This window comes from Moschus berezovskii, chromosome 11 (genome assembly GCF_049115385.1).
Source record: "Moschus berezovskii isolate FMDL1 chromosome 11, NW_MosBer_1.0, whole genome shotgun sequence".
In the NCBI taxonomy this organism is placed as follows: domain Eukaryota; kingdom Metazoa; phylum Chordata; class Mammalia; order Artiodactyla; family Moschidae; genus Moschus; species Moschus berezovskii.
Genome location: NC_142470.1, coordinates 75971987 through 76260344, shown reverse-complemented (window position 1 = coordinate 76260344; position 288358 = coordinate 75971987). Strand labels below are relative to the sequence as shown.

The window sequence follows — 288358 nt, the reverse complement described above, 5'->3', positions numbered from 1 at the left end:
AAGGATAAAGAACAGATGCAGAATAACTTTCTCAGAATCACAGTGCTAGTCTGTGGTAGATCTGGTTTGACCCAAGATCATATAATTGTAAAGAATGCACTCTTGGCCACTGTCTACCCAGATTATGCATTCATCTGTAATTGTCCAGCATCTATTTGAGCTTCTATACCAAGCTTTTTCATAGTGTGGTAGATAGTTGTCAGAGAATTGAGAGTGATTTATGGCCAGGTGATGTCCAAGAAGCAGTACTATCAATACATGATTGTTAAGTTTACTTTGGAATCAATCAGGATTTGACTCCCTTCCTTCCTCTTTGTGCATATGTTGGACAAGTTTCTTGAACCTCCCAAATACCAATTAATAGCTTCAAAATTGAGATAATAATGATGCCTTTAGTACAAGTTTGCTGTGAATTTTACATGCGGCTAAGTCACTTCAGTTGTGTCCGACTCTGTGCGGCCCCATAGATGGCAAGCCCACCAGGCTCTGCCATCCCTGGGATTCTCCAGGCAAGAACATTGGAGTGGGTTGCCATTTCCTTCTCCAATGTGTGAAAGTGAAAAGTGAAAGTGAAGTCGCTCAGTTGTGTCTGACTCTTAGCGACCCCATGGACTGCAGCCTACCGGGCTCCTCCGTCCATGGGATTTTCCAGGCAAGAGTACTGGAGTGGGGTGCCATTGCCCTCTCCATGAGATAATAAATATTCAGTATATCCTTAGCACAGAGTAATTGCCCAGTAGTGTTGGTCACTCAGCAGTGTCCGATTCTTTGCGGACCACATGGACTGTAGCTCACCAGGCTCCTCTCTGTCCATGGAATTATGGAATGGGTAATACTGGAGTGGGTAGCCATTCCCTTCTCTAGGGGATCTTCTTGACCCAGGGAATGAACCCAAGTCTCCGGCTTTGTGGGCAAATTCTTACCTCCCAAGCCATCAGGGAAACCCAATATATGTTAGCTATTATTATTAGCAGAAAAAAAGATTGATAATGAATATCAAAGAGGACTTTTAGTGCCTTGCATAAGAGGGTAAATGTTATTTCATCAGCAGCAGGAAGTCACGGACATTTTCTGAAAAAGAATTACTTCAGCATACATGGCAAATTATTAATGATAATCTGTAGTTTACAAAATGGTTTTGAATGGATTATTTAATTCCACTTAATCTCATAAGGATGATATTTTGATTGTAATTTTACAGATAGGCTAAAACTTAGAAATCTTAAATGACACGTCCAAGAGTCATGTCCAGCCATGACGACAGTATAGGAGTTGTAATTTTGATTCAGTACTTCAAGTAAAAGGTCATTTTAGTTTTCATCATACCACAGTTTGTGAGTAATTTTAAGAGACGTGGTTAAGAAGTTCCATAGAAAAATTAAGGGGCAAAATTGTTTTCATTATTTTGAGTTTGAGGTGGAGAAATTATTTTTTAAGTTTACAGTGTTGACAGAAGGAACATAGGTACCTGAGAAGCTGGGAACTTTGGTGTTGGTCCCATATCTGCCACTTCTTGACTGTATGACAAGTTGTAGACAAGCCACTTAACCTTAGTGTTTGTAGGTTTCTTCAGTTGAGGAAAGCAAAATATAATACCATTTCTTGGGGCTTTTCAGTGAATCAAATGCCACACAATCAACAAAGCAGAAAGCTCAAGAAACATACATATTGATTACAGTCACTTTACATACAAAAAAGTTTCTATCCTCTGGTAGCTCAGCTGGTACAATGCAGGAACTGCTGCTGCTGCTGCTAAGCAATGCAGGAGACCCTGGTTCAATTCCCGAATTGGGAAGATTCGTTGGAGAATGGATAGGCCACCCACTCCAGTATCCTTGGGCTTCCCTGTTGGCTCAGCTGGTAAAGAATCCACTCATAATGTGGGAGACATGGGTTTGATCCCTGTCTTGGTACGATCCCCTGGAGAAGGGAACAGTTACCTACTCTAGTATTCTGGCCTGGAGAATTCCATGTACTGTGTATAGTCCATGGGGTCACAAAGAGTTAGACACAACTGAGTTCCCCAACCATGAATTTAAAACCTTATAAGAAAAATACAGTCAGAAACACTAGAGTTAAAGGATAATTTGTCAAAATTTTTATTATTAAAATGAAATCAAATATCTAGAAAACTTGGTTTTCAGTGACATTCACTACATGTTAACCCATTAATATGGCAACTCTTCTTTTTTACATTTACTGACCCTGCTCACCAAAAGCTTTTTGGGTTCTCTCTCTCTGCCAGTTTGAACTGTGAACCTGCAAACTGTCTTGGTTTGTTGCACATGCTGCATGTATTGAGGGACACTTTTCCAAGTCTAGTCCTTTATCCAGATATTAATGATTTCTTGTTTTTATGGCTTTACTTTCTATGTTCCATCATATTTTCAGACATATACTCTGCTTCTTTAGAGAAACAAGAGTAAAAGTCTAAGGTTCTGGTCTATTCTTCTCCACTTCCTTTATCATTTGCAAGATCCCTTGAGATAGCTTTTTTTTTTCTTTTTGCAGGGGATGGTGAGAGAGTTGGAACTTTTTACTTCTCCCCTCTTTTCCTATTCCAGCCTTGTGATTTCCTCTCCTTCTAATTATCCCTAACTGATTTTATACTAATTCTATCTGATAGAAAATTCTGAGATTTTGAAACTGTCATAAGATATAATGTCACGCATACTAGACATTTCCATAGCATAACTCATATTTTTGGAGATTAATATAATAACCACCAACATAATGTAAGCCTTTGTAAAATTACTGCTTGAAGAACAATGGGGCTCTGACCTGTATAAGTTTTGTAAAAGCTAGAATAGCTGAAATAATGTAACTGCTTGAAAGAATAACTGTATTAAGAATTTTCCCCCTCCCTCCATCTCTTTGGCTTAAGTTAGATAATCTGATATTTTCCTAAACAAGATCATAAAAGTCCAATGTGAAAAAGCTTCACATGAAAAAATATTTTAAAAGTGTTGAGATAGTAGGTTATAAAATGTTCAGTTCAGTTCAGTCGCTCAGTTGTGTCCAACTCTTTGCGAACCCATGAACCACAACACGCCAGGCCTCCCTGTCCATCACCAACTCCCAGAGTTCACCCAAACTCATGTCCATTGAGTCGGTGATACCATCCAACCATCTCATCCTCTGTTGTCCCCTTCTCCTCCTGCCTTCAATCTTTCCCAGCATCAGGGTCTTTTCAAATGAGTCAGTTCTTCGCATCAGGTGGCCAAAGTATTGGAGTTTCAGCTCCAATATCAGTCCTTACAATGAACACCCAAGGCTGATCTCCTTTTGGATGGGCTGGTTTGATCTCTTTGCAGTCCAAGGGACTCTCACCACAGTTGAAAAGCATCAATTCTTCAGTGCTCAGCTTTCTTTACAGTCCAAATCTCACATCCAAACATTACTACTGGGAATACCATAGCCTTGACTAGATGAACTTTTGTTGACAAAGTAATGTCTCTCCTTTTGATATGCTATCTATGTTGGTCATAACTTTCCTTCCAAGGAGTAAGTGTCTTTTAATTTCATGGCTGCAGTCACCATCTGCAGTGATTTTGGAGCCCCCAAAAATAAAGTCAATCACTGTTTCCCCTTCTATTTCCCATGAAGTGATGGGACCAGATGACATGATCTTTGTTTTCTGAGTGTTGAACTTTAAGCCAACTTTTTCACTGTCCTCTTTCACTTTCATCAAGAGGCTTTTTAGTTCTTCTTCACTTTCTGCCATAAGGGTGGTGTCATCTGCTTATCTGAGGTTATTGATCTTTCTCCTGGCAATCTTAATTCCAGCTTGTGCTTCTTCCAGCCCAGCGTTCCTCATGATGTACTCTGCATATAAGTTAAATAAGCAGGGTGACAATATACAGCCTTGACGTACTCCTTTTCCTATTTGGAACCAGTCTGTTGTTCCATGTCCAGTTCTAACTGTTGCTTCCTGACCTGAATATAGGTTTCTCAAGAGGCAGGCAGGTGGTCTGGTATTCCCATCTCTTTAAGAATTTTCCACAATTTGTTGTGATCCACACAGTCAAAAGCTTTGGCATAATCAATAAGCAGAAATAGATGTTTTTCTGGAACTATCTTGCTTTTTCAATGATCCAGAAGATGTTGGCAATTTGATCTCTGGTTTCTCTCCCTTTTCTAAAACCAGCTTGAATATCTAGAAGTTCACAGTTCATGTATTGCTGAAGCCTGGCTTGGAAAATTTTGAGCATTACTTTACTAATGAGGGAGATGATTGCAATTGTGTGGTAGTTTGAGTATTCTTTGGCATTGCCTTTCTTTGGGATTGGAATGAAAACTGACCTTTTCCAGTCCTGTGGCCACTGCTGAGTTTTCCAATTTTTCTGGCATATTGAATGCAGCACTTTCACAGCATCATCTTTTAGGATTTGCATTAGCTTGGTTTTGTTGGAGTGTTAGAGGCAGCACTCCTTTATATGCTTATGAGACAGCTTAAACCACATGATAATGTAATCTGTATGATAGGAAAACATATGAAAGGAGTTTACTATTCTACAGAGGTAGTTTTGATTTATAACTTTTATTTGCCACGCCAGCAAAAACAATGCTTTAAGAAAACTAGAATGAGAACAAGCATTTGAAACCACATAGCCCAATATCCTTATTTTACACAGGAGAATGCTGGACTTAGAAGAAGCTGAAGTGGTTAATTAAGATCATACTGCTGGACAGAGGCTCCAACTGGCACCCTGGTACACTAACCCCATTGCTGTGCTCCTAAGTGAATACTTATTTTTTCCCCAGTGTGCTTCATCTTTTGCGTACCTCAAAACAGAAAGACAATCTGGGATTGGGCTTTCACACACAGCCAAAAACAAAGCAAGCATTTAGCCTAGGTGCCAGCACATGAGTCAATTTCAGGCAAATTGATGTATGCCAACAAATAATACTATTAAGAAAGGGATGTATTGTAGACCAAAGAAATGACCTTCACACAAGTAGAAATTGAAGCAGTGTTGAATGCACTGTAAGATGGAAGAGCAAATGAATTATATATATAGTTCAAATTGATTATGGCAGCAAGAGGCCAGTCAAGGACATTCACAGGCAAACTTACTCAAATATTTTTCCATCATTCCTCAAGAAAATATTCCGAATCCTTGACCTGGAAAAGAAATGAGATCTGGATAGAGAACTCCTAACCATCACACTTTGTCAATCCCATTGCTACTAAAACCCACCAAAATTTAAAAACTTAAAAACAGGTAAATATGCTAAGTAGGGCTCATGTGACATTATGGTGAGGCAGTAGAGGCAGCACGGATGATGAATGCAGGGGCAGATTACAGTTTGAAAATCTGCACAACGATTGCTTCTTCACATTCACCGCCAAAGCAAAGGGGAGAGAAAGCGATGCCAAACTGAGGAAGGGTTCCCAGCAGAATGTACGAGAGAAAGATGCTGCCAAATTATAACTGCCAAGTTTTTTATGGCCGGGGCTGAAGGGCACTGGCAGTCATAGTGAATAAAGAGTAACATGCTATGTTAGAATTTGCTGTCATGGGAGAATACTAGCTGGGAGGTGGAGGGCTGTTTTCACAAACATAAAAAAATGTTGATATATGTTTTATTGAAGTGGAAAACCTTGAAATCAACTCCTAGGATACCTGGAATCGTCTTCCTCAGTGCTTATATTTTCCTCCAATTAGACACCTCCACATCATCAAGCAAATGATAATCAACCATCAAAGGCTTAGGGAGCAGTACAGCATGATCAAGTCACTCCACTACCTCACTGTCCTCCTGTAAATATCCTCACTGAAGTGGAATTTCACACAGGAAAGGTTCTCATCACCCTCATCCCATATTTATCCATGACCTCTGAAGCCTGTCTTGCATTTATATCATCACAAGTGAAGTCTCAGTAAATAATGGAGGAAGAGGAATGAGCAAAGAAATCACCATGGTAACTGAAGGGAGACACATTTGTAAGTCTTAAGAGAAGCTATTTCTGCTTCATTGACTATGCCAAAGCCTTTGACTGTGTGGATCACAATAAACTGTGGAACATTCTGAAAGAGATGGGAATACCAGACCACCTGACCTGCCTCTTGAGACACCTGTATGCAGGTCAGGAAGCAACAGTCAGAACTGGACATGGAACAACAGACTGGTTCCAAATAGGAAAAGGAGTACGTCAAGGCTGTATATTGTCACCCTGCTTATTTAACTTGTATGCAGAGTACATCATGAGGAACGCTGGGCTGGAAGAAGCACAAGCTGGAATCAAGATTGCCTGGAGAAATAGCAATAACCTCAGATATGCAGATGACACTACCCTTATGGCAGAAAGTGAAGAGGAACTCAAAAGCCTCTTGATGAAAGTGAAAGAGGAGAGTGAAAAGGTTGGCTTGAAGCTCAACATTCAGAAAAGTAAGATCATGGCATCTGGTCCTATCACTTCATGGGAAATAGATGGAAAAACAGTGGAAACGGTGTCAGACTTTATTTTTTGGGGCTCCAAAATCACTGCAGATGCTGATTGCAGCCACAAAATTAAAAGACACTCCTTGGAAGGAAAGTTATGACCAACCTTGATAGTATATTAAAAAGCAGAGACATTACTTTGCCAACCAAGGTCCGTCTAGTCAAGGCTATGGTTTTTCTTGAGGTCATGTATGGATGTGAGAGTTGGACTGTGAAGAAAGCTGATAGCCGAAGAATTGATGCTTTTGAACTGTGGTGTTGGAGAAGACTCTTGAGAGTCCCTTGGACTGCAAGGAGATCCAACCAGTCCATTCTAAAGGAGATCAATCCTGGATGTTCATTGGAAGGACTGATGCTAAAGCTGCAACTGCAATACTTTGGCCACCTCATGCGACGAGTTGACTCACTGGAAAAGACTCTGATGCTAGGAAAGGTTGGGGGCGGGAGGAGAAGGGGATGTTAGAGAATGAGATGGCTGGATGGCATCACCAACTCAATGGACATGACTTTGAGTGAACTCCGGGAGTTGGTGATGGACAGGGAGGCCTGGCGTGCTGTGATTCATGGGGTCGCGGACAGTCGGACACGACTGAGCGACTGAACTGAACTGTAGAGAAGCCAAGAATGAAAGGGCTGTATATGTCCCCCAGGAAGTACACAGTTTCTATCTACCACCAAATGTTCAGTGGAGTGTTCAGTGTTTGGGAAATGGCAGTAAATCCACTCTGGTAAAACCACTTTCTTGATCATGGTGTCTCTATAAGCAGATAAGGCAAGAAGCAGCAGTCCTGGGAGGTGTATACCAGAATAAGTCCTTTTTGGAGGTCACTGGGTAACCCTATTTTAGAGCCTGTATACTCCAGGATGGAGTCGCCCAGGCCAAACAACTAACAGAGAATAAGTACAGTCCCCCCATCAGCACACAATTGAATTCAAGATTTACTCAGCATGGCCCTGCCCACCAGTGTGTGTGTGTGTTAGTCACTCAGTCCTGTCCAATCTTTGCGACCCTATGGACTGTAGCCCACCAGGCTTCTGTCTATGGAATTCTCCAGGCAGCAATATTGGAGTGGATTACCATTACCTTCTCCAGAGGAACTTCCCAACCTAGGGATTGAACCCTGGTTTCCTACATCACAGGCAGAATCTTTATCGTTTGAGCCACAGAGCAAGATTCAGTTTTCTCCACATCCAGTTCCTCCCATAAGGAAGCCTGCACAAGCGTCTTGTCCTCATCCATCAGAGGGCAGACAGAAGTAAGAACTATCATCTCACAACCCCCAGAAGGAAAACCAGTCACAGAAAGCTAACTAAAATGATCAAATAGATCACTGCTTTGTGTAACTCAGTGAAGCTTTGAGCCATGTTGTCCAGGGCCACCCAAATGTGGTCCACTGGAGACGGGAATGACAAACCGTTTCAGTATTCTTGCCTCAAGAACCTCATGAACAGTATGAAAAAGCAAGAAAATAAGACACTGAAAGATGAGCCCCTCTCTGGTTGGTAGGTGTCCAGTATGTTACTGGAGAAGAGCAGAGAAATAACTTCAGATAGAATGAAGAGGCTAGGCCAAAGAAGAAATGATGCTCAGCTGTGGATGTGCCAGTGGTGAAAGTAAAGTCTGATGCTGTAAAGAACAATTTTGCATAGGAACATGGAATATTAAGTCTGTGAATCAAGGTAAATTGATTGTTGTCAAGCAGGAGATGGCAAGAGTGAATATCAATATTTTAGGAATTAGTGTACTAAAATGGATGGGAATATGTGAATTTAATTCAGATGACCATTATATCTACTATTGTGGGTAAAGTAAAGTTGCTCAGTTATGTCCGACTCTTTGCAACCCCACGGATTGTAGCCTACCAGTCTCCTCCATCCATGGAATTCTCCAGGCAAGAGTACTGGAATGGGTTGCCATTTCCTTCTCCAACTGTGGGTAAGAATCCCTTAGAAGATATGGACTAGCTCTCATAATCAACAAAAGAATCAGAAATGTAGTACTTGGGTGCAGTCTCAAAAAAGACAGAATGACCTCTGTTTGTTTCCAAGGCAAGCCATTCAACCTCATAGTAATCCAAGTCTGTGCTCCAACCACTAACACCAACAAACCTGAAGTCAAGCGATTCTATGAAGACTTATAAGACCTTCTAGAACTAACACCAAAAAAAGATGTCCTTTTCATCATAGGGGATTGGAATGCAAAAGTTGCAAGTCAAGAGACACCTGGAGTAACAGGCAAGTTTGACCTTGGAGTACAAAATGAAGTAGAGCAAAGGTTAACAGAGTTTTGCCAAGAGAACACACTGGTCAAGGCAAACACCCTCTTCCAGCAACACAAGAGACAGCTCTGCACATGGACATCACCAAAATCAAGACACAAAGAACATGCTCAGTCATATCTGACTCTTTGTGACCCCATGGATTGTAGCCTGCCAGGCTCCTCTGTCCATGGGGATTCTCCAGGCAAGAATAGTGTAGTGGGTTGCCATTCCCTTCTCCAGGGGATCTTTCTGATCCAGGGATTGAACCCAGGTCTCTTGGATTGCAGACAGATTCTTTACCACTGCACCACCTGGGAAGCCTACATGTAAAAAGATGTGAGAGACTAGCTCTGTGGAAATCACTCACGTAGATAAAGGGAGACGATGAGGTACATAAGACTGAGATGAACATACTATTAATAGCTGAAACTATAATTTAGCCCTGAATTTTATGGAAGGGTTCTTCTGTAAAAGAAAAGGAGGTTTATGTTTTAAGGACTATTTGGGGCATGGGTGGGCTCCCTGGTGGTTCAGATGCTAAAGAATCTGCCTGTAATTTAGAAGACCTGGGTTTGATCCCTGAGTTGGGCAATCCCCTTGAGAAGAAATGGCTACTCACTCTAGTATTCTTGCCTGGAGAATTCCCTGGACAAAGCCTGGTGGCTACAGTCCACAAGGTTGTAAACAGTTGGACATGACTGAGTGACTGAGCATTCACAAACACATACAGTCTATGAAAATTTATACAAAAGGGTGATTCTAACCTTAAGTATTTTTTCATGACTAGAACACCAATGACTGCTTTATTTGTCCAAGAGGGTCCAAAATGTGAAGGGGACAATGAGCAATCACCCCCCTTTCTATTTCTAAGGTGCTCTGTACTTGGTAAATTGTTGATTAATAATCAATCATTCATTAATAATAATGTCTAACCCTCTTGCACAAAATAATATGAATCAGTTACTTTCTTCCATCAATTATGTTTGAATATTCAGGATATGTTAAAGAATTTTGACAGATTCTGTTTTTTTCATTTTCCCATGTAGGAGCACAAGCTTAGTACTGAGCATATAACCAGACGGTTGAGGTAAACTAGGACGTGTGTAGAGAAATTACAAATAGAGCTTTCAGTATTCTCCTTGCAAATGATCAAATGTCTTTTGAGGGAGAGAGAATCCAGATGACAAAGTTTATCTCAAGGCAGAGTGCTCCAGGTTCCATCCTGAGGCAGGGCGCAGAGTCCATCATTTTCTTGTGACGTGGATTTAGAGTGGGCTGGAAAAAATAGGCAATAGAAACAAAAGAAAGCCAATTCACTGTAAGCTCTGTGAATGGTTTGTTCAGGTTTTAGAGGGAAGGGTCAATGAATTACAATCATTTTTCCCTTTCCAGAATTCAAAGCCAATTGAAAGACAGACACAAGAAGCAGACAAAGATCTAAAAAGCAAACAAAATCCTTTATTATGAATCAAACGTGGAATGGAGGATGAGATTTTTCAGTGTAGCCACAAAAGGCCTTGCTAAGGTTTTAATCCATGGATTGGGCAAGCAGTCCCTGACTCTCCTGGACCATTATACAGCACACCTGCAGAGCAGATCACTTGCAGCATTTCAGAGAACAGACCAGAAAGCAGCCTCAGAGATGCCTTGGCAGGGGCTGAGCCACACAATCCCACTTCCTTCTGCCAAAATCACTCATCAAGTGATATACTTCTCTTCCCTAAAGAGAAAAATTGTGTTGGGGGCATGAGGAGTGGAGCTGTATGTGCTATCCTTTCCTTCCCAAGGAAAAGTGATGAGTTGGGAAGAGATGGTCCTACCAGCAATACATAGAATACAGGGAATCAGCAGCTGAGGGGCTAGAAACAGGAGGAGGTGATGGAGACAGAGCTGTTAGGAAACTAAATCCTCACCGCATTGATATAAATAACTGTCGCAAAGGCCTCAGCCAACAGCGTTAGAGTTTGATTTTATCCTCACCCTCAGATATGGCCTGGAAGATATGGTGCTCACCCAACATCCATAGTATCCTGAAGTATGTGCTTCAGTTCAGTTCAGTTCAGTTCAGTCGCTCAGTCGTGTCCGACTCTCCGCGACCCCATGAATCACAGCACGCCAGGCCTCCCTGTCCATCACCAACTCCCGGAGTTCACTCAAACTCATGTCCATAATATTAACTAAATATAAAGTAACATTAAAATTTTAAACTCTTATAGGTACATAATTATATGCAACTGGACAAGAATTGTAATCAGTGTTACATTGTAACATAAGTAACTTAGGTTACTAAGTTAATTAGAATATCAGTCATTTTGTATGTTTCCCCATCCCATTTCAACCATTTTGAATCAATGAGAGTTATTTTATTGAATAAACATTCTATTTATTAAAGATCCATTATTTTCTAAGCACTGTCTTGATAACAGACATAGAGAAATGAACTAGACACATCTCTTGCCCTGTGAAGTTCATGTCACTGTAGAATTTACAGACATATAACTAATTAGGTGTAACATAACAAAAGTGTATTCATAAAGGCAGTACACAGTAGCAAAAAAGAGTGTTCACATCTGCCAAGACCTCAGGGAAGCCTGGGATTTGAGTCAAGGATGAAAGCATTATTTAATAGGCTCCTCAAAACTAAGTGAGATGTCACAAGATGAGCTTAGAATGAGAGAGGACATTCTTAGTAACTGGAGCAATTCTCAAAATATTAGGATGCTTTGTGAAATTACAGATAATGCTATTATTGAAAAATAGAAATCAGCTGTAGCATTGATAAGAGTAAAGGTTAAGATGTATGTTGGGGCAAGCTCTTACAAGTTAAGGGTCCTGCTTCTGTTGTTATTATTGCTTTTGTTTGTTTTTGTTCTTTTCTTTAGCCATGAATACTGCCCTTTCGTGTAAAAGAATAGGTGGAGACTGGCTATAACTTTGGAATCACTGAAGTTTACCATACTTAGAAGGGGAAATGAATGAGAAAACAGCCCTCATCTTTCTGGGAGAAAAGGGTAGTGTCACTCTGAGAGAGGCATATCACTGGGCTTGGTGTTTATAGTCTGTGATGTGGTAGATGTTGGACTGAGTCTTCCCAGTATGCACGGGATTGATTTGCATCCTAAGAGCTAATGTGCATGAAAAATAAATACATTTATAGATCTGTAGTGCTTTCTTGAGGGCCTATGATTGATCTTGAGTTGAGAAATAATTGTCCCCCCATTAATGTTACGAAAGGACTTGATCCAGAACTGGTGGCAGCTGCAAGAGATAAAGAATCTACTTTCACTACTGACTTTTAGACCCAAACAATAAGGTCAGTCCTACCTACTGGGGGAGTGCCCCATCATTTGTAGGACTTCCCTGATGGCTCAGTGGTTAAAAATCCACCTGCAATGCAAAAGACATAGGAGATGCAGGTTCGAGTCCTGGTCAGGAAATATCCCTGGAGGAGGGCATAGCAACCCACTCCAGTATTCTTGCCTGGAGAATTCTGTAGACAGAAGAGCCTGGCAGGCTACAGTCCATAGGGTAGCAAAGAGTTGGCACAACTGAGCGACTCACACACACCCATCATTTAGCCCAAATCTCCTGCAGAAAAATTGTGATTTCTCTATTCTGCCAGAAAGATTCACCATTTCTGAGTCACTTAGATGCAGCAGCAGTTGTCAGCAGTAATTGATTATCCTTCTCATGGTGTCCCATTAGGCCAAGGAGCTCAAAAGAGTTCAATTTTAATGTCTTTAGCTAGCTCTGCTGGCACCTTTCCATTAAGCATATCACTGAGGAGTAAGTATCAGTTCAGTTCAGTTCAGTCACTCAGTCATGTCCAACTCTTCGCGACCCCATGAATCACAGCATGCCAGGCCTCCCTATCCATCACCAATTCCCGGAGTTCACTCAAACTCATGTCCATTGGGTCAGTGATGCCATCCAGCCATCTCATTCTCTATCGTCCCCATCTCCTCCCACCCCCAATTCCTCCCAGCATCAGACTCTTTTCCAGTGAGTCAACTCATCCATTCTAAAGGAGATCAATCCTGGGTGTTCATTGGAGGAGTAAGTATACCTCCCCATAATATTTGTTACTACCTATGATCACTTCCTTCATTCATGAGAAACGCTGGACTGGATGAAACACAAGCTGGAATCAAGATTTACAGGAGAAATATCAATAACCTCAGATATGCAGATGACACCACCCTTATGGCAGAAAGCGAAGAAGAACTAAAAAGCCTTTTGATGAAAGTGAAAGACGAGAGTGAAGAAGTTGGCTTAAAACTGAAAATTCAGAAAACTAAGATCATGGCATCTGGTCCCATCACTTCATGACAAATAGATGAGGAAACTGGAAACAGTGGCAGACTTTATTTTGGGGGGCTCCAAAATAACTGCAGATTTGACTGCAGCCATGAAATTAAAAGATGCTTACTCCTTGGAAGAAAAATTATGACCAACCTAGACAACATATTAGAAAGCAGAGACAATACTTTGCCAACAAAGGTCTGCCTAGTCAAAGCTATGGTTTTTCCAGTAGTCATGTTTGGATGTGAGAGTTGGACTATAAAGAAAGCTGAGCACTGAAGAATTGATGCTTTTGAACTGTGGAGAAGACTCTTGAGAGTCCCTTGGAGAGCAAGGAGATTCAACCAGTCCATCCTAAAGGAAGTCATTCCTGAATATTCCTTGGAAGGATTGATGTTGAAGCTGAAACTCCAATACTTTGGCCACCTGATGTGAAGAACTGACTCATTTGAAAAGATACTGATGCTGGGAAAGATTGAAGGTAGGAGGAGAAGGGGAAAACAGAGGATGAGATGGCTGGATGGCATCACTGACTCTATGGACATGAGTTTGAGTAAACTCCAGGAATTGGTGATGGACAGGGAAGCCTGGTGTGCTGCAGTCTTTGGGCTTGCAAAAAGTCGGACATGACTGAACAACTGAACTGAACTCATATGTAGATGTAGTATATAGATGAGGCTTTCCTCATAGCTCAGTTGGTAAAGAATCCACCTGCAATGCAGGAGACCCTGGTTCAATTCCTGGGTTGGGAAGATCTGCTGGAGAATGGATAGGCTACCCATTCCAGTATTCTTGGGCTTTCCTGGTGACTCAGCTGGTAAAGAATCTGCCTGCAATGCCAGAGACCTGAGTTTGATCCCTGGGTTGGAAAAATCTCCTGGAGAAGGGAAAGGCTACCCTCTCCAGTACTCTGGCATGGAGGAGTCCATGGACTGTATAGTCCATGAGGTCGCAAAGAGTCAGACACGACTGAGCAACTTTCACATGATCACACTGTTTCCTGACAGATAACTGCTATGGGAAATGGGATTCAATCCATTTCTTTGCTTGGGACACAAATTGTCGAACTAGTGAAGGGTAGCTGAATATGTCACCCCAGATCATGCTCCTTGGGCATATTGGTTATTTTGACTCAAGGTCTTAAAAAACAGCTAATGCAACGAGGCACTGAACAACTCCTATCTGCCTAAAGACAGATCCTGCAAAAGGAACTCAATTATCAGAAAACCTCTCCCAGAGAGTTTCATCAACCAGGAAAATCTGGCTCTTGCCACAGGAAAGGAGAGTAAAAGCTGACACACACCGTATATGCATACATGAGGTATATATGTTAATACCCTTCTGTTTGTTTTTCTCTAGTTAATCTGCCTTTTATTATAGGGGTTCCAAATTAGAACTCAGAGGGTTTGGGGAAAGTTATTTTCCCTGAAAATCACTGATCCTCTGTCATCCAGTCACTGCATTCAGTGTAATCATATTGGACTGATCACTCAAGGTACATATAAGGACCCCTTGTCAAGGGAATGGAAAGGAATAGCTTTGGAAGAAGGAATGCTGGACCTTTGGATATCTTGCTATTACCCATATAGGAAAATTAGTCAAGGATTTTGCGCTTTGGGGACAGACTGAAACAGAATTTTGAACTCCTGTGACCTGTAGGGCCTCATGCTGGTTTTATGAAAGTGTTTGAGAAAGGGATGATCCATATTTCTAATCAAGGGAGGTGGATATGATCAGATGGATATGCTTTGTAGCAGTCATGCTGGCAACAGTAAGGCAGAGGACCAGAAGGGATCCTTGAACTAGGTGACCAGCAAGAAAGCTGATACAGATATTCAAACCCAGACTGAGAGAAGCAGCAGTGATGGAGAGAAGAGAAATTCCCAGAGCTCCTCACTGAGTGTATCCTTATACTATTAATGCATTTCTCATCTTAGGACGTTATTTCTCAGGAGACATTTATTGCAATCCCAGTGCCACAGGTTGGTTTATGGTTCAATGTATCATTTATGTGAAGGAAATGGATTAGGCCATGTCCAACCATTAATGATTTGGTTTAGAGCCTTGCTCCCCAGGGAATGTCAGCTACCAGTCTCTACCTGACATTAATGACTTTTATTTATTTGTGTTTTAACTTTTTATTTTATATCAGAATATTGCTGATTATCAACATTGTGACAGTTTCAGGTGCACAGCAGAGTGATGCAGCCATGCATATACCTGTATCCATTCTCCCTCAAACTCCCCTCCCATCCCGGCTGCCACATAACATCGAGCAGAGTTCCCTGTGCTGTACAGTAGGACCTTGTTCGTTATCCATTTTAAATACAGCAGTGTGTATGTGTCCTTCCCAAACTGCCTAACTATCCCCTTCCCCCATCCAACCCCCCAGTCCCCAATAACCTTAAGTTAATTTTCTAAGTCTGTGAGTCTATTTCTGTTTTATAAATAAATTCATTTGTATCATTTCTTTTTAGATTCTCCATGTAAGTGATATCATATGATATTTCTCTTTCTCTGACTTACTCCACTCAGTATGATAATGGCAGAATGTCATTCTTTTTAATGGCTGAGTGATATTCCTTGTATACATATGTACCACATCTTCTTTATCCATATCTATCTATGGACATTTAGGTTGCTTCCATGTCTTGGCTATTGTAAACAGTGTTGCAGTGAACACTGGGGTGCAAGTATACTTTCAGACCATGTTTTTCTCCAGATATATGTCCAGGAGTGGGATTGCAGGGTCATATGAAAGTGAAAGTTGCTCAGTCGTGTCTGACTTTTTGCTACCCCATGGACTATAGTCCATGGAATTCTCCAGGCCAGAATATTGGAGTGCGTAGTCTTTCGCTTCTCCAGGAGATCTTCCCAACCCAGGTATCAAACCCAGGTCTCCCGCATTGCAGGCAGATTCTTTACCAGCTGAGCCACCAGGGAAGCCCAAGAATACTGGAATGGGTAGCCTATCCTTTCTCCAGTAGATCTTCCCGACCCAGTAATCGAACCAGGGTCTCCTGCATTGTAGGCGGATTCTTTACCAACTGAGCTATGAGGGAAGCCCCACAGGGTCACATGGTAGCTCTGTTTTTAGTTTTTTTTTTTTAAGGAACCTCCATACTGTTATCCATAGTGGCTATATTAATTTACATTCCTACCAACAGTGTAGGAGAGTTCCCTTCTCTCCACACCCTCTCCAGAATTTATTGTTTGTAGATTTTTTGGTATTAGTCATGTTGACTGTGTGATGTGATCTCTCATTGTACTTTTGATTTGCATTTCTATGACTTATATTTAAAGCTGAATCCTTTCCCTGAGTAAAGGTGCCTTACCCCTGCCATCCTCTTTTCTGTGTGAAGAGTCTGGGTTTTTCATCTTGAAAGGAATACCAGGTGCTGGCTCTGTGTATAGAATAAGTTGCTGCCAAGATAAAGAAGTTGTCTAGAAGCAATAATTGAAGGGGCAGACAAAAATGATGTCAACTATCTAAAATATGTTCTTATAAAATGCTCAGGAGTGCCTGGTAGTTAGGAAGCGTTAAGGCTGAAGGCAAAAACCAAAGGCGTATGTAGTCTTGAATTTCATCCACTGATCTTGTCTAGAAGAGCTGATTGTATGTATTTCCTTTGGTAGCCAATATATTTTGTGGCAGAATATTTTTCTGAGGCAAAGGATATACTTGTAGGGAAAAGAAATGTAATCATTTGTTTAAAAGTATATTTTAAAGATAAAGTAGGTTTACCCATTCATTGGAGTGAAGAAAGGGTGAATAAATAGCTAAGTTTGAAAGTACCCAAGAATCACATCATAGTAAATTTTCATTGTTTCTGAAATTATATGTCTTATAAAGGAACACTGTTCTAATCCACTGCTATCAGGGATATAAAACAAACAACAAAAAAGCCCAACAAAAAGTGTAAAATGTATCTCATTCTCAAAGGGATGAATAAGGCCCAGCAGCCCCGCAAAAGCTTCTAAATACAGTTTCAGCGTAGACATTAGGCTGACATTTCCTCAGCGGAGACTTCAATTAGAAGTACTCTGTAGGTGAAGGGTGGGAAAAGATGAGCAGATGAAATTTAACTTACATCTCCAGTACATGCTGTGAAAGCTATGTTCTCACCTCCACAAACCAGCAAATCAAAGGTACTGAGGATTCAAGCATTTTTCTTCCAGCAGTGGGTGGCCCAATGCCTCAATTCAGCTCTTTTTATATTAGAAGGAAAGCTGAAATCATTGTTGCTTGTATTATATCTTATTTGTTCTGCTGCTTTCACTAAATTTTCTAAATTTTATCTGAGGTCTCTCTCCTACTAAGAAGATGAATCTGTGGCACAATTTCTCTGCTTAAACTGTGGTATAACTCCTTTCAGAAAAGAAAAGGGTAGAAACATTCCCTTTTACAAAGAAACCTGCTTTGGGAGACTATCTTTTCATTACAGAAATAAACTATAGATGATTAGATTGTTACATTTCATAAATTTACTCTGTAAATCTTAAAACAATTTCTCTTATTTTTATAAAAAATGATTTATCAACTGTCTTCTTTCAAGGGTGGCTAAATCATATGATTGCAACGGACGTTCTGCAGAATGGCCAACTACTTGGCAATAAATTCCAGTGACATATTCCCTATGAGGGCGGGCATTCTTTCTGTGTGGGCAATCTACCTTCTATTAAGTGGTTTTTGCAGTTCCCTAACTCCCCATCTGGGGGATAAAAAGGCAGCGGAGTAAGTAGAGCTGGAGGGAAAAATGGAAATCATCTCACTTGGAATTCTGGGAAGTTATTTGGAAAAGTATTCTTTAAATCATTAGACATAGACTGACTTTCTGTGAATTCCAGAACTGTGCAGGATGGGACTGGAGAGAGGTACAAAAAGAAATTTAAGAAGATATTTTCTCCTGATGCAAGATTGTTGGAAGGAGATGATTTAGTTGAAGAAATTAACAGTATATAATACATATAACAAATGGGGGTGGGGAGGAGGGGGTGAAAGACAATCCACAAAGTCTTCCAACTTTTCCCTCTTCTCCTCTCCATCTTGGTGTTTATAATTCATGAGCTCATAGGATCTCTTTATACTAGGAATATTAATTAAGATTCTTTCAGTTAGGGGATCTCTGGAAGTCCAGTGGTAAGACTCTGCACTTGCATTGCACAGGGCACAGGCTCAGTTCCTGGTTGGGGAACTGAGAACCTGCAAGGTATGGGCGGGTCTCTTCTCCAGAAAAAGTCTTTCAGTTAAAAGACACCTTTTTGCAAAAAGGGAAAGGAATTCTGAAAGCAAGACGGTATATAATGGAGTATAAAGGCCACCTGAGTTTGGCTGGGTCTTATGTAGGAACCAGGAAAACCAGAAACCTGTGTTCCTCTCCCTGTGTGTCTTTCTCTCCTTTATTCTTACAGAAAATCCTGACCACCCATATATTCCAAGTCTTTATGTTTGGTGCCAGTGAAGCTCACAAATGAATGACTGACTCTTGTTCAATCTCAGTTCTGTTTCTGGGAGTGAGAATTTGATTGTCTCAGCTAGGGTGTTCAACTCTGGCCAGGAGATTCTGGGTCACATAGTTTAAATTTGGCCATGGTTGGTGAACCGAACTATGACTGGGAGTTCAATTACTGGAGAAAAGCAGATGGTTTTTGAACTGAAAAGGTGTCCTCAAAGAGTGTTTACTACCTGAGTTGAATAATTTACCGGAAGAAAATGCCTAAAATGCCATCTTTTAAAAGGAGCCTCATATACTTCTTATTTCTCGGTGACATTTCCAGGAAATAGAACTATATCACTCTGCAACTGAAAAGATACACTGTTTTTATTTTTCAGTGAGTGTGCATGTATGTTTAAGACAAAATTCTTTCTTGACTTCCTTCTGTAGCAGAAAATGGAAAGGCAGTCAGCCCCAAGTCAGCTAGCTTCTTGTCCCTGACTCTGCACTGTGTCTACAAAATTCTCTCGCCATATGCTCTCTGCAATGTTTCGGCAGATCTATATTATAGGGGAACCATATGTTGACTTTGCAATAGCATATTTTCTACTTTGCAGATCTGAGCCCTCCATATTGTGGACACAGGCAGTAGGAACCTCAGTATCTTTAATTTGAATGCCAAGATGGCATTAAACATGCGTGCGAATGGTGCAGCTAGACATAATATGATTGCTTGATTTGAGTAAGTGAATGTGGGTCCATGACAGGTGATTTCCTACCATGTTTGGAATCCCACAGAAACATTTTGGAATTCAAAACAAAAGGAGAGGTCTTCCTTCATTTGGGGGGTTATTCACTATACCTCGGTCTTTTGTTTAACGGTTCTTACTTTTTCCCCATGTTTTACATCTTGAAGATGTTTGGAATTGACTTTCAAAAATGGCAGTTTTCTGGTGTTCTTGGTAGAAAAGTAAAAGCTTACTCTCAAACTTTTTTACATAGGAACATATTTCATATATATATAGTGAGTGAAAGTGAAAGTCACTCTGTTGTGTCTGACTCATTGTGACCCCACGGACTGTAGCCTGTCAGGCTCCTCTGTCCATGGGATTCTCTAGGCCAGAATACTGGAGTGGGTAGTAGTTCCCATCTCCAGGGGCTCTTCCCAACCCAAGGAGCGAACCCAGGTCTCCCACATTGCAGGAGGATTCTTTACTGTCTGAGCCACCAGGGAAGCCCAAGAATATTGGAATGGGTAGCCAATGCCTTCTCCAGGGTATCTTCCCAACCCAGGAATCAAACTGGAGTCTCCTGCATTGCAGGAGGATTCTTTGCCAGCTGTATATATACACATAGATATGTATGTATGTATGCTAATAATTATTATCTTTGTTTTAAAGTGTTTAATGTATATCTTCCATGTATTTTCATACTTTTAACTACAGTAAGAGAAATTTCTTTTACAGAAATAAAGTATTCTGTTTTGGTTAGGCACCTAAAACAAAACCACTCTTCTGTACCCTAAAGGGTGTATCTCATGAACTAGTATGGAACATTGAGCTTTATATTTGCTTTTTAAAGCAAAAGAAGGTAATTCACAGAGATTTTTTTTAAAAGGTCTTTTTTGAGTTTTTTAGAGAACTTGTTAAAAAACACCCACAACCATATTTCAAGCCACATTCCCTCTCCTGTGTCTTCTCCCCACAAAATGCTCAGACTGCCAATTTAAAGGAAAAACACAGTCAAGCCAGATAAAAAGCAGCCAAATGAAGAGAAGGTTAATCGTGGATGGCAATGGAGGTGGTCCAGACAATCTGTTGATTTCTTTGGCATGATTGCATTTAGCCTTTTCTTCCTCAAACCCCTGAGACATGAAGGCTGACATTCACTAGTTCCTAGGCTCCTGGTTATGACTGTATGCATCCACAATTGGAAATCTTCCTCACTGTCAACCTTCTTCTGACCTAAGAGTCTTGGAAGAAGAGCCTGAAAGACACATAGATAAGAAACTAAGCAGAAAAATGAATAGAAATATAAAACCTGGATGCCCTGTTTTAGCAGTGTTAAGTAAAAGGCTAATCCAAGTTAATCCAGGAAGAGAAGTAATTTTTTTATGTGCTCACCAAAGGCAGTTTTTCAGCTTCATTTTTAGCTATGGCATGACAGCCCAGCGAGTTGTCATGACAAACAAAAATGAAAGTAAAATATAAGTTTCAAGCTGTGTAATTGTTTTTTAGTCCTCCCTTCTCCCTATGTGATCACAAAAACTAGGCCTGCTTTCTGAACTACATTTTCATCCCTGTGGCTACTCATGATTATCATAGCACACAAACTGCCAGTGTCATTATCTGTAAAATGGGAATGATGATGCAATTTCACAGGATTATTGTAAGGATTGAATGAGACAGTGGATATATAATACTTAGTGCAGGGTCTGACCTGTAATAAGAGATCAAAGAATGTTAGCTATCCATAAGTTTATAACTTTCATTAGAAAGAAGAATTATGTACCTCTAAACTGCAATACTTTGGCCACCTCATGGGATGAGCTGACTCACTGGAAAAGACTCGGATGCTGGGAAATTTTGGGGGCAGGAGGAGAAGGGGACGACAGAGAATCAGATGGCTGGATGGCATCACCGACTCGATGGACATGAGTTTGAGTGAACTCCGGGAGTTGGTGATGGACAGGGAGGCCTGGCATGCTGTGATTCATGGGGTTGCAGAGAGTCGGACACGACTGAGCGACTGAACTGAACTGAACTGAAGTAAATTTATAATTAATTATATTTCGCTATGAAGCAGAAGACTTGGGTTCCAGTACTGGCTCTTAACTGAGAACCTAAGAGTCCTTAAATCAGCCCAAAACCTCTGACCTAGGCTTATAAAATAAGAAGTTTAGATTGGTTGATTATTAAGGTCACTTCTGGCCCTAATCTTCAGTGTTTGACCTTTCATAGCAGCTGTTTTCTACGTGAAGACTAGCTGGGTTAAGATCTGATCTCTACAACACAGTTCTCTTTTTAAAGATGTGCAAATCAGAAGTGAGCATTCCTTTGAGGAATCTGTTTCATGATCAGAACTGACTAAAGTGTTCTTGGAAATTTCTGAGCCCAAAGGAGAAAAACTAAATTTCCTTACCATTGAATATTTCTGGGAAAATATATGGTATAAAAAAAGTACTCAGTAAGCAGTTGTTCAGTCTCTAAGTTGTGTCTGACTCTTTGCTGCCCCATGAACTGCATCATACCAGGCTTCCCTGTCCTTCACTATCTCCCTGAGTTTTCTCAAACTCATGTTCATTGAGTCAGTGATGCCATTCAGCCATCTCATCCTCTGCTGTCCCCTTCTCCTCCTCCCTTCAGTCTTTCCCTGCATCATGGTCTTCCAGTGAGCCAGTTATTCACATGAGGTGGCCAAAGTGTTGGAGCTTCAGTTTCAGCATCAGTCAATCCAGTGAGTATTTAGGGTTGATTTCCTTTAGGATTCACAGGTTTGATCTCCTTGCTGTCCAAGGGACTATCAAGAGTCTTCTCCAACACCACAGTTCAAAAGCATCAATTCTTATGCACTTGCCTTTCTTTAAGGTCCGGATCTTACATCTGTACATGACTACTGGCAAAACCATAGCTTTGACTATACGTACTTATGCTTACAAAGTGCTATCTCTGCTTTTTTATACACTGTCTAGGTTGGTCATAGCTTTTCTTCAAAAGAGCAAGTATCTTTCAATTTCATGGCTGCAGTCACCATCCATGGTGATTTTGGAGCCCAAGAAAATAAAATCTGTCACTGTTTCTGTTGTTTCTCCATCTATTTGCCGTGAAGTGATGGGATCAGATGTCATGATCTTTGTATTTTGAATGTTGAATTTTAACCAGATTTTTCGCTCTCCTCTTTCACCTTCATCAAGAGACTCTTGAGTTGCTTTCTGCCATTAAAGTGATATCATTTGCGTACCTGAGGTTGTTGATATTTCTCCCAGCAATCTTGATTCCAGCTTGTAGTATGGCTTTTCATATGATGTACTCTGTATATGTTAAATAAGCAAGGTGACAATACTTTCCCAATTTTGAACCAGTTTATTGTTCCATGTCTGGTTCTAACTGTTGCTTCTTGTCATGCATACAGGTTTCTCAGGAAACAGGTAAGGTGGTCTGGTATTCCCATCTCTTTAAGAATTTTCCACAGTTTGTTTTGATCCACACTGTCAAAGGTTTTAGTCAGTGAAGCAGAAGTAGATGTTCTTTTTTCGAATCCCCTTGCTTTTTTTATGATCCAGCAGATGTTGGTAATTTGATTCCTGGTTCCTGATTCCTCTGCCTTTTCTAAATCCACCTTGTACATCTGGAAGTTCTCAGTCCACATACTGTTGAAGCCTAGCTTAAAGGATTTTGAACATTACCTTGCTAGCATGTGAAATGAGTGCAACTGTGCAGTAATTTGAACATTCTTTGCAATTGTCCTTCTTTGGGATTGGGGTGAAAACTGACCTTTTTCAGTCGTGTAGCCACTTCTGAGTTTACCAAATTTGCTGGCATATTAAGTGCAACACTTTAACAACATCATCTTTTAGGATTTGAAATAGCTGAGCTGAAGTCCATCATCTATACTAGCTTTGTTTGTAGTAATGCTTCCAAAAGCCCACTTGTCTTCACACTCCAGATGTCTAGCTCTAGGTGAGTGACCACACCATTGTGGTTATCTGGATCATTAAGATCTTTTTGTACAGTTCTTCTGTGTGTTCTTGCCATGTTTTCTTAAAATCTTCTGCTTCTGTTAGGTCCTTGATATTTCTGTCCTTTATTGTGCCCATGTTTGGATGCAATGTTCCCTTGCTATCTCCAATTTTCTCAAAGAGATCTCTAGTCTTCTATTATTTTCCTCTATTTCTTTACATTGCTCACATAAGAAGACTTTCTTATTTCTCCTTGCTATTCTCTGGAACTCTGCATTCAGTGAGTATGTCTTTCCCTTTTCTCCTTTGCTTTTCACTTCTCTTTTTTTCTCAGCTATTTTTAAGTGCTCAGACAACCATTTTGCCATCTTGCATTTTGTTTTCTTTTGGATAGTTTTCGTCACTACCTCCTGTACAATGCTACAAACCTCTATCCATAGTTCTTCAGGCACTCTATCAGATCTAATCCCTTGAATCTGTTTACCACCTCCACTGTGTAGTCATAAAGGATTTGATTTAGGTCATACCTGAATGGCCTAGTGGTTTTCCCTACTTACTCCAATTTGAGCCTGACTTTTGCAATAAGAAGGTCCTGAGCTGGGCCACAGTCAGCTCCAGGTCTTGTCTTTGCTGACTCTATGAAGCTTCTCCGTCTTTGGCTTTAAAAATATATAATCAATCTGATTTCAGGATTGACTGAAATAAGCAGTGGGGCCCAATAATTATATTCCTGCTATGACGTCTAGGCACCAGATGTGGTTTTGGCTATGGAAGGGCCCAGGATGCTGAAAGGATATTGACAAAGAATGGTAATGAGAAGGGGTTGGCAGAACATGTTGGCCAGAAACAAGATGGGCAGGGACTTTCATCAGGAGAGTTGTCCACAGGAAGTCGACAAGCAGGCATGAATGTGTTTCAGGGTCAGGGTAACCCACAGCAAAAGCCCAGTCAGTCCTGCAAACTGCAGCAACATTGGGCGTGAGTGAGAAACAAATTTGGGGGCAAATTCCTGAACTCCTTGTTTCACCATTGCTGCAACTGAGTCTGCAGCTGCAAAGAAGTGAAAACAACCTGGAGACACCCCTTATTTGAAGAGGCCACTCTAATGGGAGTCCTCAGAAAGCTGTCCAGGGTCATAAAAATAGCAGGGTTTGGAAACAGATGGACAGGATGATAGTATGCAAACTTGCTTTAGGTTGGTCAAAGGAAGAACACCATAAAGCATTGATCTTTATCTGACCTGTGCCACAAACCTGTTCTTTTGCCCTGAAGCCAGCAGAAAGTAGACTGAATAACATCTTTGTGCTGTGCTGTGCTTAGTTGCTCAGTTGTGTCCAACTCTTTTCAACCCCATGGGCTGTAGCCCACCAGGATTCTCTGTCCATGGGAATTCTCCAGGCCAGAATACTGGAGTGGGTTGCCATGCCCTCCTCAAAGGGGATCTTCACAACCCAGGGAACAAACCCAGGTCTCCCACATTACAGGCAGATTCTTTACTGTCTGAGCTACCAGGGAAGCTCTGAGTAACATCTTTAAGAGGCTTGTTTCTTTTCTGAATCAAGATTTCAAATAGCGCTGAAATTCAAACAGTTATGGTGGCCCTGTCACAATTACGTGCCCGTGGACATCTCAGCAGGATGCTTGATGTCCAGGTTGAAATCAGATAAATTTGGGGGAAAGCTAAAAATCCTAGTTGGATGGAGACCGTGAAAGAAAAGAAAAGCAGAATTGGTAGCGACTCCAGGCAGAAATATGGCACGATGAAGGAGAAAAAGGAAAGACATAGGGATCAAATGGGAAATATGCAAATCCTCCATTTCCAAAATAAACTTTTCACTATGTTAATATGGGGGATAGTATACTTCTTTCCACACCTCCACTGATCATTCCAAAGAGAAACATGCACCTCAGCAAACCTAGGCTCTTACATGGAGCCCATAGTAACTCCTTCTATTTAAGGCAAAAGAGTATGGGAGGAAATGTACTCACCAAATGGAGAGAAAACCAGAACCATTTATATTTATAATCAATATAGTTCATTATCCATAAATATTAACACATAACCGATGAACCCCTGACATTTGATTAAAATAAAACCAACAACACAAATAAGACAAAGGACCAATATGAACAAGCGAAACAACTAACCAGAGGAGTGAAAACACTTAATTAATGGAAGAGAAAAGGACATTTAAAAAATTCCAATTATTATCCACCGATTTAAATTAAATTAAATTTTAAGCAAATTGCATCTAAATAAATAAAAGCAGGCTGTCATTCTTGTATCTTATCACATAATAAGAAAGAGTTCTTGAAAATGAAAAATATACTTGCTTAAACACAAAGCCCGTAAAATAACTGTTCTACTAATCATGATTAGGGAAATATACCAAAATAAAGAACAAAAACACAAAGTTTGAAAAAAATAATATATGGAAAATCCACCCTAAAAGAACAATATCTACTAATAAGAGGTCCAGGAAGGGAAAGCTGTGGAAATAGATGGGAAGGAATTATCAGAGGGGAAAAAATGAGCTAAGATAAGTCCAAGAACATGTTCAAATTGAAAGGGACTGCTAAGTGCTTAGGAAAATGAAATAATAAACTCCTGCTAATGTTTCCGGAATTCTTTAAATGGGTTGTTTTAATTTTTGCAATAGTGCTATGATATGTTTATTACTAACCTAAGAGTCAAATGCTCATTATTTTTATAACTGAATGAAGTGAAATATTCAATTTTTAACTTACAGGAGGTTCCATAATTTAGGGGTACACTCAGCTTCAGAACGTAGTCCTCTTAGTCACAAGTTGTATATGGAGAGAGAAAGAAGGTTCACACCTGGATAGATTGTTATGGGTATCAAAGTTAAAGAAATGGCATTAAAAGGCCTTCATTGACCATATATGTTGCCAATGAAAGGATCCGAATCTGAAATCAGAATCTTAAATCAGTGTTCTTGTTGACATACTTAATGCTGCTATGGAATTCTGACCAAAAATGACTTAGCAGCCAGAAATTACTTCATGCCCAAGCAAACTATCAAGAAATTTAAGACAAAAACATATTTTAAAATCTGCAAAATCTAAAAAAAGTTATCTCCTATGTACTATTTTTAAAAACAAAAAGAAAAATCAGTGCAGCAAAATTAAAGACAAATCCAAGAAAGACATGGGATTTAACAAACAGAAGTAACTTAGGGGTTCAGTGGACACCCAGAATTAGAGTTTTTCAGAAAAGCCAGAAAGCATTGATTTACATGAGAATGAAGAATATCTTCAAGAATAAAGTGAATTCTAATTACTGGAAAAGTGAAGGGTCTTAATATCTCTTCTACCAAAAATAAGAAAGATAGGCAATTAAAAACTTTGCAAAAAGTGCAATGTGGTAAAATTATGGTTTTACAAAAACACACTGTAATATTCGACACTTTTGAGCAAGTGTTTTGGAGCATTGAGTTAGAGAAATCATTGGATCTTGATGCTTGGACATTCTTCAAGTGGCACAGATTTAGAGACATGAGATTATATTACGTTTCCCTCAGATTCCAACCATCATAGTACTTGGTTGTATGATTAATCACTCCTACACAATCATATAATGCATTCTAATAAATGGTATTCAAGGTATAGAATATAACTAAAGACACGAAGAAGACATATTTACAGAGAAGAATATATATTATAAAACTTGGGCTTTATTAAATGACAACATAGCTACAGAGTCAGGAGGTAATGAAAGGAGGGTATGGAGATGTGGTATGCTAACTTTTCTCATCTTACAGTGTGGAAATCCAACCGATAGAGAGTAAAGATAGTAGGTACAGAAATAGAGGGTTAAGAATATTATTGAACATATTAAGTGTTAACATGAGAAGAATTTAAAGTAAGTTGGGAAAGAAGTGGGGAGAGGGTGGTAGAGTGTATATAATTCATCATATTTTATGGATGAGAATCAATAGAATATCTAGAGGTGATCAATCAAGAATTAAGAGCCAAAAAAAAAAAACTTCTTTCTCAGAAGTGGAGAAAGGAGGAACAGAGGTCAAAAAGGGAGATTTTGACTTTTCTTTTGAGTCTCTTCTGTATATACATTTCATTCCTTTTATGTGGATGCATATATTACACTTCTAACTACGTTTTTTTAAAGGCATATAAGGGCCGGTGCAAGAAGTAATGATTATATAGAGGCCAGCTTGATCACTCTATTTATTTCTTGTGGCATAAAGATGCCAGTCACTCCTGTTGTTGGATATTTAACTCTTGAGATTTGCTATTGTCATTGAGTTTCACATATTTTAAATAGCAATTTAATATAAATGCCCTGGAGAAAATGTACAAAATTATAATTTAAGAAAATTATATCAGAAAATACTAAATCTAAGAAGAAAATAATGCTGGACTATCATAAATCAATGATAAGGTTCTACATCATTACCAGACTGTTCCCTCTACGATTTCCACTGCATCCTTCTCAGTCTGGATTGAATTGGCTTCACTGGCTTTCCGTCAAAACCACTCTAGAAAATTACGAAGGTTCTGACTCATGACTGTCTTAAGATTTCAGTCAGTCTACATAGAATTTAATCATGTACCACAGATAATTTTTTAAAATATATACAGAGGTATTTTTGTTATTGTTCATGTGTATTTTTTGAAAATAATCCAATATCTAAGACATATTACTTATATCAAGTTGGGACAGTTGAAGACAAATAATGCATTTTGTGCTCAAAAGAATTATGAGTAAAGGTTTATTTGTGGTAGTCTCAAAAACAAGAAATAAATGCTAGACTATCTGCAGTGCAAACTATGAATGAATGCTTACTGATTATAGGCTTATTTATAAACAAATATTCAGTAACATCTTCACTCACTTTTTTTCATCCATGTTTGTATAATGATTTTATACCCATTAATTGTTTTAACAAACATTAAAAAATTAGTTGGATATTACTTATTCTGACAATTTCTCACCTTGTTTTACTTCCTCAACTAGTATGTGAAACAGAAAAGTAACAGGGGTAGAAAAAAGGAAATAGAATTAGTCAACCAGTTTCCAATGCAGTTCATGTACAGAGCTATCAATTTCACAAAAACATGTATTTTAAGATAGGTATTAAAATTATTACCAGAAGCAATGGATTTTCAGAAATGAAAGAAAGAGATGCTCTGGGTTCTGGAGATAGAAAATTCTCATAGCCTCCAAAATTAACAAGAGTTGAAAGAAAGTTTTGTAGTTTTTTTTTCAATTTATTTTTTTTAATTTTAAAATTTTCTTTGGAGTATACTTGGTTTACAATATTGTGTTAGTTTCTGCTGTACAGCAAAGTAAATCACTTAGTTCAGTTCAGTTCAGTTGCTCAGTTGTCTCCGACTCTTTGCGACCCCATGAATCACAGCACGCCAGGCCTTCCTGTCCATTACTAACTCCCGGAGTTCACTCAAACTCATGTCCATTGAGTCGGTGATGCCATCCAGCCATCTCATTCTCTGTCGTCTCCTTCTCCTCCTGCCCCCAATCCCTCCTAGTATCAATCTTTTCCAGTGAGTCAACTCTTTGCATGAGGTGGCCAAAGTATTGGAGTTTCAGCCTTAGCACCAGTCCTTCCAATGAACACCCAGGATTGATCTCCTTTAGAATGGACTGGTTGGATCTCCTTGCAGTCCAAGGGACTCTCAAGAGTCTTCTCCAGCACCACAGTTCAAAAGCATCAATTCTTCGGTGCTCGGCTTTCTTCACAGTCCAACTTTCACATCCATACATGACCACTGGAAATACACATATAATCCACTATTCTTTTAGAATATAGGTCATTACAGAGTAACGAGTTCCCTGTGCTAGGTCCTTATTGTGCTCAGTCGCTTCGTCATGTCCAATTCTTTGTGGCCCCATGGACTGTGGCCTGCCAGGCTCCTCTACACATGGAATTTCCAGTCAAGAATACTGGAATGGATTGCTGTTCCCTACTCCAGAGGATCTTCCCGACCCAGGGATCAAATCCATGTCTCTGGCATCTCCTGCATTGGTGGGGGCAGATTCTTTACCACTAGTGCCACCTGGGAAGCCCAGGTCCTTATTGATTATAGTATTTTATATACAGCAGTGAGGCTTCCCTGATGGCTCAGATGGTAAAGAGTCTGCCTACAGTGCAGGAGACTCGGGTTCAATCCCTGGGTTAGGAAGATCTCCTGGAGAAGGAAATAGCAACCCACTACAGCATTCTTGCCTGGAAAATCCCATGGATGGAGGAACCTAAAAGGCTACAGTCCATGGGGTCACAAAGAGCACAACTGAGCGACTTCACTCACTTTTAGAGTGTATATGTCAATTCCAATCTCTCAATTTATCCTCCTTTACCCCATGGTAACCACAAGTTTATTTTGTTAGTTTTAATAGTTTTGTTATTTTAATAGTCTTAATATTTACAGGGTTGTGTTAGTTTCTTTATCATTTATTTATTTATTTTTGGTTGCGTGGGGTCTTCACCTTCATTGTTGCGCATGGGCTTTCTCTAGTTGCAGCTATGAGGGCTGCTCTCTAGTTGTGGTGTTTGGGCTTCATATTGTGGTGGCTTCTCTTACTGAGGAGCTCAGGCTCTAGGCACACAGGCTTCAGTCGTTGAAGCACATAGGCTCAGTATTTGTGGTCTGCAGGCTCTAGAGCATGGGTGCAATATTTGTGGTGCATGGAGTTAGTTGCTCCATGGCCTGTGATAGCTTCCTGGACCAGGGATTGAACCCATGTCCCCTGCATTGGAAGGTGGATTCCTGTCCACTGCGCCACCAGGGAAGTCCCAGAAGTTTGATTTTTTACATCTAGGACTCTATTTCTGTTTTGTAAATAAGTTCATTTGTACCATTTTTTAGATTCCATATATAAGCAGTATAATTTAACATTTGTCTTCCTGTATCTGACTTATTGTGACAATCTCTAAATCCATCTATGTTGTTAAAAATGACATTATTTCATTCCTTTTTTAGAGGAGATCAATCCTGGGTGTTCATTGGAAGGACTGATGCTAAAACTGAAACTCCAATACTTTGACCACCTCATGCGATGAGTTGACTCACTGGAAAAGACTCTGATGCTGGGAGGGATTGGGGGCGGGAGGAGACGGGGATGACAGAAAATGAGATGGCTGGATGGCATCACCAGCTCGATGGATATGAGTTTGAGTGAACTCCGGGAGTTGGTGATGGACAGGGAGGCCTGGCGTGCTGTGTTTCATGGGGTTGCAAAGAGTCAGACACGACTGAGCGACTGAACTGAACTGAACTGAATATTCTATTGTATATATGCACCACATCTTCTTTATCTATTCCTCTGTTGAGGGACATTTAGGTCAATTCTATATTCTGGCTATAATAAATAGTGCTGAAATGAACATTGGGATGCATGTATCTTTTTAAATTAAGGTTTTCTCCAGATACATGATCATGAGTGGGATTGCTGGATTATATGGTAGATCTGTTTTTAGTTTTTAACAGAACCTTCATAATGATGTCCATAATGTTGAACCAATTTTATTCCAACCAACAGTGTAGAAGGGTTCCCTTTTCTCCATATCATTTCTAGCATTTGCTGTTTATAGGTTTTTTGATGATCTCCATTTTGACCAGTATGAGGTGATACCTCATTGTGTTTTTGATTTTCATTTCTATGCTAACTAGTGATGAGCATTTTTCATATGCTTTTTTGGCCACATGAATTTCTTTTTTGGAAAATTTCTTCTTAGATCATTCACCCATTTTTTGATTGAGTTTGTTTTTTGTAATGATTTGAATAATCTATTGATACTTGTATATTTGTTGATTAATCTCTTGTTGGTTGCTTGGTTTGCAAATATTTTCTCCCATAATATGGATTGTCTTTTCAATGTTTTTTATGGTTTTCTTTGCTGTGCAAAAATTTTTAAGTTTGATCAGGTCCCATTTGTTTTTTTCATTATTCTAGGTGGTGAATTGAAAAAGATATTGCTCCAATTTATATCAGAGAGAGTTCTGTCTGTATTTTATTGTATCTGGCCTTACATTTACATCTTTAATTTATATTGGGTCTATTTTTTTTTTTCGGCAGTGATTTTTTTAAATCTGACACCAAAAGCAAAGGCAGGCAATAAAAGCAAAAAATAAACAAGTCAGTTCAGTTCAGTTCAGTTCAGTCGCTCAGTCATGTCCAACTCTCTGCAACCCCCTGAATCACAGCACACCAGGCCTCCCTGTCCATCACCAACTCCCGGAGTACAAGTAGGACTACATTAAACTGAATAACTTTTACACAGCAAAGGAAATCATCAACAAAATGAAAAAACATCCTACTTAAACAGGGAAAAATATCTGCAAGTCACATATCTAATAATGGATTAATACCTAAAATATATAAACGATTAATAAATATTAAAAAATCCAATTTAAAAATGGGCATATGATCTGAACAGACATTTTTCCAAAGAAGACATATAGATGCACAGGTACATGAGAAGATGCTCAACATCACTAACAATTAGCAAAATGTGAATAAAAACCACAGAGTTACTGCTTCACACCTGTGAGAATGGCCATATCAACAAAAAGACAATAAATAATAAATGCTAGTAAGGATAGAGAGAAAAGGGAACCCTTGTGTACTGTTGGTGGGAATATAAATTGATACAGCCACTATGGAAAACAGCATGGAGGCTCCTCAAAAATTGAAAATAGAATTACCATATGACCCAGTGACTTCACTTCTGGGTATTTATCTGAAGAAAACACTAACTTGAAAAGATATATGCACCTCCATGATCATTACAGCATTATTTGCAATAGCCGAGATAAGGAAAAAATCTAAGCATCCGTCAGTGGATGAAGAAAATGTGATACACACACATGTGTGCATGTGTGTGTGTTTGTGTGTGTGTGTATATACATATATATGTATGTATACAAATATATGTGAATATGTGTAGATCTATAAAGGAATAGTATTTAGCCATAAAAAATTATGAAATCTTGCCATCTCCAACAACATGGATGGACTTCTGGGCATTATGCAAAGTGAAGTAAGAAAAAGAAATGATATCACTTATATGTGTAATCTGGGGAAGGGGGAATGCTTATATAAAGACAAGCTCTAAGATAAATAGAACATGACTGGTGTTTTCCCTAGGCGGAAGTGGAAGCGAGGGTGGAATGAAATTAGTGAAGAAGGTCAAAAAGGTCCATTTTTAAGTTATGGGGATATAATATATAGCATGGTGACTATACTTAGTAATACTATACTGTATAGTTTAAAGTTGTTTAATGGAGTAAATCTTAAAACTTCTCATCACAAGAAAAAAATTTGTTATAACTATGTATGGTGACAGATATTAACCAGACTTACTGTAGTGATCATTCTGCAATGTATATAAATACCAAATCATTATTGTATATAAGTACCAATAATAATATATATTATTATATATATAATAACATAATGTTATATGTCAAATGTACTTTTTCTAATTATACTTTAATTTTTAAAATTAGGGCAATTAATAGCACACTTAAATCACATTAGCTGAATTCAAGTTTAGTTCCTAAATACTTATTTATGAAATAAAATTTCAGCCTAAATTACTTGATTATCATTTTCTTTTGCTACTTATTTCAAGCTATAAAGCTCATGTACAAGACTGTAACTTGATATAGGTATCCTCTATTATAGGTCTCTACATAATTATCTATAAACACCCACAGAAACAATACTGAACCAATCAGGCAAACAATTTTCCTTTCATTCCATTTTATAAATAAGAACTTCTAACCCAGCTCAACAACTAATAATATTTCAAATTACTGATTTGAAAAAAAAATTAGAGGTACATTTTTAAAACAATATAGTATGAAATAAATCTTGCTTTTCATTGAGTAAGTGAAATTTGTTTTTATGGCTATTTGGATTACTTTCTTCTTCTAGGTAAGTCTAGTATGTAACTCTTATTCTTTAGACAAAAACCCACAGGCTTAAAATGTATGAAGTAGTTAACCTGATATTGTCAGCTGCAGATATCATAACTAGCACCATAAGAACAATTGTACTAAATTTTAATGCTGTTCATTAATAGTTCCATCTTCCTGAGTTTGCGTTTGTTCTTTGGCATTGGCTTAGGATATAATCCATTTTTCAGAAGATGTTCCTTGCTGAGGCGAATTTGAGCACCATGCTGAAGATGGAAAGAGCATAAAGCCTGAAGAGGGCAAAGCAAAGTCTCTTGTATGTAGTTATTTTTCTCCAAGATAGAAAGAGCAACAGCTGCACACTCCAGTGTAGAAAGGCACCTATTAGTTGGTTGCGCCCGAATTATATACTGACTAGAAATGCCAGGGACGGGGGAGCCTGGTGGGCTGCCGTCTATGGGGTCGCACAGAGTCGGACACGACTGAAGTGACTTAGCAGCAGCAGCAGCAGAAATGCTAGTTTTTAATTGCACCTGTTTGGGCAGTCGGAACAAGGAATTCTTGTAGAAAATGTCCTTAGCCTGGCTCCATGTGCCATCAATGATGATTATTGTGGAAGGATAAACAGGAGAATCTAATATAAATTCTTCCAAATTAGCAGCTTCAGCCCCTGGATATAATATTAATGTATCAGACTTCCGACAAATAGTTGAAAGTTCAGGATCTCTTTCCTCACTGAAGCGATGACCAATCTTGATTTTACACTTATCTTTGGGGAGACATGCTGCTAGAAGAGGAACTGTCCGCAACACCTTGTTTTCCTCTGCTGGATGCTGAATTATACACAAGTTAATGGCACCCCACTCCAGTACTCTTGCCTGGAAAATCCCATGGATGGTGGAGCCTGGTAGGCTGCAGTCCATGGGGTCGCTAAGAGTAGGACACGACTGAGCGACTTCCTTTCACTTTCATGAATTGGAGAAGGAAATGGCAACCCACTCCAGTGTTCTTGCCTGGAGAATCCCAGGGACAGGGGAGCCTGGTGGGCTTCCGTCTATGGGGTCACACAGAGTCGGACACGACTGAAGCGACTTAGCAGCAGCAGCAGCAGGTAGAGATGTGTAGAGGATGCGCTGGTAGAAATGGACACAAACACACTTTCTGAGGCCGGCTTAACCGGAGGTCGTCTGGAATCTGAGGCTGAGCCGCGTGAGCTTTCTGCTGAGTTTGTTTTTCGCTGTCCTGGTCTCCAGCACGATGGGCCTCTTGTCAGTTCCCTTGCGACAGGTTTTCTTCATGTTCCGCTTCAACCACGGGAGCTTTCGCTGAGTTGGGCTCCTGCTGTGAGTCTATATTGGGTCTATTTTTGTATATGGTGTTAGAAAGTATTCTAATTTCATTCTTTCATATGTACCTGTCCAGTTTTCCCACCACCACTTATTGAAGTGACAGTTTTTTCTCCATTGTATATTCTTGCCTCTTTTTTCATAGATTAGGTGACCATATGTACTTGGATTGATCTCTGGACTTTCTATCCTGCCCAGATCTGTATTTCTGATTTTGTGCCAGTACCATACTGTCTTTATTACTGGAGCTTTCAAGTGTCATCTGAAGGCATGGATCCTGATTCCTCCAGCTCCATTTTCCTTTCTCAAGATTGCTTTGGACATTTGGGGTCTTTTGAGATTCCATACAAATTGTGAATTTTTTTTTGCTCTAATTCTGTGTAAAATCCTTTTAGTAATTGTATTGTTGTTGTTGTTCAGTAGCTCAGGTGTGTCCGATGCTTTGCAACCCCATGAACTGCAGCACAACAGGTCTCGTTGTCTGTCACCATCTCCCGGAGTTTGATCAAACTCATGTCCATTGAATTGGTGAAGCACCCAACCATCTCATCCTGTCATCCCCTTCTTCTCCTCCCTTCAGTCTTTCCCAGAATCAGAGTCTTTTCCAATGAGCTGGCTGTTCACATCAGGTAGCCAAAGTATTGTAGCTTCAACTTCAGTATCAGTCCCTCCAATGAATATTCAGGGTTGATTTCCTTTGGGATTGACCGGTTTGATCTCCTTGCTGTCCAGGGGACTCTCAAGAGTCTTCTCCAGCACCACAGTTTGAAGCATCAGTCTTCAGTGCTCAACATTTTTTATTGTCCAGATCTCACATCCATACATGACTGCTGGAAAAACCATAACTTTAACTATGCGAACCTTTGTCAGCAAAGTAATGTGTCTGCTTTTTAATATGCATTCTAGGTTTGTCATTGCTTTTCTTCCAGGGAGCAAGCATCTTCTAATTTCATGGCTGCAGTCACCATCCACATTGATTTTGGAGCCCAAGAAAAGGAAGTCTGTCACTGTTTCCATTGTTTCCCCATCTGTTTGTCATAAAGTGATGGGACCGGATGCCATGATCTTAGTTTTTTGAATGTTGAGTTTTAAGCCAGCTTTTTCACTTGCCTCTCTCACCTTCATCAAGAGACTCTTTAGTTCTTCTTCACTCTCTGCCTTAAGGGTGGTGTCATCTGAATATCTGAGGTTATTGATATTTCTCTGGGCAATCTTGATTCCAGCTTGTGCTTCATTCAGCCCCAGTAATTGGATGGGGATTGCACTGAACTTGTTAATTGCTTTGGGTAGTACAGTCATTTTGACACTATTGATTCTTCCAGTCCAAAAACAGAGCATAGCTCTCTATCCATTTGTGTCATCTTTGAATTCTTTCATCAGTATCTTATATTTTTCTGAGTACAAGTCTTTTGTCTCCATAGGTAGGTTTATTCCTAGGCAATTTATTATTTTTGATGCATTGGTAAATGGAATTGTTTCTTCAATTTCTGTTTCTAATATTCTGTTGTTAGTGTATAGGAATGCAAGAGATTTCTGTGTATTAATTTCATATTCCTAAACTTTACCACATTCATTGATGAGCTCTAGTAGTTTTCTGGTAGAATCTTCAGGATTTTCTGTGTACAATATGATGTCATCTTTAAGCAGTGACACTTATTTTCTAATTTGAATTCTTTTTCTTTCTTTTTCTTCTCTGATTCCTATGACTAGAACTTCCAAACTGTGTTGAATAAAATTGGTGAGAATGGACATCCTTGTTGCTGATCTTAGAAGGAATGCTTTCAGGTTTTCACTATTGAGAATGATGCTTTCGGTGGGTTTGTTGCATTTGGCCTTTGTTATGTTGAGGTATGTTCTCTCTAAGCCCGCTTTATGGAGAGTTTTTATCGTAAATGGGTGTTGAATTTTGTCAAAAGCTTCTCTGCATGTGTTGAGATGATCACATGGTTTTTATTCTTCAAATTATTAATGCAGTGTATCACATTGATTGATTTATGTATATTGAAGAATCCTCGTATTTCTGGAATAAATCCCATTTGACCATGGTGTATAATCTGTTTAATGTATTGTTGAATTTAAATTGCTAGTATTTTGTTGAGGATTTTTGAATCTATTTTCATCAGTGATAGTGCCTTTTTATTTTTTTGTGCTATCTTTGTCTGGTTTTGGTATCAGGGTAATTGTGGCCACATAGAAAGTGTTTGGGGGTGTTTCTTCCTCTGCAATATTTTGGAAGAATTTCAGAAGGATAGATATTAAAACTTCTTTAAATGTTCGATAGAATTCACCTGTGAAACCACCAGGTCCTAGACCTTTGTTTGGTTGGGAGTTTCAGTTTTAATACTTGCGATTGGTCTGTTCATAATTTCTATTTATTCATGGTTCAGTCTGAGAAAATTGTACCATTTTAAGAATTTGTCCATTTCTTCTAGGTTGTCCATTTTATTGGTGTACGGTAGTTTGTAGTAGTCTCTTACAATCCTTTGTATGTCTGTGGTGTGTGTTGTAACTTCTCCCTTTTCATTTCTAATGTTATTGATTTGGGTCCTCTCCCTTTTTTTCTTGATGAGTCTGGCTAAAGGTTTATCAATTTTATCTATCTTCTCAAAGAACCGGCTTTTAGTTTCAGAGATCCAACCAGTCCATTCTAAAGGAAATCAATCCTGGGTGTTCATTGGAAGGACTGATGCTAAAGCTGAAACTCCGGTACTTTGGTCACCTCGTGAAGAGTTGACTCACTGGAAAAGACTCTGATGCTGGGAGGGATTAGGGGCAGAAGGAGAAGGGGACGACAGAGAATGAGATGGCTGGATGGCATCACCGACTCGATGGACATGAGTTTGTGTGAACTCTGGGTGTTGGTGATGGACAGTGAGGCCTGGTGTGCTGTGATTCATGGGGTCACACGACTGAGCGACTGAACTGAACTGAACTTGACTCCTTCAGTGAACTGAACTTGACTCCTTCAGTGATCCATTCATTGTTTAACCTCCATGAGTTTGCGTTTTTTGGTTTTTTTCCCCTGTAGTTGATTTCTAATCTCATAGGGTTGTGGCTGTAAAAGATGCTTGATATGATTTTAGTTTTCTTAAATTACCAAGGCTTCGTTTTTGACCCATATGTGATCTATCTTAGCGAATATTCCATGTGCACTTGAGAAGAAAGTATATTCTGCTCCTTTTGGATGGAATGTCATATAAATATCAGTTAAGTCTAGCTAGTCTAGGTGTCATTTAAGGCTTGTGTTTTCTTATTAGCTCTTTGTCTGGATGATCTGTCCATTGATATAAGTGGGGTGTTAAAGCAAGCCCCCCACTATCATTGTGTTGCTTCCCTGGTGGCTCAGCTGGTAAAGAATCTGCCTGCAATGTGGGAGACCTGGGTTCAATCCCTGGGTTGGGAAGATCCCCTGGAGAAGGGACCAACTACCTACTCCAGTATTCTGGCCTGGAGAATTCCATGGACTGTAGAGGCCATGGGGTCGCAAAGAGTCAGACACAACTGAGCCACTTTCACTTATTATTGTGTTACTGTCGATTTCCTCTTTTGTGGCTATTAGCATTTGCCTAATGGATTGTGGTTCTCCTATGCTGGGTGCATCAGTTTAGTTCAGTTCAGTCGCTCAGTCATGACCGTCTCTTCGCGACCCCATGAATGATTAGATTTGAATCAGTGAAGAAAGCTGATCGCCGAAGAATTGAGCTTTTGAACTGTGGCATTGGAGAAGACTCTTGAGAGTCCCTTGGACTGCAAGGAGATCCAACCAGTCCTTTCTGAAGGAGATCGATCCTGGGTGTTAATTGGAAGGACTGATGCTAAAGCTGAAACTCCAATACTTTGGCCACCTCATGCAAAGAATTGACTCACTGGAAAAGACTCTGATGCTGGGAAGGGTTGCGGACGGGAGGAGAAGGGGATGGCAGAGAATGAGATGGCTGGATGGCATCACCGACTCTGTGGACATGTGTTTGCGTGAACTCCGGGAGTTGGTGATGGACAGAGAGGCCTGGCGTGTTGTGATTCATGGGGTCGCGAAGAGTCGGACACGACTGAGCAACTGAACTGAACTGACCCAGTCTATATCTTTTCGTTGGAACATTTAATCCAGTTACATTTCAGATAATGTATGTTCCTACTGCCATTTTCTTAATTATTTTGGTTTAGTTAGGTAGGTCTTTTTTCTTCCCTTCCTCTTTGTTCTCTTCTCTTGTGGTTTGATGATCATCTTTAGTTTTGTGTTTGGGTTGCTTTTTCTTTTTTGTGTGTGTTTCTATTGTATTTGTTTGTTTGTTTGCATTTCCCATGATGTTTTGATATAGCATTCTCTCTCTCTCATACACACACACACACACACACACACACACACACAAAAGTTTGTTTTAAGTTCCGTTCCGTTCCGTCGCTCAGTCGTGTCCGACTCTTTGCGACCCCATGGACTGTAGCCTACCAGGCTTCTCCTTCCATGGGATTCTCCAGGCAAGAATACTGGAGTGGGTTACCGTTTTGCTGGTCTCTTAATTTCAAATGCAATTCCCGTTTTCTGCATTTGTACTCTCCTCACGGTTGCTGTTTCAGATATCATAATTGTGTGTTGGTGATTTCCTACTATTACTTTGTTTTTACTAGTGAGCTTTCCAGTTTGTGATTTTCTTATTTCTAGTTGTGGTCTCTTTTATTTCCCCCTGCCTGGAAAATTCCTTTTGCATTTGCTATAAGACAGGTTTGGTGGTGCCAGCTTCTTAAGTTTTGCTTGTCTCTAAAGCTTTTGATTTCTCCATTGAATCTGAGTGAGAACCTTTGGGTTTTTCTCTTTCATAACTTTAAATATACCATGCTTCTCTCATCTAGCCTGCAGAGTTTCTGGTGAAAAATCAGCTAATAGCCTTATGGGGATCCCCTTTTATGTTATTTGTTGTTTTCTCCTTGTTGCTTTTAATATTTTTTTAATTTAATTTTTGTAAATTTGATTATATGTCTTTGTGTGTTCCCCCTTGGGTTTATCCTATATGTGACTCTGCACTTCTTGGACTTGGGTGACTATTTCCTTTCCTGTGTTAGGGAAATTTTCAACTAAAATCTCTTCAAATATTTTGTCAGGCTCTTCCTCTTTTTCTTCTTCTGGGACACCTATAATCAAACATTGGTGTGTTTAATGTTATCCTCGAGCTCTCTCAGACTGTCTTTACTAGTGTGTTTTTATTTCAGGATTTTTGTTATCTGTTTATCTTTTAAATCATCTCTTTATTAATCATTCCTTGTGTGATCTCTGTTGCCTGTGTTCTCTTTCTGAGATTTTCAATCATCTTTAGTATCATTGCTCTGAATTCTTTTTAGGTAGATTGCCTATCTCCTCTTTATTCAGTTGTTCTTGTGGGTTTTTATCTTGTTTCTTTGTCTGCAACATATTTCTCTGTCATCTCATTTTGTCTAACTTTCTGTATTTTGTCTCCTTTCTGCAGGTTGGAGGATCATAGTTCCTGTTGCTTCTGGTGTCTGATTTCTAGTGGGTGAGGTTGATCTTGGGGCTTATGCAGTTTTACTTGTAGGAGGGTCAGGTACCTACTGTCTTGTGGGGGGAACTTTCTTGTCCTTCTGGTGGGCAGAGCCATGTCAAGGGGTATGTTTGGAAGTGGCTGTGAGCTCCATTTGAATTCAGGCAGTGTGTCTTCTGATAGATGAGGCTGTGATTCTAACTTGATTGTTTGACCTGAAGCTTTCCAGCACTGGGTCTTGGTGCTGAAATGGGGACCTATGGGAGAGCTTACTCTGATCAGCATTCCCTGGGACCTCTGGTTACCAGTGTCTTTGCCTCCATAGTGAGCTAGAATAGACCTTTGCCTCCTCAGGAGACCCCCTCAAGACCTCTAGATAGGTCTTTCCCAGGCTTCTATGGAGGCACTACTTTGATCTGGGTCCCAGTGCATGTGAGACATTGTGTGCACCCTTAAGAGTGGTGTTTCTGTTTCCCCCATCCCTGTGGAGCTTCTATACTCAAACCCTGCTGGGTTTCAAGGCCAAGTGTTCTGGGGCTTTTACTTTCAATGCCAGACTGTCAGACTGTCTTGGAGGGTTATTTTTATGTGGAAGCATCTCTTTGTAGCCTGTGTGGGTTTAATAATATTTTTTGTTTATTTATTTTGCTACAAGGGCTGTTTTTAACCTTCCCTGGTGGTTCAGATGGTAAAGAATCTGCCTGCAATGTAGGAGGCACAAGAGACATGGGTTTGATCCCTAGGTGAGGAAGACCCCTTGAAGAAGGAAATGGCAACCTGTTCCAGTATTCTTGCTTGGAAAATTCCATGGACAGAGGAGCCTGGAAGGCTACAATCCATGGAGTCGTGAAGTCAGACACAACTAAGCAAATGAGCACACACAGGGATGTTTTTATTATGAATGATTGTCACCTCTTTCCTCAGAGTATGCTGGCCATTATCCTCCTGATAGGAGATATGACTGATGTTGTGGTAACCAGAGCCAGCACTGAATACTGAGCAGGGCACCCCTTTTACTCTGATGGTATCACTGCCAAGTCAGGGGTGGAGTCTTCTCCCTAGTTGTTGGAATAGAGGCCCCCAGATCTGTTTCTTAGCTGTGTTTCTGATCTGGAATGCAAGGTAGGTTGGATTGGAGCACTACCAATGGGAGAGAAGCCACTGAGCATTCATCTTCTGGAGCTATTCACCTGTGGGTGCTCTCTGTTGTGTCACTCTTCACCTGTTGTTTGAACTCCTAGATCACACTGCTCTTGGCACTTCTCTCAATCCCAGCTTAACCATGGGTATGTCAGAAATTGACCCTGATGTGTCTCAGGCATTGTTTTTAGCAGGCCACCAGCATAGGTCCACTGAAGTCAGGTCCCATGATTATAGTAAGTCATGGATCTGGACCCATTGTGGGCAGTATGGAGGCAGCTCAGACTCTGGCCTGGTCCAACTGCTGTCTGTACATGCCCATAAATCAACAGCTGCTAAAGCTAGACCTATCTTGACTACAGGAGTACTTTTCCCTTCAGATGTTCTGCAGGTACTGAGTTTACAAAGATGATCATGGAGGTGTCAATCCATGGTTTGCTTAGCTGTAAGAAGAGATTTCAGCTTTTCTTCCTTAGTTGTATGGTCCCTTGGGTCTCAGCTGCAGTTTTAGTCCCACTTCTGCATGTGGGTCATCCACAGGGGTCTGCTCCCAAGGCTGTCCTAGAACACATGAGTCTGCCCCAGAAAGAAGAGGGCACAGAGGAGGTGGAGGTCAGGGGTGTGAGATAGCCTGCCCCAGTGGGCTGCATTAAGTGTGTGGTAAGGTATGGAGAAAAGAAGAAACTCTGACATCTATAAGGGGAGGGGACTGGCCCCAGAGGCCATGGAGGCTTGGAGTGCCTAAAAAATAGGACTAGGGAAAAGGGCCTGCAACAAAAAGCAGGTAAATAGATGTCTGACAAACTCCCCTGCAATTTATACTGAGTAAGTATAACAAATATACTTTAGTGTATATACTACATATACGTAGGAGCCATATATTCAGCAGCAATGATTCTGAATTCTTGCAGTACCAGTCTCTGTCTCAAAAAATGCCTTCCTGTTAAATGAATGAGTGTGGGTTTCTGAAGTCTCTGTGGTCTTTGTTAATGTCCGCATTTTGTTCTGAAGATGAAAATTACAACAGTAATGTATTATTAATGTTCTCGGTGTTTTGACCTATTGACAAATCTTCACTTTGTTTCTACTATCAGTTGCTACTGTAACACCAAGCCCCAAATCAAAGCTATCCATCATAACCCAGAGTGGACCCCAATCAATGCCAGTAAATTTTAAAAGGCAGCAGGTATGGTACAAGATTATTAATTTTTAAACAGAAAAATAATGCAATACAAAACTGTAGCCCCTAGGGCCATCATTAACAATATTCACATTACGGTGCTTTATTTACAAAAAATCATTACATTCCCTTAAACATGAATTTGTTTTCATTAGAAATAAATACTACTAACTATATTTTCCATCAATCAACAGATATTTATAGAATTCCAGCTGTGTGTAAGATGAACATACATATAGTATGTACTGGAAGGTATAGAAGCACAAAAGAATGCAATTTTTTACAAAGAGAAAACTTGGGGATTTAAAAAAGTTGACTTTAGAAAAGAGATGATATAATTACTAAATGGCATATATAGACAATGAACACTGTAGTATCTACAAGAGAGAAAGATTGGTCACAGACCAGGATGGTCAGGGAAGGATTCAGTTGACTCATAGCCTGAACTTGGTCAGGGTCATGAAGAGACGGTCATGACTGATTAGATGATTAGATTTGAATCAGTGAAAACAATAAAAATTGCATCACAAGCAAAGTTGGTGGCATGAACAAAATATAAAAGCAGGGCTATGTAAAGAATGATTATCAGACAGTGAGGAAACCGGAATGATGCGAGTGCAAAGATCATAAATAGGAAAATGTGGAGATGACCTGATAAATATAATTTTAGAAGGGATAGTGAAAAGTCTCCAACTTCAGACTATCTAGCAGGAGATCCTGTCTGGATTTGTGTTCAATATCATGAGGAATCATGGTCATGAATATTTTAACCTTTGTGTTTCATCTGGCTTTTACCATCTGTCTCTCCTTTTTAGTCCATCATCATTATAAAAGCTGCCTCCACCAAACACATATTAAAAAAATTAAGTAAATAAATTAGTAGTTCTGGATAAACCATCAACCATATGGTCCAAGTACCTTGGTTTTGGGAATATGTATTTCATTAAGTGTTTAAAAATGACATCTGGACAAGCAGCAAAAACTCACAAAGGAATGGCAGGGGATACTGGCCATGGTGAGGACTGAGTCCAACTGTTTTAAGCACTTAAATAGGAGGTTATTATGTATAATCTGCCAACAACTTACTTCATTCAAATTTTCTCTTTCTGATTGTTTCAAGTTCAGACTGTTGTTATGCTTAGTATCTAAAGAGCCCAGCTTATATTGCTTCTATAAAACCCCAAAAATATTCAGGATTTAATCTAAAATATCTTCTCTATTCATCTTAATTATAGAGCAACTGTAGATAATGGACTTTTTTTTTCAGTCTCAAATAACTAGACTTTTTAAAACCATACGTTTAAAAGAAAGGGTAAAACATATGAAAATGTGCAAGCTATTTAGTATTTTTGTTAAATTTTATCCAATTTTTAAATTTTACTTTCAATTTAGAGTTATTACAAAATATTGGTTATATACCCATTGTTGTATAATATATGCTTGAGCCTATGTTTTACCATAATTTGTACCTTTAATTCATCCACCTGTTATTTGCCCCTTCCCCACCACCACCCCCCAAAAAAAACTAGTAACCACTAGTCTGTTCTTCATAAACCAGTGTCTTACACTTTTCTGTATACAAGTCTTTGCCTCTTTTAGGTAGGTTTATTTCTAGGTATTTTATTCTTTTTGTTACAGTGGTGAATGGGATTGTTTCCTTAATTTCTCTTTCTGATTTTTCATTGTTAGTGTATAGAAATGCAAAGGATTTCTGTGTATTCATTTTGTATCTTGCAACTTTACTAAACTTATTGATTAGCTCTAGTAATCTCGTGATCTTTTAGGGTTTTCTATGTATCTTGTCAAGAGGAACTCAAAAGCCTCTTGATGAAAGTGAAAGAGGAAAGTGAAAAGGTTGGCTTGAAGCTCAACATTCACAAAACAAAGATCATGGCATCTGGTCCCATCACTTCATGGGAAATAAATGGAAAAACAGTGGAAACAGTGTCAGACTTTATTTTTGGGGGGCTCCAAAATCACTGCAGATGCTGATTGAAGCCAGGAAATTAAAAGACGCTTACTCCTTGAAAGGAAAGTTATGACCAACCTTGATAGTATATTAAAAAGCAGAGACATTACTTTGCCAACCAAGGTCCGTCTAGTCAAAGCTATGGTTTTTCCCATGGTCATGTATGGATGTGAGAGTTGGACTGTGAAGAAAGCTGATCGCTGAAGAATTGATGCTTTTGAACTGAGGTGTTGGAGAAGACTCTTGAGAGTCTCTTGGACTGCAAGGAGATCCAACCAGTCCATTGTAAGGGAGACCGATCCTGGGTGTTCATTGGAAGGACTGATGCTAAAGCTGCAACTGCAATACTTTGGCCACCTCATGCGACGAGTTGGCTCACTGGAAAAGACTCTGATGCTGGGAAAGGTTGGGGGCGGGAGGAGAAGGGGACGACAGAGAATGAGATGGCTGGATGGCATCACCGACTCTGTGGACATGAGTTTGAGTGAACTCCGGGAGTTGGTGATGGACAGGGAGGCCTGGCGTGCTGTGATTCGTGGGGTCGCAGAGAGTCGGACACGACTGAGTGACTGAACTGAACTGAACTGATGTATCTTGTCATCTGGAAATAGTGAGAGTTTTACTTCTTTTCCAATCTGGATTTCTTTTCTTTCTTTTTCTTCTCTTCTTGCTGTAGCAAGGATTTCCAGAACTATGTTGAATAATAGTGGTGAAAGTGGACCCCATTGTCTTCTTCCCAATCTTAGTGGGGATGCTTTCAGTTTTTCAACATTGAGAATAATGTTTGCTGTAGGCTTATCATATATGGGCTTTACCATGTTGAGGTAGGTTCCTTCTATGCTCAATTTTTGAAGAGTTTTAATCATAAATGGGTGCTGAATTTTGTCAAAGGCTTTTTCTGCATCTGTTGAGATTATCATATGGTTTTTTATCTTTCAGTTTGTTAATGGTGTACCACTTTGATTGATTTGCGTATATTGAAGAATCCTCGCATCAAGTTGGAATAAACCCAAGTTGGTCATGGTGTATGAGCTTTTTGATGTGTTGCTGAATTCTATTTGCGAAAGTTTTGTTGAGGATTTTTGCATCTGTGTTCATCAGTGATATTGGCCTGTAGTTTTCTTTTTTTGTGTTGTCTTTGTCTGCTTTTGGTATCAGGGTGATGGTGGCCTTGTAGAATGAGTTCCTTCTGCTGCAATTTTTTGAAAGAGTTTTAGAAGGATAGGCATTAGCTCTTCTTTAAATGTTTGATAGATTTCTCCTGTGAAACCATCTGGTCCTGGGCTTTTGTTTTTTGGGAGTTTTTTTATCACAGCTTCAATTTCAGTGCTTATAATTGGGTTGTTCATAATTTCTATTTCTTTCTGGTTCAGTCTTGGAAGATTGAACTTTTCTAAGAATCTGTCTGTTCTTCCAGGTTATCCATTTTATTGCCATATAGTTGTTCATAATAGTCTCTTATTATGTCTTTTATTAAAACTAAACATTCAGAAAACTAAGATCATGGCATCTGGTCCCATCACTCCATGGCAAATAGATGGAGAAACATTGGATACAGTGACAGACTTTATTTTGGAGGGCTCCAAAATCACTGCAGATGTTGACTGCAGCCATGAAATTAAAAGACTCTTGCTCCTTGGAAGAAAAGCTTTGACCAAACTAGACAACATATTAAAAAGCAGAGACAATACTTTGCCAACAAAGGTCCATCTTGTCAAAGCTATGGTTTTCCCGGTAGTCATGTATAGATATCAGAGTTGGACTATAAAGAAAGCTGAGCGCTGGAGAATTGCTGCTTTTGAACTGTTATGTTGGAGAAGACTCTTGAGAGTTCCTTTGACAGCAAGGAGATTCAACCAGTCCATCCTAAAGGAAATCAGTCCTGAATATTCATTGGAGGGACTGTTCTTGAAGCTGAAGCTCCAAAACTTTGACCACCTGATGTGAAGAACTGACTCATTTGATAAGACCCTGATGCTGGGAAAGATTGAAGGTGGGAGGAGAAGGGGATGACAGAGGATAAGATGGTTGGATGGCATCACCAACTCAATGGACATGAGTTTGAATAAGCTCCAGGAGTTGGTGATGGACAGAAAAGCATGGCAGACTGCAGTCCATGGGGTTGCAAAGAGCCAGACCCAGCTGAGCAACTGAACTGAACTGAATAGTCTCCTATAATCTTTGTATTTCTGCATTGTCTGTTGTAACCTCTCCTTTTTCATTTCTACTTTTGTTGATTTGATTCTTCTTTTTTTCTTGACGAGTTTAGTCAAAGGTTTGTTAATTTTGTCTTTCTTCTCAAAGAACCAGCATGTAGTTTTATTAATCTTGACTACTGTTTCTTTTTTTTTCTTTTTCATTTATTTCTGCTCGGAGCTTTATGATTTCTTTCCTTCTACTAATTTTGGGTTTTTTTTGGTTCTTCTTTTTCCAGTTGTTTTAGCTGTAAAGTTAGGTTGTCTATTTGATGTTTTTCTTGTTTCTTGAGGTAGGATTGTATTGCTGTAAGCTTCCCTCTTACAACAGCTTTCACTGCATCCCATAGGTTTTGAGTTGTGTTTTCACTGTCACTTGTTTCTAGAAATTTTTTTATTTACCTTTTGATTTCTTCAGTAACCTGTTGGTATTTAGAAACGTGTTGTTTAATCTCCATGCATTTGTGTTTTTTAGTTTTTTTTTCTTGTAATTTATATCTAGTCTCATAGTGTTGTGGTCAGAAAAGATGCTTGATATGATTTCAGTTTTCTTAAATTTTCTGAAATTTGATTTGTGACCTAAGATGTGGTGTATCCTGGAGAATGTTCCATGTGCACTTGAGAAGAAGGTGTATTCTGCATTTGGATGGAATGTCCTGAAGATATCAATGAGATCCATCTCATCTAATGTATCATTTAAGACTTGTGTTTCCTTATTAATTTTCTGTTTTGATGATCTGTCCATTGGTGTGAGTGGGGTGTTAAAGTCCTACTATTAATGTGTTACTGTCAATTTCTCCTTTTATGTTTGCTGCAGTGTTTGTCTTACATATTGAGGTGCTCCTATGTTGGGTTCATTGATACTTACCATTGTTATGTCTTCCTCTTGTGATTGATCCTTTGACCATTATGCAGTGTCCTTCCTTATCTCTTGTAATATTCTTTATTTTAAGGTCTATTTTGTCTGATATGAGGAATGCCACTCCAACTTTCTTTTGCTTCCCATTTACATGGAATAAATTTTTCCATCCTCTCAGTCTACATGTGTCTTCGGGTCTGAAGTAGGTTTCAGGTAGACAGCATGTATATGAGTCTTGTCTTTGTTCCTTTGAGCCAGTCTGTGTCTTTTGGTTGGAGCATTTAATCTGTTTATATTTAAAGTAAGTATTGATGTATATGTTCCTATCGCCATTTTATAAATTGTTTGGGGCTGATTTTGTAAATCTTTTTCTTCTCTTACATTTCTTGACTATATCAGTTCAGTCAGTTCAGTCGCTCAGTCGTGTCCGACTCTCCGCGACCCCATGAATCACAGCACGCCAGGCCTCCCTGTCCATCACCAACTCCCGGAGTTCACTCAAACTCATGTCCATCGAGTCGGTGATGCCATCCAGCCATCTCATTCTCTGTCGTCCCCTTCTCCTCCCGCCCCCAACCTTTCCCAACATCAGAGTCTTTTCCAGTGAGTCAATTTGTCGCATGAGGTGGCCAAAGTATTGGAGTTTCAGCTTTAGCATCAGTCCTTCCAATGAACACCCAGGATTGATCTCCTTTAGAATGGACTGGTTGGATCTCCTTGCAGTCCAAGGGACTCTCAATAGTCTTCTCTAATACCACAGTTCAAAAGCATCAATTCTTTGGCGATCAGCTTTCTTCACAGTCCAACTCTCACATCCATACATGACCATGGGAAAAACCATTGCCTTGACTAGACGGACCTTGGTTGGCAAAGTAATGTCTCTGCTTTTTAATATACTATCAAGGTTGGTCATAACTTTCCTTCCAAGCAGTAAGCGTCTTTTAATTTCATGGCTGCAATCAGCATCTGCAGTGATTTTGGAGCCCCCCAAAAATAAAGTCTGACACTGTTTCCACTGTTTTTCCATCTATTTCCCATGAAGTGATGGGACCAGATACCATGATCTTTGTTTTCTGAATGTTGAGCTTCAAGCCAACCTTTTCACTCTCCTCTTTCACTTTCATCAAGAGGCTTTTGAGTTCCTCTTCACTTTCTGCCATAAGGGTAGTGTTTAAAATTTGTTGTAAAGCTGGTTTGGTGGTACTGCATTCTCTTCACTTTTGCTTGTCTGAAAAGCTTTTGATTTCTCCATCAATTTTGAATGAGATCCTTGCTGGGTACAGTAATCTTAGCTGTAGATTTTTCCCTTTCAGTACTTTAGATACATTCTGCCATTCCCTTCTGGCCTGCAGAGTTTCTACTGAAAGATTAGTTGTTAAAGCACATGGGGTTTCTCACATGTATGTTACTTGTTGCTTCTCCCTTGCTGCTTTTAATATTCTTTCTTTGTGTTTAGTCTTTGTTAGTTTGATTTGTATGTGTCTTGGCGTGTTTCTACTTGGGTTTATCCTGTATGGGACTCTTTGTGCCTCTTGGACTTGATTGACTATTTCTTTTTCCATGTTGGGGAAATTTTCAACTATAACCCCTTCAAAAATTTTCTCATACCCTTTATTTTTCTCTGCTTCTTCTATGACCCCTATAATTCAAATGTTGGTGCATTTGATATTGTCCCAGAGGTCTTGGAGACTAACCTCAATTCCTTTCATTCTTTTTACTTTATTCTGTTCTTCAGAAGTTATTTCCACCATTTTATTTTCCAGCTCACTGATTTGTTCTTCTGCTTCAGTTATTCTTCCATTGATTCCTTCTAGAGTATTTTTAATTTCAGTAATTGTGTTGTTTGTCTCTGTATGTTTATTCTTTAATTCTTCTAGTTCTTTATTAATTGATTCTTGCATTTTCTCCATTCTGTTTTCAAGGTTTTTTATCATCTTTACTATCATTATTCTGAATTCTTTTTCCAGTAGTTTGCCTATTTCCTCTACATTTGTTTGGACTTCTGTGTTTCTAGTTTGTTCCTTCCTTTGTGTAGTATTTCTCTGCCTTTTCATTATTTTCTTTTAACTTATTGTGTTTGAGGTCTCCCTTTCCCAGGTTTCCAGGTTGAATTATTTCTTCCTTTTGGTTTCTGCCCTCCTAAGGTTGGTCCAGTGGTTTGTATAATTTTGTATAGTGGGATTTGTGCTGTGTTTTTTTGTTTGTTTGTGTTTCCCCTGATGATCAAGGCTGAGTGAGGTGGTAATCCTGTATGCTGATGATTTGGTTTGTATTTTTGTTTTGTTTAGATGAGGCATCCTGCACAGAGTGCTACTGGTGGTGCTATATGCTGGGTTGTGTATTCAAGTGGCTTCCTTAGTGTGAATTCTCACTATTACATACTCCCTAGGGTAATTCTCTGGTCTAGGGTCTTGGAGCCAGTGCTCCCACTCCAAAGTCTCAGGGCTTGATCTCAAGTCACTTTGTGCTATCACCACAAATCGCATCCTTGCAACGTGGTTATTTATTCTCTGCTAACCACTCCCGCTTGAGTTTTTGGAGTGACCCAGACTCCTTTTCTCCCTGGCTGTAGTGTGCTCCAAGGGATCCCTCAGAGTAGCCTCCATATGCCCCTTCTCTCCAGCTTCTCTTAGGCCTTAGTTTTGTCGTTTGTGTTCTTGGGATAATAGCACTGGGCTTGCCTTCCTGAGGAGTTGTGAGGATCAAATAAATAACATGAATTCTTTAAAAAATCTACAAATTTAATTACTATTAACCCAGAAAGTAAATTATTTGGCACATGCTATTCCAGAGGCATTCTGATTAGTTGGTGGGATTCCATGCACCTTGCCTCTACTTTCTGCTGCGATCTTCCTTGTGTCATCATATCTCTGAACAGACATAACCATTAATTTTGGAATCATACATAATTTCTAATCCATATAACATTCATATTTCTGTGTGTTGTTCTCTACTCTGCTTCTGTATTTCTCATGGTTGAAGTCAGTTAGTTCTTTCATGCCGTATCTAAATCTGTATGCAAGTGTGAGGAAAAGATAAAGTTACGGAAGTAGAGGAGAAAGAGAAAAACTCCTCACAGGTAAGTCAACAAAAACAAGAGCTGAATGCTTTTAAGTATTTCTCTCTGGAAGGTAATAAATGTATTCAATATACCTCTATATGTCAGGCACTATATTAGCCACAATTAGATGACTGAGTCTAAGTTTTAGCTTGAAAAGCCACTAGTCTGAGATGTATAAAATTATTTTTCTATTTAAATCTTGGAATTTGAAATGATGTAATCACCTTAAAAGCTATTTTAGAGTTGATATATTTAATGGAGATCATCCAAGATTTGTTAGTTGTTAAAATACCAGGTTGGTAAGGCCAGTGATCTCAATGGAAATTTCGAACTTTCTTCCGAGTATCACTACAGACTTTGGTCTCAGCCTTGGTACACACCCTTCTAAGGTTGCCTCACCTTGACCTTGTCCTTGGTATGGGCAGTCAGGTATGTAATAAGGATTTCTATGAAAACTAAAGGAAAGCAAAGGTTGGAGCAAACTGAAACCCAGACTGAGTCCTACAGTCAGTCAGTAGACATGAAAAGATATATAGATGTTGGGGTTGAAGCACCTTTTGCAGTTTGAATTTCTGATGATCTCAATGGGCTTCTCAGGGGGCTCAGTGCTAAAGAATCTGCCTGCAATGCAGGAGACACAGGTTCAGTTCTTGGGTCACAAAGATCCCTGTCAAAGGAAATGGCAACCCACTCCAGTATTCTTTCTTGCCTGGGAAATCCCATGGACATGATCAATGGGTGTTCAGATAAGCTTTCTGAGCGGCCCACAAGGCATTCAGTTCAGTTCAGTTCAGTCACTCAGTTGTGTCCTACTCTTTGCGACCCCATGAATCACAGCACGCCAGGACTCCCTGTCCATCACCAACTCCCGGAGTTCACTCAAACTTATGTCCATCGAGTCGGTGATGCCATCCAGCCATCTCATCCTCTGTCATCCCCTTCTCCTCCCGCCCCCAATCCTTCCCAGCATCAGAGTCTTTTCCAGTGAGTCAACTCATCGCATGAGGTGGCCAAAGTATTAGAGTTTCAGCTTTAGCATCAGTCCTTCCAATGAACACCCAGGATTGATCTCCTCTAGAATGGACTGGTTGGATCTCCTTGCAGTCCAAGGGACTCCCAAGAGTCTTCTCCTACACCACAGTTCAAAGCATCAATTTTTCGGCGATCAGCTTTCTTCACAGTCCAACTCTCACATCCATACATGACCATGGGAAAAACCATTGCCTTGCCTAGACGGACCTTGGTTGGCAAAGTAATATCTCTGCTTTTTAATATGCTATGTAGGTTGGTCATAACTTTCCTTCCAAGGAGAAGTGTCTTTTAATTTCATGGCTGCAATCAGCATCCACAGTGATTTTGGAGCCCAAAAAAATAAAGTCTGACACTGTTTCCTCTGTTTCCCCATCTATTTCCCATGAAGTGATGGGACCAGGTGCCATGATCTTTGTTTTCTGAATGTTGAGCTTCAAGCCAACCTTTTCACTCTCCTCTTTCACTTTCATCTAGAAGCTTTTGAGTTCCTCTTCACTTTCTGCCATAAGGGTGGTGTCATCTGCATATCTGAGGTTATTGTTATTTCTCCTGGCAATCTTGATTGCAGCTTGTGCTTCTTCCAGCCCAGCGTTCCTCATGATGTACTCTGCATAGAAGTTAAATAAGTGGGGTGACAGTATACAACCTTGACACACTCCTTTTCCTATTTGGAACCAGTCTGTTGTTCCATGTCCAGTTCTAACTGTTGCTTTTTGACCTGCATACAGGTTCCTCAAGAGGCAGGTCAGGTGGTCTGGTATTCCCATCTCTTTCAGAATTTTCCACAGTTTATTGTGATCCACACAGTCAAAGGCTTTGGCATAGTCAATAAAGCAGAAATAGATATTTTTCTGGAACTCTCTTGCTTTCTCCATGATCCAGCAGATGTTGGCAATTTGATCTCTGGTGCCTCTGCCTTTTCTACCAATTTAAAACATTAAAAAGTAAACAATGGTTTAAGGAAAAAAGCATAAATTTATATAATCTTCCTCATTAGTCCCTTCAGTCTGATGTACTTAGAAATGACTTGGACATTTCAAGAATTATGAATCTCACTGAAGATGAAGCACACTTATAAAAGCATCAGGGTAAAGCAATAGACATCTGTAAATTACAAAAGTCTGTACAAAATAAAGGCCATATGTGACAAATCCATACGAACATCATACTCAATTGTGAAAATTTCAAAGCTTTTCCTCTAAGATCAGGAACAAGACAAGGATGTTCAGTCTCACCACTTTTCAGCAAGTACTATGTTATACTTCATAGGAATATGGCTATATTCCTATCCTGTACAATATATCCTTGTACCGTATTTTACATATAATGGTCTTTACCTCTTAATACCCTGTCCTTATTAAATCTTATGGGAACTTGGTTTGGTACTTTCTTCTTTCAAACCATCAGTCATAACACTTTTACACTGACCTTTCAAAGTCTTACTGGTTTCCTTGAACTACTCTATCCTCGACTTGTGGCTTGTGGCTCAGCTGGTAAAGAATCTTCCTGCAATGCAGGAGACCTGGGTCCGATCCCTGGGTTGGGAAGATCCCCTGGAGAAGGTTAAGGTTTCCCACTCCAGTATTCTGGCCTAGAGAATTCCATGGACTGTATAATCCATGCGGTCACAAAGAGTTGGAAACCACTGAGCGACTTTCACTTTTCACACTGTCCTCACACTCTGTACATTCGATCCTGACTTCTTATGGCCTAATGAAGATTTCTCTGTTACTCCTACCCATATTGAATGATTCCTTTTCTCAATTTCTACAGAAATGTTGGCTTTCAGCACACACACTTTAATACAATGAACAGTTTTCATACGACTGAGCGACTGACTTCACTTTCACGTTTCACTTTCATGCATTGGAGAATAAAATGGCAACCCACTCCATTGTTCTTGCCTGGAGAATCCCAGGGATGAGTGAGCCTGATGGGCTGCCATCTATGGGGTCGCAGAGAGTCAGATACAACTGAAGTGACTTAGCAGCAGCAGCAGCATTTTCTCTACTCATATTGTGAATTTCTTCATGCAAAACACATTTTACTATATTAATTTAGAGGAAGAAGAGTCATACAATTATTATTGATAATACTTAGCATACTATTGGGTACTACATAATATTATTATAATGATATACAAAAGTACCTGTTAACCCTTAATTTGATAGAAACATGATTCATCACAACTCTCTATATTTATTGGAAACTGTTGTATTTGCATTATATATATGCTATACATATTTATAACCACCTATGACAAACTTCATACAAACTTGATTTTCATTTTAATAATTTTCCAAATAAGGATATCCAACATTTATTAAGCATTTGCTAGCTTTCAAAGCAACCTGTGAAATTTTGAGCACTTTTATTTTAGATAATATTTACTAACAGTGTCTGTAGTGGATCAGGTGTGCAGTTCTTATAGACTGAACTGAATACAGAAAGCTCAGTTGCTGGCACATATTGGCTCTTAATATTTGTTGATGAATGAGAATGTTGCCTTATTTTTCTAACTTGAGTGTTCTGTTTTGTTTCTTTAGGAGACTCTGTCCCTCAATTTAATGACTTAGACTTCACCTATCTTGTCTTACCTTTGATGGATTAAAACTAACCACATTAAGAAAAAAAACCAAACCTATATCCACTAAGGTTTTATGAGAGAACACAGAAAATATGCCTGACTATATCATGTCAAACATTGTGGTTACACTGTAGAAATTAGCAATATCAATGCAGAATTATCCATGCAGTCCCTGGCATTAAGATGTAGCTAATGTCAAATCAAAGTAGCTAAGCAAGATGGATGATAATAAAGGAGAGACTTGGGAGAAGCTGTTTATGAGTTGTTCTCAGAACTACCTAAATAAAAAAGAATACTCTCACATTGTCATATATTATACATCAAATGCACAGTCACCAATATTTGATAATTACCTAAATATATCAACACACTTAGAGTTGTAAAAACTTCTCCCATCCTTGGGGGTGCTGCACGCTGTTATATTATTTAAGAAGCTTTACAAAGGAACAACTTAATATAGATTGCTGGTAAATAAGTTGCAGCCCAAGACTGATGATTATTAACTTTCCTCTTTGTCCAACATATGCTCTTGCATTTTGGGGACCCATCATATATATTGACATAAAATTAATATTTTTTATAAGAGCTGGGAAATTGATTACAAAGACTCTCTTATCTGCAGTATACTCAACTGGGTTCCAGCAATATTGTCAGTTCTGCACACCATTTCATGTGGTTTCTATCCTTGTAGCACAAAAATTAGGTAATTACTTTTTTATGTTTTCATATGTTTACAAATTCTAAAAACAATAATGACTTTCAGGTTAGGCACCACTAGCAGTTAAGTCGGAGAAGGCAATGGCAAGCCACTGCAGGACTCTTGCCTAGAAAATCCCATGGACAGAGGAGCCTGGTAGGCTGCAGTCCATGGGGTCGCTACTAGTCAGACACGACTGAGCGACTTCATGCATTGGAGAAGGAAATGGCAACGCACTCCAGTGTTCTTGCCTGGAGAATCCCAGGGACAGGGGAGCCTGGTGGCCTGCCGTCTGTGTGGTCGCACAGAGTCGGACACGACTGAAGTGACCTAGCAGCAGCAGCAGCAGCAGGCCTTATCTCCAAATATAGTCACACCAGGGACTAGGATTTCACCTTATGAATTGGGAGAGCACAGTTCAATCTATAGCAGTCCATTATAGTTTTTGCACTTTAAAATGTTCATTTATAAGTATGAGAAAAATATCCACAAATAGCATTCTGAAGAAAGTTAAATTTTCTTCTCACATACTGAGAAGAAAATCTGTTGGTTAGGGACAGCTCTGTTTTATGTTTATGACAATTACATTTTTGCTATAATACATAAAATATAATCATTTTCCACAATAACATAATTGTTCTATTGGCAAACTTGCTTCAGAATATTACTTATGACTTGCTTCTATCAAGTCCACTATATGTAAAATTTAAATGCATAAGTGAATTTCAGGGAGACTTTGAAGATGCATGTTACATATAAAATTACATTAATTTTATGCAGGAAGGGCTAACCATATCATTTTAATTGGAATTGTACAACTATCTGTCTATCTGTCTATATCCAGAGCATATTTGCACAGATAAAGTATGTCAAAATGTGCCCTGAAATTCATAAATTACACCACCCACCGTGGTGAAGAATTTGGTATAAATACATCAGCGTTTAAGAAAAATGATTTTCATAAATTCCAGGTTAAAAAGTTACAAATTTAATACTTGTGATATGTTAAAAAAAATAACATGATACAGTTTTTCAAACTGTTACCCATAGTGTCTTAAAAATGGCATTTGAATTAGAAAAAATAGAGCTAATCGATTTATAAGTAAGTTGAGATGTATTTAAAATTGACAGTTATGAGTGCCTTGTACTCTATCCTGCCATTTAGTAGATGTTATCTAATAAATAGTGACAGTATCATAGAGACAAAAGATTCACATAGGCCTGAATATGAATTCTGTGTCTACCAGTTGATTTGCTCTATGATCCTGGACTCCTCACTTAACTTTTATAAGTCTCAATTTCTTTACTCACAAAATGTTTGTCAATTTTTAAAAAGCCATAGAGTAGATTAATCTTTTTAAAATCTGTTTAAAGTGCCTAAGATTGTGCTTTGCACATAGGAGGTACTGGATATATGTTAGTTCCCTTTTTACTCTCTATTACTGTCATGGTATAAATGAAAACATTTAGGTCATCCACCATCATCACATATACAAGTTCAGACCACCTATGGCCATAGAAATAGATACAACTACCTGGAAGGTATAGATCCTGTTGACAAAAAATCAGTTGATCTACGAAGTGGAAAGCTTTACTTGAGCCAAATTTGAGGATTATAACCCTGGAAAAACATCTCAGAAAGCTCTGAGAACTGTTTGGCCTGTTAGAAGTCAAATAGTTACATAAGCTTTTTGAGACAGAGGGCTGTATGTTAAGTGTCGTATTATTAACAGTTTACATACTTCAGATCTAAGAAGCCCCTCATAAAGTCAAAAAGGAAAGCTGTCTCTTAAGGAATTGTCTTGCTGGTGCTAGGAGAAGGTTGCTCTTTCTGGTTGAGCAGGCATGTGTGCTGATGGGGGAGGTTTGGTCAATGCACAGTGCAGATACACAGAACATAGTAGTGAGGAGAGAGGAGGCCAAAAGGCAAAGAAACATTTAAATATTTCTTGCCATCAAATATGAATTTTATTTCACAGTTTCCCCTTGTTGATCATTAATCATTCAATAGAAAGCATTAAGTGATTGAATATTTGGCCCTTGAAGCCAGGGTGGCTGCTTACCAGTGCTGGGGTCTGTCATGATCCTCAATGCTAGGCCTCAGTTGCCTGGTTCTCTCTTTTTTTTGGGTGGGGGGAGGTTATACTAGCAGAATGTTCAGCAAGGATTGACAACCAATTCTAGTTTGTCGAATAAAGGACTTTTAAGCCAGTTCTCCTAGCATGTGCATTGGGTATGCCCATTATTCTACAGTGAATTATAGATATGATCTTTAGTTTCAGGTTGTTTAGACATTCATTATCTTAGTACAAGCAGATGAAACTGTGAAAGGCAAATATATATATATATATTTGTATGTATGTATATGTATGTTCTACAAACTAATTAAATTGATAGTAGGGGCAACATCATCGTCATTAAAGATTAAGCCAAATTCTTCTGAACAAAACCATTTTTCTAGTACTTCTCCTAAACTGGGAAGTGGATTTTTCAGAGCAGAAATTTGACACTTCATTGGTCATGAGTTAACAAATTGTGTGGCCAAACTGTCATACCATTGGAAAACTGATAGGAGTGCTCACATTACAGATTACCCTAAGGTGACCTTGAGCCCAAGAGAAACCAATTACATATCTTACTCATCAACCTGGGAAGGGCTAGGGTCACAGACTTGTTCCATAAATCCACTGGATCTGGTCAGGAGCTATGTAATATTCAAAATCTAATGAAAAGGAGTATTTATGGCCAGGTTCAAAACAAGCATCATCAATTGGCCAGGATCACTTTTAGTGATACTGGTGGTAACATTAGCTTGCATAATGTTAAAGGATTTTTCTTTTAAAATAAAATATCTAAGGACCATCCAGGTAGAGTCTTAGAGAGGAAAAATCCACCAAGGCAACTGGACATAGGTGATTGGCCACAAACCCAGCAATTAGACTGATTTTTGAAACTTTCATATGATTGAGCCCAAGAAATCCATTTAGCTTATACACAAAAATGTGAGAAATTGTCAAAATAATCAGTATGCAGGCCTGCTAAGACATCTTGGGTCACCTGTCTAGTTTAGATATGGTTGTCTGAAAGTTCTGGTCTTAGTTGAAGTCAGAAATAGGAATTGTGGTTCATTCAGGAGAGGCTGATATGTTCCCTCTCAATTTTCTTTACCTGATGCCTCTTCCAGAATGCATTATCTCTTGGTTGCAGGTCATGGCACATCTGATCTTCATCCAAAATTAGATTACTGTGATAAACCTCAGAAACATATTTCCAATATTCTGGGAGGTGGGTCATAGAGGACGCTGCTGTGATTTATGTCAGAGAGTGTGTTGCCTATGTTTTCCTCTAGGAGTTTTACAGTTTCTGGTCTTACGTTTAGATCTTTAATCCATTTTGAGTTTATTTTTGTGTATGGTATTAGAAAGTGTTCTAGTTTCATACTTTTACAAGTGGTTGACCAGCTTTCCCAGCACCACTTGTTAAAGAGATTGTCTTTTCTCCATTGTATATTCTTACCTCCTTTTTTGAAGATAAGGTGTCCATAGGTGCATGGATTTATCTCTGGGCTTTCTATTTTGTTCCATTGATCTATATTTCTGTCTTTGTGCCAGTACCATACTGTCTTGATGACTATGGCTTTGTAGTAGAGCCTGAAGTCCGGCAGGTTGATTCCCCCAGTTCCATTCGTCTTTCTCAAGATTGCTTTGGCTATTCGAGGTTTTTTTGTATTTCCATACAAATTGTGAAATTATTTGTTCTAGTTCTATGAAAAATACCGTTTGTAGCTTGATAGGGATTGCATTGAATCTAGATTGCTTTGGGTAGTATACTCATTTTCACTATATTGTTTCTTCTAATCCATGAACACGGTATATTTCTCCATTTATTTGTATCCTCTTTGATTTCTTTCACCAGTGTTTTATAATTTTCTATATATAGGTCGTTTCTTTAGGTAAATATATTCCTAAGTATTTTAGTCTTTTCATTGCAATGGTGAATGAAATTGTTTCCTTATTTCTTTTTCTGTTTTCTCATTGTTAGTGTATAGGAATGCAAGGGATTTGTGTGTGTTGATTTTATATCCTGCAACTTTACTATATTCATTGATTAGCTCTAGTAATTTTCTGGTGGAGTCTTTAGGATTTTCTATGTAGAAGATCATGTCATCTGCAAACAGTGAGAGTTTTACTTCTTCTTTTCCAATCTGGATTCCTTTTATTTATTTTTCTGCTCTGATTGCTATGGTCAAAACTTTCAAAACTATGCTGAATAGTAGTGGTGAGAGTGGGCAACCTTGTCTTATTCTTGACTTTAGGGGGAATGCTTTCAATTATTCACCATTGAGGATAATGTTTGAGTGGGTTTTTCATATATAGCTTTTATTATGTTGAGGTATGTTCTTTCTATTCCTGCTTTCTGGAGGGTTTTTATCATAAATGGATGTTGAATTTTGTCAAAGGCTTTCTCTGCATCTATTGTGATAATCATATGATTTTTATTTTTCAATTTGTTAATGTGGTGTATTACATTGATTGATTTGTGGATACTGAAGAATCCTTGCATCCCTGGGATAAAGTCCACTTGGTCATGATGTATGATCTTTTTAATATGTTGTTGGATTCTGTTTGCTAGAATTTTGTTAAGGATTTTTGCATCTATGTTCAGCAGTGATATTGGCCTGTAATTTTCTTTTTTTGTGGCATCTTTGTCAGGCTTTGGGATTAGGGTGATGGTGGCCTCATAGAATGAGTTTGGAAGTTTACCTTCCTCTGCAGTTTTCTGGAAGAGTTTGAGTAGGATTGGTGTTAGCTCTTTTCTAAATTTTTGGTAGAATTCAGCTGTGAAGCCATCTGGTCCTGGACTTTTGTTTGTTGGAAGATTTCTGATTACAGTTTCAATTTCCGTGCTTGTGATGGGTTGTTAAGATATTCTGTTTCTTCCTGATTCAGTTTTGAAAAGTTGTACTTTTCTAAGAATTTGTCCATTTCTTTCAAGTTATCCATTTTATTGCCATATAATTGCTGATAGCAGTCTCTTATGATCCTTTGTATTTCCGTGTTGTCTGTCGTGATCTCTCCATTTTCATTTCTAATTTTGTTGATTTGATTCTTTCCCCTTTGTTTCTTGATGAGTCTGGCTAATTGTCAATTTTATTTATCTTCTCAAAGAATCAGCTTATGGCTTTTTTGATTTTTGCTATGGTCTCTTTTGTTTCTTTTGCATTTATTTCTGCCCTAATTTTTAAGATTTCTTTCCTTCTACTAACCCTGGGGTTCTTCATTTATTCCTTTTCTAGTTGCTTTAGATGTGGAGTTAGGTTATTTAGTTGACTTTTTTTCTTGTTTCTTGAGGTAAGCCTATATTGCTAAGAACCTTCTCCTTAGCACTGCTTTTACAATGTCCCATAGGTTTTGGGTTGTTGTGTTTTCATTTTTATTCGTTTCTACGCATATTTTGATTTCTTCTGTGATTTGTTGGTTTTCAGCAGTGTGTTGTTCAGCCTCCATATGTTGGAAATTTTAGTATTTTTTTCTCCATAATTGACATCTAATGTTACTGCATTGTGGTCAGAAAAGATGCTTGGAATGATTTCAATTTTTTTGCATTTACCAAGGCTAGACTTATGGCCCAGGATGTGATCTATCCTGGAGAAGTTTCCCTGTTCACTTGAGAAAAAGGTGAAATTCATTGTTTTTTGGTGAAATGTCCTATAGATATCAATTAGGTCTAACTGGTCTATTGTATCATTTAAGATTTAAAAAAATAAAAATAAATTTTTAAAAATTAAAAAAAAAGATAATAGTAAAAAATATAATAGGGCTTTCTCTGGAGCTGTTGCGGACTGTGTGGGGTCGGTTCATTTTCAGATTGTTCTTTGATCTGGTTTATACTTCTCAAGGTCTATAGGCCCCTTCCTATGTAGTCGGTGCTTACTACAGGGTTTTAATCTGTTGCACCTGTCACTTCCAAAGCAGTTCCCTCTGTTTATTTTAGCTTCTTGTGTTTGCTGGTCTCTTCAGTTTCTAATTTCCGCCCTGACACAAGGGGGCGGTGGTGGTCACTTTTTTAGACTTGTTCAGTAGTGCTGTGGGGAGGGAGGAACGCTGAAAACAAATATCACTGGCGTTTTAGGGGAGTGCTCACAGTATCTCGGCCACACTGGGTTTGCCCCTGCTCACGGCCTCTGTGCTTTCCCAGTCTGCACTACTCAGACTCTAGGTTGCTCTGCCGGGAACTGTCTGAGGTGGGCCCTAGGTTGCATGCACTTCCCAGGTCTAAGCCTCTCAGGTTCAGGTTTTTGGGTACTCCGCAAAGGTGCAGACTTGGTTGGGCCTGCATTTTGTGCCTTTCCCAGGTCCGAGCAGCTCAGGTGACCAGGGGGCGAGTGCAGTTGCCCTCAGTTGGAGGCTGCGTCTTATCCCCTCCCCTGTCCCAGCCACTCGGTTTTCTGGGTGTACAGTGAGCACGCATGCTGTGTGTCTCTTCTGGGGAGCTGATCTCTGGCTGCAACCCTCCTGGCGAATATTGACCGTCCAGAATACCAAGAAGTCTTGGTTAGCAACAAAGCCTGCTTGCAGTTTGGTAATGGATGCCTCTCTGAGGCTGCGATTGCCCCCGTCCAGCTCTGGCTGCCCCTGCCTGCCTGTCTCCCATGGGGGATGGGCTGGTCCGCAGCCAGCTAGCTCTGCTCAGTCCTTTGTTCTGTGAGTGGGCCTAGGGGTGTCTTAGGTTAGGGCTTTTAGCTTTTTTGTGGGATAGCTATCCCACAGTCTGGGTTGCTATCTCAAGTTAGTTCTCTCAGATTGCCCTCGGGGCATTCAGGCCCTGTCCTTGCCCTAAGCAATGCACCCTGCGCCTCCCTGTCCAGTCCCCACTTGCTAGTGGCAAATGTGAGCCTCTGCGCTGCTTCTCCGCTGGGAGTTGCCATTAGGCATGTAATCTGTGGGTTTATTATTTTTCTTCCCGGTTATGTTGCCCTATGAGATTCCAAGGCTTGCCACAGACCCGCCCATGAGAGTGTTTCCTGGTGTTTGGAAACCTCTCTTTTTTAAGACTCCCTTCCAGGAACAGATTTCCATCCCTACCTCTTTTGTCTCTCTTTTTATCTTTTATATTTTTTCCTACCTTCTTTTGAAGACAGTGGGCTGCCTTTCTGGGTGCTTGATGTCCTCTGCCAGCATTTAGAAGTTGTTTTGTGGAATTTTCTCAGTGTTCCAATGTTCTTTTGATGAATTTGTGGGAGAGAAAGTGGTCTCCCCGTCTTATTCCTCCGCCATCTTAGGACCGCCCCTATGAATCTTCTTGAAGATGAAGCATTTTGCAAAAAGCATCAGAGTACAATGATAACTTCATAAATGACAAAAGACTTAAAAAGTCAAGGTTAAAGACTGATTATAATGTGACCGAAAAGAAACTTGGTTACTGCTGTGACATACAATAATGTGAAATAATTACTAAAATTAGACTGATGCCATTTACCACGATATACCAGGGACTAGGAGTTCATATAATTTATAGAATACATACTGTTGTAACTATACCATACAATCTAAGAAGTTTTACTATCACTTATTTGATAATTCTTCCCATGTAATTTAACATACCAAATAAGCTGAGATGGAAAGAATACAAGTATTTTGAGGTGTTCTAAGTACTCTTTGGAAAACCTCAAAGTTAGCTAGAGGTCAAATGAACTTAATGTAGAATTTGATATTTAGGAAGTTTATCAAAAATATCAAAACGTTGTAGAAGACTTGATCAAGTAGAATCACAAGTCACTGTGAAATAGTACCCATTCACTTAAGCCAACGGAGAAGGCAATGGCAAGCCACTCCAGTACTCTTGCCTAGAAAATCCCATGGATGGAGGATCCTGGTAGGCTGCAGTCCATGGGGTCGCTAAGGGTCGGACACGACTGAGCGACTTCACTTTCACACATTGGAGAAGGAAATGGCAGCCCACTCCAGTGTTCTTGCCTGGAGAATCCCAGGGATGGGGGAGCCTGGTGGGCTTCCGTCTATGGGGTCATACAGAGTTGGACACGACTGAAGTGACTAAGCAGCAGCAGCAGCAGCAGCACTTAAGCCAATGACAATAAAAGATCTCAATGACAAATACAGATCATTTAGAGGCAAGGAGATCCAGCCAGCCCATCCTAAAGGAAATCAGTCCTGAATAGTCATTGGAAGGACTGATGCTGCTGAAACTCCAATACTTTGGCCACTTGATGCAAAGAACTGACTCATTAGAAAACACCCTGATGCTGGGCAAGATTGAATGTGGGGGGAGAAGGGGAAGACAGAGGATGAGATGGTTGTATGGTATCACTGACTCGATGGACTTGAGTTTGAGTAAGCTCCGGGAGTTGGTTATGGACAGGAAGCCTGGTGTGCTTCAGTCCATGGGGTTGCAAAGAGTCGGACACGACTGAGCGACTGAACTAAACTGAACTTAGAAGTGGGTAAAGTAAGTAAAGATTCCGCCTGAGATGCGGGAGACCTGGGTTTGATCCCTGGATTGGGAAGATCCCCTAAAGAAGGGAAAGGCCACCCACTCCAGTATTCTGTCCTAGAGAATTCTATGGACTGTATAGTCTACGGGGCTGCAAAGAGTTGGACAGAACTGAGTGTCTTTCACTTTAGAAGTGGGACCACGTGAGGCTGTAGGCAAAACTCTTTAGATCAGATCATAGGCCTCACTGAGGGCTGTATGAATCAATTTCTGAAGTTCAGGGAGGATACTCAAAAGTGTTTGTAATTGGATTACCAAAATGGAAGGCCACCAGTCTGGCTAAACTGACCTTAGCTCTTTTTTTCTTTTTGGCAGGGGCTCTCTTCTCTAAGCTTAATGAGGGAAAGTAAAATATTCCATATATGTGAATGAGTATGTTAGTCCTTTTATATCATTGAGGTGGCCACCCAATTCTTTGAGGAAAAAAACAACTCTCCTTGTTTTTATAGATCTAGTCTTAAAGGACCAGAGGTGTGGCTCTAGAGATAATCCAAAGCCCAATTCTTTTACTACTCTCCAAACATCTCCTACTCATCTTAGGAGGCTTGTGAGTATTGAGGAAAAATATTTTTCTGGACTTAAGGTAACAAAATCTTACTGGGAGGAACCTGCCTCTCTTTTCTTATGCCTCTGAGATGCAAACATTCTACTTGATCTTCTCCAGGAAACCTTATCTCCATCTTTTTAAAATGTAAATTTCAGGAAAGTGGGTAGTCAATTTGGAACTTGACACTTAAGATTTTTGTCTTTGAGGTCTTTTCCATAAATGTTAATAAAAAGGGTTTAGCCATCTAAAGAAGTGACTTTGATTTGTTCCATCTGCCAGAAACCTAACCTGAATTAAATCTCCTTTGGAACTTATGGGTTTTCTATTGTTTTACTTGATTCAGAGCTGAAATCTTGGAATGGGAACTATGAGGCTCTGTGGTTGTTTATGTTTGTGCAAATCTGTATGTATATTGCAGAGATGTGTGGCATTGTCACAGTTAATCTGTAAAAGAGCTCTAGTTAATTGGCTTAAAGGAAATTAAGTACTTATATAAATACTCTGAAATATTAAAAACTTGCCAAAATGAACTTCAGGATCACATGATCTGGGAAATATTCAATATTAAGTTAACATCTGGTATTAAAGTTAACTTGCGTTTGTTGGTTTGATTAATACAAACATGTCTTTAGAGCCTTCAACAGTCCTTCCAATGAACACCCAGGATTGATCTCCTTTAGGATGGGCTGGCTGGATCTCCTTGCAGTCCAAGGGACTCTCAAGAGTCTTCTCCAACACCACAGTTCAAAGCATCAATTCTTCAGCACTTAGCTTTCTTTATAGTCCAACTCTCACATCCATACTGGAAAAACCACAGCTTTGGCTAGATGGACCTTTGTTGGCAAAGTAATGACTTTGATTTTTAATGTGCTGTCTAAGTTGGTCATAACTTTCTTCCAAGGAACATGCGTCTTTTCATTTCATGGCTACAGTCACCATGTGCAGTGATTTTGAAGCCACAAAAAATAAAGTCTGTCACTGTTTCCATTGTTTCCACATCTATTTGCCATGAATTGATGGGACCAGATGCCCTGATCTTAAGTTTTCTGAGTGTTGAGCTTTAAGCCAGTTTTTTCACTCTCCTCTTTCACTTTCATCAAGAGGCTCTTTAGTTCTTCTTAGCTTTCTGCCATAAGGGTGGTGTCATCTACATATCTGAAGTTATTGATATTTCTCCTGGCAATCTTGCTTCCAGCTTGTGCTTGTTCCAGCCCAGCATTTCGCATGATGTACTCTGTATATAAGTTAAATAAGCAGGGTGACAATATACAGCCTTGACATACTCATTTCCTGATTTGGAACCAGTCTGTTGTTCCATGTCCAGTTGTAACTGTTGCTTCCTGACCTGCATACAGGTTTCTCAAGAGGCAGGTCAGGTGGTCTGGTATTCCCATCTCTTTAAGAATTTTCCACAGTTTGTTGTAATCCACACAGTCAAAGTCTTTGGCATAGTCAATAAAGCAAAAGTGGATGTTTTTCTGGAATTCTCTCTCACTTTTTCGATGATCCAACGGATGTAGGCAATTTGATCTCTGGTCCCTCTGCCTTTTCTAAATCCAGCTTGAACTTCTGGAATTTCACATTTCATACACTATTGAAGCCTGGCTTGGAGAATTTTGAACATTACTTTGCTTTGAGCGTGTTGAGATGAGTGTAATTGTGTGGTAGTTTGAGCATTCTTTGGCATTGCCTTTCTTTGGGATTGGAATGAAAACTGACCTTTTCCAGTCCTGTGGCCACTGCTGAGTTTTCTAAATTTCCTGGTATATTGAGTGAAGCACTTTCACAGCATCATCTTTTAGGATTTGAAATAGCTCACCTGGAATTCCATCACCACCACTAGCTTTATTCTTAGTGATGCTTCCTAAGGCCCACTTGACTTCAAATTTCAGGATGTCAGTCTCTAGGTGAGTGATCACTCCATTGTGATTATCTGGGTCATGAAGATCTTTTTTGTATAGTTCTTCTGTGTATTCTTGCCACCTCTTCTTAATATCTTCTGCTTCTGTTAGGTCCATACCATTTCTGTCCTTTATTGTGTCCATCTGTGCATGAAATGTACCCTTGGTATCTCTAATTTTCTTGATGAGATCTCTAGTCTATCCCATTCTATTGTCTTCCTCTATTTCTTTGCATTGAAGAAGGCTTCCTTCGCTGAGGAAGGCTTTCTTATCTCTCCTTGCTATTTTTTGAAACTCTGCATTCAGATGGGTATATCTTTTGTTTTCTCCTTTGCCCTTCGCTTCTCTTTTCACAGAAATTTGTAAGGCCTCCTCAGACAACCATTTTGCCTTTTTTGCATTTCTTTTTCTCAGAGATGGTCTGTGATCATTGCCTCCTGGACAATGTCATGAACATCCATCCATAGTTCTTCAGGCACTCTATCAGATCTAATCCCTTGAATCCATTTGTCACTTCCACTGTATAATCATAAGGGATTTGATTTATGTCATACCAGAATGGTCTAGTGGTTTTCCTACTTTCTTCAATTTAAGTCTGAATTTCATAATAAAGAGTTCATGATCTGAGCCACAGTCAGTTCCTGGTCTTGTTTTTGCTCACTATATACAGCTTCTCCATCTTTGGCTGCAAAGAATATAATCTATCAGATTTCAGTATTGACCATCTGGTGATGTCCATGTGTAGATTCTCCTCTTGTGTTGTTGGAAGAAGGTGTTTGCTAAGACCAGTGCATTCTCTTGGCAAAACTCTATTAGCCTTAGCCCTGCTTTACTCTTTACTCCAAGGCCAAATTTGCCTGTTGCTCCAGGTACTTTTTGACTTCCTACTTTTGCATTCCAGTCCCCTATAATGAAAAGGACATTTTTGGGGGGTTTTAGTTCTAGAAGTTCTTGTAGGTCTTCATAGAACTGTTCAACTTCAGCTTCTTCAGCATTACTGGTGAGGGCATAGACTGAATTACTTTGATATTGAATGGATTGTCTTGGAAACTAATAGAAATCATTCTTTCATTTTTGAGATTGCATCCAAGTACTGCATTTTGGACTCATCTGTTAACTATGATGGCTACTCCATTTCTTCTAAGGGATTCTTGCCCACAGTAGTAGATATAATGTTCATCTGAGTTAACTTCACCTGTTCCAGTCCATTTTAGTTCTCTGATTCCTAAAATGTCGATATTCACTTTTGCCATCTCCTCTTTGAACACTTCCAATTTGCCTTGATTCATGGACCTAACTTTCCAGGGCCTATGCAATATTGCTCTTTACAGGATCAGACCTTGCTTCCATCACTGGTCACATCCACAACTGGGTCTTGTTTTTGCTTTGATTCCTTCTCTTCATTATTTCTGGTGTTATTTCTCCAGTGAGTGATCTCCAGTAGTATATTGGGCACCTACCAATCTGGGGAGTTCCATTTTTCAGTGCTCTATCTTTTTGCCTTTTCATACTCTTCTCAAGGCAAGAATACTGAAGCGGTTTGCCATTCCTTTCTCCAGTGGACCACATTTTGTCAGAACTCTACCATGATCCGTCCATTTTGGATGGCCCTATCCACCATGGCTCATAGTTTCAATGAGTTAGACAAGGCTGTGGTCCATGTAATCAGATTGGTTAGTTTTCTGTGATTGTGGGTTTCAGTCTGTCTGCCCTCTGATGGAGAAGGATAAGAGGCTTATGGGAGAGACTGACTGAGGGGGAAACTGGGTCTTGTTCTGATGGGCAGGGCCATGCTCAGTAAATCTTCAGTCCAATTATCTGTTGATGGGTGGGGCTGTGTTGTCTCCCTGTTATTTACCTGGGGCCAAACTTCACTGGTGGCTCAGATGGTAAAGCATCTGCCTATAATGTGGGAGACCTGGTTTCATCCCTGGGTTGGGAAGAGCCCCTGGAAACGGAAATGGCAACTCACTCCAGAAATCTTGCCTCGAAAATTCCCATGGATGGTGGATCCTGGTAAGCTACAGTCCATGAGGTCGCAAAGAGCTAGACATGACTGAACGACTTCACTTTCACTTTTCACTTTCAAACTATGGTGGAGGTAATGAAGGTAATGGCAACCTCCTTCAAAAGGTCACATGCACGCACTGCTACACTCAGTGCCTCCAACTCTGCAGCAGGCCACTGCCAACGCACGCCCGATGCACACCTCTGCCGGAGACTCCTGGACACTCACGGGCAAGTCTGGGTCAGTCTCTTGTGGGATCACTGATCCTTTTTCCTGGGTCCTGCTGCACACAAGTTTCTGTTTATGTCCTCCAAGAGTTTCTCCAAGGTTTCTCCCTATGACAGCCAGCTTCTGTTGTGCCTCCCCATCTGAGCAGTACTTACTTAATGGTCGTAGTGGGTCTTCCCCTTATAGAACCACTGGGTGTCATGAGGATTAATTCTTAGGCACTTCTATCAGGTTATGAAATAACCTTATTCCATAAGGTTATTCCTGAGAATACCTTGTGTCCAGAAGGAGCAAAATGTCCCTTTATTCTTTCAGTTCAGTCACTCAGGTCCAGATCTTTGCGACCCCATGGACTGCAGCATGCCAGGCTTCCCTGTCCATCACCAACTCACAAAGCTTACTCAAACTCATGTCCATTGAGTCAGTGACACCATCCAAACATCTCATCCTCTGTCATCCCCTTCTTCTCCCGCCTTCAATCTTTCCCAGTATCAGGGTCTTTTCAGATGAGTCAGTTTTTCGCATCAGGTGGCCAAAGTATTGGAGTTTCAGCTTTAGCATCAGTCCTTCCAATGAATACTCAGGACTGATTTCCTTAGGATGGACTGGTTGGATCTCCTTGCTTTATTCTTTGGATCTAAATAAATCAGTCTTCCATTTCACTAGCAAAAGTTTTGTTCAGATCATATATCAACTAATTTTTTCTTTTATTTAAGACAAATTTAACATAAGTTTGGCCTCCTGTGTTTCCCTGGGCTTCTTGCCCAGATCCCTTAGTTCCTGCCTAGGAAATGCACCAGTGCCCCTTAAGACTGTTAAGTATTAAGTGAAAACCAGCTCAAATAAAAATTTTAGGATCATCACCCAAAATTGAGATTTGAATATCAGAAGAACTCACAGGAACATCTGAGGAGTACCAAAAAGCTGGTGGGGCTTACTGGGCCCAGGCTGATACCAAGCGCCAATTTCAGGCAGACTCCACGTGTCTTCTGGCCAGAGTGTCGGATACCCTGCCAGCGATACCAAGCATATGTCAACAAAAATTAATCAATCTAAGGAAGAAACGGAAAAAAAAATTTTGAGCCAAATTTGAGGGTTATAACACATGATGAGCATCTCAGAAAACTGAGAACTGTTCTACCTATTAGAAGTCAAGGCAGAATTATATAAGTTATTTGAGACAGAGGTCTACACATTAAATGGCATATTATTGACAATTTACATTCTCCAGATCTCAGCAGCCCTTTACAAGTCAAGAAGCAATATTATCCTTTAAGGAATTGTCTTATCGAAGCTAGGATAATGTTGTTCTTCATTGTTAAGCAGGTATTTTTGCTGATGGGTGAGGTTTGGTCAATGCATAATGCAGGCACATAAAACTGCGTGGAGAGAGGAGGTCAAAAGACAGAGAAAACTTTATGTTCAAGTTTTTCTTGCCTTGCCAAAAAAAAAAAATGAGTTTTATTTCAAAGTCCCTTTTAAAATCTGCCAATGACAGCTATTTCGGTCTCAGCACCTTCCCAGTTAGTCACCATTTCTTAATGTGAGCCTGTTATTCTCAGTAACTGGCCTTCAAGGAGAAAAGTGGAATCAAAAGAGTAAAGAACTGTCAAGAAGAGTCTCAAAGCTTAATTGTTCTCTTCCTGGTCTAGATCATGCTGATTAATACATCTCTAAATACACAGTTACAGCCCTGGTGATATATGTGAACAGGTGGGTTCCTGAAGGCACTGCAGACTCATTAGCCCCAGTGATGTTTAAGTCCAAGAGAGGAAAGGAGGTTGTATTTGTTTCAGAACAAATGAAACTTTCCCTCAAATCATACCTTGTCTAAACTGTTAAGGTTTTGGAAGAGAAAGAAAACTTAGTAAGTTTAATTTTGCATTGTGGAAAGGGAAGGATCAAGTTGAACCGTTTGAAAATACACATTTTATATATTTATCGAGCTTCTGTTATATAATAAACACTATAGTAGGCACTGGAAAGAAAGTGCTGAAAAAATGGCCATGGTCTTCAGTCCTTATCCAACTCACAGTCTATAGGGATGACATACTTTTAAGTATCTCCTGATGCCAGCACAAAGCTCATTTGACTATTAGAAGTGTTTCCTGCTGCTTTCCCAAATGTAAAACTCATATTTTCTCATATCCGTCCATATGGCACCCAGCCTAGCTCACCTCAAATCCATTATCCCCTTCTCACACTTATTCCTTTTGTGTGTGTACTGGGGAGGTTGGTTTGAGGGGTGGGGAAGTATTTCAGAATCATCATTGTTTGGGCTCAAACCAAGGTGAATCATCACATTCTCTGAAAGTGAAGTTCCTGAAAGTCTGGCTTCCATCAACCATCAGTTGGCCAATCTGGATTTTTCTCTTGAGAAAAAGAGTTAGTCAGCAGGTATTTGGGGATCATTTCTGTTTTAATCTTATGAAGATAAAAGTTAAGTCCCCTATGAATGTGCTCTTTTTCAACTCTGAATGACATACTTTTATTTCAGAGATCCTTAAGTTAAACTTAATTTAGTGTTTGGATCCACCTATAGGAGCAAACTGATGAATTTAAATAAACTGTCTTGCTGGAAAATGAACTATAACTATGGTGTACCCTTCCTTCTTCTATGCCCAAATATCCTGATCTTTATGAGAAGCTTCTCTTGGCATTATCTGGCTAGAGATTTCTATCAACTTCATATGGTTTCGTTGAAACTCAAGCCTCAAGAACATATTTTCTTCCTTCTGACAGCCTATGGCCTCTGAAGTGCATCCCTCCAATGGTAAAACATTAGCCTGAGAGGATGGCCATGTTAAATGAGGTCTTGTAACAGATAGGATCTAGGGAGAAGTGGGTGAATAAGAATAATGAGTTTATTAAATGGCAGAGACCAGGTATTAAGCATTCCCTGTATGCCTTATTTACACACATACATGTAATCCCTACACCATCACCATAAGGCAGCTACTACTATGAGCACATTTTACAAAACAGCCATAGAGAAGTTAAAAATTATATCTAAGATCACATAGCTAGGATGTAGCTGTATGATTTTCAGTTCAGGCAGCAAAACTGCTCATAATCACTACACTATAGGAAAAAAAGTCTTACTCTGTGACTTAGAAATAAGACTAATTCACTCAGTACTGCTGCTGCTGCTGAGTCACTTCAGTCGTGTCCGACTCTGTGTGACCCCTTAGACGGAAGCCCACCAGGCTCCCCCGTCCCTGGGATTCTCCAGGCAAGAACACTGGAGTGGGTTGCCATTTCCTTCTCCAATGTGTGAAAGTGAAAAGTGAAAGTGAAGTCGCTCAGTCGTGTCCGACCCTTAGCGACCCCATGGACTGCAGCCTACCAGGCTCCTCCATCCGTGGGATTTTCTAGGCAAGAGTACTGGAGTGGCTTGCCATTGCCTTCTCCGTCACTCAGTACTAGTAGGTTTAAAATCCTCCTTATCCTTCAGTTCAGTTCATTTCAGTCGCTCAGTCATGTCTGACTCTTTGCGACCCCATGAATCACAGCACTCCAGGCCTCCCTGTCCATCACCAACTCCTGGAGTTCACTCAAACTCACTTCCATCGAGTCGGTGATGCCATCCAGCCATCTCATTCTCTGTCGTCCCCTTCTCGTTACTTGCAAAAGAAAGATCGGCTTTTAGTAAAAGTTTTCAGCTGTTGAGTTTGTATTGGGAACCCTTTGCCAACCACGTTCCGTACAGACAGATTTAATAATATTTGAAAAACATAACTGAAAAGCGATTTCAATGTAGGATGTTTAAAAATCTCAAAACCAATAATAATTTTAAAAACCAGTTAAAAAATGGGCAAACTATTTGAACAGATTGTTCAGACACACAGATGGCCAACAAGCACAGAAAGATTCTCAATATCATAAGTCATTAGGAAAATGCAAACACAGTGCTTTCCCATTACATGTTTGCTGAATGCTTAAAAATTAAATAGTCTGTTTATACCAAGTGTTGGTGAGAATAGGGAGGAACTGAAACCCTCAAATACTGGTGTTTTTTTTAAATGGTAGAAACATTGTAGAAAATAACTTGGCAGTTTCTCGAACACCTACCAAATGAAGTAGGCATTCTACTCCTTGGTATTTGCATAAAAGAAAATAAATCATATGCCCACTTAAAGACCTGAACACAAACATTCATATCCAATTTATTTCTAATAGCCAGAATCTGGAAATTACATGTTCAATGATATTTGTATGGCCAATAAACAAAAAACATGAAATACTAATACATTCAACATGGATGAATCTCTCAAAATAATTGAGTAAAAGAAGCTAGACATGAAAGATTACATAATTTATGATTCCAATTATATAAAACTCTAGACAATGCAAACTTAATCTATCACGAAAGAAAGCAGAGCAATAGATACTTAGGAGAAAGGTGACAGGGAGGGTTAGGACCCAGGAACTTCAGATATATTAGAAACTTCAGGGAACAACAGAGCTGTTCACTATCTTGATTGTAGTTGCTTTAAAAAAAAAAAAAAACTTACCAAGTTACGCATTTTAATATGTGAAGATTATTGTATGTAAGATATGCCACAATAATAAAGCTGTCAAAGAAAGAGAAAAACATAGCGGTTGAGAAACACAAAGATTTCTCTGAAATTTTCACTAATGGTCGTGTGCATTAGTATTTCTGGGGATATTTAATGTGTATCTTGTGGGACTCTGTAGTACTCAAAAATTCTAATTCTAGTGTAAAAACTTTGATGGACTTGGAGAAATGTTTTTGCCTGCAGGGAAGTCTCCCCTTTGTCCTTCAAATCTACCAAGTGGTTTGGCTGCTTTTCCTGATACAAATTTTAATTAGGCCTGCTGGTACCTGTGGGAGGTAATATCTGGTGATCTTCCTGAGAAATAATCTCATGATGGAACCATTTGATCTAACAGTTCCCCAGGAGATGTACATCTGGATCATTTCAGGATACTATTGAAAATTGTCAATCATCTCAGAATGCCAGAGAAATGTGTTTTCCTAGCATATAGAAAAAGGAGACTCCTGTTATTATCAGTAAGATCTCTTGCTTGCTTCACCTTGAATCTGAACCCCTGATTGCAGATACTTATTTTAATTCTCCTTAATGCCTGTGATTAACTTTCATGAGTCATTTGTTCCTGTTATTGATGACAACAACAATAAAGTTACATATTTTGAAGCCCTGATGAGTGTCCAGTTAACAAACTCTTTCTACCAGGGAATGTTCAAAACTCAATAAAGAACAACCCCCCCAAAAAAATAAACTAAACTACCAGGGGATAACAAAATTTAATAATGTCACCCCTTTTGGATTTTCAACTATAGAATTTCAATATCTAGAGTGAACCTAAACATTCACAACCATTTTTTCTCCACATTATAGAACAGATTAGTGGTAAAGAATCCGCCTGCCAGGCAGAAGACACAGGTTTGATCCCTGAGTCAGAAAGATCCCCTGGAGAAGGAAATGGCAACCCACTGCAGTATTTTTGTCTGGGAAATCCCATGCACAGAGGAGCCTGGTGGGCTACAGTCCATGGGGTAGCAAAGAGTCAGACATGACTTAGCAACTAAGCAGCAGCAGCCACAGAAAGGCCATCAGAATGAACATTGTGGGAGGATGAAGTGGAGAAATGAGCCTGAGTAGTATGACATGCACCAAGTATGAGGTTGGGAAATACAAAACTAGATATGCCAGTTTGGCTAAAGTTAGGGATTTGTGCAAGGAAGTAAGTTTGGAAAGAGAAATAGAAATTGTCTATGAATGTAAAGCTTAAAAATATAATTTCAAGTCTATGTTTACTTATTGGCCTTATTTACCTTTCAATACTGTATAACTGGTTCAGTGAATAGAAATATTTTCCATTGTTCAGCACTATGTGTATTCTGCTTTGGTAGGACAAGAAGTCCTATTGTTGACTTTCCTTGTGGTCCAGTGGCTAAAATTCCACATTCCCAATGCAGGAGACCCAGGTCATTTGTAGATCCCATATGCTACAACTAGACAGTGAACTAGATCCTGCATGCTGCAATTAAGATAGAAGATGCTGTATGTCACAGCTAAGGCCTGGTGCAAACAAAAAATATTATTATTATTTTTTTTTAAAAAGAAGGCCTATTGCTAAGCGTACCCATGTGGGGAAGGGGTGATAAATGGTCAGGCCAGCACAGGGACTGTGCTCCACATGGTCTTTCTCTTGCTGGGTACTAAATCACTTCAGTCATGTCTGACTCTCTGTGACCTAATGTACTGTAGCCCTCCAGGTTCCTCTGTCTGTGGGATTCTTAAGGCAAGAATACTGGAATGGGTTTCCATGACCCTCTCTGGGGGATCTTCCCGCCCCAAGGATCAAACCTGTGTCTCTTACATCTCCTGCATTGGCAGGCGGATTCTTTACCACTAATGCCACCTGGGAAGCCCATCTGTTTCTAGTGACACAGCTAAGACTACAGAAGGTCAATTTGGCAGTTTCAGAATAGCCTTTCCCAGAATAAGCCTCATACACGAGGCCAGTTCCTGAATAAAAGCAGACTACTTCTAGTGTCTGAGAATGGAATCTCAAGCAATCCCCTGGTAAGGAAGCTGCCCTCACAAGTTATTGAAATGAATTATGCCCTTTGATGTATCATGGCTGCTACACCCAGAAGCAAAAGCATGTCAGTTATTAAGGAACAGAGTCTGTTGCTAAAGTGTGTTTAGGTCCTCAGAGTGATAGACTGGGCCCTGTGATATCTAAGTTGTGCATCATGCCATGTCAGTGCAGGTACGTCTGCTCTGGAGAGGCGTGTTCCTCTTAGATCCCACTAGGGTTCCACCCTTGTGGCCTTAATTCCCATTATCAGGTTCTTATTCTTCAGTCCTGATGCTACAATTTACCTCAATAGGCTGATTGGTTCCTTCCTCCTTTCCCGCTTCCGTGCCCCACTCTCTCTTTCTTTTCCAATAACCTTCAAATATTTGCTCTAATACATTCTCACAGGGCATACTGTACAGTCTCATAGTGATTCTTTGTCTGACTCTCTGGAATGTGAGACCACAAGAGCGCAGGTCACCCCTCACCCCAACTCTGTGTCACCAGTGTATCAAACCACTGGATGGTCTGCTTAGCAATCATGACAAGAAATGAAGGAAATCATCAAACTATGTGGCTTGTTCTGTAGAGATAACCCAAGAAGAGAGTAAATGAAGTAAAAGAAATTAGAGGACTGAAACACTAAACAAGCAAAAACTGCAACGCGATAGACAACAGAAACAGGATCTCTATACCTGTGTTGTAGGTGTCACTCCTTCCTACAAAAGCAAAAAGCCAGACACATTGTATGTTTCATCTCTCCTTACTGACTACATGCAATGGAAAGAGAGAGAGCATGTTTACCCCATCTGGATTTACCGACCTCTGACTGGTGTGGTTATTGTAGTGCATTTGAAGGAACTGTATCCACTTGTGACATTAAATTCCAAGGCCAATCCAGTAGAGCTCTGGACAATACCTTATTGTGTCTGATAAATGTTAAACATGTGCTTTCCATTTTAGCCCAAGCATATTTAGTCCATTGGTTACAAAACTTGGTTTTCTTCTGTTCTTATGATTAGAACCTCCAGAGTAATCACAGTCCTTGCTTAGCCCATTCCTCTGCTCACTACACCACCTTTTTTCAGATATAAATTGATTTCTAAGGCGCTGTCAGTTTCACGTGGCTCTGCAGTCAAATAGAACCAGCACTGTTTAATGAAAAAGCTACAACTGCTACGATTTTGGACATAGGTATGCTTGTTTCCTCACCGGTCTCCTTTCCTTCACATATTAGCATGATATCCACACTTTTCATATATCTTTGTTCTTGATATCCTCCTAGCAACTAACATTCTACTTTCTTAATTTTTGCTTTGTTTTATTTCTATTTCCCAGTGGAAAATCCCATCTGGCATTATAGTCAGTGACAGAGAAAGTGCTAATTAGCAAATGAATGCAATTAGTAGTTACCTCAAATGTTTTTCAGGTAACTTCTGTTTCTGACATGTACTCACAACAGTGTAAGTCAGCATTTTTCATTTAACACAATATGAATTCAACAAAACAGTAAAACGTTGGAGAAAAAAAATAAACATGCATCAGAACAAGTCAACATGAGTGTCAGAGGAGTGGAGAATGGAAGTCTTGTCTCAATCTTAGATGATGCCTACTTGTCCTTCTTGACCAGTCAACAATGGCCCCTTCTGAGTCTCCTCATTTGTCAGGTAAGAAAATGACCCAGACAGGAGAAATGATTTCCATCAAGAGCAATGCTCCATCAAGAGCAGTGCTATAATTCTTATTTTGTATTGGCTGACTCATCTGGATATAGTGGTTCTGAAATCATGTGTATTCTATATTTTCCAACAAATTTTACCTCTTCGGTCTCTGTATTTCACCAGCATTAACAAAGTCTCAGCATACTACAAGTGCTCAAAATTTATTAGAATTGTGGTGAAAGATTGATTCTTCTCTCCTCCTCATACCACTCATCTTTCTGGGGGGAAAATGACAAAGTGCTCTCCTTTGGATTCTGTTCCCCTCCCTGCTCCTCACATGGTTACAGTGAGGACCAAATATCAGAATGTGCCACCATTCTGGACCAGTGACCCTGGACAGGTCTGTCAGATGCCCTTCCAGAGACTTTTTTTGCATTGAAACTAAGGGGAGAGGTGAACACCCTGGGGACAGAGCTGGAGGGATATGAGCCCATGAATAGTAGGCAGTGTTGGTTCTTGGGTGAGAAAGTCAGATATGGAGAGTAGAATTTTTAATCAAAGAAAGGCAAAATAAGGACTGGAAAATGGGCAAAATATTCAGTGAATGCCAAGAATTCTTTCATACCATCTTTTTTAACACTTGTAAGAAATCGTATGAGTAAGGCCACCATATGAGCTAGCTTACTTTTATGAGCTAGCCTACAAGCTCACCATATGAGCTGGCCTACATGTTACTTTTGTGATCATGAGGAAAAACTATCTTTCCCTCCAAGCAGAGAAAGACTTGTGCTGTGCGTCCTGATAAGTATAGGGCCACAGTCACCTGTAAGCAGTTCCCTGCACAGAGTACAGTCTACACAAGTACGTGGTGACTATGAATAGAATTAGGAATGTGAAATCCATTTTATGGATGGCAAACTTGAGGTTCCCATATGTTAGGTAAAATTGTTTTTAATACAGGAAATTTTTTTTTTGAAATGCCCTGGTATCCACAGCTAGCAGGTAACAGTCAGGATTCACACCAATGTTTCCACAAAGGCTGGTGCATTTCTCATCTACCTGTTTACTTGCATTCTCTTATTATCATGCTTGATTTCTCCCTCCAGCTTGCTCCAGCTTCTTTGACTCTCTTTCTGTAGGTATACATATACATCGACTTTCAATTTCACCCCTGTTCTTCCACTGGTCCAAACTATAGACACAATCAGACTGCTTGTGTTAAAACAGAGAAGACCATTTTTTGCACTCAATCCAGTGTCGAGTGCTAGCACATGCTTTAAACTAAGCAGACAGAAATCATTAAAACTATAATATGTTACTGGTAACAAGCAAAAGTTAGTAATGCTTCTTCTACCCTTAGTCTTTCTAACATTTCCATTTGTAAACAGAGTAAAGATAGGGCCAGCAAGGGTAGCAAAGAAAAGTCCTTTCCAAAGTAATGAGAAAGCATGCCACCAAAGAGCTTCAAACACCAGTTTGTACAGGACTAGGAGTTTCCAGTTTCTGCCATAATGACTCTAAATGCAATAGCAACATAAGGCACTACATCTGTTGGTGAGTTACACATACCTGGTTAAATTAGATTTGCTTGGGAGAGGTATTCATTCTTTTAAGTTGGTGGGACAAATTTCATGCATTGAAACAATTATTTACTGAATACTCGATGGACATGAGTTTGAGTGAACTCCGGGAGTTGGTGATGGACAGGGAGGCCTGGCGTGCTGTGGTTCATGGGGTCGCAAAGAGTCGGACACGACTGAGCGACTGAACTGAACTGAACTGAACTGAACTGAGAGGCCTAGAAGAAACACAGTTTCTAAAGCAGCTGCATCTAATTGAAAGTATAGCTAGTGAAAAGTCATGGACCAAGGGTCTTTGGTACTGTTCTGTGCTATATTCATATTGTGAAAAGAGAATAGAGTGAGCCAGCTTCTGCCCTCCAGCAGTTTATAATCAAAGCATAAAGCAGTGCCTCCTTTTCAGGAGGACCGGAGCACTAGTCACATTTTCAGGAGAGAATGAAGTCCAGCAGTAAAAAGGCAGCTATCCAGTTACCAAATTGAGAAAAGAAGTGGAAACTTCATTTTAGTAATAGGACAAAAAATTCAGACTTTTAAACTGTGAGGGATAAATGTAGTGAAGGGCAGTTTGATGAATTTGGGTAAGATCCAGTCCACTTCTCAGAACAAAAAGGAGTTGCAAGAGTATAGAAGTGAGGAATAGGCAACCAGACTGGTAATTCCAAATGAACAAAGACCTGAATTCAAGGAGTTTTCATTCCCTGGAGAAGCCAGACATATATACAATTAATTGCACCGTGAAATGGAAACATATCATTGTTTCTGAAAAGGCAATGCAGATATTTTCATTTCTGGGTTTTTAAAAAATATAGATTCTGATTCAATAGGTTGGAGATGGTGCCAAGAGCCTGCATTTGTACTCATCCCAGCTAATGTGGATGCTGACATTCTATGGACCACAGGTTAACTAGTAATAAAGGAAATAAGAAAGTACTATGGAAATATACAGTAAGCAACATGAAAGGGGAAGCCTTCTCAGAAGATGGTACCCCTGAGCTGGGCTCTAAAATATGCAGACCAAGAAGAGTTGGGTTTTGTAGTAATGTCCAGTCTGGTGAGCAAAAACTAGATTTCATTCATTCAACCAGTATTTATGGAGATCCGCAGCATTCCATGCCAAAATACTTATTAGAAACTTTCATATCAATTTAATCACAAGTAAAACCAAACAATGGCAGCAGCCACGATGAGAAATGAAAGGTCACGACTAGTCTATTTCAGAATATCAGACTTTAAAAGGCTAGTCGTGCTTCACCTTTGACAATTTAAACTGTGTTCCAGTTTTTGAAATATGAGTTTTTTTAAGGTTAGTCTCAAATTTCATGTACACTTCTCTGAAAGGGCAAGCCAAGGGGATCATGTGTTCATTCTGTTGGGCTTGCTTTTGTTAGCCTATTATGGAAGGCAAATTAAGGCCAAAGACCTTGTTTCCATTGACTCAAGCACTAAATGACCTGTTTCAAGAAGAGAGTAAACAGCAGTCATGGAGATAGCCATTAACTGTGCAGCAGGTGTTAACACCTGTAGCTATTAAATTCCAGCCAAGATAATCACCTTGCTCTCAAGGCATCTGGCTCATGTCAAGCACTGTCTGCCATGATGGAAACTGTTTGGCAATATTAAGTCATGGCTTTCCCTCACATGCTGCAGCAAGAGATGGAGAGATTTGGATGCCAGGGAACCACTGTGGTCAACAGTGCAGAGAGTTAAACACACCTCTGGGTACTCTGGCAGCCAAGCATGGAACACAGCACCTGGACAGCAGGAGACTGAGCCAGAGAACATCGGCTTGCAGTAGGCACTGTCTGCCAAGGGCTGCATCTAGAATTGGCTGGAGCAGCACTGTCTGAGGGGAAAAGATAAGACCTTCTCAGATAGGAAGCCACTACATCAACAGACATCTCTACTAGACTTAGCTCTAAACAACTGGACTCTGCAACTGATTGATTTATTATTATTTAGGGTTTAAGGTGTGTGTGTGTATATGTGCCCATATGTGGGTGAGCACTCATGATGTACATATGGAAACTCCTCCCTGCAACAAACACTAAGTTCTTCCTGGCTGTAATCACTACAAATAGGTTACCATACACTGGAGACTAGCATGCTCATTGCTGCTGCTGCTGCTGCTAAGTCGCTTCAGTCAGTCCGACTCTGTGCGACTCCATAAACAGCAGCCCACCAGGCTCTGCTGTCCCTGGGATTCTCCAGGCAAGAACACTGGAGTGGGTTGCCATTTCCTTCTCCAGAAGATGCTCATTACCATTTATCAAATTGGGCATAAGGAGAGCGAACTGCTAGGGCATTGGTTCTCCCTAATGGCACCACTGTGCCCTCATGCTTCAGCAGCATTGCCCTGACTCTTTGATACTGCAGAAGACTCTGTATGTCCCTCTCTACTGCAAGGCCTCAAATGCAAACATTTACATCTAAGGAATGTGTTTTTAAGGGACACTTGAAACCTACTTCATATAAATAACAGTGGAGTAATAAGCAATCATAAACTTCAAAGGTCAGAATAAATTGTTGAAGGTCAAACAGTTCTGCCAGCCCTTAGGTGAGAAGATGACTAAATAATTCTAGAAAGATGAGTACCTATTCTACTTTAAAAAATCTCTGGGGTGGGGTGGACTCTCCTTTTCACTCTGTAATCCAATTCTATACATATATTTTTAAATGTCAGTGTTCATTTATTAGTCCATGGCAGCCATTTTTAATGGAACAGATACTCCCTCGGCACAGGTTTATATATTCAGCTTAGGACCTCAAAAGTTGGAGAATACCATACAGGAAAAAAATGTGTTATATTTTAAAATGTATTAAATGTATTATTTTCTTTATATTATGTGTAATTATATTAGTGGGAAAAAGTTACTGGCAGTTCATATACAGAGAGCTAAAACTAGCCATATCCTTTCCTGAGCACTTTCTCAATTTGTATTACCAAAGCATTCATTCCAGAAAATGTCAAAACATCATTAAAAGTCTTCTTTACTACAACAGCTGTTCTGCTGCTGCTAAGTCACTTCAGTTGTGTCCGACTCTGTGTGACCCCATAGACGGAAGCCCACCAGGCTCTCCCATCCCTGGGATTCTCCAGGCAAGAACACTGGAGTGGGTTGCCATTTCCTTCTCCAATGCATGAAAGTGAAAAGTGAAAGTGAAGTTGCTCAGTTGTGTCCGACCCATAGCGACCCCACGGACTGCAGCCTACCAGGCACCTCCATCCATGGGATTTTCTAGGCAAGAGTACCGGAGTGGCTTGCCATCGCCTTCTCCGACAACAGCTGTTCTAGGGATTTTTTAAAACTCTGATTTTCTCTGGTATGTCATCAACTGGAAGGGACACTTAGAGATGACCTAGGTTGATTGGGAAGGTAGGCAAAGGAAACTCTCTGCATTCTTTGACAAATCAGTCAGACATAGGTGGATCAGACACTTTCCCTTTCAAGGAATATCAGCATTGTGTGATATCTCTGCAAAATGCAAGCTCTTTTTAAATAACGTTATGATTAAGAAATTGGTGCAGTATTGCAACTCTGAGCTTTATCACAGATTTTTGAGAACATGCAGAAAGTCTAACTTAGTCAGTTGTTTTCCCCCAAAGTCATAAAAATAGGAAAGTAGAGCCATGGCAGAGTAACTTAGTCTCATATCAGGATCATGTGGAAAGAAATGACTCGCGCAGCAAAAGCTATACCGACTGCGCCCCCGCTGTGAAAGTGAAAGTCACTCAGTCGGAGACTTCATGGACTATATAGTCCATGGAATTCTCCAGGCCAGAATACTGGAGTGGGTAGCCTTTCCCTTCTCCAGGGGATCTTCCCAACCCAGGGATTGAACCCAGGTCTCCCACATTGCAGGTGGATTCTTTACCAGCTGAGCCACAAAGGAAGTCCGCTCCCCAGGTGGAGTCAATCCATATTTCTAAGGTCCACATCAATAGTCCTCCAGAGTTGTAAGAGACCTGGAGTTGCTTTTCATTTTCCAGTGGACCATTACTCAGTAGTCTGTCTCCACATAGGTTGGAACATATCTTGTGATGGGTTGCTAATCAATGTACCACTGGATAGCTAGGATCCCAGAGATAAAAATTAATAGTAAAAAGTCATTTAGACCAATCATTAATTTAACAGCTATGAAACTAAACTGCAGAGATATTCAGGAAAATGTCAAGTGTCATATATCTCGAAGTGAAGTGAAGTGAAAGTCGCTCAGTTGTGTCCGACTCTTTGCTACCCCATGGATTATACAGTCCATGGAATTCCCTAGGCCAGGATACTGGAGTGGGTAGCCTTTCCCTTCTCCAGGGGATCTTCCCAATCTAGGGATAGAATCCAGGTCTCCCACATTGCAGGTGTATTCTTTACCAGCTGAGTCACAAGGGAATTTTGAAGTAAGATTTCCCAAGTGCCAGTTAAAGGCTGTCTAGAATATATTAAGAAAAGCTGGTATTAAATTAGAAGTTGACTTCCAGGAGATATAAATATGGCACAAGAGAAAGATCTGATAGCAAGCCAATATTAACATATAAATAATCAGAAAGATGTAAATATAATGGAAAGAAAACTGGCTTTGGAGTCAAAACATTGAATTCAAGTCTCAGCTCTGCCACTAAATAGGCAAATACATTGGGCAGGTTGTCTTCCTAATCTTCAAAGCTACGGAATTAGACTAGATGCTTTGGAAGATCTCTTTCAGTTTTAAATAATAAGCAATTCTTGAATTTAATCGTCTGTACTTGCTTTCACTGTAGTGTCATACTTTATTTTTTGGGGCTCCAAAATCACTGCAGATGCTGATTGCAGCCATGAAATTAAAAGACGCTTATGGTGTTGGAGAAGACTCTTAAGAGTCCCTTGTACTGCAAGGAGATCCAACCAGTCCATTGTAAGGGAGATCTATCCTGGGTGTTCATTGGAAGGACTGATGCTAAAGCTGAAACTACAATACTTTGGCCACCTCATGCGACGAGTTGGCTCACTGGAAAAGACTCTGATGCTGGGAAAGGTTGGGGGCGGGAGGAGAAGGGGACGACAGAGAATGAGATGGCTGGATGGCATCACCGACTCTGTGGACATGAGTTTGAGTGAACTCTGGGAGTTGGTGATGGACAGGGAGGCCTGGCATGCTGTGATTCGTGGGGTCGCGGAGAGTCGGACATGACTGAGCGACTGAACTGAACTGAACTGAACTGAACTTGTACTAATGGTTCTTCAGTGGCTCTTTTTTCTTTTCTTGGTCTCTTAACTTTTAGGGCTTTCTCTAAGTTCAGCCCTGGCTTCCCACACACACACCTTATGTTTTTATTTATAATATTATCAACTCATATCTTTAGTCATAATCCATAATCTGATTTACTAATTTCACAGTAAATTGATACAACTATCAATTCTGCCTCAACAATGCATCTCAAATACTTTTCTCTGTTGCCACTTTTGCAGCCTTAATTCTAAACACTCAGTATCTTTGGAAAATTTCAGAATTTTCCCTAATTTTCTGTCTTCAGTCCCTTCCTCTTCCAAGCTGTCCTCTCTATGATTTTCAAGGTTATCATTTAAAACTGTAACCTGGTCATTTCACACACCTCAGTGCAAAATCACACACCTCAGTGCAAAATCACTTATTTCTCCATTGATCTTCCATTAACAGGAAAATGTGTAATTGTTTTTCCAGTTTAATTTTCTACATTTCCTTCATGCTGTGTCCACACCAAAGGATTTGCCACTACCTAAACAAGCTAACATTTTCCTGCATCATTATTCATAACTAAATGACTTTCCAAAGACTTCCACCGGGATGGAGTATCTCTCAGTCATTTCACAGATCCAAAGCCTAGCACAGCATTTTACACTTAGTAGATACTCAACAAATGTTTGTGGGATGAATGAATGAATTCAGTAACTAACTGGTGAGGGAAGATATGATGAACCTGGAGTGATATCTTACAAGCTGTTTTTAAAAGTGTTAAATGTAAGAATGAGAAATGCAGATTACCTTTTAAAATGTCTGATATTGTTCTAATGCAAACTGTGATATCAAATAGAATTGGAATTATAAATATAGATCTCAGATTCACCTATCCATGTACTCTCCTATCCTAAAATAAAGCAGAAAAATACATAGGCCTCCATAGTAAGACATCAATACAGTTGTGCTGAATTCCTAATGCTAGACCAGCATTTACAGATCTGTGTATTAATCACCCTAGATTATAAATCCTATCATGACTCTTAATTATTCAGATACCAAGGGAGTCATTTGCTACTACTGCATTATAGTATGTTAATCCAACACCAGTTCAACATTTCTTATATTTATTTTGCATATGCTGTATTTCTTAAGGGGCTTTAAGCATTTAAAATCTTTATAAAGCTATATATTTTCTTTTGGTTTTCTATGACTTCAGGGTTGTTTATGTTGCTTGGGTTGTTATCTAATGTTCCCAGTTAGCCCCTTACACAATTCAGTGGACATGTGGGCTGTATATTTAAGGTAGAAAATCTTATGCCATCTGGTTTGGGTACCTAGGATATGCTATACTTGCAAGATAATTTTGCAAAACGAGAGCTTCTAAGGCTATAACTAGCTTTATGTCCCACCAATTTGATGCTTATTCCCAAGCCCTGGTCATGTTTTTTAGGGCAATTATCTAAGAAGAAAAGGTTTCAATAGGGGAATTTTTGCATTTATATTCTTAGTCTCTCATTATTTTATGGTTATATGTACTATTTCTCCAACTAGAGAGTCATATATGATCTTCTATTTGTTTTTTGTTTTCAAAATCTCTCCCACTCTGCTAGTACCTGCATAGAGATAGATAGAGAATTAGAAATTAACCACATAGTTTCTCAAGGTGTCCTGATGGAGACTGAAGTATCTGTTCTGGAAAATGGCTCTGTAGATGGTTTCATGACTGATTGAGCATTCTTGAGAGTTGACCACTAATGGAGTCCTAGGCTGTGGAAGTTTTCTAAGTTTCCATAATTCTCCTGTGGGATTCAGTCTCCTACCCTCACTATGAAATCCCTGGATGGGGGAGCACGGGAAGATGGCGGAGGAATAGGATGGGGCGGCCACTTTCTCCCCCAGAAAATCAACAAAAGAACATTTGAACGCTGAGTAAATCCCACAAAAAAACTTCTGAATACCGGGAGAGGACATCAGGCACTCAGAAAAGCAGCCCATAGTCAACAAAAGGAGGTAGAAAAAAGATAAAAAGAGAGACAAAAGAGGGAGGGACGGAGCTCCGCCCCCGGGAAGGGAGGCTTAAAAAAAAAGAGAGAGAAGTTTCCAAACACCTGGAAACACTGGAGAGTGGAACCTCAGAGGGCCACATAACTGGGAGACAAAAGACATAAATAATTAAAACTCACAGACTAAGTGCCCAGAGGAAACTCTGAGCAGAGAAGCGGCGCAGACGCCCGCGCCCCTCACTAGCAGGCGGGGGCTGGGCAGGGAGGCGCCGGCAGCAGCGCTTAGAGGGAGAATGGGGCTCGAATGCCCCAGGGCAAACTGAGAGCTCGAACTTAAGATACCAGAGCAGAGGTTGCAGCTGAAGGGTGAGAGGGCTGGAAAAAGCCTGTGAAAAGCCCCAAGCCAGCCCCGCCCAAAGAATTGGGCGCTGAGCAGAGCGAGCCAGCAGCAGGCGGCCCATCCCCCAGCCCCCGCCGACGCTGGCGGGGAGGGCAGCCCACGCCTGGGCAGGGGCAGCCGCAGCCCCAGAGAGGCTTCCCATGCCAAGCTGCAGGCAGGCTTCCTTGCTGGCCAGGATTTATTGGGTTCGGGCCGGTCGATATCCGCCTGAGAAAGTACGCCGGTTGTACTCCCAGAAAACCGAGCGGCAGGGACTGGGAAGGCGATAAGTCGCAGCGACCGTGCTCACCAAATGCCTGGTCACCTGAGCTGCTAGGACCGGGGAAGGCACAAAACGCAGGCCCAGCCAAGTCTGCGCCTTTGTGGAGTACCTGAGGACCTGAACCTGAGCCACTCAGACCTGGGAAGTGCATGCAACCTAGCGCCAGCTGCGGACAGCTTGCAGCAGAGCAAACTAAAGCCTAAGCAGCATAAACAGGGAAAGCACACACGCCTCGAGCGGGAGCATTCCCAGTGTAGCCGAGACACCACGAGCACTCCCCACAGACGCCAGGGATATTTGTTAGCTGTTCCTCCCTCCCCATAGCAGGACTGAATAGGAGAGCCGGGGGGAAAAAAAAAAGTGTCCACAACCGCATCCTGGTGTCAGGACGGGATTAGACACTGAGGAGACCAGAAAACAGAAAAGCTTTTTCAACAGAAGGAACTGCCTTGGAAGTAACAGAGGGAGAAGCCTTGAGCCTCCTGCAAGAATAAGACTGAAAACAAGAGGCAGAGGCTTAAGGCCAAATCCTGAGAACACCAGAGATCTCCTGTTCCAGAGAACACTAATTGATAGGTACTCATCAAATGCCTCCATACATACACTGAAACCAGGCACCACCCAAGGGTCAACAAGTTTCAGTGAAAGACATACTACACAAGCTATCCAGCAACACAGGAGAATAGCAATGAGCTTCAATATACAGGCTGCCCAAAGCCACCCCAAACCCACTGACATCTCAAACTCATTACTGGACACTTCATTGCACTCCAGAGAGAAGAAATCCAGCTCCACCCACCAGAACATCTACTCAAGCTTCCCTAACCAGGGAACCTTGACAAGTCACCCATCCAACCCCACACACAACGAGGTAACTACATAATAAAGAGAACTCCACAAACTGTCAGAAGATGGAAAGGCCACCCCGAACACAGCAATATAAGCAAGATGAAGAGGCAGAGAAATACCCAAAAAGTAAAGGAACAGGATAAATGCCCACCAACACAAACAAAAGAGGAAGATATTGGGAAACTACCCAATAAAGAATTTCGAATTTTAATTGTGAAAATGATTCAAAATCTGGAAAGCAAAATGGAGTTACAGATAAATAAACTGGAGAAAAGGATTGAGAAGATGGAAGAAATGTTCAATAAGGAATTAGAGGAAATAAAAAAGAGTCAATATACAATGAATAATACAACAGATGAGATCAGAAACACTCTCGAGGGCACAAACAGTAGAATAATGGAGGCAGAAGACAGGATAAGCGAGCTAGAAGATAGAAATGTAGAAATAAATGAAACAGAGATGGAAAAAAAAAAGAATTTTAAAAAATGAGGACAATATTAGAGACATATGGGACAATATTAAACGCCCCAACATTCGAATCATAGGAGTCCCAGAAGAAGAAGACAAAAAGAAAGACCATGAGAGAATACTTGAGGAGATAATAGTTGAAAATTTCCCTAAAATGGGGAAGGAAATAATCACCCAAGTCCAAGAAACACAGAGAATCCCTAACAGGATAAACCCAAGGCGAAATACCCCAGTTCAGTTCAGTTCAGTCGCTCAGTCATGTCTGACTCTCCGCGACCCCATGAATCACAGCACGCCAGGCCTCCCTGTCCATCACCAACTCCTGGAGTACACTCAAACCCACGTCCACAGAGTCGGTGATGCCATCCAGCCATCTAAAATTAACAAAGATCAAACACAAAGAACAAATATTAAAAGCAGCAAGGGAAAAGCAACAAATAACACACAAGGGGATCCCCATAAGGATAACAGCTGATCTTTCAGCAGAAACTCTACAGGCCAGGAGGGAATGGCAAGACATACTTAAAGTGATAAAAGAAAATAACCTACAGCCCAGATTACTGTACCCAGCAAGGATCTCATTAAAATATGAAGGAGAAATCAAAACCTTTACAGACAAGCAAAAGTTGAGAGAATTCAGCATCACCAAACCAGCTCTCCAACAAATACTAAAGGATCTTCTCTAGACTGGAAACACAGAAAGGGTATATAAACTCAAACCCAAAACAATAAAGAAAATGGCAACGGGATCATACTTATCAATAATCACCTTAAACATAAATGGGTTGAATGCCCCAACCAAAAGACAAAGGCTGGCTGAATGGATACAAAAACAAGACCCCCATATATGTTGTCTACAAGAGACCCACCTCAAATCGAGGGACACATACAGACTGAAAGTGAAGGGCTGGAAAAAGATATTCCACTCAAATAGAGACCAAAAGAAAGCAGGAGTAGCAATACTCATATCAGATAAAATAGATTTGAAAACAAAGGCTGTGAAAAGAGACAAAGAAGGAAACTACATAATGATCAAAGGATCAATCCAAGAAGAAGATATAACAATTATAAATATTTATGCACCCAACATAGGAGCACCGCAATATGTAAGACAATTACTAACAAGTATGAAAGGGGAAATTAACAACAATGCAATAATAGTGGGAGACTTTAATACCCCACTTACATCTATGGATAGATCAACTAAACAGAAAATTAACAAGGAAACACAAACTTTAAATGATACAATAGACCAGTTAGACCTAATATATATCTATAGGACATTTCACCCCAAAACAATGAATTTCACCTTGTTCTCAAGCGCACATGGAACCTTTTCTAGGATAGATCACATCCTGGGCCATAAATCTAGCCTTGGTAAATTCAAAAAAAAATTGAAATCATTCCAAGCATCTTTTCTGACCACAATGCAGTAAGATTAGATCTCAATTACAGGAGAAAAACTATTAAAAACACCAACATATGGAGGCTGAACAACACGCTGCTGAATAATGAACAAATCATAGAAGAAATCAAAAGAGAAATCAAAATATGCACAGAAATGAATGAAAATGAAAACACAACAACCCAAAACCTCTGGGACACTGTAAAAGCAGTGCTAAGGGGGAAGTTCATAGTAATACAGGCACACCTCAAGAAACAAGAAAAAAGTCAACTAAATAACCTAACCCTACATCTAAAGTAACTAGAAAAGGAAGAAATGGAGAACCCCAGGGTTAGCAGAAGGAAAGAAATTGTAAAAATTAGGGCATAGATAAATGCAAAAGAAACAAAAGAGACCATAGCAAAAATCAACAAAGCCAAAAGCTGGTTCTTTGAGAAGGTAAATAAAATTGACAAACCACTAGCCAGACTCATCAAAAAACAAAGGGAGAAGAACCAAATCAATAAAATTAGAAATGAAAATGGAGAGATCACAACCGACAACACAGAAATACAAAGGATTATTAGAGAATACTCAGTTCAGTTCAGTTCAGTTCAGTCGCTCAGTCGTGTCCGACTCTCCGCGACCCCATGAATCACAGCACGCCAGGCCTCCCTGTCCATCACCAACTCCCGGAGTACACTCAAACTCATGTCCACAGAGTCGGTGATGCCATCCAGCCATCTCATTCTCCGTCGTCCCCTTCTCCTCCCGCCCCCAACCTTTCCCAGCATCAGAGTCTTTTCCAGTGAGTCAACTCGTCGCATGAGGTGGCCAAAGTATTGCAGTTTCAGCTTTAGCATCAGTCCCTCCAATGAACATCCAGGATTGATCTCCTTTAGAATGGACTGGTTGGATCTCCTTGCAGTATAAGGGACTCTCAAGAGTCTTCTCCAACACCACAGTTCAAAAGCATCGATTCTTCGGCGATCAGCCTTCTTCACAGTCCAACTCTCACAACCATACATGACCACGGGAAAAACCATTGCCTTGACTAGACGGACCTTGGTTGGCAAAGTAATGTCTCTGCTTTTAATATACTATCAAGGTTGGTCATAACTTTCCTTCCAAGGAGCAAGCGTCTTTTAATTTCATGGCTGCAATCAGCATCTGCAGTGATTTTGGAGCCCAAAAAAATAAAGTCTGACACTGTTTCCACTGTTTTTCCATCTATTTCCCATGAAGTGATGGGACCAGATGCCATGATCTTTGTTTTCTGAATGTTGAGCTTCAAACCAACCTTTTCACTCTCCTCTTTCACTTTCATCAAGAGGCTTTTGAGTTCCTCTTCACTTTCTGCCATAAGGGTAGTGTCATCTGCATATCTGAGGTTATTGATATTTCTCCCAGCAATCTTGACTCCAGCTTGTGCTTCTTCCAGCCCAGCGTTCCTCATGATGTACTCTGCATATAAGTTAAATAAGCAAGGTGACAATATACAACCTTGACGTACACCTTTTCCTATTTGGAACCAGTCTGTTGTTCCATGTCCAGTTCTAACTGTTGCTTCCTGACCTGCATACAGGTTTCTCAAGAGGCAGGTCAGGTGGTCTGGGATTCCCATCTCTTTCAGAATGTTCCACAGTTTATTGTGATCCACACAGTCAAAGGCTTTGGCATAGTCAATGAAGCAGAAATAGATGTTTTTCTGAAACTCTCTTGCTTTCTCCATGATCCAGCGGATGTTGGCAATTTGATCTCTGGTGCCTCTGCCTTTTCTAAAACCTGCTTGAACATCTGGGAGTTCACGGTTTACATATTGCTGAAGCCTGGCTTGGAGAATTTTGAGCATGACTTTGCTAGCGTGTGAGATGAGGGCAATTGTCCGGTAGTTTGAGCATTCTTTGGCATTGCCTTTCTTTGGGATTGGAATGAAGACTGACCTCTTCCAGTCCTGTGGCCACTGCTGAGTTTTCCAAATCTGCTGGCATATTGAGTGCAGCACTTTCACAGCATCATCTTTCAAGACTTGTAATAGCTCAACTGGAATTCCATCACCTCCACTAGCTTTGTTAGTAGTGATGCTTTCTAAGGCCCACTTGACTTCACATTCCAAGATGTCTGGCTCTAGGTCAGTGATCACGTTATCGTGACTATCTTGGTCGGGAAGATCTTTTTTGTACAGTTCTTCTGTGTATTCTTGCCACCTCTTCTTAATATCTTCTGCTTCTGTTAGGTCCATACCATTTCTGTCCTTTATCGAGCCCATCTTTGCATGAAATGTTCCCTTGGAATCTCTAATTTTCTTGAAGAGGTCTCTTGTTTTTCCTATTCTGTTGTTTTCCTCTATTTCTTTGCATTGATCACTGAGGAAGTCTTTCTTATCTCTCCTTGCTATTCTTTGGAACTCTGCATTCAGATGCTTATATCTTTCCTTTTCTCCTTTGCTTTTCGCTTCTCTTCTTTTCACAGCTATTTGTAAGGCCTCCTCAGACAGCCATTTCGCTCTTTTGCATTTCTTTTCCATGGGGATGGTCTTGTTCCCTGTCTCCTGTACAATGTCACGAACCTCCATCCAGAGTTCATCAGGCACTCTATCTATCAGATCTAGTCCCTTAAATCTATTTCTCACTTCTACTGTATAATCATAAGGGATTTGATTGAGGTCATATCTGAATGGTCTAGTGGTTTTCCCTACTTTCTTCAATTTAAGTCTGAACTTCACAATAAGGAGTTCATGATCTGAGCCACAGTCAGCTCCTGGTCTTGTTTTTGCTAACTGTATACAGCTTCTCCATCTTTGGCTACAAAGAATATAATCAATCTGATTTCGGTGTTGACCATCTGGTGATGTCCATGTGTAGAGTCTTCTCTTGTGTTGTTGGAAGAGGGTGTTTGCTATGACCAGTGAATTCTCTTGACAAAACTCTATTAGCCTTTGCCCTGCTTCATTCCGTGCTCCAAGGCCAAATTTGCCAGTTACTCCAGGTGTTTCTTGACTTCCTACTTTTCAGCAATTATATGGCAATAAAATGAATAACTTGGAAGAAATGGACAAATTCCTAGAAAAGTACACCTTGCCAAAACTGAACCAGGAAGAAATAGAAAATCTGAACAGACCCATCACAAGCACGGAAATAGAGGAAGTAATCGGAAAGCTTCCAGCAAACAAAAGCCCAGGTCCAGACGGCTTCACAGCTGAATTCTACCAAAAATTTAGAGAAGAGCTAACACCTATTCTACTCAAACTCTTCCAGAAAATTGCTGAGGAAGGAAAACTTCCAAACTCATTCTATGAGGCCACTATCACCCTAATCCCAAAACCTGGTAAAGATGCCACAAAAAAAGAAAACTACAGGCCAATATGACTGATGAACATAGATGCAAAAATCCTTAACAAAATTCTAGCAATCAGAATCCAACAACACATTAAGAAGATCATACATCATGACCAAGTGGGCTTTATCCCAGGAATGCAAGAATTCTTCAATATCCGCAAATCAATCAACGTAATACACCACATTAACAAACTGAAAAATAAAAATCATATGATTATCTCAATAGATGCAGAGAAAGCCTTTGAAAAAACACAACATTCATTTATGATAAAAACTCTCTGGAAAGTGGGAATAGAAGGGACATATCTCAACATAATAAAAGCTATATACGACAAACCCACAGCAAACATTATCCTCAATGGTGAAAAACTGAAAGCATTTCCCCTAAAGTCAGGAACAAGACAAGGGTGCCCACTCTCACCACTACTATTCAGCATAGTTCTGGAAGTTTTGGCTACAGCAATCAGAGCAGAAAAAGACATAAAAGGAATACAAATTGGAAAAGAAGAAGTAAAACTTTCACTGTTCACTGATGACATGATCCCCTACACAGAAAACCCTAAAGACTCTACCAGAAAACTACTAGAGCTAATCAATGAATACAGTAAAGTTGCAGGATATAAAATCAACACACAGAAATCCCTTGCATTCCTATACACTAATAATGAGAAAATAGAAAGAGAAATTAATGAAACTATTCCATTCACTGTTGAAACGAAAAGAATTAAATACTTAGGAATATATCGACCTAAGGAAACAAAAGACTTGTACATAGAAAACTATAAAACACTAGTGAAAGTAATCAAAGAGGACACTAATAAATGGAGAAATATACCGTGTTCGTGGATTGGAAGAATAAATATTGTGAAAATGAGTATACTACCCAAAGTAATTTATACATTCAATGCAATCCCTATCAAGCTACCAATGATATTTTTCACAGAACTAGAACAAATAATCTCACAATTTGTATGGAAATACAAAAAGCCTCGAATAGCCAAAGCAATCTTGAAGAAGAAAAATGGAACTGGAGGAATTAACCTGCCAGACTTCAGGCTCTACTACAAAGCCACAGTCATCAAGACAGTATGGTACTGGCATAAAGACAGAAATATAGATCAATGGAACAAAATAGAAAGCCCAGAGATAAACCCACGCACCTATGGACACCTTATCTTCGACAAAGGAGGCAAGAATATAAAATGGACAAACGACAGTCTCTTTAACAAGTGGTGCTGGGAAAACTAGTCAGCCACTTGTAAAAGAATGAAACTAGAACACTCCCTAACACCATACACCAAAATAAACTCAAAATGGATTAGAGAGCTAAATGTAAGACCAGATACTATAAAACTCCTAGAGGAGAACGTAGGCAAAACACTCTCTGACATAAATCACAGCAGGATTCTCCAAGACCCACCTCCCAGAATATTGGAAATAAAAGCAAAAATAAACAAATGGGACCTAATTAAAATCAAAAGCTTCTGCACAGCAAAAGAAACTATAAGCAAGGTGAAAAGACAGCCTTCAGAATGGGAGAAAATAATAGCAAATGAAACAACTGATAAAGGATTAATCTCCAAAATATACAAGCAGCTCCTGCAGCTCAATTCCAGAAAACTAAGTGACCCAATCAAAAAATGGGCCAAAGAACTAAACAGACATTTCTCTAAAGAAGACATAAAGATGGCTAACAAACACATGAAAAAATGCTCAACATCCATCATAATCAGAGAAATGCAAATCAAAACCACCATGAGATACCATTTCACACCAGTCAGAATGGCTGCTATCCAAAAGTCTACATGCAATAAATGCTGGAGAGGGTGTGGAGAGAAGGGAACCCTCTTACACTGTTGGTGGGAATGTAAACTAGTACAGCCACTATGGAGAACAGTGTGGAGATTCCTCAAAAAACTGGAAATAGAACTGCCATGTGATCCAGCAATCGCACTCCTGGGCATACACACCGAGAAAACCAGAATTGAAAGAGACACATGTACTCCAATGTTCATTGCAGCACTGTTTATAATAGCCAGGACATGGAAGCAACCTAGATGTCCATCTGCAGACGAATGGATAAGAAAGCTTTGGTACATATACACAATGGAGTATTTTTCAGCCATCAAAAAGAATGCATTTGAATCAGTTTTAATGAGGTGGATGAAATTGGAGCCTATTATACAGAGTGAAGTAAGCCAGAAAGAAAAACATCAATACAGTATACTAAAGCATATATATGGAATTTAGAAAGATGGTAACCTGAACCCTGTATACGAGACTGCAAAAGAGACATAGGCATATAGAACAGTCTTTGGGACTCTGTTGGAGAGGGTGAAGGTGGGATGATTGGGGAGAACGGCATTGTGGCATGTATATTATCATATGTGACCAGTCCAGGTTCGAGGCATGATACAGGATGCTTGGGGCTGGTGCAAGGGGATGACATGGAGGGAGGATATGGGGAAGAGGGAGGTGGGAGGGGGGGTTCAAGAAAGAGAACACATGTACACCCGGGGCGGATTCATGTCAATGTATGGCAAAACCAACCAATATATTAATGTAAGGTAATTTGCCTCCAATAAAATAAATTAAAAAAAAAAATCCCTGGAGGAAGAGCCATATCCCTTCTTTCAATCATTAATCATCAAATGTGCATGAATGTGTTTTACGTGCTAGTTACTACACTAGCCTTTGATAATGGAATACTGAACAAAACATTGACATCTTCACAGCTCCCTATTGTAGTTTATTGGTTTGGAAACGGTCTTACAACTGACAAGAGACCTTTCAATAGCTAAGAGTAATACAGGCCCATCTGACACATTATCCTATGGTGAAATCTACACTTTCTTTTCCTTTCCTTTACTCTTCTTCTCTCAAGCTCCTCTCACTGTAATGGAGGGAAAAGTTTTCTCCCTTACTAAGTTTTCGTCAAAAAGATTCAGGTACAGAAAACTTGTAACCTGAACAAATAGGTAATTACCAGATATCTAATGGGCACCTAGTATATATGGTTCATATATTAGTTCATTTATTAGTCAAATCTTGTTGAGCTGGTACTATGTGGCAGGTACCAATCCAGGCACTGTTCCACAGTTAGGAGAAAAGCACATTTAAAGTAAAGCCCTGTCCTCAGAATATTTTCTGCATAAGTGGAGTCCTTTTTTTCCCCACTCCAATTAATTGTAAACAAACAGCCTGAACAGTATCTAATCGCTACCATACCCAAGTGCTCTGAAGGGAACTAGGTTCCATTCTTCAGGGATTGCCCAGTCTTTCAATTTTAATAACCTTTGATTTGAAGACCAGGAAAAGATACTCCAAAAAAGCAAAATCCTCTTATCTATACTCTGACCTTTGGGCTGAAATGTTAACCAGTTATTAATGCTGCCTCACTTAATGAGTAGAAACCTAATTACCTGGAATGGAAAGAATTTTTTTTGGCTAGTTCACGAGCTGGAAGAACTTTTCTACCATACAGAACTGTCCCTCCCTCTTTAGGGATTATTGATTCTGTGTCTTCCTCACTGGAGGGTCAGGCATGCTGTGCTGACCGAGCACATCCCATTTAGGATATTCCCCATCGGCACACTGGGCTTGATCCTGCTTTAGGGTTTTTACATTCCTCATGTCCTGAAGAACAGTGAGAGGAAGCTTTGGGGTTTAATAACCCAAAAAAGATGTCCTTTTCATTATAGGGGACTGGAATGCAAAAGTAGGAAGTCAAGAAACACCTGGAGTAACTGGCAAATTTGGCCTTGGAGCACGGAATGAAGCAGGGCAAAGGCTAATAGAGTTTTGTCAAGAGAATGCACTGGTCATAGCAAACACCCTCTTCCAACAACACAAGAGAAGACTCTACACATGGACATCACCAGATGGTCAACACCGAAATCAGATTGATTATATTCTTTGCAACCAAAGATGGAGAAGCTGTATACAGTTAGCGAAAACAAGACCAGGAGCTGACTGTGGCTCAGATCATGAACTCCTTATTGCGAAGTTCAGACTTAAATTGAAGAAAGTAGGGAAAACCACTAGACCATTCAGATATGACCTCAATCAAATCCCTTATGATTATACAGTGGAAGTGAGAAATAGATTTAAGGGACTAGATCTGATAGATAGAGTGCCTGATGAACTCTGGACGGAGGTTCGTGACATTGTACAGGAGACAGGGACCAAGACCATCCCCATGGAAAAGAAATGCAAAAGAGCGAAATGGCTGTCTGAGGAGGCCTTACAAATAGCTGTGAAAAGAAGAGAGGCGAAAAGCAAAGGAGAAAAGGAAAGATATAAGCATCTGAATGCAGAGTTCCAAAGAATAGCAAGGAGAGATAAGAAAGTCTTCCTTAGTGATCAATGCAAAGAAATAGAGGAAAACAACAGAATAGGAAAAACAAGAGATCTCTTCAAGAAAATTAGAGATTCCAAGGGAACATTTCATGCAAAGATGGGCTCGATAAAGGACAGAAATGGTATGGACCTAACAGAAGCAGAATATATTAAGAAGAGGTGGCAGGAATACACAGAAGAACTGTACAAAAAAGATCTTCACGACCAAGATAGTCACGATAACGTGATCACTGACCTAGAGCCAGACATCTTGGAATGTGAAGTCAAGTGGGCCTTAGAAAGCATCACTACTAGCAAAGCTAGTGGAGGTGATGGAATTCCAGTTGAGCTATTTCAAGTCTTGAAAGATGATGCTGTGAAAGTGCTGCACTCAATATGCCAGCAGATTTGGAAAACTCAGCGCTGGCCACAGGACTGGAAGAGGTCAGTCTTCATTCCAATCCCAAAGAAAGGCAATGCCAAAGAATGCTCAAACTACCGCACAATTGCACTCATCTCACACGCTAGTAAAGTCATGCTCAAAATTCTCCAAGCCAGGCTTCAGCAGTATGTAAACCGTGAACTCCCAGATGTTCAAGCAGGTTTTAGAAAAGGCAGAGGCACCAGAGATCAAATTGCCAACATCCGCTGGATCATGGAGAAAGCAAGAGAGTTCCAGAAAAACATCTATTTCTGCTTCATTGACTATGCCAAAGCCTTTGACTGTGTGGATCACAATAAACTGTGGAACATTCTGAAAGAGACGGGAATCCCAGACCACCTGACCTGCCTCTTGAGAAACCTGTATGCAGGTCAGGAAGCAACAGTTAGAACTGGACATGGAACAGCAGACTGGTTCCAAGTAGGAAAAGGTGTACGTCAAGGTTGTATATTGTCACCTTGCTTATTTAACTTATATGCAGAGTACATCATGAGGAACGCTGGGCTGGAAGAAGCACAAGCTGGAATCAAGATTGCCGGGAGAAATATCAATAACCTCAGATATGCAGATGACACTACCCTTATGGCAGAAAGTGAAGAGGAACTCAAAAGCCTCTTGATGAAAGTGAAAGAGGAGAGTGAAAAGGTTGGCTTGAAGCTCAACATTCAGAAAACAAAGATCATGGCATCTGGTCCCATCACTTCATGGGAAATAGATGGAAAAACAGTGGAAACAGTGTCAGACTTTATTTTTTTGGGCTCCAAAATCACTGCAGATGCTGATTGCAGCCATGAAATTAAAAGACGCTTGCTCCTTGGAAGGAAAGTTATGACCAACCTTGATAGTACATTAAAAAGCAGAGACATTACTTTGCCAACCAAGGTCCGTCTAGTCAAGGCAATGGTTTTTCCCGTGGTCATGTATGGATGTGAGAGTTGGACTGTGAAGAAAGCTGATCGCCGAAGAATCGATGCTTTTGAACTGTGGTGTTGGAGAAGACTCTTGAGAGTCCCTTATACTGCAAGGAGATCCAACCAGTCCATTCTAAAGGAGATCGATCCTGGGTGTTCATTGGAGGGACTGATGCTAAAGCTGAAACTGCAATACTTTGGCCACCTCATGCGACGAGTTGACTCACTGGAAAAGACTCTGATGCTGGGAAAGGTTGGGGGCGGGAGGAGAAGGGGACGACGGAGAATGAGATGGCTGGATGGCATCACCGACTCTGTGGACATGAGTTTGAGTGTACTCCGGGAGTTGGTGATGGACAGGGAGGCCTGGCGTGCTGTGATTCATGGGGTCGCGGAGAGTCGGACATGACTGAGCGACTGAACTGAACTGAACTGAACTGAACAAATGTAAAAGCTCAGTAAAATGAAATGTAGTATCCAGGTTCTTCAGCTTCCCTAGAGCAAGACAGTATTGCTTTTACAGATTATATAACACTTCTTTCTTTGTGCCACTCTGCTGCTGAAATAATGACAATGATTCTCCAGTATTTATTAGATCATGTTCAAATGTATCCAGTCTTCACTTGTGACCTTTGCATAACCTCAACCCACTCTGTCCTTGCTGGTTCTTCTGCCACACTGGGCCACACACCTTCCACTTTGGAAATCTCATCTTTTTTATTTTTAAGAGCTATATAGCTAAAATCTGTCTCCCTATTTCTTCCTATCTTAACTAAATGTAGTTTGAATTCCTATAGTACTCCATGTATGTTTCACACTTTCGAGTACTAAGTTGTATACTATCTTCAAACTATGTAGAAAGGATCCACCAGAGAATAATGCTGCTGCTGCTGCTGCTAAGTCACCTCAGTTGTGTCCGACTCTGTGTGACCCCACAGACGGAAGCCCACCAGGCTCCCCCGTCCCTGGGATTCTCCAGGCAAGAACACTGGAGTGGGTTGCCATTTCCTTCTCCAATAGAGAATAATGAGTTGGACTTTATTTCTTACTTTTACCTAAGTGATATGATAGTGTTCTTATACTTTGACACAGTAACCCCACCATGATGTATTTATATAAAGCAAATCAGTAGAAACAGGTAAATTTACATGGATGCTCATTGCACCTGGGGATGGGGGTTGGGGCTAAATTTCCAACATTAGAGGACTGGGCAATTAAATTATTGTGTATCAACTCCAAGCAATATTGTTTTGACATGAAAATTACAGACTTTAGCAACATGGAATATTTTAAAGATGTAATAATAAATGAAAAAAGCAGAGTAAAAATCATGACTACAGTTACTGCAACTACATATCACATTTGTATATGTAGAGGAGAAATGCAAAGGAGAGAAAAATAAAGGCTATTCCTAAGGGCAAGGATTTTTGTCTGTATCATTTAGTGCTCTAATTTCAAAATTTAGAACCATTCCTAGCACATAATGGATCCTTAATAAATATTTGTTGAGTGAATAAATAAGCATATATTACAAGTGATGCAACTGTAGACAATTTGTCATTTTTCATGACTGATATTTTATTTTTCATGAAAATGATCTCTATTAAAAAAAAGGAGAAAGATAACATAAGGAAAAATGGATTTATAACTAAATCACATTCTTGATTCTTACATGGACACTTCTGGGGTAACCTCAGTTAAGGGAGAGAGACAAAAAAAGTTCAGTGGCTATCTAGTTCTCATAATAATCCATGGAGGTGAGAGTTGTTATGATTTTATATATGGAGAGACTTTGAGAAATAACTTGTTTAAGACACTCATGAGTTTTCTCAGTTACACCATTATATGTGATAGATGGTATAACTCTATTTAAATAAGTCTTTGAAAGCAAAGCAAAACAGACCTAGGCTATATCAAGATCAGAGATCATATAAAGATTGATAAAATAGGATTTTAAATAGTGAGCAATCAAAAAGGATTAATCTCCAAAATATAAAAATAGCTCATGAAGTTAAATATATATATATATTTTAAAACCAATCAAAAATGCACAAAGATCTAAATAGACATTTCTACAAAGAAGACACACAAATGGCCAAAAAGCACATGAATAGATGCTCAACATTATTTATTATTAGAGAAATGCAAATCAAAGCTTCAATGAGATATCACCTCACATTGGTCAGAATGGCCACCATCAAAGAATTTTATGAACAATAAATGCTGGAGAGGATGTGGAGAAAAGGAAACCCTCCTACATTGTTGGTGGGAATATAAATTGGTATCGTCACTATGAAGAACAGTATGGATGTACCTTAAAAAACTCAAAATAGAACTACCATATGATCCAGCAATCTTACTCCTGGACATATTCAGAGAAAACCATAATTCAAAAAGATACATGCACCACAATGTTTATTGCAGCACTATTTACGAGAGCCAGGACATGGAAGCAACATAAATGTCCATTGATGGAGGAATGGAGAAAGAAGATGTACATGTATGCAATGAAATACTACAGACTCATAAAAAATAACGAATAATGTCATTTGCAGCAATATGGATGGACCTAGAGATTGTCATACTGAGTGAAGTAAGTCAGACAGAGAAAGATAAATCATATGATATTGCTTATATATGGAATCTTAAAAAAGGGTGCAAATGAACTCATTTACAAGACAAAAGTAGAGTCATGATTGTAGGAAACAAACGTATAGTTACCAGGGCATGGAGTGGGGGAGGGATAAATTGGGAGATTGGGATTGACCTATACATACTACTATATATAAATAGATATTAAGGATTTATTGTATAGCATAGGGAACTCTACTCAATACTCTGTAATGACCTATATGGGAAAAAATATCTAACTGGATATGTGTATATGTATAACTGAGTCATTTTGCTGTACACCTGGAACTAACACAACATTGTAAACCATCTATACTCCAATATAGAAATTAATTACAATAAAATAATGGGCAATATGCAGAGGCCAGAGCATGTACAGTATACACACCTCTGATTCTCTTTCTCAGCTTAATGAAGTACAATGAGCAACATAAAAACTTAAAAAATAATAAATTTGTGAATGCAGCACAGTCCCTTGAGCAGTATTTAGGTTAATATACCAATCCTCTCTAATACTTGAGATTATGACTAACATAATTGATAGCAAATGCAGTGTGTCAAGGCACTGAATTGTGTTGTCTCGATTTATGAAACCTTCCTCCTTGTATTTAAATGCTGATGAATTGACCTAAGTGATTGGATTTAAAGAGTACAGAGAAAGGTAATCAGCATTACAATTTCATGGGAGGAAGGCCTTTTTATCCTTATATGCGCAGACTTAAATGACAATAATAGGATCTCTTTATTATTTAGTTCATCTAAGTGTTCTCCTTTTTCAGCTTCAGAGCAAAGAAAAACAAAGGTTTAATCTGTGTAGAAGGTGCTCAGTGGACTGTTTTACCAGCTTAAACTGCAACTGTTTCCATACAACAGTGGATCGCTTCTGTATGAGTATGTGTGTGTACATACGTACATGTGTGTGATAGTCAGATGGATGGGGCTAGAGTTGGTTGACATGCAAACTTCTTTTTAGTCTCTTATGTATTGCATAGATCTGCTTGTGTCCTACGGAGAAGGCAATGGCAAGCCACTCCAGTACTATTGCCTAGAAAATCCCATGGACGGAGGAGCCTGGTAGGCTGCAGTCCGTGGGGTCGCTAAGGGTCGGACACGACTGAGCGACTTCACTTTCACTTTTCACTTTCCACTTTCACACATTGGAGAAGGAAATGGCAACCCACTCCAGTGTTCTTGCCTGGAGAATCCCAGGGACGGGGGAGCCTGGTGGGCTTCCGTCTATGGGGTCACACAGAGTCGAACACGACTGAAGTGACTTAGCAGCAGCAGCAGCAGCAGCTTGTGTCCTAAGGCTAACTCTAGAAAGACTGGTGGTGGCAGCCTTCTCAGGTTAGTCTCTGAGAAGAACTCTAGAGAGTTTCAGATTTCCTTTCAATATTAGAGACTCAGGGTGAAAAATACTGGGCATTGCTATACACTGAATATTTGTGTTCTCCCAGGATTCCTATGGTGAAAACCTAATTCCCAATATGATGGTGTTAGGATATTGGGCCTTGTGATGTAATAAGGTCAATAGGGTGAACTCCTCTTCAATGTGATTAGTGCCTTTATAAAAGAGATCACAGGGGCCACATGAGGACCAGCCAAATAGAAGACAGTTGTCTGTGAACTAGGAAGCAGGCTCTCAAGAGACACTGAATATGCCAGGGTCTCCTTGATCTTAGAATCCCCAGCCTGACTATGAGAACTAAATTCCTGTTATTTAAGCCATTCATTCTATGCTAGTTTTAAAATCATAGTCTGAACTTAGATGGGCAGTAAACTGTATCATTCTTGTCTTTGTCAGTTCAGGTTGCTATAACAAAGTACCGTGGGCTGGGTGACTTGTACACAACAAAAATTTATTTCTCATAGTTGTGAAGTGTTGAAGTCCAAGATCAGAGTGTCAGTATGGCTGGTTCCCCTTCTGGATCTTTGCTCTTTGCATCTTCCTATGGTGGAAAGGGTGAGAAAGCTCTCTGGGGACACCAGTCCCCCATAGGAGGCTCCCATACTTATGACCTTATCACTTCCCACAGAGTCCATCTTCTAATAAGATCACATGGCAGGGGGTGGGGGTTAAGATTTCAAATGTGAATCTGGAGGGAGCACATTCAGCCCATAACAATCTTCACACTTTTTATTTTATCATCAATAGGTTTTTACAAGGACAGACAACAAAAATTAAAATTTAGAACACTCATGTTGATATCTTATTAGGCCTGAGGATAGAACCCAATGCCTTTTTATTTTATTCCTAAAACCAACTTCAAGGATACTTCCCTATTAAACTTTTCTAGTAGCATGTCATGCTTTAAAACCATTTGAGTGTAAAATGACAAACATTACAAAATTAGCCTCTTCCATCCTGTTTTACTTATTTATTTTGATGTTCTTTATTTTCCTTGGGAGGATTTCCTCTTCAGTATGCTGAACTACCTACCTATGCTCAACCCCCACTGTCCAATATCCACTGTCCAACACAGGCTTGCTTCTGCCTCTGAGAAACGACATAAATGTATGTAATCCTGTCTTTATCACGTCTTCCTTCTTAACAGTTGTCATCTGAAAAATGCCTTTCTCCTGGGATTATTGTAAATGTTAAAATAGATGCTATATATGATATTTGTAGAGTGTAAAGTACTATACAAATCTTATTTTTATTATAATGTTCCCCACAGATTCAGGATTCCAGACTCTAGTGTATTCCCATCAAAATCCCTTTAGGACCTACTTAGTGACAGGCAATAAAAAGAAGCCTTAATAGTTGAAAGTGAAAGTCGCTACTCTTTGCGATACCATGGACTATACAGTCCATGGAAATCTCCGGACCAGAATACTGGAGTGGATAGCCTTTCCCTTCCCCAGGGCATCTTCCCAGCCTGGGGATCTAACCCTGATCTCGCATTGTAGGCGGATTCTTTACCAGCTGAGCCACCAGGGAAGCCCAAGAATACTGGAGTGAGAAGCCTATCCCTTCTCCAGTGGATCTGCCTGACCCAGGAATCGAACCAGGGTCTCCTGCATTGCAGACAGATTCTTTACCAACTTAGCTATCAGGGAAGCTCTAATAGGTAAAGAAAACTAAATCAAATGATACAGATGGGTCGATCTTGATGAAAAGTAATCACTGGATATAGCAAAGTAGAGCTTGAGAAAATATAGGGGGGCTAGAAACACAGAAAACCTGATTGGAGTCAGTTCAAAAAAACAAATTAATGGGTGGAAGAGGAATCATATATATTAAGGATAGGAAACTCTTGAAAATGTTGCTATAAAAAAGCAAATAGATGAAATGGTATCAGGAAAATACAGACTCCAGAGTAGGCTTGTTTGTAAGCTAATGAGAAGGGTTCATTAAAAGGAAACAATTGTTGATGAAGGACAAGGTTGCTGGAGTGTCCTTGGACAAACAAAGTAGGATCAGATTGAGTACCCCAAGAAGGTGGCCCTAGCAGCACAGACACTGCATCTATTGCAACAGGGCAGAAGGCAGCTCTGACGCTGGTAGCTGGGCGAGTATGGTAGTGGGAACTTGTGAAAGCTTTCTTTCAATGGACTGATTTTCTCTTTGTGAAATAGGAAGCAAGGTCACAAAACTGAGAGTGAACTGGAGTTAAAATGGAACAGGAAAGAGTGGAATATACATCTGGGATTGTAGATGAGCAAATGGACTAGAATTCTGTGGTATAATTTCTAGGCAGCACCTAGTTCAAATTTTTGCTGTTGTTGTTTAGTTGCTAAGTCATGTTCAACTCTTTTGTGACCCCATGAGACTAAAGCCTACCCCACATGGGATTTCCCAGGCAAGAATGCTGAAGCGGGTTGCCATTTCCTAATCCATGGGATCTTCCCAACCCAAGAATCAAACCTGCATCTCCCGCTTGGCAGGCAGATTCTTTACCACTGAACCATGGGAAGCTCCAAGTTGAGATTCAGTTCAGTTCAGTTCAGTCTCTCAGTCATGTCCGACGCTTTGCAACCCCATGAATCACAGCATGCCAGGCCTCCCTGTCCATCACCAACTCCCGGAGTTCACTCAAACTCATGTCCATCGAGTCAGTGATGCCATCCAGCCATCTCATTCTCTGTCGTCCCCGTCTCTTCCGCCCCCAATCCCTCCCAGCATCAGAGTCTTTTCTAGTGAGTCAACTCGTTGTAGGAGGTGGCCAAAGTATTGGAGTTTCAGCTTTAGCATCAGTCCTTCCAATGAACAACCAAGATTGATCTCCTTTAGAATGGACTGGTTGGATCTCCTTGCAGTCAAAGGGACTATCAAGAGTCTTCTCCAGCACCACAGTTCAAAAGCACCAGTTCTTCAGTGATCAGCTTTCTTCACAGTCCAACTCTCACATTCATACATGACCACGGGAAAAACCATAGTCTTGACTAGACGGACCTTGGTTGGCAAAGTAATGTCTCTGCTTTTTAATATGCTATCTAGGTTGGTCATAACTTTCCTTCCAAGGAGTAAGCATCTTTTAATTTCATGGCTGCAATCAGCATCTGCAGGAGCCCCAAAAAATAAAGTCTGACACTGTTTCCACTGTTTCCCCATCTATTTCCTATGAAGTGATGGGACCAGATGCCATAATCTTTGTTTTCTGAATGTTGAGCTTCAAGCCAACCTTTTCACTCTCCTCTTTCACTTTCATCAAGAGGCTTTTGAGTTCCTCTTCACTTTCTGCCATAAGGGTAGTGTCATCTGCATATCTGAGGTTATTGATATTTCTCCCTGCAATCTTGATTCCAGCTTGTGCTTCTTCCAGCCCAGCGTTCCTCATGATGTACTCTGCATATACTGTGTGGATCACAATAAACTGTGGAAAATTCTGAAAGAGATGGGAATCCCAGACCACCTGACCTGCCTCTTGAGAAACCTGTATGCAGGTCAGGAAGCAACAGTTAGAACTGGATATGGAACAACAGACTGGCTCCAAATAGGAAAAGGAATACGTCAAGGCTGTATATTGTCACCCTGCTTATTTAACTTTTATGCAGAGTACATCATGAGGAACGCTGGGCTGGAAGAAGCACAAGCTGGAATCAAGATTGCCGGGAGAAGTTGAGATTAGCAATCTTTAATTTAGATAGGTTATAGTGAAGAGTAGAAGACAATTTGGGTTTCCACATGTGTGCATGCTGAGTCACCTCAGTCATTTCCAACTCTTTGCAACTCTATGGACTGGTAGCCCAGCAGTCCACCGGATTCCTCTGTCCATGGGATTCTCTAGGCAAGAATACTACAGTGGGTTGCCATTCCCTCCTCCAGGGGATCTTCCCAAACCAGGAATAGAACCTCTATCTCTTATGTCTCCAGCACTGGATGCTGCTGCTAAGTTGCTTCAGTCATGTCCACTCTGTGCAACCCCATAGACGACAGCCCACCAGGTTCTTCTGCCCCTGGGATCACCAGGCAAGAACACTGGAGTGGGTTGCCATTTCCTTCTCCATCCAGCATTGGCAGGTGGGTTCTTTGCTACTTAGCGCCACCTGGGACCTGGATTTCCAGAGGGCTGAGGTTTTACTATAATAAATAAGTATAGTGAAGCAAGATGGGGCAAGATCATTTAGGGAAGTGTTAGGGAGTGGTAATAATGGTTGAGCATGACATTTAAAGGGAAGTAAGGAGAAGACTCTTGAGAGTCCCTTGGACTGCAAGGAGATCCAGCCAGTCCATTCTAAAGGAGATCAATCCTGGGTGTTCATTGGAAGGACTGATGCTAAAGCTGAAACGCTAATACTTTGGCCACCTCATGCGAAGAGTTGACTCACTGGAAAAGACCCTGATGCTGGGAAGGATTGGGGGCTGGAGGAGACGGGGATGACAGAGAATGAGATGGCTGGAAGGCATCACCGACTCGATGGACATGAGTTTGAGTGAACTCCGGGAGTTGGTGATGGACAGGGAGGCCTGGCGTGCTGTGATTCATGGGGTCACAAAGAGTCGGACATGACTGAGTGACTGAACTGAACGGAACTGAAGGATGTGAGACCAGTGAAAAGGGGTTTAGATCAACGTCAGATCCAAGGACTGCTGAAGTCAGAGAGTAGAAGGAAGAACTGAAAATAAAAGTGACAGTAGTCAGGCATGGAGTTTGCAATTGAGATTACAGAAGAATTACAGTTAATCAGATAACCAGAGTCTTCCTGTGGACAAGGTCATAGCTTGCTTCCTCACCCTCTTTGGGTTTTTGCTCCCCACATTATTTCTCAGGGAAACCTCTCCTCACTAGCTTATTTAAAATTGCAGCATCTCACCAGCCTCACAGGCGCTTGTTTCTTATTTTTATTCCCTCAAATTATTGCTTGCATCTCATATTCTATATGGGCATACATGCTCAGTCGCTTCAGTATTGTCTGCTTCTGTGTGATCCTATGGATTGTAGCCACCAGACTCCTCTCTCCATGGGATTTTCCAGGCAAAAATACTGCAGTGGGTTGCCATGCCCTCCTCAGGGATATTCCCAACCCAGGGATTGAACTTGCATCGTCCTGTGTCTCCTGCATTGCAGGCTGATTCTTTACCCACTGGGCCACTTGGGAAGCATTATATTCTGTAAACGTTTATGTACGTATTTTGCTTACTGAATGCCTCCTTCATTTGTCCTCAATGAGGGCTAGAATTTATGCCTGTTTGGATACATAGAGTACCTTTTGTGACTAAAACATTTGCCTGACAACAAGTAGATGAGGTATTTGATCTGTTTTTGTTAAATGACTTAAATAAATGACTATATTTTAGTAGGGGAATTCCAAAGAGCCAATAAAATACATCTAGTTATCAATCTTTTTTATAAATTAATTTTTATTTAGAGTATAGTTGTCTTACAATGTTGTATTAGTTTCTCCTGTATAGCAGAATAAATCAGCTATATATGTGCATATATACTGTCTTTTTGAGACTTGAGTTCCTTGTGCTATATAGCAGGTTCTCATTCAATAAATAGTCTCCATTTATTTAGATTTCTATTCAAAAGTAGTTCGAATGACTATCCAGAACTGGGTTGGGTCCCTGGGTTGGGAAGAGCCCCTAGGTAAGGGAAAGGCTAGCCATTCCAGGATTCTGGCCTGGAGATTTTCATGGACTTCATAGTCCACCAGGTTGCAAAGAGTCAGACACGATTGCTCACTCATTGGGCTTTCTAGGTGACTTTAGTAGTAAAGAACCCACCTGCCAATGCAGGAGACATAAGAGATGTGGGTTCAATCCCTAGGGTAGGAAGATCCCCTGGAGGAGGGCAACCCACTCCAGTATTCCTGCCTGGAGAATCCCATGGACAGAGGAGCCTGGCGGGCTTCAGTCCATGGGGTCACAAACAGTCGGACACAACTGAAGTGACTTAGCACACATGCAGGTCATTATTATAAAATTAACTCAGACTCTCCTGAGGTAGGTGTGAATTTTGGTCCCTTTGCAAAGGGTTGTTAGTGATCTTGTGGTCACAATACTTTTAGATAACTCTCTTCCTCCTGCTTTCTGTCATAGCGCCAGCTGTTACTCTGTACTCCTGTGTGTGCATATTGCCTGTAACAGCTCATTCCACCACCACTCCTGCCCTGACCCCAGACTTTGCTGTCTTCATGTACTTTGGGCCTATTTTAAAGAATTTATGTGAAATAAGAGAACCCAGACATTAAATGAGAGCACTAGGGCTCCTCTTATGGGATTAAGGTCTAGGCAACACCAGTTTCTGCTGTTGTTATTGCCTGCTTCTAGGTTAACTGTGTGCTAAATAAGTGTGATTGATCAACGTTTGGATTACTGAGAGATCAGGTGATACTTTAAGTCACCCAATACTTTGGCCTATCCAGTCCCCTCTTTCCCATATGCATGGCTGCCTCCTCCATATGTTCATGTGGTCCATTTTATGCTCAAGCTGAACACATAATGTCTCCTGAAAATGTAGGAGAAGGATACCAATTAAGGTAAGGGTACAATTAGAGAAATCCTGCTCTTAAAATGTGTCATTCCCAAAGCCCCATAGGCCCTTAAGGCAAAGTTCCATCTGAAGACACATTCTTGTTGAAGCAGCAAATGGTGAAACATTTACAAAAGATAAAAAAGAAAGCAGTGTATTCAAGTAGTTTTATGAATAATGCAACGGTCTATAACAAATTTATCTGTGCTAGCTTTAAACAGCACAGGTAATTCATGCAGCAGGGGACATTGGTTATTAACAAATATTCCTATAGCTGCAAGTAATACATTTGTGTTTTTGCTGTGTGTTGTGTTCAGAGCCTCTACCCTACTCTGAAATTTTTAGGGAAATTAGCCATCTAAAGAGTAAGGAAAGCAGAGTTCTTTGGCCTCGGATGTAAACTGTTAAGAGTCACAGTCCTGACATTTCTGCCTTCTGAATGTCAGTCTTCTCATCTGTAAAAACAATCCCGATGGGTCTCTCTTAAATACTGCAACACGTTGCACTGGATTAAAGGGATTGAGTTGTTCTGGTTTCACCCAGTAGAGGGTAGTGTTACCCAGACAAGTTCTCAGCATGAGTCTGGGACAGATGGAGCGGTAGAAGCAGAATTTAGAATATATGGGTAGCTACCTACCTCTCTTCTTGAGTCACCAGACCACAAATGCTTCTCCACAAAATAGCAGCCTCCAGCAAGGGTAGAAATCCACTCCTCCTCAATCATTTGCCACTATTCTTAAAACGGACACATTACTCATTGCTACTGGAATATGAACAGGAATTTAAACTCCTACAATCTGTGTTGTTTTCTGAAATTTAAAGTTTGTTCTATGAATATATTCATTTATATAAAATACAGCAGCTTGTCTATACATATTGAACATTTAAAAATTACAGTTGAAAGTCGCAGATCTTTCCTCTGACAAAAATATTTAAGAAGTATTTATAAAATTTGATGATGTTTAATATCACGATGAAAAAGGAAACCTTCGTTGCACTTTTTACTATACAAATAGCCTAAGTCACTGGCCTGTGACAGACAGATAATTTTAAAGTTCTAAGTGTCAAATCCATATTCGTAGTTCTGGACAAAAGTCTGAATCTCCATCATCCTGTGAAGTTTACAGAGTGCCTCACACTGGAGTGGTCCCCATGTGAGCCACAGAAGCTGTCTGAGAACCCATTCTCAAACAGCAAGACCTGTCTGCTGGGCTAAGACTGATGCACATAAAGTAAAATAGTGGCGGGATTAGATCATTTAAGATACTGTCTCCTCAATACAGGTAGTAGGAGATATGAAGGTATTTGTAGAAAAAGCAACAAAATGGATGAATTAAGATATCAGTATGAAATATAGTTCATGGAGAAGTCTTCATTAAGAGGGTATTATTTAACACCAAAATAAATAAATAAATAAGCAGTACATAAAAGAACAGTACTAAAAGAGCAAAGGTACTATGCACATATAAGTTATTATCATATATAATTACCATATGTATGATAGATAAATGAAATGAAGTCGCTCAGTCGTGTCTGACTCTTTGCAACCCCATGGACTGTAGCCCACCAGGCTCCTCCATCCATGGAATTTTCTGGGCAAGAGTACTGGAGTGGGTTGCTATTTCCTTCTCCAGTAAAATAGATAACTAATGGGAACTTGCTGTGTGACTCAGGGAACTTAGATAGGGCCTCTATAACAACCTAAATGGGTGAGAAGAGGGTAGGAGGTGGGAAGGAGATTAAAGAGGAAAGGGACACATGTAAACCTATTGCTGACTCATGCTGATGTATGACAGAGGCCAAAACAATATTGTGAAGCAATTTTCCTTCAATTAAAAAGAAATAAGATTGGAGAAAAAAGCAGTACATATAAAATACACTAAAAGAGCAAAGGTACTATGCACATGCAAGTTATCATCATCATTATAATAATTTGGGGGTTTAGGGTCACCTTGAGACACTGTATTTGGGACCTTAGAAAGGCACTTTGGTAGAACTTTCCAACTTCTGCTTCCTCTTCGATCTTTATCACTGATTGAGGGCCTGCTTACTCTTTTGTTTTCTTTTAAAGTATAAATGCTGAAGCCGAAAAAGAGTGAATACAAGAATGATGTAATCCTACCAAAGCCAGAAAAGTACTGTGCCCTGTTCCAGTCCCAGACTAGAGAGCTACAACCTGTCTTCTGGTGCAGTGCACCCCCTATTCCTGACTGTGTGCTCCCTTTTCGGGGGAGTTAAAAGTTTCTCAGAGGAGAAGCATGGCACTTGAAAGAAAACTCGTGCTCCCCCTGCCCCTTCTCTGTTGCCTGTAGCTGCTATAAGTGCAATAAAATGTGAGAGTAGAAATGAATTGCTATGGCAACAAAGTGTACTCTAATAATGAAGATGGTATCTAACAGGCAGGAGCAGATAGAACTTTCAGACAGAGGGAAAGAAAATATACCTTGAAATAGTAGGAAGAAATAATATTGCAAGTTTAAAGTTTTCCATTCTCCAGCCTACATATATTGACCCATTTAAACAAGATGGATTTGTACCTTGGTTAACTTCCTCCTAGGACTATTCTGGCAAAGCAAGGTTTTATATTTTGGGGTAGAGGGTACCTGTGTGTTCAGTCTCTCAGGAGTGTCTGACTCTGCAATCCCATGGACTGTAGCCCACCAGGCTCCTCTGTCCATGGAGTTTTCCAGGTAACAATACTGGGAGTGGGTTGCCATTTCCTCCTCCCAAGGATCTTCCCAACTCAGGGATCGAACCCGCATCTCCTATATTGGCAGCTGGATTCTTTACCACTGTGCCACCAGAGAAGGTACTTAGTACTTCCTAAAAGCAGGAAGAAGGAAAGATCAGGCCCTCTGATCTAGAAACATGGAAGAACATGCAGTCAATGGGCAATACACAGAGGTCTGTAATTTAGATCCTCTGCTTTACCGCAGAGCTTCCCGGGGCTTAGTCCAACTTCTTGGACAAGATAATTCTCTGCCACAAGAAACATTTCAGAAAAATGCCTACCAAGCTGGATAGGGGCCCAGAAACAGTACAAAGCCATCATGAACAGACAGAACTTAGAAGTCTTTAAGGAAAATAAAGAGGGACTGCTGAGAATCAGACACTGGGTTGAAGTAGACTGAATTTATTCCACCCATTCTTTCAAAAAAATTTAAATAAGGTATTCAGAATTGGCTGGGTTATCCTGCAGAATATATCAACACCAACATTTTTAGTGATTTAAGCAACAAAGGTTAATTTCTCATTCACAGTATCTGTCAATCACACCTAAGGAGGGAGTTCAGCTCCATGTCCTCCTCATTTTGGGAATCAGATGGATTTCGCCAGTTGTGAGGCTCTTATGTCAGAATTAAATACTCTGATCTAAAAGTGACATATGTCACTCATGTTACTTCTGCCTAACCCATGGCCAGAACATCACTCCCCAGTTTCAAGGAGGGAGCCATGATCAATAATCCCTATGTGCCATGTGTGGCACATCCCTATGTGTCTGGAAGAAGCGATGCTGATAGAGACACATATTACAAGACTTTATCATAGTTTGTGTGCACCAGGAGTTTTTATATGAGATGTATATACCAAAGCTTATATTTAAAACACCTGCTTATACTCTGGGAAAGTACTGGCCATAGTGTTATGTAACAGCAACCTTATTACCTTAAAAAATGTGTGAGAGTGAGGACAGGGGCATGGGGAGCATCCTGAAAAGCATTCATAGATGATTGTGGTCATATGGACTCACAGTTAAAATTGAAGGGTTTCAGACTCTGCTTACTGAGTTTTGCAAGGATGTAGGAGAAAGAAATGGCAAAGCACTCCAGTATTCTTGCCTAGAGAATCCCGTGGACAGAGGAGCCTGGTGGGCTGCTGTCCACAGCGTCGCACAGTGTTGGACACGACTGAAGCGACTTAGCATGCATGCATGCATTGGAGAAGGAAATGGCAACCCACTCCAGTGTTCTTGCCTGGAGAATCCCAAGGGCAGAGGAACCTGGTGAGCTGCCGTCTATGGGGTCGCACAGAGTTGGACACGACTGAAGCGACTTAGCAGCAGCAGCAGGTTGAGGCCCCATCATCTAACCAGAGACAAAAAGATGGCTCTAAGGATGAGGCCTGTCAAAATCAGAAAGCTGTCAAAACCTCACAATGGCTGTTAGCAGACCTGTTTCCTCGTCCAGATCTTTATTAAGGGTGTCCCTCCAACTTAATACAAATAACAAAACAAACTAAAACAAAGCTGTATTCCCTGTTCGCCTTACTTAAATTCTTCATGCACAGTTCAGACCCCATTTCTACTCATTCCATTCTCTGTGCACTTATCCTCAGTGTGCATTTCTTTAAAAAATTAATGCTTCTCTATCATTCAATGGATTCTACTTTTTCTCTCTGCTCAGTGTAAGTCCTATGACAACAGTAACCTTATCTCTGACCCTGTCTCTTTTGCAGTGTCTTCCAGCACTTAGCACAGGGCTGTTACAAAGTTGGCTGACAGTACATATTTATTGCTTATACCCATAATTGGAAAAATTTTACTGAGAACAGCACCCCAGGCTAATGCAAATATACTTTAGGTAATAATGTTGTCATTGAAAGCTGCATTTTAAAAGACAGCTCTCTGCTTTGGCATCTATTGTCATTTTTGTTCCCTCAAGCCACCTTTCACTGAGGTGGAAAAGGCAGTGAAAAAAAGTGAGTAGCTAGAATTGAGAACAAAAAGGAATAGGACATGAGAATTGAATTGGAACCTGGATCCTGAGTTCTCTTGATTACACCATTCACTAGCCCTGTGAAGACAGTCCTCAGCATTTCCAGTAGTCATGTACGTATGTGAGAGCTGAACCATAAAGAAGGCTGAGTGCCGAAGAATTCATGCTTTCAAATTGTGGTGCAGAAGACTCTTGAGAGTCCCTTGGACTGCAAGGAGATCAAACCAGTCAATCCTAAAGGAAATCAACCCTGAATATTCATTGGAAGGACTGATGCTGAAGCTGAAGCTCCAATACTTTGGCCACTTGATATGAAGAGCCGACTCATTGGAAAAGACCCTGATACTGGGAAAGATTGAAGGCAAGAGGAGAAGGGGGTGAGAGAGGATGAGATGGTTGGATGGCATCACCGATTCAATGGACATGATTCTGAGCAAGCTCTGGGAGATGGTGAAAGACAGGGAAGCCTGGTGTGCTGCAGTTCATGGGGTCGCAAAGAGTCAGACACAGCTTAGCGACTGAACAACAGCAGCAGCAGCATCTCCATCTGTGAAAGGGATGCCTGCCATTGTCTTGCCTTCTTCACAGAATGCTGAGAGCAGTGAATAAAATCACAAGAGTTAAACCAATCTGAAAACTTTAAAATACTTTACAAATATCATTTTCAGGTGGGATCATTAAAAAAGACTTGTACCTAATGTCTTCCGTGCTATTAGAGCCCTTTCAGGATGGGTAGGGGATACATGTAAAGCCCTGACAACACAGGCTCTGAACTCTTTGAAAGCTTTTTATCTAATCAGTACAAGGTCCTGTTGCTAATTGCAGGGGGTTTCTCCCTGGGCATCCAGTTCAGTGTGTAAAGTGTTATATTTATAACTTTCTGAAGCCTCAGTCCCTCTCAGAATCCCAGGAAATAAGAGTCTGATCTGATTGTGACTGTAGATTGCAGGTTGATATCACCAGGCTGGTGGTGATTTCTAACAAAAGCAAAACAGCAGGTATCTGTGCAAGAAGGGCACTAAAGCTTTCCACATCTCTGAGAGGGACTGCTTCCCTCCCTTCATCTTTCCCTGCCTCCCTCCCATCCAGAGAGGAAAAGAGCATGGCTGGAGCCAGAATAAGCCCGTTCAGCTGCAAAAGCAGGCATGAGGCATGGTGGTGGCGAGGGGACAGGCCAGTGGGGGCTCTGGCAGTAAGGAGCGAATTACCAATGGGGGGAGAATCTCAGATAGGGTCTGAAGCATGTGGATAGGAAATAATGAGACTTCTTTATGAAAGGTAGGAATTATGTGTGGGATCGATGTTAATATGTGAGCCCAGCAACACATCCCATGGACAAGCTGTTATGGTGGGAACGTGGCAGATACTCCACTGTGAAGACTGGAGACCTGGGCTGGAGTAGTAATGCCAACTTTATTAGCTGCACCCTGAGCTTCTCTGAACGTTAGTTTTATCATCTGAAAAAAAAAAAAATAGCAAAAGACAAGGGAGAATAAAAGCTAGGGTGAAGCTTTGGTGTGAGACTTGAATGAGAATGCTTACGAAAGGACCCTGCTATTTTTTAAGGGTAATCAGTAGATCATTTGTAATTTATGAAAGACTTTCATGTTTGAATTCTGAGCCTCCTCAAGAGAACTGGGAATGGGGATTGTCAGTGACTGTGATATGGAAAGAGAGAAACCTCGGAGCTGAAGAATTTACATCCAGCCTCATGGACATACCACAGCCTGAATGCTCCACCCTGGGGAAAGCAGAGTCAGTCCTATGACTCTACCACGGCAATTCTAAAATAGGTTGTGAGGCTATTCAGCAAATGGTAGTGGTGGCCCCACCAAGATAGCCACATGCTAATCCCCAGAACCAGTGAATATGTCATTTTAGATGACAAAAGGGAATTAAGGTTGCAGATGCAATTAAAGTAGCAAATTAGCTAATGTTAAAATAGATTATCCTAGATGATCAGGTAGACCCAATGTAATCAGAAGGGTCCTTAAAAGTGGAAAAGAGAGTCAGAGGAAGAAATACAATGGCAGAAGCAGAGTCAGAATGATGCAATGTGAGAACTCACCCAGAGATTGCTGGATTTGAAGATGGAGAAGGATACCATGAGCTGCAGGATGTGGACAGTCTCTATGTGCTAGAAAAAGCAAGGGAACAATTGATTTTCTACTCGAGCCTCAGGAAGAAACACAGTACGACCCTCAGCCCCAGTAAGATCCCTGTCAAGTCTCTACCTACAGAGATATGAGATAATAAATTTGTATTGTCTTAAGCCACTAAGCCTGTGACTGCATATAGTAACAGTAGAAAACAAATGTAATACTCAAAACAAGATATTTGATACTAAGTAAGTTCTTTTGAATGATAATATCAAGAGGTTTGCATATCAGAAAGGTGAGTTGGTAAGTGAAACAAAGAATTTGGAGGTAATATAAACGTAAAAGGAACGTGAAACTGTCGTTTTTAACATCTGTCCCATAGCCTAAAGAAACAAGGTTAAATCTGAGAGAATCACTAAACTACATTCTCTTCACTGCAGCCTAGGTAATCTTTCTATAACACAAATCTGATCTTGGCAAGCCCTTGTTTGAAATACTTTGTGGACTTCACATTGCCAAAATAATACATTTAAAATTTTATCTCTGTGATCTAACTTCTTATTTCTCCAATTTCATGTCCTTTAACTGTTCCACCTACAGGCTAAAATCTCATCATAGCAAATATATTCCTATTTTTGAAAATGCTGGGCTTTCTCTGTCTCTGCACATATCCTGAAAATATTCATTTTCAATAATGCCACTTGCAGCAACATGGGTGGACCTAGATAGTATCATACTAAGTGAAGAAAGTCAGAGAAAGACAATACCATATAATATCACTTCTGTATGGAATCTAAAATATAACACAAATGAACTTATTTATAAAATAGAAAGAGACTCACAGACAGAAAACAAACTTATGGTTACTAAAGGGGAAAGGCAGGAGGGAGGGATAAATTAGGAGTTTGGGATTAGGAGATACAAACTATTATAACAAGGACCTACTCTATAGCACAGAGCACTATATTCAATATCTTGTAATAAACCATAATGAAAAAGAACATGAAAAAGTATGTGTGTGTTTTATACACATACATGTACATGTATGTGCATATATGTGTGTATGTATAAACTGAATGACTTTGCTATATACCAGAAATACAACATTGTGAATCTACAGTACTTCAATTTTTTTTTAATTCTTCATTTTTAACTTCCTTCAGTTTACAAATTCTAACTTGTCTTTCAGTTTAAATGATACTTATTCAGGAACACATTTTTTTTAGGTCTTTTCTCTAATCAAGGACACTGGCTTAGATTCAGTAAGCAGACCTAGTCAAAGTTATGGCTTTTCCAGCAGTCATGTATGGATGTGAGAGTTGGACTATAAAGAAAACTGTGTGCCAGAGAATTGGTGCTTTTGAACTGTGGTGTTGGAAAAGACACTTGAGAGTCCCCTTGGACTGCAAGGAGATCAAACCAATCAATCCTGAAAGAAAGCAGTCCTGAATATTCATTGGAAGGACTGATGCTGAAGCTGAAACCCCAATACTGTGGCCACTTGATGTGAAGAACTGACTCATTGGAAAACACCCTGATGCTGGGAAAGATTGAAGGCAGGAGGAGAAGGGGATGACAGAGGATGAGACGGTTGGATGGCATCACCGACTCAATGGATATGAGTTTGAGTAAACTCTAGGAGTTGGTGATGGACAAGGAAGCCTGGCATGTTGCAGTCCATGGGGTTGCAAAGAGTTGGACACAACTGAATGACTGAACTAACTGAAACAGACATTTGTTAATTCTTTAGTTGGTCGCTGTCCAACCCACCACCCTTTCTACTAGTAGCATGCTCTCCCTTTGGGGAATTCGGCAGTGTGCACACCATTTGGGGGAGAAGGATTCGCAGTTCCCACTTATTACTGTTGGCTCCCCATATTAAATCCTGAAATTACCAGGCCAAATTCTTCTTGTCCCCATGCCCTGAAACCCCAGGACAAGTATGTGATCTAAAATTGATCAAGTTCCCAGTACTTAAGTACTCTGCTGTCAGCACTTTGAATTTTGAGTGAATGATGCAAAGGAGCAAATTCACAGATTGATCAGAAGGAATGCAATGGCCAGCAGGTTAGATTTTGCTCCACAGCATGGTCTTTGTTTGCCCAATTCCTGTCCAGTTTTCAAGCCTAGTTCTCCAGCCCCTCCATTTTTTCTTACTCTTCTTCTTTCCCCTGTAAATCAAGCTGGAGTCAGTTTCTCTCTTACATCAAGAGCCCTTATTGATAAATGCTCCTTTCTCTGGGCTCCCATACCACACTGTTTATGCACATATTATAATACTTGTCACACTGTTTGTTTAGTTATTCATAATTAGTATGGGTTTGAAATAGCTCTGACCATATCACAGCCAGAGTGGATGCAGCCAAGTTGTGTTTTATCTGATCAGTTAGGTTGTTTTAAATAGGGGATAATTTTTGGAAGTTTTAAATATGATGTTAAAGGGGAACCTTGAAGAGAAAAATCATATTCACTTAAGCATATGTAGTGTGATAAAGCCTGTGAAGGAAGTATGATGTGTATGGGGTCAGTCAAGGAGGCAGGAGATAACAGAAATGGGACTCAGAGACTCATGAGGTGATGGATTGAAGCAGAAGATACTGAGCTTAGAGTAGATATTTGTGTTAAATTTTATATTTATGTGTAATTGCAAAAAGGACCTACAGAGTTCCTTTTGAGGTGTAATAGGATCATACTAAGAAATCAAGTGCCTCTAAACCCTGAGAAATTTATGGAACAAAGTCTCTGATACTTAGAATACTAAACTGTAAAATAAATTCAAGAAAATTTTAAACACTTTTGAAATTTCCTGTAATAATTTCTTTTGAAATCTAAAATATTAATGTTTCCAAAATTTTTCTTGTGTTTTTTGGTATCTCTGAACTGTTTACTCCTTAATCATTGGTTTAGTCTGCTTGTTGTTGATTTAGTCATGCATGTGCTGGACATTCAATGGATAAGAGTTCATAGATTTGACCATCTTCTGGTTAAATAGAGCAAGTTGTTTACATAGCAGGTAGAGTTTTTGTTGGTGTTGTTATTTTTATTGGGGAGGGTGTTGGCTTGGGAGTAAGGAATGGAGCATTCAATATACCAACCATGAACCATGAAAGCTCATCTTCTCATCCTACAGTCAGGTAGCTATATCTATTTAAGTCTGAGCTTGAGAATAAAAGATCATGGGTAAGGTGAGTCTCCCATGCAGCTGTTTGATAAAGGAACTTCTGTATTTTCATGGTGTAATAAGCAATATTCTTTCAAATGAGATTTTTGGAAAGGATTTTTCTGAAGATTTAGAGTGAAAACATTCTGAAACCAGTTCTGACTACAGAGAGCAAGTTTCACCTCGGGTATTAAGCATTTGAATTAGGGACTCCGATGCAGTAGTACCACACACAAATGCTTTTGGAAAACTCTCTTGAAGAGTGGTATTCACTGATCAGTTCTTCAAAAGGGGGTATCTTATTTTTAGCTCATTTTCTAACAAATTTCATGAAGGAAATGCCACTGTTTTGTAGAAGCAGAATTTAAAAGGTGGAAACTTTGCATTACACGACCATTAAGCTTCATAAACCTTTCCTATTACTAACCTATTATTCTATCAAGACAGAAAAGCATGGATAACATTAAAATCAGCCGTAAACAAAGATCCCACTTTAAAATATTTTTCTTTCTGTCTCTGAAATTATTGCTAAGACCTTTTTTAATGAGGAAACATTACCAAAGACATGCAAGGTGCACCTGTGTGCATGTGTCTGTGAGTACACATGTTCAGGGGTGTTCATGTGTATATGTGTGTGTTTTGGGGGATTCACTTAAAGATAAACTGAAACATTTAAGAAACACTCTGTGCACAAATTCTAGTTGAGCACACACAGAAGAACTTTATAAATATTTCCCTAAATGCAACTCAACTATCAAACACAAAGTATAAACGGGTACTGTTCTTGCTCACACCAGCTGGATGACTCATTCCAAGCTCTTCAGTCTTTTCAGATATCCAGTGGACACCATTCATCTCAAATTATGTACCTTAAATTCTCTAGATGTTTACTGTGCCAACCTCCATGCATCACCTCCCCAAATTTTTTAGATTTACTGGATTTTCCTACAGCTACATGAAAATAGCTGGTTTCATCATGCAAGGGTTGAGCTCTAAGTGCTTACCTTAAAGTGAAAGTTACTCAGTTGTGTCTGACTCTTTGTGACCCCATGTACTATATAGTTCATGGAACTCTCCAGGCCAGAATACTGGAGTTGGTAGCCATCTCCTACTCCAGGGGATCTTCCCAACCCAGGGATCAAACCCAGGTCTCCCATATTACAGGTGGATTCTTTACCATCTGAGCCACAAGGAAAGCCCAAGAATATTGGAGTGGGTAGCCTATCCCTTCTCAAGGGGATCTTCCTGACCCAGGAATCGAACCGAGATCTCCTGCATTGCAGGTGGATTTTTTACCAGATGAACTACCAGGGAAGCTAGTGCTTATCTAGTCAGGGTCTTAGTTCCTTAATTAAGCTATGCCTGCAGTAGTTTCTAAAGCAAGAATACCAGGAATATTTGCCATTGAATGGAGCCCTTACCAGTCATTAGTTGCTGTTAAGCTCCCAATTAGATCTGTTTTCTACAGGTTATAAGGTCATTTTGACATAACTAATACTCAGGGCATTTTTGCACAATCTCTTGCTTTTTTAATTTTTTCAAAGTGAAAAGTGATCCTGTGTGTGCTGGGTGACCTTTGTTTGCCTGTTATTCAATGTGTCTATATTTATTTTAAATAACAAATATTAGTTTAGAAATGATTCAATCTTGATTTGTAGCCACTACATATGCACACTCAGAATTATTTTCCCTACACACACACACACACATGGTATATGGGGGTGTATGTACAGAATATAAAAATGAAGGCTTAGAAATTGAAATGGTTTGTATAAAGGCAAGATCAATTTATCAAATGCTTGATGGTTTAGAAACCTTGGATAGGCTGCAGATTTCCATTCACTCTTTCACTTAAACCTGTAGAAATTCCTTGACTGGTATGTCTGCATCAGTTGTTACTAAATGTTAAGTTACAAAGATTTGAGAAGTTTCAAAGAAGAGCTTAACACTCCCCACCCCTGATTCTGCCAGGAGAAAAAGTGAGAGATTTTGTGCTGTTGAGAAAGGAATGCTAAGGTGTTGAAATAACATTTTCCACTATTTCTTCCTGTACAAAATGTTGATGCTCTGAAAACTCTTCAGTTAACACCAGACAAGCAATCAGTTGTGTAATGTTAATAGGGTAACAGTAATCTGGGTCAGTCCACACAGCCCCAGGGTAGGCTAGTGTCCCCTCATGCATAGGGACAGCCTTTCACTTCTAGAAATGTCATGGTTTGAGTGGTACATTATATTAACCTTGTAGATGTTAAGGAAATTATTTAAACATTTTATAAAATTGATGTCCTCAATTATGTAATAAAGATAATATTTACTCTGCAAACTCAATTAGTAAGAATTTACTATGCATCTACCCTAGGCACATATGATATACTATGGGTGCATAGAATCTTGCATGACATGATTCTATCCCATGAAGAATTTTCAATCTTTGTAATTTTAGTCCACTGTAACAAATTTGACAGTGCCTTGGGAAAGAAATAAGAGTGCTAATTGCCCTACACAAATATAAAATGATAACAGGGAAAGGCCACAACTTTCTAGCTTTACAACCTTGAGAAATTGACTTAACATCATTAAGCCAAATTTATACATCTATAAAATGGAGACAGATGTAAGATTCTTCTTAATGAATTGTGAAGAAGATCCAGTGATATAAAGCGTCTTATGGACTGAGTACAATTCTGGTCATATGGTCAAGCTCAGAAGGTGCTCGGCCAAGAATAGATGAATAGACAGATGAATTAATAAGTAGTAACTGCTAAATAGGTTCATATGTGCAGTGAAAGGGATGAGGGTAGGAGAGAGAGAAAGGGGCAAGCATTCATTAACCATCTTCTGTGTACTAAGTGATTCTGTATTCTCTTTCATCTCTCTGTCCCTCTTTATCTCTGCCCTTTGCTAGCTCTGTGACCTCTCGCAGGTTACTTAATCTCTCTGTGTCTCGGTTTCCTCAGCTCTAAAATAGGAAAAATAATAGTTATTTTTCAATGTAATACATCAAAGTACTGGGGTATAGTAAGTGAAAGTGAAAGTGTTAGTTCCTTGGTCCTGTCCAGTTCTTTGCAACCCCATGGACTATAGTCCACCAGGCTCCTCTGTTCATGGAATTCTCCAGGCAAGAATACTGGAGTGGGTTGCCATGCCCTCCTCCAGAGGATCTTCCTGGTGCATTGTAAGTGCTCATTAAACTTAGGTATTGCTATTTCATTTAGCTGTTATTACTTCAGGAAAGGCATAGGATGATAACAGGAAGGACAGACTTCTCTATTGAGAAAACTGGGGAGAGCACATAGGATCGCTCCTTTTCCAGGGGTTTGTAAAGCAACCTAGATCCTCTCAAGATTCGGTCCTGTACTTTTTTAATCAGCAAGCATGATTATTCACCATATGATTATTTGAAGATGATTTCGCTGCATGAGTATTTGTCACAGCTAAAACATCAAAAGTGAACAAACAATAAAAGCCTAGGTGATGTGCTTAAGTCAGATTCAGCTTCTGAACTACAGGCAACCCAAGAGATTCCTTCAAGGCCAAAGCCAATTGTTTATAATTCAGTGTTTCTTCAAAAATATTCATGAACATGTTCATGTAAACAGTGCTTCAGAAAATAAGTGTTCTTTATAATAAGATCTATTCCTCCTAACATGCCTTAAAAGGAAACTTGATGCTATTATTCTTGCTCAAAAGACGATGAGACAGAGGGAGGTGAATTGCCTGGACTACACTCACAAATTAAGTCAATAGCAGAGAGAGACTCAGAATGAAAAGTAAAAGTAAACAATTTTTTTCCCCTCAGCAATAGTGGTGCTTCAGTTCTAAGATTATTACCTTTCATTGCCTTGACTTTAAGTTTTGGTACATTTAATTGCTTTTGAATGTAACAAGTGTCATACTATTCTACCTACTTTGGATGAGTTTTTATACTATTCTATCTACTTGAATGTGTTTCTACTCACTTGTGGTTAAACTTTAACAAGCTGTCATTGTGTTTAAAGGAACACTCTGTGAGTGTGGTCAATGCAGTGGCCTAGAACAATAAGAGGGTTGCATCTGAATCCTATCCACATTATCTAAGCATCTGGTTTAACTCTGGGAGGGGCTTCTGACCCTGAAATCTGACTTCACCAGTTAGCCAGGTGTATATGGTACTTGCTTCTATGTCTTGTCACATATCTGTCTTACTTGGGAAAACAGTTTATTAAGTTGAATTGTTATTCTTACTGTCAATAAAAATGGCAGTACATCATGGAGTTATCTCCAAACATCTCAAGTTGATATGGAGACTGAGGGACATTAAGTAAAGTGAACTGTCTCAGCAAATCACTTCCTGTTATCTCAGAAGGAAGTCAAAACTAAAAGGCAGAGAGTATACCTAGAAGAGCTTTGTAAGATGTCTTTGACTTTATTTGGGTTGTGTTCTGTTTTGGTTTTGCAATTAGTTGTCTCACTGCAGTGATTAACATTGAAATGTGGGATATTTCTTCTTTCCTCTGAGCAACAAGAGGGAAGAGAGAGCTAGGAAGCTACCCTCGAACCCCCAGGCTTCATAGAAGGGTGGCCCACAGGGCAGTAATGCAACGCTGACAGACCCCACAGGGTCTTTGAACAGGGGCCATTAATGCAGCTGGAGCCTGAAGTGTGACTTTGGAGGTTTCAGGAGAGAAGCCACCTGTGCAGCTCTCATATTGAAGAAAAGCAGCCCTGCTTTTAGGAAACTATAAAGGACTCCCAAGAACCTCGTCCAGTAGCAACATGACCCCACTGTCTATGCAATATAGTCCCAGGCTACCTGTCCAACCGTATTTAACACTGTCTGCATTCACACCCACCATACTTTACTACTGCTAAGTCACTTCAGTCGTGTCCGACTCTGTGTGACCCCATAGACGGAAGTCCACCAGGCTCCCCCGTCCCTGGGATTCTCCAGGCAAGAACACTGGAGTGGCTTGCCATTTTGCCTTCTCCGTACTTTAAGGAAGCTAAACTATTTGCAGGGCTTCCCTGGTGGCTCAGAGGTTAAAGCGTCTGCCTCCAATGCAGGAGACCCGGGTTCGATCCCTGGGTTGGGAAGATCCCCTGGAGAAGGAAACGGTAACCCACTCCAGTATTCTTGCCTGGAGAATCCCATGGATGGAGAAGCCTGGTAGGCTACAGTCCACGGGGTCGCAAAGAGTAGGACACGACTGAGCGACTGAACAGAACAGAACAGAAACTATTTGCAGTCTTCTATACAAACCCAAAACATTCCTACCTTATGCAGTTCTTTCCTCTCAAACCTATTTTACTCGCACATCTACCTGTGTTCCTTGTCCCAGTAAATACAAGCTCTGTTTACCAACACTACTAATTGCCAAACTGAACATCTGAAACCACCCTTGAATTCTTTTGTATATCTGCCTGTCAGATCCACCAACAGATGCTGATTCCAACCACTTCTCAGCCCTCCCACCACTACAAACCTGGTGCAAGCCTCTGTCTGTCTCGCCTGGATCACTACAATAACCTTCTAATCAGTCCTGTTGCTTCTTTCCTTGCCCTCCTGCTGTCTATTTTCAACAAAACAGATGGTGATTCTGTTAAAATATAAATCATATTGTGTCACTCCTCTGCTGAAACTTTTCTTTACTTCCTATGCCAGTCAGACAAAAGCTACTGTCCTAGCAATGACCTACAAGACATGCTGTGATCCGGCCTCATCTCTACTACACTTGCTCTCCACTCCTGTTCCAGTTAGAATGGCTTCCATGCTTTTCCTTGTACAAACCAATTGCACTCATTCCTCAAATCCTCTGCACTGTTTCTGCCTGAAATTCTCTTCTAGTTATACAGTGATGTTTCTCCTAAGCCCTTCCTCAGGTATCTGCTTAACTGTCATACTCTGTGAAGTCTATCATTACTTTTTTTTCTTGCACAGTATCCATTATTATCTAACACGTTGCATATTTTATTTATATTGTTTTCTTATCTGTCTCTTATCATTAGGAAGGAAATTCATGCAAGGAAGGAGTTTTATCTGTTTTGTTTATCTATTTTATTTATTGTTGTATGCCCCAGCACCTAAAAGAGAGCCAGGCATACAGAAGATTCTCTTTAAATGTATCTAGAACTGATGAATAAATCAAGTCACCTCTACACTGCTGAAAGACTTCATGAACACCTAAAAAATAATAATAGAGTTATTTCTCCCTTGAAGGGCCATAGTTTTTAGAGTCCAGAAGCATACAACTTATAATTCCAGATAGCAAGGATGATAAAATATTCTTTTCAAAAATACGTTATTATTACTGTTAAGTCCTGGTTACAATTTTACAAACTCCCTGTGGGCATAGTTAATCTGAGGCCCCTTTGAAAAAAATGTCAGTTACCTCTTAGTTTCTCCTTTCTCCAGCACTGTGACATCCTTCCATGATTAATTCTCATTTCATTTTCCATAGCATCAGTTACAGAGCCAGCACTCATTCTCTTCAAATAAATTACTAAAGGCAACATGATAACCTGGTAGAATTGTCTTAACTTCAGCTGTCTTTTTCCCTTTGAAGTTAAATCCCCTCTGCTCTTACCAGATTGTCTGAGTAGATTGCATGTGATGTATTATTGGTTTTGTTGTCCTATTTTAGTATAACATTTTAGTGTATTCTAATGAGAGGTAAAATAAATTTCCTAATGACATGAATAATTATAAGTGTAAACATTAGCTGGGTATGTGACTATTGGGAGAATGCCTTAAAAAAGAAACAAATCCTGTAGAGGCCAATAAAGAGAAAAAGCGACAACTGTAATCAAAGTCTTTCTTGCCTTCTGGCAATTTATACTGCAGATAGGCCCTTTATGCTAAGTTCTTGAGCAGAGAGGAAGGAGAGGAGGATTCAGACTAAGTTTTCAGTTTACAGAGTTGGTAGATTATTGATGAAAGGTGGATGTGGGCAGTGTAAGACTCTGTATTGTGAGGAGAAGGATTGCTCAATTCATTTTAATTTCCTAATATGTATTATGGTCTTACTAATAACAGGGCACTGTAGTAGGCATTTCCAAGGTAACAGTTATCATTATTTCTGTTTCAAATAATTTTAAACTGAATAGAGAAGACAAGAATATACATAACTATTGTTATTGTTCAGTCATTCTGTCATGTCAGACTCTTTGTGACCCCATGGACTGCAGCACGCCAGGCTTCCCTGTCCTTCACCATCTCCCGGAGCTTGCTCAAAGCATGTCCATTGGTGATGCCATCCTACCATCTCATTCTCTGTCATCCCCTTCTCCTCCTGCCCTCAATCTTTCCCAGTATCAGGGTCTTTTCTAATGAGTCAGCTCTTCACATCAGGTGGTCAAATTATTGGAGCTTCAGCATCAGTCCTTCCAATGAATATTCAGGATTGGTTTCCTTTAGGATTGACTGGTTTGATCACCTTGCAGTCTGGGGGACTCTCAAGAGTCCCTGAAGTGACCTATTTCTCCTGGCAATCTTGATTCAAGCTTGTGTTTCACTCAGCCCAGCATTTTGCATGATATACTCTGCATATAAGTTAAATAAGCAGGGTAGCAATATATAGCCTTGACATACTCCTTTCCCAATTTGGAGCTAGTTCATTGTTCCATGTCCAGTTCTAACTGATGCTTCTTGACCTGCATACAGGTTTCTCAGGAGGCAGGTCAGGTGGTCTGGTATTCCCATCCCTTTGAGAATTTTCCACAGTTTTTTGTGATCCACACAGTCAAAGCCTTTAGTGGAGTCAATGAAGCAGAAGTAGATGTTTTTTCTGGAATTCTCTCGCTTTTTCTATGATTCAACGGATGTTGGCAATTTGATAAATGATTATATTGGCAAAGGTGTAAGCACAAATAGTCACCATTATAGAGACAAGCTAACTGCTATGAAGTTCAGATGATAAAGAGATCATAAACCATTCATTTGTGTCTGCCAGGTGGTGGAGGATTGGAAATGAGTATAGATATTTGCAAATACTTGAAAAAGTCTTTCTGCCCCTATGAAGAGAGACTCTATGATATGGTTTGAAATATGAGTATGATTTTACCAACGAGGCTCAAGAAGAACATTCCAGAAAATTGATGCAAAGTTGTAAAAATTAAAAATACACTAAGTAATCCATTGGGATGAAGGACATTGATGAAGCATCACTTACCACAGTGATGGTAAGCAGGGCTGAAAGATATGTGGAGACAATATTAATAACATCCTTAAAGATCAGGCTGTAAATTGTATTTACAGGAAATGATGAACCACTGAAGACTTTGATCATGAGTGAAACATTATAAGAGATCTGAAAATAGTAAGATTCCTTTAGGAGTTTCCAGAGGAAATGTGTCTCTCTTGGCCTCACTTGGTCATTGGCTTCCAAGGTCTGTGTATAGATAATCTACCCCATTGTAAGTAATTCAGAGATTGAACTTGAGAGTTTGATCAATGTAGATCCTAAAATAGAGTAAAATGCTCATAGCTGTTTTACTATTATATTTTCCACTATAAAGCTGAGTGAGCTGAGAAACAAAGAGATTAAATAACCTGCCGAAGGTCACACTGTTAATGGCCAAGAGAAAAAAAGAGTGACTAGACAAAAAGAGACAGAGAGAGATTGAGAAGTAAACCAAACATGCATTGTTGAATTGTTATAGAAGCAAATACCATTAGACATTTGCTTAATGTATTATAGCCTTGGGTAAATTAATTTAAAGCACTAGAATTTTAATGGAGATTAATGAGTTGAATTAATAGTTAGAATTTTTAAATATATGGCTGAATATTTTGGTAGTTTTAGTTAAATATTTCTCAATTGCCTTTTTATATTGACTGAACTGTTCTAATCAAAGAAGATTACACAAATATTTTGTGTATTCTGAATGTTCAAGGCTCTGGTTCCTTCTGAAGAACAAACAGAAATATTTGAAGCATGAACAAAGAGAAAAGCCTTCTTACTTTAATTGTAGACAAATAATTTTCCTTATTACATAGTGAACAGTAAGTAGATTTGGTTTTAGAAAGTAAGTACAAGAGTAATTCCACACTTTTTTTTTTAATGAAGAAAACATTCTTATTAATGCAGCTTAGGTGCTTGTTTGCTCCATTTAACAGCTATTCAGGTGTATTCTCAGATGGTATGTGTGAAGAAGTCAGTTATAAAAAATGTAAGCACCTTATTCAGAATAAGGTAACATTATAGCATTCCTTCCACCCCATCTTATCACTCACCTGCATAAGGATAATTGTAGCTACATAGGTGCTCAAATAATTAAAAATGGGATATCATTCAGAGAATGGTTATTCAGGAAAAAGCAGTAATATTTTTTTTCCTTCTAGTCTCCAAAGAAGGCAATGGCACCCCACTCCAGTACTCTTGCCTGGAAAATCCCATGGATGGAGGAGCCTGGTAGGCTGCAGTCCGTGGGGTCGCTAAGGGTCGGACACGACTGAGCGACTTCACTTTCACACATTGGAGAAGGAAAAGGCAACCCACTCCAGTGTTCCTGCCTGGAGAATCCCAGGGACGGGGGAGCCTGGTTGGCTGCCATCTATGGGGTCGCACAGAGTCGGACACGACTGAAGTGACTTAGCAGTAGCAGCAGTCTCCAAAGAGGGAAAATTGTAATTCATATATATATTTTTTTTACTTCTTTCCTGGTAAACCATGTAGCCTAAGAACAAATGCTTCTTCTCTATTCATCCTTTGGCTAGTGTCCCCTCCAGATACTTGAAGAGATGGGTCACATCCCCAGTAATACTGATTTTGTCCCTCTCTTAGAGCTAGACCATCATAAGGTTAATCTTTTGACTAACTATACCGATATGTGTATACTTCATTTTCATAATTAAGCTGCAAAGTGTGTCACTTAGTCATGGCTGACTCATTGTGACCCCATGTACTATAACCTACCAGGCTCCTCAGTACATGGGATTCTCCAGGCAAGAATACTGGAGTGGGTTGCCATTCCCTTCTCCTGGAAATTAAGCTGTAAATGTCCCCAGGATCAAAAACCAGAAAATGTGTATTAAAACATTATTTGTTGAATGAGAAATTAGGGAAACATTTACAGAAAAATCCTCTGGCCTCAAAAGTCAGGAAATCTTATTTTTCTAAAAATTTTGAAGCTCCAAGTTGACTCACTGGAAAAGACTCTGATGCTGGGAAGGGTTGGGGGCAGGAGGAGAAGGGGGCGACCGAGAATTAGATGGCTGGATGGCATCACCGACTCTGTGGACATGAATTTGAGTGAACTCAGGGAGTTGGTGATGGACAGGGAGGCCTGGCGTGCTGTCCCATGGGGTCGCAGAGAGTCGGACACGACTGAGCGACTGAACTGAACTGAACTGAACTGAGTTTCTATGAATAAGTCGCTCTATAAGGTTTGACTCTTTGTGATCCCATGAACTGTAGCCTGCCAATCTCCTCTATCCATGGCATTCTCCAGGCCAGAATACTGGGGTGGGTAGCCATTAACTTCTCCAGGGGATTTTCACAACCCAGGGATCAAACTCAGGTCTCCCACATTGCAGGCGGATTCTTTACCATCTGAGCCACCAGTACTATTCAGTTATTAGGTACATAATCATTATACTTTTGTCAACCAAACAAAATAGACATCATATAATTATTTTTATCTCCGTTCCTTGAGGCTAAAATTTCAGTATTGGACAAAGAACTTTAAAAATGTAGATTATACCTTCAGTTCAGTTCAGTCGCTCAGTTGTGTCCAACTCTTTGCGACCCCATGAATCACAGCACGCCAGGCCTCCCTGTCCATCACCAACTCCTGGAGTTCACTCAAACTCATGTCCATCGAGTCGGTGATGCCATCCAGCCATCTCATTCTCTGTTGTCCTCGTCTTCTCCCACCCCCAATTCTTCCTAGCATCCGACTCTTTTCCAGTGAGTCAAGTCGACGCATGGGGTGGCCAAAGTATTGGAGTTTCAGCTTTAGCATCAGTCCTTCCAATGAACACTCAGGATTGATCTCCTTTAGAATGGACTGGTTGGATCTCCTTGCAGTCCAAGGGACTCTCAAGAGTCTTCTCCAGCGCCACAGTTCAAAAGCATCAATTCTTCGGCGATCGGCCTTCTTCACAGTCCAACTCTCACATCCATACATGACCACGGGAAAAACCATAGCCTTGACTAGACGGACCTTTGTTGGCAAAGTAATGTCTCTGCTTTTTACCCAACAATTATTCTAGAAGTATGTTCCAAGTAGAATATTTTGGGTCAAAGTTTGAGAAACACCCTCTGAAGTAAGAATTCATGTGTAAGTGGCTTCTTAAGAAAGTACCCTAAGAACTATGGAGAAATAAGAGGAAGAATAGGAAAGAGAAAGAATCCAAGCATGATTGCAGAATCAGACAAAGCCCTACCATGGAAATGGCAGCCTGATGACACAGGGCAACTCTGCAGTATAAATTTTACCTCAAAGTTTGTAGTGGCCTGAGGAAGAGAACTGGGCTTTCATATTCATACTCCTGTATTTGCATTGGCTAAGGGTCCTTTCAGCTGTTTCTTCCCTGTGGGCAAAGCAAAGCAGGGCCAGAGTCCCAAAGGCAGTTCACAGAGGAAGAATGCTAGGTGTCAGCAGTGCAACTGAAGTGGGAGAAGAGCTTTATTCACAATGTCGAGTGTTACACAGAAAGTTAACAGTTTTAATTAATTTATTAACAAGTATTTTTTTGAACTTATTTTAGAGCTCTAGTATTAATAATATATTAGAAAGATAGAAGATAGAAAAAATAACCTACATACATGGGGCTAACATTCTAGAGGGGAAATTAAAAAAAAGTGAACATGAGAAAAGTTGTATGTAGAAGGCAGTATGTTATATGGAACAGAACAGAATAAGGCATGGTTAAGAAGGACTTTCAAGGGTGAGAATCACATGCAAGGAAGGGGAATACATATTTTAAAACATAGTTGAAAAGGGTCAACTGAACAAAGATTTGAAAGAAATAAGTATTGCCACAGGTGTATTTGGGGAAAGATTTTTCTAGTCAGAGGAAACAGTGCAAAGGTCATATGCAGAGGAAATATGTCTGCCATGTTTAAAGAACAGTGATAAGATTAGCCTATTTGAGGCAGATTAAGAGATAGTAATCATAATGTTATGGTTATAATCATTTTGCAGTATTTATTGGGTTGACTAAAAAGTTCGTTCAATTTTTTCTGTATCATCTTATGGAAAACTTAAAGGAACTTTATGGCCAAACCAATAATTGTATCAAGTCAACATGTATACCTTAAACTTACACAATTCTGTATGTCAATTATATCTCAATACAGCTGGAAAAATAAAACTAAATTAAAATATAAAAATGAGATGGGGTCTTGTAAGTAATCAGATTAGAGAGTTAACAGAGAGCCACATCATCTAGGGCTTTGTAGGTCATAGTGAGGACTTTGGCTTAAGGAAGGTAAGAAGCCATTGGAAAATCTTTAGGTGTGTGACATGATCTGAATTATTATTTTTTTTTTTTAAGAATCACTCTGGCTGTATATTGAGAATAGATTATATAGGGACAAAGATAGAAGAAGGGAGATAAATTAGAAACTGTTGAAATAACTCAGGCAAGAAAAACAGTGAATTGGACCAGGGCTATAGATTTGGAAATGAGTAAAAAGTCCTGGATTATGCTATACATGTAGACAACAGAATTTTCCTAGTGTGTTAGACAAAAGGCATAAAATATTTTTTTTTAAGTGCCAAGGAGGATTTAAATTTTTGTCCTAAAAATTTGGAAGGACAGAGTCGCAATTGATTAAGATTACTTTAGTTTCCATCTAGAGAAAATAAAACAAAAGAGTAAAGTACTGCCAAAGTCAGCAGAGAAAGGAATAATTAAAATCAGCAGAAATAAACAGAAAGAAAAAAAAGAAAATGAATGGAACCAAAACTTGATTCTTTGAGAAGAGCAATTAAATTGGTAAAGCTTCAGCCATATTAACAAGGAAAACAGGAGGAAAAACATAAGTTAACAATATCAGGACTGAGAGAGGGAAATCACTACAAATTCTATAGTTACTGAAATAGAAAGGAAAAAGTTTAGATAAAATGGAAAAATTCCTTGCACATAAACTACCAAAGCTCTCAAGAAGAAACAGATAAACTGGATATCCCTATATATTCTACCAAAATAATTGAATTTATAATTTTAAAACTTCTTTCAAGATAACTCCAAGAACACGTGGCTTCATGATTGGTTTCTGCCAAATTTTTAAGGAAGAGATACTGTTACTATACAAACTTTTACAGAAAACTGAAGAGCGGAGAATAGATCTCAGTTCATTCTGTGAGACAGATTACCTTCGTACCAAAATCAAAGGAAACTAAAGATCAGTATACCTCACTGGCATAAATACAAAACTCAAAACAAAATTTTAGTGGAATTAATTCAACTACACAGTGCTGCTGCTGCTGCTAAGTTGCATCAGTCGTGTCCGACTCTGTGTGACCCCATAGACGGCAGCCCACCAGGCTCCTCTGTCCCTGGGATTCTCTAAGCAAGAATACTAGAGTGGGTTGCTATTTCCTTCCCCAATGCAGGCATGCATGCATGCTAAGTTGCTTCAGTTGTGTCCGACTTCTTGTGACCCTACTGATGGCAGCCCACCAGGCTCCTCTGTCCATGGGATTCTCTAGGCAAGAATACTGGAGTGGGTTGCCATTTCAACTACACACACATGCAATGATATACACTGTAGGGCAGAAAACTTTTCCATTTTTCCCTTCTAGGTTTTTTGGTTGGTCTAATAATTAAATTGACATAAGACAAATTAACAGGAGAAAAGATTAATTTCAAGTGTACAAGACTTTTCAAAGATATGAGGCTTTTGGAGGCTCCTAACAATTGAGGTTTATATGCCTTCCTGAGTTAAGGAGGAGTTAGGGGTCTTAGACTTCAAAGGGAGAAAGACAACTCACAGAAATATGAAAAAAGCAAATAATTTGGTTAAAAAATGTATACTATGCCATACAGGTAAGTTCAGTTCAGTTCAGTCGCTCAGTCGTGTCCGACTCTCCGTGACCCCATGAACCACAGCACTCCAGGCCTCCCTGTCCATCACCAACTCCCGGAGTTCACTCAAACTCATGTCCACAGAGTCGGTGATGCCATCCAGCCATCTCATTCTCCGTCATCCCCTTCTCCTCCCGCCCCCAACCTTTCCCAGCATCACAGTCTTTTCCAGTGAGTCAACTCGCCGCATGAGGTGGCCAAAATATTGCAGTTTCAGCTTTAGCATCAGTCCCTCCAATGAACATCCAGGATTGATCTCCTTTAGAATGGACTGGTTGGATCTCCTTGCAGTATAAGGGACTCTCAAGAGTCTTCTCCAACACCACAGTTCAAAAGCATCGTTTCTTCGGCGATCAGCTTTCTTCACAGTCCAACTCTCACATCCATACATGACCACGGGAAAAACCATTGCCTTGACTAGACGGACCTTGGTTGGCAAAGTAATGTCTCTGCTGTAAGTACCCACCCCTAAATTTTTATGTTGAAGCCTGAACTCACAATGTGACTGCATTTGGAATTAGGGCCAGTAAGTAAGTAGTCAAGTTTAAATGATGTCATAACAATAAGAGTGGGGCCCTCATCCATAGGATTAGTGTTCCTGTGTGAAGAGACACTAGAGAGCTCCAACTTGCTCTTCATGAGTATATTCACAGAAAGATCATGTGAGAAGCCATTTCAAGTGAGAAAGAGAGCTTTCACCAGAAGCATAACCCTAACAGACCTTGATCTTAGACTTGTATCCTCCAGAACTGTCAGAAAATAAATATCTGTTGTTTAAGCCACACAGTCTATGGTATTTTGTTATCTCAGCTTAAGCATAGTAATACACTTTAAATTATGGAAGGGACCCACTATACCTCCTCCTGCTTAATGACCCTCTCCTGTGGGATTAAAGTCTGGGGAAACTTAGAAAATTAGCAAGGCACACTATTTGCCATTTTTATTTACAGAGAGAAACCATACCAAAATGTCTGAATAGTGGTTATACAGATATTAGTTTGGCCAAAAAGTTCATTCAAATTTTTCTGTAAAATGTTATGGAAAAATCCAAATGAAATTTTTGGCCAACCCAATTCTATTTTAATAATTCATTAATATTCAACACATGGGATAACCTCTTAACTCCAGACAATCTGATCTACCTGTACAGGGAATATTAACTAAGACTCCTCCATAGCTCTCCTTTGCCTTTAACTATGTGGAGGTTACGTGTGTCTCTTTGGATTAAGGTAGTTGGAGAACAACTCTTAGTTTCAATAAACTAATCAAGCAGCATTGAAGATGAAACACTCTTTCTCATGCTCAGTGCCCACTTGACTCAAAATTTCCTCTGGAGATACCAAGGTTTGTTGACATTGATATGGGACAAAAAGCTGATGAAACATTCTTAAGTGGCAGTGTAAATGCACATATGCTACAAAAAATAAATACTGGAGAGGGTAGGGAAACAGAGGGAACTTTCATACACTGTTGGTAGTAAAGTAAATTGATACAGCCGCTATGGAAAACAGTATGACAGTTCCTTTAAAAACTAAAAATAGAGCTACCATATGGTCCGGCAATCCTACTGCCGGGTATATATCCAGAGAAAAAAATAATTTAAAAAGAAACACGTACCCCAATGCTCAAAGCACCACTATTTTTAGTAACCAGGACATGGAAGCAACCTAAATGCCCATCAACAGAGGAATGGATAGAGATGTGGTGTGTACACACACACACACAGAGGAATATTATTTAGCCATAAAAAAGCATGAAATTGTGCCATTTGCAGAGACACAGATGGACCTAGAGAGTGTCATACAGAGTGAAGAAGTCAGAAAGAGGAAAATAAATATTGTATATTAAAGTATATATGTAGAATCTAGAAAAATGGTATAGATCTTATCTGCAAAGTAGAAATAGAGATACAGACATTGAGAACAAATATATGGACATCTATTTCTGCTTCATTGACTATGCCAAAGCCTTTGACTGTGTGGATCACAATAAACTGTGGAAAATTCTGAAAGAGATGGGAATCCCAGACCACCTGACCTGCCTCTTGAGAAACCTGTATGCAGGTCAGGAAGTAACAGTCAGAACTGGACATGGAACAACAGACTGGTTCCAAATAGGAAAAGGAGTATGTCAAGGCTGTATATTGTCACCTTGCTTATTTAACTTATATGCAGAGTACATCATGAGGAACGCTGGGCTGGAAGAAGCACAAGCTGGAATCAAGATTGCCGGGAGCAATATCAATAACCTCAGATATGCAGATGACACTACCCTTATGGCAGAAAGTGAAGAGGAACTCAAAAGCCTCTTGATGAAAGTGAAAAAGGAGAGTGAAAAGGTTGGCTTAAAGCTCAACATTCAGAAAACAAAGATCATGGCATCTGGTCCCATCACTTCATGGGAAATAGATGGAAAAACAGTGGAAACAGTGTCAGACTTTATTTTTGGGGGGCTCCAAAATCACTGCGGATGCTGATTGCAGCCATGAAATTAAAAGACGCTTACTCCTTGGAAGGAAAGTTATGACCAACCTTGATAGTATATTAAAAAAGCAGAGACATTACTTTGCCAACCAAGGTCCGTCTAGTCAAGGCTATGGTTTTTCCAGTGGTCATGTATGGATGTGGGAGTTAGACTGTGAAGAAAGCTGATCGCCGAAGAATCGATGCTTTTGAACTGTGGTGTTGGAGAAGACTCTTGAGAGTCCCTTGGACTGCAAGGAGATCCAACCAGTCCATTCTAAAGGAGATCAATCCTGGGTGTTCATTGGAAGGACTGATGCTAAAGCTGAAACTGCAATACTTTGGCTACCTCATGCGACGAGTTGACTCACTGGAAAAGACTCTGATGCTGGGAAAGGTTGGGGTGGGAGGAGAAGGGGATGACAGAGAATGAGATGGCTGGATGGCATCACCGACTCTGTGGACATGAGTTTGAGTGAACTCCAGGAGTTGGTAATGGACAGGGAGGCCTAGTGTGCTGTGATTCATGGGGTCGCAGAGAGTCGGACACGACTGAGCGACTGAACTGAACTGAACCGAACATGGTTAGTTCTCTTGTCTCTTCTAGTTGCCATCTGTGTCATTCAACTACTAAAAACCTGTTATTGGCAAGAGGAGTTGGTGTAAAAATTACAATTTCCTGACTCTGTGAAGAAAGCTGATCACCGAAAAATTGATGCTTGAACTGTGGTGCTGGAGAAGACTCTTGAGAGTCCTTGGACTGCAAGGAGATCCAACCAGTCCATTCTAAAGGAGATCAATCCTGGGTGTTCATTGGAAGGAGTGATGCTAAAGCTGAAACTCCAATACTTTGGCCACCTCATGCGATGAGTTGACTCACTGGAAAAGACTCTGATGCTGGGAAAAGTTGGGGGCGGGAGGAGAAGGGGACGACGGAGAATGAGATGGCTGGATGGCATCACCGACTCTCTGGACATGAGTTTAGGTGAACTCCAGGAGTTGGTAATGGACAGGGAGGCCTAGTGTGCTGTGATTCATGGGGTCGCAGAGAGTCGGACACGACTGAGCGACTGAACTGAACTGAACTGAACAGAACCTGGTTAGTTCTCTTGTCTCTTCTAGTTGCCATCTGTGTCATTCAACTACTAAAAACCTGTTATTGGCAAGAGAAGTTGGTGTAAAAATTACAATTTCCTGACTCTGTGAAGAAAGCTGATCACCGAAAAATTGATGCTTTTGAACTGTGGTGCTGGAGAAGACTCTTGAGAGTCCTTGGACTGCAAGGAGATCCAACCAGTCCATTCTAAAGGAGATCAATCCTGGGTGTTCATTGAAAGGAGTGATGCTAAAGCTGAAACTCCAATACTTTGGCCACCTCATGTGATGAGTTGACTCACTGGAAAAGACTCTGATGCTGGGGAAAGTTGGGGGCGGGAGGAGAAGGGGACGACGGAGAATGAGATGGCTGGATGGCATCACCGACTCTCTGGACATGAGTTTGGGTGAACTCCGGGAGTTGGTGATGGACAGGGAGGCCTGGCGTGCTGTGATTCATGGGGCCGCAGAGAGTCGGACACGACTGAGCGACTGAACTGAACTGAACTGAAGGTGGAAAAAGGGGGTGGGTTTACATATATACACGACTGATATTTTGTATAAAACAGATAACTAATGAGAACCCACTGTATAGCACAAGGAACTCTATTTAATGCACTGTAGTGACCTGAATGGGAAGGAAGTTCAAAAGAGAGGGGATATATGTATATGTATGGCTTGTTTTTCTCTATAGTAGAAAGTGACACAACATTGTAAAGCAACTGTATTCCAATAAAAATTAATTTTTAAAGAAAAAAATGCATATGAACAAGTGGGTAAAAATAACTTATTGTCTACTCTTTAACTTACTTTCTTTACCCCTCTGGAGATCCCATGACTTGCCACAGCATGGAAGAACTACACCCTTCACTTCATCTTTGAATTTTTTGTCACCTCAGCTTAATTATTTCTGGTCACTTCCATGAAAAATGGTCAAAATGGATAGATATGTTTTCTATTATTTTCAAGCCAAGTGATGGATACACTGTGCATATGGTGATAGAATATGCAAAAGTCTATGACTAGAACTCACTTTCTTAAGTGAAACAGTCATCCCCAGGTTCAAAAGGAATCTCTCTGTGAACATAATCACAGTAACTTGCATCTGGGCTTAGTCTTATTTTCTACCTCCCTACAAACATTATGGTGCTGACTTCTCAAGAAACTAAATATTCAGGTAATAAACAACTTCATATGGAAACTGTAATTAAAGGAGATGGCCTTACAAATGAATTCCTAAATCTTTTTAAACCTATTATCAACCTAGTTGGTGCTTGACGTCTGCGTTCAAGGTACTAAAAATTGCTAATTGGTCTAACCTTTACAATCATAACGACTAATTACACATTGGCCTTCAACTCTGCCCAGCAATCCCTAAGAGCTCATTCTTCGAAATTGTTATTTCACATCATTTCTCTTCAACTTCCTAAAACCTCCTTAGCTTGCTTCTTAAACCATGAAAGAGCTGGCAAGAAAGGAATGATAAAAGGCCACCAAGTGAAGAAGTCAGTGACCATTTTGGAACACACACCTATTCTCACTAAGCAAGGATCAGAAAAATTCTAGAGAGATTCCCTGGATAATATCTTTCTTACTCAGAAGAATAATAAGAGTCCTTTATTTTGGGGTACCTCAGGCAATGCATCTGCTCTTTCTCTTTCTCGGCTTTCTAAACTTTCTATAGCCTTACTCATGTTCACAGTTTCCCATTTTCTACTCTGTCCAGCTAATAAAACACATTTTTGATGGTTTGGCTGTAATGCTTCCTATTTCATTTTTGGATCATTAGAACTAAAGACTTTTACAGCCAAGAGTAATATTTCAAGGGCTCTGACTTTGTTAAGCATCTTCTTCATAATGTTTTGGTTTGATTGGAAGCTATACATCAAACTTATTTTTAATCCCAAGAGGTCAAAATTTGGCATTAATAAAATAAAATAGATATAAGACCGAGGAGTGCTCTAAAATATCCATTTAGAACAAGAGTCGTGGTACCTATGGCTCTGTACATGTTCAGCAAGTGCTGAAAACCAGAGCAGAGGTGATCCCCCACTCAGATGCCCACAGGAATACTGTAGGGGCCAGAATGATAGGTGGATATGTATACACAGTGTGAGTATTGATGAACCAGGAATGCTAGAGTACACGGGCCCGGCTCAAGGAGGCAGAGCTACTCAGCTCCAGTTAATTGTTGTCATTTGGAACACAGGCCCTGGTTATCTTCTGTCCTAAATATTAAGATGTAGAAATATGAGTTTTCTATGAAAGATCCTGATAAAAGAATGCTTTTGCAGTCAAACTTGCTATAAGTCAGTTGAGCAGAAAGATTATCCTAGTTCTTATTAACTTGATGAATACTTTCTTGAGGATTGAGCAAAAATAAGTCAGTAGCACAAGAGAAACATTCAAGATGGCGAGAGTAGTAGGAGGTAAAACACATCCTCTCCCACAAACCCAACAAATATATGTCTACATGTGGAATGAGTCTCACAGAATATGTACTGAATGCTGGCAGAAGACATTAGACTGCTGAAAGGGTAAGGAAGTCTCCATGCAACCAGGTAGAGAAGAAGAAAAAAATAGAATTGGGTAGGGACATGGGCCTCTTGGAGGGAGCTGAGAAAGAGGAAAAGTTCCTGCACCCTGGGAAGCTCCCTCATCAATGGGGAGATTGACTGAGACAGAAAGGAAGCTTCAGAGGAGAATATATTAATATCAGCCAGCTTGCAGTAGCCAGAGCAGAGGAAGAACTACACAGATAGTGAGTGCTACAATTCTGCACGCCCTAACGTGACACACGTATGCCACTGCTGGAGGGAGCTGGGTGCTGGGAGTTGGCTTCGAAGATCATCCTGGAGAGAGGACTGGGGTTGACTGTGTAGAGACAGACTGGGGTGGCTGGAATCCAGTGTGACCATGCTGGGGGTTTATGTGGAGGTAACCTGGGCCACCTTAGAAGCCAGTTGCCATTGTTTGGGAGGTGCATGAGGGGAGGGGTAGAACCCAGATTATAGCCTTCTTCACTGTGCACATGCTTACAAAGGGGAAGACATTGCCTGCATGGCCTCCAGAGGCAGTCACAAGCCTCAACCACCACCAGCTCAGACCCCAGGAGTGGCCCTAGGCCCCCACTTCCTTGTGCCCAAACTCAGGAGTAGTTGTGAGCTGCTTATCCTCCCATTGCATGCCCTGGGGGCACATCTGAGCAGCCTGCCACTGCAGAGAACCCCAAGACCAGGCACTAGCCACAACATCCAAACACCCCCTATCAAGAGGACAACCAGTACATGCTGAGGAAAGAGGTGACAGGCATCCATTCTAAAGACGGCCCTTGCATCAAATATATTAAACCCACACAAGATGCACAAGGATGTCCCTACATACAAATAGCCCTTCAAGACCACAGTAGATAATTGTTTCCACTAAAATCACAGAGTAAGAGAAATACAAGTAAAATGAAGAAGCAGGGGAACCACTCCCAGTTAAAAGATGAAGAACATTCCCCTGAAAGAACAAATAATAAAGCAGACCTCTTCACTCTAATAGTCACTGACTTAAAGTAAGGACATACTGAAAACGCTGACAAAATTATGAAAGGCTATTGACATAAATACAGAGTAATGAAAAAGGAACTAGAAGCTATAAAAAGGAAACAAGAAAAATTAGAAAACTCATTTACAGAGACAAAAGCTGAGCTAAAGTCAATGAATGATGCAGAAGAACAAATAAGTGACCTGGAAGTTAGAATGATGGAAGCTAGCCAATCAGGAGAGCAGACAGAAAGCTAAATGAATGAGGTACCATTTCACATCAGTCAGAATGGCTGCTATCCAAAAGTCTACAATAAATGCTAGAGAGGGTGTGGAGAAAAGGGAACCCTGTTACACTGTTGGTGGGAATGCAAACTAGTACAGCCACTATGGAGAACAGTCTGGAGATTCCTTAAAAAACTGGAAATAGAACTGCCATACGACCCAGCAATCCCACTCCTGAGCATACACACCGAGGAAACCAGAATTGAAAGAGACACATGTTCATCGCAGCTTCCATAGCAGGACATGGAAGCAACCTAGATGTCCATCTGCAGACGAATGGATAAGAAAGCTGTGGTACATATACACAATGGAGTATTACTCAGCTATTAAAAAGAATACATTTGAATCAGTTCTAATGAGGTGGATGAAACTGGAGCCTATTATACAGAGTGAAGTAAGCCAGAAAGAAAAACACCAATATAGTATACTAACACTTATATATGGAATTTAGAAAGATGGTAACGATAACCCTGTATATGAGACCGCAAAAGAGACACAAATGTATAGAACAGTCTTTTGGACTCTGTGGGAAAGGGCGAGGGTGGGATGATTTGAGAGAATAACATTGAATCATGTATATTATTATATGTGAAGCAGATCGCCAGTCCAGGTTCGATGCATGATACAGGATGCTCGGGGCTGGTGCACTGGGATGATCCAGAGGGATGATATGGGGAGGGAGATGGGAGGGGATTCAAGATGGGAAACACATGTACACCCGGGGCAGATTCATGTCAATGTATGGCAAAACCAATACAATATTGTAAAGTAATTAGCCTCCAATTAAAATAAATTAATTAATAAAAAAAGAAAACCAAATGAAACAGAAATTAAAGCAATATAAGAGAATGTGGGATAATATAAAATGCACCAACCTACATGTAATAGGAATTACAGAAGGGGGAGAAACAGAAAAGGAGAGTGAAAATGTGAAGAAATTATGGCTGAGAACTTCCCAAACCTGAAGAAGGAAACAAATATTCAGGTAGAGGAAACACAGAGGGTCCCAAATGAGATAAACATATTAATATATGCCACCAATACATAATAAAAATGTCAAAAGTTAAAGAGAAGATTCTAAAGGCACCAAGAGAAAAAGAGTTAATTACAAGGGAACCTTCCCCCACCTCCCACCCCCACCCCAGTGAGGCTATCACTGATTTCTCTATAGACATGTTACAGGCCAGAAGGAAGTGGCAAGATATATCCAAAGTCCTAAAAGGGAAAATCTGCAACCTAGGATACTCTACCTAGCAAGATTATCATTTAGAATAGAAGGAGAGTTAGCAAAATTCTCAGGCAAGCAACAATTAAAAGAATACAGCAATACAAAACCTATCCTAAAAGAAATAATGAGAGCTCTCTAAATAGAGAAGAAGAAAGAATCTAAAGGAAAGAGAAAATCACAATTGGAAAATAAATCACTTAAGTCAGTTCAGAATTTTTTAAAATTTTATATGAAAGCAATGATAACCACAATGAACAGAAAAAGGATGAACATGAAGATGTAAAAGGAGACATCATCAAAATCATAAAATGTAGAGGAGGAGAGTAAGAAAATGTCAACATATTTTCTTAGGTTGTGTTTGAACCTATAGGACTAACAGTCTAAGGCAAGTACATATAGGAGGGGGTTAACACACTTGAATAACAGGGTAACCACAAATCAAAAATATACAATAGTTTCAAGAAAGCAAAAAAAAAAAAAAAAAGCAAGAGAAAGAAAACATAATACAAAAGAAAAATCATCAAACCAAAAACAGAAAAGCAAAAAGGAACAAAGGAGAAATATAAAATCAATGGGAAAACAAGGTTTAAAACATCAATAAATTCATATCTATCAATAATTACCCTAAATGTCATTGGATTAAATGCTCTAATCAAAAGACACAAAGTGGCAGATTGGATTAAAATAGGAGCCTACAATCTGCTGCTTAAAAGAGACCTACTTTAGGGCAAAGGACACACATAGATTGAAAGTGAGGGGGTGGATAAAGATAATTCATGCAAACAGAAATGACAGGAAAGCAGGAGTCACGATTTAAGTCCATCAAGGAAGATAAAGGACACTATATAATAATAAACAGATCAATACAAGAAGGGGATTTTATACTTGTCAACATATATTCACCTAATATAGGAGCACCAAAATACATAAAAGAAATGCTAACACATAAAGAAAGAAATGGGAAATAGATGGATAAACAGTGGAAACAGTGTCAGACTTTATTTTTGGGGGCTCCAAAATCACTGCAGATGCTGATTGCAGCCATGAAATTAAAAGACGCTTACTCCTTGGAAGGAAAGTTATGACCAACCTTGATAATATATTGAAAAGCAGAGACATTACTTTGCCAACCAAGGTCCGTCTAGTCAAGGCTATGGTTTTTCCCGTGGTCATGTATGGATGTGAGAGTTGGACTGTGAAGAAAGCTGATCGCCGAAGAATTGATGCTTTTGAACTGTGGTGTTGGAGAAGACTCTTAAGAGTCCCTTGTACCGCCAGGAGATCCAACCAGTCCATTCTAAGGGAGATCAATCCTGGGTGTTCATTGGAAGGACTGATGCTAAAGCTGAAGCTGCAATACTTTGGCCACCTCATGCGACGAGTTGACTCACTGGAAAAGACTCTGATGCTGGGAAAGGTTGGGGGCGGGAGGAGAAGGGGACGACTGAGAGTGAGATGGCTGGATGGCATCACCGACTCTGTGGACATGAGTTTGAGTGTACTCCGGGATTTGGTGATGGACAGGGAGGCCTGGCGTGCTGTGATTCATGGGGTCGCGGAGAGTCGGACATGACTGAGCGACTGAACTGAACTGAACTAAAAGAAAGAAATTGACAGGACCACAATAGGAGATTTTAACACTCCACTCACAGATCTTCCAGACAGAGAATCAATAAGGCAACAGAGATAGTAAATGATACAACAGAACAAATACACTTAATTGATATTTTCAGGATATTATACCCAAAAAAGCCCCAGAATCATTCTTTTCAAGTGCACATGGAACATTCTCTAGGATTGACTACATACAAGGGCACACAGCAAGGCTCAACAAATTCAAGCATATAGAAATTATCTCAAGCATCTTTTCTGACCACAATTGCATGCAACTAGAATTCAACCAAGCAAAAAGAAATGACAAAAAGTGATTTTATGGAGACTAAACAAAATACTACAACTAAAAAGACAAAGGCAATGATGAAATCATAGGGGAAATTTAAAAATACCTTGAGATAAATGACAATGAAATCACAACTCTACAAAATCTATGGGATGCAGAATCAGTTATTAGAGGGAAATTCATAGTGATACAGGCCTTACTCAAATATAAGAAAACTCTCAAATAAACAGCCTAAACTACCATTTAGAAAAATTATAAAAAGAAAAAACAAAATCTAAAGTCAGAAGAAGGGAGGAAATAATAAAGATCAGAGAGAAAATAAACAAAATAGAGATTAAAATAATAATTAAAAAGTCAATAAAACCAAGAGCTGGTTCTTTGGAAGGATAAAGGAGATTGACAAATCTCTGATCAGGCCCACAAAGAAGAAAAGAGAGAGAACACAAATAAAATTAAGAAATTTAAAAAAGGAGACATAACAACTGATATTGCAGAAATGCAAAAAATGATAAGAGAATACTGTGAACAATTATACACCAACAAATTTGACAACCTAGAAGAAATGGATGTTTCTAAAAATATACTTCAGTTCAGTTCAGTTCAGTCACTCAGTCGTGTCCTTTACTGCCCAAAAAAACTGAATCAAGAAGAAATAGATAACTTGAACATACTGATCACTAGAACTGAAATAGGATCTCTAGTTTAAAAAAAACCAACAAACAAAAGTCCAGGACCGATGCCTTATAGAAGAATTCTATCAAACACACAACAAAGTTTATGCCAATCTTTCTCAAGCTCTTCCAAAAAGTTGAAGAGGAAGGAACACCACCAAAACAGTCTAAGAAGCCACTATCACCTTGATACCAAAATCAGACAAAGACATCACCAAGAAAGAAAATTACAGGCCAATATTATTAATGAATATAGATGTCAAAATTCTCAATAAAAAATTAGCAAACCAAGAACACATAAAAAAGGTCATACGCCGCAACCAAGTGGGATTCAGCCCAAGTTCACAAGGATGGTTCAGCGTATGCAAATTAATATGATATACCACATACACAAGAGACCAAAACCACATGATCATCTCAATAGATGCAGAAAAAGCATTTAACAAAAGTCAACATTCTTCCATGATAAAAACTCTTACCAAAGTGGGTATAGAGGGAACATATCTCAAACTAGTAAAAACTATATATGAGAAGTGCACAGCCAATAAAATACTCAATGGTGAAAAGTGGAAAGCATTCCTGCTAAAATCTGGAATATGGATTCCATTTCTCTTCAATATAGTATTGGAAGACCTAGCCAAAGCAATCAGACCAGAAAAAAAATAAAAGGTATCCAAATTGGGAAGGAAAAAGTAAATTGTCTTATATGTAGATGATATTAATACTATATAGAGGAAACCCTAAAGACTCCACTCAAATCTACTAGAACTGATAAATGAATTCAACAGAGTAGCAGGATACAAGATTAATGTACATAATCAGTTGCATTTTTTTACACCAACAATGAAATATCATAAAGGGAATGGAAAAAAAAAGTATCATTTAAAATTGCAATGCCCAAAATAAAATACTTAAGGATAAACCTAACTAAGGACATGAAAAATTTATACACTGAGAACTGTAAAACATTCATAAAGGAAAATAAAGATGATTCAAAGAAATGGAAAGATATCCCATAGTCTTGTATTGGGAGAACTGATATTGTTAAATGGCCATATTGCCCAAAGCAAACTACAGATTTAATGAGATACCTGTCAAATTATCTGTGACCTTTTCACAGAAATAGAATAATCCTACATTTCATATGGAACCATAAAAGACTAAGAATTGTCAAAGCAATCCTAAAGAAAAAGGACAAAGCAGGAAACATAACCATCCCATACCTCAGACAATACTGCAAACCTACAGTAATCAAAACTGGGCTGGAAGAAGCACAAGTTGGAATCAAGATTGTCAGGAGAAAAATCAATAACTCAGATATGCAAATGACACCAACCTTATGGCAAAAAGTGAAGAAGAACTAAAGAGCTTCTTGATGAAAGTGAAAGAGGAGAGTGAAAAAGTTGGCTTAAAGCTCAACATTCAGAAAACTAAGATCATGGCATCCGGTTCCATCACTTCACGGCAAATGGATGGAGAGACAGTGGAAACAGTGGCTGACTTTAATTTTTGTGGCTCCAAAATCACTGCAGATGCTGATTGCAGCCATGAAATTAAAAGACTCCTACTTCTTGGAAGGAAAATTATGACCAACCTATACAGCATACTGAAAAACAGGCCAACAAAGGTCTGTCTAGTCAAGACTATGGTTTTTCCAGTGGTCATGTATGGATGTGAGAGTTGGACTATAAAGAAAGCTGATCACCGAAGATTTGATGCTTTTGAACTGTGGTGTTGGAGAAGACTCTTGAGAGTCCCTTGGACTGCAAGGAGATCCAACCAGCCCATCGTAAAGGAGATCAATCCTGGGTGTTCATTGGAAGGACTGATGTTGAAGCTGAAGATCCAATACTTTGGCCACCTGATGCAAAGAGCTGACTCATTTGAAAAGACCCTGATGTTGGGAAAGACTGAGGGCAGGAGGAGAAGGGGATGTTAGAGGATGAGATGGTTGGATGGCATCACCAACTCAATGGACATGGGTTTGGGTGGACTCCGGAAGTTGGTGATGGACAGGGAGGCCTGGCATGCTGTGATTCATGGGGTCGCAAAGAGTCGGACACGACTGAGCGACTGAACTGAACTGAACTGAAGGCATGGGAACAACCTAAATGTCCATCAAGAGATGCATAGACAAACATAAATGGTACATATATAGAACAGAATAGTACTCATCCTTAAAAAAAAGAATGAAATAATGCCATTTGCAGCAACATGGACCCAACTAGAGATGATCACACTACGCAAAGTAAGTCAGAAAGAGAAAAACAAAGACCATGTGGTATCACTTATACATGGAGTCAAAAATATGACACAAATGAACCTATCTATGTAGAAAGGAAACAAGGGGCAGGGAATAGATGGTGGCCAAGTGGATGGCGGTGGGAGAGGGTTGGAATGGGAATTTGGGGTTAGCAGATGCAAACTGGTATAATAGAATAGTTAAACAACAAGGTCTTACTGTGTAGCACAGGAAACTATATTCAATATCCTATGATAAACCATAATGGAAAAGAATGTGAAAAAGAACATTCACTTTGCTGTACAGCAGTAATTAACACAAAACTAGTTAGTCTGTACTTCAGTTTAAAAAATAGAAACAAAAACAACAAAAATAACCCAACGACTCGGGTCCTCAGGACCTTCCGGATCCTCGGGTGGGAAGCAGGGTTGGGGCAGTGTGTGGGGGGGGGTTGGTTACTGGGGAGAAGCCAGGAACAAGATTATCAAAAACCATCCCAAGTGATCTAGGAACCATTTTCCTGGGAAATTCTTATACTTGTTGATAAAATAATGACGAATATTTTTCTTAAAAAAAAAAAAAGCGGTCTCAATATATGTAAGTACCACACAAAGGGAATACAATTATGACATAAAGAACTGCATGCTTTATCTAACACTTATTTTAAGAAAAAATGGAGTTAATTTCTGGCTTAGGAATGCCTCCAATATGTAAGAGGAGACATGATACTATTCTCTGGATTAAGGGGGAAAAAATTCAGTTCTTTGCCTTCTTGTTCAAAGTCTCTAGAGCAGGAGCTAGTGTGCTTTTTTTGTAAAGAAGTTTTATAGCCCATGTGGTCTCTGTTACCACTACTCTTTCTGCCATTAGAGTGTAAAATTATCCATCAGTTCAGTTCAGTCGCTCAGTCGTGTCCGACTCTTTGCGACCCCATGAATCACAGCACGCCAGGCCTCCCTGTCCATCACCAACTCCCGGAGTTCACTCAAACTCATGTCCATCAAGTCGGTAATGCCATCCAGCCATTTCATTCTCTGTCGTCCCTGTCTCCTCCCGCCCCCAATCCCTCCTAGCATCAAAGTCTTTTCCAGTGAGTCAACTCATTGCATGAGGTGGCAAAAGTATTGGAGTTTCAGCTTTAGCATCAGTCCTTCCAATGAACACCCAGGATTGATCTCCTTTAGAATGGACTGGTTGGATCTCCTTGCAGTCCAAGGGACTCTCAAGAGTCTTCTCCAACACCACAGTTCAAAAGCATCAATTCTTCAGCGATCAGCTTTCTTCACAGTCCAACTCTCACATCCATACATGACCACTGGAAAAACCATAGCCTTGACTAGACGGACCTTGGTTGGCAAAGTAATGTCTCTGCTTTTTAATATGCTGTCTAGGTTGGTCATGACTGTCCTTCCAAGGAGTAAGCGTCTTTCAATTTCATGGCTGCAATCAGCATCTGCAGTGATTTTGGAGCCCAAAAATATAAAGTCTGACACTGTTTCCACTGTTTCCCCATCTATTTCCCATGAAGTGATGGGACCAGATGCCGTGATCTTTGTTTTCTGAATGTTGAGCTTTAAGCCAACCTCTTTCACTTTCATCAAGAGGCTTTTTAGTTCTTCTTCACTTTCTGCCATAAGGGTGGTGTCATCTGCATATCTGAAGTTATTGATATTTCTCTCGGCAATCTTGATTCCAGCTTGTGCTTTTCCAGCCCAGCGTTCCTCATGATGTACTCTGCATGGAAGTTAAATAAGTAAGGTGACACTATACAACCTTGACATGCTCCTTTTCCTATTGGAACCAGTCTGTTGTTCCATGTCCAGTTCTAACTGTTGCTTTTTGACCTGCATACAGGTTTCTCAAGAGGCAGGTCAGGTGGTCTGGGATTCCCATCTCTTTCAGAATGTTCCACAATTTATTGTGATCCACACAGTCAAAGGCTTTGACATAGTCAATGAAGCAGATATAGATGTTTCTCTGGAACACTCTTGCTTTCTCCATGATCCAGTGGATGTTGGCAATTTGATCTCTGGTGCCTCTGCCTTTTCTAAAACCTGCTTGAACATCTGGAAGTTCACAGTTCACATAATGCTGAAGCCTGACTTGGAGAATTTTGAGTATGACTTTACTAGTGTGTGAGATGTGTGCAATTGTGCAGTAGTTTGAGCATTCTTTGGCATTGCCTTTCTTTGGGATTGGAATGAAGACTGACCTTTTCCAGTCCTGTGGCCACTGCTGAGTTTTCCAAATTTGCTGGCATATTAAGTGCTGCACTTTCACAGCATCATCTTTCAAGATTTGAAATAGCTCAACTGGAATTCCATCACCTCCACTAGCTTTGTTCGTTAGACAATATGTAAATAGATAGGCATAGCTGTGTTCCAATAAAATCTTTCTTTACAATCACTGGCTGTGGCCCACACTTGGTCCAAAGGCTATAGTTTGCTGACCGCTACATTAAGGGAAGGCTAGAATGCCTCAGTTGGAAATCCAGCTAAGCAGTTTTAAAGAGGGGTTAGCTTTTAGAGCAGGAACATTGAATTGATTGAAGCCAAAGGCGAGTATAAACTTCATTCAGCAGGGTTCAAGTGTAAACCTGGGGACACCAAATCTGGCTTTAGGGCCAAGGAACAGATACACCACAAAGGGAAAGAGCAAAAACAATCAACAAATACAGGGAGGAAGTAATGAATAATAAAGGAATGGACAAGTCAGGAAGAAATACATAAGCTGGTTCTGAATGGTAAGGGTAAGGGACACAGAGTGTTCTTCTCAAGTTTCCACTCCCTACCATTATTGTTACAGAAAGGAATACTTTTCATCCTTCCTCCATCAAAAACAGGACAAAGAAAGGTTATTAGACCAAGCAGTAAGCTTACAGAAAGTCAAAGAAAGGGACAAAGAATTCTCTAGCTGTCCATTTGTCTGCATTAGTCCTACTTAAGCATAACTGATGTGATGCAGCTCAGCACGACACAGCACTTCATGTGAGGTGTGATCTGGCTGCCAGACTACACAAGGTCACATCCACCCCTAAGCTCATGCACCAGTTCTCTTTGCTGAACACACTCCTATCAGTTGAAGCAGGATGGCTGTACTTTTGTACACTACACTGAGTGTGCTCAACTGATCTGACAGACCAAACAGCTAGAGGAGAATTCATTTTGTTGCTAGTTTTACATCACTAGTGTTTCTGAGAGTTTCGTACTTGTTTCACCCTAAATACTTTCAGGCGTTTAAGCAAAATGCTTTTAGTGAAATGCAAATGATATAAGAAATGTTTTTTTTTTTCTCATAAAAATAGTCAAAAGACTACATCTTCTAGTTTCAAGGAGCATTTATAGCCATTTTACTTCTCTATCTTCAGTTGCTATTCTATTTAAAAAGGCAATCTTGGTTCACAGCACTAAACATGGGCTTCAGTGGGTAAAATAAATAATAAATTAAAATTCAAGTTCCGGCAAGAGCTCTTAGAAAAAAAAAAGGAAGGTCAGACAAGATTGGGTAGCCTGAATGCCAAAATGAATGAGGAAGAGGAAAGGTACTTAAAAACAAGTTTTGACACATGACCACTTGGTATTGTTTGAACAGAGCAGTTGAAGAGGGCAGGTGTGTTGTCTGTTAAAGGAGCAAGTACATAGCATGCACTTGTCATTTAATGACAATGGTCCAGGTGAGTCATAATTGAATATGTATTATTAAAATGCATTAATGTACTTTTACTTTTTAGTTGCCCCATCTGCACAAATGCTGTTTATCAACCTTCTATTTCTTGGTGATCATCTCCTGTCATTTAAGCCATTTCTAAAGGCAGTCTCTACTCTGATCACAATTCAATGCGGGGAAAAATGACTAATAAGAAGAATAACTTGAAACAGAAATATAACTTAATATTTCAAAGCCCTCAGGCCTCTGATTAGACTATAACTCTCTGCACATAATCTCTTACTTAAATAAATTTATTCTTTTTCAATAAAAAAAAATAGTACAAAGCCTTTGAATTTTGAACTAGCCAAGTTCTGTGAGCTCTTTGAATGGCAGAGCCAGAAAATAACAAATCTTATTTAATTAACAAAAGAATGAGATAGGGATGAAAAACATGATGTTAAGACACAGTTAGAGTTGATTGGAGCAGCGTTTTTAGCTGTAAATTTGGCAAGTAGACTTTGCTTGTGAGACAGGCGACATGAATTACTCCGTTTCCATTTCCAAAGCTGATTCTGTGTTTAAAAAAAATTAAACTGCAAAGAAGTGGAGAAGCATCTGTGGGTTCGTGCTTTTGCACCAATAAAATAATTTTATTGAACTCCATTCATGTGCAAACTTAGAATTTAAAACAAGAAGATCTTATAGGCCTGTGTTCATTAAATATTATGTATCATTTTATATGGGCATGCTCATAAAAGGGGAATATAGAATACAATTAACAGTAATAAATTCAACATGGCTTTGACACTATAAAATATTCTTGTCGCTGTGTGCCTTTAACTGATTTCTAACACCAAGGCAGAACCAATATCCTAGTGATGGGAGAATTCAAAAGCAGTTTTCATGTTCAAAATTCATTATATTTTAAGTGATGTAAATAGTCTAGTGCCTATACAGTCACAAGGACCAAACTGACCAGAGAAGTATTTTATTACCTATCATTCTTTGTTCCCAGTTATATTAGAAAACATATATGAGTTTGTCCCTGTATTTCCTGTTCTACATAAAACTGGTCCAAAGTCACCTTACACAATTTTTAAGTAGCTCAGTTGGTGGGAAATTGGTGGGGGGGTGTTGGCCAGGAATTAGAGGTGTCAGTTCAGTTCAGTTCACTTCAGTCACTCAGTCGTGTCCGACTCTTTGCGACCCCATGAATCACAGCACGCCAGGCCTCCCTGTCCATCACCAACTCCCGGAGTTCACTCAAACTCATGTCCACAGAGTCGGTGATGCCATCCAGCCATCTCATTCTCTGTCGTTCCCTTCTCCTCCTGCCCTCAATTCCTCCCAGCATCAGATTCTTTTCCAGTGAGTCAACTCGTCACATGAGGTGGCCAAAGTATTGGAGTTTCAGCTTTAGCATCAGTCCTTCCAATGAACACCCAGGATTGATCTCCTTTAGAATGGACTGGTTGGATCTCCTTGCAGTCCAAGGACTCTCAAGAGTCTTCTCCAGCATCACAGTTCAAAAGCATCAATTTTTCAGTGATCAGCTTTCTTCACAGAGTCAGGAAATTGTAATTTTTACATCAACTCCTCTTGCCAATAACAGGTTTTTAGTAGTTGAATGACACAGATGGCAACTAGAAGAGACAAGAGAATTAACCAGGTTCAGTTCAGTTCAGTCGCTCAGTCATGTCCGACTCTCTGCGACCCCATGAATCACAGCATGCCAGGTCTCCCTGTCCATCACCAACTCCCAGAGTTCACTCAAACTCATGTCCATCGAGTCGGTGATGCCATCCAGCCATCTCATTCTCTGTCGTCCCCTTCTCCTCCCGCCCCCAATCCTTCCCAGCATCAGAGTCTTTTCTAGTGAGTCAACTCTTCGCATGAGATTTAGCACAAGTAATTTGGGGTACATCTCCTAGGAAAAGATTAGGATAGAGATGCTGGTGTTCTAGAAGCAGGAGATTTAGCCTGGCCTCCACATATGGGCTCTGGGGCCACTAAGGACAAACTAGACCTTAGAAGACTGATGACCTTTTCATTACATGGTTCATTATTAGTTGTTGCTCAGTTGTATCAAACTGTTTACAACCCCATGGACCACAGCCTGCCAGGCTTACCTGTCCTTCACCATCTTCCAAAGCTTGCTCAAACTCATGTCTGTTGAGTAGATAACACCATCCAACCATCTCATCCTCTGTCATTCCCTTCTCCTCCTGCCTTCAATCTTTCCCAGCATAAGGCTCTTTTCTAATGAATCAGCTCTTCACATCAGGTGGCCAAAGTACTGGAGCTTCAGCATCAGTCCTTTCAATGAATTTTCAGGACTTATCTCCTTTAGGATTGATTTGTTTGATCTCCTTGCAGTCGAAGGGACTCTCAAGAGTCTTCTCCAACACCACAGTTCAAAAGCATCCATTCTTTGGGGCTCAGCATTCTTTATGGTCCAACTGTCACATCCATACATGACCACTGGAAAAACCATAGCTTTGACTATACAGAACTTTGTCAGCAAAGTAATGTCTCTGCTTTATAATACAATGTCTAGGTTGGTCATAACTTTCCTTTCAAGAAGCAAGTGTCTTTTAATTTTATGGTTGCAGTTACCATCCACAGTTGTTTTGTAGGGCAAGAAAATAAAACTGTCACTGTTTCCACTGTTTCCCCACCTATTTGCCATCAAGTGATGGGACCAGATGCCATGATCTTTGTCCTTTGAATGCTGTGTTTTAAGCCAGATTTTTCACTCTTCTCTTTCACCTCATCAAGAGGCTTTTCAGTTTCTCTTCACTTTCTGTCATAGGGGTGGTGTCATCTGCATATCTGAGGTTACTGATACTTATCCTGGCAATCTTGATTCCTGTTTGTGCTTCATCCAGTCTGGCATTTTGCGTGATGTATTCTGCATATGAGTTAATTTAGCAGGATGACAATATACAACCTTGATGTACTCCTTTTCCAATTTTGGACCGGTCTGTTGTTCCATGTCCATTCTGTTTTTTCGTTATTGGACCTACCATGTGGTCCTTTATTCTGTTACTTACATAAGACTCAGTGAGGGACTCCACAGAGGCAGCATATTTCCCCCTTGTTCTGCAATTATCTCAAGGAAAGAATACAAAACATTAGGACTTGGTTCTTGTTCTAGTGGTTTGAAAGACAAGGCTTTTCCTGGAAGGAAATGAACTTTCGCCAAACAACAAAGTCCAGAGAAACAGAGCCTAACTTTTGGCAGTTTACCTTCTGGCCCCTTGATTAATAAAATACACACTGACACTTTTAATGGAATAGTGGTGATGGGGCAATTGCTATTCAACCTCTCAGAAAAATATCCTGAATTGGCCACTCAGATCCAAATAGTCCAAATATAGGATATATTCAAGTTAGTGTTTCTTCTGGAAATGATTCTATCAGGGTTCTATCAGTGCTGATTTTAGCATTAAATATACAGTACTAACGTTACAAAAACAAAAAACCCAGAACATCTTTTTGTGTGGGTTTTAAGAACATTCCGTAAATGATTATTCATTATCCGCTAAGGCATTAGCATGTTTAGTCACCCCTCGGGGAGACCTTTACACCCTCATTTCCTGAACTTCTGTGTTGTGTCCTGTCTGGATACCCATGAATCTACTCTTCCAAGAGCACCTACAGGAACTATCACCATTATGAATGATCTTTCCTATTTTCCTTGACTTCACTGTTCTCATGTGAACAGTGCAAAAAGAATTTCAAAATACAATTTCTATTTCTGGTTTTGATACTTACTAAGCTGTAATGAGGATACTCAGGCTGGGTCTCCAGTCTATGCAGCATCCCTCCCTCCCAATATAATGTCATGTGATTCTTAGATGTCATCTAAATTCCATTCTAGGGACTGGGAAATCTCTTCAGTAGGAAAAAAAAAGTCCTATTTCAGGATCCCAGGTGCCAGTGTAAAGTCAAATTTGCTGATACATAGACCTCATTTCAGTTTAAGATCTGGGAATGCAAAGCTCCAAAGAATAACAGGGAGAGATAAGAAAGCCTTCTTCCATGATCAGTGCAAAGAAATAGAGGAAAACAATAGAATGGGAAAGACTAGAGATCTCTTCAAGAAAATTAGAGATACTAAGGGAACAATTCATGCAAAGATGGGTACAATAAAGGAGTATTGTACAATATAGGAGTATGGACCTAACAGAAGCAGAAGATACGAAGAAGAGGTGACAAAAATACACAGAACTATACAAAAAAGATCTTCATGACCCAGAAAACTACAATATTGTGATCACTCACCTAGAGTGAGACATCCTGGAATGTGAAGTCAAGTGGGCCTTAGGAAGCATCACTACAAACAAAGGTAGTGGAGGTGATGGAATCCCAGGTGAACTATTTCAAATCCTAAAAGATGATGCTGTGAAAGTGATGCACTCAATATGCCAGCAAATTTGGAAAACCCAGCAGTGGCCACAGTATTGGAAAGGTCAGTTTTCAGTCCAATCCCAAAGAAAGGCAATGCCAAAGAATGCTCAAACTACCGCATGATTGCACTCGTCTCACACACTAGCAAATTAATGCTCAAAATTCTCCAAGATAGGCTTCAACAGTACATGAATTGTGAACTTCCAAATGTTCAAGCTGGATTTAGAAAGGGCAAAGGAACCAGAGATCACGTTGCCTACATCTGCTGGAGCATCGAAAAAGCAAGAGAATACCAGAAAAACATCTATTTCTGCTTTATTGACTACACCAAAGCCTTTGACTGTGTGGATCACAACAAACTGTGGAAAATTCTTCAACAGATGGGAATACCAGACCACCTTACCTGCTTCCTGGGAAACCTGTATGCAGGTCAAGAAGCAACAGCTAAAACTGGACATGGAACAACAGACTGGTTCCAAATTGGGACAGGAGTACGTCAAGGCTGTATATTGTCATCTGGCTTATTTGACTTATATACAGAGTACATTATGCAAAATGCCAGGCTGGATGAAGCACAAGCTGAAATCAAGATTGCTGGGAGAAATATCCATAACCTCAGATACACAGATGACACCACCCTTATGATAGAAAGCAAAGAACAACTAAAGCACCTCTTGATGAAAGTGAAAGAGGAGAGTGAAAATTTTGGCTTAGAACTCAATATTCAGGAGGAGGAACAAGATGGCGGAGGAATAGGATGGCGAGACCACTCTCTCCACCACAAATTCATCAAAAGAACATTTGAACGTGGAGTAAAGTCCACAAAACAACTACTGAATGCTGGCAGAGGACGTCAGGCACCCAGAAAAGCAGCCCATTGTCTTCGAAAGGAGACTACCCGCCAAACGGTAACTCCCAGCGGAGAAGCAGCGCAGACGCCTGCAGACGCCATTAGCAAGCGGGGGCTGGGCAGGGAGGAGCCGGCTGAACTGCTTAGAGAGAAGACTGGGCTTGAATGCCACGAGAACAATTTGAGGGAACTGGGGAGAGCAAAGCAGACTGTGGGATAGCTTCCCCACGAAAAGGCGGAAAGCTCTAACCTAAGACTCGGCCAGCCGCACTCACAGAATAAAGGACTGAGCAGAGCGAGCCGGCTGCGGTCGGCCCATCCCCCATCCCCCGCCGAGACAGGCAGGGAGCACAGCCAGAGCCGCAGCGGGCAACCGCGGCCCCAGAAAGGCATCTGATACAAACTGCAGACAGGCTTGTTGCTAATCAGGACTTCTTGGGCTCGGGCCGGTCGATATCCACCCGAGAAGGTGCACCGGTTGTACACCCAGAAAACTGAGTGGCGGGGACTGGGGAGGCGATAAGTCGCAGAGACAGCGCTCGCCAAACACCTGGTCCCCTGAACTGCTCGGACCAGGGAAGGCACAAAATGCAGGCCCAACCAAGTCTGCGCCTTTGTGGAGTACCTGAGAACCTGAACTTGAGCCGCTCAGACCTGGGAAGTGCATACAACCCGGCGCCGGCCTCGGACAGTTCCCGGCAGAGCAACCTAGAGCCTGTGCAGTGTAGACTGGGACAGCATACGTGCTGTGAGCGGGGGCAAACCCAGTGTGGCCGAGACACTGCGATCACTCCCCACAGACGCCAGAGATATTCGTCTGCAGCGTTCCTCCCTTCCCAGAACAGGACTGAACAACTGAGCCTTAAAAAGTGTCCACCCACCCCCTAGTATCAGGGCGGAAATTAGACACTGAAGAGACCAGCAAACAGAAGCTAAAACAGAGGGAACCACCTTGGAAATGACAGATAGAGTAGTCTAGAGGCTACTCCAAGAATAAGACCAAAAACCAGAGGCAAGAGGCTTAAGCCTGAATCCTGAGAACACCAGAGAACTCCTGACTCCAGGGAACATTAATCGATAGGAGCTCATCATACGTCTCCATACCTACACTAAAACCAAGCACCACCCAAGGGTCAACAAGTTCCATAGCAAGACATACTATGCAAATTCTCCAGTAACACAGGAAACTAGCCCTGAGCTTCAATATACAGGCTGCCCAAAGTCACTCCAAACCCATTGACATCTCATAACTCATTACTGGACACTTCATTGCACTCCAGAGAGAACAAATCCAGCTCCACCCACCAGAACACCGACACAAGCTTCTGTAACCAGGGAACCTTGACAAGTCACCTGTCCAACCCCACACACAACGAGGAAAGTACATAATAAAGAGAACTCCACAAACGGCCAGAAGAAGGAAAGGCCACTCCAAGCAAAGCATTATAAGCAAGATGAAGAGGCAGAGAAATACCCAGCAAGTAAAGGAACAAAATAAATGCCCATCAACACAAACAAAAGAGGAAGATATAGGGAATCTACCTGATAAAGAATTTCGAATTTTGATGGTGAAAATGATTCAAAATCTTGAAAGCAAAATGGAGTTACAGATAAATAACCTGGAGAAAAAGATTGAGAAGATGGAAGAAAGGTTTAATAAGGACTTAGAGGAAATAAAAAAGAGTCAATATACAATGAATAATGCAATAGATGAGATCAGAAACACTCTGGAAGTAACAAACAGTAGAATAACAGAGGCAGAAGACAGGATAAGCGAGTTAGCAGATAGAATTGTAGAAATAAATGAAACAGAGAGGAAAAAAGAAAAACAAATTAAAAGAAATGAGAACAATATTAGAGACCTCTGGGACAATGTTAAACGCTCCAACATTCGAATCATAGGAATCCCAGAAGAAGAAGACAAAAAGAAAGACCATGAGAGAATACTTGAGGAGATAATAGTTGAAAACTTCCCTAAAATAGGGAAACAAATAATCACCCAAGTCCAAGAAACCCAGAGAGTCCCCAACAGGATAAACCCAAGGCGAAATACTCCAAGGCACATATTAAACAAATTAACAAAGATCAAACACAAAGAACAAATATTAAAAGCAGCAAGGGAAAAACAGCAAATAACACACAAGGGGATTCCAATAAGGATAACTGCCGATCTTTCAACAGAAACTCTTCAGGCCAGGAGGGGATGGCAAGACATACTTAAAGTGATGAAAGAAAATAACCTACAGCCCAGACTACTGTACCCAGCAAGGATCTCATTCAAATATGAAGGAGAAATCAAAAGCTTTACAGACAAGCAAAAGCTGAGAGAATTCAGCATTACCAAACCAGCTCTCCAACAAATGCTAAAGGATCTTTTCTAGACAGGAAACACAGAAAGGGTGTATAAACTCGAACCCAAAGCAATAAAGAAAATGGCTACAGGATCGTACTTATCAATAATTACCTTAAACGTAAATGGGTTGAATGCCCCAACCAAAAGACAAAGGCTGGCTGAATGGATACAAAAACAAGACCCCCATATATGTTGTCTGCAAGAGACCCACCTCAAAACGAGGGACACACACAGGCTGAAAGTGAAGGGCTGGAAAAAGATATTCCATGCAAATAGAGACCAAAAGAAAGCAGGAGTAGCAATACTCATATCAGATAAAATAGACTTTAAAACAAAGGCAGTGAAAAGAGACAAAGAAGGAAAATACATAATGATCAAAGGATCAATCCAAGATGAAGATATAACAATTATAAATATTTATGCACCCAACATAGGAGCACTGCAATATGTAAGACAAGTATGAAAGGGGAAATTAACAATAATGCAATAATAGTGAGAGATTTTAATACCCCACTTACATCTATGGATAGATCAACTAAATAGAAAATTAACAAGGAAATACAAACTTTAAATGATACAATAGACCAGTTAGACCTAATAGATATCTACAGGACATTTCACCCCAAAACAATGAATTTCACCTTGTTCTCAAGCGCACACGGAACCTTTTCCAGGATAGATCACATCCTGGGCCATAAATCTAGCCTTGGAAAATTCAAAAAAGTTGAAATCATTCCATGCATCTTTTCTGACCACAATGCAGTAAGATTAGATCTCAATTACAGGAGAAAAACTATTAAAAATGCCAACATATGGAGGCTGAACAACACGCTGCTGAATAGTGAACAAATCATAGAAGAAATCAAAAGAGAAATCAAAATATGCACATAAATGAATGAAAATGAAAACACAACAATCCAAAACCTCTGGGACACTGTAAAAGCAGTGCTAAGGGGGAAGTTCATAGCAATACAGGCACACATCAAGAAACAAGAAAAAAGTCAACTAAATAACCTAACACTACATCTAAAGCAACTAGAAAAGGAAGAAATGAAGAACCCCAGGGTCACTAGAAGGAAAGAAATCATAAAAATTAGGGCAGAGATAAATGCAAAAGAAACAAAAGAGACCATAGCAAAAATCAACAAAGCCAAAAGCTGGTTCTTTGAGAAGGTAAATAAAATTGACAAACCGCTAGCCAGACTCATCAAAAAACAAAGGGAGAAGAACCAAATCAATAAAATTAGAAATGAAAATGGAGAGATCACAACCGACAACACAGAAATACAAAGGATTATTAGAGAATACTGTCAGCAATTATATGGCAATAAAATGAACGACCTGGAAGAAATGGACAAATTCCTAGAAAAGTACAACTTTCCAAAACTGAACCAGGAAGAAATAGAAAATCTGAACAGACCCATCACAAGCAAGGAACTAGAGGCTGTAATCAAGAATCTTCCAGCAAACAAAAGCCCAGGTCCAGACGGCTTCACAGCCGAGTTCTACCAAAAATTTAGAGAAGAGCTAACACCTATTCTACTCAAACTCTTCCAGAAAATTGCTGAGGAAGGGAAACTTCCAAACTCATTCTATGACGCCACCATCACCCTAATCCCAAAACCTGGTAAAGACCCCACAAAAAACGAAAACTACAGGCCAATATCACTGATGAACATAGATGCAAAAATCCTTAACAAAATTCTAGCAATCAGAATCCAACAAGATATTAAGAAAATCATACATCATGACCAAGTGGGCTTTATCCCAGGAATGCAAGGATTCTTCAATATCCACAAATCAATCAACGTAATACACCACATTAACAAACTGAAAAATAAAAATCATATGATTATCTCAATAGATGCAGAGAAAGCCTTTGACAAAATTCAACATCCATTTATGATAAAAACCCTCCAGAAAGTGGGAATAGAAGGGACATACCTCAACATAATAAAAGCTATATATGACAAACCCACAGCAAACATTATCCTCAATGGTGAAAAACTGAAAGCATTTCCCCTAAAGTCAGGAACAAGACAAGGGTGCCGACTCTCACCACTACTATTCAACATAGTTCTGGAAGTTTTGGCTACAGCAATCAGAGCAGAAAAAGACATAAAAGGAATCCAAATTGGAAAGGAAGAAGTAAAACTTTCACTGTTTGCTGATGACATGATCCTCTACACAGAAAACCCTAGAGACTCTACCAGAAAACTACTAGAGCTAATCAATGATTACAGTAACTTTCAGGATATAAAATCAACACATAGAAATCCCTTGCATTCCTATACACTAATAATGATAAAATAGAAAGAGAAATTAAGGAAAATTTTCCATTCACTGTTGCAACGAAAAGAATTAAATACTTAGGAATATATCTACCTAAGGAAACAAAAGACTTGTACATAGAAAACTATAAAACACTACTGAAAGCAATCAAAGAGGACACTAATAGATGGAGAAATATACCATGCTCATGGATTGGAAGAATAAATATTGTAAAAATGAGTATACTACGCAAAGTAATTTATACATTCAATGCAATCCCTATCAAGCTACCAACGATCTTTTTCACAGAACTAGAACAAATAATCTCACAGTTTGTATGGAAATACAAAAAACCTCGAATAGCCAAAGCAATCTTGAGGAAGAAAAATGGAACTGGAGGAATTAACCTGCCGGACTTCAGGCTCTACTACAAAGCCACAGTTATCAAGACAGTATGGTACTGGCATAAAGACAGAAATATAGATCAATGGAACAAAATAGAAAGTCCAGAGATAAATCCACGCACCTATGGACACCTCATCTTTGACAAAGGAGGCAAGAATATAAAATGGAGAAAAGACAGTCTCTTTAACAAGTGGTGCTGGGAAAACTGGTCAGCCACTTGTAAAAGAATGAAACTAGAACACTCCCTAACACCATACACAAAAATAAACTCAAAATGGATTAGAGAGCTAAATGTAAGACCAGAAACTATAAAACTCCTAGAGGAGAACGTAGGCAAAACACTCTCCGACATAAATCACAGCAGGATCCTCCAAGACCCACCTCCCAGAATATTGGAAATAAAAGCAAAAATAAACAAATGGGACCTAATTAAAATCAAAAGCTTCTGCACAGCAAAGGAAACTATAAGCAAGGTGAAAAGACAGCCTTCAGAATGGGAGAAAATAATAGCAAATGAAGCAACTGATAAAGGATCAATCTCCAAAATATACAAGCAGCTCCTGCAGCTCAATTCCAGAAAAATAAATGACCCAATCAAAAAATGGGCCAAAGAACTAAACAGACATTTCTCCAAAGAAGACATACAGATGGCTAACAAACACATGAAAAAATGCTCAACATCCCTCATAATCAGAGAGATGCAAATCAAAACCACAATGAGATACCATTTCACACCAGTCAGAATGGCTGCTATCCAAAAGTCTACATGCAATAAATGCTGGAGAGGATGTGGAGAGAAGGGAACCCTCTTACACTGTTGGTGGGAATGCAAACTAGTACAGCCACTATGGAGAACAGTGTGGAGATTCCTCAAAAAACTGGAAATAGAACTGCCATATGATCCAGCAATCGCACTCCTGGGCATACACACCAAGGAAACCAGAATTGAAAGAGACACATGTACTCCAATGTTCATTGCAGCACTGTTTATAATAGCCAGGACATGGAAGCAACCTAGATGTCCATCTGCAGACAAATGGATAAGAAAGCTTTGGTACATATACAGAATGGAGTATTATTCAGCCATTAAAAAGAATACATTTGAATCAGTTCTAATGAGGTGGATGAAACTGGAGCCTATTATACAGAGTGAAGTAAGCCAGAAAGAAAAACACCAATACAGCATACTAACGCATATATATGGAATTTAGAAAGATGCAAATGATAATCCTGTATACGAGACAGCAAAAGAGACATAGATGTATAGATCAGTCTTTGGGACTCTGTGGGAGAGGGTGAGGGTGGGATGATTTGGGAGAATGTCATTGAAACACGTATGTTGTCATATGTGAAATGAATCACTAGTTCAGGGTCAATGCATGTTACAGGATGCTCGGGTCTGGCATGCGGGGATGACCCAGAGGGAGGATAAAGGGAGGAGGGAGGAGGGAGGTGGGAGGGGGGTCCAGGAGGGGGAACTTATGTAAAGCCGGGGCGAATTCATGTCAATGTATGGCAAAACCAACCAATATAATATTGTAAAATAATTTGCCTCCAATAAATAATAAATTAATTACAAAATAAAAAAAAATAAAGTCTTCTGCAGGTAAAAAAAAAAAAAAGAACTCAATATTCAAAAACTAAGATCAAGGTATCTGGTCCCATCACTTCATGGCAAATAGATGGGGAGACAATGGAAACAGTGAAAGATTTTTTATTTGGGGGGCTCCAAAGTCACTGCAGATCATGACTGCAGCCATGAAATTAAAAGACAGTTGCTCCTTGGAAGAAAAGCTATGACCAACCTAGACCACATGTTAAAAAGCAGAGACATTACTTTGCCAACAAAGGTCCATCTAGTCAAAGTTATGGTTTTTCCAGTAGTCATGTGTGGATGTGAGAGTTGGACTATAAAGAAAGCTGAGCACTGAAAAATTGATGCTTTTGAACTGTGGTGTTGGAGAAGACTCTTCAGAGTCCCTTGGACTGCAAGGAGATCCAACCAGTCCATTCTAAAGGAGATCAATCCTGGGTGTTCATTGGAAGGACTGATGCTAAAGCTGAAACTCCATTACTTTGCCCACCCAATGTGAAGAACTGATTCATTGGAAAAGACCCTGATGCTGGGAAAGATTGAAGACAGGAGGAGAAGGGGATGACAGAGGATAAGATCATCAACGACTCAATAGACATGCGTTTGAGCAAGCTCCGGGAGTTAGTGATGTACAGGGAAGCCTTGCATGCTGCAGTCCATGGGCTCACAAAGAGTTGGACATAGCTGAGCTACTGAACTGAACTGAACTTAGCCGTGTTCCTCTGACCAAGCCTCAATCTTGTACTAATATTGGTTACTGTGTCTCTATCCTACTGTCTTATGACTGTAGCTAACCTTGATAACAGTTCCATTATCCTGTGTCCTCCCTGACTGAAGTCAAGCTCTTCCCTGTCCTACTCTTCATTATTCTCTGTTTGAACCATAGTTCCTTTATCAGGCTACTTGCTCTCAGATATCCTTATCACCAACTGCCCATTTCCAACTCTTCTAGATTCTGTGTTTGATCAAGTCTTGGCATTCTGACAAGATCACTTTTTTTCCCTTCCTCATGCCGAATTTGTTCAAAAGCATTCAGAACATTCTCAAATGCTCAAAAACTAACATTTTTAGCTGTAACTCCATCTTTAGATGCTATACTTCCTTAATGAGCACAGAAACACTCTACATTGATTCTTCCTTTACATGATGGATCATTGTTTCTCTGTCGCTATTGCTGTCTCTTGTTCTTCTTTCCACACCATAAATAGAGGGCTCCCATCAAGGTTCTATCTTCAATCATCTGCTATTTTCTTTCTACATACTCCCCCTCAGAGCCCTCAGCTGTTCCCATAGTTACAACCATCATCACTAAGCAACTAACCCCCAGGTCAGCATCAGTTTAGAACTCTAGTCCTTAACTTCCAACATCCTGTCTACCAGATCCTTACTTTAATAACTCCAAAACTAAACTGGTCATGTTTTCTCACAAACCAGTGCTTCCTTCAAATAATCCCATTTTTATTGATTGTACCATCATTTTCAAGGCATTAAGACTCAAAATTTGGCATCATATTAACCATTTAAAATTGCCAGCCACTTCAGGTTATCAGTAAGACCTACTGATTCCCTATAACATTTTCTTTTATTCTCTCAGTGAAAACTCTAATACAGGTCTTTAGTAACTCATACCTATACGTTTACCTTAATCTTCTATTTGCCTACCTCCAATCACCCTGTATACCACCATAAGGTTAATCTTGTTAAAATTATCTATCTATAGATTTGGTAGCTGCCCATTGCTGCTGCTACTGCTACTAAGTCCCGTCAGTCGTGTCCGACTCTGTGTGACCCCATAGACGGCAGCCCACCAGGCTCCACCGTCCCTGGGATTCTCCATGCAAGAACACTGGAGTGGGTTGCCATTTCCTTCTCCAATGCATGAAAGTGAAAAACGAAAGTGAAGTCGCGCAGCTGCCCATTAATTATAATTATATTTACCAAAAAATAAAGCACATAACATTGGTTTAAAATGGGAAAATATTTTAAATAGGAACATATTTATAATCATGAAAATAGAAATGGTATTAATTCTATGATTATGTGAAAAAAGCTGGCTTAAACTCATTCAAAAAACGAAGATCGTGGCATCTGGTTCCATCACTTCATGGCAAATAGATGGGGAAATGATGGAAACAGTGACAGACTTTATTTTCTTGGGCTCCAAAATCACTGCGGATGGTGACTTCAGCCATGAAATTAAAAGACAGTTGCTCCTTGGAAGAAAAACAAGGACCAACCTAGACCACGTATTATAAAGCAGAGTCATTACTTTGCCAGCAAAGGTCCATATAGTCAAAGCTATGGTTTTTTCCAGTAGCATGTATGGATGTCTGTACGGATGTGAGAGCTGGACAATAAAAAAGACTGAATGCCAAAGAAATGATGCCTTCAAACTATGGTGCTAGAGAAGACTCTTGAGAGTCTCTTGAAAGCAAGAAGTTCAAACTAATCAATCCTAAAGGAAATCAACCCTGATTAGTCATTGAAAGGAGTGTTGCTGAAGCTCCAATCCTTTGGACACCTGATGCAGAGAGTTGACTCACTGGAAAAGATTGAAGGCAGAAGGAGAAGGGGATGACAGAGGACAAGATGATTGAATGACATCATTGACTCAATGGACATGAGTTTGAATAAGCTCTGGGAGATGGTGAAGGACAGGGAGGCCTGACGTGCTGCAAGTCCATGGGATTGCAAAGAGTTGGACACGATTGAGCGACTGAACAACAATGTGAAAATGAATACAAAATTTTAAAAATCAGTCAATTTAAAGCAAAAATAAGTGAAATAGAGTATAGATTGTAGGAAATCATGGGGAAAATTGGATTAATTATGACCTATTGAATAAAACCCATATGATTTGATTTCCTCTGTTTTTTCTTAATATTTCAATCTTGTTTCTCACAACCCAGCTATACAAAATTATATCTTCCCAACAAGGGACTTAATGTAGCATACCATGAGAAATATCAACAACTTCAGATATGCAGATGATACCACTTTAATGGCTGAAAGTGAAGAGGATCTAAAGAACCTCTTGATGAAGGTGAAAGAGGAAAGTGAAAGAGCTGGCTTAAAACTCAACATTCAAAAAATGAAGATCATGGCATCCAGTCCTATCACTTGATGCCAAATAGATGGGGAAATGTGGAAACAGTGTCAGATTTCATTTTCTTGGGCTCTAAAATCACTGTGGATGGTGATTGTATTCACAAAGTTAAAAGACACTTGCTGCTCGGAAGAATAGCTATGACAAACCTAGATAATGTTTTAAAAAGTGGAGACATCACTTTGCAACAAAGGACTGTCTTGTGAAAGCTATGGTTTTTCCTGTAGTCATGTATGGATGTGACAGTTGAACCATAAAGAAGGCTGAGTGCTGAAGAACTGACACTTTTGAACTGGTGCTGGAGAATACTCTTGAGAGTCCCTTGGACAGCAAGATCAAACCAGTGAATCCTAAAGGAAATCAACCCTGATTATTCATTGGAAGGACTGATGCTGAAGCTGAAGCTCTAGTACTTTGGCCACCTGATGTGAAGAGTTGACTCATTAGAAAAGACCTTGATGCCAGGAAAAATTGAAGGCAAGAGAAGGGGGTGACAGAGGCTGAAATGGTTGGATGGCCTCACTGATTCAATGGACATGAGTTTGAGCAAACTCCGCGAGATAGTGATGGACAGAGAAGCCTGGCATGCTGGGTTCATGGGGTCACAAAGAGTCTGACATTAATTAGTGACTGAACAACAAAAATGAATGAAATGTATGCCATTTCATTATGTTTATGAGTTTGCCAAAAGGCAATAGGCCAGTGAGGAGAGGGAGAAATAGTTCAGTGATAAGCATTATAAGTTGGAAATTCATCAGTAACAGGAGCCAAAGTCAAAGGAGGGGATTAAACAGCAAATCAGGCTGTTAAGGCAAGCCAAGGATGGAGGCAAGAATCAGGAAATGAGACTGATCATCAAGGAGGTCAAATTGAATGATGGGGTGTGACACCAGGTGAAGTTGAGGACCAAAAGAATTATTCAAAATCTAAATCTGTGACTGCTTGAAACAACAAAAGTAGGCCTAGCTCCTTCAGTATCCCAAATTCAATTAGATTCTTTCATATTTGTAACTTAGTCTTGTTATTCTCACTCCTGTAGTTCCCAATCTCCTGATATTTATCTTTCTAAATCCTACCAGGTTTTGCTGCCCAGCTCAACTTCTACTTTTCCTAAGGACTCTTATTTGATAAGCCCAATTGGAATTGATACTTTCCTTCTTTGAACTGTTGTAGCATTTATGATCACTTCTAATCTCATGAAGTGATGTCAGCAGGTTCTGCTTTGTATCACAGTGGTTTACATACATATTTTATCTCTGCTTCTTTGGAAGCTCTTTAAGAAGAGCAACCGTGACTTATATACATAAATCCAACAGTACCTCATACAGTACAAATATTTTTCTGTGGTAAATCTCTGGAATATAGGCTTCTTTTATTCCTGGTCTGTAAGAGGATAGTTTTTCTTATGCTGTGCTTAATATTTATTCAGTTTGTTTAATATGTAAACAGAAGCCAAGAATGCTCCCTGCAACGTCTTGGAGGTCAAAGCAATGACTGCCAACTGCAAACTAATTTGGGGGGCAGGTGTTTGGGTTGGTGCTAATCAATGTCTGTTTTTTATGGGGAAGAGGGAACAGTGACATTGAATTCCCTTCTCATAAGGAATAGATATATATGCGTTTTTATGAATAAATTATTTTGAGACCATTGCTTGTACCCAAGGAGGTTTATCATGTAGCTACTTCAAATCAACTACTTTGGCCACCTGATGTGAAGAACTGACTCATTAGAAAAGACCCTGATGCTGGCAAAGATTGAAGGCGGGAGAAGGGGATGACAGAGGATGAAGTGGTTGGATGACAAGATCAACTCAATGAACATAAGTGTGAGTAAACTCCGGGAATTGGTGATGGACAGGAGTGCTGCAGTCCATGGGGTCGCAAAGAGGCGGACACGACTGAGGGACTGAACTGAACCAAACTTCAAATCGAGTAGTTTAATAAAGTTCTTCCATCCAAAATATGAGATCTAGTTATTTTGCATCTAGAGATTCACAGTGAGGTAGGAAGGTGTATATATAAATATGCATATGTATTTTCTAAAGAATGTCAATAATAGCAAAAGAGTTTAGTAGGAATGTACTTGCATTCATATGCTTTTACATATTTTTACCTTCTTAACTTTAGGGAGTTTGATCCTGATAGCTAACATTCCTCCTGCATAAATCTTAGAGAGCTCACTTTTATTGTAAGGGGTTTTAAAATGTTAACCTTCTATTTGATCTGTCATGAGTCATCACTCCTGACCTATATAATTAGATATAAAAATGAAAACATAATACTTCAAGTTTCTGTCATGAATTCTGTTTCAAAAAAGAGAATTAAGATTTCATTTGAAATAAAAGTGAATTTTTCCAAACATGAATACTCACAAAGTTTAGCACAATAAAGAAAATAAATTCATTATAATTGCTGCTATTAAACCTACTACACTGAAAAAATTCTTACTCTTTCATATTAATCTAATCATTGGTGCAATCTGTTAAAATAAGCATATATTAGCTCATCTGCTATAGTTAACAGATGCCATGGGGAAATTAAAAGTATAGACTTTATAAGTTGTTCTTTCCTTTCCTGAAAAAATTATCTTAGAATATAATTGTAGGTATATGATAAACAAATATAAAATTTGTTAGTGATAAAATTTAAATATCAGTAAAACTTTACATCTCACTATACATGAAAATGGCAAATGAATACTATAAAAATAGGTATCACATATTAGAGATTCATAATAAAAATATCAATATGGATTATATATTCAAGTCAATCTTACTGTCTTCTTAATGAACAACTGATTTTTATCTATTTGTAAAATGTGGTTGTTAAATATATATTTTAAATTATCTGTGTGGTCATATGTGAAATGAATCACTAGTTCAAGGTCAATGCATGTTATAGGATGCTCGGGGCTGGCATGCGGGGATGACCCAGAGGGAGGATAAAGGGAGGAGGGAGGTGGGAGGGGGGTTCAGGAGGGGGAACTTATGTAAAGCCGGGGCGAATTCATGTCAATGTATGGCAAAACCAACCAATATAATATTGTAAAATAATTTGCCTCCAATAAAAAATAAATTAATTACAAAAAAAAAAAGAAAGTTAACCTAGATGAAAGAATAAGTAACCTAACTCAAGTACTCAAGTTACAGCCATAGCAATAATTATCTGATTGTATGTGAGAAACAGTCTTATTCAATGTGATCAAAATTGAATTGGTTGGTTGGTTCATAGAAAAAGACGATTCAAATGAGGAGTTGTAAAATAAAGTTTACTGTATTGGGGACTTATTTTCAATCAGTAAACAACTCCATTGCTTCTATGAGATGTTGAGTAGCAGGTTAATAAACGAATATCTCTCCTTCAGGTTTCAAAAAAAAAAAAAAAACTACATGAAAAGCTTTTAGATTCTTTGATAGCTTGATAGATTCAATTTTTCCTGTCAGTAAGAAAAAAATAACTTACTAGCTTCTTTAAATTAAAAAAAAAATTTACTAACTCATAATTTATTCCTGCAGATTTTAACTCGGTGGCACTGTTCCCATCCATCTTGCCCATTCCACTTTCTAACTAATGTTCAAAATATTTATTATCACTTACCTAGACTAACTTCCTAATTGTTCTTCCTCCTTATAATATCTTCTCTCTCTAGTGTATCTTAGGGTCACATTCACATTTTTATAGTAAACTTCTGATCAGTTCAGTTCAGTTCAGTCACTCAGTCGTGTCTGACTCTCTGCGACCCCATGAATCACAGCAACGCCAGGCCTCCCTGTCTATCACCAAATCCCGGAGTTCACTCAAACTTATGTCCATCGAGTCAGTGATGCCATCCAGCCATCTCATTCTCTGTCATCCCCTTCTCCTCCCACCCCCAACCTTTCCCAGCATCAGAGTCTTTTCCAGTGAGTCAACTCGTCGTATGAAGTGGCCAAAGTATTGCAGTTTTGGCTTTAGCATCAGTCCTTCCAATGAACACCCAGGATTGATCTCCCTTAGAATGGACTGGTTGGATCTCCTTGCAGTACAAAGGACTATCTTGGCCTTCCACTATTCCAAAAAAAAAAAAAAAATACCTTGATGACTTTTTTCTGCTTATAGAATAAAATGCGAATTCCTTAGTTTGGTGTTCTCATTAGGAACCACTTTCTGAACTTAAATCTCATTATATGCACTCTACTTCTTATATAGGGCTCATATTTCCCACTTTAAGTTGTTCCTCCTGCCTGAAAATCTTATGCTCTTCACTTTGACACAATCCTTTCAAAATGTCCTAGTCTTCATGTTATTCTTTAAGATACATTAAATGCTTTTCTTACATAGATCTTTCAAAGATCTAATCCAATTAAGTCATACTCTTCTGAAATCTGGCTGTAGACTTTGGAGAAAGATAATTCCATGAAGAGGTAGCAATTCTAGGGAGCAATAGAAGACAGATTATTTCTCTTCATTTCAGAATCTATAACAGAATTCCCATACATACAGTCTTCACACATAGACATACCTTATGACGCGGTACATTGCATCTCAAATATTTCTCCTGTGAATTTTATGTAAGATAGCATCATAGCACATCATATTTCTTCTTCATTTCTGTACTACTTTTCCCTGTGCTGTGAAAATTCCCTAGAGAAACAAGACCTGAAGCTGACTGTGACTCCAACTATCAGCTCCTTATTGCAAAATCCAGGCTCAAACTGAAGAAAGTGGTTTTCCCTAAAAGCACTAGATCATTCAGATATGACCTAAATCAAATCTCTTATGATTATACAGTGGAGGTGATGAATAGATTCAAGGTACTAGATCTGGTAGACAGAGTGCATAAAGAACTGTGGACGGAGGTTCTTAAACCATTCCCAAGGAAAAGAAATGCAAAAAGGCAAAATGGTTGTCTGAGGAGGCCTTACAAATAGCTGAGAAAAGAAAAGAAGTGAAAGGCAAAGGAGAAAGGGAAAGATAGAACCAAGTAAATACTGAATAACAGAGAATAGCAAGGAGGATAAGAAAGTCTTCTTAAGTAAGCATTGCAAAGAAATAGAGGAAAACAATAGAATGGGAAAGACCAGAGCTCTCTTTAAGAAAATTGGAGAAATCAAGGGAACATTTCATGCAAGGATAGGCACAATAAAGGACACAAATGGCAAGGAAATAACAGAAGCAGAAGAGATTAAGAAGAGGTGGCAAAAATACATGGAAGATCTGTACAAAAAAAAAAAAAAAACCCTTAATAACCCAAGGTAATATGATGGTGTGGTCACTTACCTAGAGCCAGACATCCTAAAGTATGAAGTCAAGTGGACCTTAGGAAGCAATTTTACGAACAAAGTGGGTAGAGGTGATGGAATTGCAGCTGAGCTATCTCAAATCCTAAAAGATGATGCTGTTCATGTGCTGCACTCAATATGCCAACAAATTTGGAAAACTCAGCAGTGGCCACAGGACTGGAAAAGGTCAGTTTTCACTCCATTACCAAAGAAAGGCAATGCCAAAGAATATTCAAATTACCATACAATTGCACTCATTTCATATGCGAGCCGGAGAAGGCAATGGCAACCCACTGCAGTACTCTTGCCTGGGAAATCCCATGGACAGAGGAGCCTGGTAGGCTGCAATCCATGGGGTTGCTAAGAATCGGACATGACTGAGCAACGTCACTTTCACTTTTCACTTTCATGCATTGGAGAAGGAAATGGCAACCCACTCCAGTGTTCTTGCCTGGAGAATCCCAGGGACGGCAAAGCCTGGTGGGCTGCCATCTATGGGGTCGCACAGAGTCAGACACGACTGAAGAGACTTAGCAGCAGCAGCAACATATGTGAGCAAGATTATGCTCAAAATCCTTCAAGCTAGGCTTCAACAGTATGTGAACACATAACTTCCATATGTACAAGCTGAATTTAGAAAAGGCAGAGGAACCAGAGATCAAATTGCCAACATACTCTGGATCATACAAAAAGCAAGGAAATTTCAAAAAAAAAAAGAAAGCTACTGCCGCTTCATTGACTATGCTAAAACCTTTAACTGTGTGGATCACAACAAACTGTGGAATATTCTCAGTGAGTTAGGAATATCAGACCACATTTCCTGCCTCCTAAGAAACCTGTATGCAGGTCAAGAAGCAACAGTTACAACTGGACATGGAACAACGAACTGGTTTCCAATTGGGAAGGTAGTACATCAAGAATGTGTAGTGTCACCCTGCTTATTTAACTTATATGTAGAGTACATCATGCAAAATGCTGGCTGGATGAAGCACAAGCTGGAATGAAGTTTGTCAGAAGAAATATCAATAACCTCAGATATGCAGATGATACTACTTTAATGGCAGAAAATGAAGAGGAACTAAAGAGCCTCTTGATGAAGGTGAAAGAGGAGAGTGTAAAAGTTGGCTTAACACTCAACATTCAAAAAACAAAGATTATGGCATCTGGTCTCATCACTTCATGGCAAACAGGGAAAATGTGGAAACAGTGTCAGATTTCATTTTCTTGGGCTCCAAAATCAATGTGGACAGTGACTGTAGTCACAAAATTAAGACACTTGATTCTTGAAAGAATAGTTATGACTAAACTAGACAGTGTATTAAAAAGCAGAGACATCACTTTGCTGAGAAAGTTCCATATAGTCAAAGCTATGGTTTTCCTAGTAGTCATATACAGATGTGAGAGTTGGACCATAAAGAAGGCTGAGTGCCAAAGAATTGACACTTTTGAACTATGGTGCTAGAGAAGACTCTTGAGAGTCCCATGGACCACAAGAAGATCAAATCAGTCAATCTGAAAGGAAATCATTCCTGAATACTCATTGAATGGACTGATGCTGAAGCTCCAACACTCTGGAGGCTGATGCGAAGGGTAGACTCATCAGAAAAGACCCTGATGCTGTTCAAGATTGATAGCAAGAGAAGGGGGTGACAGAGGATGAACAAGTTCGATGGCATCACTGACTCAATGTATATGAGTTTGAGCAAACTCCAGGAGATAGTGAATGATGAAGAAGCCTAATATGCTGCAGTTAATGGGGTCTCAAAGAGTCTGACAGGACTTAGCAACTGAACAACAAAAGAAACTTTACCATTTCAGCCTTCCCAGATTGATAGCCTTTGGAAATATGTCAACACCATCCACTCTTTACAAGCAACCTGCATAGGATGAGCTTTGAAAGGAGCATTTGAATATTTCACTCTATAAAATGTAAACATACATTATGTATGTATATTTTTAGGCTTGCATCAAAACCCATTATGATAAATAAGCATAAATCACTATATGTTCACAACATATTCAGATAAATTATGAGTATCTGAGGTAATTAAGGATAGGACAATTGTAATTATATCTTTTGAAAGAAATGGATTGCCAGGTGATCTGTCATTTCATAAAATTTGGAGTAAGGGATCTCAAAAATCAAGGGCTTAATTTTCACCATCGTTGCAAAGAAGCATTAGGTATCCCCAGCTCAAAAAGTCCTGAGCTATCTGTCTCTCCCTGACAAAACATAAAAACTAATCTTAATTAAAGTCTGCCACATTTTCAGTCCTGCTTAGAACTGAAAGAACATGGAATTTTCCCTCTAATGAATTTTAAGAATTGGTTTTCCTGACTTTTTGGAATCCTTTTGCTCACTAAAACTATATCCTCACTAAACCTATTACTACAAAAATAAGTGTTTTGATGTTGACATTAGGGATATTGGAGCAATCTTTTTATAATCATTCCCTGTTTATTTTTATGAAGCTGTCAATCTGTAATTCTCCTTCTCTTATTTCTGTTTCCAGGATAGTCATTCTTTACAACCCACATGAGCTAAAGTAGCCTTGGCCCAACTCTAGGAGACCAGTCATCATGCAGAGTACTTACTAGCAGTGCTAGTTTGGACAAGTCACTTAAATTCAGTTCCTTCGTTTATAAAATAGGCAATAAGGCAAGTGATGAAAAATACAGAAAATAAAGCATGTTAAGAACTTATTAGTAGCTCTGGTATGTGCATATGGGCTGGATAACAAATATTCTTTCTCCTTTGTCTGGCAGAAAAGAGTGCTTGGTCAGCATAATCTCCTCTATTCCTCACACCTTCCAAGGCTCCTGTCAGGGACTATCCTTGGGCTTTTGTGATGAAAAATCACGTACAAAGCAGGACTACAGGAAGCATACAGGAAGATACTGGGGATAAAAACATTGGGGCGGGTCTTAGGTGTGAGAGTAGCCATTTATGTAGGATCATTCAATGTGGGGGGACACAAAATTTAAGAAATTTGATTGTGGAGTCAGTGTTTTCAAGAGGCTGGAGAAACACAAGATATATTATTCAAAATTTGCTTCCGACAGAGGAGCCAAACTGAAAGAGCTCTCAGTGACCAAAGCTCCAATAATTTAAGCAACAAAATAAATAATATTAAATTATAACCCATAGAATAAAATATCTGTGAGTCCACAGTGCAATAGGGCTCCCCTGGTGGCTCAGTGGTGAAGAATCTGCCTGCCAATGCAAGAGACATAGGTTCAATCCCTGGATCTGGAAGATCCCCTGGAGTAGGAAATGGCAACCCATTCCAGTGTTCTTGCCTGGGAAATCTCATGGACAGAGGAGCCTAGAAGGCTACAGTCCACAGGGTTGCAAAGAGTGTGATATGACTGAGCATGTACAGTGCAATAAGTAATTGAACAAATAAATAAATGGTGGATCTTGCCTCTAGTAAATACTGATGTCTCATAGAAGAATTCTAATTAATAAATGCAGAGGATAACAGGAAAAGAGCAACCATCATTAGAACTCCAGAACTCTTCTAATAAAATAATCCACAGATAGAAGCTAAAATTAGTGGGCAAAAGTTTGAAGAAAATGGAATATTTTCAGGTTTTATTAATATTAAAGGGTAAAAATAGTTTATTTACCATGGAGAAACTTAGTATCTTAACCAAGAGATCAGTGTTAACATCACCAGTAATAAGATAAATCAACATCATGTACTTCATGATATGATACATAGAGAAGGGCATATCACTTACATGATGCAAGTCCTCCATCCAATAATTAGGAAATATTAGAAAAACCCGACTCAAGAAACATTCTATAAAATAATTACCTAGCTCTCTTCGAAAGTGTCAAGGTCATGAAAGAAAAGGAAAGACTATGAAACTATCATAGATTGGGAGAGACAAGACACCATAATGAAATGTACTGGGCTATCCTGGATTGGTTCCTGGAAGAGGTAAAGGACGTGAGTGAAAAAGAACTGGTGAAAATAATGAAGTCAAGTCGATATTTGAGTTACTATTATTGTACGAATGTTAACATAATTTGGGTAATTATATCATGCTTTGTAAAATATCAGTACTAACAGAGGAAATTGGATGAAGAACATTCAGGAAGTAGCCATATATACTATTTTTGTAACTGTTTTTGTAAGCCTATAATTATTTCAAAGTAAACTATATTTTTGTTCGCTCCACTGTTCTGTGGTTGTTGTTCAGTTGTAAAGACATGTCCACCTCTTTGTGACTTCGGTCCATGGGATTCCCCAGGCAGGAATACTGCAGTGGCCATGTCCTACTCCAGGGGATCTTCTCGACCCAGGGATAGAACCTGCATCTCCTTCATTGCAGGCAGGTTCTTTACTGATCAGAAGCCCAACACTGTTCTAGGAGAGAAATATGTGGGTTCCGCTAATTGCCCCCTTAATTCTCAGGGACACAGGCATATTTACCATGAAGTTAATGAAGATTAAGCTTTAGATTGAGTCTCTAACATTGAGGCCTCTTCAGATTCAGCCCTCTTAGGGGTCTCCTAAGATGTTAAACTAAATTCTGCATTCATAATTGTGTGTTTTGTTTTTTTTAAAAGGTCTCTTCTATTGCCAGAGCTACTTCAGATCTTTGTTCAAAGCCCATCAATCTCTACTTTTAGCAGAAGTGTCCTTGCTCAAAACTTGTCAAACTCCCACTTTTAGCAGAAGTTAACACAAATCTTTAAGTTGAAGGGTCCAGACATAAGAATCACTTACACAATGGACATGACATGAGAGATTCTGGGAGATGGTAAAGGACAGAGAAGCCTGGCATGCCACAGTCCATGGGGTCACAAAGCATCGGAGATGACCTAGAGACTGAACAGCAATGATGACACAGATAGGAAGCTATTAATGCAAACAAGTTAAAAATTAAAAACAAGTAAGCAACCAAACAAACAGGTGGAACCAGCTGGAAAGATGGCAAAGATTCTGACCTCCAATATCTTATTTCATGCTGGTTTTATTGCATTAGCATATTAAGTGGCATGCCTACCAACAGCATTTTGGAAAGCTCTGCAGCGGCCACAGCACTGGAAAAGGTCAGTTTTCATTCCAATCCCAAATAAAGGCAACTCCAAAGAATGTTCAAACTAATGCACATTTACACTCATTTCATATGGTAGCAAAGTAATGCTCAAAATTCTCCAAGCTAGGCTTCAACAATATGTGAACTGAGAACTTCCAGATGTTCAAGCTGATTTAGAAAAAGGAAGAGGAACCAGAGATCAAATTGCCAACATTTGTTGGATCAAAGAAAAAGAGAATTCCAGAAAAACATCTACTTCTGCTTCATTGACTATGCTAAAGCCTTTGTGTGGGTCACAACAAACTGGAATATTCTTCAAGAGATGGGAAAACCAGACCACCTTACCAGCTACCTGAGAAAACTGTATGCAGGTCAAGAATCTACAGTTAGAACCCAACATGAAACAACGGACTGGTTCCAAACTGGTAAAGGACTATCTAGGCTGTATATTGTCACCCTGCTTATTTAACTTATATGCAGAGTACATCATGCAAAATGCTGGGCTGGATGAAGCACAAGCTGGAATCAAAATTGCCGGGAGAAATATCATTAACCTCAGATATGCAGATGACACCACCCTTATGTCAGAAAGCAAAGAGGAATGGAAGAGCCTCTTGATGAAAGTGAAAGAAGAGAGTGAAAAAACTGGCTTAAAACTCAACATTCAGAAAACTAAGATAATGGCATTTGCTCACATCTCTTCATGGCAAATAGATGGGGAAACAATTGAAACAGTGACAGATTTTATTTTTTGGACTCCAAAATCACTGCAGATGGTGACTGCAGTCATGAAATTAAAAGATGCTTTCTCCTTGGAAGAAAACCTATGATCAACCTAGATGGTGTATTGAAAAGCAGAGACATTAGTTTGCTGACAAAGGTCTGTCTTGTCAAAGCTACGGTTTTTCCAGTAGTCATGTATGGATGTGAGAGTTGGATTATAAAGAAAGCTGAGCACCGAAGAATTGATGCTTTTGAACTGTGGTGCTGGAGAAGACTCTTGAGAGTCCCTTGGACTGCAAGGAGATCCAACCAGTCCATTCTAAAGGAGATAAGTCCTGGGTGTTCATTGGAAGGACTGATGCTAAAGCTGAAACTCCAGTACACTTTGGCCACCTGATTTGAAGAACTGACTCATTAGAAAGGACCCTGATGGTGGGGAAGATGAAGGCAAGAGGAGAAGGGGATGACAGAGAATGACATGGTTGGATGGCATCACCGACTCTATGGACATGAGTTTGAGCTATCTTCAGGAGATGGTAAAGGGCACGTAAGCCTGGCGTGCTGCAGACCATGGGGCCACAAAGAGCTGGACACGACTGAGCAACTAATACCACCACCACCAGCAGCCATGATAGGACATTAAGGACCAAAAATGGATGAAAAGGGGGTGGGACCCAACTTTGTTGAGAAAGCCCTGCCCCTTCCTCCATAGACTAGTACATATGCCTCCCCATCATTAGCCTCACTCCCCCTTTGTCTTTATTCTTTAAAATTTTGTCCTGGGGATTTTTTTTGTTTGTTTATAGTAATAAAAAATGATAGAATAATAATACAAACATAAGTATGTAGCATTTAAGGAGAATGTATCATAGGCTAGACATTCCTTTGGAGGCTTATTATTAATAATCTTATTTACTGAAAACAGTCCTGTTTTTTCCTTGCTAAGACTTTTCAGCCTTTGAGTTCCTGGATCAGGGAAGTGAGCAAGGCAGTTTGTGAAGAAATCAGAAAAGAAATGGAGTAAACTTTTGAGATCTCAAGAGAAAACTGTAAAGTCAGAACTAGGGGGGAAATATGACTTATAGCATATTATCAACTTTGGGGTATTTTTCTCTATATTTTATAATTTATCACTCTAGATAGAATATAAACTTCTTAAGGAAAAGAGTAAAATTTAGGTAATTAAGAATGCAGCAAACTATTTAACACAAATATACTATTGACTGATCTATAAATTTGTCAGCTATTGGCCCTGAGAAGGGAGAATCTGTGATAAAATAGTGAAATTGATAAAATAATTTAAATTCCACTTCTTAAACTTTCCTTATCCATAATAGTTATTTCTTGCATATCAGATATGTTCACCAGAATATGGCGTTCCTCTCTTAGGAATGCCCTAATTAAAAATAAAAGGTCATGACCATAAACTTACCTTGAGTGGCTTTAGTAAAGTGTGTGGCTGGAATCATCTCGCACATAAAGAGTTCATGTTAAACTCCTGAACACATTTTTTTCCCCTTTACTCTTCTTTTCTCCCTTTAAAAGACTGAGATTTTACACGTCAAATTTTAGCCCAAAGAGATTTTTTCTGTAGTGATGTTATAGATCCTGACAGGAATCAGTTACTATGAAATGGCTGACAGATACTTATCTTTAACATGGCTAGTGGGCACCACTGTGTCCTAAATCAGTTAAGACAAAACAAAAAACTCATGCTATATGTAATCCCTCCAAGTTCTAGCACCAGTCAAATGTATAGGGCTGTTTTTTTTAAACAGAGCCAATAATCAAGGAAGCCCATAGATAGACAAAGGGAGATACAATACTCTATAAGCTCACCACAGAAGTAAGAACTGCCTGAGATTCTATTGAATAATTCAGTATTTCAGGCTCCCAGCTAATCAATACTGAATAGTCATTGAAAGCACTGATGTTGAAGCTCCAATACTTTGACCACCTTATGCAAAGAACTGACTCATTGGAAAAGACCCTGATTCTGGGAAAGATTGAAGGCAAAAGGAGAAGAGTGTGGCAGAGGATGAGATGGTTAGATAGTATCACTGACTCAATGGACATGAATTTGATCAAACTCCGGGAGACAGTGAAGGACAGGGAAGCCTGGCATTCTGCAGTCCATGGGGTCACATAGAGTTGGACATGAGCGAGTGAACAGCAACAAAGCTGACGAACATTCTCCAATAGAAACACCAGCGGAGAGTATGGAATTTGAATCTGATATATTTTCTTTAATGCTTTAGCCAAGTACGAAACAGTGGACACCACAGTGTTTCAGCAATCTGCCCACCACGACTCTGCCTTTAGAACAAGCATTCTCTCAGTTTTGTCACTCTTTTCTCTCCAAACAAACTTATACTTAAGACATGAAGCACATCCTTTTAGGCCACTTTCCACACGAAGAATTAAAATAGCATTAATACATGACACTAAAATGTTACAAATGATTATTTATAAAATAATTATTCCATGTGTTAATGTGAAGATAATAAAGGCAATGATTTTGCTATGCTTTGCTGTTATTTACTATAACTTGATTCAACTTAACATGCAGGTCAAATATTGTTGCAGCAGAGTGTAATTTGCTCATATAACACTAAACCAACTTTATCATCCTTGGTTAATAAACTGCTTACCTTTAATTATGTGAAATTCTTGAGAAACCCAAAAATCTGGATAATCTTGTGTTTGTGGGAATCAGTGACATTAGAGAAATAAAATATACAAAGCATAATCATGTTTACTTTCTCAATTATAGAGGCTGCATACTTGAAGGAAATATGGTAGCTATCACATTTGTCTTCTTTTAAAAAATGCTTTTGAGCTGAATATTCAATGCTAATTTGACAAGACCTTTTAGGAACATGAGCATCTTCCTTGGGTATCATTTCAACAGTCAGTAAATTCTCTTGAAGGGGATGTGGGTTTCTTTTCATAACCAACAACAGAGAACCATTTGGCAGCAGAGATAACTGGATTGGTTTAGTTGTCCTTCTAATCTGGGACCTGCACTCGATGATAAATGAAAATTCATTTTAATTGTTAATTGTGAAAAACTGGTTATAAGGCTAGGCAAGGTAATTAGCCGCCTAGATATTGTCAGGAATGCTTAGGTGACTAAAAACATCAGTCTCTTCTTTTTCACAGATTTTGCAAATCCATGCTGCCATGTTATTTTAAACAGGTAACTAGTAAAGATCAAAATGCAAGTATTAGTCTAAGAGGGATAATTAAACAAACCTTTATCTGATAGCATTTCAGTGGGGAAACCAAATGAAATCTTTTCCAGAGCAAGGCAAAGGATAAATAATACATATGAACATTAATAAGAATTTGTCAGGTGGGTGTCTACCTTTGATTACTGGTTAAAGGAAGAGACACCTGGATATTAGGTGCTGAAAAGATAGACCTTGACTGACTTATTACCCATTAAGCTGTGGATGACCTATGCTTTAAGCAGGAATTCTTACTGTTCTCTGTATTGCGGCAGATTGAAATGTCTTTAGTATTTCAGGTGAGACCTGAGATATTGCCATGTGTGAACAGTCTAAGAGAAACAGACTAATGACTTTCAAGAACATTATGGAGAAATACCAAGAACATGGAATTTAGGAACAGAAAGGAAACAACAATAATCTGGGTCTAATTCATGGCTCTGTCTCAGCCTAGCTGTTTGTCCTTAGTGAGAGTGAAGTCACTCAGTCGTGGCCGACTCTTTGTGACCCCATGGACACCAGGCTCCTCCATCCATGGGATTTTCTAGGCAAGAGTACTGAAGTGGGGTGCCATTTCCTTCTCCAGGGAATTTTCCTGACCCAGGGATTGAACCCAGGTCTCCCGCATTGTAGACAGATGCATTACTGTCTAAGCCACCAGGGAAGTCCTGGGTCATCTGTATAGCTTCCCAGGTCTTGTTTGATCTGTCGTTGTTCTGAGAGGGAGAAGGGCTTATGGACCCAGGTTGGTCCGAATTCTCCTCCAGTTTCAACTAAGGGACATACTCGAGCTGGCTTTTTTGGAGGGGAATATTTCCCAGATATTGGGGAATGTTTGGATACAAGGAAGAAGCACCAGGCCACATGGGAGCTGTGGGAGGCTCCAGTCTCTTTGGGGGCATGGGAGGTGAGCCTTTACGTGGTGGTGTGTGTGGGGGGGTTCCTTCTCTTGGTTGCCTGTGCCTAACACCATTTGCCTAGTAGACTCACTTTTAGGGCATACAACAATCCCATACTTAAGACAGAGTTCCTTCATATCTCTTAGTCAAAAGAAAATTTGGACATAGGGGATCTCTGTCCATTTTTCTTGTCTTTTGCAGAATAATTCTAGCTGCAGGATGGTATTGTAATTTAAACTCCCATCCTTAAGTAAGTCGTTTAACTTCTTAGAACCTCAGTTTCCTCTTCTGTAAATAGGAAGAGCAGGATTATCTTGCAGAATCATCCTGAAGATAAAATGAGACCAGCTTTGGGAAATTCCTGAGCAAATATTAGGAATTCAGGTAGATAGAGTCGCAGATATGATTAAGTGTCTCCAACTACATATATCCTCTTTCATGCTACACATAGTCATTTCATTTTTCTCTCTCTGACTTGATTTCACTTCATAAATCTTTCTACCACCACCCCAACACATGTGCTGTTTAATCAAACTAAACCTGTCTAATTCCACCTTATGTTATAAATTATACCTGTCTAAAATCCTTTAACATATAATGGCTCCCTATAAGCTATTCTAATGCATAAATCCAAGACACTAATTGAAAATGAACTTGAACAGCAGAGCAGATCACACCACTCCTCAGAAGGGGAAGTTGCTGGTCTCCCTGAAGTGAAAGCTCTTCATTTACAATGCACAGAAAAGGAAAAAGGGGGGAAAAAAACTACTGAGAACACAGTGGGGTGTGCAGAGCCATGTTTCTCAGAGCTTGGGTTAGAGATGATGCACTGATGTCTTTGGGACAGAATTTAGATGCCTGTGAAGTAAGCCAGGACATTATATTAATTAGGATTGCTCTCATATGCAGTAGTATATCATGGCAAATTAACAAGGACTGAAAGAGAGCTCATCTTCTCTTCCACATGTTCTTAGGGCAAAAGTTACTTTTGAATACTGACAAAGTAGTTACACAAATTGATAGAAGAGACTCCCTCTCTTGTGGCTTATGTATTCCTCCTCTTTCCTGCAAGGTAAAGGCATAGTCCAAAAGGAAGTTGAATAACAATACTTATTTGTTTACTGAACAGCTTATGAAAGTTAGAAATGCCTTAAATATTTTTTCAACAGGCCATATAACATGTCGGCATATGCATGGAGCCCAAAATGGCAACAATATGATTAATTCTCTCTGCATATTTTGTTATATTATCTCTATCATTAAAACATTTAATATGAAGCCTAAAGAATGCATTCCTTATTCCCAAAAAGCAAAATTATGCCAAACATTCCAAACGAATGTAAGACAAAATGTAATTTGATCACTGTATTTTAAGGCTATAAAAGAAAATTCTCTAGCATCATTCTGAACCATTCTTCACTAATATAAGTACCAAACATGCCATCTTAAGTATCAGTAGAGAAATAAGAAGAATGTAACTTTATTCCTCAGATTCTAATGAGGTTTTGTTTAAATATTCACACTGTTCTTAGCCTGGGTACAAACTCTGTCTGTAAATGAATTCATTTTGGCAATTTTCTAATCTCATTATCCTTTTGTCAGGAGAATGATTTATCAGAATTACAATGTGTAATGCTGTATATCTTGTGAAATATAGTCATCTGGACCAAGACAGTATCATCATTTGACTCTTTCAATATATGATATTTTCATTAGCAGCAGGATATTCATTCCTTCCTCTCTACTCAGCAGGGCTATAAATAGAGAGGCCAGCCAACCAAATAACACAATATTGAGAAGGTCAGAGAAGTACAGTATATTACTATAATTTACAGAATGTTGTTTGTGAAGTATTAAAACTCTTGACACCTTATTTATGTGCAGAGAAAATAATGAAAACATAAAGCAGCGTACAGTGGTCACATTATCATTGCTGTGATGGTGGAGACAGTATTGAATGAAACTTTCCTTTGCAGTGAAACAGGAATTAAACAAGCAGGAAGGTCTATTTAGGTAGTCAATAACAAGATTGCATTTCCTCCTATTAGATCAATATAGGATTTTAAAATAAAGAAAAGGAATCAAAAATAAAGCAAAGAAGCATGAAAAAAAAATAGAGCAAAGAAGCACACTGCTGAGGATAAAGGCACAGTCTATTATCCTGGTTCCAGAAGAAACTAAAACTTATGGTCTAAATGGCAGAGCTGGAAGACATCTTCTTTAAGAATACCAGTTTCAGATCAGGCATCAGTGGTTAAATTTTACCCAGTTACATGTATGATTTGGGATGAACCAAAGGAGACAGACTATGTAATCTCATGCTAGAGTTTTGGCCTTAATATTTCCTGCCTGAGTTGTCAAATTCTTTATATAACTGAGTTAAAGTAAGAACAAAAAGAAAATTGCTCATCTGTACTTCAGCAAATGTTATTTGTGGGAAACATCCATACAACTTCATAAAAAAGATGCTGAAACCTAAATATTATTAAAACAATAGAAGCTAAAGAGAGCCATATTTCAAACTCTTGACCACCTTTTCCCCACCATTAACTTTATCCAAATGCTAGACATTCTACTGCATGTATTCAAGGGCATTTATTAGCTGGTATTATGTAATGTGCTGCAGCAAGCTGGAAAAATGCTTAATTCCCAGTTCACAGTTTTCTCTTTCTTCTTACTGTTGTCTTATTAGGTCATTATTTCTCGTTACCTAGTCTAAAGTAATTTTTTTTCTTAAATAGGTTACTAACCCTACAATGTACTCTTCATATTCTTACCAGGAGGAACTTTTCTGAAATTGAAATTTGATATTATTTTCCCCATCCTGAACCTGTTCTTGTTGCTATCTTATATAGAATCCAAACTCTCCCACCTGCCATTCATGGTCCTCCATGATTTAAGACTTGCCAGTATCTTTGGACCCTTGTCCTGTCAAGCCCTACGCAAGTGTTCTATTAGTGACATTAGTCTCCGGAAATTAATCTTATTGAGATCACATAGAAAATCTGGTCAAGCCTGATCCTCTCAGCTCCTGCCATATCACCACTACCACTTTTTCTTCTTAAAAGAATAGAAGGGTGCTAACACATTATGGTCCTTCTCCCAATGAACACCACTGGAGTTTTCTTAAAGCAGAATAAAAGGTACAAAATTGTGTCAAAAATCACGACATTTGCCTCATGGTAGAATGAATAATTTGTGTAAATCTCCTTATATCACTGACCATATGCTGATCTCCCCAGTATATTTACCAAACTAAAAAGGAGACAACAAAAAATGTTTAAGAGAAAAGAAAGGAAAATAAAGAAATGTGGGAGGGTAGGAGGAAACAGATAGAAAATTGACGATCTCTAATAAACTAATTTAACAGGGATTTTGCCATTGGGTTAGGCTATTGGCTTGGTCCCGATTACTAGTGTGTTTGTAAGTTTTGTCCGTGAAGATTATAATCAAAGGCCAAAGCATGCCTTCCATTTTCTGGTACAGCCACCTAGGATTTTTCTACCAAAAAATCATGTGTTTTTTTTTTACAATCAGAAAAAAAAAAAAATCACCTGTTATCAGATGCCAAAAAAATGATTGAGGAATACCAGTTCTGGCACCCTGATTATGGACTTCTGGCCTCCAGAACTGTGAAGCAATATATTTTTGTCATCCAGGCCATACAGTCTATGTTGCTTTGTTATGGCAGTCCTAGCAAACTAATATAAACTCCATTATATTTTCTCACGTATAAAATGGATCTCAGTAACATTGTCTGTCTCACAGATTTTGTGTGAGGATTACATGAGATGTTTTATGTAAAATTCTAGCACAATGATCAGTATACTGAATAAATTTCAGTTCTTTTTGCTATTCCCACTTAAGGTTTCCTTCAATAGGCAATGCATGTGTACTCAGTCATGTCTGACACTTTGTGGCCTTTTGGACCACCAAGCTCCTCTGTCCACGGGAATTTTAAGGCAAGGATAGTGGAGTGGGTTGCCATTGCCTTCTCTAGGGGATCTTCCTGACCCAGGGATCAAATCTCTCTTTTTTTCATTAATCAATTTACTTTAATTGGAGGATAACCGTCCGAGCTACCAGGGAAGCCCGGAGGATAATTCGTTTACAATATTGTGATGGTTTTTGCCATACATCAATATGAATCGGCCACAGTTACACATGTGTCCCCTCCTTCCTAAACCTCCCTCCTACCTCCCTCCTCACCCTTTCCCTCCCAGTTGTCACAAAGCATCAGCTGCATCAAACATAAAACTCTCACTGATTATCTATTTTATATATGGTATATATATGTTTCAATGCTATTCTCTCATATAATCCCACCCTCTACTTCTCCCTCTGAGCCCAAAATTCTGTTCTTTATGTCTGTGATTTCCTTTGCTGCCCTGCATGTAGGATCATCAGCACCATTTCTCTAGATTCCATATATATGCATTAATATTTGGTATTTGTCTTTCTCTTTCTGACTTACTTCATTCTGTATAATAGGCTCTAGATTCACCCATCTCTTTGTTCATTGCAGCACCATCACAACAGCAAGGACATGGAAGCCACCTAGACGTCCATCAGCAGACAAATAGATAAGGAAGTTGTGGTACATAAATGCAATGGAAAATCACTAAACTATATAAAGGAATGTACTCGAGTCAGTTGTAGTGAGGTGGATGAACCTCCTGTGTCTCTAGTATTACAGGTGGATTCTTTACTTAATGAGCCATTGTGGAAGCCATAGGCAACACATTCTTTGCAAACCTGTTCTTATGAGCTTTTATTTATTAATCTTTTAGCTAAGGTAAGAAGCCATCTATTTTCCTCACTATTAGAATATTTTCTTTTCCCTCTTACATTTAAAAATATTTTGGTTTTATATTTATATGTGGAACACACTCAAGGAGACTTCATGTAAGAGGCAGGTTTAATATATACCAGTTACCAAATGACATGCTTTTAATTGCTTTATACCCCAGTCATGAAAAATATCTCAAAATTGAGTATCTTTGAAGAACAGATCCCAGTCATTACTCAAAATCACTTTGTCTGATGAAGAAGAGCTAGCTCAGATGTATATTAGAGTTGTGGAATCATCAATTCCTTTAATATTACTAAGAGTTTATGATAATATAATTAAAATATATTTTAAATAAGTGCAATAAAGTAACTGATAATATCTTGCTTCAGAATATTATTAAGAATGACTCATTTCGCTAAAACTGAAACATAGAAATATATCTTAGAATATAAAATCATAAGAATGCTTTAAAGAGAATTTTTATATCATTAGATCATCTTTCTGGAAATCTAGAATCCAGAAAAAAAAATCTCTTCCTAAGCACACAAATTTACCTTTAGAAACAGGCCATTATGGTATGAAGCACCCCTAGAGGGTATTAAGTGATCTAAGACTTTGAATTTGACATTTATTTATATATAAGACATTTCTTTAATATGGTAATAATTTTTGTTGAAAATTTTGCTTTTAAAGCTAATGTATCCTACTCATATTACATTGATCATAGCCTTGTTGTTACCAAGACAAGTTTTACTAAGAATTGTAGACTCTGGAAAGAGTAGTCTAGATACCATGAGATGTGTTAGAGACATCACCTGACTTCAGAGTCAAAGGTATGGTTCTCATTCCACTATCACCTACTTCTTTGTCAGGAAAGTAGCAGAAGCTACTTTGCGTCTTGCTTTCCTTGTTTGTACACAGGGAGAATAATATCTGCTGTACTTTGATCTAGATTGTTATAAGTTGTAAGTGAGATAATGTGTGTAAAAGGCACAAAATATTTTGATGTTGGTAAATATGATTTATCAGAGCAATATCAGGTTCTTGTCTGGATATACTCCCTGCCAACGTAATATCTATGATTGCTGCTTTGTTACAAGAATAAGGAAATGAAGGAAAATGTTATTTTTTATTTTATGAAGTTATAATTAGAAACTGGTACTTATTTATAAAGTCTAACTGGGAATTGTTGGGGTATTTTAATGGAGAGACCTTTTATTTTCTTAGATGATGAACTGTTTTGCCACTACTAGAGCCATTGTGTGTACTGAGCAGTTTATTTATATGACATTTTATGCTGAAATAGCAAACTAGAGTTTGTATTGATCTCTACAGATAAAACATATTAAAATCCCATTAGTGGGTTTATTCATTGGAAGGACTGATGCTGAAGCTGAAACTCCAATACTTTGGCCACCTCATGCGACGAGTTGACTAACTAGAAAAGAGTCTGATACTGGGAGGGATTGAGGGTGGGAGGAGACGGGGACGACAGAGAATGAGATGGCTGGATGGCATCACCGACTCGATGGACATGAGTTTGAGTGAACTCCGGGAGCTGGTGATGGACAGGGAGGCCTGGCGTGCTGTGATTCATGGGGTCGCAAAGAGTCGGACACGACTGAGCGACTGAACTGAACTGAAGTGAGTGGGTTTATTCCCACTGATGAACTGACGTCCTACATGTTACGAACCTCTCTGCTGTGTTACACACTAGTGATTTGGAACAAATAACACTAGTATAAGAGCAAGAATCTATGTTTCTTCTTAATATGGTTGGGGATGAGGGATAGAAAAAAAACTTTTAATTTATACAGTGGATTAGACATGAAACTTGACCTCTCTTATGCCTTACTTTCCTCATTTGTTAAAGAAGGGTTAGCAGTATTTACTTCTCTCACTGTGGGGGGTCACACAAAATAACTTGATAATGATTATAACATACTGTGAAAACTCAGAGAGTTTTCTCTGTAGGTTTTTTATGAACACAGCTCTGGAGCCAGAACAGAGTCAGTCCATTTTAAAGACTCTTCAAGACTAGAGTCCATTATAGTCTATCTTAAGATATTCCATAAGTATAGTTGGGGCCATTTTAACTACTTTAAGAATTTCTGTGCATGATTACACTAAAATGCTTTTATGGATTTTAGCGACTGAGAATTTTTTCCAACAAAATTAATAACCATTTATTTGTGTGACAGTAGGCAGGTAAACTACACACACACACACGCACACATGCACACACACACACTTGTGTGTGTGTGTGTGTGCGTGTGTGTGTGTATGCTCCCCCCAACTCTTTATTTTAGCATGGCAGACTATCAAAGTGTAATGAGGCTAAGCATTTATCTTTAGGTAAGACAATTCTCTCTTCTTTTATTTTTATTATTACATCCAGTATACATTTACTTAATGTTGAATCCTCCTACATTGGATTATTCAAAAATGTGTTAATTTTCAACAATTGGTCATTTTAGAGTCTTATATATTTTGACCACCTGATGCAAAGAGCCTACTCATTGGAAAAGACTGACACTGGGAAAGATTGAAGGCAAAAGAAGAGGATGGCAGAGGATGAGATGGCTAGATAGTATCACTGACTAAACAGACATGAATTTGGCAAACTCTGGAGATATGAAGGACAGGGAAGCCTGGCGTGCTGCAGTCCATAGGGTTGCAAAGAGCTGGACACAATTTACTGACTGAACAACAACAACGAGTGATTATAATTGAAATCTATTTAACTATATCATGGTTACAGAACACACTGTAAGATTTTACTCTTTTGAGATATGTTGAGACTTGTTTATGACCAAGCCTATGATCTTAGAAAATATTTCAAGGACACATTAAAAAAAGTTTCACTCCTATTTTTGTTGAAGTTGTCTGCAAATATCAATTATATCAAATTAGCTGATAATGTTACTTAGATCTTCTAGCTTCTTCCTATTTTGGGTCAAATTTTCTAATTATTAACAAGAGTATTATTCAAAATCACTATGAATTTGTCTTTTTCTCTCTCTAGTTTTGTCTGTTTTCACTTCATGTGTTTTGGAGCTTACTTATTAATTGCATGCATTCACATATAAGATGATTATGTCTCCCTAAAACAAGAGAGTTCCAGAAAAACATCTATTTCTGCTTCATTGACTATGCCAAAGCCTTTGACTGTGTGGATCACAATAAACTGTGGAAAATTCTGAAAGAGATGGGAATACCAGACCACCTGACCTGCCTCTTGAGAAACCTGTATGCAGATCAGGAAGCAAGAGTTAGAACTGGACATGGAACAACAGACTGGTTCCAAATAGGAAAAGGAGTACGTCAAGGTTGTATATTGTCACCCTGCTTATTTAACTTCTATGCAGAGTACATCATGAGGAACGCTGGGCTGGAAGAAGCACAAGCTGGAATCAAGATTGCCGGGAGAAATATCAATCACCTCAGATATGCAGATGACACTACCCTTATGGCAGAAAGTGAAGAGGAACTCAAAAGCCTCTTGATGAAAGTGAAAGAGGAGAGTGAAAAGGTTGGCTTGAAGCTCAACATTCAGAAAAAAAAATCATGGCATCTGGTCCCATCACTTCATGGGAAATAGATGGGGAAACAGTGGAAACAGTGTCAGACTTTAGTTTTTGGGGCTCCAAAATCACTGTGGATGCTGATTGCAGCCATGAAATTTAAAGACGTTTACTCCATGGAAGGAAAGTTATGACCAATCTAGATAGCATATTAAAAAGCAGAGACATTACTTTGCCAACCAAGGTCCATCTAGTCAAGGCTATGGTTTTTTCCGTGGTCATGTATGGATGTGAGAGAAAGCTGATCGCCGAAAAATTGATGCTTTTGAACTGTGGTGCTGGAGAAGACTCTTGAGAGTCCCTTGGACTGCAAAGAGATCCAACCAGTCCATTCTAAAGGAGATCAATCCTGGGTGCTCATTGGAAGGACTGATGTTGAAGGTGAAACTCCAATACTTTGGCCACCTCATGTGACGAGTTGACTCACTGGAAAAGAATCTGATGCTGGGAGGGATTGGGGGCAGGAGGAGAAGGGGACGACAGAGGATGAGATGGCTGGATGGCATCACCGACTCGACGGACATGAGTTTGTGTGAACTCCGGGAGTTGGTGATGGACAGGGAGGCCTGGCGTGCTGTGATTCATGGGGTTGCAAAGAGTCGGACACGACTGAGCGACTGAACTGAACTGAATTGCTCTTTTATCATGAAATGTCTACCTTTACCTTCAGAAATACTCTGTGTTGAGATTTATTTCATGTAATATGAGTATGGAGATACTAATACTGATGTATACTATTGTCACCTTGCTATGCAAATTCTTTTCCAGATGTCTGACATATCATTTTCCTTTCCTTCCTTTGAAATGTTCTGCATCTTTATATTTAATAGATATCTTATAGATGACTTAGAATTGAGTCTTCCTTCTTCATCCAGACTTACATTCTTTGCTTTATAATTGGAACAATTTTTTGCATTTTTATTTAAAGCAATATCATATAGTTGGGTTTACATCTACTATTTTGCTAATTGTTTTTAGTTTGTCCTTTTTATATTTTGTTGTTTTTTATTGACTGTGGCTCTTTATTCATGGTTCCTTAGTAAATTCCATACTGTGTAGGAAATGAACGGAGCTGAAGTCAAACATAGAATTACAGATAAATCATGAAGAAAGAATTATATATGCCATCCTAATGAATCTAAATTTTATTCTGCAGATTTTAAAGATTCATTAAGCTTTCACAGACATTTAAGATCTTCTTTTAGTGACAGGATGCTTCATGGAGAATATGCAAGTGAAACCTGACCTAAAAGAAGAAAAGTTTGTAGGGAATCTATGGAAATAGTCTGTCAAGACATGGGGAGAACTTGAAATTAAGGAATTCCAAATAAAGATGAAGAAGAGAGGATGCATTTGAGAAGAACTCAGAGGGGAAAATGTCAGACTCTGGTGATTGATAAGCATGGACATTTTGATAGTTAATGTTTCCAGATACTCTTGTTTCTATCCTGAGAACTATCTGAGGATGACTCAGGTGGTAAAGAATCTGCCTACAATGCAGGAGACCCAGGTTCAATCCCTTGGTCAGGAAGATCCCCTGGAGAACACTGATGTTGATGGTACCATTTACTGACTAAGGGAGAGCAGAAGACAGGTAGAATTGAAGGTGTCATAAGCTTGTTTGGGGGCTTGCTGTGTTTTCAGATATTTGTGGGCACCTAGCTACAAATATGGAGAAGGAAATGGCAACCCACTCCAGTGTTCTTGCCTGGAGAATCCCAGGGACGGGAGAGCCTGGTGGGCTTCCGTCAATGGGGTCACACAGAGTTGGACATGACTGAAGTGACTTAGCAGCAGCAGCAGCTACAAATATTTAATGGGATGCAAGATGGTCAAGTTTGGAGCTTCAACAAAAGTTTGGTCTAAGGCAATGTCAAGCCACTCCAGTACTCTTGCCTAGAAAATCCCATGGATGGGGGAGCCTGGTAGGCTGTAGTCCGTGGGGTCGCTAAGGGTCAGACACGACTGAGCAACTTCACTTTCACTTTTCACTTTCACACATTGGAGAAGGAAATGGCAACCCACTCCAGTGTTCTTGCCTGGAGAATCCCAGGGATGGGGGAGCCTGGTGGGCTTCCGTCTATGGAGTCACACAGAGTTGGACACGACTGAAGTGACTTAGCAGCAGCAGCAGTAGCAGCAAAGCATTTGGAAGTTATCCAATCATCTATCAGTTGAGTAGGAAGAAGGATGAAATTCCTGAGGAATGTATAATCAGAGACTTTTGTTATGTCCACTGTGATTATGTGAATGTGGACATGTGTGTATAAACATGATTATGCATGAGGATATTTTAAATTGTTGAGTATAACATGAAACCTAAGGTTACTTTTAATACCAAGTTGAACAAAACTAAAGAACATACACACTAAAAATTGATTTTATGTAAATCAAAATTGACCAGGAGTGTCCTTACCAGTTCAATCATTAGCTTTATCTATGAAATTATTCCATTTAATGTTCTGCTTTTCAGGTTGCAGCTAGTTTAACAACATTGGAGCTTTTCAGTTCCCATTCTGATTACATCTCTGTGAAGATTTTTAGTCTGTTTACTCATGAGAAGTTAATAACCAGATTCACTGAATAGACAGACTAAGATCTACTTTAAAAAAGGACAACTGTTCAGTTTTACAACAGTGCCTTAGATTTCAATGTTGAAGATACTAATTACATCCAGTTTCAGGAGGTGGTTAAATGTTTTTTGGATACTGAAACTTGGTTATATCGAATGACTCATAAACTTGTACTTTTCAAACATTTATTATGGATTTTTATTATAGCAATATTTAAAATATATTTTTAGACTTCAGGATTGCCTAAAAGAAATGGTTCATGCCACAGTTTCACTGGTAAGATACTAGGTTGGAAAGGGAAGAAGGAATTAGCAATGTGGAACAATTAAGAAATGAAGATTTAGATAAAAACTGTTACCTAGGATACCTGTGCTGCACAAAATGACCTTTTCTTGTCTAGTGATTTCACAGGCTCTCACAGTTGTCAGGGAAGTCAGTTTGCATCACAGGGCACAAACATCTGGACCTTGCTCTACTGCCTTCTTGCTGCACACCCTGAGCTCAAGACATTTAAATATCATGGTCAGACTGATTTCAGGATGATGCACACATCCTGAAAGTGAGATGCAGATTATGTTTATGACTCTAAAATATTATCATTCAAAAATAGCACTGCCTTTGTGAAAGCCTACAATGTTATTAAAATATTTCCCATTATCATCTTCCTAGAGGGCAGAAATAAATAGACAAGGCAAATAAGTTCTCTTAGGAATTCTGTCTTCTCATTTCCATGGAAAATTCACACTCTTCATATGAAATGTATTTGTTTTCTGTTCAGACTGCAGTGTTTCTTACCCCAATTCACTGACATCCATTCTGCTAACTTCATGCTTAACTGCATATCCTCAGGCTATGATAATTTACACACAGTCTGCCTACATAGGATGCTGCAGGTCAAATCGTGTTGTTGACAGAAAATGCACAATGATTGCTGCTACCACGCTAATTTTCAGCTCATGCTCTGTGCCTGGACTCCTGTATACATATAAAGTATACGTTCAGGAGATCTGTAGAATCACACAAGAGAACAGGCAGTATAGTTATTATGCAGACCAGGAGGTTACTATGCAGAAATTATAGAGGACAAGATTGTGTTCTTTCAATCCTGGCTCCCCCTTGCTATCATTCTTGAATACCTGATACGCTGTTTTACACATAATAGTTACTTAAAATATGACAGTGAATGACTGCTTCAAAGAAAAGCAAGCCACTAACTGATAATGTTGTGGGATAAAATATACACTGATTCATATTCTTCCTTAATATTTCTCTTAAACTTACTTGCTAATTTTCCCTTTAGAGAAATAAAGAAAGCTGAGTGCTGAAGAATTGATGCTTTGGAACTGTGGTGTTGGAGAAGACTTTTGAGAGTCCCTTGGACTGCAAGGCGATCCAACCAGTCAATCCTAAAGGAAAGCAGTTCTGAATATTCATTGGAAGGACTGATGCTGAAGCTGAAACTCCAATACTCTGATCACCTGATGCGAAGAACTGACTCATTGGAAAAGACCCTGATGCTGGGAAAGATTGAAGGCAGGAGGAGGAGGGGATGACAGGATGAGATGGTAGGATAGCATCACCAATTTGATGATGGACTTGAGTTTGAGTAGGCTCTGGGAGTTAGTGATGGACAGGGAAGCCTGGCATGCTACAGTCCATGGGGTCACAAACAGCAGGATACGACTGAGCAACTGAACTGAACTGAAATGAAGTGAAAGTGTTAGTCACTCAGTCATATCAAGCTCTTTGTGAACCCATGGACTGTACCCTGCTAGGCTCCTCTGTCCATGGAATTCTCCGGGAAAGAATACTGGAGCAGGAAGCCATTCCCTTTTCCAGGGGATTTTCCCAACCCAGCTTCACACTCGAGTCTTCTGCATTGCAAGCAGATTTTTTACCATCTGAGCCACGAAGAAAACCCTAATTTTCCCTACAAATTTTACCTAAAACTATTTGTTCGTTATGTGTGTGTGTTTATATCTTATTCCCAAGAGTAATGGCTTAAATTTGTATAACTTTTAAAGTTCTATTTAATATATTATTTAATTCCATAATGTGAAGTTTCTAGAACCAAAGTCTGTGTCTTAGGTTGACATTCTGTTGAATGAAAAGTTTGTGAATGAGTGAGTAAATGAATCTGTTTCACTGAAACATCAGAAAGCATGTCATTACAGCAGGCTTGGTGTTGAATTTAACCCTGACTATTAATGAGCAGTGGGCCAAGGAATGTTACTTATGAGGAAGCAAATAAATGGATTAGATTAAGTCTACTACCTTCAAAATCACAAAGAACAAACAAGCAGAACACATTCCTGGAAGCAAAGAGGAATAGATTAAGTAAAATCATAAAGATCAGAGTGGAGAAACACAAACAAGCCCAAAGGAGAGGTCAAACACTGGTAGGATCTGAGGTATTTTGTCTCTAAGAAACTGTACTTAGGATAAGTAGGAGTTCCAGTCGAAAGGAGAGATGGTCAGTAAATAGAAATAATATACCTTCCCCCCTGCCCATCGTTGTATATGACAAGCTATCGCTATCTTCGTCTTTTGTTTAAGTCAGAAATCTGGCCGTGATATGGCTGGATTTTCTGCTCAGGGTCTCACAAAGCTGAAATCAAGGTGTGAGCTAGACTGGATTCTCATCTAGAGTGCTTTTCCTAGCACCAATGGTTGTTAGCAGAATTAAGTACATTGCTCTTGCAGGACTGATACCAGTTTTCTTGACTATTGGCTGGGGGTACTCTCATCTTCCAGAGGCTACCCAGAGTTTTCCACTCTATGGTCCTATCCACAGTATGGGAGCTTGTATCTTCAAAACCAGCAGGGGACTGCCCAGACCTCTTCTTCTTCTTTTAAGGTTTTACCTGACTGGGTCAGGTACACCCAGCTAATCTTTTGATTAGACCTTAATCACATTTACATAGTCCCTTTCACATATTGCCTAACCATAGCATTGAATGCTACTCCATCATCATCATAGATCTACCACATTGAAGACTGAACAAGGCAAGTATACCAGCTGTGTGGGAATCTCCAGGGCCATGCTGAAACTCTACCTACCACAGGAAGTGAATCCTTCACTCTGAGTAAATGAGAAATTGAGGGGCACAGTAAAGGAAAGAAAAGAAGGGATGTTCAAAAAGCTTCCCAATGTTCAATTGGGAGCTATTGATTCTCAAACACTGTATGAGAGAAATGCCTGCATTGCGGGTGAGGAGAGGTGAACAGAAGCAGTCTCTGAGGGGGAGACAGCAGAGGAGGAACTTCATAATTATCTGAAGGAGGATGGTGCCTTGTCAAGAGAGGAATTAAAGTCAGAGCATTTACCTAGTAATCACACTGGGAGAACTATGATTATAAAATTACTGGGGATAACTCTGAAAGACATGTTGGCAGTAATTCGCTTCCAAAGATTAAATAGAAGTTTCAGAGGTGGAGAAATGGAGTATGTTTTGAAAGAAATATAGTTCAGAATAAAAAAAATTTCTCAAAATTGCTAGTTTGATTATGCAGAATTATAGTGATAAAAACTATATGAATGCTATTCAGAAATGAAATGACTGCTACAAAAGACAAAAATCAGTGACTAAAAAGCCACCAGAAATGTCATAAGTTTCAACTAAGAAAGAGGTGAAAATGAAAAATATAAGTAAGAGTATTCAGGAAAAGTTCAAGTGTCATATAGAGCAAGGCATTATTATCGGTGATCCAGACAGGTGTGCTCCCCTGGCCACATGTGAGGTATCTGTCAGGTCTCTTTTTCCCTGAGTAGAGAGGCTGGGGCTGATATATCAGGCTGTTAGAGGTAAACAACAGGGTATATTTTATTGAAGCATTTTAAACCGGGAGAGGAAAAACAAAATGCACAGGTGCAGAGAAAATATTTCAAGCCAATTATATGACATGGGAGGGCATATTGAGTCCAATTACTCAGTCATATCTGTAAAGACTAAAAGAGAAAAAAATTAAAAACCACAGATATGTGGGGAAAGAACACATTTTGTAAGGGCAGAGTATGACTTGAGAGGTTGTGTCCTACATCAGTAAAATTAGAACCAGTGAGTTCAGGCTGACTGAGAGAATAAGAGTAACAGGGCTCAGGCTGAGGAAAAAGCTGAAAAATTCCAGGGATGGACATGCACTTCATTCCCAAACAAGAGTTCTTGATCTAGGAAACTAATATGAAAGAAAAGAAAACATACCAAAGCTGGAGGAATGGAGATGCAGAGGGGGAAAAAGGAGAGGCATTAAAAAGAAAAGGTCTAAATGAACATCACAGAGCAACATGCGTTGAAATCAGATAAATAAGTGTTGTAAATGGCAGATATATAGGAGCATTCAACAGAACTAAAGAAAAGGCCTATAGGATAGGATAGAAATAAAAGTACTGTTTCCCAGGAAGGTGGTATTCCAATCCAAGTAAAGCTTCTCATTAAGATAAGAAGTGTGAAGAGTGAGATGGCAAGAGTGAATATAGACATTTTAGGAATCAGTGAATTAAAATGGACCAGAATGGACAAATTTAATTCATATGACCATTATATCTACTACTGTGGGCAAGAATCCCTTAGAAGAAATGGAGTAGCCCTCATAGTCAACAAAAGTCCAAAATGCAGTATTGGGTGCAGTCTCATAAATGAGAGAATGATCTCTGTTTCCAAGGCAAACCATTCAATATTACAGTAATCCAAGTCTATGCCCCAAACAGTAATGATGAAGAAGCTGAAGTTGAATGGTTCTATGAAGACCTACAAGAACTTCTAGAACTAACACCCAAAAAAGATGTCCTTTTTATCAGAGGGGACTGGAATGCAAAAGTTGGAAGTCAAGAGCTACATGGAATAATGGGCAAATTTGTCCTCAAAGTACAAGATGAAGCAGGGAAAAGGCTAATAGAGTTTTGCCAAGAGAATGCACTGGTCATAGCAAACACCCTCTTCCAACAACATAAGAGAAGACTCTACACATGGACATCACCAGATGGTCGATACCAAAATCAGATTGATTATATTCTTTGCAGTCAAAGATGGAGAAGCTCTATGCAGTCAGCAAAAACAAAACCAGGAGCTGACTGTGGCTCACATCATGAACTCCTTACTGCCAAGTTCAGACTTAAATTGAAGAAAGTAGAGAATACCAGTAGACCATTCAGGTATGACCTAAATCAAATCCCTTACTATTATACAGTGGAAGTGATAGATAGATTCAAGGGATTAGATCTGATAGAGTGCCTGAAGAACTATGGGCAGAGGTTCGTGACACTGAACAGGAGGCAGGGATCAAGACCATCCCTGAGAATGCAAAAAGGCAAAATGGGTGTCTGAGGAGGCCTTAAAAATAGCTGAGAAAAGAACACAAGCTAAAGGCAAAGGAGAAAATGAAAGATATACTCATCTGAATGCAGAGTTCCAAAGAATAGGAAAGAGAGATAAGAAAGTCTTCCTCAGTGATCAGTGCAAAGAAACAGAGGAAACCAATAGAATGGGGAAGACTAGAGATTTCTTCAACAAAATTAGAGATACCAAGGGAACATTTCATGCAAAGATGGGCACAATAAAGGACAGAAACAATATGGACCTAACAGAAGCAGAAGATGTTAAGAAAAGGTGGCAAGAATACACAGAAGAACTATACAAAAAAGATCTTAATGACCCAGACCACGAAGGTGTGATCACTCACCTAGAGCCAGATATCCTGCAGTCCGAAGTCAAATGGGCCTCAGGAAGCATCACTATGAACAAAGCTAGTGGAGCTAATGGAATTATAGCTAAGCTATTTCAAGTCCTAAAAGATGATGCTGTGAAAGTGCTGCACTCAGTATGCCAGCAAATTTGGAAAACTCAGCAGTGGCCACAAGACTGGAAAAGGTCAGTTTTCATCCCAGTCCCAAAGAAAGGCAATGCCAAAGAATGTTCAAGCTCAGTTTGGTTCAATCGCTCAGTTGTGTCTGACTCTTTGTGACACCATGGCTTCCCTATCTGTCACCAACTCCTGGAGCTTACACAAACTTATGTCCATAGAGTTGGTGATGCCATCCAACCATCTCATCCTCTGTCATCCCCTCCTCCTCCTGCCTTCAATCTTTCCCAGCATCAGGGTCTTTTAAAATGAATCAACTCTTTACATCAGGTGGCCAAAGTATTGGAGTTTCAGCTTCAACATCAGTCCTTCCAATGAACACCCAGGGCTGATCTCCTTTAGGATGGACTGGTTGAATCTCCTTGCAGTCCAAGGGACTCTCAAGAGTCTTCTCCAACACCACAGTTCCAAAGAATCAATTCTTCAGCACTCAGTTTTCTTTATATTCCAACTCTTACATCCATACATAACTACTGGAAAAACCACAGCTGTGACTAGAAGGACCTTTGTTGGCAAGGTAATGTAATGTCTCTGCTTTTTTATATGCTCTCTACAAGGTTGGTCATAGATTTTCTTGCAAGGAGCAATCATCTTTTAATTTCATGGCTGTAGTCACCATCTACAGTGAATTTGGAGACCAAAAAAATAGTTTCTCACTGTTTCCAAAGACACAAAAGGCAAAGAATGTTCAAACTACCACACAATTGCACTCATTTTACATGCTAGCAAAGTAATGCTCAAAATTCTCCAAGCCAGGGTTCAATAGTATGTGAACTGAGAACTTCTAATTGTTCAAGCTGGATTTAGAAAAGGCAGAGAGACCAGAGATCAAATTGCCAACATACACTGGATCATTGAAAAAGCAAGAGAGTTACAGAAAAATATCTACTTCTGCTTCATTGACTATGCCAAAGTCTTGGACTATGTGGATCACAACAAACTGTGGAAAATTCTTCAAGAGATGGGAATACCAGACCACCCTACCTGCCACTTGAGAAATCTGTATGCAGGTCAGGAAGCCACAGTTAGAATTGACATGGAGCAAATGGAGCAAACCAGAACTGGGCTGGTTACAAATCTGGAAAGGAGTATGTCAAGGCTGTATATTATCACCCTGCTTATTTAACTTTTATACAGAGTACATCTGGCAAAATGCCAGGCTGGATGAAGCACAAGCTGGAATAAAGATTGCTGGGAGAAATATCAATAACCTTCGATACACAGATGACACCACCCTTATGGCAGAAAGCAAGGAACTAAAGAGCCTCTTTAAAGTGAAAGAGGATCATGAAAAAGTTGGCTTAAAACTCAGCATTCAGAAAACTAAGGTCATGGCATCTGGTCTCATCACTTCATGGCAAATTGATGGGGAAACAATGGAAACAATGAGAGACTTCATTTTGAGGGGTCTCCAAAATCACTGCAGATGGTGACTGAAGTCATGAAATTAAAACATGCTTGCTCCTTGGAAGAAAAGCTATGACCAACCTAGGCAGCGTATTAAAAAGCAGAGACATTACTTTGCTGACAAATGTCTGTCTTGTCAAAGCTATGGTTTTTCCAGTAGTCATGTATGGATGTGAGAGTTGGACTATAAAGAAAGCTGAGCACAAAGAATTGATGCTTTTGAACTGTGGTGTTGGAGAAGACTCTTGAGAGTCCCTTGGACTGCAAGGAGATCCAACCATTCCATCCTAAAGGAAATCAACCCTGAATATTCGTTGGAAGGACTGATGCTGAAGCTCCAATACTTTGGCCACCTGATGTGAAGAACTGACTCATTTGAAAAGACCCTGATGCTAGGAAAGATTGAAGGCAGGAGAAGGGGATGACAGAAGATGAGACAGTTGGATGGCATTACGGACTCAACGGACAGAGTTTGAGCAAGCTCCAGGATATGGTGAAGGTCAGGGAATCCTGGTGGGCTGAGGTCCATGGGATTACAAAGAGTCAGACATGACTGAGGAACTGAATTGAGCTGAAAACTTCTCACTAAGTCCACGTGTTCTGTTCCTGCCAGCCTCCTCTTCTGCCTCATAAATGGCTGATCCCATGTCCTCCTGTAGTCCTGAACTCTAAAATCTTTTTTCCAAATCTTTCTTGGTTAGTGGTAAGCATAAAGTTGAAGGATCCTATTTTATCAGAACTGTTTTTAAATTGTTCATTATTTGTTGCTGTTGAAGAGGGACCAAGTGAACTAATTCATGTAATGATGCTGTTGAATAAAGCTTAATGAGATTTTCCCTCTGGAAATTGTACATTTTGTGACAAGAAAAGGATTACTCAAGGTGAGATTTTCATGCAGGAAATGGCTTATTTAGAGTTAGGATTTTCCCATGATTCTTAAAAGTAAAGCCCAGAGATAAATGCCTAGTCATTCTACAAGTACAACCAGCCCTGGATGAAAGTCATGGAGTTTTGCCGAAGAAAGTCTGGCAAAATCTTATGATTCTGTATCTCTTATTTGTATCATACACATTATCATTTGTGATCACAGAACAAAGTCTGGGCTAAATGTTGCTAAAGATACAGCTTCACTTTGCATCTTTTTGTGGGGGCACATTTAACAAGCGATTAGTGTAGAATCTTTATTCTACAATAAAGCAGTACCCTTGACATTAGGGGCACGATACTGAGTCATGTGTACCACTATTATGGAGCTCAGGGTTCCACAGTTTAGCAGAGAAGTCCTATACACAGCTACCTCATCTCATTAATTCTAAAACACATCTTTCATTTTTACTCTATCACCTCTGGATTTGAAATGTTTCATAAAATCTATGGCCCCATAGTTTACCTTGAGCCATTTCTCTTTCTTTGTGTTATATAATAAGGGGACACATTATCATCAATGGCATCCTAGATTTGAGAAATATAATAACTCTAATTACAAAGATGTAAATGCTACATAGATCTTACTAAAGAACAAGGGAGGAAACTGGAGAAAGCAATGTCAAATTTCAGAAAGGACTTGATTCAAAGGGATTGTTGATAAGATTAAAAAAAATTTCACCAGGCAGGAAGGAGGAAGGCTAGTGAGACCTGCAGGGGATAGAGAACAGCAAGAACATTTTACATGTTAATCTTGACACAACTGAGTGATCCTGTGTGCTGGTTTATAGAGGTCCTTGGAAGATTGTTGTAAGATGAAACTGGAAAGGTAAGTTGTGAAAAGAGTAGAAACCTTTAAGTGGATTTAACAATAGCTCTCTGATATCATTTATCAGATATCTTTAAGTTTGTTTGTTTTCTTCCTGTCTCACTGATAGTGAGCTTTTACTAATTTTCCGGACTACCTGTCAATTTTAACTAGCTTAAAGGAGGTTTGGAAAAGCAGAGGCAGTACTCAAGTTTAAGTTGTCTTGTAAAGCAGGTATTGATTTGATTCTTAGCTAGGTGACTTCTTAACCCCAAATAACAGGAAATACACAAAGGTGGAAAAGAACAGTGATTTTTTTTTTTCAAGTGACACTATGAAGACGGAGTTTAAAAGTCTTCCATTCTTTTCTATGTCTGAGTTATCTTTCCATTAACTGATTTGTTATTGTACAGTTTTAAATTTTTCTTAGGGGACTTGTGTGTGTTCCCCCTTTCCTATCCCTAGAAGAAGATGACAATCATTGTTAATATTAATAGATCTACAAGACAGGAACACATTTGATAATGATTAACATTATGTTGACATTCCCTTTTTTGTTGTTAATTGATTTCGTGTTCCACAATTTCTGAATTAACAACAAGGCAGGATTGACTTGGATCTTAAAGTCACTTTTCTGGCACCACTGTAAAGCCTGGATTATTTCTTTGTCTAAGAAATATAACAAGTGTATGGTATGTGTTAGTCTAACATTCCAGAGAGTTGGCTATGGGTAAGGAAGAGTGAATCTGGATCCAATCCTCAGACCCAGCCTGGGGCTGCTGAGAGCAGGACCATGCTGCTGGCTGAAAATTGGTGAGGGCAGCCCCTGGGCAAAAAGAGAAGGACCCCACTTAACCACACTCCGAAGCTGGGAGTTATGTTTACATGTATTCTTTCCAGACCCTGTCTGTTCTCCCACCAGCGACCATCATGCCAGGTATTAGGCTGCTATCCTTCAATTCCAAACCCACACTTTAAAAATATGTCTTCATGATGCTGGATGAGGACTCTGTAAACCCATTTTTGCTTTGACATCTGGCTTCCCATTAGGATCAGCCAAAAGGGGGCAATGGAGCAAATCTACAAGGCTGCAGTAGAAAGAAAGGACTTAGTTATTCCTTGTTTACTTCCTGGCTGTTTGCATCAATTGTTCTTGTCACCGTTACCCTAGAAATACTTCTTTATGCCAACAATGACAGTTTTTCCATAAATGGAGGTGATTTCTAAGAGGTCTGGGTCTCAGTTCCATGGAGACACTCATCTAAATTCCTAAGTTTTGTACTATTCCAAGGTCTTCCCTTATTCTCTAGTGCTGGCTGCTCTTTCCTGATAACTTAGACAGTTTTTGTTTCCCATCCACTTCCTTGTTAGTAATATTATGCCAACTTAATTCTTTTCGATATTAAATTTTCTATCTTAAGAATCTTTTAAAATCATTGATGTTGTTTCTATCACCTGAATGCATATTGACTAGTCCTGTCTCAGTGATCTTCATATAGTTCCTATATCAGAGTCTCAGCCTTTTTGTTTTGCATCAAGTCTAGGATTCTTGCTTTTATCAAAAACATAACTAAATAGGTTGGAGGGATAAGTCCATGCATATCCTCTTCATGTTACTTGAGAAGAATTTAAATGTGGCAACTAACATGGGCATTAGCCCAGCCTTTTTCTTCTGGGAAATTTCACATTTTTTTCTGGTTTTCTTCTTTCAGAAAGAATGCCTTTCATTCTTATATTATCTATAATATTTTGAGATTTTCCTGTAGTTTAGCTCAGATTGAGTTTGCGTTAATGTCCTAATATCTCACTTGCATACTAGATTTATGCTTCTACTTCAATTAAGCTTATTATATTGAAAATACTTGTCAGTAGTTAATGAGCAATGTAAAATGTTATAGATCAAAATTATAGGTAAGCTAGAAAATATAATTAACAAATAATATTGACATAAATATATAGTTTTTCAACAGAAATATTGCATGGAAAGAACTACCCCTCTTGTCATAGAATAGGTCCTCAATAAATGTTGCCTATCACTGCAGATGCTGATTGCAGCCATGAAATTAAAAGATGCTTACTCTTTGGAAGGAAAGTTATGACCAGCCTAGATAGCATATTAAAAAGCAGAGACATTACTTTGCCAACCAAGGTCCATCTAGTCAAGGCTATGGCTTTTCCAGTGGTCATGTATGAATGTGAGAGTTGGACTGTGAAGAAAGCTGATCACAGAAAAATTGATGCTTTTGAACTGTGGTGTTGGAGAATACTCTTGGGAGTCCCTTGGACTGCAAGGAGATCCAACCAGTCCATTCTAAAGGAGTTCAGTCCTGGGTGTTCATTGGAAGGACTGATGCTAAAGCTGAAACTCCAATACTTTGGCCACCTCATGCGAAGAGTTGACTCACTGGAAAAGACTCTGATGCTGGGAGGGATTGGAGGCAGGAGGAGAAGGGGACAACAGAGGATGAGATGGCTGGATGGCATCACCAACTTGATAGAGGTGGGTTTGAGTGAACTCCGGGAGTTGGTGATGGACAGGGAGGCCTGGCGTGCTGTGATTCATGGGGTTGCAAAGAGTCAGACATGACTGAGCGACTGAACTGAACTGAACTGAATGAATGAGTGAACAGACCTGAATTAAGGCAGAAGCAGAGAAGGTAAAGAGAAAAGGGTGGATTGGGGGAGCTTCTAACAATTACCAGAATAATTGCTTGGTTGTGGAGTGTGAGGAAAAGGAGGTAAATGGAATAATTCTGGATTTGGGGGACAATCTTGGTAATTGGACAAATGGTAACAGTACACAGAGACTAAAAAGAATAGCCAACAGATGAAACTGGTGAGGTTCAGAAGTAAATATTCTCACCTTAACTACTCAAGCATTTGTTGTGCTCTTTAGCCATGCATATAGGCTTTAGGCCAAAGAAGAGGAGTTAACCCTGAAAATACAGCCAAGTTCAGTCCCTGCTTCACCTCACACAAGGGACAAGACAATAAGACCCTTCCTGAAGTTAAGGCCTAAGTCAACCTTGCCTCATAAAATGTTGGTGCCTAATAATTGTCGATTGAACTGTCACTGGACTCTTGATAAATAATATTCTGAAATGTTATTTATGTTCTTCTTCTTCTCTGATTATTATGGGTATCAATCATCCCTGCTAAAACCTCAACCAGCACTGGAGTTTTATGAAATTTGCCTTCTCAAATATATTATACATTAATATAATGGAGAAAAGACAGTTTCTTCAATAAGTGGTGCTGGGAAAAATGGACAGTTACATGTAGAAGAATGTAACTAGAAAATTCTCTAACATTATACACAAAATTAAACTCAAAATGGATCAAAAGATAAATATAAGGCTGGACACTATAAATTCTTAGAGGAAAACATAGGCAGAACATTCTTTGACATAAATTGCAGCATTTTTTTGATCTACATCCTAGAGTAACAAAAATAAAAACAAAAATAAATGGAACCTAATTAAACTTAAAAGCTTCTCAATAGCAAAGGAAGTCGAAAACAAAATGAAAAGACAACTTACAAAATGGGAGAAAATATTTGCAAATGAAGCAACCAAGTGATTAATCTTCAAAATATACAAACAGCTCATGAAGCTTTATGTCATAAAAACAAATAACCCAAAATGGGCAGAAAGTCTAAACAGACATTTCTCCAAAGAAAACATACAGATGGCCAAAAAGCACATGAAAAGATGCTCAGCATCACTATCAGAGAAATGCAAATCAAAGCTACAATGAGGTGTCACCTCATACCGATAAGAATGGCCATCATCAAAAAGTCTACAAAAAATAAATGCTGGAGAGGGTGTGAGGAAATGGGAACCCTCCTGCACTGTTGCTGCGAATGTAAATTGGTACAGCCTCTATGGAGAACAGTATGGAGATTCCTTTTAAAAAACTAAACATATGATCCAGCAATCCCTTTCCTGGGCATATATCTGAGGAAAGCCATAATCGGAAAAGTTAAGTGCACCCTAATGTTCAGTGGAAGGAAAGTTATGACCAACCTTGATAGTATATTAAAAAGCAGAGACATTACTTTGCCAACCAAGGTCTGTCTAGTCAAGGCAATGGTTTTTCCCGTGGTCATGTATGGATGTGAGAGTTGGACTGTGAAGAAGGCTGACCGCCGAAGAATCGATGCTTTTGAACTGTGGTGTTGGAGAAGACTCTTGAGAGTCCCTTATACTGCAAGGAGATCCAACCAGTCCATTCTAAAGGAGATCAATCCTGGATGTTCATTGGAGGGACTGATGCTAAAGCTGAAACTGCAATACTTTGGCCACCTCATGCGACGAGTTGACTCACTGGAAAAGACTGTGATGCTGGGAAAGGTTGGGGGCGGGAGGAGAAGGGGACGACAGAGAATGAGATGGCTGGATGGCATCACCGACTCTGAGGACATGAGTTTGAGTGTACTCCGGGAGTTGGTGATGGACAGGGAGGCCTGGCGTGCTGTGATTCATGGGGTCGCGGAGAGTCGGACACGACTGAGCGACTGAACTGAACTGAACTGAACTGAATGTTCAGTGAAGCACTGTTTACAATAGCCAAGACATGGAAGCAACCTAAATGTCCACTGACAGAGGACTGGATAAAGAATATGTGGTTCATATATATAATGGGACTTTATTAAGTACTGTAAATGAGGAAACAATTTGCATCAACATGAAGGGACCCAGAGATTATCATACTAAGTCAATCAAAGACAAATACCATATCATTCATATGTGGAATGTAATTTTTTTAAAAAAGATACAAATGAACTTATTTACAGAAAAAGAGTTACAGACATTGAAAACAAACTTATGGTCACCAAAGGGGAATTATAGTGGGCAGGGATAAATTAGGAGCTTGGGATGTGCGCATGCACATGCGTGTACACACACACACACACGCACACACAGTACTGTATGTAAGACAGATAGCCAATAACAACCTACCGTATAGCAAAGGGAACTCTATTTAATATTCTCTATAACCTATGAGAAAAGAATCTAAAAATTAATGAATATATGTATATAACTGAATCACTTTGCTGTATACCTGGAACTAACACAATATTAAAAATCAACTATATGCCAGTAAAATTAAAATATATAAAATATTTCCCTTCTCAATCTTTTCATAAACATACTTGCTGCCATTTCTTACATTTAACAGTTGACAGTAATTCTTAACTAGCTTTTCACATCTCAGCTGCAGAGTATTCTCTGCACCCTGAGGTTTTACCATAGCTGGGAAAGAACAAATACCAGTTACTTCAAAACAAAAAGACAGGACAACCATCATCAGATACATTAGATTTCAACATTACACAAATTTGGATTTCAGATATTTAGTTTATAAAAATGAAACCAGTTATTAACCTACAAGCATAATTAAAATACCTAGTTTTTGACTCAGAATTACCAGTTAGAATAAAATTTATATTAAAAAATACATCTAAAGTAAATAAACTAAATTAAAATTAATTCAAACCTATTAGAGTAAAAATGCCTAAAGGGTAAACTGAAGAAACTCTATTATATATCTTTAAGTCTCTTCCAATTCTAACTTTTTTGTTTTTAATAATCTTGTCACTGTCAGTTACTGGTTCAAAATTCAGCTACAAACATAGCAGAAACTAACTCTTAAGTGTGTTTCTTCTGTAATAAGCATAGTAACCCATTTCCTCTGGCTTGTATGTGATGTTCCATTTTGTCTAAAATGTAGTGCCCTATTTAATTTTGGAGACTTTTCTCCTCTGACCAGCTTACTATTGGTAGATATACTCATTCTCAATGTTAGCTTTCTCTAACCTTTGAATCATTTTTTTAAATGGCCTTCTACCATTTAATTTCAAAGATGCACCTTGTCATGTATTGTTTCTGACTTTTTTCAATCTCAGTGAAGATTCACTGTAATAAAATGGTCCATTTTCCAACAACAAATTTTTTTTAAGTTATTCTAACTCACAAGCATTCACTTTAAGATGCATTTTAATATATTATACAATGTATTTTTAATTATGTTAATAAAAACCCTTTACCCTATGGCATTATGTACTTTATACAATGCTCACCCTCTTTGCATCGATTTGTTTTTCCCACCCATTCAAGAACATGAGGATAGAGGACCATGCCAGAAAGATCAACTCAGGAAGTGCTTTCACAATCTCATGCACCCAAAAGGTAAGTGTTGACACTAGACAGTGAGGGAGAATGTGACAAACACTGATGTGGAATATGAACATGTATTATAGAAGATTCCCCTCTACCATGCAGGTAGTCCCACCCTTGGATCTCGCTACAGGCTCTGTTGACTTGGGCCCGGTGCTGTAGGGGACCCACATATTGTATATGCACACTCATAAAAATGTGTTAAAGATACATAGGATCATATATCACTTCAAATTGGGTACTTAACTCTGGCATAGCACAGTCTATAATTCCAAACATTAATTCTTATCACTAACATTGTTCAAGGAGAAAAAAAAAGGCAACTCATCCAAATAACAAAGGTTTATGGGTCGTGCTGCTGCCTACATTAGAGTGTAGAAGTGTTTAGGTTAAGAAAAAAATGAATTAACCTCCTAAATATAACTCCTCTCGGATTCCATAAATGTAACAGACTTTTTGCTTAACGAAGTACTGCTTCCCAGCATTGCCAAGCATCTTTTTTCTTGCATCTTGGGGTTTTCCAACTGGTGCTGAATAGTCTTGCATTACAGTACTGTTCCTAACAGTTACAAGGGAGACTGAGAACTATTTTTCAATACGAAATAAATCATATTATACTCAAATATGTATACAGTGGGTTAGAAGTAACAAGCATAAGCCTACTACTTACTGATTTCTTCCACTGTCAATTACATAAGCATTGAACATTAGAATTGAAAATCTTGTTATTTGTATTTAAAAGTTAATAAGGTTTAATTACTACTTTTAAAAGTTAAATAAAAATCCCATTCTTACTAATATAATTTGATTAAAATTGTTTATATCAATTATTTGTATAATGCACTGTAACTTTAATAAAAAATATAATATCAAAGAAGAAAAAACAAAAACACAAAACAATTTCACTCTTTCAATCTTTTACTTTACACTATTGCTGTAAACATATTTAAATTTTGTATATGTTAAATGCATCCTATTTTTTATCCTTTTTTACTAATGTTATTAGAATACAAATTACATGAAAATTCTGATTTTTAACAACAAAATCAATCACTGTGCTGAAATTAAGACAGGATAATATATGTACTAAAATTAAAATGTACTGTTTTTTACTCACCCAAGTGTTGTCATCCCAAAACACCCAGATATGTCTTAAGAGTAATTAAGTTCATCATTTTAAATATTTTAATGCCAAATTATAGGCATTTAAATAAGTAGAACTTACTCCTTTTTAAAAATCTTGTCATTTTTAAGTTGCTTTGTTGTTGTTTGTTAAGGTAGCAGTATAAGACTTGTTTTATTTAACAGATTGCTGTGTAACTTTTAAATATTCAGACTTACATTTTTGCTGGCCTCTGTTGGTACTCCAGCCTGGGCTCTAGGGAAATTTGAGATGAACTCATGTGCCACGCCATTGTCTGATGAAGATCTGTAGAACTTCTCTCCTAGTCTGGGACCTGGGGACACAATGTGAGGTAATCTTGGGGCCAAGCTTGCCATTCTACCTGGATGTCAAAAACATAGAATTTCAGAAATGGAGGTGACTTCAGTGATCATTCAACCCTTCCTGTCATGGGTGAGATCACTGTGATCAAGGAAAGTCTGTAACTTTCTCAAGCCCAAATCTAGTTATGGAAAAGGAGGCAATCCTTTTCCTCCAATGCATCAAATATATAGCATATATTTTCTGAAGGCATATTTAGGAGATGTTTCTTCACAGATGTTTTCATTCTTTGAATAACACTATAACCATGGAAGCATAACCAGTTAGCTATCAAAGAAACAAAGGAAGGAGAGAAAGGAGGCAGAGAAGGAAAAATGGAAGAAGGAGAGGAAAACAGCAATCCTGAGCCAATAAAACACCACCTTCACTTTTGGGAAATATGACATGGTCTTGTTACAGGAAAAGGAAAAAAAAAAAAAAAAACCTCCCTAAGTCAATGCTCAGAGATAGAACGTTAATTTAGCAGCAGCTTAGATGCTTTGCCTTCATTTCCATCTGCATGTTGCAGATTTACTTTTTTAAATATGACGTGGAATGAAAAGGGCAACTTCTGAAGCAAATTGAGATCTTGCAGTCCAAAGCAAATCATGTTACTTATGCATCAACCAATCTGAAACTGTCCTACAGAAAATTAGAAATAATGTACTTTCATTTTTTAAAAAATATATTTACTTGTACATTAGGTGTTTATGGAATTACCGTGAGGTATTATACCTTCCATCTTCCTCTCTCCTGCTGTCAAAATGACATGAATTTCTTTCCTAAAGTCATCAAAGACTGAATGTAAATGAACAGAAAAGAAAGCAGCCAAGACCTGAATCTCACCCTTAAATGCTACTCGGTCCCAGCTCCCAACATTTTATGGTTAGTAGTGGTTCAAGAAAACAGCCTGTCATAAAACAACAAACCAAAAAAAAAAACCTCTTCCCATTCTTCTTAATGTTGCTGTAAATTCTTTCATAATAAAAAAATTCAAGCCACAAATGCAAATATACTAAAATAATCATGTTAAGCACTTGCTTAAAAATCATTGTGGTCTCTTATTTGGCATAAGGCAGGGTCTCAACTCCTTAGAATATCTATCTTGAGTCTTAAATTTCTGATCCAATCCTAACTTACTTTTTGACCCATAAACTCTCTCTGCCACATACCTATTCATTATTACTCCAAAATGAAGATTTCACCCTCTGTACTTTTGCCCATGCTGTTTCATTATCCCAAAGAACCCTCCTGAGTGGAGAACATATGGCAAAATCCTTTAAACCTCATATCTGTTATTTTGTTTGTTTTCCCTGCAGTTTTCCATGACTCTTAAGGCTACAAATTCCTTCTTCATCTGTAATTTCCTGATTCTGCATAATTTTGTCTTGCAGCATTTATGCTGAATTTTAGCTGTTTATGGATTTACCTTCCCTGCTAGACTTTGAGTTCCTGAGGGATAGAATAGGACAATACTTTATTCATTTTTATATGCTCAGTAACTAGTAGGGCACTTGCCACATGTAGACCCAAAATATGTTTTGTGAAATTGAATCAACTCTTCCAGGGAGCCTATTAGCTTCAAATTACACCAAGGTAGACATTACTACGGAGAAGGCAATGGCAACCCACTCCAGTACTCTTGCCTGGAAAATCCCATGGACGGAGGAGCCTGGCAGGCTGCAGTCCATGGGGTCGCAAAGAGTCGGACACAATTGAGGTGACTTAGCAGCAGCAGACATTACTAATGTAACTCTTTCCTGAGGGCAGATTTTTTTTTTTTTCTTTTTTAGGAGCGAGTGTAGAGAATGCTTGAGGGCATCAAGGGTGAGAAAAATGTACAAAATATTTTATGACATTTTCTCTTAATATATTTGCAGTTATAGCACCTAATTATACCACTGCAGAGGAAAAACATTTTTTTTTAATTTCAATGCTGATGTAGCACTTGGCCAGCAGAGGGAGAAAATACAATATGAAATACAAGCAGCAACGTTTAGTGCTCTCCTTTACAAATCATGTGATTCCATATATATATATATATATATAATTTAGAGTATATATGACTTTGATTCAAGAATAGGTAGTTATTCAGATAATCTCTACCAACTCCCCAAATTTGAAAACTTCCCCTTAGTTTCCTTTAGGTTTAAAGAAGTCAGCAGTGTATTTTATTTGATATTCAGCAGCTCTCATCTGGGAGAAGGCAATGGCACCCCTCTCCAGTACTCTTGCCTGGAAAATCCCATGGGCGGAGGAGCCTGGTAGGCTGCAGTCCATGGGGTCGTGAAGAGTCAGACACGACTGAAGTGACTTAGCAGCAGCAGCTCTCCTCTGAAATTAATAGAAAATTATGTCTTTCAGAGAGAGCTTCAATTTCCAGATGCTCATTCCTCCTCTCACTGCACACTAATGAAATGAACCAGAATATTTAGTCACTAGGTATTCAGTTGCATGGGTTTGAGGACAGTTAGCCAAGATCTGATGAGGTAAAGTGGAGCTCTTTCTCCCCAATAGCAAGAGACATGCTAATAAGATGAAATGTAGTGGGGAGGTGTGGGTAGAGTATAATTGCCCATGGTGAGCCAGGAATAAAACACATATATTTTTCCAACCTGCCAAATCATAACATTTATAATAGATAAAATGTATATTAGCAAACAGGTAAAATGAGGATGATTATTCACATCAAAATTTGATTCTTTCAGTAAAATACAATTCACAGCTCTCATTCAGTTCAGTTCAGTTCAGTCACTCAGTCGTGTCCGACTCTTTGCGACCCCATGAATCACAGCACGCCAGGCCTCCCTGTCCATCACCAACTCCCAGAGTTCACTCAACATCATGTCCATCGAGTCAGTGATGCTATCCAGCCATTTCATCCTCTCTCGTCCCTTCTCCTCCTGCCTGCAATCCCTCCCAGCATCAGAGTCTTTTCCAGTGAGTCAACACTTCACATGAGGTGGCCAAAGTATTGGAGTTTCAGCTTTAGCATCAGTCCTTCCAATGAACACCCAGGACTGAACTCCTTTAGAATGGACTGGTTGGATCTCCTTGCAGTCCAAGGGACTCTCAAGAGTCTTCTCCAACACCACAGTTCAAAAGCATCAATTCTTGGACACTCAGCTTTCTTCACAGTCCAACTCTCACATCCATACATGACCACTGGAAAAACAAAAGCCTTGACTAGATGGACCTTTAATGCCAAAGTAATGTCTCTGCTTTTTAATATGCTATCTAGGTTGGCCATAACTTTCCTTCCAAGGAGTAAGCATTTTTATTTTCATGGCTGCAAACACCATCTGCAGTGATTTTGGAGACCCCCAAAAATAAAGTCTGACACTGTTTACATTGTTTCCCCGTCTATTTCAATGAAGTGATGGGAAAAGATGCCATGATCTTAGTTTTCTGAATGTTGAGCTTTAAGCCAACATTTTCACTCTCCTCTTTCACTTTCATCAAGAGACTCTTTAGTTCCTCTTCACTTTCTGCCATAAGGGTGGTGTTATCTGCATATCTGAGGTTATTGATATTTCTCGCGGCTATCTTGATTCTAGCTTGTGCTTCTTCCAGCCCAGCGTTTCTCATGATGTACTCTGCATATAAGTTAAATAAGCAGGGTGACAACATACAGCCTTGACGTACTCCTTTCCCGATTTGGAACCAGTCTGTTGTTCCATGACCAGTTCTAACTGTTGATTCCTGACCTGCATACAGGTTTCTCAACAGGCAGGTCAGGTGGTCTGGGATTCCCATCTCTTTCAGAATGTTCCACAGTTTATTGTGATCCACACAGTCAAAGGCTTTGGCATAGTCAATGAAGCAGAAATAGATGGTTTTCTGGAACTCTCTTGCTTTCTCCATGATCCAGCAGATGTTGGCAATTTGATCTCTGGTTCCTCTGCCTTTTCTAAAACCTGCTTGAACATCTGGAAGTTCACGGTTCACATATTGCTAAAGCTTGGGTTGGAGAATTTTGAGCATGACTTTACTAGCGTGTGAGATGAGTGCAATTATGTGGTAGTTTGAGCATTCTTTGGCATTGCCTTTCTTTGGGATTGGAATGAAGACTGACCTTTTTCAGTCCTGTGGCCACTGCTGAGTTTTCCAAATTTGCTGGCATATTGAGTGCAGCACTTTTACAGCATCATTTTTCAGGATTTGAAATAGCTCAATTGGAATTCCATCACCTCCACTAGCTTTGTTTGTAGTGATGCTCTCTAAGGCCCTCATTAGAACACATCAAATAAAATTAGATCTTTGAAATGTGATGCATAAAGTTTTCACATCCATTGAAAACATCAACTGTTTAGGTAATACAGCTTACAATGAAAACAAAGCTGAGTGAATATTAGCAGCAGTTACAGATACTTTGCGTTAAATATAACCTACCATCCTCTTCCTGAAATAGTAGAGACTCTAGCATCATTTTCTTCATACTCTCTCTAGCCATACCCTTTTTTGCTTGGCTTCTTCTCCCTTTCTCATGAACCTGCTTGTATTCTTAAAATAACTTTCAATAAATATCATCAGCATATCCAGTCAATTATCCAAATCCCAAATTTAGACTTCATCCATAACACCTCCTTTTCCTTTACTTCCACATCCAAATACTCAGAAGTATTACTGGTTTCTACCACCTGCATATGTTTCAACCTGACACAGTCATCACAAATACCATTGCCACTGACTTAGCTTAGGCCACATCTTTCCTTCTCTCCATTAGTTCATCACCTCTTCTTACTATAGTCTTGTTTTCCTAGAAACATATCTACAGTGTATCCAGATGATTCTTAATTTTTTTTAAATTTTGAGATAATTATGGGTTCATATGTAATTATATTAATAAGAAGTAATACAAAGAGGTTCTATGTACACTTTACTGAATTTCTCCCAATGTCACATCTCCCAATAATAACTCCCCTAATACAATATCTTAACTAGAATATTACAGTACATTTCCGTCATCACAATACTTCCGTTACCCTTTTATAATGATACCTACTTCCTCTTTCCATCCCTAACCTATTCTGTTTCTACAATTTTGTCACTTCAAGAATATTATGTAATAATATTTTTAATCATATATTTTAATCATCTATTATGGAATTTGGGGGGATTATTTGTCATTTTGCATAAATCTGTGGACTATTAGGTATATTCGTAGTATGTTCCTTCTGTTGTCAAGCAGTTTTCAATGATAATGAAGTGCCACAACCATTTAGTCACCTATTGAAAGACAATCTGGGTAGTTTCCAGTTATTGGCTATTACTATAAAAACATTGTAAAGGTTTTTGTGTGAACCTGTTTTTAGATTTCTGGAATAAATGTCCAGGAGCGCAGTTGCTATGTCATATGGTAGGTGCAGATTTACTTTAAAAGAGAATGCTAATCTTTTCCAAAATGACTGTGCCATTCCACATTCCCACCAGCAAAGTGTAAATGATACAGTTTCTTTGCGTCCTCACCAGCATTTAATCTTGTTATTTTTTTACTTTAGTCATTTTGATCAATATGTAGTGATATTCCATTGTGGTTTTAATTTGCATTTCCCTAATGGCTAATGATGTTAAACATCTATTCATGTGCTTATTTGCCATCTGTATTTTCTCTTCAGTGAAATGCCTCCTCATTTGTTTTGTCCATTTTCCAATTAGACTATTCATCTACTGTTGAGTCTCAACATTTTATTATATATTCTAGATACTAGTCCTTTGAGGGGCATGTGGTTTGCATGTAAATTTTCCCACTCTATCTTATCTTTTCATTCTTCGAACAGGGTCTTTCACAGAGCAAAACTTTTAAATTTTGATGAAATCTAATTTATCAATTTTTCCTTTTATGGAACACATTGTGGTATGAACTCTAAGAAATTTTTGCCCAGTTTTTGATCACACAGATTTTCTGATAACTGTATGAAATTGTACATTTATGTTCGTGATCCATTTTGAGTTAATTTTTTATAAGGTGTGGGACTCGGGTCAAGATTGATTTTTTTATTATAGATATCTAGTTGTTCCAATATCATTTCTTAAAAATAGGTTTTATCTTCCATTGAGTTGCATGTGCATTTTTGTCAGAAACTACTTGTGTACATTTGTATGAATCTATTTGTGGGTTATCTAGATGGCTGCACAGATCTCTGTCTAACTCTCAGCCCATGGTACACAGTATTGATTACTATAGATATATAAGAAGTTTGGTATTTTCTTAAAAACAATGGCCATTAACAGGAGTAGAAGGATTGTATGGAGTAAGCTGAAGGAAAGTGTAAACAGTTTGGCTCTATGCAAACATGTGCGACCATACAATCTTATTGCAACAAGTTCTGGTGAAGAAGTATATAAAAAGGACAGCGTAGAGCAGCAGACTTCAGAAACCAGCCACCAGGATAGACAAGATTTAGGGCAGAGGAATCCTGTGGGAAGAGTCCATAGGACCGTCATTCTTTTAAATTTCAGGCTTTTTTTTACCTTGTCCACTCATTTTAAGTAAACACAGCCCCTATACTCTGGGGCACTGGGACAAACAAAAAGTCGCCTTGAGCACAGAACCTTGGTCTCAAACAGGAGTACAGACATTCACCACTCACCAGCACTCTCTTCTGACTAATCGGATTCCCTAACCTGTTTTTAGCTTCTGGTGCATACCCCAGCCACTGCTTACCTAATCCTTATCCATCCTTTGTACCATCTCCTTACCTCCCTACCCTTTGGATCAAAATCTCAACAAATATTAGCTATTGTTATCTTCAGTGTCTTCCTCAACATAGACACACCCACCTGCCCACAAACGCATTCCTTTGATCTATGTACACAAATTTTATGTAAGAGAGCCTTCGGTCTCAGGAGGTCTGAGATTGACCGTTTGACTAACACATTACTTCTTGCCTGATTTCTCACTTGGAAGAAGGGGACAAATACAACCACACTCGAAGAGAAAAATCTCAATCTAGGTTCAAGGATAAACATGATATGTCCAAACATAAAGTAAGTTTAGATGACTGATTATCAAGAAAGTGTTTTTTTTTTTTTTTTAAAAAAAAAAAAAAAGAGCTCAGTTTTGGGCTGAAAATGGACATTTAAGCTGGTTGAGCAAAGATTGGCAATGACCCCCAAAGGTTTAGTCTCATGTACTTGGGATTAAGACAAAAGTGAAAAGATTAATATTTTAGTTTTTTATACCCAGTTTTACGCTTTTTGCCATATCCATTGCCACTTGCTGCATTATTTGCTTCTTTCTTTAAATCAAATCACTTTTTAACTTATTCATAAATTTTGTATCACTCTCATCAATGCAATTCCAGTAATTTCTTATAAGTGTCTAACCTCCCAAATTGTAAATGTTCATTGCTCTATGGCTTTAAGTTATCCTCCATGACAGTAGGTGTTCCTGTATCAAAAATTGTGTGTGTTCACACAGTGATCCTTCGCTTTATAACCAGCTAATTAATGACAGACAAAGTACTGGGAATTATCATATTGTGTATGATTTATCTTAGTGATTCACCTTGCCATGAAGAAAAATGCCTTAAGTAACTTAAAATAACTCACTCTTATCTAAAATGTAGAGAAAAGATAATGCCACAATTTCTAGGGTTCAGTCTTTATAGCTCCTCGATGTATCCCTCCAAGAGTAGACATAGTAGTCATGGACTATAATATTAACATATTTTTATGAGCTACTACATAACAACATTGGTATCACTTAATCTAGAATATTATCATGACCTATATTTCTATAATATATATAGTGTTTACCTTATTCCAATATTTCATGTAATAGCAGGGGGAGGGTGACGAAAGAAAACAGGCAAAGAATCAATAAATATTATATAGGAATACTGAAATTTAATATGACAAAGTCAACTTTGAGTCTGAAACAGTATGGAACTGGCTGTTTCAGGATAGTGAATGAAGCATTATGAGGACTAAAATAAGGTTGGGATATAGATACAGAGAAAGAAGGGTGGAGTCTTAGAAATGGAAGCTGGGTAATATATGTAACATAGTCAGTGGGAATTTGCTGTATGACTCAGGGAACTCAAACCGGGTCTCTGTGATAACCTAGAGGCGAAGGATGGCGTGGAGGTGGGAGCAAGGTTCAAGAAGGAGAGAACATATGTATATACTGATGGATGATCCATGCTGATGTATGGCAGAAAAAACACAATATGTATTATCCTACAGTTTAAAATAAATAAAGAAAGAAGGGGAAAAAATTAAAAAAAAAGAAATGGAGGCTGGAGACGACGACATGCCTCAGATTTTACAAAGCATTACACGCCATGTCAGAGATTTTGGTCACTGTTCTCATGATAAGAGAAACAGACCAGCTTTTAACTCAACCAGAAGATTTCATTATAGTACTGCTTAGTGATAATCCAGTTGTTTTCAAATCAGACCCCAATGAATAATTATTCTACCTGTAACTATTTCCCATCAGTCATTTTAAAAAAAAACCTTCAAAATATTGATGTCTGCCTACATCAGTAACTGTGGCCAGGTTATATATGTTTATTTCTGAGCTCTTGATCGTACATTTAAAGCATAATTTCAAAGAAATGTCTTAAATGAACATTATGAGTGATTTGTGTTTTGGATGAGCTTACACTTATGGACATTCTTTGAGAAATAAACGGACTTTATTTAAAGAACCAATTGTATACCCATGGCTGATTCATGTTTAGGTTTGACAGAAAACAACAAAATTCTGTGAAGCAATTATCCTTCAAGTAAAAAATAAATAATTTTTTTTAAAAAAAGAACCAATTGGTTTGAAGATTTTTAAAGGTCCTGTTTAGCCCAAGTACACTTAAACGTTGCTCCTGACTTGTGGGGTACAGAATGAGAATGTAATTTAGCTGTGTGGTGGTGTGCGACAAGCCAACGTGTTTTCAACTTCTGATTGAAATGATTATAATATGAAGCTAATATTTAGCAAGTAAGCATCTTTCCTTCCATCACTCCACTTGGTCACATATTTCCCACTCTCAGTGCCCAATACACTTGTAAATCCTTAGGAACTCTAGAGTGAATTGACATGGGATCTATCCTGCAACTTTGAAAAGTCAGCTAATGTAAAATGTTCTTAGGTACATTTGTCCAGGGTACTTGTCAGCAATTTTTCAGAGGCCTAATATAGGTTCAGTATTTCAAAATCCTACAAGTATTGCTCTCACTTCAGCTAAAGCCAGGTAGATTTTTGATAAATGGCTAGCAGGCATTTGGGGAGGATAATAATCAGTGACAAAAGTACACCAAGAGTTGCTACCCAAACTCCCCAGAAAGAAAAATGGAGACTAGAATTTGATTTCATATAGGTTAGAGTCTCCAAAGGAATGTCCTTAAAAATTCTGCATTGTCTATTTTTCCGCTTCCACTAACATTACTGCTTTTTTAACTTTCTTTTTCACCCCAGCTTACATTTGGTGGGACTGGAATCAGCATAGAGAGATAACAAAGGTGAAAAGGTATCACATCTTTCCTTTTTCCTTTTGTATAACATGGAGCTACTCTTTATTCCTTTCTCCAATCTGAGAAAAATATAGGTCCTAGACATTTCAAAGGTTAGGAATTTAATGGACGGGAGATAAATATATTCTGTAGCTTCTGCAGCAGGATATTACCCTGTGGGTGATCTCATAAGTCTATGAGTTGATGACAGATACTTGGAAGTATGAAATCAAGCTTGCCTAGAATATTTGTTCACAATTTTCATTAGGGACTCCTCCCAGACTCTATTAGAAAGTGCACCCATTCCCACAATAATTTCTGAATAGCCTGGTGGTGGTGGTTTAGTCACTAAGTCATGTTCAACTCTTGCAACCCCATGGACTGTAGCCCGCTAGGCTCCTCTATCTATGAGTTTTCCCAGACAAAACTACTGGAGTGGGTTGCCATTTCCTTCTCCAGGGGATCTTCCCAACCCAGGGATCTAATCCTGGTCTCCTATATTGCAGGCAGATTCTTTACCAACTGAGCTACAAGGAAACCCCCGCCCCGAATAGTCTAAGTAACCTCTAAAAATAGTATTCAAAGGGATCAGGGTCAGAATTATGCAAAGAAAATGTACCTCAAACCACACTATTTGTTTTTAAAATATTAAAGCTTCTTGGTAGATAGAATAGTGTGTAATAGTGCACCTTCCATCACCAGAATCTCATTTATATTCATGCATTCATGTGTCTTTTCTCAAAATATATCTAAGTCTATCATCACACATATATCTTGTAATTTTTTAAGGCTCCCACAGTCAGACAAACCCAAATCATAAAAGGAGAGTTTGATGAGAAGTTAAAAATCACTAGAGATCAATGTACTTTATTTACCTTCACAGGAAACCAAAAGTCTGTAACTGATTTTCAAATCTGCCTGGAGACATGGCCCTCAATGTCTCAAGATAACGTCTCACTAGAAATCTGTGTCTACTGTTATAGGTAAAGAGCTAAACATTTAAAGCCCATAATAAAGCACCTCAATGTTGGGGTAGATAAATTAGTCTGAGAGACAGCAGGGCACCATGATATTCTAGAATTCCTTGGAGCAACTGGTCCACTGTCCACTTTTTGCATGTTGACTGGAGCCTGAATAGCATGACTCAAATGGCTGGATATATCTGGGACAGCTCTTCTGAGGTAATATATCTCTGCAGTTTTGCTCTTGGTTGTGGGTTGGACTCCTTGAGTCTTCTCCACATTGTAGCCCCTGGAGGCTAGAATGTCTAAGCAACAGTTTCATTCACTTGTCTGGGACTTGGGATGAGACGGTTAGAAGAGCTGGATCTGGTCACGTTCTTTTTTGCTGTCCTTTTGACCTAAGTGGCTCACTCTGGCTTCCTCACAGAATGATGGTCTCCGAGTAACTTCCTACAAAGCAGCTGGTTACCCACAGAGTGACTGGACTAAGGTGGGGCAGAAGCTGCAGCGCTTCTTACAAAGCCACAGAAATAAGAGAATAATACTTCTGCTGCATAATACCAGTCAAGTTAAGTCACTCAGATCTAAGGAGAGAGGAAGTGGACTCCACCAATGGATAACTCTGCAAAGAATTTGCAGCATTTTTAATATAGCATCTCATGAACAAAAAGATATTCACAATGAGAACATATATACATTTAATTCTCTTCTCTTACGTACATTGGAAAAGCTACTCAATTTTTCTGTGCTTCTGTTTTTCCTAACTGCAAAGTGCTAAGGATGATTTCTGCCCCTTTCTTCTTACCAGAAATTGAGACACCATACAAAAGGTAAAAAAAAAAAAATACTGTAGTGCATTAGTTAAAGAAAAATATATTAAAAATAGCATAAGAGTTAATATCATTACCTTTGGGGTAAGGCAAATCTAAATTTAGGATAACCTGCCACTTATTGTTGAAGGCCATAGATAAATTATCCAATATCACTGAGCCTTAGTTTCCTCACTTCTAAAATAGGGAAAGATATATAAGTTAAATTATTATGCTGTACACCTTAAAATTATACATTGTGGTATGTCAATTATATCTCAGTAAAGGTAGAAGGAAAATAACATAAAACAGGAAAGGATCACAGTGGCAACTTCATAGTATATAATATTTAGCATGCTTAACACAATTCCTGTTATGCAACAAATACACATAGCTATTATAGTGAGTACATAGCTATTGTAGTTTATGTGCTTCCACCCAAATGTGAATTCATGAAGGTGAATGCTTGATAGAGATTTTAGGATCAACTTTAGATATCCTGGTAAAGACCAGGCTCTAGTCAATACCCTGGAGATGTCACTTTTGCAAAGGCAACGTGCTGGAAGGGATATTTTTTTCCCTTCTCTTTATTTTTCCAGTCAGTGCGCAATACACTTCTTGTTACTGAGAGCCACCAGTAGGGAGGCACAATGTAATTAAAAGATTGATCTTCTGGAAACAATGCTTAATAACAGGCATGAAAAAGTGAGAGTAATTCTACATTTTCAAACACTGTCCTCAAGTTAATTTAACCTGAGCTGTTTGTGAACCACCTAGAAAGCCTGAGATCAATATGTCCAGGCGGAAATCAATGGACCAGACAGGAGAGGAGAGAAACTCCAGTTGGCTAGTTCATTCAGATCAGTGGAGCTTTGTGAAAAAAGCACTTGATGGGATATCCATTTTGTATGCTAACAGCTCAGCTGTGCAAGGGTAGTTTGTAGTTTGCATTTTCTCTCAAGGTAAAGATCAATCTTTGTGCATGTGGATGTGTGTATATATATGTGTTTGTGTTTGTATATATATATATGTTAAAAACATTTTGTATATGTAAAATTCCAAGGAAATAGAAAGTGGTTCTGAGAACATCCTTCCTTCTTACACTTCAAAACCCACCCTCTAAACCAATCGACAAACAGAAAATACACCCTGAAAAACCATCTACTACACTTGTTCTCAAATGTTCCTCACTTAAGAATCTTTGGGACATGACATTTTCATTGCTATCCTTTTGATCTGTTTATTTTATGCTCTTTATCTATGCTTCTTGACCAACTTTTCTATGTATTTTGATACACAGTTGTTTTTTCTATCAGTCTCTTATTGTTGATTACTTTTCTGCAGAAACTATTTCACTTCAACATTCATTGAGAAACAAGCATAAGCAAAGCCTGTCACAAAATGTTATTCATTATATCAGCTTTTATATCCCAATGTTACTGCCTTTGGGGCATTTTCTCTCCTTTCCCTGAGTGAAAATTTGCCCTAAAAACAGTAAGATTTACTTTTAGACTCCTGATTGTATTGTTAGCAATAACACAAACATCAGTAAAATGAATTAAAAAAAAAAAAAAACTGAGGCCAAAACAATTTTCTGCATGGTCATAGGATTCAGTTTCCAGGAAATGTGAAAGTTTTTACTTCTGAAAATCACTCAAGCCCATAAACAGCCTGTGAAGAAATAAAACAGAAAAATACCTAAACCAAAGGTGTCAGTGATTTTTGCCAGATCATCCAAATTGTGTGAAAATAAATAGTGCTGTATAATACTTTCAAAAATAGTGCAATTTGTGCTTCCAGAACACTTTTTTATTTAAAAAATTGATGACAGGAATGGGTATGTATTTATTTGTTTCATGCTTATTTTCCATTCAGATAGATCTCAGCAGGGCATAAGCATTTATTTTTCATGAGGGATATATCATATACAGGGTTTCCCAGGTGGCACCAGTGGTCAAGAACCTGGCTGCCAAAGCAGGAGACGTAAGAGACGCAGGTTCAATCCCTGGGTCAGAAAGATCCTCTCTGGAGGAGGGCATGTCAACCCATTCCAGTGTTCTTGCCTGGCGAATCCCATGGACAAAGGACCTGGCAGGTCACAGTTTACAGGATAGCAAAGCGTCGGACACAACTGAAGCGACTGAACATGCATGCACACACATCATATACATTAGAGCATATCTCATCTAACCAGTAATATATTTCATAGGAATGGGTATCTGACATTTTCACTTCCAGTTGGCAGCTGAGAAATGTGTGAGGAACCTGAGAGTCGCGCTTAGAGGTAGGGACCAGAGAGCAACTTCATAGAACGATCTTATAGAAGCTCACCAGTTGTAAGCACAGCCACAAAGAAGCCCATTAGAAAAATAGTTAAGTTCCACTTTTCTGACTGATGTCTTGGAAAATGAAAACAATGTTAGGTTTCCTACTATTAAATTTTTCATTAAGAATAAAATACAGAAAAGAAAACTATCTAGGGAGAGAATGAACTCTTCTCTGAAGGATGAAATAGGATGGAGAGTAATTGTACAATCTTACAATATAATTTAACCATTGAGAATATTAAATTAATATTTATTACATATCTGCTTCATTGAGTTTAGTTGACCATGTGAGAAACACGGGCACACACTCCATAAGCTTCCCAGAATAAACTCAGCAAACAAAACACAAGATAATTGCTAAAGGGCTCTATTAATACCCAGGATTTCTGGTATTTCCCACTTTCGCTCTGTTCTTGTGGAACACCCTAAATGCCTATCACATTGTTCACAAAAAAATGACAAAATCTAGCTAAATGCCTATCACATTATTCACAAAAAAAGACAAAATCTAGACCAAGTGAACGATTTTCCTGGGCCAAGTGTGAGGAGCCAAAAACTAAGTAGAAAATGTTCTCAATTTTTAAGGTAAAATTCTTAAAATTACTAATTTGAATTGCTACTATGGTAAAAAATGTTGCATATTCTGAAACTTCAAATATACCTGACTTGAAAGGAATCCAGTATATGAGAAGCTAGGTGGTTATTAGTTTCACAAAATGATTTCCCATAAGATGCCTCTAAATAGGATATACTCCTAATGTATTTAAAATTGTATTACCTCTACAGAACTTAATTCACAAACAGTATTCCAAAAAATATTAAAACGGTAGATCTATTTTTAAAAAGCATATATATTTTTAAAGTGTATCTGTTTTCTCAATAATACTTTACATTTGTAGAACTGATTATCGCCTAATGTATTTGAAACTAATTTCATTTTATACATTTGATACTTCTAAAAACCCTGAAATTTGTCTGGGAAATTATTATTTGTTACCCATTTCAAAGCAAGAGAATCAAGACTCAGATAAGTGCATTTGCCCAAAGTCAATCAGTCACCAAACGGCAGAGCCAGTGCCATGAACCAGATCTATGTTTAGACTTTTGCTTCTTTCTATCAAAATAATACAAACCTCAAAATTTCACGAGTCCCTCTTTCTAGTAATAACGTTTTTCTAAATGGATACACAATAGTTCCAAATCCTTTGTAAACATTTCTTCTCAGGATTTTGTTTGATTCCAGATTAGTTGCTATTTAGTCATTCAGTTGTGTACAACTCTTTTGCAACCCTATGGACTGTGGCCCACCAGGTTCCTCTGTCCATGAGATTTCCCAGGCCAGAATACTCGAGTGGGTTGCCATTTCCTTCTCCAGGGGATCTTCCTGACCCAGGGATCAAATGCATTTTTCCTTCATTGGCAGGCAGGTTCTTTACCACTGAGCTACCAGGGAAGCCCCAGACTAGACCTATTGTGAAATAGTTGGATTAGAAGTATCTGTGCCAGATCAGATAGACAAATCTCTTCTCACTTTAAATAAAGCACTACTGCTTATAAGTTAATTCTGAAACACCATTGCACTGTTTCTTCTCAGAAATCCTCATTTGTCTCAAATGTTACTGAGTTCAAAATTTCTAGTACCTGAGATGCCATCCATCCAGTAAAATATCCAAGTTTCTGGCCGAACAGGCCTTCAGATAGTTAGATATTTTCAGAAAAAGGTTTTATGAGTTCCAATTCTTGCATCTTCTCATATCTAGAAAAACACTGACGTCATTAGTGGTGAAATCTGCTTTGGCTATTAAAAAAAAAAAATTTTTTTTTTTACAATTAAAAGTCAAAATAGGGTAGCTATGGTTCAGACATCCTGGGAAATAACTATTTCCCAGATATCCTGAAAAATGATATTATGGGTGTGATTTCAGATTAGACGCTGTGACCTAATGTAGAACTTAATGCTCCTGTAATGCATTTTTGCTTCTGTACTTTGCTTGCTGCTCGTAAAACCAAAGTTACTCCATTTTAAGATAAGGTTGTTTTTAAGTAAAGATTCCTAAAATTGTTTTTGAAAAAATAAAAAAAAAATTAAAATAATAAAAATAAATAAATAAAATGATAAGAATTCATGAAATTAGGCTTCATGTAAAATCAATGTTTCATATACACACGTTTATTTTTCTTCTTTCTACTGTTCGAACCCACCTTGATTGTATTAACTTTCTAGGGGTTTATGATTTCTTTGGTACCAAAATACCTATGTATTTATATACATGCATGTACATACACACACAGAGTGTGTGTGGTCTTTGAACACTCAGAATTACGCCTAACATACTTAAAATCTCTCTTAGGAATGTAAGATGCTAGAAATATACTTCTAGGGTATCCCTGGTGGCCCAGTGGTAAAGAATCCACCTACAAATGCAGGAGACAAGGGTTCAATCCCTGATCCAGGAAGATCCCACATGCCACGGAGCAACTAAGCCTGTGCATCGCAACAGTTGAGCCTGTGCTCTAGAGCCTGGGAGCTGCAACTACTGAGCCAAACGAGCCACAACTATTCAGCCAAACATGCCACAACTATTGAGCCCACGTGCCGCAACTACTGATGCCTGCATACCTGGAGCCCATGCTCTGCAACAAGAGAAGCCAGCGCACCACAGCTAGAGAGTAGCATCCACTTGCTGCAACTAAAGGAAAGCCTGCACAGCAACAAAGATTCAACACAGCCCCAAAATAAAGAAGTAAATGATTATTTTTTAAAAAAGAAATATCCTTCTAGTATTTGTGCTTTTATTCAAAATGACTCTATATATTCTCATTTTTGGTATCTCAATTGCATTCTTAATTTGTTTGGGTTATAAATGTGATAGAGTCAGGGATTATCTTTTTAACCCCTTTTACTGTCAACATCACAAAAGATTTCGAGTAACAACACAAGTTTTGAGGCAAGTGGGGAATCTTATTTATTTCAGTCATTTTCTCCTGACTCAGTAATAAAAGTGTAACTGTGCATTGTATTAGCTTTTATAATCAAAAAGCAAAGGATTTTTCCATAGTTTCTCCCACATGATCTAATGAAATGAATATGTACCTAATTATGGAAATCACCAGTTTGAAATCATGACATTATCGGGCACTCAAAATGATTCTGACTTATGATTTTAGTGTTTTCCTTCTTTGAGAAGTGACATTTCCAGGTTGTCAGAGAATTAGAGCTTCTGTATTCTACATGATAATTAGCACACCTGATTCTTGTATTAATCACTTGGCTTTCAATGTGACAGGGACTGTCAGAATGAAGGCCCTTGAGTTATCAGCTGGTAGATTTTGGATTTAATCCTCTCTGCATTACCCATAACTGGAAGTCAAATTAATCAAGGAGTTCATTTTCTATAGTCGGTTAACTTCCCCAGCTTTCTTAGCCTTCACCAGAACCATGTGTTTTTTCTACTCTGCTCATGGTATTCCAATCAAATCATTTTTTTAACGTGCTAATATAAAAAAAAAAATTAAAACTAAGTAAAGAACCAAATTGTTTATCAGGTTAGCATGGTCCAGGTTTTAAGTGTTCATAGTGTTTTCCTCCTTTCCTCTGTGGTCTCTTCTTTTAGATGTCATATTTCCTCTTGGCTCACAAACCTCCCTATCAGTCTACTCCTCCTGACTTTCTTCCTGGAATACAAGTCAGCTAACAGCATTTAGCTACCTGTTTGACTCTGGAGAATTAAATAAATTTGATATTTGACTTTCTGGATTCTTGGTCCACTTTGCCCACTTAAATGACTAAAGTTCACTTCATTTCAGACAAGGTATGTGAATCACACTTCTACCCTTATCAAAGTACAATGTGCTTTTCTGACAAGTTGCCAATGAGTTTCCAATGAGTATTTGGGAAGGGAATGCTCTCTCAATAGCCTTAGTATAGCACTTTGTACTTTTAAAGAGATTACAAATACATTATGCCATTTGATCCTCATAAAACCCCTCTGAGAGAGGCTGGACACTTTAAAGACAAAAGAAATAGGCTCAAAGAGATTTTCTAACAAAGCTGGTTAGTTAGTGGTGAAATTAGATCTCCTGGTGCTTAGTGTGTATTCTTACCACCACAGTGAAGATTTAGCTGTAAGAGGTGAAAGGAAAATTATCTAACACTTCAACACACCATTTTTAAAGTTTGCTGGTTTCTTGATATTTAAGGTTTTTAAAAACTATATGCTGTAGATAAGTTAGAAAACCTTGAAAATATAAGTAGGATGAAATTTACCAATGTCAATACCTGTAGGAAAACGATTTCCTGATTATGTTCCTAGATATTTATACAGTTGACATCATGCCAAGATTAAAATTCAATCTATTTATAATATCAGTTTCTAATGATATCAGGAATATGTCTCCATGCGGTGAATACTGTCAGAAATTTTAAAGATAATATTTTATCATCTGGATGTATCATAAATGTTGCAATATACTATTATCAGATAATCATGCTTTTCCGAATTTTTCACATCATTAATAATAATGTAATAAACAAGCTTGGAATTACATCTATAAAAATTAGGATGACTAGTCATAGGGTAAAATTGTTTTTAATATAATTGCTACAAATTGTCAAAAGTTTTCCTAGAGCTTTGTATCAATATAAAACTCTTCTAATAATGGAGATGAATACACAGCATTAAAATGTATAGTCTAATTTCTTATTTCCCAATTTGATCAACTTGTTGACTAGTTTTGGTTTGCATTCCCTTGATTATTAGTGCTTTTCTTTCCAGCCTTAAGGGGACATTTCTGATTTTTTTCTCTCCATAATATTGTAAGCACATTTTTCCTCCTTAAATCTATTTTTGCAGGTCACTCATTCTCCCCTACCATGTCCAGAGTTCAGTGAGTTTTCAGTCTCATGCTACTGGAAAGAATTTCTGAGAGAAGTTACCAGATCATCTTTAGCCATGTAGTTCTCCAGTGTTCTATTCTTGGAGGGTAGTATTTTTCCCGTTTTTTCCATGAAAAATAGATGCTTTAATTTCCCAGATTTTGGACAGAATGACAATTCACTATGATTAAGACTTACAAGGTAAAATGTTGACTTACTCAAGTCTCTCTCTTCTTCCTCATAATTGGAGGAATTCTTACTCTTCTAGGTTAAGTCATTAGGGGAAAAAAACAAAAACAAAAAAGACGGCCCAAACACTATTTTGCTTTCACTTGTTTTAGAGCATTATAAAAGCAATGCCATATTTTATAGAACCTTCTGGAACTTGCTCCTTCACTTAACAAGACACTTTATCTATGTAGATAAATGCATTGGTACTCCATTTTCACTGCTGTGTTTTTATGCAACAGAATTCTATACAAGTTATTTATTGATTTTTCTGAACATGAATACTAAAGCTGTTTTTAGTTCTTTAACATTAATTCTAATTCCATGAACATTCTCATACGCATTTCCTGGTTCATATTTGCAGACTTTTTCCCAGGATAAATAAATAGTTGAATTATTGGGTTATAGTACGTCACTTTTTTCCCCACACCACAAGGCATGTGGGACCTTAGTTCCCCCAACCAGGAATTGACCACCTAATTTCTGCAGTGGAAGCACACAGTCTTAACCACTGGACTGCCAACATAGTCCCAGTAGGTCACTGTTGAGAGGAAATATAAAGCCAATTTGAAATAATTATAATCTTATTCATAGAACTAGGTATTCACAACTTTCTTGGGTTGCTCTGTTTAAGGCAAGATGACAAGAAATCCTTTTCAAAAGGCTAGGTTAAAAAAAAAGTAACAAGCTATACCTAGGTTTAAACTAGTTCTCATTTCTTTTGGATTTTGCTTCAAAATTACATTTCATGTCATCAAAGCCTAGTTGTAATGTATGTCTTCTAGACTAAAGCATTAAAACATAACCCCAGATGTCTTCTTGGTACAGCAGAATAGCCTAGGAGAGACCCACTCTGCAGTAACCAGACCATGCCTGGGATTCCTGAAGCAAGAGAGTCATGTGCATTCATCACTGAATATAAATATTTACTGAGCATTTTCATGGTGTCAGAACTTGGATTGAGGAAGTTGAATGAAGTGAGGTGAATGAAATTGGGAAAGGTGAACATCTACAAGGTGAGGCAAATATTGGGTGTCATAATTTGGACTCTAGGAAAGGAGTGAACCATTTGAGAGAGGGGTGCTCAGGAGTTAGTGACTAAAGGAAGGCTGGAGGACAGGCAAATTTCCAAATAGCACAGGCATGACAGTAATAATGTCAGTCAACAGACTAACCTGGCAGAGATCTAGAACAACTTACTGTTCAGGCAAAGAGACAAATCAAGAGGAGCCCACTTGAAAGGAAACTTAGAGAACACAAGAAGGTCATGTGTGTGAATTATAAAAGCATAGAAACAGATCTCATAGTGTAACAAAATGGAGAAAATTTTGTTCACATAAATGCCTCTTAGGAAAAATATTGCAATTACTTGAAATACCATCAGTGACATGGTCTTAGGAAAAAAGTTAAGATGCTAAAGTCATCAATAATGGCCAAGATTTTGGAGAAAGTAGTGAATCCAGTTCTACCCAAGGGAAAAAAAAAGAGAAGGAATAAATAAAACTAAATCGAGATAAGGAGATATGTAATGAAGGAGGCAGAACAATATGCAGGACCCAGTTAATAATTCTTTACACAACTCCTTCTGTAAACCTTCAGCAAAATTATTCTTCTCATAAAGTGTAGATGTGAGTAGAGTTTTCAGTTAAATATGGTAAAGGGTTGAGTTTTAAATTTGGGTGGAGACAGAGTGGAACCAAGAAGGGTGAAAATGGAAGTGGAAGCTGGAAATGGATGTAACCAAAGGAAATTAGCACTTTGGATCTCTAATCTACCATGGGAATAACTGTAGTCCACTGTCAGTTGCATAGGCGGATTAGTTCACTTGTATCTACAAGGAGTTAGGAACCCTTAGCTAACATCTGGTTTGAACAGGGAAACTCCAAGAACCCCAAACCACCATGAAAACTGAAGTGCCAAGATTAATACAGCACCTTTAGCAAGACTGACCTTAGATGGCTCTGATGAGCCACCTACATCTAGTTTCTCATGTACTTTGTGCTTAGACAAACAAACTGCTCCAGGGCCAGAGGTTGGTTTGAGTTTATAAGGGCAGAATGGAGGGGTTAAATTTATAGCATACATGAATCTGAATGGACATGTGGAATCAGTTCAAATACCAACTATTACCTAGAAAGACACTCGGCAAAGAAGTAAAACTGAGGATAATGATGACTTCTACATACATAGGATATGGATCATTTTGAAGGTTAGTTTCATGAGGTTTTCAAATAATCTTCCTTTTTGTTAAGTTTCTTTTGCAGCAAACAATACAAACTTCACCTGTGAACTAGGTGAAGGCATTAAAGAGACATTGGGGAGGTGTATGTGATGCAGAAATTGAAAGGAACACAGAACAACTGCTGAAAATACAGAAATGTAGAGAATTATGGGAATTCATGGAGAGACTCTTCTCTGGTGGGAAGAGAGGGCAAAATAGATGGCAACATCCAGAACATCCAATCAGAGTGTAGATTTCTCTTGAATTTAGTTTTGCTGCCCTTCCATGTCCTAGCATGTTTTCCTTAAGTGCTGTAAATGACCTTCAAGGTGGCTAGGTTAAAAACTAGGGAGGTAAATTAAAGGTAGCACCTAACTTAAAACCATTTGATAAAAATAAAAATTTTTTTTTAATTATCAGAGACATTTCTCCTCAGTTGTAAGAGAAAAAAAAATTAAGACCATCTTCTCTCTCCCTTGTATACTGTATTTCATTACTAGACAGCTATTTCCTTTCCCTTCTCCTGCTTCTCTTTGTAACAAGATCACTTTGCTGTCTTATTTTGTTTTCAGTCTGATGCTGAGGTATGTGTGTTCTCCATTCAGACTTTAACAGGGGTGTTCTTAAAGGTTCTAGCTTTGGATTTATCTCTTTTCACACTGTACTTCCTGTTGAGAACAGCAAAAAGTCAAGGTTAAGAACACATAATTTGGAGCAAGTTAAACTTCTGTTCAGTCACTCAGTCATGTCTGACTCTTTGTGACCCCATGGACTGCAGCACACCAGGCTTCCCTGTCCATCACCAACTCCTGGAGCCTACTCAAACTCATGTCCATAGCTTCAGTGATCCCATCCAACCATCTCATCCTCTGTCATCCCCTTCTCCTCCGGCTTAAATCTTTCCCAGCATCAGGGTCTTTTCCAATGAGTCAGTTCTTCACATCCAGGTGGTCAAAGTATTGGAGTTTCAGCTTCAGCATCAATCCTTCCAATGAATATTCAGGATTGATTTCCTTTAGAATGGACTGGTTGGGTCTCCTTGCAGTCCAAGGGACTCTCAAGAGTCTTCTCCAACACCACACTTTAAAAATATCAATTCTTCAGCGCTCAGCTTTCTTTACAGTCCAACTCTCACATCCATACATGACTACTGGAAAAACCATAGCTTTGACTAGCTGGATCTTTGCCAGCAAAGTAATGTCTCTGCTTTTGAATATGCTGTCTTGGTTGGTCACAACTTTTCTTTCAGGAACAAGCGTCTTTCAATTTCATGGCTGCAATCACCATCTGCAGTGATTTTGGAGCCACAAAAAATAAAGTTTCTCATTGTTTCCATTGTTTCCCTATCTATTTGCCATGAAGTGATGGGACTGGATGCCATGATCTTAGCTTTCTGAATGTTGATTATTAAGCCAACTTTTTCACTCTCCTCTTTCACCTTCATCAAGAGGCTCTTTAGTTCTTTTTTGCTTTCTGCCATAAGGGTGGTGTCATCTGCATATCTGAGGTTATTGATATTTCTCCCGGCAATCTTGATTCCAGCTTGTGCTTCATCCAGCCCGGCATTTCGCATGAAGTATTTTGCATATAAGTTGAATAAGCAAGGTGACAATATACAGCCTTGACATACTCCCCTCCCGATTTAGAACCAGTCTGTTGTTCCATGTTCAGTTTTCACTGTTGCTTCCTGACCCACATACATACTTCTTAGGAGGCAGGTCAGGTGTTCTGGTATTCCCTTCTCTTGAAGAATTTTCCACAATTTGCTGTGATCCACACAGTCAAAGGTTTTGGCACAGTCAATAAAGCAACATTAGATGTTTTTTTGGAACTCTCTCGCTTTTTCGATGATCCAGAGGATGCAGGCAATCTGATCTCTGGTTCCTCTGCCTTTTCTAAATCCAGCTTGAACATCTGGAAGTTCATGGTTCAAGTACTGTTGAAGCCTCGTATGGAGAATTTTGAGCATTACTTAGTGTGTGAGATTAGTGCAATTGTGTGGTAGTTTGAGCATTCTTTGGTATTGCCTTTCTTTGGGATTGGAATGAAAAGTGAACTTTTCCAGTCCTGTGGCCACTACTGAGCTTTCCAAATTTGTTAGCATATTGAGTGAAGCACTTTCACAGCAAAATCTTTTAGGATTTGAAATTGCTCAACTGGAATTCTATCACCTCCACTAGCTTTGTTCATAGTGATGCTTCCTAAGGACTGCTTGACTTCGCATTCCAGGATGCCTGGCTCTAGGTAAGTGGTCACACCACTGTGATTATCTGGGTCATGAAGATCTTTTTTGTACAGTTCTTCTGTGTATTCTTGCCACCTCTTCTTAATATCTTCTGCTTCTATTAGGTCCATACCATTTATTTCCTTTATTGTGCCCATCTTTGCATGAAATGTACCCTTGGTAACTCTAATTTTCTTGAAGAGATCTCTAGTCTTTCCCATTCTACTGTTTTCCTCTATTTATGCATTGCTCACTGAGGAAGGCTTTCTTATCTCTCCTTTCTATTCTTTGGAACTCTGCATTTAAATGGGTCTACCTTTCCTTTTCTCCTTTGCCTTTAGCTTCTCTTCCTTTCTTAGCTATTTGTAAGGCCTCATCAGACAACCACTTTGCCTTCTTGCCTTTCTTTTTCTCGGGGATGGTCTTGAAACCTGCCTCCTGGACAATGTCAGGAACCTCTGTCCATAGTTCTTCAGCACTCTGTGAGATCTAATCCCTTGAATCTATTAGTTACTTCCACTGTATAATAGTAAGGGATTTGATTTAGGTCATACCTGAATGGCCCAGTGGTTTTCTCTACTTTCTTCAATTTCAGTCTGAATTTGGCAATAAGGAGTTCATGATCTGAGCCACAGTCAGCTCCCAGTCTTGTTTTTGCTGACTGTATAGACTGTATATAGCTTCTCCATCTTTGGCTGCAAAGAATATAATCAATATGATTTCGGTATTGACCATCTGATGATGTCCATATGTAGAGTCTTGTCTTGTTGAAAGAGGGTGTTTGCTATGACCAGCACGTTCTCTAGGGAAAACTCTGTTAGCCTTTGCCCTGCTTCATTTTGTACTCCATGGCCAAATTTTTCTGTTAATCCTGGTAGCTCTTGACTTCCTACTTTTGTTCCAGTACCCTTTAATGAAGAGGGCATCTTTTTTGTGTGTTAGTTCTAGAAGGTTTTTCAGGGCTTCATAGAACCTTTCAACTTCAGCTTCTTCAGGATTACTGGGCTGGGCATAGACTTGGGTTACTGTGATATTGCATGGTTTGCCTTGGAAACACAGAGATCATTCTGTCGTTTTTGAGATTGCATCCAAGTACTGCATTTTGGACTGTTTCATTGACTATTATGGCTACTCCATTTCTTCTAAGGGATTCTTGCCCACAGTAGTAGCTATAATGGTCATCTGAGTCAAATTCACCCATTCCAGTCCATTTTAGTTCACTATTCCTAAAATGTCGTGGTCACTCTTGCAATTTGCCTGGGTTTAAACCCCAACTCTGCCATATGACCTCTGGAAAGCAATGACTCTCAATCTGCCCTGTCCTTTATATAATGGTGATAATAAGAATGCCTTCCTCACAGGCATTTATGTTGTGAACATAAATGATACTAAGTATAACAAGTCCCATCCAGCCATCTCATTCTCTGTCATCCCCTTCTCCTCCAGCCCCCAACCTTTCCCAGCATCAGAGTCTTTTCCAGTGAGTCAACTCGTTGCATGAGTTGGCCAAAGTATTGCAGTTTCAGCTTTAGCATCAGTCCTTCCAGTGAATACCCAGGATTGATCTCCCTTAGAATGGACCGGTTGGATCTCCTTGCAGTACAAGGGACTCTCAAGAGTCTTCTCCGACACCACAGTTCAAAAGCATCAATACTCTGTGGACATGAGTTTGAGTGAACTCTGGGAGTTGGTGATGGACAGGGAGGCCTGGAGTGCTGTGATTCATGGGGTCGCGGAAAGTCGGATACAACTGAGCGACTGAACTGAACTGAACTGAATAACAAGTATTTAGAAAATGCCTGGCACACAGCCTGATTAACATTAATATAATAATATTTAGAAAAATTACATCCACTCCCGTATCTTCACCTTCTTGATTTCATGAGAATGACCTTTGATTCTTTTTCGCCTCCAGTTCTTCATCTGGAACCTCACTGATACATTCCTGTTGGACTCTGCCACTGGCTTATTCTTCTAACACTTCCACTTAACAGATCTTCATATCTTTTTCAGATTATTTATCTCACTCTGCTCTGTGTTTTTAAAATGAAATCATAATACCATGTTCATGGATTGGAAGAATAAATATTGTGAAAATGAATATACTACCCAAAGTAATTTATACATTCAATGCAATCCCTATCAAGCTACCAACGATATTTTTCACAGAACTAGAACAAATAATCTCACAATTTGTATGGAAATACAAAAAACCTCGAATAGCCATGGCAATCTTGAGGAAGAAGAATGGAAATGGGGGAATCAACCTGCCGGACTCAGGCTCTACTACAAAGCCACAGTCATCAAGACAGTATGGTACTGGCATAAAGACAGAAATATAGATCAATGGAACAAAATAGAAAGCCCAGAGATAAATCCACACACCTATGGACACCTTATCTTCGACAAAGGAGGCAAGAATATAAAATGGAGAAAAGACAGTACTGTAACAAGTGGTGCTGGGAAAACCGGTCAGCCACTTGTAAAAGAATGAAACTAGAACACTTCCTAACACCATACACAAAAATAAACTCAAAATGGATTAAAGATCTAAATGTAAGACCAGAAACTATAAAACACGTAGAGGAGAACATAGGCAAAACACTCTCCAACAAAATCACAGCAGGATCCTCCATGACCCACCTCCCAGAATATTGGAAATAAAAGCAAAAATAAACAAATGGGACCTAATTAAAATCAAAAGCTTCTGCACAGCAAAGGAAACTATAAGCAAGATGAAAAGACAGCCTTCAGAATGGGAGAAAATAATAGCAAATGAAGCAACTGATAAAGGATTAATCTCCAAAATATACAAGCAGCTCCTGCAGCTCAATTCCAGAAAAATAAATGAACCAACCAAAAAATGGGCCAAAGAACTAAACAGACATTTCTCCAAAGAAGACATACAGATGGCTAACAAACACATGAAAAAATGCTCAACATCCCTCATAATCAGAGAGATGCAAATCAAAACCACAATGAGATACAATTTCACACCAGTCAGAATGGCTGCTATCCAAAAGTCTACATGCAATAAATGCTGGAGAGGGTGTGGAGAGAAGGGAACCCTCTTACACTGTTGGTGGGAATGTAAACTAGTACAGCCACTATGGAGAACAGTGTGGAGATTCCTCAAAAAACTGGAAATAGAACTGCCATATGATCCAGCAATCGCACTCCTGGGCATACACACCGAGGAAACCAGAATTGAAAGAGACACATGTACTCCAATGTTCATTGCAGCACTGTTTATAATAGCCAGGACATGGAAGCAACCTAGATGTCCATCTGCAGACGAATGGATAAGAAAGCTTTGGTACATATACACAATGGAGTATTACTCAGCCATTAAAAAGAATGCATTTGAATCAGTTCTAATGAGGTGGATGAAACTGGAGCCTATTATAGAGTGAAGTAAGCCAGAAAGAAAAACACCAATACAGTATAGTAATGCATATATATGGAATTTAGAAAGATGGAAATGATAATCCTGTATATGAGACAGCAAAAGAGACACAGGTGTATAGAACAGTCTTTGGGACTCTGTGGGAGAGGGCTAGGGTGGGATGATTTGGGAGAATGGCATTGAAACATGTATATTATCATATGTGAAATGAATCACCAGTCCAGGTTCGACGCATGATACAGGATGCTCGGGGCTGGTGCACGGGGATGACCCAGAGGGAGGATAAGGGGAGGAGGTAGGTGGGAGGGGAGGTTCAGGAAGGAGAACTCATGTACACCCGGGGCAGATTCATGTCAGTGTATGGCAAAACCAACCAATATAATATTGTAAAATAATTAGCCTCCAATAAAAAATTTTTAAAAAGGAGAAAAAAAAATGAAATCATAATCTTTTATTCACTCAACCTTAATACTTCTTGATCAACTTTAAACTGCTTATTCTTCAACTTTCACATCACTTCTGTCTCTAGCTTCTATCTAACCTTTTCAGATATATCCCTCATATATCACTTCATTTTTCCATTTCCTCTTCATTACCTGAGTTCAGACACTTGTAACTGGTGATTTGACTTACTACCATAGCCTGTGGACTGTCCTCCCTACCTCTATCCTTTCATCCCTTTAATACACTTATATGTGAGCAGCAAATCACTGTGTTAAAACCCTACGTGCCTAATCACTTCCTTGTTCAAATGGAGTTAAACTTACCACTATTTAAGAGTAATTTAAAGATCACTATGTGGATTATCAAGATGCTTTATGATCTGCCCAGAAGACCTATTTTCACATTTGTCTTCCACGACAATCCAAGCTTTCTCTGCTCTGTCACATCCACAGCTCTCAAACCACACCTGGTTTTTTTCTCTCACCACCATGTTTTTACTGACAAGAAAATATTTCTTCCTTATCTTAGTTTATCAAAGTTTTTCTCAACGTTCAAGACCCAATTCAATTTCTCTTTCTGCATAAAGTTTCTCTGATTGCTTCTCCTGCTTCATTTGATTCAGAATTTATTTTCTCAGTCTGCCACTGGGCAGTGGTTTAAGACTTCCGCATTATATACCTGAGAGTAGCTACTGTGTGTACTTTAGACTGATCTGGATCACTTGGGAATATTATTTATATTACCTATAATATCCCTATAATGTAATAATGATTATCTCAGTTTATGTATTGAAATTTGAAGATTTAAGGTTTAAAATGTTGCCCAAACATATCCTGGTAACAGACAGAAACAAAGAGACATGCTAAATATGTGTATCTCTTATATCAATGCTCATTTCATTATCATTTATTTCGGTGTCCTTTGAAGCATTATCTTGAGGGAATTACTAAAATATAAATTTCTAATCATAGGACTACTAGGGAAGGGATAAGAAATCTTCATATTTAATAATTTCCCTAGGTGATTCTCATGCACTGGCAACTTTCAAAAGCAGTGCCATAGTTCACAGAACCTCTCTTTCATTACCACGTTTGTGTATATATTAGAACATATACTATGTAAGTGAAAGTGAAAGTCACTCAATCGAGTCCAACTTTTTGCAACCCCATGGACTATACAATCCATGGAATTCTCCAGGCCAGAATACTGGAGTGGGTAGCCTTTCCCTTTTCCAGAGGATCTTCCCAACCCAGAGATCGATCCCAGGTCTCCCACATTGCAGGTGGATTCTTTACCAACTGAGCTATCTATATATTAGTATAGAGTATATTATTCTATATACTAAATTAAGTGATGAATATATATTCTTGAAGACAAGAATAATATTTTATTTCTCTCTGTATTTGCCACTGTTCATAGCACAGTGCCTTACACATAATATCAGTTCAGTTCAGTTCAATCACTCAGTCGTGTCCAACTTTTTGCGACCCCATGAATCACAGCACGCCAGGCCTCCCTGTCCATCACCAACTCCCGGAGTTCACCCAAACTCATGTCCATCAAGTTGGTGATGCCATCCAGCCATCTCATTCTCTGTCGTCCCTGTCTCCTCCTACCCCCAATCCCTTCCAGCATCAGACTCTTTTCCAGTGAGTCAACTCGTCGCATGAGGTGACCAAGTACTGGAGTTTCAGCTTTAGCATCAGTCCTTCCAATGAACACCCAGGATTGATCTCCTTTAGAATGGACTGCTTGGATCTCCTTGCAGTCCAAGGGATTCTCAAGAGTCTTCTCCAGCACCACAGTTCAAAAGCATCAATTCTTCGGCGATCAATACACATAATACACACTCAATAAATTTTAGTTGAATTATTGCAATAATTTTCAATTATTGAAAAATCAAAAATTTTAGTTGAATTATTTAGTTGAAATATTACACAGAAACAACTTCTGTGTTTCATCATGGCAAAAATACCTTGAACTTGTTAAAAGTCAGTAATATATTTTCTTATACAGCAAACTATGAGAAATATTCTTGAAGCTTTGATTTGACATACATACACAAACATGTTCACATTTGTATGTTAGTTATAGAACCCCCCCGGTGGCTCAGATGGTAAAGCGTCTGCCTGCAATGCAGGAGACCAGGGTTCAATACCTGTGTCAGAAAATCCCCTGGAGAAGGAAATGGCAACCCACTCCAGTACTCTTGCCTGGAAAATTCCATGGATGGAAGAGCCAGGTGGGCTACAGTCCATAGGGTCGCCAGAGTCGGACACGACTGAGCAACTTCACTTTCACTTCACTTTCACGTACACAAACATGTTCACATTTGTATGTTGGTTACAGAACATTTAGAAGTCCAGGTTCTAAAGCAAACATGTTCACATTTGTATGTTGGTTACAGAACATTTAGAAGAATGTATAAAAGAAAATAAGAATGAAAAAATTCTTTTAAAGACAATGTCTTTTTGTCATAGTTGTTCATTTTACCAAATAGTCTTTCTATGCATATTTCATATCTTTCAGGAAAATCACGTATACTTGTGTATATGCCTATAAACAGGAAAATTTTTGTCAATTTTATTTTGATGGAAGATTCCGGTATCACTAATACTGTAGTGTAACTATCTGTATAGTCATATTTTCTTTGAAAATCATTTCTAGCTTTTAGTGGGGCTTCCAAAGTAGTATAAATACTCTTGCCCTCTTTCAAAAAGAATCACAGATCAGTAGTGGAGCAAACTCATCTAACATGAAATAAGCTTTAACCACAGTTTTGAGATTTTTCCTTGGTGATGATAGCAAGTTCTGTGTTACATCTATTAGAAGGGTCATTTTCATGTAAAGTAAGTGCAATACACTGCCCAATTAATAAGAACAAAAAATCCATGAGGGGTTTCAGCAGGAAAAGAAACTTGTAACTTTGCACTGAGGCTCCATGTATTCTTGACACTTACTTTGTTTCCAGTTGATTTAAAAAATACTGCCATGTACACACTGCTATACTTAAAAGAGATAACCAACAAGGGCCTAGAGTACAGCCCAGGGAACTCTGGGGAAAGAATTTGAAAAATATATGCATGTATATGCATTACTGTATCACTTTACTGTATACCTGAAACTAACACAATATTGTTAATTAACTATATTCCAATATAAAAGGAAAAAAATTTTAAAAATACTGATTCCATAGGGATAGGTAATATGAAACTTTACCTTTGAAACTTTAACTGAAGAAGGAAAGGTGTTGGGACAAGATAGCAGAGTAGGAAGATCCTGGTCTTACCTCCTCCCAGACACACACCGAAATAGCTACTACATATACAGAAACTATCTTTGAGAATGACCTGAAGACCAGCAGAAAAGATTTACCACAACTAAAGAAAGAAAATGAAAAAGCTACCTTGAAATACAAGATGGGTAGAGATGCCATCTGGAGAGGACCCATAACCCTGGCATGGCAACCTACATGTGGGAAGGATATCATAGCTTCACAGGCTCCCTGTGAGGACCAAAAGCTCCAAACCCCATATCAGGCTCCCCAGCCCAGAAGAGCTGCACTGAGATTAAACCTCATAACATCTGGCTTTGAAAGTCAGTGTGACTTAAATGCAGGCTAGCCAGAGGTTTGTAGGAAAATGAGACTTTGCCTTTAAAAAGTTTGTGCCCTTTAAATTTTCTCACTCTGAGTCCCAGTGCAGAGACAGCAGCCTGGAAAGAACCTGGGGCATACATGAAAGAAATTCACTGACTTAGAGTGTGTGCCCAAGGGGCAGGGATCTCTTGGAACTTCTCTGGGTACAGAGAGGCAAGTGACAGGTTTTTTGTTTGTTTTATGGTTTGGTCATTTTGGTTTGGTTTTTGTTTATGGCTTACCCTTCCCTAGTTGGTTCAGCACTGGCAAAAGCCATTTCTGACTCTCCCCTCCTAACTTAATAGAACCATTCACACAGTCCCAGGTTTACCTGTGGATGCAATACAGCAGGTGATACTCCAAAGCTGCTTCCCCTCTTACCCAGAACCAGCAGGCACACTTAGCTGGCACCAAAGCCCATCCAAAGCACCATTGCACCCTGCCAATCCCAGCAGACTCCCACAACTGGCATCAAAGCTTCTCCAAAGTGGCCCCCTGCCTTGCCAGAACCAACAGACATCCTCAGTCAGCACAGGCATCTCCCCAAAGCAACTCCTACCCTGGAGTCCGGCCTTGCATAGGCCTTTTAACCAGTTGCACTGAGAGCAAACCCAGAACACTAGCATTCCCATATCAGTCTTGGTCATTTCAAACAGAAGAACATACACAGCCAACATGAGGGATACTGCTGGGATATGTTCTACACAAAGTCCCTCCATCAAGACTGGGAGACAAACCTGGTATACCTAATACATAGAAACAAAGCAGAGAGTTGGGCAAAGTGAGGAGACAAGGGACTATGTTCCAAGTGAAAGAACAAGACAAAACCTCCGAAAAAGAACTAAATGAAAACAGAGATAAGGAACCACCCAGAGAAAAGGTTCGAATTAATAGTCACAAAGATACTCATTGAACTCAGGAGAAGACTGGAAGAACAGAGTGAAAAGTGAAGCAAAGAGACAGAAAAAAATATATGTGAAAAGAATCAATCAAGGCTCAAGAATAAAATAATAATTGAAAACAAAAACAATAGAGGGAGCCAGCAAAGGATTATATGATTCAGAAGAAAGGATCACCTATCTGGAAGACAAGCTAGTGGAAATCACCCAAAAACAGTAAAGGAAAAAGAAACAACAACAAAAATGAGGATAGTTTATGTGACCTCTGGCAAACCATCAAGTATACTCACTATAGGAAGTTCCAGAAGACAGAGAGAGAAAGGATCAGAAAGCCTATTTTAAGAAATAATGACTGAAAACTTATTAACCAGGCAAAGGAAACAGACCTGAAAGTCCAGAAAGTACTGAGTGTATCAAACAAGATAACTCAAGGAGACCTACACCAAGACATGTTAATTGTCAGAAATTAAAGATAAAGAGAGAATCTTTAAAGCAGTAAAGGCAAATAACTAGTTACATACAGAAGAGTCCCCACAAGATTACCAACTGAATTTTCAGCAGAGATTTTAGAGATCAGAAGGGAGTAGAACAATATACTTAGGAAAGGGGGGAACCAACTTCCAATAAAGAATACATTATCCAGCAAATTTATCATTCAGAATTGAAAGACAGTTTCCCACACAAGCAAAAGCTGAAGAAGTTTGTCACCATTAAAGTGACCAAACAAAAAATGCTATAGGAACTTCTTGTAATAAAAAGAAAATACCATAAATAGAAATATGAAAATTGAGAAAGAAAGTCTCACAGCAAAAGGGAAAACATAGTAAAAGCAGCAAGTGGATCAAGCATCTATATATCTAGTATGAAGATTAAAAGACAAAACAAGTAAAATAATATATGTCTACATAAATCAGTGCTTCCCTAGACAGAGGAACCTGGGGGGCTTCATGGGGTCACAAAAGAGTCAGACATGAATTAGAAACTGAACAACAACAACAACAAAATCAGCTAAGGGATATACACAAAATAAAAAAGATAGAAAAATGACGTCAGACACATAAGATGGTGTACTTGGGGAAGATTAAAATGTAGTGTTTTTAGAATGTGCTCAAATTAAGTGACAGTCAATTTAAAACAGATACATATAAGAATATTATATAAGAATCTCATGGTAACCATAAATGAAAAAATGAATAGTTGATAAATAGAAAATTAAAAACAAAATTTAATTTTAACTTTTTCATAATACTGAAAAAGTATTTAAACTATGAAGATATTAAGAGAAGTAGGAAGGAATAAAGAAAAAAACAAAAAAGAGTGAAAAACAACAAAATTGCAAAGGGTCCATGCCTATCAGTCATTAATGCAAATATAAATGGATTAAGACCACAATCAAAAGACACAGGGCGCAAAAATAGATTTGAAAACAACCCATCTGTATGCTGCCTCAAAAGACTCACTTTATGTCTAAAGACACATGCAGCCTAAAAATGAAGGGATGGAAATAAATATTCCATGCAAATAGAAACAAAAAGAAACCTGAGGTAGTAATATTTATACCAGATAAAGCAAATTTACAAACAAAGATCATAACAAAAGACAAAGAAGGACATTGCGCTTTGTGCTCAGTCAGTCATGTCCAACTCTTTGCAACCGCACTGACTGTAGTCCTTCCAGGCTCCTCTGTCCATGGAATTCTCCAGGCAAAAATACTGGAGTAGGTTGCCATTCCCTAGTCCAGGTGATTTTTTCCAACCCAGGGATCGAACCCATGTCTCCTGCATTAGCAGGTGGATTTTTTACCAATGTGCCACCTGGGAAGCCCAAAGAAGGACATTCCATAATGATAAAGTTATCAACCCAAGAAAAAGATATAACACTTGTAAATATGCGTATATATGTATATATATATATACACCCCCAACATTGGAGAACCTAAGTACATAAAACAAATATTAACATACAAAGGGAGAAATTGACAGTAATGAAATAACAATATGAAACTTTAATACCCCAGTTAGTTTGATGGCAAATCATCCAGACAGAAAATGAACTGAAACACTAGCTTCACATGGCACATTTAATGACCTGAATTCAATAGATCTCTACAGAACATTTCATCCAGAAACAGCAGAATAGATGTTCTTTTCAAATGCACATAGAACATTCTCTAGGATAAATCACTTGTTGGGCTACAAAACAAACTCAAAAAAACTTAGAAAGATTGAGATTATACCAAGTATTTTTTCTGACCATGGTATGTGACTAGAAATCAACTACAAGAAAAAGCACAAACACATGGAATCTAGACAACATACTACTAAATAACCAATGAGTCACTGAAAAAATCAGATAAAATTTAAAAATACCATGGACAAATGGAAATAGAAATACAATATTTCAAAATAATTGGACACAACAAAGGCATTTCTAAGATGGAAATTTATAACGATACAGGCCTAACTCAAGAAACAAAAATCTCAAATGAACAATCTAACATTTCACCTATGAAACTGGAATGACAACAAAAACAAATGCAAATTTAGTAAAAGAAAGTAAATATTAAAGATCAGAGTGGAAACAAATGAAGACTTAAAAATAGAAAAGATCAAGAAACTAAGAGTAGTTGTTGAAATAATAAACAATAAACCTTTAGCAAGACTCATCAAGAAATATAGAAAAAAAGGAAGGGAGAGAGGGAGAGAACCTGTGTTAGTGTGTGTCAGTTCAGTTCAGTTCAGTCGCTCAGTCGTGTCCAACTCTTTGCAACCCCATGAATCACAGCACGCCAGGCCTCCCTGTCTATCACCAACTCCTGGAGTTTACTCAAACTCATGTCCATCGAGTCAGTGATGCCATCTAGCCATCTCATTCTCTGTCATCCCCTTCTCCTCCTGCCTCCAATCCCTCCCAGCATCAGAGTATTTTCCAGTGAGTCAACTCGTCGCATGAGGTGGCCAAAGTATTGCAGTTTCAGCTTTAGCATCAGTCCTTCCAATGAACACCCAGGACTGAACTCCTTTAGAATGGACTGGTTGGATCTCCTTGCAGTCCAAGGGACTCCCAAGAGTCTTCTCCAACACCACAGTTCAAAAGCATCAAATCTTCGGCAATCAGCTTTCTTCACAGTCCAACTCTCACATCCATCCATGACCACTGGAAAAACCATAGCCTTGACTAGACGGACCTTGGTTGGCAAAGTAATGTCTCTGTTTTTTAATATGCTATCTAGGCTGGTCATAACTTTCCTTCCAAGGAGTAAGCGTCTTTTAATTTCATGGCTGCAGTCAGCATCTGCAGTGATTTTGGAACCCCAAAAAATAAAGTCTGACACTGTTTCCACTATTTCCCCATCTATTTGCCATGAAGAGATGGGACCAGATGCCATGATCTTTGTTTTCTGAATGTTGAGCTTTAAGCCAACTTTTTCACTCTCCTCTTTCACTTTCATCAAGAGGCTTTTGAGTTCCTCTTCACTTTCTGCCATAAGGGTGGTGTCATCTGCATATCTGAGGTTATTGATATTTCTCCTGGCAATCTTGATTCCAGCTTGTGCTTCATCCAGCCTGGCATTTCACATGATATACTCTGCATATAAGTTAAATAAGCAGGGTGACAATATACAGCCTTGACATACTACACCCTTCCCGATTTGGAACCAGTCTATTGTTCCATGACCAGTTCTAACTGCTTCTTCTTGACCCACATACAGACTTCTTAGGAGGCAGGTCAGGTGGTCTGGTATTCCCATCTCTTGAAGAACTTTCCACAGTTTATTGTGATCCACACAGTAAAAGGCTTTGGCACAGTCAGTAAAGCAAAAGTAGATGTTCTTCTGGAACTCTCTCACTTTTTTGATGATGCAGCGGATGTAGTCAATTTGATCTCTGGTTCCTCTGCCCTTTCTAAATCCAGCTTGAACATCTGGAAGTTCATGGGTCAAGTACTGTTGAAGCCTCGTTTGGAGAATTTTGAGCATTACTTAGTGTGTGAGATTAGTGCAATTGTGCGGTAATATGAGCATTCTTTGGTATTGTCTTTCTTTGGGATTGAAATGAAAACTGACCTTTTTCAGTCCTCTGGCCACTGCTGAGTTTTCCAAATTTGCTGGCCTATTGAGTGCAGCACTTTCACAGCATCATCTTTCAGGATTTGAAATAGCTCAACTGGAATTTCATCCCCTCCACTAGCTCTGTTCATAGTGATGTTTTCTAAGGCCCACTTGACTTTGCATTCCAGGATGTCTGGCTCTAGGTGAGTGATCACACCGTCGTGCTTATCTGGGTCATGAATGTCTTTTTTGTATAGTTCTGTATATTCTTGCCATCTCTTCTTAATATCTTCTGCTTCTTTCAGTGTTTAATTTTAATGTAAACACTGTTTAATTCTAATCAGTGGATTTTCTTTTCCAGAGACACAAACTGTCCTCATGTAGAACTTTTACTGGCTCTTTCAATATGCTTAATGCTTGGTTATTTTCCTCAGCATTTTTTGATTATCTGAAACTTTTCATATATGCTATTATTGCTTGACTTTCTTACCTCTGCGATTTCTCCTAAAATTTCATTATGAGGTATTTCATTTTAGTAAATTAATATTTTTACTAACTTGTTCCACAGCATGGAGTACTTGGGGAGCAATATTTGGCATACCTTGGGTGTGTGCTATTCCAAATTGTGTTCGTTTCCTAGATTATATTTACTGTGCCTTCCCTCAACCCCTTTCTTTATTTCCATGTAGAAACTACCACCTGTCTCCTGACATTCTCCCTAATAAATAAAAGCCTAATGTTTAGGCACATGGCTGCTGGATTGACAGTTACTTTTCCAGCCTCCTTTGGAGTTAGGTCTAGCTACGAGGTTCTGTTCTGAGAGGGTAAAAGGCAAGAAGGCTAGGGGTCTCCAAACAGAGGAAATAGGCTGCAAGTGTCATACATTTTTTTTATCTCTCCCTTAAAGTGGCAGGAGGAAACAAACTACAAATGTCAATTTTTTTTTTCCTCTTAAAATTCTGTGTTGCCATGACAACACCTGATCTACCTGAACTTAACTTTTCTCAAACCCTGAGCTAACCAATGCGGTTTTTCTTATGGAAATGTTTTTCTTACACTATGTTAATGAAATTGTGTATCTGCTTTGGAATTAGCCTTTCTTCAAAATGGTTCCACCTAAGACTCACTTTTGGCTGATAGTATCTCAGCAAACCAGTATTCATATCAATTGTTTTATGGCTGGGAGATGACACACCTCCTGCCATCTTATCTCAAAAATGCATATTGTGGGAGAAGGGCCTGGTGAAACTCTTTCAGCCTTGAGGTGTCTCTCTTATCTGGTTAATAACTTTCTAACAGACATAAAACAGCTTGCTAAAACTAGCATGGGGGTCACTCTCCGTCCCCCTTCTAATATCTATGTCAGAAGCTTCCTCCATCCCTTTTTCACTTTAATAAAACTCTGCTACACAAAAGCCCTTGAGTGATAAAGCCTGGTCCCTGGTCCTTAAGCTAAATCTTCTTCTTCTTCAGAGATCATGAATCTGACACCATTCACCATAAGCTGTCAGTTCTGGCCACCCAAATGTAATTAGACTTTTTTTTTTTTTAAGTGAAGCATCTTTTAAAAGGCAGAATATGCACCCTTTACTCTTTCCCTTTTCTTGACTCCTAAAACATGGATATAAGGCTGGAATGTGGATGGTCATTTTGCAGCTATAACTACATGTTGAAACCAGGATCTCTGATTATCTGTTGTTCTTTTAGTCACTAAGTCATGTCTGATGCTTTGCAACCCCATGGACTGTAGCCTATCAGGCCCCTTTGTCTGTGGGATTTCCCCAGCAAGAATACTGGAGTGGGAAGAATACATTTTCTTCTTCAGGGGATCTTGCCTACCCAGGGATTAAACTCCTGTCTTCTGCACTAGCAGGTAGATTCCTTACCACTGACAGCCATGAAAAAACATGGAACATCTATCTGTGGACTCTTTTAACATGAGAGCAATAGTTCTTTAAAATCTTGTTTAAACTTGGAGTTTGTTTTAATTGCAGCTGAAACTAATCCTAACAGATAACCCCTATTTCTTCCTCCCTGCTGCTGCTGCTGCTAAGTCACTTCAGTCGTGTCCTACTCTGTGTGACCCCATAGATGGAAGCCCACCAGGCTCCCCCGTCCCTGGGATTCTCCAGGCAAGAACACTGGAGTGGGTTGCCATTTCCTTCTCCAATGTGTGAAAGTGAAAAGTGAAAAGTGAAATTGAAGTCGCTCAGTCGTGTCTGACCCTTAACGACCCCACGGACTGCAGCCTACCAGGCTCCTCCATCCATGGGATTTTCTAGGCAAGAGTCCTGGAGTGGCTTGCCATTGTCTTCTCCGTCTTCCTCCCTAGTCCTCTTCTTATTTCCTCTCTGGTCACATCTCTACATAATTTCATGCCATTTTTCTTCATTTTGCTCATGCTTCATGGCTTTATTCAGGCTTGTGTTGGCTGTCATGTTCTGTAGGAGATGTTTCCGTTATTCCCTTTGGAGACCTCTTTGGTTTGCTCTCTGAGCTACAGCCTGTGAGCAGGGTTTGTGTTCTGTCTGTTCATTCCTCTGTGGCCTGAGAACTAGAGCACGTGTGTGGAATTACCATCATCTGAGGCAGTTTGCCATCTTGAGGAAAGGGAAAATGTCAGAGGCATTCAAATGTTGGCTCTGACACTTGCTAGCAGTGCAGTCATGAGTAAATTATTTAACTTTGCTATACCTCAGTTTCCCCATTTTATGGAAATATGCAATTAAAACCCACATCACAGGTATGAAATGAAAAATAAGACAGTAAAGCAAAAGGGTTTAGAAGTCCACACAGTACATAAAGAGAGCTGAGTTTGAGTATAATCACCATTATGTTTAATGTGACTATACATGAATTCTGATGCTGTTTCTTAGGTTTTTTGGTTTTGTTTTTGTTTTATGTTAAACATCGAGTACCCTTTACCTAGTGCCTCATTTCACTAGGATGGGTACCCTTGATCTTTGGGGTTTTCTACCAATCCAGTGTGGGTATCAACTGCCATCACTCTACACCCTCCACAGAGCCTAGTCTTTTATTGAACTGCATTTGTACATTGTTTATCTGTCTCATAGGCACTGAAATCTTTCTTATCTCCTTTATTTCAGATTCTAGTTGGGGAGCAGCCTGGAAAGGAGGAAGCTAATCTCTACCTAGTAGTCCTGGGTCTCAATAGAAGCAATAATTTTGCAATTATGTCATAAACTTTGGGTAAATTTTGAATTACTTTGAGGCTCATAACTTCTTTCTACTTATATAACATCCTACCAACTCTACATCAGAGCTATAATCCTGACTTGTTTTGATGTCTTCTATCATAGATCTCAAAGAACTTCTATAAACTTCCTCTGTATCTCAAGGTTTTTCATCTTATTTGGACGCTAAGCACTTGGGAGTCATAGAGGTTAAGAACAGTGTGGGAGCAGAAGGAACTGAGTCCACATGACTTTATTTCAGCCCAGTGCCTATTCCCTGATTAATCTTTCCCAGGTCCTCTCTGAGGCATTTTGTCTCACAGCTGCAGAGCCTGAAACAGTGAAATAAACAGAGGTACAAAATAATAACACAAAAATCCTAATCACAAGCTGTAAGATTTCACCATTTATACATGCTCTACATCTCCCTAATTAATTGAATCTCCTTTCAACAAACCGGCTCTTTTCCCTTCCTTTAGGAAAATAACTAACAACTCTGATGATTCAAGAACAACTGGCCCATATTTGAAGGCACATTTGCTGTGAAGTATTTTTAAATTGTAGATGAATCCTGTCTGCACTCTGTTTTCCTGACCCAGAAAACATAAACTCTGCTTTGTTATATATTAAGCTGTCAGCTTTGACCCCATTTTATATTTGGTGGTGGATTGTTGTCATTACCCTTCCATTTATTTTTGAAGTGGGAAAGTATTTTTTATAAATTGAATATTTATGAAAATTCATCAAATAACATTTATCTTAAAAATCTAGTATATAAAACCTGCAGGTTGTCTTTTACCTGCAGTGATAAATACTGGGAAGATTAGGGTAAGGTGGCCTAAACTGTACCATTTTCTCTCTTCCATTAATTTTGTTCAAGCACATACAGAGAGAGGTGACAGATGACAGGTGAAACTGGTAGCAGAAACAGTTTGCCGTGCTCCCACAGGCTAGACTCTACCAAGTGAGGGAAAACAATGGAAAGAAACAGAAATGGAAATAGCTTGACATTATTCTGACAAAGAAGATGGTCTGTCTGTGTCATGCTATTCCTGGAAAACACAGATATATATTTTGAAATTATATGCCCAAGTTTTACTAACTTAGAGAGCCATTCCTTTGATTTTTCTTTTTTGAAAAAAAAAAACAAACCCTACAGCCTTAAAAAAATACAAACCAATAGGAATGGCCGCTTAAAATTCTTTTCAAACTTTATCATTGCAGTAAGTACTAAGAAAAGTGAGGCAAAGGGAAATGCCATTACAGAAAAGATCAGAGTTGAGTATGATTATGGATAGCACACTTGAGAAATGCAGTTATATCAAACTGAAAATACATTAGCTACTGTGGATTAGATACAATAGACATGAACTAAAGTAGGGAGGATATATCCCAGATTCTTTTCTCCAAATCCTAGCAGACCTTGGTAAGAGAATGCTTTCATTTTTGAAAATTCTGAACATTTTAAAGGTTGATTAAATAAATCAGTTATAATTTTATATATATATATGTATATATATATAAATATCTGTTTACCTCCGAAACACTTTTGACAGGATGGTTAATGGAAAGGCTTTCCTTGTTGTCAAACTTGTTAAGAGCTGATGTGTGCACTCCTCAAAATTATACAACATCCAGAACCACATGACACTCACAGAAAAAATTAAGGTAAAAGTAACAGCCATGAAATTAAAAGACACTTACTCCTTGGAAGGAAAATTATGACCAACATAGATAGTATATTAAAAAGCAGAGATATTACTTTCCAACAAAGGTCTGTCTAGTCAAGGCTATGGTTTTTCCAGTGGTCATGTATGGATGTGAGAGTTGGACTGTGAAGAAAGCTGATCGCCAAGGAATGGATGCTTTTGAACTGTGGTGCTGGAGAAGACTCTTGAGAGTCCCTTGGACTGCAAGGAGATCCAACCAGTCCATTCTAAAGGAGATCAATCCTGGGTGTTCATTGGAAGGGCTGATGCTAAAGCTGAAGCTCCAACACTTTGGCCACCTCATGAGAAGAGTGACTCACTGGAAAAGACTCTGATGCTGGGAGGGATTGGGGGCAGGAGGAGAAGGGAACGACAGAATGAGATGGCTGGATGGCATCACCAACTCGATGGACGTGAGTTTGAGTGAACTCCGGGAGTTGGTGATGGACAGGGAGGCCTGGCGTGCTGTGATTCATGGAGTCGCAAAGAGTTGGACACAACTGAGCGACTGAACTGAACTGACTGAACTGAAGAACCAAATAACAATTATTGACTATTTAAACTCTGCTCAACTATGTATGTTCTACTTAGGTAAATAGCAACATTGAAATAATACCACATCCACTTAGTAACTAATGATTTTTTTTCTTTTAGCTTTGGCCACATAGAAAATTTTATAGGCCATGGAAACACAATTATCAAGTTTTCACTTAAGGTAATTAATCTGCAACTCATATTCATATTAAAATGAATCTGATATTATTTACCCACTTCCTCTGAGATAGCTTTCTCCCTGATCTTTTTCAGTCTGGCTTCCTCCCTAAATATAATATTAAAATCAGTTTCTTCCTGGTCTTTAAAAAATGTTCTATATTTCTCTAAAATATATTCCTATGTCAACAATTTTTATTGCTGCTTAAGTGTTTCCACTTCAAAAAGTGAAACCTCAAAATAAAAAAACCACACACACACAACACACACAATATGTATTTTATCATATTTTCTGGATTCAGTTCAGTTCAGTTCAGTTCAGTCGCTCAGTCGTGTCCGACTCTCCGCGACCCCATGAATCACAGCACGCCAGGCCTCCCTGTCCATCACCAACTCCCGGAGTTCACTCAAACTCATGTCCATCGAGTCGGTGATGCCATCCAGCCATCTCATTCTCCGTCGTCCCCTTCTCCTCCCGCCCCCAACCTTTCCCAGCATCAGAGTCTTTTCCAGTGAGTCAACTCGTCGCATGAGGTGGCCAAGGTATTGCAGTTTCAGCTTTAGCATCAGTCCCTCCAATGAACATCCAGGATTGATCTCCTCTAGAATGGACTGGTTGGATCTCCTTGCAGTATAAGGGACTCTCAAGAGTCTTCTCCAACACCACAGTTCAAAAGCATCGATTCTTCAGCGATCAGCCTTCTTCACAGTCCAACTCTCACATCCATACATGACCACGGGAAAAACCATTGCCTTGACTAGACGGACCTTGGTTGGCAAAGTAATGTCTCTGCTTTTTAATATACTATCAAGGTTGGTCATAACTTTCCTTCCAAGGAGCAAGCGTCTTTTAATTTCATGGCTGCAATCAGCATCTGCTGTGATTTTGGAGCCCAAAAAAACGAAGTCTGACACTGTTTCCACTGTTTTTCCATCTATTTCCCATGAAGTGACGGGACCAGATGCCATGATCTTTGTTTTCTGAATGTTGAGCTTCAAGCCAACCTTTTCACTCTCCTCTTTCACTTTCATCAAGAGGCTTTTGAGTTCCTCTTCACTTTCTGCCATAAGGGTAGTGTCATCTGCATATCTGAGGTTATTGATAGTTCTCCCGGCAATCTTGATTCCAGCTTGTGCTTCTTCCAGCCCAGCGTTCCTCATGATGTACTCTGCATATAAGTTAAATAAGCAAGGTGACAATATACAACCTTGACGTACACCTTTTCCTATTTGGAACCAGTCTGTTGTTCCATGTCCAGTTCTAACAGTTGCTTCCTGACCTGCATACAGGTTTCTCAAGAGGCAGGTCAGGTGGTCTGGGATTCCCATCTCTTTCAGAATGTTCCACAGTTTATTGTGATCGACACAGTCAAAGGCTTTGGCATAGTCAATAAAGCAGAAATAGATGTTTTTCTGAAACTCTCTTGCTTTCTCCATGATCCAGCGGATGTTGGCAATTTGATCTCTGGTGCCTCTGCCTTTTCTAAAACCTGCTTGAACATCTGGGAGTTCACGGTTTATATACTGCTGAAACCTGGCTTGGAGAATTTTGAGCATGACTTTACTAGCGTGTGAGATGAGTGCAATTCAAAATGATAACATTGGGTATATTTTTAGCTGCAAGAAAGAAAGATCTAACTTAAATAGCAAGCTAATTAGTCGACCCAAATAATAAAGCCCAAACAGGGCAGTTCTTAGAACTGAGAAATTCAATAATATCATCAAGAATCCAAGCTTTAGTTATTACTCCTTTCTGCAAACCACAGAAATTATTTCAGTGTAAAATTTTCTCATCTAAGTGGTCTGAAAGTAACCATGAGGAATAGGAAGGTATACATACTGTCTTCTTTGTATCTCTAAGTATAACTTCATGTGCTCCCCGAAAGCTATTCCTTAACAGTACAGATGACTACCAAACTTTTGCAAATATCCTTCAGCATCTCATGGGCTAAAATTAGGCCACATGACCTTACTTGTCTCCAAGTAAGGGAATGGAATTTTGTTTTTACAACTGGTGTTTAATATAGTTGAGTGCAAAATTTTAAAATTTTATTTTCCTTCTGTAGTTTTTATTTCTTCAAGATTCATTTTAAAATTTATATCACATTTCACCATCTTAAATACATTTTATATTTTATTCATATTTTATATTTCATTTATATTAAATATAAATGCTTATCTTAAATATAATTTTCTATAAATCATCTGGTGAGGAATAAAAGGGCTGATTTATTGGGATAGTTCTTTGTTTTAAAAGTAAATGGATAAAAATGGTGAATGAATGACAAAAAATTAAGTTTAAGAACTGTGAATTTGCAGAAGTTACCTACCTATGAAAGTTGGTGATACTTTATTTTATATTTTTATTGAGAACTGCACTGAGACAAAATCTATTTTAATAAAGAACAGAGATTTGATAATCAGCAAATTTAATAATGATAAAACTAAGGGGACTCACTTGACACCTGAAAGAATTAATTAAAGACACATAAAGGACTTTTTTTAATAGAGTTTTGACAGACAAAATGAGTAAGGATTTACAAAGTGCTCAAAGTGCCATAGCATAAGAATTGTGAATATTATGAGGCATAGAACACAGGCCCTTATCATGAAGAAATTAACACATGGAAGTTTCAGAAAATTATGTGAAAGATTAAATGGCAATAGAAAATAAACAAGAGCTGAATACAGCCAAAGTATATGTCTTATTAAATACATTATAATTTGAAAACTGAATTATCCAATAATAATTTCTATTAGAGGTCACAGGCAGAAAAACCATTAAATGAACATAAGAAACTCATTAATGAGAAGTTACTACAAAGCAAAATATAAATTTACCTTTATTGGGAACACTATCAAATAGTTAAGGAAGAAGAAGAAAACTTTACATAAATTCAGAATGTAGGAGGAGGGAATATTATTGGGTTGGCCAAACCCGAATGAACTTTTGGCCAACCCAATACATTATAAAGTAAGCATATCCTTGATACCAAAAAAAAAAAAAACAAGATAATATAAGAAAATTGCAGACCAAACACTTCTCCAGAATATAGATACCAATACCTTAAAACGATATGCACAACTCCAACCTGACAACATATAAAAAAGATGACTTAGAGGAGCTTATTTCAGGTATGCCAGACTGTTTTAACATGTGAAATTCCATCAATGAAATTTACCATAGTAACAGAATAAAAGAGAAAAATCACAATATATACAGAAAAAGCATTTGGAAAAAGTTTATTCATCTGATTTTTTAAAACTTCTCAGTAAGTTAGAAAAAGAAGGAAATATCTTCGATCTGAGAAAGAAAGGGTATCTATGAAAACCTCACAACTAACATCTCATTCAATGGTAAAATATTGTATGTTTTCCACAAGATAAAGATGTGTTCTTACAAGTTCTAATCAACATCGTACTGGAAGTTTCAGTAACTACAATAAGGAAAGGAATAAAAGCAAAAGTCTATGGGGTCACAAAGAATTGGACACAACTGAGCAACTGAACTGAAATGAAAAGCAAAAGATTTATAGTCAGTTAAGTAAGATGTGAGAGCTTCCCAGGTGGCTCAGTGGTAAAGAACCCGTCTGCCAATGCAAGATTCTGTGATTTTGATCCCTGGGTCACAAAGATCACCCAGAGATGGAAATGGCAGCCCACTCCAGTATGCTTGCCTGAGAAATCCTATGGACAGAGGAGCCTGGCAGACTACAGTCCATGGAGTTGCTGAAGGGTCAGACATGACTTAGCAACTAAACAACAACAGCAAGTAAGATGTTTACTGCCTTTATTTAGAAACAATATATTGTTAATATAGAAATCCTAAAGTATCTACTTTAAAACTAGTAGAGTTAATAAGTTAATTTAGCAAAATCAAAGGATGGTAGTTAGTGTGTTAGTCACTCAGTCATGTCCAATTCTTTGCAAGCCCCAGGACTGTAGTCCGCCAAGCTCCTCACCATTGAATTCTCCAGGTAAGAATACTGCAGTGGGATGCCATTACCTTCTCCACGGAATCTTCCCAACCCAGGGATCAAACCCAGATCTCTCGCACTGAAAGTAGATCCTTTACTGTCTGAGCCACAGGGGAAACCCAGATAAACAAAAAATTTTAATATACAGAAAACCAATTGTATTTCTGAGACCAGGAGTAACCAATTGTTACATGAAAGAATACCATTTATATTTGTACCATAACCCATAAGATACTTAGAAAAACATTCACATAAAAAGTGCAAGATCCCTACACTGAAAACAAAACATCACTTAGAAAACATTTTAAAACTCTGAATAACTAGAAAGAAATACAATATTTATTAAAGAAGACAATATTATTTTAAATTCTCCCCTATTTGACTTGCAGATTGAATGCAATACAATAGAAGCCCAGTTATCTTTTTATAGAAATTGGCAAACTGAATCTAAAATATATGTGAAAATGAAAAGAGTAGGACATGATTTAACAACTGAACAACAATACGGTGCAGGTTAAGAATCTAGAGGATGAAAATGAGTCTTAACCCCAAACTAATGTTAACCACAATAATTTGAAATGATTCAAAGACCTACACAGAAAAGCTAAAAATATAAAGCCTCTAAAGTGAATCATGAAAGATTAACTTCATATGCTACAGTATGCAAAAAAATGTCCTGGGCAAAAAAAGCACTAATCAAAAAGTAATAATAAGGGAAAGATTGAATTTTCTCAAAGTTAAAAACTTTTATCCATCAAGAACTGGTGTTAAGAAAGTCGGATCAAAGGCTTAGATAAAATATTTTCAAAATATGTATTTTACAACAGACTTGGAATGTATTTAGAATGTACAATGAATTCTATGAATCCATAAGGAAAACAAATGGATTAAAAAATGGCCATAAAACTTGGATAAATTTTTCGAAAAAGAATATATAAAACTGACCAGTCAGACACTTGTAAAAGAATGAAACTAGAACACTTCCTAACACCATACACAAAAATTAACTCAAAATGGATTAGAGAGCTAAATGTAAGACCAGAAACTATAAAACTCCTAGAGGAGAACGTAGGCAAAACACTCCCTGACATAAATCACAGCAGGATCCTCCAAGACCCACCTCCCAGAATATTGGAAATAAAAGCAAAAATAAACGAATGGGACCTAGCTAAAATCAAAAGCTTCTGCACAGCAAAGGAAACTATAAGCAAGGTGAAAAGACAGCCTTCAGAATGGGAGAAAATAATAGCAAATGAAGCAACGGATAAAGGATTAATCTCCAAAATATAGAAGCAGCTCCTGCAGCTCAATTCCAGAAAAATAAATGACCCAATCAAAAAATGGGCCAAAGAACTAAACAGACATTTCTCCAAAGAAGACATAAACATGGCTAACAAACACATGAAAAAATGCTCAACATCCCTCATAATCAGAGAAATCCAACTCAAAACCACAATGAGATACCATTTCACACCAGTCAGAATGGCTGCTATCCAAAAGTCTACATGCAATAAATGCTGGAGAACGTGTGGAGAGAAGGGAACCCTCTTACACTGTCGGTGGGAATGTAAACTAGTACAGCCTCTATGGAGAAGAGTGTGGAGAGTCCTCAAAAAACTGGAAATAGAACTGCCATATGATCCAGCAATCGCACTCCTGGGCATACACACCGAGGAAACCAGGATTGAAAGAGACACATGTACTCCAATGTTCATCGCAGCACTGTTTATAATAGCGAGGACATGGAAGCAACCTGGATGTCCATCTGCAGACGAATGGATAAGAAAGCTTTGGTACATATACACAATGGAGTATTACTCAGCCATTAAAAAGAATGCATTTGAACCAGTTCTAATGAGATAGATGAAACTAGAGCCTATTATACAGAGTGAAGTAAGCCAGAAAGAAAAACACCAATACAATATACTAACGCATATAGATGGAATTTAGAAAGATGCAAATGATAACCCTGTATACGAGACAGCAAAAGAGACACACATATATAAAATATTCTTTGGGACTCTGTGGGAGAGGGTGAGGGTGGGATGGTTTGGGAGAATGGCATTGAAACATTTATATTATCATATGTGAAACGAATCGCCAGTTCAGGGTCAATGCATGTTACAGGATGCTCAGGGCTGGTATGCGGGGATGACCCAGAGGGAGGATAAGGGGAGGAGGGAGGTGGGAGGGGGGTTCGGGAGGGGGGACTCATGTACACCCGGGGCGGATTCGTGTCAATGTATAGCAAAACCAACCAATATAATATTGTAAAATAATTAGCCTCCAATAAAAATTTTTAAAAAATAAATAAATAATAACAAATATTGTTTATTGTTATAACAAACAAACAAAATAAATTAATAAAACTGACCAGTAAGTAAATGAAAAATGTCATCAGTAAGAAGGAAAATGCAAACTAAAACTTTAATAAGATACCATTTCAAAGTCATTAACATGGCTCAAACTAAAAGACTGATGATAATGTTGGGAGACAGGAAACTTGTGGTACCCTTATACATTGCTGGTGGGAGTATACAATGAAATGTCCAGTTTAGAGACATATTTGACAATTTCTTAAAAAGGTAAACATGTATCTTTTGATTACAACCTAGCAATTTCATTTCTAACTATTTTCCCAAGATAAATAGACACAAGTCCATAAAAAGAACTATACAAACATGTTCTTAGTAGCTCTATTCATAAAATTAAATAACTGGTTCAGTTCAGTTCAGTCGCTCAATCCTGTCCGACTCTTTGCAACCCCATGAATCACAGCACGCCAGGCCTCCCTGTCCATCACCAACTCCCGGAGTTCACTCAAACTCATGTCCATCGAGTCGGTGATGCCATCCAGCCATTTCATTCTCTGTCGTCCCTGTCTCCTCCTGCCCTCAATCCCTCCCAACATCAGAGTCTTCTCCAGTGAGTCAACTCGTCGCATGAGGCGGCCAAAGTATTGGAGTTTCAGCTTTAGCATCAGTCCTTCCAATGAACACCCAGGATAACTGGTAAAAAACCTCAGAAAACCCTCAATGTCCATCAGTAGAAGAATGGATAAACAAATGATTTGTTTACCATTCAAACAATGGTAAACTACTCTGCAATTAAAATACAATTACTGATATATTCATTTTTGAACTGAACTGATATAGTCAATTACAGGGATGAATCTCCAAAACATTGTGATGAACAAATGAATCCAGACACAGAAAGTAGGTGACATATATATTGCATGTGTATGAAGTTAAAAACTATGCAAAACTTATTTATGGTGGTGGTGGAACAGGAAATTGTTGTTTCCAGCAGATTTGGCGGCCTGGGTGGTAAGGAACAGGAAAACATGATAGAAATATTCTGAATTATAATGTGGCTATAAGTTATCTGGCTGGATACACCTGTCAAAACACAAACTATACACTTAAGTTATGTAAAGTTCAATATATATGAACCTGCCTCAAGTATATGTGTGTGTTTTATATATATATACACACACGCACACTTGAGGCAGATATACAAGTTTTACCTCAAGTAGAACTCATATACCTCTTGATGGAAAAATCCATATATTTCAAGGGATAGTCATAGAGAGCAACTATCACCATCTCCTACAGAACATTACCCTTTGTTAATAATTAGGCAAATGTGAATCTATGGTAATTGAACCAGGCTAGGTAACAAAAAAAAAAAAAATGGGAGTAAACAGATTATGACTACAAATGTAGCTAATACTAGGTGATCATTACCTAGGCAAGTCCTTTGTCTTCATGGAATCTCAGTTTCTTAGCTGTAGAATCAACATGATTAGGTGTCAAGGGATTTTGTCATCATTTTTTTCTTGAAACATTTTATGTATAAACACAACATACAGAAATAAAGGCAGAACTTTCCTAGTTGAAGTGGAGTGGGGCTTCAGTACACATCCATATAGGCCTGCCTGTTTCCACTGCAGTGGGTCCCAGTGCATCTCTGGGGAACCCTGTGATTCTGACAAAGATACTTCAAAGCTCTGTCTTTGAACAGAGCTTTTGCAAAGCTCTGTCTTTGAAAGCTTTAGCCTCAAAGTAATTAATCTGCAATTTATTTTTAATGCAATTATATTTCGATGCTCATTTTAATGGTATATTATTTATTTATATAGACAGAAAGCACTGTATAAGTCTAATGTGTACCGCATAATGATCTGATTTATATACACCATGGAGTGATTATCACAATAGGTGGATGAACATCATCCCATACAGATACAAACTAAATGGAAAAAAATTTTCTTCTGATAAGAATGCTTAGGTTTATACTCTCTTGACTATCTTAAACAACAAATGGCAGTGTTAATTATGTTTATCATGTTGTACATTACATCCCTAGTACTTACTTATATTATAATTGGAAGTTTGTGCTTTTTGACTACTTTCAGCCAATTGCCCCTCCTCCCACCTCTTCTCACCTCTGGTAACCACAAATCTGACCCCTTTTTCTATGAGCTTGTTTTGAAGTATAATGGACCTACAATACTATGTTAGTTCCTGTTACATGACATAGTGACTCAATATTTTGATACATTTCAAACTGATCACCATATTAAATCCAGTTACCATCTGTCACCATACAAAAATATTACATAGTTATTGACTATATTCCCCATACTGTTTTTTTCATACCTGTGACATTTATTTTGCAGCTGGAAGTTTGTACTTCATGATCCCCGTTACCTATTTATTTCCTCCCCGACTCTCCTCCGCTCTGACAACCACTTATTTTTTCTCTGTATCTATAATATTCTTTGTTATATTTGTTCAATTTTAGAGCCCATGTATAAGTGAAACCATGTAGGATTTGTCTTTGTCTGTCTGACTTATTTTACTTAGCATAATACACTCTAGTTCCATCCATGCTGCTACAAAAGGCAAGATTTCTTTCTTTTATGAGTAATAGTCCACTGTATGTGTATATTTGTCAATCTATGTGCCCAGTTGCTCAGTTGTGTCTGACTCTATGTGACCCCATGGCGTATAGCTCCTCTATCGATGGAATGCTCCAGGCAAGAATACTGGAGCAGGTTGCCATTTCCTACTCCAGGGGAATCTTCCCAACCCAGGGATCAAACCCGTGTCTCCTGTGTCTCCTGATCTGGCAAGTGGATTCTTTCAAATTAGCCACCTGGGAAGCCCCACAGAAAGAGAGAGAGATACACACCACATTTGTTGCATTCGTCTATTGATAGCCATTTAGGTTTATTCCATATACTGGCTATTGTAAATAATTCTTCATTGAACATGGGGGTGCACATATTTTTTTGAATTAGTATTTTTGTTTTCTTCAGTTAAATATCAGGAAGTGGAAGTTTTGTTAGATTTATTAGTTTGCTAGAACTATTTAGTAGTTCCATTTTTAATTTTTTGAGGAATTGCATACTATTTTCTGTAGTGGTTGCATCAATTTACAGTCCCACCAACTGTGTTCAAGTGTTCACTTTTCTTTACATCTTTATCAACACAGATTTATTGCCTTTTTGACAATAGCCATTCTGAAAGGTATGAGATGATATCTCATTTGCATTTCCCTGATGATTAGAGACGTTAAGCATCTTTTCATATACCTGCTGATCATTTGTATGTCTTCCTTGAAAAAAACATGTTAAGATTCCCTGCCCATTTTTTAAATCGTTTCTTGTTTTGTTTTGTTTTTGAAGTCGACTCAAGTAAGTTCTTTGTTCAGTTCAGTTCAGTCGCTCAGTATATTTTGCAATTAACTTCATATCAGATATATCATTTGCAAATATCTCCTCCCATTCAATCTTTTCCCCATTGTACATCTTGCCTCCTTTGTCATAGATTGATTGTTCATAAAAGTGTAGATTCATTTCTAGGCTCTCCATTTTGTTCCACTGATCTATGTAATTGTTTATGGGCCAGTGCCATACTGTTTTGATTAACGTAGCTTTATAGCATAGCTTGAAGTTGGAACTTGATGCTTTGGTCTTTTATCTTAAAATTGTTTTGTCTATTTGGGGCCTTTTTTGATTCCATACAAATTTTAGAATTATTTGTTGTTGTTTTGTGGTATTGGTATTTTGATAGGGATTGCATTGAATCTGTAGATTGTCTTGGATATTGTGGTCATTTCAAAAATACTAATTCTTGACGCCCGGCTCCGGCGGCGCAGGCGCAGACGCGGGAGACGCCCGGCTCCGGTGCAACCGACCACGTGCAGAATCGTGGCTGAGATGAGCTACCCCGGGCCCAGGGTTAGGGCGGTGGCCGAGAGGAGCTGTACCACGTCCAGGAGGCGGTGGCTGCTTGGGCACTGGAGGGCCGAGAGGAGCTGATCTACATTCAAAGCAGGAGGCGCGGCCTTGAGGAGATACCCCTCGTCCAAGGTAAGGTACAGCGGCTGCGCCTTGCTGGAGCAGCTGGGAAGAGATACTCCACGACCAAGTGGAATATAAGAATCCAGTGTTCTGGGGAGGAAGGAACAAGATGGCGGAGGGATAAGATGGCAAGACCACTTTCTCCCCCACAAATTCATCAAAAGAACATTTGAACGCGGAATAAAGTCCACAAAACAACTTCTGAATACTGGCAGAGGACATCAGGCTCCCAGAAAAGCAGCCCATTGTCTTCTAAAGGAGAGAGAAGAGATCCAGCTCCACCCACCAGAACACCGACACATGCTTCCCTAACCAGGGAACCCAGACAAGTCACCCGTCCAACCCCACACACAGTGAAGAAACTACGTAATAAAGAGAACTCCACAAACTGCAAGAAGAGGGAAAGGCCACCCCAAGCAAAGCAATATAAGCAAGATGAAGAGGCAGAGAAATACCCAGCAAGTAAAGGAACAAGATAATTGCCCACCAACACAAACAAAAGAAGAAGATACAGGGAATTTACCTGATAAAGAATTTCAAATTTTGATGGTGAAAATGATTCAAAATCTTGAAAGCAAAATGGAGTTACAGATAAATAACCTGGAGAAAAGGATTGAGAAGATGGAAGAAAGATTTAATAAGGACTTAGAAGAAATAAAAAAGAGTCAATATACAATGAATAATGCAATAGATGAGATCAGAAACACTCTGGAGGGAACAAACAGTAGAATAACAGAGGCAGAAGACAGGATAAGCGAACTAGAAGATAGAATTGTAGAAATAAATGAAACAGAGAGGAAAAAAGAAAAACGAATTAAAAGAAATGAGGACAATATTAGAGACCTCTGGGACAATGTTAAACGCTCCAACATTCGAATCATAGGAGTCCCAGAAGAAGAAGACAAAAAGAAAGACCATGAGAGAATACTTGAGGAGATAATAGTTGAAAACTTCCCTAAAATGGGGAAAGAAATAATCACCCAAGTCCAAGAAACCCAGAGAGTCCCCAACAGGATAAACCCAAGGCGAAATACTCCAAGACACATATTAATCAAATTAACAAAGATCAAACACAAAGACCAAATATTAAAAGCAGCAAGGGAAAAGCAGCAAATAACACATAAGGGGATTCCCATAAGGATAACAGCTGATCTTTCAACAGAAACTCTTCAGGCCAGAAGGGAGTGGCAAGACATACTTAAAGTGATGAAAGAAAATACCCTACAGCCCAGATTACTATACCCAGCAAGGATCTCATTCAAATATGAAGGAGAAATCAAAAGCTTTACAGACAAGCAAAAGCTGAGGGAATTCAGCATCACCAAACCAGCTCTCCAACAAATGCTAAAGGATCTTCTATAGACAGGATACACAGAAAGAGTGTATAAACTTGAACCCAAAGCAATGAAGAAAATGGCTATGGGATCGTACTTATCAATAATTACCTTAAACGTAAATGGGTTGAAATTTTCAAAAAGGCTAGGAAACAATTCTCATAGCCATCAATAGTTCAGTGTTGAGTTCATGAATAGTTTTTAAAGTTTGGGACAAACTGTAGTATTTGCTATTTGAAGTACTATTTGTAATTGGCATATTACGATGTAACATTGGTCTTCATTTCCATCTTAAAACGCCTAAAAATGCCTAACAGGTTTTTAGATTTGTGAATTTTAGTTGAAATGTATTTTACGATGTTACTAAACCTGCAGAAATATTGAAATATTTCAGAGAACTTATTCACTGTACATTTAATTTATTTTATTTATAAAAGTTATGAACTGTAGAAAGTTTTACTTGTTGGGTCAAATGCTTGTTGCTTCAAATGCTTGTTGCATTTGAAGTGCTAGTTACAAGAAAATCAAATACCTTCAATGTATAAATGCTATTAAGTTTTTAAAGGTCTCTGGAGTATAAGTAAGTTTGCTTAAAGAAATTTAGTCTGTTCAACTTGAAAAAAATAAATAAAATTGGAAAAAACAACAACAACAACAACTTCAAAAAAAAAAAAATACTAATTCTTCCAAACATCAATGTGATCATAGTATATGATCCCACCTGATCATAGGATATGATCCTTTTAATGTATTGTTGGATTTGGATTGCATATATTTTTGAGGATTTTTGCGTCTCTATTAATCAATGACATTGCTCTGGAGTTTTCTGTGATAACTTCATCCAGTTTTGGTATGAGGATGACACTGGCCTCATAGAATGAGTTCAGAAGTTTTCCTTCCTCTGTAATTTTTTGGAATGATTTGAGAAGGATAGGCGTTAACACTTCTGTAAATGTTTTATAGATTTCATCTGTAAAGACATCTGATCCTGGACTTTTGTTTGGAATTTTAATTACTGATTCAACTCATAATTAGTAATTGGTCTGTTCATATTTTCTATTTCTCCTTGTTTCAGTCTTGAAACATTATACATTTTTAGGAATTTGTCCATCTTATCTAGGTTATCCATTTTATTGTTATATAACCATTTGTAGTAATATATTGAGATCCTTTGTATTTCTCTGGTATTGGTTGTAACCTTTTCTTCCATTGATTTGAACTCTCTTTTTATTTTAATAAGTCGGGCTGCTGCTGCTGCTAAGTCGCTTCAGTCGTGTCCAACTCTGTGCGACCCCATAGACGGAAGCCCACCAGGCTCCCCCGTTCCTGGTATTCTCCAGGCAAGAACACTGCAGTGGGTTGCCATTTCCTAAGTTTTATCAATTTTGTTTATGTTTTCAAAGAGTCAGTTCTTAGTTTCATGGATCTTTTCTAGTTTCCTCTAGTCTTTATTTCATTTATTTTTCTCTAATCTTTTATTTCTTTCCTTCTGTTAACTTTTGGTTTTATTTTTTATTTTTTTCCTAATTCTTTTAGATACAAGGTAAGGTTCTTTGAGGTTTTTTGTTTGTTTGTTTTGTTTCCTGAGGTAGGCTTGTATTGCTATAAACTTCCCTCTTAGACTTGCTTTTGCTTTATCCCATAGATTTTAGGTTACTCTTTGTTGTTTTCATATGTCTTCAGGTATTTGATTTCTTCTATGATCCATATAGTCATTTTGTAGCATATTATTTAGCTCCATGTTTTCATGTGTTGAGCTTCCCTGGTGGCTCAGAGGGTAAAACGTCTGCCTGTATTGCAGGAGACACAGGTTCGATCCTTGGGTTAGGAAAATCCCCTGGAAAAGGAAATGGCAACCCACTCTAGTACTCCTGCCTGGAAAATCCCATGGACGGAGAAGCCTGGTAGGCTATATTCCATGGGGTCACAAAGAGTTGGACACAACTGAGCAACTTCACTTTAACTTCTCACTTTCACTTTTTCATTTGTTTTTTTTTTTTTTCTGTTTTGCATTTTTTTCTCTTGCAGATGATTCCAATCTCATAGGATTATTGTTGCAAAAGATGCTTGATATGATTTCAGTTTTTCTAAAATTTACTGAGACTTCTTTCATGGCCTAGTATATGATTTATCTTGGAGAATTTTCCAGGTGCTCTTGAAGTGAATGTGTATTCTGTTGCTTTTGGATGGAATATTATATATACATACACACACACACACGTATTAATGTTTCCTACTATTATTTTTATCCACTTTCCTGATGACTCAGATGGTAAAGTGTTTGCCTACAATGCGGGAGACCTGGGTTCGATCCCTGGGTTGGGAAAATCCCCTGGAGAAGGAAATAGCAACCCATTCCAGTACTTTTGCCTGGAAAATCCTTTGGACGGAGGAGCCTGGTAGGCTACAGTCCATGGGGTCACAAAGAGTCAGACACGACTGAGCGACTTCACGTCACTATTATTTTTACTATCAATTTCTCCTTCATGTCCATTAATATTTGCTCTATGTATTTAAGTGTTCCTATGTTGGATGCATGGGCTTCCCAGGTCGTGCAGCAGTAAAGAATCCACCTGCCAGTGTAGGAGATGCAGGTTTGATCCCTGGGTCAGGAATATCCCCTGAAGAAGGAAATGGAAACCCACTCCAGTATTCTTGCCTGGAAAAGCCCATGGACAGAGGAGCCTGGAGGTCTATAGGCGATGGGGTCAGAAAAGAATTGGACACCACTTAACAACTAAACAACAACAACAAATGTTGGATGCACTGCTCTTCAGTTGCTCATTCATGTCCGACTCTTTGAGATCACATCGACTGCAGCATGCCAGGCTTCCCTAACCTTCACCAATTCCCTGAGCTTGCTCAAACTTACGTTCATTGAACTGACGATGTCATCCAATCATCTTGTCCCCTGTCTTCCCTTCTTCTCCTGGCTTCAATCTTTCCCAGCATCAGGGTCTTTTCTAATTAATCAGTTCTTTGCATCAGGTATCCAAAATATTGGAGTTTCAGCTTTGGCATCAGTCCTTCAAATGAATATTCAGGACTGATTTCCTTTTGGATGGAATGGTTTGATCTTCTTGCTGTCCAAGGGACTCTCAAGAGTCTTCTCCAACACCACAGTTCAAAAGCATCAATTTTTGGCACTCAGCCATATTTATGATCCAACTCTCAAATCCATAAAGACTACTAGGAAAACCATAGCTTTGACTTTATGAACACTTGTTGACAAAGTAATGTCTCTGCTTTTTAATATGCTGTCTAGATTTGTCATAGCTTTTCTTCCAAGGAGAAAGCATCTTTTAATTTCATGGCTGTGGTTACCATCTGCAGTGATTTTGGAGACTAAGAAAATAAAGTCTGTACTGTTTCCACTGTTTCCCCATCTATTTCCATGAAGTGATGGGACCAGATGTCATGATCTTAGTTTTTTGAATGTTGAGTTTTAAGTCAGCTTTTTCACTCTCCTCTTTTACCTTCATCAAGAGGCTCTTTATTTCCTCTTCTCTTTCTGTCATAAGGGTGGTATCATCTGCATATCTGATGTTACTGATATTTCTCTTGGCAATCTTGATTCCAGCTTGTGCTTCATCCAGCCTGGCATTTCACATGATGTACTTTGCATGTAATAAGCAGGGTAACAATATACAGCCTTGACGTACTCCTTTCCCAATTTGGAACGAGTTTGTTGTTCCATGTCCAGTTCTAACTGTTGCTTCTTGACGTGCATACAGATTTCTCAAGAGGCAGCTCAGGTAGTCTGGTATTCTCATCTCTTTAAGAATTTTCCACAGTTTGTTGTGATCCATGCAATCAAAGGCTTTAGTGCAGTCAGTGAAGTAGAAGCAAATGTTTTTCTGGAATTCTCTTGCATATTTATTTATTTATTTATTTATTGCTTAATGTTCTTAACAGTATAACTCATTTTATTTTATTTTTTTGTAGTTAATTTATTTTTTATTGGAGGCAAATTATTTTACAATATTATATTGGTTGGTTTTGCCATACATTGATATGAATTTGCCCCGGGTTTACATAAGTTCCCCCTCCTGAACCCCCCTCCCACCTCCCTCCTCCCTTTATCCTCCCTCTGGGTCATCCCCGCATGCCAGCCCCGAGCATCCTATAACATGCATTGACCCTGAACTAGTGATTCGTTTCACATATGACAACATACGTGTTTCAATGTCATTCTCCCAAATCATCCCACCCTCACCCTCTCCCATAGAGTCCCAAAGACTGTTCTATACATCTGTGTCTCTTTTGCTGTCTCGTATATGCATATTTATTTATAATTGAATCTTCTTGGACTAATGCTTTGATCATAATGTAATGTTCTCTTTGTCTCTTGTTACAGTCTTTCTTTTAAGGCCTATTTTGTCAGATATATACTGGCATTCTTACAATTAATATGTCTGGGTTATTTTTATGATTTCATGAGATCAAATTGAAAGTTTCAGTGACATAAAAAGAAAATGAGTGACTTCTGGTCCAAAGCATTATAGGTAAGTTGGAGATTGGTCTGAAGAGTACACATGTAAACTATATTTTCTAAAAATATATTGACTGGGGGGTGGTCCTAAGATGGTGGAGAAATGGGGAGACCACTTTCTCCCCCACAAATTCATCAAAAGAACATTGGAACGCTGAGAAATTCTACAGAACAACTTCTGAGTGCTGGCAGAGGACATCAGGCACCCAGAAAAGCAACCCATTGTCTTCGAAAGGAGGTAGGACAAAATATAAAAGATAAAAAGAGAGACAAAAGAGGTAGGGATGGAGATCTATCCTGGGAAGGGAGTCTTAAAAAAGAAAGTTTCCAAACACCAGGAAACACTCTCACCAGCGGGTCTGTGGTGAGCCTTGGAATCTCAGAGGGCAAAATAACCAGAAGGAAAAATAAATAAATAATTAATTAATTAAAATCCACAGATTACATGCCTAACAGCAACTCCCAGTGGAGAAGCAGCCCAGATGCTCGCATCCACCACTAGCAAGCGGGGCTGGACAGGGAGGCATGGGCTGCATTGCATAGGGTAAGGACCAGGCCTGAATGTCCCGAGGGCAATATAAGGTAACTAACTTGAGATAGCAACCCAAACTGTGGGATAGCTATCCCGGGAAAAGCCCTAACTTAAGACACTGCCAGGCCCCCTCACAGAACAAAGGACTGAGCAGAGCTAGCCGGCTGCGAACTGGTGCATCACCCGCTGGAGACAGGCAGGCAAGGGCAGCCAGAGCCAGAAGGGGGCAATCGGGGCCCCAGAGAGGCATCCTCTACCAAACTGCAAGCAGGCTTCATTGCTAACCAAGAGTTCTTGGGATTCTGTATGGTTGACATCCATCATGAGGGTCGCAATCAGAGATCAGTTCCCCAGAAGAGGCACATGGCACACTTGAGAAGGAGCGCCCATTGTACACCCAGAAAACCGAGCGGCTGGGATGGGGAAGGCGATAAGACACAGCCTCCAACTGGGGGCGACTGCGCTCACCAAGCACCTGGTCACCTGATCTGCTCAGACCTGGGAAGGGCACAAAACGCAGGCCCAACTGAGTCTGTGCCTTTGTGGAGGACCCGAGAACCTGAATCTGAGCAGCTTAGACCTGGGAAGTGCATGCAACCCAGGGCCTGCCTCAGACAGTTCCCAGCAAAGCAACCTAGAGCCTGAGCAGTGTAGACTGGAAAAGCACACATGCCGTGAGCAGGGGCAAGCCCAGTGTGGCCAAGACACTGCGAGCACTCCCCACACATACCAGTGGTATTTGTTTGCAGTGTTCCTCCCTCCCCAGAGCACGACTGACAAGTGAGCCTAAAAAAAGTGACCCCATCGCCCCCTTGTGTCAGGGCAGAAATTAGACACTGTTTGCTAAAGAGACCAGCAAACAGAAGCAAAAATAAACAGAGGGAACAGCTTTGGAAGTGACAGGTGCAATAGATTAAAACCCTGTAGTTACCACCGACTGCAAAGGAAGGGGCCTATAGATCTTGAGAAGTATAAGCTGGATCAAGGAATGACCTGAAAATGAATTGACCCCACACTGTCCACAACAGCTCCAGAGAAAGTCCTAGGTATATTTTTACTATTATGATTTTTTTAAATATTTTTAATTTTTTTCATTTTTAAGTCCTCTTTTACTCCTTTAATTTTCGTTTTTATAACCTACAATTACCTTGCCAAAAAAAAGACCCTATTTTTAAGTCAAACTTCATATATTATATTTTATAATTTTTGTGGCTTTGTTTCATTTTTTTTTAATAAAGTATTTTTGAGAACCTAACCTCTACTCTAGATTTTTAATCTTTGCTTTTTGGTATTTGTTATCAATTTTGTACCTTTAAGTATCCAATCTTCAGTACCCATTTTTACTTGGGAGCAAGATTACTGGCTGGATTGCTCTCTCCCCCTTCTGACTCTCCTTCTTCTCCACCAGGTCGCCTCTATCTCCTCCCTCCCCCTTCTCTTCTTTACCCAACTCTGTGAATCTCTGTGTGTTCCGGGCTGTGGAGAACAGTTAGGGAACTGATTCCTGGCTGGATCTGTCTCTCTCCTTTTGACTCCCCCTTTTATCCTCCTGGCCACCTCTGTCCCCTTCCTCCCTCTCCGCTTTCCTGTGTAACTCCGTGAACATCACTGAGGAGTCCAGACTGTGGAGACCACATAGGGAGGTGATTACTGGCTAGCTTGCCCTCTCCCCTATTGATCCCCCCTCTTCTCCTCGGGACCACCTCTATCTCCCTCCTCCCTCTTCTCTTCTCCATGTAACTGTACCTCTCCAGGGGTCCCTCACTGTGGAGAAACTTTTCATCATTAATCTAGATGTTTTATCACTGGTGCTGTATAGATGGAGAAGTCTTGAGGCTACTGCAAAAATAAGACTGAAAACCAGAGGCAGGAGGCTTAAGCCCAAATCCTGAGAACACCAGAGAACTCCTGACTCCAGGGAACATTAATTGATAGAGGTTCATCCAAAGGCTCCATACGTACACTGAAACCAAGCACCACCAAAGGGCCAACAAGTTCCAGAGCAAGACATACCATGAAAATTCTCCAGGAACGTGGAACATAGCCTTGAACTTCAATATACAGGCTGCCCAAAGTCACAACAAACCCGCTGACATCTCAAGACTCATTACTGGACACTTCATTGCACTCCAGAGAGAAGAAATCCAGCTCCATCCACCAGAACACCAACACAAGCTTCCCTAACCAGGAAACCTTGACAAGCCACCAGTCCAACCCCACCCAGAGCAAGGAACCTCCACAATAAAGAGGAACCACCAACTGGCAGAATACGAAAAGGCCACCCTAAACACAGCAATCTAAACAAGAAGAAAAGGCAGAGAAATATTCAGCAGGTAAAGGAATAGGATAAAATCCCACCAAACCAAATAAAAGAGGAAGAGATAGGGAATCTACCTGATAAAGAATTCTGAATAATGAGAGTGAAAATGATCCAAAATCTTGAAAACAAAAAGGAGTTACAAATAAATAGCGTGGAGACAAGGATTGAGAAGATGCAAGAAAGGTTTAACAAGGACCTAGAAGAAACAAAAAAGTCAAAATATAATGAATAATGCAATAAATGAGATAAAAAACACTCTGGAGGGAACCAACAGTAGAATAACTGAGGCAGAAGATAGCATAAGTGAGGTAGAAGATAGAATGGTAGAAATAAATGAAGCAGAGAAGAAAAAAGAAAAGAGAATTAAAAGAAATGAGGACAACCTGAGGGACCTCTGGGCCAATATTAAATGCCCCAACATTCGAATCATAAGAGTCCCAGAAGAAGAAGACAAAAAGAAAGGGTTTGAGGAAATACTTGAGGAGATAATAGTTGAAAACTTCCCTAAAATGGGGAAGGAAATAGTCACCCAAGTCCAAGAAACCCAGAGAGTCCCAAACAGGAATAAACCCAAGGCAAAATACCCCAAGACGCATATTAATCAAATTAATGAAGATCAAACACAAAGAACAAATATTAAAAGCAGCAAGGGAAAAAAAACAAGTAACACACAAGGGGATTCCCATAAGGATAACAGCTGATCTTTCAACATAAACTCTTCAGGCCAGAAGGGAATGGCAGGACATACTTAAAGTCATGAAAGTGAAAAAACCTACAACACAGATTACTGTACCCAGCAAGGGTTTCATTCAAACATGAAGGAGAAATCAAACACCTTAAAGGCAAGCAAAAGCTGAGAGAATTCAGCATCACCAAACCAGCTCTCCAACAAATGCTAAAGGATCTTCTCTGGACAGGAAAAATAGAAAGGGTGTATAAACTTGAACCCAAAACAACAAAGTAAATGGCAATGGGTTCATACTTATCAATAATTACCTTAAATGTAAATGGGTTGAATGCCCCAACCAAAGGACAAAGACTGGCTGAATGGATACAAAAACAAGACCCTTATATACGTTGTCTACAAGAGACCAACCTCGAAACAAGGGACACATACAGACTGAAAGTGAAGGGCTGGAAAAAGATATTCCACTCAGATAGAAACCAAAAGAAAGCAGGAGTAGCACTACTCATATCAGATAAAGCAGACTTTAAAACAAAGGCTGTGAAAATAGATGAAGGAGGACCCTACATAATGATCAAAGGATCAATCCAAGAAGAAGATATAACAATTATAAATATTTATGCACCCAACATAGGAGCACCACATATGTAAGACAAATGTTAACAAGTATGAAAGGGGAAATTAACAATAACACAAAATAGTGGGAGAACTAAACAGAAAATTAACAAGAAAACACATACTTTAAATGATACAATAGACCAGTTAGACCTAATTGATACTTATAGGACATTTCACCCCAAAACAATGAATTTCACCTTTTTCTCAAGTGCACATGGAACCTTCTCCAGGATAGATCACATCCTGGGCCATAAATCTAGCCTTGGTAAGTTCAAAAGAATTGAAATCATTCCAAGCATCTGTTCTGACCACAATGCAGTAAGATTAGATGTCAATTACAGAGAAAAACTATTAAAAATTCCAGAGAAGGAACAAGATGGCGGAGGAATAGGACGGCGAGACCACTCTCTCCCCCACAAATTCATCAAAAGAACATTTGAATGCGGAGTAAAGTCCACAAAACAACTTCTGAATGGTGGCAGAGGACATCAGGCACCCAGAAAAGCAGCCCATTGTCTTCGAAAGGAGGTAGGAAAAAACATAAAAGATAAAAAGAGAGACAAAAGAAGTAAGGACAGAGCTCCATCCCGGGAAGGGAGGCTTTAAAAAGAGAGAAGTTTCCAAACACCAGGAAACACTCTCACTGGCGAATCTGTGGCGAGCCTTGGAATCTCAGAGGGCCACATATCCCTCTTTTTATTTTAAGATTTTTTTTAAAACCCACAGATTACCCACCAAACAGTAACTCCCAGCGGAGAAGCAGACGCCTGCATACGTCACTAGCAAGCGGGGGCTGGTCAGGGAGGAGCTGGCTGAACTGCTTAGAGAGAGGACTGGGCTTGAATGCCGTGAGAACAATTTGAGAGAACTGGGGATAGCAAAGCAGACTGGGATAGCTGCCCCACGAAAAGGCGGAAAGCTCTAACCTAAGACTCGGCCAGTCAAACTCACAGAATAAAGGACTGAGCAGAGCGAGCCGGCTGCAGTCAGCCCATCCCCCATCCCCTGACGAGACAAGCAGGGAGGTCAGCCAGAGCCAGAGGGGGCAATCGCGGCCCCAGAAAGGCATATGATACAAACTGCAGGCAGGCTTGTTGCTAATCAGGACTTCCTGGGCTCGGGCCAGTCGATATCCCCCTGAGAAGGTGTGCCGTTGTACACCCAGAAAACTGAGTGGCAGGGACTGGGGAGGCAATAAGTCGCAGAGACTGCACTCACCAAACACCTGGTCCCCTGAGCTGCTCGGACAGGGGAAGGCACAAAACGCAGGCCCAACCAAGGCTGCGCCTTTGTGGAGTACCTGAGAACCTGAACTTGAGCCGCTCAGACCTGGGAAGTGCATACAACCCGGCGCCGGCCTCGGACAGTTCCCGGCAGAGCAACCTAGAGCCTGTGCAGTGTAGACTGGGACAACACACGCGCTGCGAGCAGGGGCAAACCCAGTGTGACCGAGACGCTGCGAGCACTCCCCACAGTCGCCAGAGATATTCGTCTACAGCATTCCTCCCTTCCCAGAACAGGACTGAACAACTGAGCCTTAAAAAGTGTCCACCCACCCCCTAGTATCAGGGCGGAAATTAGACACTGAAGAGACCAGCAAACAGAAGCTAAAACAGAGGGAACCACCTTGGAAATGACAGATAGAGTAGTCTAGAGGCTACTCCAAGAATAAGACCAAAAACCAGAGGCAAGAGGCTTAAGCCCGAATCCTGAGAACACCAGAGAACTCCTGACTCCAGGGAACATTAATCGATAGGAGCTCATCAAACGTCTCCATACCTACACTAAAACCAAGCACCACCCAAGGGTCAACAAGTTCCAGAGCAAGACATACCACACAAATTCTCCAGTAACACAGGAAACTAGCCCTGAGCTTCAATATACAGGCTGCCCAAAGTCACTCCAAACCCACTGACATCTCATAACTCATTACTGGACACTTCACTGCACTCAAGAGAGAAGAAATCCAGCTCCACCCACGAGAACACCGACACAAGCTTCCATACCAAGGGAACCTTGACAGGTCACCTGTCCAACCCCACACACAGTGAGGAAACTACATAATAAAGAGAACTCCACAAATGGCCAGAAGAGGAAAAGGCCACCCCAAGCAAAGCAATATAAGCAAGATGAAGAGGCAGAGAAATACCCAGCAAGTAAAGGAACAAGATAAATGCCCACCAACACAAACAAAAGAGGAAGATATAGGGAATCTACCTGATAAAGAATTTCAAATTTTGGTGGTGAAAATGATTCAAAATCTTGAGAGCAAAATATAGTTACAGATAAATAACCTGGAGAAAAGGATTGAGAAGATGGAAAAAAGGTTTAATAAGGACTTAGAGGAAATAAAAAAGAGTCAATATACAATGAATAGTGCAATAGATGAGATCAGAAACACTCTGGAGGGAACAAACAGTAGAATAACAGAGGCAGAAGACAGGATAAGCGAACTAGAAGATAGAATTGTAGAAATAAATGAAACAGAGAGGAAAAAAGAAAAACAAATTAAAAGAAATGAGAACAATATTAGAGACCTCTGGGACAATGTTAAATGCTCCAACATTCGAATCATAGGAATCCCAGAAGAAGAAGACAAAAAGAAAGACCATGAGAGAATACTTGAGGAGATAATAGTTGAAAACTTCCCTAAAATAGGGAAAGAAATAATCACCCAAGTCCAAGAAACCCAGAGAGTCCCCAACAGGATAAACCCAAGGCAAAATACTCCAAGGCACATATTAAATAAATTAACAAAGATCAAACACAAAGAACAAATATTAAAAGCAGCAAGGGAAAAGCAGCAAATAACACACAAGGGGATTCCCATAAGGATAACTGCCGATCTTTCAACAGAAACTCTACAGGCCAGGAGGGGATGGCAAGACATACTTAAAGTGATGAAAGAAAATAACCTACAGCCCAGACTACTGTACCCAGCAAGGATCTCATTCAAATATGAAGGAGAAATCAAAAGATTTACAGACAAGCAAAAGCTGAGAGGATTCAGCATCACCAAACCAGCTCTCCAACAAATGCTAAAGGATCTTTTCTAGACAAGAAACACAGAAAGGGTGTATAAACTCGAACCCAAAGCAATAAAGAAAATGGCTACGGGATCGTACTTATCAATAATTACCTTAAACGTAAATGGGTTGAATGCCCCAACCAAAAGACAAAGGCTGGCTGAATGGATACAAAAACAAGATCCCTATATATGTTGTCTACAAGAGACCCACCTCAAAATGAGGGACACATACAGACTGAAAGTGAAGGGCTGGAAAAAGATATTCCATGCAAATAGAGACCAAAAGAAAGCAGGAGTAGCAATACTCATATCAGATAAAATAGACTTTAAAACAAAGGTTGTGAGAAGAGACAAAGAAGGAAACGACATAATGATCAAAGGATCAATCCAAGATGAAGATATAACAATTAAAAATATTTATGCACCCAACATAGGAGCACCGCAATATGTAAGACAATTACTAACAAGTATGAAAGGGGAAATTAACAATAACACAATAATAGTGGGAGATTTTAATACCCCACTTACATCTATGGATAGATCAACTAAACAGAAAATTAACAAGGAAACACAAACTTTAAATGATACAATAGACCAGTTAGACCTAATATATATCTATAGGACATTTCACCACAAAACAATGAATTTCACCTGTTCTCAAGTGCACACGGAACCTTTTCCAGGATAGATCACATCCTGGGCCATAAATCTAGACTTGGTAAATTCAAAAAAATCAAAATCATTCCAAGCATCTCTTCTGACCACAATGCAGTAAGATTAGATCTCAATTACGGGAGAAAAACTATTAAAAATGCCAACATATGGAGACTGAACAACACGCTGCTGAATAATGAACAAATCATAGAAGAAATCAAAAGAGAAATCAAAATATGCATAGAAATGAATGAAAATGAAAACACAACAACCCAAAACCTCTGGGACACTGTAAAACAGGGCTAAGGGGGAAGTTCATAGCAATACAGGCACACCTCAAGAAACAAGAAAAAAGTCAACTAAATAACCTAACTCTACATCTAAAGCAACTAGAAAAGGAAGAAATGAAGAACCCCAGGGTCGGTAGAAGGAAAGAAATCGTAAATATTAGGGCAGAGATAAATACAAAAGAGACCATAGCAAAAATCAACAAAGCCAAAAGCTGGTTCTTTGAGAAGGTAAATAAAATTGACAAACCACTAGCCAGACTTATCAAGAAACAAAGGGAGAAGAACCAAATCAATAAAATTAGAAATGAATATGGAGAGATCACAACTGACAATACAGAAATACAAAGGATTATTAGAGAATCAGTTCAGTTCTGTTCAGTTCAGTCGCTCAGTCGTGTCCGACTCTCCGCGACGCCATGAATCACAGCACGCCAGGCCTCCCTGTCCCTCAATAACTCCCGGAGTTCACTCAAACTCACGTCCACAGAGTCGGTGATGCCATACAGCCATCTCATTCTCCGTCATCCCCTTCGTCTCCCGCCCCCAATATTTCCCAGCATCAGAGTCTTCTCCAGTGAGTCAACTCGTCGCATGAGGTGGACAAAGTATTGGAGTTTCAGCTTTAGCATCAGTCCTTCCAATGAACACCCAGAATCAATCTCCCTTAGAATGGACTGGTTGGATCTCCTTGCAGTACAAGTGACTCTCAAGAGTCTTCTCCAACACCACAGTTCAAAAGCATCAATTCTTCGGTGATCAGCTTTCTTCACATTCCAACTCTCACATCCATACATGACCACAGGAAAGACCATAACCTTGACTAGACGGACCTACTATCAGCAATTATATGGCAATAAAATGAACGACCTGGAAGAAATGGACAAATTCCTAGAAAACTACAACTTTCCAAAAATGAACCAGGAAGAAATAGAAAATCTGAACAGACCCATCACAAGCACGGAACTAGAGGCTGTAATCAGGAATCTTCCAGCAAACAAAAGCCCAGGTCCAGACGGCTTCACAGATGAATTCTACCAAAAATTTAGAGAAGAGCTAACACCTATTCTACTCAAACTCTTCCAGAAAATTACTGAGGAAGAGAAACTGCCAAACTCATTCTATGAGGCCACGATCACCCTAATCGCAAAACCTGGTAAAGACCCCACTAAAAAAGAAAACTACAGGCCAATATCACTGATGAACATAGATGCAAAAATCCTTAACAAAATTCTAGCAGTCAGAATCCAACAACATATTAAGAAGACCATACATCATGACCAAGTGGGCTTTATCCCAGGAATGCAAGGATTCTTCAATATCCGCAAATCAATCAACGTAATACACCACATTAACAAACTGAAAAATAAAAATCATATGATTATCTCAATAGATGCAGAGAAATCCTTCGACAAAATCCAACATCCATTTATGATAAAAACCCTCCAGAAAGTGGGAATAGAAGGGACATACCTCAACATAATAAAAGCAATATATGACAAACCCACAGCAAACATTATCCTCAATGGTGAAAAATTGAAAGCATTTCCCCTAAAGTCAGGAACAAGACAAGGGTGCCGACTCTCACCACTACCATTCAACATAGTTCTGGAAGTTTGGGCCACAGCAATCAGAGCAGAAAAAGACATAAAAGGAATACAAATTGGAAAAGAAGAACCTAAGGAAACAAAAGACTTGTACATAGAAAACTATAAAACACTACTGAAAGTAATCAAAGAGGACACTAATAGATGGAGAAATATACCATGTTCATGGATTGGAAGAATAAATATTGTAAAAATGAGTATACTACCCAAAGTAATTTATACATTCAATGCAATCCCTATCAAGCTACCAACGATATTTTTCACAGAACTAGAACAAATAATCTCACAATTTGTATGGAAATACAAAAAACCTCGAATAGCCAAGCAATCTTGAGGAATAAAAATGGAACTGGGGGAATTAACCTGCTGGACTTCAGGCTCTACTACAAAGCCACAGTCATCAAGACAGTATGGTATTGTCGTAAAGACAGAAATATAGATCAATGGAACAAAATAGAAAGCCCAGAGATAAATCCACGCACCTATGGACACCTTATCTTCGACAAAGGAAGCAAGAATATAAAATGGAGAAAAGACAGTCTCTTTAACAAGTGGTGCTGGGAAAACTAGTCAGCCACTTGTAAAAGAATGAAACTAGAACACTTCCTAACACCATACACCAAAATAAACTCAAAATGGATTCGAGAGCTAAATGTAAGACCAGAAACTATAAAACTCCTAGAGGAGAACATAGGCAAAACACTCTCCGACATATATCACAGCAGGATTCTCCATGACCCACCTCCCAGAATATTGGAAATAAAAGCAAAAGTAAACAAATGGGACCTAGTTAAAATCAAAAGCTTCTGCACAGCAAAGGAAAGTATAAGTAAGGTGAAAAGACAGCCTTCAGAAATTGAGAAAATCATAGCAAATGAAGCAACTGATAAAGGATTAATCTCCAAAATATATAAGCAGCTCCTGGAGCTCAAGTCCAGAAAACTAAGTGACCCAATCAAAAAATGGGCCAAAGAACTAAACAGACATTTCTCCAAAGAAGATATAAAGATGGCTAACAAACACATGAAAAAATGCTCAACATCCCTCATAATCAGAGAGATGCAAATCAAAACCACAATGAGATACAATTTCACACCAGTCAGAATGGCTGCTATCCAAAAGTCTACATGCAATAAATGCTGGAAAGGATGTGGAGAGAAAGGAACCCTCTTACACTGTTGGTGGGAATGTGAACTAGTACAGCCACTATGGAGAACAGTGTGGAGATTCCTCAAAAAACTGGAAATAGAACTGCCATATGATCCAGCAATCGCACTCCTGGGCATACACACCGAGTAATCCAGAACTGAAAGAGACACATGTACTCCAATGTTCATTGCAGCACTGTTTATAATAGCCAGGACATGGGGGCAACCTAGATGTCCATCTGCAGACAAATGGATAAGAAAGCTTTGGTACATATACACAATGGTGTATTATTCAGCCATTAAAAAGAATACATTTGAATCAGTTCTAATGAGGTGGATGAAACTGGAGCCTATTATACAGAGTGAAGTAAGCCAGAAAGAAAAACACCAATACAGTATACTAACGCATATATATGGAATTTAGAAAGATGCAAATGATAACCCTGTATACGAGACAGCAAAAGAGACACAGATGTATAGAACAGTCTTTGGGACTCTGTGGGAGAGGGTGAGGGTGGGATGATTTGGGAGAATGGCATTGAAACATGTATGTTGTCATATGTGAAACGAATCACCAGTTCAGGGTTGATACATGTTATAGGATGCTCGGGGCTGGCGTGCGGGGATGACCCAGAGGGAGGATAAAGGGAGGAGGGAGGTGGGAGCGGGGTTCAGGAGGGGGAACTTATGTAAACCTGGGGCGAATTCATGTCAATGTATGGCAAAACCAACCTATATAATATTGTAAAAGAAAAAAAAATTTTTTTTTAATTTCCAAATTATAAAGGCTGAACAAAAAGCTGCTGAATAACCAAGAAATCACAGAAGAAATCAAAAAAGAAATAAAAATATGCATAGAAACTAATGAAAATGAAAACACAACAACCCAAATCCTATGGGACACTGTAAAAGCAGTGCTAATGGGAAGATTCATAGCAATACAGGCTTACCTCAATAAACAAGAAAAAAGTCAAATAAATAACAACTCTACACCTAAAGCAACTACAAAAGGAAGCAATGAAGAACCCCAGTGTTAGTAGATGGAAAGAAATCTTTAAAATTAGAGCAGGTATAAATGCAAAAGAAAAAAAGAGACCATAGCAAAAATCAACAAAGCCAAAAGCTGATTCTTTGAGAAGATAAATAAAATTGACAAACCAGTAGCCAGACTCATCAAGAAACAAAGGGAGAAGAATCAAATCAACAAAATTAGAAATTAAAATGGAGAGATCACGACAACAGAAATACAAAGGATCATGAGAGACTACTATCGGTAACTATATGCCAATAAAATGGACAACTTGGAAGAAATGGACAAACTCTTAGAAAAGTACAACTTTCCAAAACTGAACCAGTAAAAAATAGAAATTAACAGACCCATCACAAACTTGGAAATCGAAATTGTAATCAGAAATCTTCCAGCAAACAAAAGCCCAGGACCAGACGGCTTCACAGCTGAATTCTACCAACAATTTAAAGAAGAGCTAACACCTCTCCTACTCAAACTCTTCCAGAAAATTGGAGAGGAAGGTAAACTTCCAAACTCATTCTATGAGGCCACCATCACCCTAATACCAAAACCTGACAAAGATGCCACAAAAAAAGAAAACTACAAGCCAATATCACTGATGAACATAAATGCAAAACTCCTTAACAAAATTATAGCAAACAGAATCCAACAACATATTAAAAAGATCATACATCATGACCAAGTGGGCTTTATCCCAGGAATGCAAGGATTCTTCAGTATCTGCAAATCAATCAATGTAATACACCACATTAACAAATTGAAAGATAAAATCCATATGATTACCTCAGTAGATGCAGAGAAATCGTTTGACAAAATTCAACATCCATTTATGATAAAAACCCTCCAGAAAGCGGGAATAGAGGGAACATACCTCAACATAATAAAAGCTATATGTGACAAACACACAGCAAACATTATCCTCAATGGTGAAAAGTTGAAAGTATTTCCCCTAAAGTCAGGAAGAATACAAGGGTGCCCAGTCTCACCACTACTCTTCAACATAGTTTTGGAAGTTTTGGCCAAAGCAATCAGAGCAGAAAAAGAAATAAGAGGAATCCAGATTGGAAAAGAAGTAAAACTTTCACTGTTTGCAGATGACATGATCCTCTACATAGAAAACCCTAAAGACACCACCAGAAAATTACTAAAGCTAATCAATGAATACAGTTAGCGAAAACAAGACCAGGAGCTGACTGTGGCTCAGATCATGAACTCCTTATTGCGAAGTTCAGACTTAAATTGAAGAAAGTAGGGAAAACCACTAGACCATTCAGATATGACCTCAATCAAATCCCTTATGATTATGCAGTGGAAGTGAGAAATAGATTTAAGGGACTAGATCTGATTGATAGAGTGCCTGATGAACTCTGGACGGAGGTTCGTGACATTGTACAGGAGACAGGGACCAAGACCATCCCCATGGAAAAGAAATGCAAAAGAGCGAAATGGCTGTCTGAGGAGGCTTTACAAATAGCTGTAAAAAGAAGAGAGGCGAAAAGCAAAGGAGAAAAGGAAAGATATAAGCATCTGAATGCAGAGTTCCAAAGAATAGCAAGGAGAGATAAGAAAGCCTTCCTCAGTGATCAATGCAAAGAAATAGAGGAAAACAACAGAATAGGAAAAACAAGAGACCTCTTCAAGAAAATTAGAGATTCCAAGGGAACTTTTCATGCAAAGATGGGCTCGATAAAGGACAGAAATGGTATGGACCTAACAGAAGCAGAAGATATTAAGAAGAGGTGGCAGGAATACACAGAAGAACTGTACAAAAAAGATCTTCACGACCAAGATAGTCACGATAATGTGATCACTGACCTAGAGCCAGACATCTTGGAATGTGAAGTCAAGTGGGCCTTAGAAAGCATCACTACGAACAAAGCTAGTGGTGGTGATGGAATTCCAGTTGAGCTATTTCAAGTCTTGAAAGATGATGCTGTGAAAGTGCTGCACTCAATATGCCAGCAGATTTGGAAAACTCAGCAGTGGCCACAGGACTGGAAGAGGTCAGTCTTCATTCCAATCCCAAAGAAAGGCAATGCCAAAGAATGCTCAAACTACCGCACAATTGCACTCATCTCACACGCTAGTAAAGTCATGCTCAAAATTCTCCAAGCCAGGCTTCAGCAGTATGTAAACCGTGAACTCCCAGATGTTCAAGCAGGTTTTAGAAAAGGCAGAGGCACCAGAGATCAAATAGCCAACATCCGCTGGATCATGGAGAAAGCAAGAGAGTTCCAGAAAAACATCTATTTCTGCTTCATTGACTATGCCAAAGCCTTTGACTGTGTGGATCACAATAAACTGTGGAACATTCTGAAAGAGATGGGAATCCCAGACCACCTGACCTGCCTCTTGAGAAACCTGTATGCAGGTCAGGAAGCAACTGTTAGAACCGGTCATGGAACAACAGACTGGTTCCAAATAGGAAAAGGAGTGCGTCAAGGTTGTATATTGTCACCTTGCTTATTTAACTTATATGCAGAGTACATCATGAGGAACGCTGGGCTGGAAGAAGCACAAGCTGGAATCAAGATTGCTGGGAGAAATATCAATAACCTCAGATATGCAGATGACACTACCCTTATGGCAGAAAGTGAAGAGGAACTCAAAAGCCTCTTGATGAAAGTGAAAGAGGAGAGTGAAAAGGTTGGCTTGAAGCTCAACATTCAGAAAACAAAGATCATGGCATCTGGTCCCATCACTTCATGGGAAATAGATGGAAAAACAGTGGAAACAGTGTCAGACTTTGTTTTTTTGGGCTCCAAAATCACTGCAGATGCTGATTGCAGCCATGAAATTAAAAGACGCTTGCTCCTTGGAAGGAAAGTTATGACCAACCTTGATAGTATATTAAAAAGCAGAGACATTACTTTGCCGACCAAGGTCCGTCTAGTCAAGGCAATGGTTTTTCCCGTGGTCATGTATGGATGTGAGAGTTGGACTGTGAAGAAAGCTGATCGCCGAAGAATCGATGCTTTTGAACTGTGGTGTTGGAGAAGACTCTTGAGAGTCCCTTATACTGCAAGGAGATCCAACCAGTCCATTCTAAAGGAGATCAATCCTGGATGTTCATTGGAGGGAATGATGCTGAGGCTGAAACTCCAATACTTTGGCCACCTCATGAGACGAGTTGACTCACTGGAAAAGACTCTGATGCTGGGAAAGGTTGGGGGCGGGAGGAGAAGGGGACGACGGAGAATGAGATGGCTGGATGGCATCACCGACTCTGTGGACATGAGTTTGAGTGTACTCCGGGAGTTGGTGATGGACAGGGAGGCCTGGCGTGCTGTGATTCATGGGGTCGCGGAGAGTCGGACACGACTGAGCGACTGAACTGAACTGAATCAATGAATATAGTAAAGTTTCAGGATATAAAATTAACATACAGAATTGCATTCCTATACACTAACCCAAAGAGAAAACAGAAAGAGAAATTAAGAAAACAATTCCATTCACCATTGTAACGAAAAGAAGGAAATACTTAGGAATGTGAAAGTGAAGTCGCTCTGTCGTGTCCGACTCTTTGCGACCCCATGGATTGTAGCCTTCCAGGCTTTTCCTTCCATGGCATTTTCCAACAAGAATACTGGAGTGGGTTGCCATTTCCTTCTCCAGGAGATCTTCCCAACCCAGGGATTGAACCCAGGTCTCCCGCATTGTAGGCAGATGTTTTACCATCTGAGCCACCAGGAAATCATATATCTACCTAAAGAAACAAAAGACCTATATATAGAAAAATATAAAACAGTGATGAAAGAAATTAAAGAGGACACAAGTAGATGGAGAAAGATACCATGTTTGTGGACTGGAACAATCAATATAGTGAAAATGAGTATACTACCCAAAGCAATCTATAGATTCAACACAATCTCTATCAAGCTACCAATGGTATTTTTCACAGAACTAGAACAAATAATTTCACAATTTGTATGGAAATACAAGAAAACCTTGAATAGCCAAAGCAATCTTGAGAAAAAAGAATGGAACTGGGGGAATCAACCTGCCTGACTTCAGACTATACTACAAAGCTGACAGTATGGTACTTACACAAAGACAGAATTATAGATCAATGGAACAAAATAGAAAGCCCAGAGATAAATCCACGCACGTATGGAAACCTTATCTTTGACAAAGGAGGCAAGAATATACAATGGAGAAAAGACAATCTCTTTAACAAATGGTGCTGGGAAAACTGGTCAGCCACTTGTAAAAGAATGAAACTAGAACACTTCCTAACACCATACACAAAAATAAACTCCATACACAAAAATAAAATGGATTAAAGATCTAAATGTAAGACCAGAAACTATAAAACTCCTAGAGGTGAACACAGGCAAAACACTCTCCGACATAAATCACAGCAGGATCCTCTATGACCCACCTCCCAGAGTATTGGAAATAAAAGCAAAAATAAACAAATGGAACCTAATTAAACTTAAAAGCTTTTGCACAATGAAGGAAACTATAAGCAAGGTGAAAAGACAGCCTTCAGAATGGGAGAAAATAATAGCAAATGAAGCAACTGATAAAGGATTAATCTCAAAAATATACAATCAATTCCTGCAGCTCAATTCCAGAAAGATAAACGACCCAATCAAAAAATGGGCCAAAGAACTAAACAGACATTTTTCCAAAGAAGGCATACAGATGGCTAACAAACACATGAAAAGATGCTCAACATCACTCATTATCAGAGAAATGCAAATCAAAACCACAATGAGATACCATTTCACGCCAGTCAGAATGGCGGCTATACAAAAGTCTACAAGCAATAAATGCTAGAGAAGGTGTGGAGAAAAGGGAACGCTCTTACACTGTTGGTGGGAATGCAAACTAGTACAGCCACTATGGAGAACAGTGTGGAGATTCCTTAAAAAACTGGAAATAGAACTGACACATGACCCAGCAATCCCACTGCTGGGCCTACACACCGAGGAAACCAGAATTGAAAGAGACACGTGTACCCCAATGTTCATTGCAACACTGTTTACAATAGCCAGGACTTGGAAGCAACCTAGATGTCCATCTGCAGACGAATGGATAAGAAAGCTTTGGTACATATGCACAATGGAATGTTACTCAGCCATTAAAAAAGAATACATTTGAATCAGTTCTAATGAGTTGGATGAAACTGGAGCCTATTATACAGAGTGAAGTAAGCCAGAAAGAAAAACACCAATACAGTATACTAACGCATATACATGGAATTTATAAAGATGGTAATGATAACCCTGTATGTGAGACAGCAAAAGAGACACAGATGTATAGAACAGTCTTTGGGACTCTGTGGGAGAGGGCAAGGGTGGGATGATTTGGGAGATTGGCATTGAAACATGTATATTATCATATGTGAAATGAATCATCAGTCCAGGTTTGATGCATGAGACAGGTTGTTTGGGGCTGGTGCACTGGGATGACCTAGAGGGATGGGATGGTGAAGGAGGTGGAAGGGGGATTCAGAATGGGGAACACATGTACACCCGGGGTGGATTCATGTCAATGTATGGCAAAACCACTACAATATTGCAAAGTAATTAGCCTCCAATTAAAATAGGTAAATTTATATTTTAATAAAATGACCCACACACTGAAAAAATATATATATATATTGACTGTACTCTTTCTTTTTAGTTGGAATTTCTTCCAAAATAATGGGCAAAGGTTGCAAACATTTCAGAAGGATGGAAGGATCCTAAAAATTCTCTTTAAACAGTGATTTTTATTGAGATAAACAATGCTATGTCACAAAGTAAGCTATATAAACAAAAATAACTAAATTCTGCTATCTGGGAAAAGCAGCACATACTTCAAATAAAACATGAAATATAGGCACTACATTATGGAAATAGGTTTACTGTCAAACAGGCAATTAAAATCTAAAGTATGGTGAGCCAAAGACACATTCATTTTCTAAAGCTGGGATGAATAACAAGAGGACTCTTTCCACTTCTTTTCTTTTTTTTTACAAATAAAACACGAATGGAATTATCTCACTTGCGGTGGAGTACATATTTTCAGACAATGCTGACACATCTTTATTGCTCAATCTGCTACTAAAAAAATTAAACCTGCTTTTGCAGTGTGTGGACAGTTAGTTTGGCTGCACATGTTAATAGCCTCTACCTGAGTTAATATACCATTTAGAGCTATGTGATTGTGAAAATAATCCTCGAAGTAAACAACACATACTCCATGGTAAACACTACATTATCCCCAAGCAGAGTGAAATCAACTCAATAAATAAAAGCCCTGGCAGCAATTTCTACCTCTTACAATTAAACTAATTATTGCTTGAAAATAAAGTGTGGTAATTTAATTCACTACTTGCAGCAAAGCCCTTCAAAGCTTATGTATTTGAGAACTTATTGTCTTTGGGTTAATGGACATTAATTTTTTTCAACCATAGCTCTTGACCATTTTACAAGGACAATTACAGCATAGGCACAGGAAGATTTGTATGAATAAATCCAGTTGTCTAAAGTGTGCACCAAAGGAAACCATTACTTGCCCAAGGACTCTAGGACATTGGTGACAAAATTAGTAAAGAAAAATAAGTTTAGTTTCTATTGCTGAGGCATTTGTTGCAACTATAATGTTTACTCTCTTTTATTAAATGGAAATTAAAGATACAAGTAATATGGCTGGCTAGAAAATACTCTACATGGGTAATATTTATTAATGCATCTGCAGTATATATCAAGAGCTATTAGAGATACTGCACATAAATCATCTTGTTTAATTTTTTTAGTAGTCACAAGATGGGCATTGTTCATCTTGGATGTGTTAGGATTATAAACAATGAATTAATTTCATAAAATTATAAAAGATGATAAAGTTAGCTTTGAGACAAGGCAGAAACTCTTGTATCAAACTAAAGGCTACAAATATATCAAAATTTACAAAAATATTTATTTATATACACACAGTAATTTCACTACTGGGAACTTAAACCAATAAGTAATCATATATGCTGTTTCCAGTATAACTTGTAGAAGCCAAGAAAAGTGAGAGAGATTAAGAAATCAAGTTAAAAGATAATTCCTGTAAATCTACTACACAAAGAAGTGTTGTGTATAATGGTTAGAGATGAATTATATATTCAACTCTAAGTGGAAAACTAAACAAAGAGAAATCAATTACATTTCAGTATCTCTAATATGAACCCAATAGATAGAATTAAGTTCATTTTTCTGTGTTGGTATTAAGGTTTGATAAAGATTTCCCCTGTGGAGCCTCATAAAAGTGATTCTCCTTAATGAACTTGAAAAGTTCTTCAACAGCAGGCTTACAGCAAATACCACAAATCCTGAGTCATATTCAAAAGTGTAGCTCAGAGAAACGATTCCACCAGGGGATCAAACAGTGACAAGAATACTGAAGTCTCTGATGGTCTTATTTGAACCAGGAACAAATTTAGAACATGTGGATGACGGAGTGAATTATAAAGGGTTTAAGTTTAATAGTTTTAAAAACTGTGTTTCCAGTATCTTGACCTCTGTCAAAGATTCCAGAGAAAGGATGAAAGGGGTGATTTGTTGGGGGTGTGTGATTCTCTTCCTGTCTTCCTGTTTACAGAGAGCAGCTTCTTTCTTATCAGTTTCATTTTTGAGCTTTTTTTTTATTATTATTTTAAGAGAGGATTCATTGGGGAATAAAACTATGGAGTAAGTTTATTACAGCAATATTTGAAGGAGAGAAATAATTACAACATAAAATCACAAATTTAGATGGTCAATATCGAAGTCAGATTGATTATATTCTTTGAAGCCAAAGATGGAAAAGTTCGATACAGTTAGCAAAAACAGGACTGGGAGCTGACTGTGGCTCAGATCATGAACTCCTTATTGCTAAATTCAGACTTAAACTGAACAAAGTAGGGAAAACCACTAGACCATCCAGGTATGACCTAAATAAAATCCCTTATGATTATACACTGGAAGTGACAAATAGATTAAAGGGATTAGATCTGATAGACAGAGTGCCTGAAGAACTATGGATGGAGGTTCATGACATTGTACAGAAGGCAGTGATCAGATCATCCCCAAGAAAAATAAAAGCAAAAAAGCCAAAATGGTTGTCTGAGGAGGACTTACAAACAGCTGAGAAAAGAATAGCAGTGAAAGGCAAAGGAGAAAAGGAAAGATATAACCATTTGAATGCACATTTCCAAAGAACAGCAAGAAGAGATAAGAAAGACTTCCTCAGTGATCAAAGCAAAGAAATAGAGGAAAACAATAGAATGGGAAGGACTAGAGATCTCTTCAAGAAAAGTAGAGATACCAAGGGAACATTTCATGCAAAGATGGTCTCAATAAAGGACAGAAATGGTATGGACCTAACAGAAGCAGAAGATATTAAGAGGTGGCAAGAATACACAGAACTATACAAAAAAGTTCTCCCTGACCCAGATAACCACGATGGTGTGATCCATCACCTAGACCCAGACATCCTGGAATGTGAAGTCAAATGGGCCTTAGGAAGCATCACTACGAACAAAGCTAGTGGAGGTGATGGAATTCCAGTGGAGCTATTTCAAATTCTGAAAAATGATGCTGTGAAAGTGCTGCACTCAACATGCCAGCAAATTTGGAAAACCCAGCAATGTCCACAGGACTGGAAAAGATCGGTTTTCATTCCAATCTTAAAGAAAGGCAATGACAAAGAATGTTCAAACTACCTCTCAATTGCACTCATCTCACACACTAACAACGTAATGCTCAAAATTCTCCAAGATAGGCTTCAACAGTACATGAATCGTGAACTTTCAGATGTTCAAGCTGGATTTAGAAAAGCCAGGGGAAGCAGAGATCAAATTACCAACATCTTTTGGATCATCAAAAAAGCAAGAGAATACCAGAAAAACACCTATTTCTGCTTTATTGACTATGTTAAAGCCTTTGACTGTGTGGATCACAACAAACTGTGGAAAATTCTTCAAGAGATGGGAATACCAGATCATCTGGTCTGTCTCTTGAGAAATCTGTATGCAGGTCAAGAAGCAACAGTTAGAACTGGACATGGAACAACAGACTGGTTCCAAATCAGGAAAGGGATATGTCAAGGCTGTATATTGCCACCCTACTTATTTAACTTATATGCAGAGTATATCATGTGAAATGCTGGGCTGGATGAAGCACAAGCTGGAATCAAGAATACTGGGAGAAATATCAATAATCTCAGATATGCAGATGATGCCACCCTTATGGCAGAATGTGAAGAACTAAAGAGCCTCTTGATGGAGGTGAAAGAAGAGTGTGAAAAAGTTGGCTTAAAACTTAACATTCAGAAAACTAAGATCATGGTATGCCGTCCCATCACTTCATGGCAAATAGACGGGGAAACAGTGACAGACTATTATTGGGGGCTCCAAAATTGCTGTAGATTTTCATGGTGACCATAGCCATGAAATTAAATGATGATAAAGCTATGACCAACCTAGACTGCATATTAAAAAAAAAAAAAATAGACATTACTTTGCCAACAAAAGTCCATTTACTCAAAGCTATGGTTTTACAAGTAGTCTTGTATGGATGTGAGAGTTGGACTATAAAGAAAGCTGAGTGCCAAAGAATTGATGCTTTTGAACTCTGGTGTTGGAGAAGACTCTTGAGAGTCCTTTAGACTGCAAGGAGATCCAACCAGTCAATTCTAAATGAAATCAGTCCTGAATATTCATTGGAAGAATTGATGCTGAAGCTGAAACTCCAGTACTTTGGTCACCTTATGCAAAGAGCTGACTCATTTGAAAAGACCCTGATGCTGGGAAAAATTGAAGGCAGGTGGAGAAGAGGACAACAGAGGATGAGCTGGTTGGATGGCATCACTGACTCAATGGACATGAGTTTGAGCAAGCTCCAGGAGTTGATGGATAGGGAAGCCTCGCGTGCTGCAGTTCATGGGTGTCGGAAAAAGTCCAACATGACTGAGCAACTGAACTGAATTCAACAGAACTGTTAATCACAAAAGTTCATAATGACTAAACAGCAATACAAATTTAGTTCTAAAATAAGTATTGTACACATGTGTTAATGTTGGGTCACACATTACAATTCTGATTTTAACAGAGTTCAAAACAAAGAAATCAGGACCTATTTCTTTTTAATGAGGTGGCCGAACAGCAGACACACAGAGGCAGATCTTTGTGAGAACCCTAACAGGCAAGACAACCAACCATCAGGTTGAGTCCAGTGGACACCACTGAGAATGTTAAAGCCAAAATCCAAGACAAGGAGGGCTTCTCACCTGATCAGCAGAGTCTGATTTTCACTGGCAAACAGCCAGAAAATGGCTGCAATCTGTCAGACTACAATATCCAGAGAGAGTCCACCCTACCCTTGGTGCTTCAGCTGTGAGACAACATCATCCAGCCTTCTCTCCACCAGCTTGCTCAGAAATACAACTGGGACAAGGTGATCTGCCAGAAGTGTTATACTCACTTACACCCCTGTGCTGTCAACTGCTACAAGTGCAGCTAAATCAACAACCTGCACCCCAAGAAGAAGGTCAAATAAGGCCCCTTCATCCACTTCTCCTTGGCTCTCAGGGTGGCTACTTGCCCAAGCTCCATGGCCCTGGAACCTCAATAAAACTTCCCTTTCATTGAAAAAAAAGAAAAGAAATCAATTACAAGATTTGATGTCAACATGAGCCAGCATATTGATGCCATTTCAGGTAATTGTGAAAATTAAATATAAAAGGTTTTATATAAAAAAAGAAAATACATAAAGGTGAAATTTTATTAATGTGATTTGAAAGGTTTTTTCTTTTCATCTTTAAACATTCCTGTAAGAAAAAGCAATAATTTTGACTACATAAAGTTTTTAAATTAAAAGCAAATCACCACATGATAGAAAATATTTGTTACAATTGCAACTGTAAAATTTTAATATCCTTATTATTGATAATAATTATTCAGTGACAATAGGGAAAACATTGCAATGCCAAATTTTATAACTGTAATAATTTGGAGTTTTTCTTGATAAAAATAATAACAGCAACCATTATGTAATTACAGTGTGCTAGGAAGGCAATGGCAAGCCACTCCAGTACTCTTGCCTAGAAAATCCCATGGATGGAGGAGCCTGGTAGGCTGCAGTCTGTGGGGTCGCTAAGGGTCGGACACGACTGAGCAACTTCACTTTCACTTTTCACTTTCACACATTGGAGAAGGTAATGGCAACCCACTCCAGTGTTCTTTCCTGGAGAATCCCAGGGATAGGGGAGCCTGGTGGGCTTCCGTCTGTGGGGTCACACAGAGTCGGACACGACTGAAGTGACTTAGCAGCAGCAGCAGCAGGAAACCTTTTAAATTATCTATATATGTAACATTTCATCCTCACAACAACTCTTATGAAGTAATAGTGTTTATAGAAGTGGGGAACCTATGTCATAGGAGTATGAAGTAACTCACCCAAATCACCTGGCTAGTAAATGTTGGTTCCAGAAGTGAGCCCCAAGCAGTCTAGCTCTAGAACTCAGGTTCTTTCCCTAAACATGAGCTGTCATTCAATAGCAAATTGCTAAGCTCCTCTCAGCCCTACCATACTCCATAATACTATATCATGGAACAACAACGTGATCACCTTTCATCTACTTGCTACTCTCCAATTTCCAAAATGTTGTCCATGCATTATATGTTCCCAGAGCACTTCTATAAGCAAGGGCACTATCCTTCTGGCTTTGATCTAATACTGCTATGAAACCATCTGTTTAGTGTGTGTTGTCAGTCTCACAGACTGGGGTTTGATTATCTGATTTCAGAAAGGATCCTGGGAGTGGTTATATTTCATAAATTATAGATTGTTATAGAAAGAAGGGAACAAGCCAATCTACTATAACATTCTAGTTTATTAGAGTATTTAGACATAACAAAGCTTATAAAACTAATGAACGGCAGATATCAGACTAAAATTTATATTTTGCTAAAGTGAAGAAAGCTGATCACCGAAGAATTGATGCTTTTGAACTGTGGTGCTGGAGAAGACTCTTGAGAGTCCCTTGGACTGCAAGGAGATCCAAGCAGTTCATTCTAGAGGAGATCAATCCTGGGTGTTCACTGGAAGGACTGATGCTAAAACTGAAACTCCAATACTTTGGCCACCTCATGCGATGGATGAGTTGACTCACTGGAAAAGACTCTGATGCTTGGAGGGATTGGGGGCGGGAGGAGACTGGGACGACAGAGAATGAGATGGCTGGATGGCATCACCAACTCGATGGACATGAGTTTGAATGAACTCCGGGAGTTGGTGATGGACAAGGAGGCCTGGCGTGCTGTGATTCATGGGGTCGCAAAGAGTTGGACACGACTGAGCGACTGAACTGAAGACATAGCATGTAAATATGAAAGCAATCAGTAACAATATTAACCGGATACTCTAATATGAAATCTAATATGAATCATAAAGAACTAAAACTGCTTAAACTATGATTGAGACTATCATTTTCTTACTGAAAATATGACACTTGTATAGCTGCCAGCATGAGCTCAGAAACTCAGACCTCTAAGCAAGGCTATGATATACTACAGACAATCACATCGGAGAGGAATACAAGAAAT

At 39.1% G+C, this 288358-nt stretch overlaps 1 protein-coding gene and 1 pseudogene across 1 annotated transcript; one reads left to right on the top strand and one right to left on the bottom strand.

Moving 5' to 3' along the window:
- Nucleotides 1-33184: 33184 nt before the first annotated feature.
- LOC148776205 (tRNA-uridine aminocarboxypropyltransferase 2-like) lies at nt 33185-79512 on the bottom strand. The gene is made up of 6 exons (XM_088841788.1): nt 79338-79512; nt 68696-68807; nt 39931-40126; nt 34154-34286; nt 33548-33894; nt 33185-33454 (listed from the first exon to the last, which is right to left on the bottom strand). The coding sequence occupies exons 1-6, from the start codon at nt 79510-79512 to the stop codon at nt 33185-33187; spliced, it is 1233 nt and encodes a 410-aa protein (XP_088697914.1).
- A 34104-nt stretch (nt 79513-113616) lies between these two features.
- On the top strand, nt 113617-286310 carry LOC148776204 (ubiquitin-ribosomal protein eL40 fusion protein pseudogene; annotated as a pseudogene).
- The last annotated feature ends 2048 nt before the right edge of the window (nt 286311-288358 follow it).

What these genes read in the sequence shown, in the direction of transcription:
- LOC148776205 (XM_088841788.1), bottom strand. Translation starts at nt 79,512, where the DNA reads ATGTCTGTTGATGTAGTGGCTTCCTATCTGAGAAGGTCTTATCTTTTC. An exon ending in GGTACTCCTCAGATGTTCCT is followed by an intron (nt 40,127 to 68,695) that starts GTGAGTTCTTCT and finishes TCCCCATTTCAG; the next exon opens with CACCAAGACCCAGTGCTGGA. An exon ending in AAACTAGCATTTCTGCTGCT is followed by an intron (nt 33,455 to 33,547) that starts GCTGCTGCTAAG and finishes ATTTCTAGTCAG; the next exon opens with TATATAATTCGGGCGCAACC.